At 38.3% G+C, this 252,851-nt stretch overlaps 1 protein-coding gene and 1 pseudogene across 1 annotated transcript; one reads left to right on the top strand and one right to left on the bottom strand.

Moving 5' to 3' along the window:
- Positions 1-23,425: 23,425 nt before the first annotated feature.
- On the top strand, positions 23,426-236,989 carry DDX10 (DEAD-box helicase 10). Its single transcript, XM_031675526.2, has 18 exons — positions 23,426-23,715; positions 31,275-31,335; positions 32,095-32,225; positions 33,275-33,433; positions 34,502-34,622; positions 35,238-35,427; positions 38,128-38,254; positions 41,370-41,532; positions 45,604-45,688; positions 58,006-58,107; positions 59,260-59,347; positions 62,187-62,275; positions 64,357-64,834; positions 147,197-147,316; positions 150,151-150,312; positions 161,086-161,142; positions 221,974-222,113; positions 236,313-236,989. The coding sequence occupies exons 1-18, from the start codon at positions 23,530-23,532 to the stop codon at positions 236,488-236,490; spliced, it is 2,637 nt and encodes an 878-aa protein (XP_031531386.1). The 5' UTR covers positions 23,426-23,529; the 3' UTR covers positions 236,491-236,989.
- LOC102527976 (small ribosomal subunit protein uS5 pseudogene) lies at positions 113,355-114,298 on the bottom strand (annotated as a pseudogene).
- Positions 236,990-252,851: the final 15,862 nt, after the last annotated feature.

Here is a 252,851-nt window from a genome sequence, read left to right as displayed (position 1 = left end):
GCTACTGTGGTCAGATTTCATTGCTGCGCTGATGCCCATCAAGACATGCCAGATGAATTACTATAGTCCTGAAGAAGCTAACTTACAGCAGAATACATAAGCCTGATCGTGTCGATGAGTCATAATTTTTAAGTTTCCATTTATGAAGCGTATCAATCAGGAACTCTGTCTTGACTGAATTAAAGCTGGTAAAAAAAAAACATTGCAGCCATTACTAATGGCGGAAGAATGTATGTTTTATGTTCTATTCTTACCCTGCATAGATCATTAACAGAGCCAAATGACCAGAGCACAACGCAATGGTCTAGTCTGGATCATACCCATAGGGGTGCGTTGCTTATTTGGCAACTCTCAAGGTCAACAGTTGGCATGAGGAGAAGCTGCTTCTGACAGAGGTTTTGAGAATGGCATCAAAGTGTTAGAGCAGGCAGATAGCTAGATACGAGCAGAGAAAGAAGGACACAGGCCAAACGGCAAATATTGGGCAAAAAGGTGGGGCATGGCCCAAATGCAGGAAACAATACATCATGTAAGCACCAGGGGTCCCTGGGCAGACAAAGAAAAGCAGGAACCTCTGTGCTAATAGGTGGTCACACATTTTGGGGTGACAAGAGGTCTGGAGGCTGACAAAGAAAGGTAGGAAAAGGCAGGGATGCTCCAGTGTCCAAATGTAGCCTTTTGCTCATTATGCCCTTATTTCAATAAAATTAGCCTTGCAGATTAGAAGTACCCATCATGCACCGACACCATGACACTTCAGATCCAGGCTAAATAAGGACAAAAATCTCTCCTCCCTTTGGGAAGCTGGAGCTGGGGTGAAAATCAGGGAATATGACCCCAAACCCTTCCATCCCCCATGAGTATACTGCTCATTCATTTTTCCACTCTGTGTAACCCACTTGCCAAAGAAACTCAGGGCAGCCGCTCACCTGAGCCTGCCTGCTCTCCCCTTGAGAGTGTGCTGTCCATCCCTTGATAAATCCTCACTTTACTTTCTTAACCTCTGCATCTTGTCTCTGAATTCTTTCTGGGACAGAACAAGAACCTGGACACCGGCCACATCTGCCAGCAACAAAAGCAGTTAAAGAAGTTTGTATGGAGGGCCTACCATAGGCCCAGCATGTCACAATCCAGAAATGCATTAATTCCCTCACTTAGTCACTCATCAAATGTGTTCTGGATACTCATTGTGTGGAAGACACTTTGTGGGAAACCCAAACTCTCAAGGATGTTAGCCGGCAGAGGAAACTTAGTTGTGCCAAGGGCAACATAAACAAAGAGGTTGAAATGCTTAAGAGAGAGAAGTGACCTATTTCTTACCAAAAGCCAGGAGAAAAGCTCCATGTAGCAACCACAGCAGCTTATCAGTGAGGTTCCTCTTTGCTACCAAGAGTCTCTTACTATGGAGCCAATGCTTTATCAGTTGTGTTGCTTAACAGATACAAAAAATTCATGTTATCTCAAGAGAAACTGTTATACCAGTTACATTAGGAGACGCTTTCCTGTGGGGAAAAAACTGTATTCTCCCATCCTTACCTCAAATAGTTATTCACAATAATTTAGGGTGTGTTGTTTGAGTGACTATTGAATTTGTAAATAAATACAACTCCTAGGAATGCATACAACATTTTATGAAATTGAAGAAAATGTATACGATTCATTTCATTTCTTCCGTAGTCATAAAACAAAAATACATTTGTGCATAAAGAGTATTTACATTAAAAAATAAAATAATCTAGGTCTTTTGTGTTCGTCTGTACTTAAGGTATGCTGTCCATCTTTTAACTGATGAACAAAACAACCTGGATATTCAAACTTAAAACATAGCTCATGACTCAGTTGCTTCTTGACTTTAAAGCCTGTTGTCTAATGGTTTTGCCTCATTGGAATTATATGAATCATCCATCATCTTGTCCCTCATTGGGATTATATGAATCACATCTTGTCTTCCGTGTGTTGACTGGTGAGCAGGAGGCCTCCTGGTTTCCCCTGAGAGAGTGTTTCCCTTTTGCTGTGGTCAACGTCACCGTGATGCTTGGAAAGGATGATCACATCCCAGGGACCCGGATGGTGTCCTGAGCCAGGAGGCTGAATTAGGGATAGCACTGTTCTGTCTTATTCCTTAAATATTCCATGAGCCTCTACTTCCTGTCATGCTTAATATTGTAGTCCTTGGCTTTTAAGACTTTACAACCTGGCAGAGGAGTAGAAAAGGTAAGAGTAAAATGAATAAAATGGGCCAGTGTAAGGGGTTTATAATATGCAACCTCAGAACTTCAATGTTAATTAAGGTCCCTCTTAAACTAACACTTGAAGACTGACATAAACCCCAACACTCTCCCATTTTGGAATAGGAAATCCTTAGATTGCTCCCGGGCTTCTGTTTTTCCTTTAATGTTTAATGCTCTAAGAGTATTGTCTGTTAATGGATCGTCATGTTTGGGGACAGAGGGGTATGGAGGGAAGAGGAAAAGAAGGGGGAAGAGAAGGAAGATGACTACGGTCAAGTCCAGGAATGCTTCAGTGATTCAGAAGGAGGTGGAAGCTTGCCCTCTTGACTATGCCCTTGTCAGCCGAGGAGATGCAGATGCTGTCTGTGGGCGTGAGAAGCCGAGTCACCTTGCAAAGGTGCAGATGAGCTAAGGTCTTCCTTCTGTATCCTTTTTGTAATTTCCACTAATACCAAATGCACACCAAAGTAGTTGTAGACAGGTTCAAAGTGTCTTGGGATTGTATTAGATTAGTGGATAATTAGCACATTTATGACAGATTTGGGGGAAAATTAATAAAGAAAGAAAGTTAGTGGAAGCAAAAGCTACCGAAGCCACTTGAACAGAACGCTTAGGACATGACTGTGTGGGTCTAATGTGCCAGAGACTCGTGCAACCTCTACCCCAGCCCATCACTTTCCTCACCTCTTGTAAGCTCCTGTGGCAGAAGGAGATTTAATTTTTACTTCTAGTGTATATATTTGTTGGAGTTAGTAATAAAATAAATTTTAAAAATCAGAAAAGAATAACTTTAAAAAATGCTGATGTGTTTGAATAAACAAATTGAGGAGGCTTTTTTTAGAGATTTAGAAGTGAGGTGGTGTATGAGTGTGCATGAGAGTGTGTGTGTGTGTGCTTACACAATCATTTTTTTGAATTTGTGATCCATTTTTGAGGGGGATGAGTCCTCATAACATTAAGAAATATTTCTGCCAGACACACTTATTTTTCTAGAGTATTCTTAGGCGAATATTCTCAGACAGACGTCTACACCTGTGAATGCTTCCACGTAGCTATGGAAACATACAAATTCTGAATGGAAAAAATTCACATTACATAGCTTCCACCAGAGAAATAATCACATCCAGTTTTCACGGGAGTCTCTGGAAAAGCTAAACATCTCACTCTTACAACTCAAGTTTAACCTAGAATTAAATGGAACAACTTTATAAAAGGACTTGAGTTTTAAAAATTAACTCCACTGCTTACCTTCCGCATCGCCCCATATAAATAAAATTGACAACATCACAAATAGTAGTGGTAAATAGGATTCATGTCCACAGTAGCCCCTTTGAGATCTCCCCATTTCATACCCCCTATTTCTCATGGATGCCTGAGGCTGGTGCTTGAGAAATTATTTTTACCTTCCTTATACTTTGACTTTAGATCTGAACTGGATGTCACCCCGGCCACTAATATAAATGTATACTCATGCTGTTTGACTTTTTTTTTTTTGGAGGTGGGGAGCTAACTAGGTCTTTCTTTCTTTCTTTTTCTTTCTTTCCTTCTTTCAATGGAGGTGCTGAGGATTGAACCCAGGACCTCCTGCGTGCTAGGCACATGCTCTACCACCGAGCTATACCCCCGACCCCTCATGCTATTTGAAAATGACAGGTTAACCTCATTTGGCAATCCTTAATTCTTCATGCTCAGTTAGCACTTACAGCTCCTTCCGTTGTGCGTCTGCAAACATTTTCTCTGTCTCTGTGCCTCCAAGGAAAATGTTATACAATTTTTACATATATGTCTCTGATTTAGGTATTGATCTTGTATATCTACACACATATGTAAATGCATGATTTTTTTTTTACTCCAGATTTTTGCAGTTTGCATCCAATTTTTAGGGCTCTTGTCTGATGACTTTTTGCTATCTGTCCATTTTGATCTTCTATTGAGCATAGACTGTCTTCCTTTTGTCCACCAAATTAAGATCCTACAAATAGATCAGTTGTTTAATAGTCATTATTATTAAAAATTAGTTTGTTCTGGTAGATAGTGACAGTGTAAATGTGGCTTCACTCACTCTGACCCAAAACAGTATACGGAGTTTGACAAAAGTGGGCTGGATCTTTATGGCTGTTCCATGTAGGAACACTTCTTGCTTCTCCCGTACATTGTAAAACTGCTAATATTTTGGCTTTCACTCGAGTGGCATTTATGACGGTGGCAGAAGCTCTTAGTCTCGCATTGGGTTAAGAATAGGGAAGAGCTCTTAAGTGTGGCAAGGCTGTCTCTGAGGTGTGTGGTCGGGTGGGAAGGCGCAGGCGCTTCCACCCTCCTTGGGAGAATTCCACCTTTCAGCCAGTCCTCTTCTCCCCTCTTGCCTGGTGGTTGAGGGCACCAAGGTACCTCACTCGCCCAGAGGATAAGCAATCAGCAATTGTCTGGTTCTAAAAGACCCAGATTCCTTGGAACATATCCCTGAGGGAAAAAAAGTGACAATCTGTTAGAAACTGTAGAAGAAATCCTGTTGCAAAGTATAAATAACCACTTAGTGAGGTAAGTCAGATCTATTTTTTCTCTATTTTGGAGATAAGAAAGGGGATACTCAAAGAGGCTAAACTTCTTACTCAAGGTTAAAAAGCTACCATTTATCATGTATCAGTGCAATTTTTCTGAATACCGAAAAAAAAAAAGGAGAAAGAAAGAAAGAGAGAAAGAAAGAAGAAAGAGAGAAAGAAAGAAAGAAAGAAAGAAAGAAAGAAAGAAAGAAAGAAAGAAAGAAAGAAAGAAAGAAAAAAATTTCACATGGTTCAACCTAACAGTAAACCCAGGCCTGCAGTCTAAAGATCCTGTCTCCCACTCCAGAGTCCTATTTGATACATCACTTTTCTTACTAGGATCTTCAATGATGACTAAATTGTTTTTATTTAAATGTCACTTAAGTATATACGAACATAAGACTAAGCATAAACCTCTGACTCATGAAGCTTTATTAAACTATAGGAGCAGGGAAGAGAGTGTAGCTCAGTGGTAGAGCATGTGCCTAGCATGCATGAGGTCCTGCGTTCAATCCCCAGTACCTCCATTAAAAAAAAAAAACTAAATTAAGAAATAAATAAAGAGAGGGTATAGCTTAGTGGTAGAGCACATGCTTAGCATACACAAGGTCGTGGGTTCAATCCCCAGCACCTCTTCTTAAAAAAATAACTAAATAAACAAGTAAGCCTAATTACCTTCCCCTCAAAAAAAAAATCAATAAATCTAATTATCTCCCCCTCAAAAAAAAAAAAAAACAACTATAGGAGCACCGAATAAAGGAGATATTCAATTTAACAGTGTTTCCCTTTGATACAATAGGACAAAAACTACTGTTTCAAAAAAAATGTTTTACACTACTGCAGAACAGAAAAAGAAGAAAATGTTTTATTGCGTGTTTAGTACTGCACATCATGGTCACGAGCTCTTGCAAGCATCTGTGTTCAGAGATGGAATTTATGTTACACAACTGCCCCTTTACGACAACATGCCCTTTATAGCATTTGCTGTGTGATGACTCAGTTCAGTTCCGCCACCACTTGTCTCTATTTGCACTACTTGTAAAACTTTCCCTCATTTATATATACGTGAAGCCTCCGCTTGGATTGAACTCATCATTCATGTATTACATTGCTTCTTGTGTTTTTTCCCACTCCTTGACTTATAACAATCAAAGTAGCTCATAATCCCGCTGCATCACATCATTTTCACACAAGCAAATGAAAGTCTCAGTGGATTGACTTTTCTGTGAAACCAGTTGTCTTTCTATGAAATGTCCTTTAATTTTGAATTATCACTCCAAAAAGAAAAGAAGTTTGGCTTTGGTAAAAGAATTAAGGATGAGTACTACTTTGAAAACGCAGCTCACCCTGCAGTGGCCCTAATTCTCAGACTTAAAAATTAACTGTAATGTTTAGGGATGTGGATTTTAAACCTATGTATTGACACTGAAAGGGATGCATCTCTGTGAAAGAAGGACTAGAAAAACTCTCCCCACTGTCTCAAGGAGACTCAGAGGGAACTTGTCAATGCCTAGGTCTTTAGATGTGAAAAAAATAAACTCCCACAAGAAACCAAAACCCCAAGTTTACTCCATGTATAGATTTGAAACTTCCAGCATGGTCCAGGAAAGCCTGCCTTTCCCCACTTAATGTAAAAAATTGTCCCCATTGGTGTCCTCTCAGCAGCCTAGAAAAAGCACAAATAAAATAAATAAGCTACTTTGGACGGTACTTACCAATCCAAGGCTTCACAAAAAAATCCCCACTGAAGATAAACCCAAGTTTTTTAAATTACAAAACAAAGGAGGAAACAATTCACAATGTGTGAAAGTTATTAGATTCAATAAAGACCAAATTTATGCATTCTCGAAACTTCTCTCCCCTAAACTTCAACGTATAGCACTATAAACCACAAATGTTTAAAATGATTTAAGAAGCAAGAAAAAATAGCACAGGAAAATGAGATACTATAAAAGGCAGGCTTTAAAAAAAATAGAACTTCTAAAAATAAAAATGGAAAAATACAGCTGTAACTTAAAAACTTAATTCCCTAAGTAGATAATTCATGACCTAAGATATTTATCTAAGGAAACATATGCAAAATGTGAATCTCAAAGAGTTTATGAAATGGAAAATATGAAAGGGAGTTTAAGAGATGTGGAAGACTGATGGGAGATGTGCAGTGTCTCTCTAGTAAGAATTTCCAAGGCAAGAATGGAGCATGAAAGGGAGGCAATATTTCAAAACAGAATGACTGAGAATTTTCTTAAGTTACTGAAAGACATAAATGCTCAAGATAAAGGATGCTGAAACACCTGAAATAAAAAGAAAGTATTAAAACAACCAGAGATTTTCTAAAAATTACACTAAAAACAAACATTAGTTAAAATGACAATAGACTTAAATAGAACGTGTCAAGTTCAGAGTTAATGGCCTAGAAGTTTGAAAACTGTCAACTTAGAACTCTATCCCCAACTAAACGATCATTCAATTGAAAGGGTAGAATAAATATATTTTAAGGCAAAACTGAGAAAATGTACCACTCAGAGATCCCTGCTAACAGAGCTCTTGAATGACTTGCTCCAGGAAGAAGCAGTGTGAACGGAGGTTTGGGAGGTCGGGGAGAAGGTGCACGCTGGTTTCTGAACTCTCGCTTCGTTTCTTCCATATCCTTCCATTCCAGAGGGTGCCTGCTTCCCTTTCTAGTCTTGAAGTAAGTTGCCCTCTATCATACCCTCCTCATTTCATGGAATTTTCTTCTAGTTTGTACCTTCTCCCCTGGGGCACTATTTGCCTTAGCATGGCTGAAGTAGGGGTGCTGGGGAACATGATCAGTTAGGAAAACAAAAAAAACCTGCTTAATATTTTCAAAATATTATCCCTTTAGTGCTTATATTAATTTTATTAGGTTATCTTTCAACTCAAAGTATGAAATTTTAAAGACCTGTGTTCAAAGTCCCCCAGGGTTCAAGGCCACCAGCTTGAAAAATGGGCTTGGTAACATTTGCCCTCTTAACTCATTGGTGATCTAATTTTTTTCTTCGCAGCAGGCTCATTTTTCATTGTGGTTCTAGGCTTGTCCCAAGTGAGCAAGGCGATGTATGTTCATCATCTCATCGAAGAGTTTTTCATTTGAGGTGGGGCTTGTGTATTACATATTCCCATGGTGTAATTAGTATTATTGTGAAAGACGAGCTTCTCCAAGAATCGACACAACTGTGTCTAGCGTGTTTCCGGGTGCGGGGTTTACGCTGGCATGTAAATCCACAGAGAGTCCAGTTTCCATGTCCTTCCTGTTCAGCCACATTATTAACACAAATGTTCAAACAGCAGTAAATTTGTTCTGTCGCTAAATAGCAACTTTCACCCTGTAAGAATTGAGTAGCTCTCATTTGACTGGTTCTTCTGGATTCGTCCGAAATATTTTTAAGAAGAAGGACCTCACCTTTGGAATCTCTGCTTCCATTGAGCAGGAAAGGATATAAACTGAGACTTAAATGACATTTAAGATTCTGTGGTTTCAAAGTCTGTGCTTTGTCCCTTGCCTTCTCCCTTTTAAGTCGCCTTTGTTTTGGCGCAGTGGGTAGGGAACTGGCAATTCAACTGAACCCACAGTGAGTGATGAAATGCTTACGTCAGTATACAGAACTGGAAACACTGTCATCTAGATAAATCTTAAAAGGTAAGCTACCCAACTGACAATACTTTAATGTTTCTATAGAAGCCTTTTTCTGGAAAGGCCACTTTTCACAATGCAGCATAGATTTCTTGGCCTGATTTGATAAAACACATTCAACAAGATCAATGTGGTGGCTCTTATTTTACAAAAAAGAAATCAGTTAGGCACAGAGAAATTAGGAGCAGCAATAGCATTGGTAAAGTGAATCCTCATTTATCTTGTGGGTGACCAGAAAGCTCCGGGCCCAAGATTTCTTCTCCAGTGACCCCGCTGAGGTGGTAGATGAGGTCATGGAGAGAGAGGACCAGTTTTCAAGGGTCTCCCATGACATGCTGAGAAACTTGACCTTAACTCTGAGAGGATTATGGAAAGAGGTCAAGAGCTATTTTTTCTTTTTCCTTTCCAACAAAATAACTTTTTCTTCACAAAACATACTGTCTTCATAAAAATGACACAACTCACTATATTTAAAATGTTCAGCCATATGGTTTTATTAAAGAGTGGATTGGATACATTCCTTTGCCTCTAGTCACTCCTAAAATACTATCAAAATTACAGTAAAAATTTAACATGGCCAAAAGTCCACAAGGACAGAAGAAAGAAAGAAAGAAAGAAAGAAAGAAAGAAAGAAAGAAAGAAAGAAAGAAAGGAAGGAAGGAAGGAAGGAAGGAAGGAAGGAAGGAAAGAAAGATCCAGAAACAAAAACTGGGCCAAAAAATTTGGAGGCTTTAAAGCAAATAAATGTGTTAATTGGCTCAGGAAAACCAAGAAAGGTAAAACCTGAGAGTCCAGGTAGCCACTGAAGCAAGTTGCTTTACACTGCAAAACTGCAGAAAGGCTGGAACTGGAGGTGATGAGTACCCCTAGTTGAAAGCTAATGTAAGGGGGAAAAAAAAACCCAATTATCAACTCCAGGAAAAAGAGCAAGTTATACCAGGAAGGAAATACTCATGGCTTATCTGTGAATTATATTTACATGGCCATCATAATGCAATTTTAGAATACTGACCTAACAAAGATACTCATAGTTAAAAGGGGAGCAGTCTTAAAGATCTTCATCTCTCATGGTAGAAATTTAAGTGATAACATTTAAAACTGAAAGTTGAGCATTAGCTGCATAAGCATGTTTTGGGGGAAAGAAATATATAGGTACCATACTGAAGAAACAGCTCTAGGGGTTTAAAATGGCTGCTCCTGGGGAGTGAAAAAATTAGAAATGTATATGGGAAGAAAAGACTCCTGTTCTCACAGCACACCTTGCAAGAGTCTCACTTTTACTACTATGATATATTTAACTGAGATAGCAAGTAAAATTCTAATGATAAAACATTAAGCACACACTTGTGGTTGCCGGGAGGAGGGGGTGGGAAGGGACAGACTGCGAGTTCGAAATTTGAAGATGCTGGCAGGCATATGTAGAATAGACAAACAAAATTATACTATATAGCACAGGGAAATACATACAAGAACTGGTGGTAGCTCACAGCAAAAAAGAATGTGAAATGAATATATGCACGTTCATGTATAACTGAAAAATTGTGCTCTACACTGGGAATTGACACAACATTGTAAACTGACTATAACTCAATAAAATAAAATTTAAAAAATTAACCACCTTTATCTTGTGGTTTATTGCAAGGATTGAAACTAAGGTATGAAATTTTAATCCCAGAAGTTCTAGCTCTTAATAAGTGTGCCTTACATGCTAGTGTTTCTATTATTGTTGAACAAAAATAATTTTAAATATTAAGCAATAAGGAAAAGAATAAGTAATAAAATACTTACAAAGAAAAAGTAATAAAATCCCACTATCCAATGATAAACAGTGTTATATTGGGAGCAAATCATACGAGGGTGTGAATCATTGGGGTGTGGCCCATTGGGGGTCATCCTAGAATTCTGCTTATCCAGATGCTTGCTTCTAGTCCAGCTTTGAAAATAATGGGTTAAGGGAAACTATATGCTTAAAGAAACTTTTTTTCTTTCTATGTGTTTCTGTTTATCTTGGTAACAAAATCCCATAACCAGTTCATCTGAATGTGAGTCATCCTCATATAAAGATCCAGACTAACACAGTCCTTAATAGAAAAACCAATAAAGAATCTGAATAAACAACTCAAGAAGAGGAAACACAAATTCCAAAAGATATATTGAAAACCAATATTTGGCATAATATAAATTGTAGAAGTTAAAACAGTACTATGTCATTTTTAGTCTATGAATTAATACAGATTTAAAAAAATCAGAATTTGCAATCCTGGGCAAGATACACCATGAGATGAATGTAGAGATGTTTGTAAACACATACACCCTCTCTGTTTCTCCCTCTGCACCCCCTCTGCAATTGTCTGGTTTTATTATCACGGTTATTCTAGCCTAGTAAGAGTGGAGGGGAATATTCCCTTTTGTCTATTCTCTAGCAGAGTTTAATTCTTTGATTGTTAGAACTATACTGTAAAACTGTCGGGGCTTAGTGTTTTCTTTGTAAGAAGATTTTGCACTGTTTACTCAATTACTGACATATTTATAGGACTAAATCAGTCATTACGTTTTTATCCTTCTGCCTCATATGCTCAGCTTTATGACGTTGGGGCTGAGATGCCACAAATGGCCCACTGAGTACCCTTGATTCAACGTGATCAAGACTGGACTTAACATCGTCATCCACAAACCTTTTCCTTCAGGAGAAAGGAAATTTTGCTTCAGGAGCATGCTACCAACAGAGGGCACTAGAGGAAGACTAGAAGACTGGAGGAAGATGGAGAGACCTGACCCCTATTTACATCCTTTGGGCTTCCAGTTGGCTCTCAATCCCATTAGAAGCATTCTAGCCTCCCTTCTTCACCTCAGCACTGGCATTTCATTCTATTAACAGTAGTAGAATTCAGTTTGTAGTTTTTTTCTTCCGTGTTTGCAGAATCAGCCTCATTCAATCCCCTCAAAGATACCCTTATCAACCAAGAAATGGCCCTTACTCAGAGGTCTGAGTTCTATGCATCTAGTTGACTATAACACTGGGAACTGAAGTCCACTTGCTTTTTAAGCCTTTCCCCTCTTGTTTCCTGTGTTCTATTTGATCAATTTGATCGACTTGTGTAGGGAGTTTGGGTCTTATTGAAGCCTTGTGTCAAAGGTATCTGGCTCTTCTGGGGATGGCTACAGTGTATTATCTGGCATTGAGTCTTTGTATCATGAGTGTCAAAGTGCCAGGCATTGGTGGCAGTGATTTTCCACTAGAATAGTTCTGTGGCATGGCTGGCCAGTCTTCTTGGTTCTTAGTGATGTAGCATTGAAACGTAGTTTACTGGCCCTCTCAGAGATCCTGAGAATTATCATAAGACAGCAAGAGCTCTAGTCAGCTTTTCAGCTGTCTTGGATTTAGCTTCTTGGTCTATTGAAACGTATTCACTGATACCTTTAAGAGAAACTCCAGCTGAATGTCAGGATCACTTTTGTTTACTTCCCTTCCCTCTTCTTACACAGATTTTGGTGACTTTTAAGTCCTGACTGGCAAACTTGAACCCCAGTTTTTATCTCCCTAGCTCCATGAAATTGCTGGAAACCACATTCACTTCTCTGTCTCTTAGTCGCAACCCTCTGCCCTGCTTCTCAGCCTTTCTCTTGAAAAGCTTAAAAATCAGCAAATGCCCCAAGAGGAAAAGTAGCACACAGAATAATGGGCTCACTTCAATAAGCTTTTCTTCTCTTTCATATCTGATTCCTTTAAATAGATCTTACTGTGTTGGGAGCTGTCCAGTATCATATATCCCCTCATCTAGTTGTCTTCAGTGGAAGTGGCTGATTTGTTACCTGCTTCATTATAACAATAACAGAATCATAGCAGCACTATTTACAATAGCCAAGACATCGAAGCAGCCTAAATGTCCATCAACAGATGACTGGATAAAGAAGCTGTGGTATTATTTATACAATGGAATACTATTGAGCCATAAAAACTGACAACATAATGCCATTTGCAGCAACATGGATGTCCCTGGAGAATGTCATTCTAAGTGAAGGAAGCCAGAAAGAGAAAGAAAAATACCATATGAGATCGCTCATATGTGGAATCTAAAAAACAAACAAACAAACAAACCAGAAACAGACTCAGACATAGAATACAAACTTGTGGTTGCCAAGGGGGTGGGGGGTGGGAAGGGACAGACTGGGATTTCAAATGTAGAATAGATAAACAAGATTATACTGTATAGCACAGGGAAATATATACAAGATCTTGTGGTAGCTCACAGCAAAAAAAAGAAGTGACAATGAATATATGTGTGTTCATGTATAACTGAAAAATTGTGCTCTACATTAGAATGTGACACAACATTGTAAAATGACTATAACTCAGTAAAAAAATGTTAAAACAAACAAACTAAGGAAAAGAAAAGAAAAAGAAACAGAATCTCATCCCCTTCATTCTTACTACTATGGCTTTGACCATGCAATTTCCTTAGTCTTTCCTCTTTTCTCGATACTTGTTCTTTTAGAGGCTAACCTCTACCTTAAGATTCTGTTCCATCATTATCTACTCTCAGGATGATTCCCTAAGTCTAGCTTAGATTATGTTCCCATGGCACCTTGTACATATTCTTTAATACATAGTTAAACAATTTTTTAAAAAACATAGTTTTCAATCTGGTAAACTTGAATTCCTGTGGGCAAAAATTTTGCCTTTAATTTTATATCACTGGTGCCTAAGACAAATTTAACATGGAGTAGTTGCTTAATAAGTGCTTTCTTAAATTGGAATTCAAAATGCAGAAATTTTATTATATGACTATGGATTTTGGAAGGATTTTATGAAAATGAAAAATCAGGAAATACGCTTTATTTCTTCCACAGCTAAGATTAGCAGACATGTGTGCATGATAAAGAAGGCACATCTTTTTTTTTATTTTATGGGAGGGGTATGTGGCACTTTCCACTGAAAACTAGGAAAATCAACCCACTCAGGGCCACATCTTCCAGACCAGGAGCCACCTGGTCTTTGGATAAACTGTTGTCTTTGAATTAATGGTTATTTCTTCTCCTGCTGTGGTTTTCTGACAACAGAATTCAGTCCCCAGAAAAGCCACACAACGATTTCCTGGAGTTAGTGAGGCCATATCGCCATTCCACATCTTAGGGATCTTGACTTAAATTCACATAATTTATCACTAATTTGTTAATTATTTATTGTATCATTGATACTACAACATTCTCCATTTCACAATACAGCCCCCTCCCTCCAAATTCACTCCTCACATCCCAGCCAATCAACATGCTGAAAATATCCTACCGATATCTTATTGGTGAGTTGACTAGGGTTTTATTTAGCTTTTCTCTTATATTACTTATGGTTCTGTTTTCCCTTCATCCATTAGACCTGCTTTAGAGTCTCCTGTTTATTTATTGTTTTGTCCAAGAAGCCTGTTCCATCTGTAATGGCACCAAGCTTCCCTTTCCCTAGCCTTACCCATAACATAACAGTTTTACAGTTACCAGAATTAAGGTTAGATGATTCAGATCCAGTAATAAACCTCAAACAATTGTTATCAGGTCCAAACTCGTTCTGCTTGCTGCACGACAGGCCAATAAATTGGGAGAGGAGGTGTTGGGGCAAGGAATAGCGACTTTATTTGGAAAGCCCGCAGACCGAGAAGATGGCAGACTAATGTCTTGGAGAACCATCTTCCCCAAGTCAGAATTCAGGCTCCTTTTATACTAAAAAGGTGTGGTTGATTGTTGCAAACTTCTTGCTGTAGGAGTTCTTTGATCTTATAGCTGTCCAAGTGGGTCAAGTCATGGTGTCCCTGTAAACCTCTGACCAACAAATGTTATTTTCTATTCTGCAACTTGTTATCTTTATATAAGTGCAAAAGTGTTAATATCCTTAAAGGTCAGAGCCTTGAAAATAGGCTTTCCTGGATATTTCAGGCTAAAGGCAACACTGTTTCACAAAAGGTGCAGAGCTAGCAAGACTAAGCCTAGGAAACAGGGCACAGGGTTAAAGCCAAAGGAACAGATCTAATGTGGAGACAGATTTCTTCTTTCCTATCACAGGAACAAGGCTCTGGTAAAGTTGTTTCCCCTGGAGTGTAGGCCTTTGGGAATATTTCATAATAATTACTCTTCTCCTCACCCTGGCCAGAGCCACAGGGCATTTTCCTCAGATCTTTACCCTGAGAACCCAGTGGGACTGGGCCACCTCCCCTGTCCCCTGACCTGAGACTGTGGCTCCACTCATGCTAATCTTCACTCAGACTCCAGAAATTCACCAAAATTGTGATCTAAGTATTCCTACCAGTTTATGGCTCCAGCAGCTTCTGTTTGGGTAAGCCGATCTTGGCTGTGCGTGCGTCTTTTGGATTTGCCTGTTTTCCCAGATTGCAGAGTGGCAGTATACCCTGCAAACTCAGTTTTCTGATGGGTCCAAAAAATGTAATTGATTTTCACTTTGTCTAGTTTTTTGTTGTTGTTGTAAGGATGGGAGTGACCCTGCCCAAGCGCTTTACAGATCAGAACTGAACTGCTAATCTCCTAATAAAGATTCTTATTTAATCTATGCAAGACATAGAGATACATGAAAATAGTACATAAGTAGTGGACAATTAGATTTAAAATAATGTCAAATAACCAAACTCAGTTTCATGTTAGAAATAATGTTAGAAATAACTACTATTTGTAAAGATCTCAATTCTTCTTGGAACAAGATAGATGAAAGGTGTTCAGTGATGGAAATTATAAATTGTTTTCAGTGACACAGACTGGAGTATAATCCCAGTGCTGTCATTTACTAGGTCAGTGACCCAGGGCATATCATTTAGTCTTTCTTAGCTTCATTTATCTCATCTAGAAAAATGGGGTGCATAAGGCTTAGAGATAATGTATGTTATGAATCTAGCAATGCTTACCCAATGGCCAATCAGTGTTGGCAGTTACTTTTCATTGAAAAAAAAAAAAACACGATGGGAGAAAAAATTTAAAAATACACCAGAGAATTTGAGGAATAGCAATTGTAGACCATGTTACAAGGTAGTTAAACTGACCAGAAAACCAACTACTCGTGTAACAGGAAAGAACAAATCTGACTCTGCATTAGATCTGTTCCTTTGGCTCTAACTCTGTGCTCTGTTTCCTGTGCCTAGTCTTGCTGGTTCTGTCTGTATCTTCTGTAAAAGAATGTTGCCTAGAGCCTGAAATGTACAACAAAGCCTAGTCTCAAGGCTCTGACCTTTAAGGGTATAACTCTTTCCCATTCATATAAAGATAAAGAGTTGCAGAATAGAAAATAACATTTGTTTTGTTGGAGGTGTACAGGGACACCATGATCTGACCTATGTGGACAGCTGCAAGAACAGAGGATTCCGACACCAAGAGGCTTGCAACAAAACCACATACACACTTTTTTAGTATAAAAGGAGCCTAAGTTTTGACTCGGGGTTCTCCAGGACATTAGTCCCCCATCTCCTCCATCTGCTGGCTTTCCTAATAACGTCTCTATTCCTTGCCCCGTCTTCTGTCGTGTGTGAGTAGAATGAATTTGAACTTGGTAACACTTGGTGGCCATAAAAACAGATTGAATTCTGCCTAACCCTAAGGGGAAGATAGCACCTGATCCTAGACTGCCACCTGCTGGCCGTTACCAACTAAAAAGAACTAACTGCAAGTCCTTAATTCCCCCTAAGTGAAAAATGAGATACGTGTTTAGTTTTTCTTAGACGAATGCTTAGGGCAGGAGTTTCCAAGTATTTTTACTAGTAGACCTCTTTATCAGAATCCTTCTGTTTGACAGCCACAGTAATTTTTAGTGATAAGGTTCATGAGTGGAGATGGTTTTGTTAGACTAATTAGTATTATCTATGGTTCGATGTGAATCAAGGGCATATGGAGACTATTCATTACTATTTTCTTTTCATATGTGAATCTTTCATAGTTTTATTATGGTGTAATTTCAGTGGCATTAAACTGGAACTGATGCAAATTATATAATTCATTATAATCAGCTTTAATTATTATGATTAATTATAATCTATTAGACCAGAGGTTCCCAAAAGGCAGTGTGCAAACTGGTTGGTTTGGCTGATCACATCAGATTGCCTAGTTTCTGTTTCATACTTGAATCATCAGAATATTTCTGGGTAAAGCTGAGGACATACTACTAAAAAAAACCTCCCTGTGTGATTCTCAGGAAGCTGACTTTGGAGACTATCATACCAAGTTATAAACTCCTTGAGGCCAGGGGAATTTCTTGTTCATTTTTGTAATCTTGAGGCTTAACAATGTCTAGTACACTATGGGAACCCACAAAAAGTTAGATAAATGAATAAACAAATGCATGCATAGACAAACTGATTGATTCATGATTCCTGGCAGTAGTTAGCAACACAACAGCTGGGGCGGGCTAGAACCTCTGGGCCTTCTAGTTTATGTGTACTAGCCAATTAGGCAAATGGATTTTTGTTGTTGAAAATTTCAGAGAGCTTACCTGCACTCTGGAATTAAGGTGGCTGCATGTTGGCCCTGCCAAGTTTTAGAGGATGTGAGTTTAAAAAGATGGAACCAAACGAAGCTGCAACCTCTGAAATTCCACAGAGGTATTATATCCTAAGAATGACTTCAAGCTGATAATATTGATAAGGCATAAAGAAACAAAGAGAATTTATTTATTTGAATAAACATATGCTTTGTTGTAGTGTTATTAATTTCCTTTCCAATAAAAAAATTGATACACAGTGGAATTGATTTACCAGAAATTATTTGCCATTTTTATGTGACACAAGAACTTGGGTAGCTCATCTGTTAGCTTCTTTAGGCCAAGTTATTCAGATCTTGTTGAACTCTCTTGAAATTTAATAGTATTAAATTTCAGTAGCAATGTAAAGAGGCAGTTACAGTGTAGAGAACAGGAAAACTTAAAGAATCATCATTGAAGAGGTCTGTTGTGTGCCTGGAAAAAAATTAACCAGTAGCAGTTAACTCTAAAACATGTCTTAGTAAAAATATCAGAGTCTTTTTTTTGAAGGATAGTTGATGTACAGTATTATATAAACTATAGGTGTATAATATAGTGATTCATAATTTTTAAAGGTTATACTCCATTTACAGTTATTATAAAATATTGGCTATATTTCCAGTGTTGTACAAAATATCCTTTTAGCTTATTGTATACCTAATAGTTTGTATCTTTTAATCCTCTAACCCTGTTTTACCCCCTCTTCTCTCTCCCCACTGGTAACCACAAGTTTCTTCTCTGCATGTGTGAGTTTGTTTCTTTTTTGTTATAGTCACTAGTTTGTTGTTTTTTTTTAGATTCCACATATAAGTGACATCATACAACATTTGTCTTTCTCTTATTGCACTTAGCATAATGTCCTCTGTATTCATCCATGTTGCTGCAAATGGCAAAATTGCATTCTTTTTTATGGCTGAATAGTATTCCACTGTATATGCATACCACATCTTCTTTATCCAGTCATCTGTTGATGGATACTTAGATTGCTTCCATACCTTGGCAATTCTGCTGTGAACATTGGGGTGCATGTATCTTTTCAAATTAGTGGGGTTTTTTTTAGACAAATACCCAGGAGTGAAATTGCTGGGTCATATGTTAGTTCTATTTTTAGTTTCCTGAGAAACCTCCATACTGTTTCCCAGAGTGGCTGCACCAATTTACATTCCCACCAACAGTGTAAGAGGATTCCCTTTTCTCCACATCCTTGCCAACATTTGCGTTTTGTTAAAACTATCAGATTTGTTTTAAAAAAGGGGGGGAGGGGAATATTCTCTGATTCTACAGTAAAAATAAATAAGATTCCTAAATTACATTTTATATCACAATAAAAAAGGCATTCCTAGGTAATTATTGGGTGATTATAAAAGAGCATGTTTCCTCATTCTTATAAAATGTCTTTAGGCAAAAATAATCAATGTTAAAATTTACCAGCTTTTTTTGGTATATATTATTTCAAATTTTCACAAATTTTGAGATAAAACACAAGCCTCTTACGTAATTTCTTACTAGCCATCAGAAACATCATTTAAAAAATTAACCAAACCAGAAAACTTAAAAAGAGGAAATTATTATGGAGGAAAGTGAAACAATATTATTTGATTAATTGAATACATATTTTTGGAGATAATATAGGGAATGCTGGAAAAAAAAAGTAAACTCATCAGACTGTGAAACAGATAACAGGGTGGTAATTTACTTAAACTCCATGTAAACCGAGACAGATGAATTTAAGTAAAAACTGAAAGAGAAAATAAATCAAATGTACATTTGTATCACATGTGTTTTCTCCCAATTCAGGTACATGGCCATGTAACTTGAATATTAAAGAATAGGTCATTCTTATTGGAAATTATCTACCAAAAACAAGAAATCTAGAATTAAAAAAATAAAAAACAGTACAGAAGCTTTGAAAACTTAAAAAAAATACAAACTCAAAACAGTGAAAACTTTCTAGATTCTGTTTATTGTACCCTGAAGAATTCTGTTTCTATTAAAAACTATCAATGCATGAAAAAAATCAAGTTCAGAATGCAAAGGGGTACAGAGACTGACATTTATCACATGTCCTTGGAAATGATAAAGCGAATGAAAAAGCACATCAGCAAAGGGTTACCTTTCCAAAATTGGAATTGGACTTGAAAAGTATGTATGTAACTATTGGTGCTGTGGAAGAGAGACTCAATTTATAGGGCAAAACATAAAACCTGGTAATCAACACAATAGCAGACACATTAAATGAAGTAATTTGAATGAAGCAAGATATGCTAAACATTGTTCAATTACTTTTGGTTATAACCTGCATAGGACACATGTAGAACAGACAACAATTATCCTTAGATTTTTGGGTTTCTAAAATCCACTCTTTCTATACATGAACATAGATTTTGGTCAGCAAATGACAACTGGAGAATGATCAGATCCTCATATTTAGTGGACTTCTAAACACAGGACAGAATCCAAAATCTTATGAGAAGAAAAAAAATCTTTGTGATCGAGGATGATGCTCTCCATTATGAGAGCATGTTGGCCAAAGCAAAAGCAATAAAAGCTTCCCTGAGACTGAATTCAAAGTAGATGCCAGAAAAGCCTCTGACAGCAGTGTACAAATTGTGACAGTGAAAACAAAAATAATGCTACCTGACTAAAGTTAGAATTGCTATAGTTTTGAGGTGAAGATGATTAAAAAACACATTGAAAATGATCTCTCCTCAAGAAAAAAATACCTGATGGTTCATAGATTGATATCTGGAAAACTTAAATCTGGTTCAAACAGTAATAATTTTAGTAGTAATCTATTATTATTATATTATATGGTTATTAGTAATAATAGATTACTACTACTATTGGTATTAATAGTTTGAAAGTCAGAGATAATGATAGTGCCACAATTTTGCACATGAAAAACCAAATGGATTTTGACAGGGAGATTCTCAAAAAGAAATTCTAGACCATTTCATATTCCTGTTGTACCTTCTTTAAATACAATGATGAAAAACATAGCTAAAATCTTCCTTTTTGGATATCTCTCTCCATACGTAACTATATGCATATATGACTATTGAAGTTTTTATTGTTGTTGTTGCTCTTTCTAGGGGGTATGAGAGTTATTTATTTTTGATGGAGGTACTGGGGATTGAACCCAGGACCTCCTGCACGCTAAGCACACGCTTTACCACAGAAGCTATACGCTCCCCCTCTATTGAAGTTTTTATATCATCCAAGGACTGTATATCTACCTTTTAGTCCATCAAAACATGGAAGGGTATTAAAATATTAATTTTCAAGTCATTATAAAATATATATTATGAAAGCCCAGTTGAGGCCACCCTGTTACTAAAACTCAATTAGAGGCAATAAGCAGTGGTCTTTTTATAAATTATTGATATTTTAAAAGATCAATTATCTAGGTAAAGTTAAGCATGCTAGCCAAAGGTATACTTTTGAAAACACTTATGTTTAAATGTATTTTTTTCGGCACTATTTTGGCACGACTCTTTTGGTGTGGACATTTTATATTTTAAATCATTTTTATTGAAAATAGAACATACCTACAGAAAACAACACAAGTACAGAGCTTGGGAAGTATTATGGGGCAGATATTCTTGTGACTAGCACCCAGGTCAATAACTAGACCTATGCCCTCCATTCACATCGTTCTGTGAGCTCTTTTTAAAAATTTTCTGGCACCCCAAGACATTCCAGGCTCATTCCGTACTTCCTCTGCCCTAGCCCTGGAATTAGGTATTTCTCCAGAACTCTGGTCCCTTTGATTGGAAGAAATGGTGTTTACAGACCAAGATCTGGGTGACAGTTGTGCTCATTACTACTGGGGTATCATTGCTTCTACACCTTCTCAAATGAGATACTCTTTAAAAAGCAGTTTTAAAGTACAGAAAGCATATAATGGTCTTTTCAGTATTTTAGAGACATACATAATTTGAAGAGTTTTGATGATAAACAACCACAACTATGTAAAAGTTACAATAGAAACTAATGATGAATCATATTCAGTGGGAGATCAATGTATGAGGAACTAATCCATCCTCCACCCTCTAACTTTAAGTCAAGCCCCTGCCCGCACTGAAGTTGTGCCTGCATTTGTAGCAACAGTTACCAGGAACATTTGCAAATCCTTTTCAGCCCTTTCAGAGCCTTCTGATTATTGGTTGGTAGTGGAGAATGTGGCATCTCAAAATTAAAAGGTATTAACAAAAATTTAATGTCCTCAATGTCACAACTGAAAGCCTATCTGGTGTCATTTCTACAGAAAACAGGTTTTGGAGCAAATAAGCTTTGAAACCATTATAAAAATGCCATTTTATGCAATCAGGATGTGAACTATTTTTATTACAAATCATTAAACACTAATGACTTCGGAATGTGGTATTGAGTTCTTTATTGTGATGGAGCCTTGAATTTTCTTATTTTATATTGAAACTTGATTTATATAATGAACAAAATTATTTCAGTTAAGGGGTCTACTTCATACTCTGAATAGTTTCTGTTCGTATTCATGGATACTGTGTCTTACCTTTCTAAAAATATTAACAATGATTTTTTGAAGATTTGCTCTCTGAAAATCTCTGGTTTATTAGTTTTAGCTTCCAACTTTTTAGTTAAAGGATTTCCTCAAATGTTTGCTTATTCTTTCTTATTTGAGTAAGGCTTCATATTAAAAACAAGTGTTTGGAAGGGCTTATTAATTGGTAGGTTTTACTGAAGAGCTGGGGGAGGTTCATGACCTGCCATTTCTTTGGCTTCTGTCTTAATATCATCATACCCAGGTCTTTCTCTTGTGCCGCTCAGCCTTCTGAGAGGTGAATGGTCCAGGTTTTTGCCTGAGGCACGTAAATGCTTAGCTCCCTCAGCTTCAGGAGAAAAGTGAGACAGAGCTGAGGGCCTCATCCTTCTGTATATATATTTAAAACAATTAAAAATTGTAAAATATACATAAAATTTGCCATTTAAACCATTTTCAAGTGCACAGTTCAGTGGCATTAAGTACATTCACATTGTTGTGCAACCAACCTCCAGAACTCCTTCCATCTTACAAAACTGAAACTCTATACCCACTAAACAACAATTCCCCATTTCCCTGCTCCCCAGCCCCTGGCAACCACCATTCTACTGTCCATCTCTACAGATCTGACTACTCTAGTGACCTCGTGTAAGTAACATCATATGGTATTTGTCTTTTTGTGACTGGCTTATTTCACTTAGCATGAAGTCTTCAAGGATCATCCATGTTGTAGCATTGTCAGGATTGCCTTCCTTCTTAAGTCTGAATAATATTCCATCATATGCATATGCAACATTTTGTTTATCCACCATTTGTGGATGGACACTTGGGTTGCTCTCCCCTTATGGCTACTGTGACTAATGCTGCTATGAACATGGGAGTGCGGGGCTTTTCCAGACCCTGCTTTCAATTCTTTTGTGTGTATATCCAGACGTAGAGTTGCTGGATCTCGTGGTAGTTCTATTTTTAACTTTCAGTGGATGTATATGTACTTTTTTATATCCCTCATTTCCCTTACTGAGCTTTACTACCTACCACATCTAGTGACTCTTGAGTGTGGAGATTCTCCAGTTCACCTCCTGCCACCTACGCTCACCATCTTCTGTTTAGGGAATGAGCATGTGGTTGGGGGAGTGATCTGGCTACGAGGAGTTGGAAAGGGAATTTGAGGGCCCAAACACTCCGCAGGTGACCTTTGAACTTAATCTCCCTGTTTCCCTTGGCACAGCTCTGCCCCTACCCGCCTAGAGTGTATCAGTGCTCTAGGTAAACGTACCAGAAAAACCATTTCAGTGAAAGCCAATTCACTTAAATGGCCATCTTGCAGGTAACTTTTAATTCCTATTTTTACTGATCATTTTGTCTTTATGATAGCATTTTTAAGGCAAATTTAATTTGACTCTGCTCCAGTTTCCTGCTGCAGCAGCTAGTCTGAGGGGCTAGAAAAAAGGGAAAACCCAGAAGAACATTCGAAGAATACATAACGTGCAGTAGATGGAAATCAGAAGTTATTAACTATCTGTTTGATTTTTAGGCAAATCATTCGGCTCCCTGGATAAAATATGCAAAATGAGGATCACAACTATAATTCAGTGTGTGTGTGTGTGTGTGTGTGTGTGTGTGTGTGTGTGTGTGTTGTCTGTGGTGTTAGCGCGCGGTTTGCCAAGGAAAACCCAGGGCAAACTAACAGCCACTAAGTGTGAAGCTGTATGATGTCACCGTACTAACAGCAAGCAGTGCGCATGCGCCCATTTAAAGCGCCGGCGCGCCCGGGGAGCCGCTCAAGGCCCGCCCTCTGCCTCAGATTGCGCCGCCTCAGATTGCGCCGCCTCCGTTTCCCCGCGACTGCTCCGCTTCGCCATGTGGCTTCCGGGTAGCCAATCACCGCCCAGTTTTTCCTGCCGTCAACCGCGCGTGCCCCGGTTTCAAAAGCCCGGGGGCGGGCCCCTGGTTTGCGCACGCGCCGTCGGCCTCTCTCCCCACGCTGGTTCCGCGTCCTCTCAGAGCCGTACCTCAGCCTGGGCTGAGCGTCTCGTGTCTGGGCTGTCGCCGCCGCCGCCGCCTCCGCCGCCTCCGCCGCGATGGGCAAAACTACAGACAGTCGGGATCCGGGAGCCCGGCCCGACCCAGTGCGGAGCTTCAATCGTTGGAAGAAGAAACACAGACATAAGCAGAGCCAAAAGAAACAGTTGAGGAAGCAGCTGAAGAAGCCCGAGTGGCAGGTCGAGCGCGAGGTGATCGGCCGCCTCATGCAGAACTACGAGAAGGTGAGGCCGGCGCCGGGGAGGGGGCGCGGGCCGGGCCGGCCGCGGGGCAGCGCGGGGAAGGCGGCCGACCTGTCCCTGGGACCCTGCCTGGGGAGCCCGCCGTTAGTCCCGGAGGAGGGGGCGGGGTGAGAGGTGCCTCCGGGAGCCGGGGGAGGCCACAGGTGGTCTGCTGGGTGCCGCAGCCCCGGGCCGCCCGACCTCCGGGCCGCTGTTGTGCTCACCACACTGCTCCTGATAAAATGATGAAAACGCGGTGGTGCTTAAGCATAGGGAGATTAATTGCTCTACGTACAGTGATATTTACAAAAATAATACTAACGACAGTAGTGGTAAATAATGACACCTACATTTTAAGTAACTTGTCCCGTGCTTTACGTTAATTATTTGACTTGATCTGAGGTATGGGGTCTCATTCCCATTTTACAGATGGAGAACATTGAGGCCCCCAGAGGATAAGAAACTTGTCCTTAGCGCTTACATCTAGTAGGTGGCGTGGAATTGGAACCTAGACTCATGTCTTTCTGATTCCAAAGCCTGTGTTTTTAACCGTTGTGCCAGACTTGCATCCCTCAACATCGTGAATCCTTCCTGCGCTCATTTCATTTTCTCTGTTTCATGTCCCCATCCAAGAACTGCCATAGAAAAGCAGGACTCCTGGTCTATTTCTAGTACCTATCATCCCACAGTGTAGCTGATGCTCCCAGATGAGTGTCCCTGTAGTTTTCATTATGACTTCTTGATCTCTTTCTTGCTCAGGCTCCTTGGGGCTTCCACTACCCCTTCTCTTCCTTCCCTCTAAATTCCACGTCTGTTGGCCTTCACCCACCTCACGCAGCCTCTCACTGATTGCCCCCTTCCAGTGCAGTGTAATCAGGGACTTAACGTGTGGGGCATATCTGAAATTAAAGTCATCATGTGTCATTCTGGTATAGCTTTCCTTTAAACAACGCTTAGATCAAAAGTAACGTTATGTAGAGCTTAGAGTTTGTTTTGGGCTTGTAAATTAAGGTGATGATTTGATCCTGGCTTTTGCTCGCCAGATGAGTGGCTTTGGGCAAGTTACTTTGCTTCCCTTTTCTTGTCTTTAAAAGGCATAATAATATGTACCTTATAAGTTATGGGCAGTTAATAAGAATCCATGTAAAGTATTCTGTACAGTGCCTGACACATAAATATTCTGAATCTTACCTGTTATATTATTACTCTGACTGCTGTGTACACAGCACCGCAAGAAGCCTTTGTGAGGTAAATTGCTGTTAGATCGCATTTTGGACTCCTCTTTATCACTGCTTCTCACTCTGCTCTCTTCTCTTGTGTAATCCCAAGGTTTATTCCTGTGACTCCTCCTTGTAGTCTACGCAGAGCTCTTCTGAGTTCATATTCCCCCCCCCCCCCCCGCCTTTTTAAATTAACTGTGCTGGATGTCTTTCTCCAACTGTGTCAGAATACCTTTAATGCCATAAATCCAAAACTGAGTTTGTTATCTTTTAATCCTGAATTCGCAGTCTTGTATGTTATTTCCGTGTTGCCATCACGGCAAATTACCACAAAGTTGGTGTCTTAAAAGCAAGAGAAATTTATTCTCTCACAGTTCTGGAAGGCAGAAGTCTAAAATCAGTTTCACTGGGCTGAAATCAAGGTGTCAGTAGGGCCACACACCGTTTGGAGGCTCTAGGGGAAATTCTGTTTCCTGCGTCTTCTAGCTTCTGGTGGCTGTTTGTGTTCCTTGGCTTGTGGCTGCACCACTCCAGTCCCAGCCTCCATGGACACATTGCCTTCTCCTGTTCTGTGTCACATCTACCACTGCCCTTTTTTTTTTCTGCAAGGATGCGTTTGATCACATTTAGGGCCTATCCAGATGATTGAGGATAACCTCCCCATCTCAAGATCTTTAACCACTGTGCAAAGTCACTTCTGTCACATAAGGTAACATCCACAGTTCTGGAAGTTAGGATACGGGCATACTTGGGGACCACTGTTTGGCCTACCACATTCTAGACCCCCATCTAACAGACTGCTGAGCTGGAAACCTAGGAGAAAACCCCAGAGACTTCCCTCTTATCACTCCTCATCGGGTTAGTCGTGCTGGTGATCTGCTTTGCTTCTTAAATTTCTCGAATGTTTCTCCATCCCCAGTGCCTGCCTTAGTTCAGGCCCCATCATCTCTTGCCTGGGTTACTTATCACATGGGTCAGCAGACTTTTTCTGTAGAGGACAGGTTAGTGAATGGTTTTAGCTTTGCATGTTGTGAGGGTGGAACCACTCAACACAAAAGCTGCTGTGGAGATGCGTAAGTGGGCGTAGTTGTGTTCTAGCAAGACTTCAGTTACTAAAACAGGTGGCTGATGAGATTTGGCCCTTAGGCCTTACTGCCTTCTAATCTGTCTTCCATGTTGCTGCTGGAACGATTCTTTCCAGGGTGAAATCCTATCACTTTACGCCTGATCAAAACCTTTTCTTAGTAGTTCCCAGTTACTTTCAGGACAGTGGTCAGGCACTTCAGTGTGTCAGCATATTCTAGTCCAATGAGAGAGTTATTTGTGGTCAGACAAACCTGGTTTAACTCACTCAGCTCAGGTGCTGACTAGCCAAGTTTCTGAATGTCCCTGTGTCTCCGTTTTTTCATTCAACAGAGATTATTAACCACCCAGAGTGTTGTAAGGCTGAAATAAGGTATTGTATGTAATAAACCAGGCGGTACGTGGTAGGCACACGTGAAAGAACAACTTGCAGCTGTGTGAACTGGCTGTGCTCCTTGATGTTTCTCATCCTGATGCTTGATGTTTCCACTGCCTGCAGTGAACACTCACTCCCCAACCCTACTCGTCCGCCAAGATTCACCTCCAGCTTCTCTCTGTGACCTCCCCAGTGGGGATAGGACTGTGTGTCTGTGGCATCTTGTATATGCCGTTATTAGAGCGTCCATCAGCAGGCTGTGATGAGTGGCTTTGTTTAACTTCTTTGTCAGTCCTCCTCCTAGACCATTGACACACTTGCTTTGTGTGCCACAGTGCCTGTCCTTGAGAAGGCACCCCTCTGGTGTGTAGATGTTTGGTGCATGGTGACCTTTTCCAGGTGGCTTTATTCTGCTTGGTAACATGGGTCCATTCTTTTTGGTCTTTTGTTTTAATAATAATTACTACATTTATCAGGCTTTTATACATGTTGATTTGCCATACTCTGAGAAGAAACAACTCTGTGAGTTTGTTTCCATTATATAAGTGAGGAAACTTTAAGACACAGCAAGGCTGAATAATCTGCACAAGTTAAACAGCTAGTAAGTGAACAAGTTCTACTCCAGGAAGTTTAGGCCTGATGCCAGAGTCCAGACCCCCCTGCTTTACCGCACTGCACAAATGTTTAAATCTCAGTCTTTTCACTAAGTTGAAGGGGCAGTTTTTCCCCCGCTAAGTATTGTTCTGCTTTATTTATTTTTTTAATCTTAGAAATATTTTCTTAAGATTTTGTCAGGAAATAAATAAACACTGTGAAATCAATTGCCAGGGCTAGCAATACTAGAATACAGTCAAAGCAGATTTGTTATTCTGTAGGTAACAAAGGGACAGACCCTCACCATATGGCTTCTCAGATGGTGGAATTTGTGCATTAAAGTTTTATTACAGTGGACAGTACACAGATGGTGCTCAGCAGCCTCACTGCTGAAATACTGAACAGTTTGATTTGGAGATATTTTGAAACAATTTGACAGGTACTTGTTGAGGCCAAGGTAAAAATAGGTGGAAAAAATACATGTCTGTTTCCCTAGGGAGTTGGGGTGGGGTTGATGTATTTTGACAAATGTTGTAATAGTAAATACGTACAGTGCTGTGGAGTTAGAGGATGGTGTAATTAGGGGGAAAAGGTTAAGTTATTCTGTACAGAGCCCTTTCTGGCCAGATGACTTAGAGAAACATGTTTCTTCTGGGCATGCTACCCTTCCTCCTGGCAGTTACAGCCTCAGGCCTGCTTTGGAGCTAAATGTGGGCTGGATTTCAGCCCCCATGCCTCAGCTTTACCAGACGCCTTTGTGTAGGGCATAAACTGTCCAGCAGTTTGTGGTAGCCATGAGCAGAGCTAGTTCCTGAATGCTGTGTTCTCCAGGTAGACAGGATTGGCAAGGACATTGTAGGTGGAGGGAACAACGTGAGGAAATAAAAAAAGATGTGAAAATACATGGTGTTCTTTGAGGGGGCACATGCTCCTTGGAGTGTGATAGGTGCTCCTGAATTGGCTTCATGTGAGGTTGAAGAAGAGGCTTGAAAGTGGACTGTGAATGGCTTTGGAGTCTGTAGTAGGTAGAATAATGGCCTCCTAAAGATGTCAGCATCCTAATGCCCAGACCTGTGAATAAATTACATGGCTGGGGGTAATTAAGGTTGCTAATCAGATGACCTTAAAATATGGTGATCGATCTGGATTATCCAAGTGGACCTGGTGTAATCATCCAAGGGTCCTTAAACATGGAGGAGGGAGGCAGAAGGATCAGTGCCAGAGCTCTATGAAGGGAGAGACTTGACCATCCAGGCTGGCTGGCTGGCTTTGAAGATGGAAGGGGGCCATCAGCTGAGGAATGTGGCGCCTCTAGAAGCTGGAAAAGGCAAGGAAATGGATTCTCTCCTAAAGTTACCACAAAGAATGCAGCCCTACCAACACTTTGATTTTTGCTGAGTGAGGCCAAAACGGACTTCTGACTTCCAGACTTTTAAGTTGATAAATTTATGTTGGCTTAAGCCACTGATCCTAGTTATTTGTTATAGCAGCAGCAGGAAACGTACACAGAGGCTATGTTTAAAACCTTTATCTGGAAGCAGGGGTGAGCCCCTGGGGGCAATTGGAGAGTGTATCTGAACTGTAAAGGGTCTGGAGGCTAGTCTGTTGGTATAGCCTAGATCTTGGGTCCTCTGAGAGGCAGATCCAAGATGGGGCTAAGGGAAATGGAATTTATTAGGGACAAGTGTCTGTGAAGGTAAAGGGAGGGAAAGGAGAGAGGGCAGCGGGAGGGGTGGTGGTGGTAGGGGAGGCAGAGCTCAGGCTGCAGCACTGTGCTCCGAAAGCTGCTGACAGGGTGTCCTCCAACCTCAGTTGCCCATTAGAGGACTCCCCTGTCCTGCAGGAGAGGGTACTGCCGCTGTGCTCGGTCACTGACTGGATGCAGGCTGGGCAGGCAGGTGTGGCTTTTTCAGTGGTGGCCTTAGAGGGGTGACAGCTGGCATTTGTCAGTCAGCTGTGCTCCCTGCAGTGGGAGATCTGGGTGGCTAAGGCCACCACGTAGGGTGTATATTGTCGAGGGGTTGATGGGAGCTGGGGATTGAAGCCTACTGAGAAGTGGTGAAGTTTTTTTTTTTTTTTTTTTTTTCAGTTCAGCAACTGTTTTGACTTGTTGAATGTCTCCAGCTCTCTGCACCTGGGATTCATTTAGATTTTCATTGTAATCAGCTATGTTCTATGGGAACTCTGCCCTCTAATCTGGTTTTTTCTTTTTTTTCCCTTAATCAGATTTTGGTCTGGTGTAATTTGCGGTAGATTGCTTTTCTTCTCTTGATTGCAATGGGTGGAGCATTCTAGGAAGCTTTTAATACTGCCCCCCTCCCCACCTTCCTCCATGCTTTGCGGTGTAAAAGCATCATTCATTTTTGTGAGAAATAAGAGAGTTGGAAAAAGTATAGGAGAGTGGCTGTTCTGTCTCCCCTCTGCCTCCTCTAACTTTTCCACTATTGCTGGGAAGTCTTTCATAAGTAGCGTCTCTGAAACATCTGTTCTTTGATTTCAGAAGAATGACGATACAGATTTTAGAAGGTATATAATTTTTCTGAGTGATTTTTTTTTCCTAAGAAGAGGATGAAAGGAAGGGGAAAGAGTTTTAATTTGTTTTCAGGAACCGTAGCCATCTTCTGCTGTGGCTTCTAAGTGTTCCTTGGACAGTAATTGAACGTCTTCTAGACAAGGGCTGGCAGACCTCTTCTGTAGCGGGCCAGGTAGTAAATATTAGGTTTTGTGGGCCACATGGTCTCTGTCACAACTACTTAGACAATGCGTAAATGAACGCTTGTAGCTGTGCTCCAGTAAAACTGTATTTACAAAAACAGGCAGCAAATTAGATTGGGCCTGTGGGCCACAGTTTACTGACCCTTGTTCTAGAGCATCGGTGGAATAAAATGTCCTTTTGTTTTCTTTGGGGACATCTTTCTAAGCATATGGTGTATAACTGCGTGGCAGTGGCTGGGTAGGGTCCCGAAGCAGTTCCATTTTCCAGACTCTCCCTCTAGGAGGTTAATAGAGGTCCACTTTGCCTGTGGCTGTGTCTTTGATGATTAGAGAGTGTGTTGCCCGTCTAGCTCCTTCTGTAAGCATTCCATTCACAGTGAAAACAGATTTTTAGCTGATAATACCACAGGTGCAGGGCAGACCACATCTAATGTTAATGGCCGGTTTGGGAGATTACTTCCCTCCAAATTTATGTTCCTTGACAGGACAGGATATTATTTGAATAAACTTCTCTCCTAATGCTAGTACACTGATTCTGCCTCCTCTTCAATGTTATCTGGGGTGATTTGTAGGGATTATGGCGATGTTTTAATATTTGTGTTTTTGGGCATTTGAGGCCAGAGGACAGCCCTGCCTGGACTGCATTAAGAATCTTGGGAAAGACAGTGTGTAGACTGTAAAATGAAATACAGGCTGTCATCCCTTTACTGCCTGGAGTGTAATATAAATAAATGAACCTTACAAACGCAACTTTCCCCTTTTGTGGATCATGAATAATTTGGCAGCATATTCCCAGATCTGAGCAGCAGTTCCTGCTTTCAGCATCCATAGTAAAATAATTCTCATGAGCATCCAAAGTTAAATTGAGAAAATTGGGTTTATGCTAATGAAGAATACCAGTAATGAACATTTAGATAATGTAAAGTTAAAGGGCAAAATGTTACTAATTGTTGCTTCAGATCGCAACAGGGACACTTTCTGTTATTGGTAAATAATACCCCTCCTCCAGTGTACCCCCAAATGAGTAGTTGTCAGGTTGGATTTCGTAGGCCACTGATCCATGGTTAAAACTTTGAAAGATTTGTGCTAACAAGGTATGTTTCTGCAGCTAACTTCAGTTTATTCTCCAAAGTGTGTAAAGGAACTACTCTCATCGTGGTCTGTGGTTTATAGCCATTTTGCCCCTTCTTAAAGTGATATTCCTTGAAGGATGGGCTGAAAGTAAATTTTCTTCCTAATATTGATGTGATGATGATTTATTTTGTTGTTAATATTTTAGAGGTGTTTAGGATGTAGGTTGTAGTAGTTTGTGTGTATGGGTTGAGTGAATGAGGGTTTTTTTTTTTACCAGTTGAAATGGTTACAGACATATTTTTGATAACAGCTTCCTCAAGGCATATTTCTTTTCAGAAGGAATGATAGTTTTTAATTAGAAATGATAATTGAATTCAGTCCTGCAGTATCGAGGATGAGCTTGGCAGCACAATGTAGACAAAATAATTTTGTTATAAAACAAATGAATTATGTGGTATACTGTTTTGTCTTATCTGACGTAGTCCCCTTTTACTTTTCAGATAAATGTAAATGAAATTACAAGATTTTCAGATTTCCCCTTATCCAAAAAAACCCTAAAAGGTAGGTACATGGTGATTTTGGGACATGTTGTTGGATTTCTTGATTTTTTTTTTTAATGGAAAAAAATTCAGAGGAAGTTTAACCTTAAGAATCTTTTTTTGGCAAATAATTTTGATATCATGAAAACTTATAACAAGAAACAATATTAATGCTTTGAAGTTTTACCAGTTTGTCATTCTCACTCTTTCTGGGCTGATTAAAGAACAGTAGTTAAAAAACAGGATGCCAAGGCCTCTGAATAATTAAAATATTAGTTAAAATAAACAAGAGAACAAACAAAAATGTGACACCTTTTGTATTGATTTACTAGTACCACCGGAGCAAAATACAAGACTAGGTGGCTTAAACAACAGAAATTTATTTTCTCATAGTTCTAGAGGCTGGAAGTCCAAGATCAAGGTCCTGGCAGGAGTGGTTTCCTCTGAGGGCCATAATGGGAAGTATCTGTCCCAGGCCTCTCTCCTTGGCTTACAGATGGTCGCTCTCTTGCTGCCTCTTAAAGTGATTATCCTTCTGGGTACTCACACCCTAGTGTCTCTTTTTAGGTCCAAATTTTCCCTTATAGGAACATCAGTCAGTTTGGATTAGGACCCACCCTAATGGACTCATTTTAATTTAATCACATCTTTAATCACCTGGCTCAGAATACATTCTAAGGTACTGGGGTTAGGGGCTCAACATCTGAATTCCCAAGTCAGCCCACAGTACTACTCTACAGGGATGCTCTAAGTGTCATTCTCTTCCTTTCCCTGCTGACAGGTTTGCAAGAAGCCCAGTACCGTTTGGTAACTGAGATACAGAAGCAGACCATTGGGTTGGCGTTGCAAGGTAAAGATGTCCTCGGAGCTGCCAAAACTGGATCTGGCAAGACTTTGGCTTTCCTTGTTCCAGTAAGTAGCTTTTTTGTTTTGGGTCAGATCCTCTGTTAACATGATTTTGAAACATTGTGTGCCTAGGTAGAAATAAATAATTATGTAAAGAGTAATTGGATGTTGGGTTTCCCTGGCTAGAATGCAAGCTTTGTCAGACAGGTGCCACGTCTGTCTCGTTCTCCACTGCATTCCCCAGGTCCTAGCACAGCACCTTGCACATGGTGGGCACTCGGTAACTTACTGAATGAATGAATTATTGTGCCTTGACAGGCCATGCATTCCTGAAGGATGTGGAGTGTTCCAGGGTGGCAGGTCAGAATGGTTCTGCTCTGCAGTAAGCCCAGTGGGGTGGCCTGGAAGGCTGTTTCTGCACTCACCCTTGCAAACATACCACTTGCATTATACTTGCCACTTGTTTAGGATAAAGCTGAAGTATGCTCACTTTAAGGACATTAGATCATTTATTGAGAATTTTCCAGATCATTGATACCTTTTATGGCAGTAAAACAGGAGAGCCTCTTAGGAATTCACTTGTGTCTGTTATACAGTTGGTCTCATAATTTTTAATTCCTACTGATCACTTTTGATTTTTTATTCCAAGTGTTAACCATTTTTCTCTTAAATACTAATTTTTTGTAACAAAGTTTCTCCATAAGTAGAAAATTCAGTCATGGTATAACTAAAGCAGCTGCACAGAGGAGAGTTTGTTTTAATGTGGTTTCTGTTCAGAAAATGGAGACAAATAATTTTCTGAAATCTGTTTTAATGGCCTGTAGGCTGGACAGACCTGTCACTGATGACCAGCCTCCTCAGGGCATGACCCTGGCAACAGCTGAGCTGCCATGGGGCGTCTTTTCCTCTGTGGCTTGGGGGAGGATGCTTCTGGTGGATAGAAGAAAAAGCAAAGCAAAGCAAACAGCTTCTTCTTTGTGATTGGATGAGACTCATAACTGGTGTGCTATCTGCTTGGAAGGTGCCTTTGATTTGGAGGGGCAAGGTTGACTCAGGAATCAAAAAGCTGCCTCTCTAAAGAACTTACTGAACTTCAGTTTGTTATCTTTTTTGAGGTGCTGGAAGCCTTGTATCGTCTGCAATGGACCTCAATGGATGGGCTGGGTGTCCTGATTATATCACCTACAAGAGAACTGGCCTATCAGACCTTTGAGGTTCTCCGGAAAGTAGGGAAGAATCACGACTTCTCGGCTGGCCTCATCATTGGTGGAAAGGTTTGATTTTTTGTCCTTGTCCTCCTTTCTTTCTTTCTATAGCTTATGTTGGAGCAGTGATACAGTTGACTGGGAAAAGGTGGAGATTTCATCTATAAACAGTCAGACTGGCCCCCTAGAAGGGGGTGGGAGCATCCTGATGTGGTGACTGCCATCTAGAGGCTGGTGGTTGATTTTGCAGGTCCAGAGAGTGTTTTGTCAGGGTATCTGAACTGGTCAGATTCCCTGAGACTAATGAACTCTTAACTAATACGTAAATGTATTTGTTACTAGGCATCGGGAAAGGTACCATTTCAGTGTGTGGACTCGTTCCTTTCAGTAAAGTATCTGTAAGAGGCTGAATGATTCAGAACATTGCTGGGTCAGCAGCAGAAGAGAGGAAGGTAGAAGAGAGTTTTGAGGAGTGTTTATTTTAGGTCCTGGGAAAGCCTAGTGTTCCACTCCCCTTTCTTCTAGTTTACCTGGATTATTTGTCTCTGCTAGAGTCTCTCCTGGATTGTGAGGATAAATACTTGAATTCTCGAATCTACATGCAAATGTGCACAAAAAGAACAGTGTCACACACCCTCACAGACCTGTGAACCTGCCACCCAACTTTAGTAGCTAACGTCTGTGGCTCTTGGTTTGAGGAGAGATCTTCTAGAAGGTAGAGAATTCAGCTCTTTTTTTCCAGTCCATGAAGTGCAGTGAGTGGTGTCAGAGAGCCCGATCAATGCCGCTGGGGTCTGACTTAAAGAAAGAGGATAATTCTAGTTTTTAAGTCGGTTCTGGTAGATACAGGAGGAAAGAAAGACTTGGAGCATTCATATATTTCTCTTGGCCTCAAAAATCCTGGATATGATTAAGAATCCAGAGGAACTCTGAGCTCTTTGGGTCTTTACTAAGGACTTTTACTTGGCCTGGAAATTTGGCTGTGCTGTGGAAATAGGAGGGAGACATTACATGTATCTCTAGAGTCCCTCCATTGCTGTGATGACCTGCCACATACAGATGGCTTGCATAGTTCTGGTCCACAGGCTGCTCAGTGATGTGTCTGTGTATGTAATCAGAAGAAACAACTGTTTTCAGGATCTGAAACATGAAGCTGAGAGGATCAATAACATAAATATACTTGTCTGCACACCGGGTCGGCTTCTTCAACACATGGATGAAACAATATGTTTCCATGCTACCAATCTCCAAATGTTAGGTGAGTTTCTAATGAATTTCTAATGAAAAGAATCTGGACTTAGGAGGGAGCCCTCATAAATTTTAATGATAGGAGTGTTTTATTGAAAAAATATTGTGATTAAAGATCTGAGAAATAACTTGTAATAATTTTTTGGCATATGGTTCTAAATCCAGAGAGTACTATTAAGACCTTTTTTTAATCAAAATAGTTAGAAAGATATAAGCACTCTTTTCTGTATGAAATTAGACACTTCAATATTTGACATTGCTAAGAGGTTTTATCTTTTAAGGTACATCTTATGATGCGACCTAATGTGTATTTTTTTAAAATCAACTTTTTATTTTGCAATAATTCTAGATTTATAGGAGGCTTGCAGTGATAGTACAGAGTTCCTCTATGCCCTTCCTTCCCCCAGTTTCCCCTAGTGTAACAACTTACATAACTTTGGTACCTTTGCCAAAACTAAGTGATTAACATTGGCACATTATATAAGTTCCAGGCTTTATTTGGATAGGACCACTTTTTCCACTAATGCCCTTTTTCTGTTCTAGGATCCAGTCCCGAATACCACATTGCATTTCTCCTAATGTATGTCTGAAATATTGTAGTTCAACTTGCATTTTCCCTTTTTAGTTCTTGATGAAGCAGATAGAATCCTGGATATGGGCTTTGCTGATACCATGAATGCTATTATTGAAAACCTTCCCAAGAAACGTCAGACTTTACTTTTCTCAGCTACGCAAACCAAATCTGTAAAGGACCTTGCACGCTTGAGTTTAAAAAACCCTGAGTACGTCTGGGTTCATGAAAAAGCAAAATATAGGTATGTGCTCTTTGAAACCAGATTTGATTCAGTCAAAATCAGTCTTCACTCTTTTTCTAAGATGAAGAGTTTAACATTTCAAATTAATACAACTTTTGTAGGAAATAAAACATCATTTTATGTATTATTCCTTAACTGTGCAAATATATTGGTAGATATATTGGTAAAATATTGGTAAAAATTATTTAAATTCTCAATGCACTTTTAAATGTGAGACTAATTCAGTATTTCCCCAGATGTGGTCTGGGGAACAAATATTTTTCCATAAAATGTTAATAGATATTTATTCACCAACTGTCCCCTACAAAATAGGGGTAGGGTAGGGAGATGCATTCCTAGATAGATAAATAGTAAATGTTGAGTTGAGGCAAAGCAGTGTTCTTCAAGACTTCTCAGAGCCTTTAACGTTTTCATGGACGTTGTGATTCTCCAAAGCAGTGGGAGATGAATAAAGCTTCCTGCATTCACAGAGATTATTTTGTTACAGAATCATTCTTCTTAGCTGTATTTTGCAGGACTAATTGGCTATGGAACATATTTTATCAAATGCATTAATATTTAGCAAAATACCTTTCTGTTTGAAACATTCCAGAAACTATAGTTTTGTCTTGGTCTCACTGAAACTGGAGAGTAAAGTACCTGTGTTTATGCGAAGTCTTTAAATATAGGGAATACGAGCCTACCTTGACCTTGTTCAACCAATAGATGTCTTGGATTTAAAAAAGCCTGAGCGGGAAAAAAAATGAACAGCCTGAGCAGAGGTTAGATTCTGTTCTTCCAGGTGACCCTAACGGGTAAACTTTGGAGAATCCGAGTGCAGGTAACTTTGGTTATCAGCAACTCAGGAATGGAATGGCAGGAGGTGTTTGATGTATCGTTTCCTCCTTGGCTTTCCATTAAGTAGATACTGACTTTTGTTTGTGAAATTGTATTGAGATAGTTATTGAAATTTTTGGTACAGTTAATTTGATAATCTAGACTCTCTAGGTCTTTTGATAGTCTTTGTTCTTTTTGCTGTTTCCTTTCTGCCTATTTTCAAAACTCAGTAGTGTTTTTACCAGACACTAATTTTTCAATCATTAGGTAGTCTCTAAAACACTTTATAATTTATGTAAATTAATTGTATATGTTATCCTTGCTCCCAGTTTCTGTGGATAAGCTAGTCATTATCTGTAGATCATAGAGGTAGTTAGAAAAAACTGAATGCAAAAACTTTATTTTATAAATGGTTCTTGAAATGCAGTTCCATCAGTTGTAAAAATGTGACTTTCAGAAAACATTTTAGAAGGCAGGTATTTAGCAACATAATTTACAGAACTGGAGGTTATGTGAGAGTGACTGTGGGACTCTGTAATTTTGACTTCACCAGAAATACTGTTATAAGCAGATGCTGTTGTGAATTTTGTGTAATATCATTATTGAATTTTCCCCTTTATCAACTTAAGAATTTGGTTAGTATACCCTGAGAAATTATGGTTAAGAATATTTTAAGGCATAAAAGAATATTTACTCTCACATTGTAAAGGACCAGAATAGTCAAAATTGAATCTTTCTGAATTTGTTTATCATAGTATACTTAGAAAAAATACATCAGTGTGTTTCCTTTATATTGCTGTATGTTGCCCTTTTTCCCCCCTTTATATAAACTGACACACCCACAGGGATGCCTGTGTGTGTGTGAATATACACACACACCTATATATGTACCCCACCCTGATAATGGTACCAAATGTTATGTACTATTTTGCTGTGCTTTTTCACTTAACAATAGGACCCAGAGATCACTCCATTGCACTACATAGATTACTTATTTCTCTTTTACAGTTGCGTGATGCTTTACTGTGTGGATGTACAATAATTCATTCCACAAGTTTTCTGCTGATGGGCTGATTTCCATCTTTTTTTTTCTTTATGAATAATACTATATCTTTTTGTGTTTTTAACCAGAGTATTTTTTGGAACACAATCCTAAAAGTAGGTTTATTAGTTCAAAGAGTAAATGCATATATATTTCTCCTCAGCATTTTTATTATGAGAAATTTCAAACATGCAGCACAGTTGAAAGAATTTTATGGTGAAAACCGTGTACCCACCTAGATGCCACTTAATGGTAGCATCCATTTACTGTCCGTTTACCCATCACTCTATATATCAATTCATCTTATTTCTGATGCATTTCAGAGTAATTTGCAGACACCTGTGCACCTCCCCTAAGTATTTCAGTATGCATATCTGTATACCACTATCTAGAGTTCAGTATTTGTATCGAGATTCTCTTTCTTGATGTAAGATTTGCATACAGTGCAATGAACAAATTAAGAGTTCGTTTACTGAGTTTTGGTAAATATGTATGTCTGTATAACCCATGGCCCTACTAAGAGGTGGAACATTACCATCAGCCTAGAGAGTTCCTCATGCCCCTTCAGTTGATCCTTGACCCTACCCTTGCAGAGGTGACCCCTGTTTGCTTGTATATTTTTGATACATACTCTGTAAGGGATCTTGAATGTATTTGAATCATGTGCTAAATTCATTTCTTAAGGGACAACAGAGAAGTTCTTTTTGAGGTATGTATATATGTGTATGTGAAAAATTTGTTTGAGAGGCATGCCACTGTTAACGTTCCTTTGTTTTCCGGTCTGGATTTCAAAGTTACCAATGTGGCATATTTTTAACATTTTTCCTTCTTATTTCCATGAGCACCCCTGCCACTTTGGAACAGAACTACATAGTTTGTGAGCTGCAGCAGAAAATAAGTGTGCTGTATTCCTTTTTGAGAAGCCACCTGAAGAAGAAAAGTATTGTATTTTTTTCCAGTTGTAAAGAGGTACCTATTGTTTATTTTTCTTAAGTTATTTGTGTTAAATCATCCTTTTTAAAATATCAAATTTCCATTGAAAATGCTGTTTGTCTATTTTAATAGTTGCAGTGCTAGGTGTGGAAGAATTTGTAGATAATGAGAATCCTGTGTCTTCATTTTAAAGGAATCCATGGATGAGACTTGAAGCTCAAAAAAGAAGGGCAGAAACTGTTTTTACTTCAGTATTGTTAGTACCTAGCACAATACTTAGAACATAGTAGCCCTCAATAAATATTGGTAGAACCAACAATAGAATGATAGAATGGCTAGACTAGAGGTCTGTACGATCTGACACCCACCTTGCCCGCCACGAACACCGAGCAGAAGATGCCTTTTATTTCCGTGCCTCCAGACCTTTGTTCGTGCTCATCTCCCTGCATCCCTTCACCCTAATTCTGGAGGAATATTTAACATCCTTTAAGGCTAAGCTCCAGTGTTACACCGAAAGTCCTTTTCTGACACTCCCCAATCCCCGTGTTCCAATGCACTGTACTCTCTCCTATCCTTCTGTAGTGTTTTGTTAATATCTTTATTTAGGTAATCAGCATTTCTTGAACACTTGTCTTGTAACACTAGTCTTATGTGCTTGTAAGTAAGGGATTCAGTGATACATAAGAAAACTTGATCTTTTCCCTTAAAGGAAAGCAACTGTGGTTGCTTTTTGTGAGACACTTTTCCTCTACTTTATTTCCGATTTCCTGATGTCATATAGTTGTTGACTTATAGGTTGATTCTTGATTTACAGCTTTTGTAGTAGCTGAGCGTGGTACATATGCAGTGAGTTTTCCTCCAGCTTATGGGGAAGATAAGTAGTGGTCCGTCTGTTGTAGGGGGAAAGCACAAAACCTTACTATTTTTCCATGTAAAGGATGACTTCAGATTTTTTAAGGACTTATTTTAGATTTTTAAAACTTTGCATCTTCTAAAGATGGGATGTTTTTGGTATCTACATACGAGGAAGTACTTTTAAGAGTTGATGTTTAAATTTTAACCTGTAGTGCTCTGCTTTTCCTCTTCTCAGTGGACAAAGTATATTCTGCCCTTTTTCTATCTATATTCTTTCTATACCTTTTTAGTTCCGTGGCTTTAAATGCCCTCTGTTTTCTAACAGCTTCCTAATCCACGTCCTCGTTCCTGAGCCCCAGGTTGTGTATCCACTTGAATGTTAGGTATTTCCAATTGAGTGTCTAGAGGGTATCTTAAATTTAACCTAGAAAAAGCAATTTAAGATTTCCTATCCCTATGATCTGCCTCCTCCACCTCTTTCCCATCTCATTAAAGGAACGAATCCTTAATTCTTGCATGTCTCCAACTCATATTCAATCTATTGGCAATACTCACTGGTTTTGCCAGTTCTCACCACCCCTCATGCTACAGTGCAGTCCGAACCATGCTTAACTTTCTCTTAGCCTCCTGTTTGGGCTTCCATCCCCTTCCTTTCTTTTCTGCAGCACTTCTGCATTATAGCAGGAGTGATCTTTAGAAAGTAGAAAGGAATGTATTACTGCTTTGCTTAAAACACTCCAGAGACCTTTCTGTAAATTAAACTCCTTACTTAGGACCTGCGTGGCTTTATTTTGTATCTTCCACATCAGCTAGTTTTTTTCAAGCGTGAGAGAATAAAGGGCATCTCTTGACTCGAGATGCCGACGGCAGGAAGTTTTCAAGGGCTCACTTTACACTTCTTCAGTTCCCGTATGTGCTTTTCTGAGGTTGGCTTTCCTGAGAGTGTGTCTGTCATCTGTCTGCAGGTTCTCCTTTTCCATCTCTCCTTTCATGGTAGTCCTTTTAAAACTTTGTAAAAGAAAGGCAGGGGTCCCGCTATTCCTAATCTTCCGGGTGCATCGTCTCAGGATCAGAGAATTTTCCTAGCACCAGGGTATTGTTGAGAAAGTGAATGACTTTAATGCTGGGTAACCAGTCATTTTGCAGTTCAGATGGTTTCCCAGTCTTTACTTTCAACAGAGTTGGAAAGAAGACTTAATGGAATTTTTAGCTGATGGCTAAAATTATCTGTAATCTGTCGTCATATTTTTGACATATCTTACAAGAGCTCGGAAAGTTAAGGTTCCTTCCAGTCCATTTTCTATGTTTTCATGAAGAGATTTTTCTGAACACCTGTGTTAAGAAATAGGAATAAAATCTTACTGTACTCTGCCTCATCTAGCTATCAGTAGTAGTCATTTATGAATACATAAACTAAAGAGAAATGAAACTAAAGTAACAATCAGCTCCACCTAGTCTCATATATTAAAAAATATATTTATAATAGAATTTTATTTTTTATGTCTTTTTTTTTTAAATCAAATTCTAAGATTTCTTGTTTTGGCCAGTTCTATACTAGTAGTTGTAATAATAGTTCAGTCTTAGAACTTTTAATGCAGCTTTATGGCTACAGGAAATTAAAATTAAAACTCATGTATGCATAAGTTGTAGAAAATCATGTGATAAAGTGATCAATAAGAGACTTTCAAGCATAAAACAGTTAAGATAAAATTCTGTGAATTCAGGAAATAGAAGTACGAATTCAGGAGGTAAAGAAATGATGTAAAGTCTTTCTGTTAGAGAAGAGTTTCCTCACATTTTGTTAGTAATCTTTCTTTTTAAAGACTTTATTTGTTTTAGGGTAGTTTCAGGTTCGCAGTAAAATTTGAGGGGGCCCTGCCGGACACATACATAATTTCCCCCATTATTTTTATACATTTTTAAGTAACTGGTGTTGGATATCAAATTGCTATGCCATTTAGAATCAAGTGGATAGATTTATAAGAGTTAAGGATGTATTTCAAAATATATTTGCAATGTACCAGAAATTCCACTCTTTAAAACCGCTTAAATTTGGGAAAATGTCAGATACTAACTTAAAAATGTTAAGGAAAGCATATTTTTTTCAAAATTCATTTGGGGAACAATGTGAGCAAAAATGCTTGAAGCCTACAACTCTACATTTCCCTTTCTCTGCTCTGTATTTTTTTAATTGGAGCTTGTGCTCTGTAATACATTTTTTTTTTCTATTCAACACAGAAGCTTACTTCCTCTTGCTATCCAGAAGTTCCAAAATCATTTTCCTGTTAACGCCTAGGTTCAGTACCTGTACCGGGTGTTCTGCCGGCTGCGTCCTGGTATCTCCATCCTCGCCCTGCACGGCCGGCAGCAGCAAATGAGAAGAATGGAAGTCTACAACGAGTTTGTCCGCAAGAGAGCTGCGGTGCTCTTTGCCACTGATATAGCAGCCAGGGGCCTGGGTAAGAAAACCTCTTACGAGGAAATATTCTGTGATCATGGGAAATACAGTTTGCTTTATAAATGGCTGTATTCTGGGAATACAAATAGTTTGACTCACATACTTGGGGCTTTCTTATTTTATAAAAGAAAAATAAGTAAATGGATAACTGAGATGACTGAACACTAAGGATACATCAGTGAAAATTTTTGTAATATTTTCATCTTTTATGCTTGCATTGTTTCATGATAATAATGACATCTGAGAATCCTGAGGCGCCTACAGTATCAAAGTTGGGTGAAAAATTTAAAGATAAGAAAAAAGTCCTGTTTCTGTGAAAACTGGAAACTTGACAAATGCTGTAACTGACTTAGCAAGGAAAACCAGTGAAGTCCATCTTGTCTCCAAACATTCTAATTTTTATTTAACTATCATTACATTTAGTGTGTTTAAACTTTGAAAAAGCCACTATGATAATATTCTACGACTGGTGGCTTTTGGGACTGGAGTAGGGTATGGAACTAATTACAGAGGAAAACTAGTTTAGAGGTGAGAACAAAGGATAAGAATAAATAGGTGGTTGGAGTTCTTCAGTCACTTAATTTTATTGTGTTAATTATTAGGGCAAATTTTAAGGACTTACATAGAGATTGAGTCCAAGGTACTGTCATATACATATTAGTCAGTTTTGGCAATTATCTTTTTCATGATCCCCCTTTCCTCCTGTCTCCTGTCCTTCCGGGAGTATTTTAAAGCATATCTCAGTCATTGTATCAGTTCATTCCTGTGTGACTGGAGGCAGTAGCCAAGTCTGCATATTTTTAAAGCTCTCCAAGCTGTTTTCTCAGCTGCCCAATAACATATCCCACCTCCCCTCCTCACACTCTCCTACTCCTCATCACTGTTTTGAATATATAGTTTTGAAACATTTTAGTTGTGTTTGTATCTATGTATATTATGCTCTGACTCCACCCTGCCCCTCCCGGTTTTTGAACCTAAAATAGTTAAGGTCAGCATATGCCATTAATTATATTGCATATGTAATATGTGTTCTATATACATCACAATGAACAGATATTACTATATTGTCATAGTTTCCTTGGAGTTTGTTAAAGAAACCAAATGTTTAGTAGATGTAATTGAAATATTTTTGTACCCTTTCCTGTCTCATTTTTTCCTTCTCCTCCTTTCCCTACACAGTTACTCTCATATAGTTGGTAGGTAACCTTTTAATTGAAGACTCCTCAATTCTAGTCCAGTTGGTGATAGAATTCAGGAGGGTCTGTGAACTGATGGGGAAAAAATTATATATATTCACTAACCTTTAACTGAGATTTAGCATTTTTTTCAATTATGAATGTAAGCAGCGAATTGTCGTGGTTTTAGTAGTACCTGTAAGAGTGTCATCAATTGAAATTATAGACATTTTCATTTTACATTACAGTTTCTGTAGATACCTTGGAATATTGTTTCCACTTGTACTATTTTGATTTTATGGTGGTTATTAGACATCTGACTAGGCTGTGTTATTTAGTGTGTTATTAAACAAGCATATACATTGCAAAATATATATTACAATTCAATACAAATGTTGCATTATATTTGTTTTCTCTTATAATTCTATAGATTTTACTTTATGCATTTAAAAAATATTCTGAGAAGGGGTTCATAGATTTTAACTATGGCACAAAGAATGTCAAGAATCTCCTAGTTTATTTTAAAAAGCTTACATGAATGTATTCATAAGCAGTATATAATATTATCTTAGGTGTTTATGAAGTTTCTGTGTAAGCAATATTACACATGCTAGTCTGTGACTTGCTTTTCAAGCCCTTCCATGTTGATTTATAAAGTTCTAATGTATTTACATGGTGTATCTCATAGTATGAATTAATCTATTCCTAGAGTAATCCCCATTCAGGTTTTAGTAGCGCAGATTTGGGTTTTAGTCTTTTTATTACAAAAATGTGCAGTGACTATCCTGAAGCTCTATTATATGAATGTCCAGGAATTTTCTATGATCATTGAAATGTTCTGTGTCTGCACTAATACCACAGATACCAGCTACACGTGACAGTCAACCACTTGAAATGTGGCCAGTGCCATGAGGAAAGAATGAGTTTTTAATTTTATTAAATTTTAATTTAAACTTGAATGGCTACGATATTGAGCAGCAAAGAATAGAGACTCACATCTTTTAGTTGCAGGAAATTTACCTCTGAATTACTTCTTCGGTGGTTTGGTTAAAGAGTCAGTGTTTATTTTGATATGTGATTGTAGTTTGCTAGTGGGAAATTTGTATACTTAGATTGTTTCCTTTTTCCTACCTTATTTATAACGTTTTCCCCTTCCCCTCCTTATTTCCTCTTTCTGGAAGAATATCTGATCTCTTTGATCAGTTCTCTGCTTTTCCTGTTTCTTCTCTTGCCCATCTCATTGTCTTTTTCTGGTTATTTCTGGGGGATTTCTTGACTTTATATTTCAACTTTTCTAATTAAAATTTTAATTAAGTGCCAGGATTTCCTTTTTTTACAGCCTCTTATTCTTATTTGATGCATGCAGTGTTTTATCTCTCTGAAGATACTAAAGTCCTCTTCTCATTGTTTCTGTTTCTGCTGAGTTTCATTTTTACTTGTCTGTGTCTCCACTTTTGAGGCTTTCCCCGACTGACTGCAATTGGGTGTCTTATTGAATTTAACAGCGAGGCATCAGAAAGCTTTTTTTGAAGTGTTTTGTACTTGGATGAGGCTTGCTGACAAATGGCCTTCATTATGAGGGGATTTGGACAGGGTTGGCCATGTTGTAGAGGACCCAAGGTGTCAAAGTCTGTTCTTTCTGAATATTCAGTCTCTCCAGAGGGGACTGCTTCAGCCCCCTGAGCGGAGGGGTTAAGCTTGCACCTGGCTCTCTCTAGAAGCCTAGCAAGGAAGGAGACGCAGAGGCTCCCAGGTGGCATGCAGACTCACTCAGAACCCCTGTTTCACTCTGGCTCTGGTGCCTCTGCCTTCCACTCTCTCTGGTGTCTTGGTTTGAAGACTTTCTCCGGAGAAAGACTCCAGCTCTTTCTCAGGAGACCCAATGTGTATTAGGCCAAGGGAGGGGCCCCAAGGGTCTGAGTGCTGCCTTTGACCCGCTTTCCTGTCTACAGCCCTGACACGTGCCCTGGCCTTCTGAGGTGCCTGGCTCTTTCAGGTCCCAAGAGACAGAATTCTCTAAATATCTTTGTTTTGTTTTTCTTGATTTGTGCCCATTTCAGTAGATTCAACCCTTCTGAATAGCTTATATAGCTTAGTGATAGGTTTTATCTTTATAGGTAGGTATCCATAGGTATTGTCTCCCAAAATCTTTTTCTTTTTCTTAGTCTTTTTCTTTTTCTCCTCCCTTCCTCCCTCCTTCCTTCCTTCCTTCTTCCTTCCTTCATTCTCCCCTCCCTCCCTCCTTCTCCCCTCTCCATTTCCTTCTCTCCTGCCCCCCTCCCTCTCTCCTTCTCTCCCTCCCTCAGCTTTTCTCTCTGTGATAGAAGTCGATCTGAAATCCTTATGGCAAAGTCCATAAATGACTAGAGGTAGTTCTCTTAAGTCGTTGAGACCAGAATCTCTGGAAATGAATGGAAATTTTTGCAGCCAGAAATATATATGGAGTAATTATTGCTAGGAAATGAGGAGAGGGATTTAAAAAGACATTATTAATTTGAATGGAGATGGAAATAGCAGGAAAAGTAAATTTTCATTGAAATTTATAAACCAGATTCATAGTTCACTGGGAACCCATGAGAAGTGGTTCTTTTAGGTTATTAACTCTCAGGATGTTTCATTATTTGTCTGACACAAAGCAGTCTGTCTCTTCTGTGTCAGATACAAAATAATCTTCACATTCAAACACCGTCATTAATTTTATTTCAGTTTGTCAAAGAAAAGAAGTGTTTATTATCTTTTGGTTCATGCAGTCAATTTTATTTTTAATAGAATTCACAGATGATATCTGTCAGTTTGATGTGATGGAAAGCCCTGGCAAGCAACATTATAAAATAAAAATAGTGCAGCAGGGGCATATCTTAGACCTGGTTTTTCAACTTGATATTCTTTCTGTACAGATTTCCCAGCTGTGAATTGGGTTCTTCAGTTTGATTGTCCAGAGGATCCTAACACGTACATTCACAGAGCTGGCAGAACCGCCAGGTAGGCTTGTGTCTTTGCTCTTGGTTCTATGTAAGTGAAAAAGCATGCTTCCTGAACTGTGTACAGACCAAGAATGGAGGAGTTCAGGTGAGTGAGTGCTGGTTTGGCATTTTTGTGATGTAGGTTGATAGCAGGTGGACAGCTCTTCTAAGTCATTGTGGCTGAGACTGGAGGATGAGTGCTGAGAAAAATGCATGAAAATCTTATTTTAGTGTTTTTGTTCTAACTTTCTTCCCTTACTAAGCTTTTCGTTAGAACTGCTTACTGAACATCATGTCTTTGAATCCTGTCAGTGAAGTATAAGACTGTTTATTCAGTCTCTGTTTTCAGATGACAAAATTCGAGTCTTTTGAGCAGTTAAACAGTTTGTTTGAAGATCCATAGAGCGAGGATTTGAACCCAGGCTGTCTGACTCCTGTAAGCTAGCTCTGTGCTCTTACCTTCTCTGGATAGGTGCTTATAAGAGGTAGGGTGGTTCTGAGTCATAGGTTTCCCTTTTCCTTTTTTCTAGTGGGGGAATTAGAGGGAGCTCCAGAGGAAATACAGGAGGAAGACTTCACAGAGTAGACAGTTGGGTTCAGTCTTGATTGGCAGATACAAGTTCTTGATACAAGATATTTTCTTCCTCTGTTAACTACATGATTTATAATGTATCTGTCTGTATTTTAACTCAGACTCAAATCCCATCTGCTCTTGATAGTTTTTGTGAGGGAGAGGGTACTGGAAAATACAGGAATTCTACATGTCCGCATCCTAAAATGTGATCCTTTCCTTAAACAACTCCAAACGCTGACCCCCTTGTCAGTGGTTGAACATCCTTCCCTGAAGTTAAGGAGTGGTCTCTGTGCCACGCAGTATTGTAACCGCTGCAACTTGTGGCTATTTAAATTTAAATTGAGTACAGCTAAATTTAAATTAAAATAAAAATTCAGTTTCTTAGTTACACTGCTCACATTTAAGCTGCTGTTAATCCCATGTAGTTAGTACCATATTAAACAGAGCAGCTATAGAACATTCATATCATTGTGAAAAGTTCTATTGAGCAGTACTGGTATATGTTTAAGATATGTTTTGCTTAAAATTGTTGAACCAAAGAACAACAGATTCATATAATAAAACCATAAAATGGAAAACTATAAAGACAGCTGAAAGTAATCTAGATTTACTCACTCATTTGTTCTGTATGGATTTAACAAATATGTGTTAAGTGCGAAGCATTGTACGTGGTGGGACATATAATGAGGAAAACAGGCATAACACCTGAGCTTGTTCGTCTTGAAACCGAGAAGGAATACAGACAATAAAATACGTAATTTCAACAAAATGTGATAATTTACTCCCATCTCTAATTTTGTTGCAGTTACAGGAACAAATGACAACTCTCTTAGGTTTACACATGCAAAGAGAAGCAGACATCTTTGTCTCCTGAGAGGTTATAATCTTTTTGAGTCACATAAACCTCCCTATTACCTGAAAGTTTTCTTTCAGATTTCTGTAGGTTTTTGAGATGTGAGTTTATTAACAGGCATTTTTTTTTCATTTTTTCAAAATTGAAGTATAGTTGATTTACAATGTTGTGTTAATTTCTGGTGTACAGAGTGATTCAGTTTTATACATATATATACACAGACCCATATATGTATTCTTTTTCATATCCTTTTCCATTATGATTTATTATAGGATATTGAATATAGTTCCCTGTGCTATATAATACGAACTTGTTGTTTATCTATTTTATATATATTAGTTAGTGTCTGTAAATCTCAAACTCTCGATTTATCCCTTCCTACTCCCTTACTCCACTGATAACCACAAATCTGTTTTCTATGTCTGTAAGCCTGTTTCTGTTTTGTAAATAAGTTTGTCTTTTTTTTAGATTCCACATATAAGTGATATCATGTAGTATTTTTCTTTCTCTTTCTGGCTTCATTTAGGATGACAATCTCCAGATCCATCCATGTTGCTGCAAATGGCATTATTTTATCATTTTTTTATGGCTGAGTAGTATTCCATTGTATAAGTATACCACAACTTCTTTATCCAGTCATCTGTCGATGGACATTTAGGTTGTTTCCATGTCTTGGCTATTGTAAATAGTGCTGCTATGAACATTGGGGTGCAGGTCAGATAAGCTTTTTAGATGTGCCAGTGCATGTGGGCAGGGACAGGACAAGCTGATTCCTTTGCAGAATACATTTAGCAGTATTTTAAAATTATTCATCCTATGTGAAGATTATTGGACATCTCAGTATATCAGAAAAAGGTTCAAGAAGGGAAAATATTTCCGGATTCTTGGTTCTGGAGAAGTTGTTAAAAGTCTAATGTTGTTGAACATGCCATGGTGAGCATTAAATAGGTTTTAATGACTGTGGAGACGAGGAGGGGGTACAACAGCACAATGATTGTGTCTGAAGGGAGAATACCAATTTGAAAAACTATTGTAATGTAGTTTCTAATGTGCTTATTATTTTTCAAAGTACAAACCTGTTTGACCCTTTGTAACCAATTAAAAATATTTTGAATTGACTGTTTTAGATTTATAGTCAGTGGAAAGGTTTCGGGTATGTAATGCTTGTTTTCTTTGACAATCTAATAAAAAAGAAAAACCAAACTGCAGTTTAAAAGTTGCCATTAATGGGCTTAGAGATAATTAGAAAGTTTTGTGGGCCATCAGACTGGATAATTGAATTGAATAAAGACTAAATTAAAATTTGAAACTAATTAAAATCCTGTGTATATGCTGTAATTAAACCTAGGTTGCTGGATAATGTTTGCTTTTGGAAGTGAACTGTAATGTATGGATGTAGAGAGATGAATTCACTGTTTTGTGGCAAAATAGCTAAGGTTTGGGGAAAGTGTTTTTTTCCTTTCTGTGTTTTAGGTAAAAATAAAGGGTGATTTTGGTACTTGTTGCATTAAGTGCTTATTCTGTTTTAGTTTCTTCACCTGTTTAAAATTCTTTTGATCGTTAGCAGTTGAGAGAAATTTCTATTTTTTTTAACCATCCACACCCCTTTTAACAAAGTGATCTCCTTAAATAGGAATATAGTTTCATAAAGCTATATCCCGTGATACATTCTATCAGTTAAAAGCAAATATCTTTAGGGCTTGCAGTTTTGGGTACTCATAAAACCAAGCTCTTCTATTTCTTATAAAAATGCCCAGTTGAAAATAAAAAAGATTTGGGAATGGAAAGTCAGTACACATGAGATACTCCTAATTTTTAAAATGGTTTTGTTTGGGCAATGGGGCCTGTGGGTAGAAGATGGGAGTTTATATTATAACTGTGAATATATATAAACGGTTGGCCATTTATAGGTAAAAGGTGAGACTTTACATATGTAACTGTTTTGTTTCCCAGAGTAGTGGTAAAATTCCAGCAGTATTTCCACTAAGCCTTATTTGCCTGGCTGCATTTTGTGGGTCTCAGATTTTTAGGGAGATTTCCGTAGCAAAATATGGTTCCAGTAGGGGGCAGCAGAGGCCAGTTCTTTGCCTTGCACGCCTGCCAGCATAAGCTTAGAACAACAGCAAATATGAAGATGGAAGCTAGTTAAAATTTCTAATGTGGTAACTTGTGAAGAGTTCATGGTTTGTGAAAAATATTGGTATTTTATAGAATAGATAATGAGAATTTTTTTGAATAGTATCTTTAATTGGTTTGTAAATTGAAATAATAAAAGTAGAAAGACAGTTTCCATGATAATAATTTACTGAAGCATATTGTGTATGTCTTTGGTACAAGATAGGAACAGTCTTTGCTGGTGGAAATTCTTACTACTTTGATTCCTTCATTGAGATCCTGTCTTTCGTCAGCTCCTTCTAGACAGAGGCTGTGCTTCCTTGCGCGGCCTTCTGCCTTTGTTTGTTGGTGTCTAGGATTTAAAGCTTAAAAAAAAAAAGGACAAAACCAACCCTTTGTTTTCCGTCAAGGAACACTGAGCTGGGGTAGGGTATGATCACTCTATAGAGGCAGATAAGGGGGATTTCTTAGGAATCCCTGTTCCCTCGCACTCCCCCCCGCCCTCCTGCTGGCTGTCCTCAGCATGGCAGACAGAGTGGTCCTTTTAAAACGCGAGTCAGATCATGTCACTCCTCTGATGGCATTTCACTCAGAATAAAAGCCAGTGACCTCCTGGCCCTGTACTGTTCAACCCCCTCCAATCTTATTTTCCATCATTCTCTGCGTGTTCCCTTGCTCCACACTGGTCTTGCCATCTCTTCTGCATGCCAGGCATGTTTCTGCCTCCGGGCCTTTATTTTATCCGTTTTTTCTACTGGAATGCTTTTTCCACAAGTATCCACATGGCTGTCTTTCTTACACTGCCCCAACCACTCCTTTCCTTGTTCTGTATTTTCTTCTTTCCGTAGCACTTAACACCTTCAAATATACTAGAGCATTTATTCACTGTATTTATTGTTTTTGTTTTTTTCCTTTCTTCGCTAGATAGTAAGCTCCATAAAGGCAAAGGAGTTTGTCTACTTAATCAATGTTCTCAGAGCACTTGGAGCAGGGCCTGGCATGGCGTAGACACTTGAGATAACACAATTAGTTTCTCAAGTCAGACTTATGAATCAGAGATAACATATTAATTATCTACTGTGGTGTAATTAATTTACTCTACGTTTTTTGTGGCTTAAAGCAAGAACCATATATTATCTCATGGTTTCTGTGGGTCAGGAATCCAGGTGTGGCACATCTGGGTCCTCTGGCTCTTGGTCTGTTACAAGGCTGCAGTCCAGGTGTCACAGGTACTGTGATAGGCTCAACGAAGGGTGGATCCCTTTCCAAGCTCAATCATGTCTTTATTGGCAGGATTATTTTTCTTGCTGGCTGTTGATTAGAGGTGTCTCCCAGTTCCTTTCCATGTGGGCCTCCTCTTAAGAGGGCTTGTCACAACATGGCAGGTGGCCTCATCAGAGAGCAAATGAGAGGGTAAGAAGGAATAAAGTGGAAGCTGCAATGACTTTTGTGACCTAGACTCAGAAGTCACACTCCATCTATTTTTTGTTAATAATTTGACATACAGCATTTTATTAGTTCCAGGCGTACAACATAATGATTTGGTATTTGTGTATTTTACAAAATGATCATCAAAGTAAGTCTAACATCTGTTACCATACATAGTTACAGAATTTTTTTTTCTTGTGATGTCTGTGACTTATTTCACTATTTTTTTGAATCTATTTTTGCCCCACCTACTCCTGACTTATTTCCCTTAGCTTAATGCCTTAGAGGTCGATTAATGTTGCAAATGGCAAAATTTCATTCTTTTTTTGTGGCTGAGTAATATTCCATTGTATACATATACCACATCTTCTTTATCCACTTATCCTCTGATGGACACTTAGGTTATTTCCATATCTTGGTTATTGTAAGCAATGCATTGAACATGGGAGTGCATATATCTTTTTGAGTTAGTGTTTTTGTTTTCTTTGGATGAAAACCCAGAGGTGGAATTGATGGATCATATGCTAGTTTTATTTTCGATTTTTTGAGGGACCTCCATACTGTTTTCCATAGGGCCTGCACCAATTTACATTCCCACTAACAGTGCACAAGGGTTCCCTTTCTCCGCATCCTTGCTATCAACACTTGTAATTTCCAATCTTTTTGATAATAGTCCTTCTGACAGGTGTGAGATGATACTGTGGTTTTGATTTGCATTTCTCTAATGATTAGTGATGTTGAGAGCTTTTTCATGTACCTGTTGGCCACTTGTATGTTTTCTTTGAAAAAAATGTCTGCTCAAGTCCTCTGCCCATTTTTTTGAATCAGATTCTTTGGTTTTTGCTATTTTGTGAGTACCTTGAATATTTTGGGTGTCATAACCCTTTATCAGATACATGATTTGCAAATATTTTCTGTGCAGGAGCCTTTTAGTTTGATATAGTCCCACTGTTTATATTTGCTTTTGTTGCCTTTGCTCTTGGTGTTAAACCCAAGAAAACATAGCTAAGACCAAGGTCAACGCTTAATCTTGTCCAGGAGGCCCGGGTTATTGGAAGTTAGTAATTTGGAAGCTGCCTACCATACCTAATATCAAGCTGTTGGAATATGTAATTTCAAGTATAGAGTTGTAATTGTGAGGTATAAGTGAAGCAGGGAGAGGTCTGGGACCTCCCTCACAGCTCCACAGGATCATTCTTGCCACATCAGGGTGTGCTCTGGTCCAGATTAACCTGAAAGTCCCTAAGTGATATACAAGGTTTATCACTTACACAGGTGGGTCATTGGTATAGTTACAAGGCTGACCCTGAAACCTACCCCTTAAATCCATAGACTGTAAGCAACGCTGGTACACTGTATTAGCATCTTATCAATGAGGACTCTCACGCTAGCTGATGTATCATGTTTGTTTACCAGGAAACTGGTCATTAGCATGTTTATGAAGAGATTTGACTGTATTGCTTTTTAAAAATTTTTGGCCAGGGCAGCTTCATCCCTACCCCTTTCCCCTGCACCCCCACAGTGAGTGATGGATTGTGGCTTAGCCATTCACTTTCTAACACTCAATAAGTATCTGGATGAATATGAATGAATTTGTTTAGCCTTTATAATAGCCTTATGAGAGAGTCTTCTTATTAGGAAACTGTCAGATCGTCAGGTAGAATGTGTCTAAGATCATTCAGAGGTCCCATGGCTGGGATTTATGTTTGGGTCTTTCTGACTCTATAACTCATGTTCTTGCCAGTGTACCCCGAACTAGCCATTTTCATTTAAGGGAGTCTAGTGGCCGCTGCTCCCATGCAGGGCTTCTAGAATGCATGAAATCAGGTACTTCGAGAAAGAAGGTAGATATTTCTGTTTAAATTGGCTGCCATTTGTGGTCATGAGGATAAACTAAAAATATGTACATTTTCCTTCTTTGTTTGGACTATGAGATAAATATCCCTCAGTTGATCCAACATTGTCCTTAAAAGTCAAGAAGTTTAGGTTTGGATATGGCTCTGTCATCTGATGGCTGTGTACCCTCAGATTGTGTTCTTAACCTCTTTAAAGCTCAGTTTCTTCTCTTGTAAAATGAGATTAATCATATCTCTCCGGTTCCTGAAAGTATAATTTAGGTGGTATCAGTGTCACTTCTGTATGGGTTTTCTTTTTGTTCTCGATCTATTAAAGCTTTAGTTTTTTTGAAAAAAAAAATTGTTTCCTGGGGACAGAGTTGACAAAGTTCAATGATTTCTACCCTTTCCCTGTGCAGTTCATAAACCCTTGTTCTTAATCAGTTTGCTAGAAGCTTCCCTTGCATTACAAGTTAGCCAGCTTGGTTTCTTTCCATTATTTTATGGTGAACCTCATTTGTCAAACCGCTGAGCCTATCAAGGCATACCTCTTTTTGTTTCCAAGATCTTAGGCTGCCGATGGCTTTATTTTTCCCAGAATGCTTCCCAGTCTGTCTTTTTCTCTTTTAAATCTCGTGTAGTATCTTTAGATATTCTGTGAGTCAGAGATACCCTTTTCCCTGGAATAAGCTCTCCTTTGTACCACATTGTGCAGGAGGAACAGAACAATTGGACTCTGATTCCTATGGCTGTCCTTCTGCATCCACATGGCTGACTGCACTGGCCTCCCATAGTGACAGGAGCTCTGGGGGCTGGTTGCCGCAGGTAAGGCTAAGGTGTAGGGAGAACAGAAGCAGACACAGGGAGGGGACAGAAGAGAGAGAAGGGAAGTGGAATAACAGCGTGTGACCAACAGTGCTCTCCATTTCTCTACTTCTCCATCATACTTGTGTTGTGAACAGTGACTAGTATATTAAGAGTCACCGGTGTGGAATTTAGTCCTGAAGGGACCTGGGCCATCTCATTCAAGTTGTATAATTTATAAGAAAATGCAATATGTAGTGAAAAAAAAACTCAATATCCAAGGTTATAAAGCTAATGAATAATATCACTGAGGCTTGAAATCAGTTCTCCTATCTCCAAATCCAATATTTCATCTGTGAGGGCAGTTTCTAGTGGTTTGTTTGCATTTATTCACTCACCAGATATTTAAATGACTAGTTTTTAGATACAAATGATGTCTATTGGGTGTGAAAGGCAAATTCATATGTCTCCTCAGTTTAATGATCAAGATAAGAGAATAACTAACATTGGTAGTACTCAGATGTGTATTAAATGAGGAAAGAATGATATGAAAGATGTAGATTTTAAAAGCATATAAAGTTTTTTACTTTTTTTTTATTAACTTGTGTTTTCTACAAAAGTAATGTTTATTTATTACTCAAATTCCTGGCAATGGCAAAACAATTAAACCACCTAAATTCTAGAAAAATTTCTTTTTTATGTATATCTGTATGTATATATATTTTTTTAAATTTCAAAAGTGGAACCATTCTAAATGCTCTTTGATAACCTGATTGGTAACCTGGAGAACCAGGCTGGGAGCACTCAGTGGCTAGGCAGTTATGAACACTGCCAGATCACGCTACAGCAATAGTTGAAGGTAGAAGTGAACAAGGTTTAAGGGCCACTAAAAGACTCACCAGAATGGAGTTTTTGTTGGGGAATCTGAATTGGAGGATGAATGGTTCTTGGGTAGAAGGCAGACTACTGACAGAATGCCAAGACTTTTTTCCCTTCCTCTGGCCATATTGTTTCAAGGTTATTTCAAGGAAATAATTACCATTGTGATCCAAGAGCCAGTGCTCTGGTTCTCCTATTTTAGCTACAAGTACAATTGAGCTGTAGGGTAGTAAGTTTACTGATATCAGACAATTATGATCAGATAGAGGATCCTCCTTTCTGGAGGGAATCCTGGTAGAGCTGAAAAGAAGTATTTAAAGTTTAAAGTCCATGTAGTGATCAGCTGATTATTTATTTAGGCCAACTTCTTGACCTTTCAGGAACTTTATTTTTTATTTGCTTCCTCTGTTGGTTGCTTGTTTGTTTGTTTGTTTTTTGTAATTGAATAGAGTTTATTGTAAATACACTGCTAAGCATCTTGGTTGCTTGCTTTTAAGACAAGCAAATTAATGTAAAATAAAGCTCATCATAAATTCTAAGGAGTTACATAAATGTAGCGTAGTATTAACACTGATGGTGGAAATGAGATTTTTGTTACTTTTCAGATGCAGGGCTTTTTATTTGGTGCCTACAATGTCTCTTAAGATAATCTGTCTAAATATATAGAGTTTTAAAATGTAGGTCTTATGAAGAACATTTATTTTTCTTTATACATATATTTAGCCTCAGGCTTTGGATATTGCTTTTGAAATCTAAAAGCTAACTCATGGGTAAACAGATTATTCTTATAAGAATTTTTTAAAAAAGGAAATGTGCTTATGCCTTTTAAAAAGTGCTTTTAGTTTTGAAATAAAAGCTTACTGAAAAATTTTGGGTGTTGGCATGTGGGATATAATTTGTGCTTTTACATTGTTTCTGGGAAAGGATGTGTGTGATGTAAAGACAGGTAAAATAAACAGTGATGATCTTTATTAAAAGATACTTGCTTTGTGGGATTTGACCTTGGTACATGTTTTTCCATTTTCCTTTAAGAATCTTTTTCTTCTAAATTTCATGTTGCAGTCTGTCTTAACCATAGCCTTTTACGTGTATGTTCTGTTAGCTGTAATGTTAAAAGTTTGGATATGGCCCTTTTGTGACTCTACTCATAACTCATCCTCTGAGATTATCCCTGGATGCATGAGTGGGTAGATAAGATTGATGTAGGTGATTAGACTTACTCTTGTTTATGAGTCAGTCTGAAGGTCCAGATGTTCATTGGATGCCTTTTTGATGACCTAGCGATTTCTCTGTACCCCTCTGCTGCAGTTCTGGCCTAAGCTGAATTGGGAGCCTTGGTACTTTCTCTCTCCATCTCTGAATTTGGATATAGAATGTTAAAAGGTTTTGTTATGCTTCAACCCAGTGTTCTCTCTTCTTCCCAAATATTTCTCTTTGTGCCACATGAAATAAGCCTTTTTGCTTGTAAAGGTAACTGGCTTCACCCCAAGAGTCTGGCTGCTTGGAGGGTATTTGGTGAGTGCATACGTAGTGGTCAGTGTTAACTGATCTCTGTCCCCTTTGACTTTCGCCCTGTCCTTGGTGAATTCCTGGGACTTCAGAAGTTGTAATGTCTCTCAGATACCTTGTTTGTCTGGTTACCTCACTATTTCATAGACTAATAATTTCTACCTGCACAGATAGTTTAGTGCTTAGGGGAAATGCTTTAAATTCATATTTCTTCATAGTAAATTAAGACGAAAGATTTGAGTCATACTGGTCTGTATTAAAATACAATGAAGAGGTTTTTCAGTTATGAAACATATTTAGTAAAAGAAGTAAATGTGTGTTTGCTTTCTTATCCATGTCTAATACACAAGCATTTAGAAAGTCTAGAAAAAAGCAAGCAGACATGAAGTAGCCAAAACTAACCAGTGGATTCTCTCAAATGCTGTTTTCTCCCTGGAAAAGTTGACTTCCTAACGGTTGACTAATTCTGGATTATTCTTTTAAGTCTCAGCTTTTTATATGTCATTTCCCATTTCCTCAAGCAGTTTTTTTTGTTTTTGTTTTTGTTTTTGTTTTTTTTGCTCTTACAGCACGTTCAAGTAGAGCTCTGTGTTACGTGTTCTTACAGCTTCTTGTATGTCTGCTGGAACATTTATACCACTTTGTTGTTATTATAGGTTTTATGTCTGCCCCTAATGGTCTGTAAGCTCTGCAACAGCCAGAACTATGTCTGTTTTATCACTCTGTTTTAGTGCCTGGCGTATAGTAGCCCTTTAATTTTTTTAGATTTATGTATTAACTTAAAACCTTTAACACCTCTGATGTTTTATTCCATACTTGTTCACCTGTCATTGTACACATAAAGATATATAAATGCACCCATACACACACATCTATACACATACGTATACTTCCGTAAAGGTATTACACTGGAATTTTTTTACCCTCGTGGGTAAGAATAGAATTTTGAAATCAACACGTGAGATGAAAATTGCCCTTCAGTCTTTGGATTGACCATAAGTTAACAAAGCCAGTTTCCCTCCAGTGTTAGTGGTAAAGTTCTGTTTATATACAGTGGTAGTTAATCTCTCTCTACAGACACATCCAGGGTCCTCCAAAACCAGGCTTGCGTGTGCTCTCCAGCAAGCTTCTCTGCTGTCCACTTACACACACCAGCTTCGGCTGAATTTCTCCTCTCTTTAGTTCACTCTGCATTTGTCTTATATTTTCTGGTTTCCGCTTCTTTGTTCATGCCATTCTCCCTCTTTGGAATACCTTAGCTCTTCCCTTTCTGTCCATTTTTAAGGCTCACCTCGGATTTCATCTGCTGTAACATGTTTCTCTTTTTCTCTGTCTCACCCTGAGCGGCCTTCCTTCACTTCTGAGTTCATGACGTTTATTGCCAGTGGTTCTACTTTCTTACTTAACTGATTTACCATTTTGGGGCTATTTTTTTGAATCTCTTGCTGCTGTTGTGTGTGTGTCTTTTCTAGACAGTTAGGTTTTAGATCACTGAAGGCAGGGATATTCATCTTCTGTTTATTTTTGTTCTTCACAACTTATACCTGGCACAAAGTTTCTCAGTTAATAGTTTATTTGGTTAACTATAAAAAGTCATCTGCCCTTACATTTTATAGCGTGAACCCTGAAGAAAGTGCTTTGATATTACTTTTTGTTTTGTGTCTTTAAGAAATTTCTACAAATACCTGATTCCATTCTGTCTTAACTGCTTGCATGTAGTATCTGAGGTAGTAAAGAAGTCTGTATGTACGTAGCAAAAGGAGCTCCAAGTAGCTATGGGTGCCTTGTGGCCTGCTTATGTAGAAACTTCTGGTAGTGCCTCTGTACTAGGTGAGGGAAGGGAGGTCATGGATTAGAGGCAAGCTTTTTGCCTGAGCAGAGATCCATTTCTCATAACTGATGTCTCAGAACTCTGAACTGTGTTATTCTAAATAAGAAAAATCCCCAGGAAGATACTTTGATTTCCTTAACGTATTGGATGCCATGTTTATTAAATGATTAGTTTTATTACAACACTAGTGGCTTGAGTGAGAAATGGTCTCCTTGCTATAGGTAGAGAGCTGTTTAAGAAATTCTTCTTAATGGATTTGTTTCTTCTTCTGTGGTATAGCCTAAAACGCACTAGGAATTATAACTAGTGGTGAAAACTTGAAAAAGGTGTTCAGAGCCCTAGTTTTCTGTTGTTATCTGTTGTCACAGATTAAAAAAAAATGATAATCCTAATATTTACTAATTTGGTGCCCTTCCTTTCTTGTTACCTATTCATCAAACTGTTAAAATGTAAAACACAGATTGCATTAATGTGGAAGGGGTTTCTTTTTCTTTTTTTTTTTGTTTAGATACAAAGAGGATGGTGAAGCTTTGTTAATTCTGCTTCCCTCAGAAGAAAAAGGGATGGTGCAGCAGCTCCTTCAGAAGAAAGTGCCTGTGAAGGAAATCAAGTAAGAGCTATTTGCTGTCTTGATGTTATTGTTAGGAAAATGAAGGCATGAAATTATTATGCCTAATTACATACACCTAATTCCCTCCTCCCTCTGATCTTTTCTGCTGTCTCTGGTTTTTGACTTTTTGTTTGCTTTGTTTTTAACGACTTTTTTCAGAAGAATGTCAGTGGAGAAAATAAGATGAAAAAGAGAACTTCTTAGCATCGGGAGGCATTGATGGTTGAAAGGATTAAACCTCTTGGATGAAATTAGGGTTGTCTGTTCATTTCAGAGGCTAGGGCTCTCCTGTCATTGAAGAAGTTAGAACTGATTCTAGTATCACTTGTGTCAGGACCCTTGAAACATCTTGGCTTTATTTGGAGGAAAATAATTTGGAGAGTGGTTAGCTGGGGTGGAGGAGTGGGTAAGGGTTTAGATGAAACAAGATTGGATGTGGGTTATAATTGTTGAGGCTCAGTGAAAGTTTTCTACCTTTGTATATTTTGATATTTTGTGTAATTAAAAAAAATACAAAAACACCTCATCTCCCACTACCTATCACCACCATTTTGCAGGAACAAAATGGTTCAGTCTAAACTGAGGGAAGCAAGTGGGGTTTCCTTTGTAAAACCTTGAATACACCCTTGTAAGGATTTCATTCTTCCCTGTAGCTTCCTGGGCAGATTTAAGTAATGGTTCTGTTTTATTATGCTTAATTTCTAGATAAGGAAAACAATATTTATATCCTTGGCTACTTGTTTATTATTTAAATTTCGTTTTATGATATTTGACTGAAAACAAACTTACAAAAAATGATGTTTGCTTTCACTTATTCCATTTCATTAGTGATCCACCTCTCATGAGAGCTATTTCTATTTTTAAAGACTTCAGAACTAAGCGTTCCTAATTGTGACGTTAGCCTAGCCTTTCATTCACTTGGCATGGGCTGTTTAGAGAAAATGTCTGATTTTTTAAATGTCTTTTTCCTGCATTATTCAAAATATGCAGACAGTCAAATTTATGTCTAGTGTAATTTCAGTCTAATCTAGTGTATAGGTGAGAAATCATGTAGATTTAAAAATCCTGAGGAGAATGGGAAAATGCTGTGTACTATTTTCAGTTTTCAAAATTGAGATGTCTTAGTTTAACCTTTATCTTTTTTTCCAAAAGAATCAATCCAGAAAAACTTATAGACGTTCAGAAAAAATTGGAATCATTTTTGGCTCAAGACCGAGATTTAAAAGAAAGAGCTCAAAGAGTAAGTCATTTTTGAATTGGATACCTCCATTGCAATAGGGCATATATTAAAGTTAAACTTTATCATTTTCTACTGCTTCTAGATTACAAGGTTATGCTTCACATATTTAGGTAGTATAACTTTCAGATAAGTGTAGCTTGTTCTTTAACTTTGATAAAATTATGTATTTCTTAGAGAAACCTGGGGAGGTATGTATTACTTGTCCGTAATCTTGTCAGACATATAGAAAATTCTCTTAATGATGATTTTTAATGCACAGTGGCTGAATTTCTAATATACGTGACAAAGTTATCATCTTTTGATTTCTTCAGTAAAGCTGATATTAACTCCTGACTGCACTTTCTTGACTGTAAGATTAATATATTCCTATATCAGGTTAAATTTCTAGAAAGCATAGCCCTCTTGCTAAATTGTCTTTAGGAATGAGATTTTAATCTATAGATATGGGTTAATGTTCCCAAATGCTTTTTTGGACTTAGAAATCCTCTTGGTTGGCAAATGCACAAAGAATTGTCACTTTTAGTTAAACTTATTTTTTAGTTCTCAGAGTACCCAGCAGTAGATCCTTTAGAAAAGGAAGACGTGAAATTATTTTGCATTGTGCTTACAGTTGTCCAGTCTTTGAATCAACAGATATTTGGGTCTTCCTTTATGAAGTTCTTCATTTTCAACACTTATATTTCAGTTACGAAATCTACGTAGGATATCTACACCTGCATCTTCCATAACACATCAGCAGTGAGTTAGAGAGCAGGGGCTCGGAGGCTGGGAGGAAGGAGATAGAAAAGAGGTCTGGGAAGGGCATCCTAAGTGGATAGAGGAGCCTGAGCGGGGAAAGGCAGTGGTCAGGCTTTAGTGTTACGGTTTGTTAAACTGCGTATTCTGAGCAAAGACGTTTTATTTAAAGAGCAGATCTTACATTTGAAAAATTAACCTAGGTTATATTTTATTGAATTATTATTGCTCTGCTTGATATAACAACGTTAATGATAAAAGCTAAAATTCAAATGCTTAGTATGTGCTAGGCACTAAGCCATGGCATGACCCTATTACAGGACAGTTTCATATGCATCATGTTATCTGATCTTCCCAACATCCTATGCAGTGGGTGATATTGATTTGCTTTTACAGATGGTAAAGTAGGAGTGTGAGAAAATTAAAAATTGTCTAGGGTCATGTAGCTATTAAGTGGCAGACCTGAGATTTAAATCCAGGTCTGACTTTCTAAAGAACTTCCCTGATACATCAGGAGAAATTAATTCCAAAATATAAGAGGACCAAATAGTGAACTATGGCATAGTTGGACTTCTGTAAGCTCACTTCATCTAAAATCTAATGAAAAAGGTCTTTAAACAATTGTTTTTTCTTAAAATTTTTGGGCATATATTTGGGCATGAAAACATTTGTGTGCATGTGTTCCTGTTTTGTCCAGTAGACATACTTCAAGCTAGGAGTTGAATCTTTTAGAAGCTTTGGAAATAATAATACACATTTGAAAATAATATACATGAATTCTGATATATTGTGACTTAACCACATTCAAGTCATTCAATTATGAATTGGGAAATATGAAACACTGGAAGGGTGTTGTTTCACTGGTTTCTGCATACAAGTGAGTCTTCCACAACAAAGATTATAGAGAAGCACATTGAAATAAATGATGTGATTTATTGGGTGTCACGCATGGTTTAGCAGAATGGCTAACGTGTTGCCAGTAGCAGCAAGCTATCTAGTTTCATAGAAGTGATTTTCTAGCTTTTGATTATCATCTGGATAGAACAGAAATGATAAGCAACTGATTCCTTGTGGACAATTGTAGGGGAGAAAAATTATCCTTGAATTGTTCATTTTAATGCCTATAGAGACAGGGAAAATGGTTTGAAGATTAATGTAAATGGTTTGAAGAAAAGATAAGTGTAAAGTTAGAGACAATGTGAAGTTTAGGAAATACTGAAATGGGAATTAAATGTACTTTACAAAAACTAATTTTAAAACCAAAAAATAAAACTGCTTACTTAGATATGTTTCATCATCTGCTGCCTGTTTATATTACAGACTGACACAGGATCCAGGATCATGTTTACTTTTTAGTTTGTAATAGCTCTTGACATAAAGATAGTTTTCTTTCTTTTTTTTTTAAACACGAACAGAAGAAAGATTACAAATTAATGACACACTACTTGAAATTATGATGAATTATTTGAAATTATAATAAAAAAGGAAAAGCTTTAGGAATAAACTTTTTCCTTACGATTTTATTAAGCTTAATTTAATGAAGTGCAGTAAAGTTTTATTTTGTTGTAGTAGTAGTCAAAGGATGTTTCCAGTAAGAATAAATGGTATTATTTTGTACTTAATGTATTGCAGAAAATATGCCCAGGTTTTCTGCATGCATTTTTTCTCATTTAATTCTCATAACACTCTAAGTAGAAGGTGCTATTATATTATATTTGATAGATGAAGACACTGACAGAGAAATGAGAACTTGCTCAGCTAGTAAAATGTGGAGCTCAGATTATCAGCTGTGTTATTCCAAAGCCCATGTTTCTTCCCGTTAATGGACCTGAATGACATTAACTTCTAGAAAGCTTTTTGAGAAGGTTGTATTTTGTATTGAGTAGGCTTGATGAAACCAAATTTAAAGTCTTTTCTAATACTACATTTCTAAAAAGGTAGGTTTTTTTTGTTTTTGTGGAGTTGAGATATACTCAACTGTTTTTTAGGTTTTTTCACTGTCTTTGAATTTGTCTCTTTGGTTAATTTTCTTTCATCTTGGTTAAAATTCATTTTCCATTTCTAACTGTTACACATCATACATTTCAACCTTTTGTGTTTACAGTGTTTTGTCTCCTATATACGTTCAGTCTATCTGATGAAGGATAAAGAAATATTTGATGTGAGCAAGCTACCTATACCTGAATATGCCCTGTGAGTATTCATATTACAGTTCTGATTGTGAGTCCTCAAAGTCAGAGGGAATTTGTTTGAAACCTGGTTCTGAGAGTCTTAGTTTAAGCCACTCTGCCTTACCTTAAAAGAATCTGTTAAATATTTGCAGAGAAAAAGAGTGTTCAAACTGTAGAAAGCTCGTTGGGTGTTCAGTTCAGTCAGGAAGAAGTTTCTTACTTGTAAGTATAAATTCCTGAGAGTTGCACTGGCTGTTTCCTATAATTTGGTCTTAAAGTAGATGGAGAGCAATTGATAAGCATTCTTTGAAATCTTTAACTGTCTGTAGTCCTCTTGTTTTCTAAGATGCGGGCCTGGTTCAGCACAGACAGTTCTTTCTATGCTTTGGATGCAAGTCGCCTATTTTAGATTGGTTTTCCATGCTGCTTATTGCCTGAATATTCTTTGTGTCTTGGTGTTTCTTGCAGGTGCTCACAGTTCCCATGGCAAAAACGTCCCTGTTTGGCAATTGAGCTTACTGTTACATGAGAACGGAACTCTTGGTCTTGTTTTGGCTTAGTATTTGAAGGATTTTTTAATCCTAACCTTTTCAGCTTTAAGGAGGAGCATCCATTTCTCAATGGAGTCCTACCTGTGGGAAAGGCATTGATGAAATCCTATAGAAGCACTCTTGAGGTTAATCATACTTTGAATGTCAGCATGAAATCTCCTAGTCTCTGATGAAATATATACTTTCAAGGCAGGGTCTGTATATTTGGCCTGCTCTCCAGGAATTTGAGTGCCTTTACCTTTAAATTGAGTCTAATAAAAATCTGTATCTGGGTGAGCTGCTGTTTTCTTCATGTTAGATTGCAAGTTCAGTATACCAGGTAATTTGTCAAAAGTAACATTTTAAAACCATTTAATTTGCTAGATAACAGAGTAAGATCACTGAGTTTTTGTTTAGGTAATGGATGGAGAATCATATGCTGTGGACACATTTTTGTTCACTTATCTGTTGACCACTTTATAATTTCTGAGTACGACTCATGGTTTAGATTATTAGCTGATTTTTCTGCTGCATGAAATTCTTACCCTATTTTGTCATTGATGTAGCTGTGATACTAGCAAAGAGGAGAGGCACAGATCTTAATGCTGCAGGGCCATATTTAGGGGACATTTTGTATAGAGAGATTTTTTTTTTAATTGAAGTACCATCAGTTACACTGTGCCAATTTCTGGTGTACAGCACAATGTCACAGTCATGCATATACATACATATTTAATAATGCACCTTGATCACACAGCTAGTAGTGACAGAGCCAGGTTGTGAACCTCAACAGTTCTGTTTCTGAATCCACATTTTACAACGATACCTCTCAGTTTTTGTGAGTCATGTCTATAGGAAAAAGGCAGTGGATCCATGTGGCAACGTTAGCTTTTTATTATATCAGGCCTTGCTTTCCAGTCCATCTGTGGGAAGGTAGAAGCCGGGAAAGACCTGATCAGAGAGTAAATCTTGATTTTATAAAGAGAACATAAGATTTTTTTTCTTTTTTTGGTCTCTGGTTTAAAAATCCTTTTTTATAGAAGTGATTGTGTTACATTATGTCTTAGAAGGAAGGATGATAATGCTTGAGTTCATGCAGTGCAGGGAGTTGTGTTTTGTTTTTTCATGGCCATGCCTTTTCCTGCTAGTATTTGTGTTAGTATTTATATTCTACAAAGTGTTTTCATATGGTTAGTATATCAGATATTTACAACAACAGTGATAGGCCTGGTAGGTATTGTTACTCATATTTGAGGAAGCTGAGCCTGAGAGAGTTGTATTGGAAATAGGCAGACCTAGAGCTTGAACCATTCCTTGTTTCTGGTCTCATCTCTTTATTTTGTACCATGTTAACCTCTTAATGGAAAATGAGATGTCTTCAATATTTTCTGACAGTTATTCAGTATCTTTTGGGTCATCTAAGCTGCCAAGATTGACTTGTATCTCAGAGGAACATTTTCCCTAAGAAGAAAACTAAAAATCTCAACTCCTGAGAAATCATTTCATAATAAACTCACAAACACACATCGATACAGTGTATTGAGATAGCTGTTTTCGTATGCTCATATTTAAGGTCTCTCGGGCTTGCTGTGGCACCACGGGTCAGATTTCTTCAGAGAATGCAAAAATTACAACCCACCACAGAACAGGTGGTGAGCCAAGATGATAAAGTCATTGAGCCAAGGGCTCCCTCCCTCACCAGTGATGAAGTGGAAGAATTTAGAGCCTACTTCAATGAGAAGATGTCGATTCTTCAGAAAGGTGGAAAAAGACCAGAAGAGACAGAGTATAGACTGGATGATGGTATTAGTGATGAAGACAAAGAAGAGAAGGAAGATGAAGAAGGAATGGAAGAGAAGCTGACAAAAGCAAAAGGGTCCCAACCTCAATGTGTCCCTAGCGATGAAGAGTCACAGAAGACCAAGGAAGTTTCTGTGCAGTTCTTGGACAGAGATGAGGAGGAGGAGGAAGATGGCCTTGATGCTGACTTCTTTAAGGTGAAGCGGCACAATGTGTTTGGGTTGAATCTTAAAGAGAATAAAACATTACAGGTAAGTTTACTCCCAGTGGAGTGTCCTCTTTTATTTCCCCCAACATCTTACCATGTTCTGCTTGTTGCCTTTGGGGAACTGTAGGAAAGTAAGTAGGAGAAATCTGTAGAATGGTTTTCTTTGCTGTGGACTCTCCCTCCATCTTTATACCTAAAGATGGAATAGGTGCCAGAGGATTTTCAGTTTTTATAACTTTGGAAACTCTAAGAGGTTGACAGCTTTAATCTTCTCATTTATTGGTTTTGCAGTGCGTGTTTTAAAAGTAGCCAGAGTCATGATTATAACGTTAAGGAAGGTGATGGTGTCCCATGGTTTATGGTGTGAGGATCCTTCATTGTGATTCTTAACATACTACTTTCTGATTTAAATAATTACAAATGTTCCTTATAGCAATTTAATCTCTCTAAACATGAATTTTACTTTTAATGAGACATTTGGTTTTGGGCACCAATCCAGAATCTTAAATAGAAAGCCAGCACTTCTATTTAAAAGCCACTTATGAAGGTTTATTGAAAGTTTCTTGTAGGTCCTTTATTTCTTACTAGACACCTGCTAGGAGGAACAGAAGAGATAATCCAGATAATACACCTTTTTCTGGGGTACTTGGATGTGCAAAGTAAATATGTTTCTCCTCCCTTTCCTTATTTTCCTTTTTACTTTGTATGCCTTATTCTTGATCATTTTTTTTAAAAAGAGAATTGAATGAAAAATGAACCTGAATTCTTATTCTTGATGCAATTCTAAGACTCACAGGAGGAAATATTAAATTTTGAACTCTGAAACTTGGATAGGTGTTTCTTTAAATAAAAACCTTAAAAGTGGCAAACATACTAATTGAGTACTTAATATGAATTAGACATTTTCTAGACATTATCTCATTCAGTCCTTGAATAACCCTATGAGGCATTATACAAGTAAGAGCTGAAAAACGGAGATACAGAGTAATCAAATGGTAAGGCACACAGTTAGTTATTGACAGAGTTGAAGTTTGAACCTGGTATTCATGTTCTTGACCAATAATCTGGTTTTTGAAATCTGATTTAGATTTTCTCCTATGTTTTCTTCTGGGGATTTTATAGTTTTAGTACTTGAATTTAAGGTTAGTATTCATTTCAGCTTAATTTTTATGTATGGTGTGAGGTAAAGGTCAAGGTTCCAACTATCTCTGTTCCCTCCCATATGAATGTCCAGTTGTACCACTACTGTTTTCTGAAAATATTGTGCTTTTTCCATTCTAGTTACCTTGACTCTTTGTTCAAAGTTAGTTGACTGTGTATGTATAGGTCTCTAGGTTGACTCACTTCTGTTCTGTACAGCTGTCCTTTCATCATGAATACCAGTATTGGTTAGTATAGCTTTATAGTAAATCTCAAAACAGAAAGTGTTAGTGTTCCAACTTGATATTTTAAAAAATTATTTTGGCTATTTTTGGACCTTAGCATTTCATGTAAGTTTTTGAACCAGCTAGTTAATTTTTATAAAAAGTCTGCTTGTATCTTCATTGAGATTGCAGTGAATCTAGAAATCTATTTGGGGAGAATTGATATCTTAACAATTTTGACTCTTCTGGTTCATGAATATGACATATTTTTCCATTTATTTAGGCCTTCTTTAATGTCGTAGCATTTTAAAATAATTTTAAGCATGCATATCTTACGCATACTTTGTTAGATTCATCTTTTACTATTTTATAGTTTTCAGTGATATTATAAAAATTTGTTTCTCATTTTTTATTGCTGGAATATAGAAATACACTTTTTGTGTACCAGTTATTCTAAACTGTCCTATTTAGTTTTAGTGGCTTGTTTTGGAGATTCTTTGGATTTTTTCTGTAGGCAGTCATGGTATTTGTGAATGAAGATGGTTTCATTTCTTCCTTTTCAGTCTATTTGTCTTCTATTTCATTTTCTTACTTGATTACACTGTTTGTTGAATAGCAGTAGTGAGAATGGACACCATTGTTTTGTTCCTGATCTTAGGGAGGGGAAACATTCAGTCTGATGTTTGCATCTGATATTAGCCATAGGTTTTTTTGTAAATGCTTTTAACAGATTGAGAAGGTTCATTCTATTTCTACTGATTTAGTGTTTTTATCAGAAATGGATTATGAGTTTTTGTCAAATGCTTTTTCTGCAACTCTTAGGGTGAACATACAGTTCTTATTTAGTCTGTTGGCACATTGATTTTTCTAATGTTGAACCAACCTTAAATTCCCATGATAGACCTCACTCGCTCATGATGTGTTTGCCTTTATCTATTTTAGGATCTGTTTGCTAATATTTTGTTAAGGGTCTTTGCTTCTGCGTTCATAAGGGATATTGGCTTGTAGTTTTCCTGTGATGACTTTGGGAATGTGACACACTTTAAAAGCTTTTAATACATTTTGCCATGCTATCCCACAGAGAGGTTGTATTGATCACTGTTCCACTGGCTGTGTCAGTGCCCATTTACTCACACCAACACCGAATATTCACGTTTTTACTGTTTTGAAAAAAGTTAGTGGAAATGTTGACTAATTGTTTGAATTTATTTTTCCTTGATTATATTATTGACCATTATTCATTTATTTACCCATTGTGTGATTTCTGTGTGTGTATTGCTTGTTTTCCCTTTTTTTTTTTTCCTGTTATGATATTGGTCTCTCTCCTGTTGATTTGCAAGAGTCCTTAAACTTTAATTACTATTCCTAGCTTTTAATTTTTTTTTTATAACCTCTGTCACACAAAACAAAGCTGTTTATTTGCCTGCCTTCCTTACTGGATTTTGAATTTTCTAAAATTATTGTCTTACTAACCAGTGTGTGTTCACAGCCTGAAACCGTGTCTGTCACCTAGTGAGATTTCACAAATGTTTCATGAATGAATAAGTGAATTATTGAATTTCTTATCTCTTCTTTCACTTTGATAGTTTTGTTTGCTGTGAATTATATCTGTAGAGTTTATTCTTTGAAATCTGTATTTTGAAACTAAGTATGATTTGCCTGATTGACTTATAATGATTTGAAAGATATTGTTGAATTCACTTTCTATAAACATGAGCATAAATGACCTATTTATTTGTCTTAAATGATATACCTGAGCTGGCCAAGCTTTGTAATTTGGATAGTAAATTTAAGTATCTGATAGTAATGATGTAAAATTTTGTTAACTAAGAATACGTTGCATGTTATACTATAGAAAGTTCTATCTTTAAAATAACTTTTTTTTTAACCATAATAAACTGGAAGTATTATGGTGTATGTATCAAATGTGAGGGAACTTTTGGGGCAGTTACAGGATTTTGAGATGCTGATAAAGGGATGCTTTTCTGTTTCTTTCTGCACATTCCCTAGTATTGAACACAAAAAGAGTTAAAATGATTGGTTCTTTAGCTGAAATAGAAATAAAAAGGTTGTCAACTTTACCTGTTATCTGCCTTTGAATTTTCCAAATCAATACTTATTTGCAGTCAAATTGCCATATTTTTTATTCTTTATCAAGGCGTTTGGTTTCCAGTGTGATTTTTGTATCCACAGTCTCATTTGGCTTTCTTGTTTAGCCTTGGTTCTTGCATTTTACATTTTCATACTGCGTTGCAGCCATCACTCACTGGAGGCTGCTTTTTTCCTTTATTATCTATTTTTAAGGATAGACCTGATAAAGGTAAAGAAAACCTTACCATACACAAAATGGGAAATAATACTATCATTTACACAGACAAATGAATATATTCCTCTTGGGAGACTAAGTATTTTTTTCAGATACTGCTGCCTTTTTGTTCACATATTTTTGCTCCTGTTTTAGATGTGTCTTTAGAGACAGCATGCCAGGCACACAAGAGAACTGGTTTCGTTACTTGTATCACAGGTTGTTCCCTTTGTCTTGATTATTTTTTTCTTCTTTTTTTGCTCCTTAGGAGCAGTTGTAGAACTCAGTAGAGCCTCGGAGTCAGTGGGAACACATTGGATTATAGTTTACATGGAATTTGTTTATCATATCATTATTTATAAAATAATAGATTTTTTGGTATTTTACCATATACCAAATACTTTCCTGCAAATACGAATTTTATCCTCATGACAGGAAAGGCAGATGATACTATTTAAAATTTCAAAGACTTTTTTTTAAGTGACATTTCCAAGGTCACAGTGGTGGAGTTAGGACTCAAATCTGTTTCTGATGTCAAATCACATTCTCTTTCCCCTGTTGTCTGCCATCATTTGTGTGTAGTTTACTTTCTGTAAGTGGGTAATGCCAGTGTAACTGACAGCACTGTAAATAATTTTGGGCTTCCCATTGTGTGCAGTCACTTGGAATTCAGAATTGATATATTTACCTCTTTAGACTTGGGCATGAAAGGAGACGAGAGGTATTGCTGAGTGCCAGGTGCAGGTGGTGTCTTCTGGAACACTGCCTTGTCACAGTTCTTTTCTGTTTGACAGGATCAAGGCATTGACAGAGAAACACATCCCCTTAGCACTGGAGAGGTCGTCACGAGTGATGGAGCAATGAAAGAAATGGGCAGGAAAGAGCACACTTGTGCTGATCAGGCGCTAAGGCAGTAGGAGAAGGTGGCTTGACTGCCCACCATAGAAAGGGACTCAGTTTGTCTTGCTTTATTGGCTCTTGGGTGTCTTGAAAGTTAACCTACAGTGTTAGAGAAAAGCATGAATAAATATATAGTTAAAATGATTAAATTGAAAATGACTTTAAAGCATGTTCCTAAATATGAGAATGAAATCTCTAAACATATCCTTTTCTCTCTCATATTTTGTAATGGTTTAGAAATGGGACTGACAGGTGGATTCCATCTTATCTTAGCAAGTGTCCTTTTAAAGCTTTCTCAGCAGTAAACAGATCAGTTTTAATTACGGTTTGAATGATACTCAAAGATTACTTGTTCTTAGAGTTGAATCTATATTCTGTTTACATTTACTCTTACATTTTGGCACAAAATTCTTAGTATTTCAAGAACTCGCTGTTGGTGGTAAAGCATAGATAAGCTAACTTTATTGTTAGATTGTTGTTTATAAGTGTTCTCTTATAAAAATATTCAAAGTTCTGAATCAAGATTCCACTATATGGGAGCTGGGAGTTTTTCTGCCTTTTGTCTTGTCTCCTTTCCCCTTTCTCTTCCTTCTCACTTTCTCTTTTCTCTTCCTAGCAGTAATTACTGAGTGCCTACTAGGTGTGTGAGGTTCTTAATGAGTTTCAGAAGCTTACACTTTAGTTAACATAGCAGATTATTATTATTATTATTGTTTTTTTAAATTAAAGTGTAGTCAGTTACAATGTGTCAATTTCTGGTGTACAGCATAATGTCCCAGTTATGTCTATGTACATATATTCATTGTCATACTCTTTTTCATTATTAATTTCATTAAAGATTATTACAAGATATTAAATAAAGAATAATTTTATTTTTTATCTATTTTTTTATAGTCGTTAACCGTTGCAAATCTCAAACTCCCAAATTTATCCCTTCCCACCCCCTCAGAGCAGATTATTAAATCAAAATTTCAGTACAGAAATTCAGTACTGAATCTTGGATTTCTGTCCATTTATTGATTCTTGAAACCAGATGTTTTAAAGCGTTCATATTGGCACCACAGTTCAGAAGACATCCTGAGGGAAGTTGTGCCTTAAGTAATGGGTATAAGTTCATTGAAAGGGGAAAAAGAATTCTAAGCAAAGAGTACAGAATGAGCCTAACCATGGCCACAATAAAGTGTGTGCTATTTCTGGCATGCTGTTCAGTTTCAGTTTCTGAGCCTTAGTGTCCACCTCTGTAAAATAAATACTTGGCAGAGTCATTGTGATGCTTAGACAACAGCCAGCACAGTCGGTGTCCGTAGAAGGAGCACAGTGAAAGTCAGCTACTCTTCCCATTTGATAAAGTACAATAGGAACCCGTAGGTAAAGGGGTGATGCGCTTTGCCAGTGCCGTGGCTAGGCAGTGTCTGGGGTAGCATGGGAAAATAAGGCCTTTTTCTGAAGTGGGACACATTGTAGGAAGAAAAAGCAATGCATTTCACTTATTCCAGGTGTAGTGTCAGGAAACAAGACTGCTTTTGTGATGACAGCATAGTTAATATCAGTGCCCTGCCCAGATCTGGAGAGCGCTAAGCCCTACGCTGATATCACACGTCCATTTGACATCACAGCCAGGTATTTAAGGACAGTTCATAACTGGATATAATCAGACTGTAACGAGGCAAGCACAGTGCCCTGTAGAAATGAGTCACTTGGTTATAAATTACTGGGTGGATATTTCATGTGGAGTCATTAAATGAGATTTATTATTATACGAGTATTTTTCCAGGTTGAGTTCTCTGTCCAGTTAACTGGCAGTATTCTTGTGGATATTAATACTGTGCAGTATACTTCTAGAAGGTGTTATAAAGAAGATTTTAGGCTATGGTTGGATATTGTTTATACTTTTAAGGCTGTTAATTTAAAAATGGACATTCTAGAGGAAGGGATGCCCGTGTTTGGGGAGTGATTGGGCATGCTGATGGACTACTTCAGGGGAGTGCTGATTTAGCTGTTTTCAAACCCCCGTAATTATTTGATTTAAAAATGGGAATGAACCATGTTAACTCATTTCCAGAAACTTCCTGCAGACAGCTTTGTTTTTGTAGAAGAAGATCGGGAAACGATGAACATCTGTTGGTTTTCTATAATCTGCCCTGCCTTTGAATATTGTGTCTCATTGCTTGAACTCTTATTACAGCCTTGTGCAATATTATCCCCATTTTGTGGGTTAAGAAATAGAGGCTTTGAAAAGTTCGGTTGCTTGCCTAATGGTCCAAATTGGGGAAGTGGCAGGACTGAAATTGGTCATGCCTAGGCCCAGCTGACTTTTTTGATTGTGCTTTTTTGATGCCTGTTATTTCTATATTTTAGTGTATCTTTTTTAGTGTTCTTTTTCTCTTCTTTTACTTTGCACTAGCACCGCCACTATTCTGCCGCAGATCATTTTCACCCCAGACGTGGCTTGTGGGAGAAGCCTCATAATTGGTCCCAAATGTTGTTGTTCTGAAGCATCTTCCTGCAAACCTCTGTCAAGTCAATATATATATATTTTTCATGTGACTGACCTTCCATGCTTCCCTTTAGTTCATCCTTTTTAATTGGGTTTTGTAAGCTAGCCCCTCGCCTGTTACATGCCCAGCCTCCCCAGTGTGTTTCACTTACCCTGAGGGCATGCCATCCTAGGGCATTCTCAGCACCCCCGCCTTTCACAGCTCATCTTTCAAGATTCAGTGCTGATCTTGCTTCTTCCTTAAAGCCTTTCTTTACTTATTTATCCCACTGGCCTCCGGATTCCAGCTGTCTGTTTTGCTAGTACTTTTCTTTTTGGTACTTCATAATATGCCTACATGAAGGTCTTAATTTCCATTTCCCCTCTACTTGGTGATTACTGAGATTGTCATAACCTTTGTGTGCAAGGGTCTTATGTAATGCTGTTGAATCAAACAGAGTGGAAAGCCCTTTAAAATAAAACCTACGAGTCAAGATGCTTTATTCTTAATTTTTCGTTCCATGAAGTGGAACACAGTCTTAATCGTTGAGTGGCTCAGATAGAGCTGCTCTCTTGTCTTCTTTCCTTTTTTTTTTTTTGGTATCTTGTTCTTAATTCTTAAAAGTTTCATTCCAGTTCAAAAAGAATAGTTTACTGTGTGACTTGAAACGTAGATGTGGATACTTGCTATATATATATTTTTTCTTCCCTATTTGAGTTTTGTATGCAAATGATTTCCTGAGGACGTAAATTCACAATGGAAAGCTGAAAGTTTTCGGCTTGATGTTTATTTTTTCACATGCTGGGTCATTCTCATATCAAAAATATTTTGACCTGTTTCCTTTCATTTCCTAGTTCTATACATAGTCAATGTTTAAAGCAACTGCTGACTACTGAATTTTATCATGACCTACTTTTTATAGCCTAAATTCCAGGAGCTACATTTATCAGCTTATCTTCGTTTTAAGGTAGAGTTAATGAAAAAAATATTTGAAATAGGACAGGTTGTCTTTGAGCGTCATATAAGTTGCCCTTGACCTTGACTGTTAGGATAATCAGAAATAAAGAGCTTTTCAAAGTCATCAACAAGTGTACACACACACACACACATACACATATACACACATACATACATATACATATGTATATATATATAACAGCTATAACTGTAGAGAATTCAGGTTCTCTGCTTATGAACAGACTAGTTCAAGTGTCCTCTTAATGAGATCCTTTGTTCTTGAGTCTAAGCCATCATTATATGTATATTTACCTAAAACTTTTTAATGCAAGGACTGTCTTTTTGGTGGCACTGAATTTCACTCTTCAATTTGTCCAAATGTATTTCCCTTTCGACTTTGTTCTTTTCAGTATGTGTTTTTGAAACACAGCTTTAAAAATCCATGCTGTATCGAAGTCCAAGGCAGCAGCTGAAGCTAGTGCCATCTAGTGGTAACAGGCAGAATTAGATCATGTTTGCTTTGATGTGAAGCTTTTGTTCCTATTTTAAGTGAAATGAAAGCTTATTAAGTGAAGTCTTGATGATTTTAGAAAAATTCACTCCTTTAGCACGTATTTACCACACACCTGCTATGTGCCAGGCATTAGAACATCACCATTCCCTCTCATGGAGCTTATGTTCTAGCAAGGGGGAGATGGACAAAATATATATACACGTGTTGTGGGAAAATGAAGCAAGGCAAGGGGGAGGCAGAGTTCAGAAGGTGACGTGTTGCATTTCAAAGAATGGGATGGTCAGAGGCGTCTCCCTGGGAGTGTGTAAAGCACCCTTCTCCCATTTTTAGGTTAAGTATTTAGATGTTTTAAGCACTGAAGATTACGGTGCTCCCACTGCCCGTATGTAATTTGAAATAAAAGGAATTCTACATTTTAAAACAGTTAGAGTCGTCAAGTTATTATTTTTACATGATGACCACTTCCTTGCTTTTGTTGAAATATGCTATTTCAGAAACGTTTTTTCTTAAAATACCCCAGCTTTGCTAGTGCCCTGAGCATGCGTGTGATTTGCCAATTGGTTAATTGCACCTGAAAGCTCAGCCTGGTAGCGGGAATGGATAGAGAATTCAGATCCTCTTGGGAGCAGATACCAGCAAGTAAATCGGTCAGAGCAATGGCACTTTATTTAGTAAAGTTCTGTGGGAAGAGGGATGCTAGTATATTAAGAACTAAGTATAAACTATATACTTATAAAATAAGTATAAGCTTAGCATAGTGATTTCATGACTGTTTAAATTTTTAAAGTCTTCAGGGCAGTGCTTCTTAAGCTATGTTTGCTGAAGGGCTAATATTTTAATTTCCAATCCATCGCAGACCAATAATGTTATGCAATCTGTTAACGAAAAATTACCAAAAAAGTGAAATGGATCTCTCTTTGTTTTCCTGGTTCTTTTCTTTCTCTGCCTTCTCTTTCTTTCTCTGGGTTAGATGATTGTTTTTCTCTTTTTACCATTTGATCATATCGCCTCCTTTTGTATTCTACCCTGCGCCCCTGTCCCACCTCTTCTGTTTGTGTGACCAGAAGAGAATACAGTGTGGTGTGATGTTTGAGTGTGTGTAAGGAATGATGTTTAATGAATGGAGCATACTGTTTGTCCTGTAGAAATTTGTGCAAATTTCTCTTGAACTCTTTCATATTTTTGATGGATGAGATTTGCCTCTGTAACGGACAACACCACAATTGGGATATGAGGATTTGCTGGCCCTTTTTAGTATTGGTTTTTTGTTTAAATAGTGCACTTTAAACAAGGAAGGAAGGAAAGATTAAGAGGAAGAATTGATTGGTAAATGGGCTTTTGGTTGACATATTGACTAGACAAAGAGATGTGTAGTAAGATGCATCTCCTTGGGAGCAGGTAGCAGCAGTTGCTTGTAGCTGCATTCTCTGCAGATCTCCCACATGGTAGACACTGAATGCTTGTTTCTAGTGTGGGTCATTTTCTTTCAATGAGCCTCTCCTGTGGCATTCATTGACCGCACTTTCATTCCCTAGGATCAAAATAAAAGAAATCAATAATGTGCTCTCCCTAAAGAAATCATAATTAGAAACATCTCCAATGAAGTTTCAATAAAGTGAATTTAAAATTTTTTATTTACTTTTCAAGCCCGGAGTCTTTTGCCATAGGACAAAAAGCTTATCTCTATTAGACAAGAGGCAGACCATCAATCTCTGGACATTTTTTCCACCAAGAACACTGTTGCTGTTTTTGGTTTGTTTTCCTTTCTTTTCTTCTTTTAGCTTGCCTGCTGGCTGTTAGATTAGAGGTGACAGACGGTCCTGATATACTGTTGGGCAGAGAATCTGCTGGTTTTTATTTGGCATAATAAATGACTGAAAACAGAGTGATATTTTATTACAGTTCTTATAAAGCCAATATAGTGGTGACTCTTACTGTGCATTAATTTTAAGCTCCAGGCACAAGTGCCTTAGAATACTGGGCACTATTAATGTCCCTGGAATAGCTGACGAAAATCCTAAGCATTCAGCAAGCCTGATAAAAATCACATATTGCAACTTTTCTGAGAGCAAATAAAGGATGAAGCTCATATTTTCAGGGATAAACTCTCTTGATGCAATTTTCTTCCTGTTGCTCTGTTCCCTCCCCACCCCTTACATTGATAGAATAAGCAAATCAATTAATTTCTGGGTGGCAATCAATATAAAACCTGCCTCCAAATAACAATTCCTACCTGAGTTTGTTTTCTAAATGGCATATTTCCAATTACACCTTCTGAGTGATCACATTAGCATGAGACTTCCCCTGTCCGCATTTCCACATCTACTGGTTTTTGTCATGGGAAGCCAGAGTGCAGCGGAACACTTTCTTCCTTGCTGTGATACCTAATTTTGGAAAGTACACTGATTTCAGAATGTTTGATGTAGGAAATGGTTGCGTATTCCAAAAAACACTTAGCAAGAACTTGCTGAGTAATGTTCTCCCCTCTGGCTTGATTCAGCATTGTTTTCTTTTCTCTGTATCTTCTGATCTGTCTGGATTGTTTTTCCCATCTGCTAACATGCTGTAAAGTAGAACTTTACAAATCAAAGAGCAGGTAGATTTCTTTTAGGTTCTGTGTCTACTCCCCAGCCAAATCTTCTGAGACTGAACTCTTTTTTTTTTTTTTAAGGAATCTGAAAATCTAGCTTTTAGTGAATCTTACTTTCTTCTTCTTATTTTCCATTTAGAGTTTTTAGGTTGACTCAATTTCAAGCATACTTAGTAATAGGTGTCTTAATGTCTATTAAACCATTTTATTTAATAACTTGAACAAAGTATTGGTTTTTTAATGGGTGTTTTTAGACATAATACTCTGTTTCTCCCCCTTCCACAAAAAGGAGGGAGCAAGATTTTTATTCCCCCATAAGGGGTTATCAGTGTCCTGGAGCCTACCTGCGTATCTAGTTTCCAGCCGGTCTACTACCAGCAGCTTCTTTAACTAGATTTATTATGGATTGATACTTACAGAATTAAAGGTGGTATACTGGGCCACCTCTCTTACACCTCCCATTAACCAGCCCTGTTCTGTGGTAGAAATTGCAGATTAATTTGGCTTTTCTTTTCATTACTGAAAAGAGAAAAACAGATTATTTCTAGGTTTTGAGAACCATGAAGAGTCTGAGATTCTACCCTACTTGCCACAAGTTAGCCTGCCACATTTTGATAGATGTTTGCTGGACAGCTCATGGCACAGCAGGCTGCATGAGCTTCAAGTTTGCATTGGTTTCTCTGCCTCTAAAACTCCACAGGGGCCACAAAGAGGTGACCTCAGGTTGGAGCTGTCCACGGATTGGTTGTGTCAGAGCTAGGAAGCCCCCAGCCTTAGAAGAGGACTGCTAGGCAACCTGCCCATCCTTCATCCAGAGGGAGACAGTATCCTTATTAACCTGGTCAGGAGCAGATCTGTTCACGGCTCCCAAGGGAGATACGATCCCTACCTTCTAAGGCTGTATGCTATATTGACATCCTTGAAAAGGTAATCTGGAAGAATAACTGATTTAAGACGTGCAGACGCAGAGAGACCCACGGGCGACTGTCCTTCAATGCTAGGTAGCAGCCAAAAGTCAGAGCTGTTTCCTTCTGTCTTTCTGTTTTGGTCTACTTCTCCCAAATCAGAATGGAGGAAAACTACTTTAGTTTAAATGATCAACATGAATTCCAGAGACAGATGCCACCATGTGAGAACTGTTGCTTTTGTTTGATAAGACCTAAAATAGTGGCTAGTTAACGTTTGCTGGGACCGAGTCAGGTGCTCCAAAGCGTGCATCCCACACAGCCTGACCTTACACTCTCATAGCACTGAGCACGGTCACATTGTTTGTTTTCCCCACTACACTGTGTACCTTTGGAGTACCGGGAATATATATTATTTATTTTTGTGTCTTTATTATCTGTCAGGGTTGCCTGTCATCATAGTAGGTTCTTAGTAACTGTTTGCTGAATGAAATGAATGAATGGATAAGCGAAGGAGTAGAACTTCTTTAAATTCACATCTGGTTGATCTTTTGTCTGTTTAATCAGATTCCTTAGCCCAATTTGAGTCTGTACCATTTGATAGAAAAATGTACCAGGAACCTAAGGGATCAGAAAATATTTGTTGACTGAATGGGTTACTCCGAGATAGGACCCATGTATTAGATTTGAAAAGCTGGGTTAGGTATGTAGTAAATACCTTGTGTGAAATCTTCCCTAAGCCTGACTGAGTTCATTCATCATCCTTTTCTCCGCAGATTGATTATTTTGATCTCTAGGACCTGTTTGCTTGATGTGGCCATCTGTGTTCTCAAGAAAAATAAAAAATTTAAGTGAAATTTTGGCTTCTCACCTTTTTCTAAAGATAGTTGAGAAAATTCTTTAGAAAAACTAACTTCTTAGGTTGAACCACCAGTAATTTTATTTTAGAGTGAGTTTGCTTGAAGAGATCAGTTTGATCCTAATATGGTCCATCTGTGGCTTATTTTAGGTCTAAATGTGTATATAGTTATGAGTAAAGACAGAGGGTATGTGTGTAAATCACTATTGCCAGAAGCCTTTGCAAGACTCTTTCCCACAGTTGGGTACTTCTTCAGCCGATACCTTAACTTTGGCAAAGACAAAGGCAGAGGCCGATGGAGGCAGACCTGCTTCTCGGTGCTAGCCCAAGTACGCCTCCACGGGCAGCACCTCTAGAGTCCTGTTGTCCCCGTGTTTGAGAAGTTTGGAGAAGCAGTCTAAGAACTGCTAGGCAGTACTTGTGCTGTCTCTTTTGAGACATCAGTAAGTGTGATAATCAAAACTGTCTAGTTATTTTAAACCAGCAATGAAAGTAGAGTTGTTTTGGCAAGTCTGTGTGTTCACATCTGTGTTGGGTTTATATGTTCTTGCCAAACGTGTGTTTAGTAGGATAAAGGCAAATAATGATTCATAAGGTTTTTCAAATTCAGATCTACAGTTCATTTATACTTAATTATATCCTCATTAATATCATTTTGAATGGCTTTATGAAGTTTTCTAGGAATTCCTCAAATAGACGTTGAAAGAAAGAGCAGTTGGAGAGCACATTTACAATACTGTTCATGTACTGATTTGCACACATTGTGTGAAATGTAAAGCCTTAGCAGGTGCCAAGAAGCCATCATTTCATGAGGCTATTTGTCTCTGGTTTTGTCAGGTTGAAAGACCCTGCTGGACGACCTAGAATACCAGCTTCTTTCTTATTCTGTTGAGATCTCTGTAAAAACACCCACAGCACTGCAGGGATTTATATAATTTAAATAATTTATAGTTCCCAGACCCAAAAGTCTGCTAAGGAAAAAATACAAGTGCTGAACCTTTAGGCAGAGTGGGTTAGCCTGAGCATTTAGGATTGTTTTTGCCAGTTGACCTTAAATATCTTCTGCCACAATCCACCCTCCTCCCTACCTGCTGTAGTTAATTAGTTGTTTGTTTGACTCACTTAATGTGGACATGTGACTGTACCAAATATGAAACAATTAGACTTGTTAGCTCCCAGGAAATTTACAAAGTTGAGGAGAATAGGATATTTATGTGGAAACTGTCAGTGAAATAACAGCTGTGTGAAAAAGGTAATGTGAAATATTTACCTGTAGTAATAAAATGTTTTGAATTTGGGCTAGAGTCCTGGAGATCTTTCTGGATTAGATGGGGCTTGATTAGTATTGAAGGCTGCATTGGATCTGATAGGTTGAGAAAGAGGGAAAGGGTGTGAGCAGAGCCAGGGGCAGTAGTTTGATTTGAAAGAGCAGATCTTTGCAGGAAGTGGTGAGGAGCCATGAAGCAAGTGAAGGGTGATATCTACGTATATGTTTTTGTGTTATCCAAGGTCACTACCATGACCACCACTGCAGTTTAAATACAAATCTGATCATAGTATCAAGTAAAGGAAACTTGGTGCAGATCCGTCTTAAAACATGGCTTCTAAAAGTGAGTCCTTCTTACAATTCTCTGAATAGTCTTAATTATTAAGTATTCTAATTAGCATTTATAATTGTGACCTTTATCAGCAAGAAGGTAAATAATTCAGATACTGAACTCTTCTGGACCTTGAAGACCAGAAGAGTTATATGGTTAGATATGTTGGAAATTAGTGCATTGTGTTATTCCCTTCTCAGTGGAAGATTTAGCATGTCTTGATAACACATTTATTGAGATATAATTCACATATCATACGATTAACCCATTTAAAGTGTGCAACTCAGTAGCTTTTAGTATATTTGCAGAGTTGTCCAACTATCACCACAGTTATGGAACGTTTTGTCTCCTCCAAAAGGAAATCCCACAGCCTTTAGCTATTAATGCTTAATCTCCCATTTTTCCTCAATGATAAGCAACCACCAATATATTTTGTAACTCCACAGGTTTGCTTATTTTGAATATTCCATGTAAACGGAATCATATATGTAGTCTTTTGTGACTGGCTTCTTTTGCTTAACATAATGTTTTTAAGCTTCATTTATATTGTTGCATGTATCAGCACTTCATTCTTTTTTATGGCAGAGTAATATTCCACTGTATAGATGTACCACATTTTGTTTATCCATTCATCAGTGTCTAATTTTTGGCAATTATGAATGATGCTGCTATGAACATTTGTTCACAGCTTTTTGTGTGAATGTAAATAATACTTTTCTGTTGGGTATATGCCCAAGAGTGTCATATGGTAACCATGTTTAACTTCTTGAGGCAGTACAGGTCTGTTTTCCAGAGTGATTCTGCATTTCCACTAATAGTATATGAGAGCTCCAATCCTTCCGTATCTTCACTAGCACTTGTTACCATCTGTCTTTTTGTTATAGTCATCCTACTGAGTGTGAAGTGGTATCTCATTGTGGATTTGACTTGCATTTCCCTGATGACAATGGGTTGCTTATACTCATGTTGTTTGTCGCTTGGTTGAGTATAGGAGAGCATAAGCATTAAAAGATGACTAACAATACTTATTAGCTCAGATATGTTACAGAAATATTTTGGAGGGAGATGGCACAAGGACCTGTGAAGGTAGGACTTGAATTGAGCCTTGAAGGAAGGAATTTAGCTAGGAATTGTGATTGTCAGGGCTTTTAAGCAAGGCAACAGCATAAGCAAAGATTTGCAGAAGGAAATGAACCTGTCATGTTGTGAAAGGGGACTGGGTGGAGTTGTGAAGGTATATGGAAGGGACTCTTAGCTGAATTTAGGGTGGGTAGGTTGTGCTGGATTAAGAAGCTCAGTATATGAACTTGAGCTTGGTAATGTACATAGGGATCAATTAAAATATTTTTGTTTAGGGGATTATATGTAAATCATTTTCAGTATATCAGTCTGAATAAAATATAAATCTAGGAGAGCAGATAGGTTTCCTGTTATGTGCTAACCGATCAGTTGGTGGTGGCAGCCTGGGTCTCTGTACTGAAAAGACTGATAGATTCAATTGGATCAATGGGCAGAGTGTGGTGATTGAATAGTGAGGCCCACTTTTAAAATGGTATGGAAGAGTTTTGATATGATTAATACTTATTTCCGTTTCTAGGGAGACTGAGGTGATAGCAGTGAATATAAGAAACATGCAAAGAAGAGTTAATGGTGTAACGTTGTGGGGGCAAAATGTTTGTAACTTCTCCCCTGGCCTGCCTTTCGATTTCTGGGGAACTTACTTACCTACCTGTGTACTTCTAATTTCTTTGGCTCGGTCCCCATCCTCCTCATGTGTGCTACTATCCTCTCTGTTCTTTTCTTGCGCTGTTAAGTTAGTCCTCTGACTGATCTCCTTTCTCAAATCTGCCCTCTAAACATAGCCGTCAGAATTGTCTCAATTAAATGCACTTTAATCAGTGCTACTAAGAAGCTTCCTCTTGCTGTTTGTGCTATGACCCCAAAGTTACTGAGTTGTGGAATTCATTCCATCAGACTCTTCTTGGATTCTGGCCTTCTTGAGACCTTTGAGTGTACTGGGTTTATTATTAGGTTTCAGACAGAAACACACGCATACACTACGTAACATTGAAGACAAATTTAAGTCTGCATAGGGGCTTCTATGGTGTAGATATAGTAAGTTCATAATAAATGAACTCTCTTTCAGTTAAGAATTGTAAGTTTTGGACAAAACAAAAACTTGAGGAAGAGCAAAAGTAAGCAGATTTTAGAGGGGGAGTGAAAACTTGCAAGAAAGGACTGGCTTTGGCACAGGGTGGATTATCTGTGCTGGCTCCTCTGCCCTGAGGATGGGCCACAGTTACAGAGCGGGGAAACCTCTCATAGGAGGTGTGCAGTCTTTCTGGTTTGAGGAGACGAGTTGGGGCTGGGGCAGTTGCACCCTCTGAAGGTGAGGAGACCCCTGGAAGAGAGAGCCAGAGAAGGAGAGCTCCAGATTATTTCAGGGCCGATTAGCTCTCCTTTGTCAGCAAATGATACAGCAAGTAGGTCTAAAAATAATCAATAGCCACATGAGGACATTGAGAATCCATCTGGACAACACTCTCAACCACCTGAGCCTAACTGATATTTTAGAACGGGGTATCCAACAACTGCAGACTGTTCATTCTTGTCTTGTTCACATAATACATAATGTCATAAAATAAGCTTCAGTATATTTCAAAGTGTTGAATTCCCACAGAGAATGTACTTTGATTACAACTGAATTAAAATAGAACTCAACAAAACATCTAGAAAGACCACAAATACTGGGAAACCAAATCTGGTCAAAGCCTGAAGATAGTGAGTATCCTTGCTAATTATTTGGTTTTAGTTTCTCATTGCAAATATGGACCTGAATTTGCATTTTAAATAGTGGGTTAGAAATACAGAGAAACACAGAATGGGTTACATACGAATACTGAAACCTGTGTCTGAAATTTTTCCTTCGCTTTATTGAAATATAACCATTTGGATATTTCTTATAAAGGCCAGAGTGGTGAAGGAAATAGAATTCCATTATTATGCACAGTGTATAAAGCAGGATTGTTACAGGGTACTGTAATTCTCCCCAATTGGTGTTTATACTGTTACTGATTGGAATCTTTATTCCAGGAATGAGGGATTACATATTTATTTCACTCTTCAAGTTTCTGAGCTTACTGACAGGTTGCATGTTTTATCCAGTCAAATTTAAAAGTTCTCTTGATGCTTAAAGGTCAAAGAACTAATCCTCTTTTATTATCCTTGAAAGGGAAAAACCATTAATTTTCCTGTTAAATGCTTCCTTTAAATGCTTGGCCTTCTTCGTCATGCTTCATGGAGTTGTCACTGCTATAATTTTTTTTTCTCTAAATGTCAGTATACATAGAGTGTGTAAGACATAATGAACTGTGGCTGAATCACATTTAATGTGTAAAATTTTGTTGATAAAATTGAGTTACTGTGGAAGAGAAATCACATTGAAACTAAGTGTTTAATGATCATTTAGAGAGTCTAGAATTTCACCCAGGTGTTTATCTTGATTTAAGTAGAATTACTCCTACTTGCAAATTGTCATTTATACCTTATTATTACAAAGGGTTTTGCTTTGTTAAGAACATTAGGTAAAACAAATATTTAAGAACTGTATTTTACTGAAATTCTGCATTGAATTTATTGGTTAGTAATTATAGGTAATCCTATAAGTGCTCTGTAAAAATGATTTTTATCCTGAGCTTGTAATTTCCCTTTTTAAAGAAGAAAAATCATGATCAGTTTGGTCAAAGCTAAAATAAAACTGCAGAATCTGAAGTACAGCTGTTGCTCTGAATGTTGCAGTTGATGGAAATGAGAAGCCATGTTAAGATTCTGCTGTGAAAGATTCCACTGAAGAACTTGGCTGTTGGGGAGTATCATTGTTTTCTTCTTTGGGAAACAATCAGAAAAGCTGACTTCATAGAAATCTTTTATTTTAGCGTATGTAGCAGGGAATGATGTTATAATACCTCTACCAGCTTGATTTGTGCTTCATTTGGTACTTAAACAGGTGTGACTCAGACCGAACGTCAGTTACATAGTTTACTTAAACTTTCTTAAGGTTCGCTTGCCAAATGTGATGATGTAAAATGGGAGACCTGAACCTTAAGTTTTCTGCTAACAAGTTACAGGATACTGAACTGCTCACACAACTGTGCTGCAAATTAGTTTCTCTGTTGTGCAGGGGCTCCTAACACTGCCTCTTAGTCTCACCTTCTTCTTCTGCAGTGGGCTCTTTTAGGAGTCTGATAATGTCTATAAGCTCCTTTTCAGAGTAATGTTCCAAATGCATGAAATAAAATATGTAAGATTATTTGGTACCAAGTGACCCCTGCTCCTTCTTCCCAACTTTTATCACATATTAACTATAGACTAAGAGGGTTTGTTATAGAAGGAATTAAATTAGAAGGACTCCTCTACTTATTAAAATTTTTTATTCAAGACTTGTAATAAGTCTTCTTTGATGATGAAATATCTGAAACTAATGTAAAATGCCTTATGTTGTAATTTTCTTAAACTCTTTAGATATCCTGTTTCTACCCTACCTGAAACCTTTTAATTTTGTATGTTAAGATACATGGCTTCTAATAGGTTTACTTATCTATTTATTTACAAGATTTGTAACAGCCAGTGAATATATTAAACTCTTTTGAGCATCCATTTGAGCAAAGTATGCTGATAGGAATATAAAACAAAAGGTCCTTTCCTTCATAGGGCTTTAAAATGTAGTCAGGGAGACCTCTGTATCTTAAATAACAACATAAGGCTTAAAGAGATTAAGAAACCTGTGAGAATGCACGTTTTTAAGCCAGGAAGTACATTAGATTTTACTGGGAAGCTAAACAGAGTTCTTTTCACCATAGCATGAAGCCTTAATGAATGGTAAAGTTCCCAGTGAGTGTTACAGATTTCAAGTTTTAGAGCTTAAACATTTTGGAGCTCTTGCGTCATGGAGTGGATGGAGAGGGCAGACTTCCCAAAGATCGAATGACGTAGATTCCCAAGAATGGGGCAGATGGTCAGAACAAGGGGCTGACATCATGACTTTATGTTCTGAGGGTGATCATGTAGTTCAACTGCAGGGACTGGTGCTTCTCCCCCCAAGTTTTGTTGGGGAGTAATTGACAAATAGAATTATAAGATATTTAAGGTCTATAGTGTCATTGGGAGTAATAAACAGTCTATAATAGGAATAGAAAAGGGTTTTATGTGAGTCAAACTGAGAACTATAATTTGGGAGACACCCTTTCAGATAACTTTGAGAAACTGCCATGGAGAAGCATGGTTTTCAGCACGGTTTTAAATCTTGTCAGAACAAAGAACATTACACAAGCCAGGGATACATTCCTTCAAGGTTTTAAAAAAAAAAAAACAAACCCAAAAACAGATTAGCATGTACACAATGAGTCAGTGCGGCCTTGATACCTGGGAAGGAAGTCTTAACATCAGAGAAATACTGGCATTGGCTTCCCAAGAAGGGAAGTGTTTAATCTTTATTTTTAACATGGACATTCTTTACTTCTGGTGAGTGCACCCTTTTTAAAAAAAGTAATTAAAGCAGATGTGCAGTGTATGTTAGGCTAAAGACAGGTTATTTAAGTTAGCCCAAAATTCAAGTTAAATCATGTGTAAGCCAGAATGACTTCCCCATGCTTCACTGTGTGGAAATTTATTTCAATGATGTGATGATATTGTATATGTATATATTGTGAAAGAATTCCTCCCATCAAGTTAATTAACGTGTGTATCACCTCACCTTTGTGTGTGTGCATCTGTGTGTGTGAGCATTTAAGTTCTGCTCTCTTTGGAAATTTCAGTTATACAATACATTGTTATCAACCATAGTCACCATGTTATACATGAGCCATAGACCTCATTCATCTTATAACTGAAAGTTTGTACCCTTTCAGTAACCTTTCCCTCACCTCCCAACTCCTGGCAACAAGTGTTCTAGTCTCTTGCAGTGACTAGTTTTTATGTGGGAGTGTTAGAAATACATTCATGCAGGGTCTTCAGACTTAATCCGAGGTTAAACCTGCTGACTTGCTTCTTGCTTTTGCTATGTACCCAACACAAGACAGAGAAACCAAGCAGAGGCGTCCTAATACTGCCTCCAGCATGTCAGTGTTTTGGGTTTCTGCCACCTCTTTCTGCTGCTCTCTTAACTCTTCTCTTTTGTGGTATGAATTGGGTACCACAGTGGTGGTGAGGTTGTTCGCCAAGTAATTTAGGTCCAGCTTTGATTAAATTCACAGCTGTCACCACCTGGTAGCATGAACACCCAGCAGTGTTTTACCTGATAACCAGCAATAATGCATGTTTTGCATCACTAGTGTGGGTCCATCGTGGTGTGCTTACGAATGAGTCAGTAGGTAGCTGGTGAAGATCACGAGTCAGTGGGAACATTTTTTTTCTTGTTCTGGTCTAACAGCCAGATTGAATTATCACATGCTATGTGATAGTCATTCATGGTGAAGTGATCAGAGTGGAGAAAACCTGTGACGTCTTGTTGAAATAGTTTTCTATTTTGTCATATTCATATTATATACACTTCTAAAGTAGAATTGGTAGAACATTACAAAACAGTGTTTTCCTAGCACCAGACTGTAAACCTAGCCTAACGTTTTTCCGTTTGGAGCCTTAGCATCTTAATTTTTATATTCCCCAGGCAATTCAGTGTTGTTTTTTGATGCCAGATTTTGAGTCGCTACTGGCAGGGAGTGTCCCAAAAGTTCCATTCATGTCCCCTGGGGCCTGGCACATAGTAGGTACTAAATACATATTTGCTGAATAGAATTTTAGTAGCCAAACTATAATGTTAGAAAGCGTATAGCTCTCTGTCATAAACTAGAAATGTGTTTCATATCGATTGCCAGTGACTACTAGCAGTCTTCATTTCAGAAGGAAGGCTTTGTAATGCATAATAATTTCTACAAACTAAATATGTTTAATTGTTTTTTTACAGTTTGACTAACAGCGTGACTGGAGTGCTCATTAAAAATTTATGTATTAATCGTAAGGCACAAACTACGTAATTAGTTAAATGCTTATCCTTGGCTGGATAAAGACTATCTAAATAGAGCCACTGTTTTAAAATTTGCTCTATGCTTATTTTTAGATTAGAAGAAACAACAGAGTCATCTTAAAATATAGGTTTTTCACAAACATGCAAACAAACCTACAAAATGGAGTCATCCACTCCAACGCGGATAAACATTGCAGAAGGAAGGAGCAGTGCTGTATTATGGACTTATTGCCCTAGTGTTAAAGCTGTTCCCAAGTGGCCAGCCACTCCCCATGTGTCACATTTTCAGTGGTTACACTTTCTATATATCATGAGTTTGTAAAGGATTCTCTGTGCCCTGATTCCTGTAAATAACTGGTTCAGAACAAAATTGGAAGCTGGAGTAAACATTTAAGATGTATAGTTCCTAGGGTGTGTTCTCATTTGGAAAGTGAAAAGTCTCATGAAAAATTGGAAGTATTGAGCATAAAGGCAAGTAAGCAACAGTATTCTCCTGGAATCGATTTGGAAATACTTAGTAAAGTTTTATATTAATGAGTTATCAAAGAGTGAGCTTAATTTTTAATCTAGTTTTATTCTGAGCCACATAGCACTTGCTTTTATAGGAGTATTAAGAGGTTTAGCGAATTAAAATTTCTTAGACTTTTCTTGAGATGCCTTATAAATGTAAAATGCTGAATGCAGAGTGGTGTGTGTATATAAAATAACATATCTGTATATTACATATGTTATTGGCTGCCTTTTCCCTAAAAGTCAATATAAGCCATCAGTCTCCCAATTTATCTTTTTCATTTAGTGTTGACAGTTATTCTCATTCATTAAATAATTTGTTTCTGACAGTTTCGATGCTGAATTTATGTTGCAGTGAAGTAACTGACTGTCTGCAGTGGCTTCTTGTTGTTGTTCACTTTTGATGTTGCTGTTTTTGCTGGAATGTATTGTATCATTGAACTAGGTACTGTCCCCAGTACATAGATAGTATGACTTTAAAAGCCCAGCCTTAGTATGGCCTTCACTGTACACGTTCCCTGGTGGGTTGTCTAGGCTGAATGACCCATACCTTCATTGCTGTTCTTAGTGTTTTATACATTAATATGTTTGAGTATAGCATTCATTTTTCAAGGATTATTCTGGTAGTGCTAAGTTTGGAACCTGTGGCCATAATCTAGTTTCCATGCAGAGTGTGCTTGGTGAAGCATTAAGATATAGGAAGAAACTGGTGAGAACCTGCATGTGCTTATCTAATGCTTTGTATTTTTCTTGTACAATTTGATTTGATTTATACCCTCCTATATTCATACGCAAATTTGATAAGTTAAAATGTGTTCTGGGTACATATTTAAAATGTTTTTCCTAAAAGGTGTAAGTGATTAAAAACATTTGGAAGCCAAATAGATAGTAGGTGGGTGAAAGTGAAATTAGAGTGGTAGCATTAGGAATCTGAGAGGCAGGGGAGTAATCTGAGATATATTGCACGTTTAGCTATAGGTGAGAGATAGGATAAGAATAGAAGGATCAGAGAAGATTGCATATTCTTGTTCATAACTTCAGTTAGCCTGGGGCATCTGTGAGCACAGAGGGCAAACCTTGTTCCCTGTTCTATCTGCTGTCCCTAGCTGGGTGAGTAGTCAGGAGGATAGTGGTTGAAAACTAGAAAGTCAGCATCAGAGAAGGTTGACTTTTTAGGGTGCTGCATTCACATCTGTTTGATGTGCAGAGTCTGGGTGAGATGCAGTCTCATTCTTCCTGCCTCCATGGTCCTAGGGAACCTGATCTTGTTGGCTGAATGCCATGACCCCCACCCCAGCAGGACACATGCTGTTTGTGGGGGAGTAACTGTGGGCCGGGAACAAATGTAGGCCGTTCAGCAGCCCTGGTGCCAATGGCTGTGGCTTTAAAAAACCTGTTCTTGGCAGGAGGTGCTGCATCCCCTGGGGATTTAGAAAAACCTAGAGGTGTGTCTGTGAGAGGCTGCTTTCAACACTAAAACAATGCATTTTAATAATTAAAAATAAGAATTTTTCTGCAAATAAAACCACTTGCTCTTGAAAAGATCCTTTGTGTTACTTCTTACAGCTTCTGTGCATATTTTTTTTCTGTAATTGATTTTTATAGGAGTCATAAGTTTTATAGAAAACTGAAACTTTTAAGCTCTCCTGCTTCTGAGCTAGCCTGGGTGGGGAAACTGTGGTCCCTGAGACAGATCTATCCTGTTACCTTATTACCTGTGTCTGTAAATAAAGTTTAACTTTTTAAATCAAGTTTTATTGGAGCTCATTAGTTTATGGTTACTTCCTGGCTACAATGGCAGGGTTGAGTAGTTGCGACAGGACATGTGGGCCATAAAATCTGAAATATTTATTACCTGGCCCTTTACAGAGAAAGTTCGCCTACTCCTGAGTGAGTTGACCTTGCAAGTATTTTATACTTTATGAATATTGTTTCTCTTTCCTCAGTTAGATTTTTTTTTTTTATGTTTAATTTACATGGAGAACCTTTTGTGAGACAGTATAGTAGAATGCTTAACAGCACTGGCTCTGGAGAAAAATTTCATGAGCTCACATCCTGCCTCAGCCACTTGCTAATTTTGTGACTTGGAATATACTTCCCTTTCCTTTAGTTTTTTTTTTTCTGGAAAGTAGGGCTAATAATAGTAGTTGCTCAAAGGCTTGTTTTGAGTAAGTATAGTGTTAAGTGTATGTAAGGTGCTCAGTAAATAAATATTAGCTGTTTTTACTGCAGATTTTTTTTTTTGAAATCTGAAATAAAACGGTAAAAGGAACAATTCCAAGATCATACATCATGTCAGAAGTTTGTACCCTTCCTTGTACTTAGCCTCTGGCTGCACTGATTTCATTAATGCTGCCACAGTTTTCTTTAAAGATGTTTGTCCAAACCACACAGGAAGGTTAGTTTGCGGTGAATTTTATTGAACGTGATTTCTGTTGGTTAATCCGTGTTTATTCATCATACACTGTCTTAATGAAATTCAACTCAAGGTGGTTCATTGGACTGAGTGATTCATACATGGAGAATTTATCAGTGCTGTGAGACCTCATGCATCTGGATGTCAAACTCACTGAGATCAGATTGCATTCTTCACCTGCTTTAATCAGATTGCAAGCATAATGAAGTTCAAATTTATAGTTGTCTTGAGAATAGGACACTGAATAGATGAGAGATAAATTGAAATTGACCCTGTATTTTCACTCAAGTTAATTTACTGACTTCACTGAGCTATTTATTTGCTTTGAGGTTGCTGCATGTAGTCGGATTTGTCTGTTGATTTAGGATATTGCAGACTTACCTGATCTTTGGTTTATATAGCACTGAACTAGTCACTTTGTTCCTGTAGTGTCGTCTTAGTTCTGCGCTTAGAGCTGCAGATGTGTTAGAGCTGTGATGATTTTCTCCAGGCTTCAGTCTGGCTACTTTTGGAAGTCCCTTTCAGTGCAGCCTGTCTAAAACCAGTAAAGTAGTATTCTCATAATGTTTTCATAGTTTCTGTTTGTGCTTTCCTGATGCCCATTAGGCTTTTTCGGCTATTCCTACAATGAGAAAAATGCAGTTGTTATGTTTTAGTAAATTATTGTCAGCATCCATCTAGTCATATCTTGCTTTCAGATTCTTTTGGTCTTAACTGAAGGAACATAAGTTGTAAAGTCATTTATTAAGTAGAATTATCTGTCTTCTAATTTCTCAAGCATCCCAACACACGTTAATTTGAACTCACATTACCTAGGAATGATCTGAAAAATACAGCAAAATGTAGAGCGTTTGATTTTAGTTTGGGTCTGTATTGATGGAGGAAGTTGCTGTTTTGGAAGCTAGATGACTTTTTGGAGCCTGCGGTCTTATGGCTTCAGCGGTGTAATTTCACCAGCCCAATCACAGAACTCTCCCATCTCTGCGGACAAAGAATTCCTCAAACCAAAACACCAGCCTGTCTGCGTTCACCTTTACCTCCACCTCTTCCTCTTGTCCTGTCTTTGTAGAATTGTTTGTTCTCCTTTCCATGATTCATGTTGCACATCGAAGTCACTGAATTTCTAAAAACTCTATTGATACCTTTTGTGTTCCTGTCTGTGTAGCATAAGCTACACCTGTTAATTGTAACTTTTCATAATTATCCAGATAAAAATATTTACTGGTAACTGTATTTTTATAATTTTGAATACTGTTTTTGGGAGCTGATGTGTGCACATGACACTCTTTATTTATTGTGATAATTTCTACAAGCTCATCGAGGCGCCTGGGTCCTAAGAGCCAAGAATTCTGTGGGTGAGAATGCCACCCAGCGGGTTTCCCAAAAAAGCACACTTACCTTCCTTGGTGTTAGCTTTGATGACCAAACTTCTCTTTATAGTCTTGTGATTTTATTATGCCTAGATTTGTACTAAACTCTCTGACTCTTTAGTTCCTTCTGAAACTGTCTGTCCATTGCCTTTTTGGAAACTATCATCATCATCCCTAACCCTAATTTCTTAACCTTCTGGCCTTTATAATTTCTTCTTCTTTTTTCCTGGCTTTTCTCTGATCTCCAGCCCCCCAGTCAGTTCATTTTCTTACTATCTATCAGCCTCAGCTCCCTTTTTCCCTTCCTGTCTGCTTCCTATTTTGTGATCCATTCCTTCAGTCTCTTTCTTTTTCATTTTGTTTTTGTCAGTGCCTTTCATGCCATTGCATTCTTGTCTTTCCACCTCATCTGCCCAGCAGACTTCACACCAGAATTCAGCTGACTGTCCAGCTTCCCCATGCCTCGGTGCGGGTTGCCACAGCGGCCTCAGCTCGGCCCAGCTCCTTCCGCCTCCTCTTGCTCATGGTGACAACATCAAATTTCCACTGTTCCTAAGCCTCCTATCCAGTCACCCCCCTTCTCAGTTTTATCAAATGGCTCTGAAGAGAAAATAGTTAACCATCTGGCAAAAAACCTAGTTCATGTAAGTAAGTGAGGGGTGAATCTATAATACTCTTTTTATATCCTTAGCACCTACTGCAGGTTCATGTGCTGTGGGTATTCTGGACGTTTGACAATGTTGTGTCATTTATTTAAAAAATTTATACCATCTCAGTCTATGAAGGCTTTGAAATAGTTCACAGGAAATACATACTAAATAGTGGAATAAACTTAAAAATGAAATTTTTGGATTTTGTAAAATGTCAGGACAGCAGATCTATGTAGCATGGGAAAATGGAATAGTAAGGGATTACACTAGTTTTTTGTGGCAGCTTTGACAAATTACTACAAGTTTAGCAGCTGAAAGCAACGCAGATTTGTTTTCTTGCAGTTCTGTAGTTCAGAAGTCTTACATAGGCCTCATTGGGCTAAAGACAAGGTGTCAGCAGGGCTGTGTTCCTTTCTGGAGGTTCCAGGAGTGAGTTTGTTTCCTTGCCCTTTTGATTATGGAGAAGCTGCCCACATTCCTTGGCTCCCTGCCTTCTTTCTCTTCAAAGCCAGCAACAGCGGGTTGAGTTTTCATCACATCACATCACATCACATCAAATCATATCACATCACATCACTCTGACCTCTTCTGTCTGCTTCTTCCTCTTTTAAGGAACCTTGTGATGACATCATACCCACCTGGATAATCCAGGCTACTCTTCCCCACTTTAAAGTCAGTTGATTAGCAACCTTAATTCCAGTTGTAACCTTAATTTCCCTTTGCCATGTGACATAATAGATTCATAGCACAGAGAGATTAGCATATTTTTGGAGGGGGGTGTTTTTCTACCTACCACCAGGACTGACCATAAAATCTCACTCAGTTGTTCTAGTTAAATCATAATTGTGTCTCTAAGATGCCTATATGGTAGCCAAAAGGAAATAGGAAATATTGCTTGCTTTATATGTATGGTATATGTATATGTATATGTATATGTATATGTATATGTATATGTATATGTATATGTATATATATATGTATATACTTTTTCTGCCTTTACTAACAAACACACCAGTTCTAGTAATGCTGTTACAGTTTAATCCACATGATCTTTTTAGTTCTTCCCTCAACCATATTAACTTGCGTTTTTGGAGGTTGATATTAGATGGTTAATAAGAGTAATTAAAAATGAATAATGCAGTAATAGTTAACTCTATCTTTTTAGATGCTATAAAATTATTTCCTTAAATTATTTGATTATAATATAACTTAAAATAACTCTAAGTTCCTTTTACTTGGAGCTCTCATACACCTGTAAAACCAAAACGAAATAGAAAACAAAGCTAAAAAACCAAAGAACTTCAAATAAACAGCATTCATTTGATGAGATGAATGCTACTGTTCTGCGTTAGTCGTGCTGGTCCTGTGGGGCTGGTGTGATGAGTCAGCGCTCCCTCCCGCTCTGCTCGACCGCTCCACCTTGGCTGGTGCAGTCCCGGCATTTCTGCTTGGTGCTGGTACGGCTGTCAATACTCCACTGAACTCAGATGTTAGATTTGGTTGCTAGATCATCATCCAGATGATCCAGAATTTAAGCTAAGAGTTTTAGATTGTCATTGAACTGAAAACACAACATTGTAAATTCTTACAGCAACTTATGGTTCATTGAGACCTCTTTTTACTACATCAGTTCCAGGGCTGCTTTGATGACTCCAAAACTAGAGTAGGCAGAACTTGGTGTATTCTCATAATCCTACGTCTTTCTTCTTCATCGGTTGTAAGAGCTCACAGTAGCTCCTGACTTTGGTTTTCCAATAGCTCAGATTAGGATGTGGCAGTAAGACTTTTGTTTTAAGATGCTGCTTACTCCAGATGTCATATTTTATCAGGAATTTGTGTTATTGCAGAATTACAAGGTAATGAGGGAATTTTCTAGGCATTCTTGCTGTGCCAAAAAAGGAGATAATTTTGTGTGGAGGATGTTTTGCTTAGCCTCCTTCCATTTCACTGTGTAGCTGAATTTGTCTGTGAAAGAAATAGTTTTGATATACTTAGAGAAATTGCCTGCCCTGATTCACTGCAAAAAAAAAAAAAAGATTATCCAACTGTGGGAGTTAGAGATAACTTGGATGTATGAGTGGCAGGTACATCGTCTTACATTTTTTACATTTCTTACTGGTTGCTCTTTCCTTTGCTTGAATCTGGAACTTTCACTTTTACCTTTTCCTTTTTGTTAGTGTTTTCTGGGTGGTATGAGTGTAGGTTGGTTTTTCTTATCATTAACCAAAGTTTTGCTTAAGCTTTAAGAATTATTTTGTATATTGGACTGAGTTTTAATTGGGATATGTTCTGTGTCTTCATGAAATATAAGTCTACAGGAAATTGGCATGGCTCATTAGATTACTTGGTGCGTTTGAAGTATGAACTGGTGGAGGTGGTTGTGGGTGGACATGTGAAAACTAAGGGAGAGACAGGGAAGGATAGAGAGGCTTTAAAATGTTCCTACTTTTTATTTTTATTTTTAAATAAATTTTAAAATGATTATTACATTTGATGTATTAAAAAAAAACCCAAACTTGTTAAAGTTCCTGTAAGCTTACATATTAATTCATATGAGAATGCTTTTAAATTGACCTTTTAGGATTACAGGTATTAAATTTATTTGTACAACTATGAGTTCATATTCAGATTTGATTTAGGATATTTTTATTAAAGTACAACATAGCATAGCATTGTTTGTTCTAAAAAAAAAAAAGTTCAGGGCCTGTAATAGAAAAAGGTGGTTATTCTATCCTGACTGTATCCTATTAACTTACAGATGAATGATTTATTGAAGCAGAAGTCCAGAATTTAGGAATGGGAAAAAAAATCTCCTTTTACGCTGTTCTCAAAAAAGAGTTTTAAGTTTGATTTTACCTTTTCCGTGTAATTCGTTCTTATGGGTTGTTTTGATGGTTATTTTCTATGATTGGCAATGCTGTTCACCTAAATCTTCTTTGAAATGATGTGAAAAATCTTGGGGAGAGAAGATTGAAAAAATAAAGTAATTCAGTCGCCTCACCACATGCTGTTGGCATTCTCACTGTGTGACAAAACCTCCCTCATGCATAGTGCTTTTTTAGTGCCTGGAGAAAAACAGAAACAAATGCAAGGTGTAGAAAACAATTTTCAAACTCTCATCACTTGACATGGCTTTTATTTTGGAGTGTGATAAGACCTCCATGGATCTCGTTGTGGCTTTCTGCTTCCTCTTTCCCTGTTGTGGCAACAGTATGAACATCCTTTAAGAAGTGAGCCAGTGAACCCCTTCTCAATTCTGTTGAACACTCAAAGCAGAGATATTGTATAGCCTGACTTCACTTTGATTCTGTTATGAAAATTGTTACATTATGTACTTGTGTTTTTCTCCTTCTCTCCTTTTGGTGAACAGTAGTTCAGAGGCAGCTTCTCCCCATTTCTTTGTGGTCTGTGAGGCAGTTCCTTTTGCATGGCAGTAACTGCACTGGGATTAAGGTCATCCTTATGGTCCTCTTTGATTCCAGACTTTTCTTTCTAAAGGCTCTTTATTTTAACTTTTAAAGAGTTTTTGGACTTCCGATCTCCTCTAGTATAACATTTCTTTGATTTAGATGCTGTTACTTCTGGCTGGTGACACTGCTATTTCCCTGTTACCCTGCCGTCCTCAGTGATCAGATTACCATGTATTGCTTCTGAGTTCATTGGGAAACTCCGAAAACATGTATGGACCACTGTGTCATGAAGATTCGTGTTTTAGAGAAAGAGTCAAATATAAATCCAGATCTGTTATTCTCGTAAGACATTTCAGCAGCCGTACTGGTGGTGTTTTACCTTCAACTTGTATATCTTGTGGCCTCTTCCATTTGGTGCAGAAACAGAAAGCACCATAGAGAGTGGAGGTATCTTGATAAGAAGTGAAACTTACTGGTGGTGTGGAGAGTTGTGTATTGTGGGAAATTTGAATATACATTTTGTAGAAGCACAGTATGTTACTACTATGGCAGATTTACTGAGAATGGAAAAGAAGATACAATTTGTAGTAAATCATTAAATAAATATATGCAGTGTGTTCTGTAGTAATAAAACTATGAAAAAATCGAGGTTTGACTTATTGCTCTCATTAAGAGTGTGTATGATTGATGTTTATTATTCACTGGGGTTTCTCCAATTCAATTCTGGCAGTTAGACTAGAACAATAATCCTTCTTTTGGATTAAGCCTGCTGTTCCTAATTTTCTTAAATTATTAGAAGAAGGCCTGCATATATTTAAATGAATTATGGGCAAGTCACGGCCAGTTATTCACTTAGTAAATCTGATTGATTTATCAAATCTCTGTATTGAGAACATGAATGTTACAGCGTACCAGGTGTGAATCAGAGGTAGTTTTCCTAACTCCCGGTCCCAAATCCCTCCGAATTGCCATGATTACTTTAAAGAGGGCATAATAAAGCTTCTGTTGGAGAGCAAAGAATTTGACCTTATTTAAGAATTCAGCGTATTCGTCCAAAGTTGCAGAAAGGGACATTTTGTGCATTTAAAAACATTTCCCTGTTGACTTCTATTGTAACTTAAGTGTTATGATAATAACAAAAAGTTTGTATCCAGTACATAATAAAAATCAGTGTTATTAACTTAAATGTTCAGTTCAAGGGACATTTTGCCTTTTACTGTATAAAGTCTTTAGGCATTTAATTCTTCGGTAACAGTTGCAAGAAGATATTCAAATGGACAAGCTCAAATACATCAAAACGACAGTTAGTTCCTATTAGTCCTTAGTGACATCTATACTTGTTCTCCTATACAAGTGAATTCTCTACTTGTAGCCAGCTGTTGCTTTGTGAGTTGCAGTCAGCTATGTCTGAAAACAAGAAACTCTTAGTTGTTAGACCACTATAAATTAGATGATAAATTGCTGTATTGTAACAGAAATGAACAAGAATTTATAGGTGTTTAATTCATAATTTTTTCCTCCTTAATTCATAATTTTTTTCTCCATATTATCCTTGTGAATGACGACATAATTTAAAGATATACATTTTAAAGAAAAGTTATAAACCATTAGGGCCTACAGCAAGGCATCCTGGTGAACCTGGATCAATTTTAAGGCATGCTGTTGTGTAAATACAAACTAAGTTTTAAAATGAAAAGTTAGTACTTTGGATAAATTTGCCAATGAAAACTTGACAGTCAAAGAGATGTGAAAAAAATTTAAATCATGTTAAAAATAATTTGGACAATTCTGGAAGTTAGTTTTAATACATTGTTTTATTTATTGTGGTGAGAAATTTTATTTTAAAAGTTCAGTCTGGTGAGTCTAAAGCTAAACTGGTCTAAAAATGCCTGCTTCTCTTCTAGGTTTATGACCCTTATTTCTTTCCATTGACTACATATTTCCATCTCAACTGATTTCAGCTGAACTAAACTTAACTATTTAAGCATTTGGATTAATGCGTTATTCCAGGAACTTGCCATTTTCTAGATATGGGCCATACATGGATTTCTATTCACACCCCCATTATCCTCCCCAGTACCATTCCCCTCTCCCTGCATGCCTCCACCTAAAACAATGAAGAGTTAATTTTGGCATCACCAAATTATATGCTTGACTTTCAAAGAGAGCTGTTGATATATTCATAGAGTCACTGAATAATACTTGAAGATCTGTTTTTTAAAAAGTGCTGGAAGTTGGAAGAATAGCATAGAGTGAATAATTTTTTAAAAAAAAAATTGAGGTAGATTCTGACAGTGAAAACTGGCAAGCTTGCCTTGATCTTTGGTGAAGATTCTAGATCTTATTACATAGATGTGAGCAACATAGGGAAGAAAAAGGAGTGAATGCTAGAAGCCAGGGTGGATTACTCACTTTAAATCTAGTTCTTTTCATTTTCTGAATAGAATTGCTACATAGACAAATACAGGGACTTCTTCAAATGTGTAGTGTGTTTACAGAACAACTTTGCTAGCAGGGTAAGAAACTAGGAATTCCTGAAGTAGTGTCTTTTGTTCTAAAGCAACACTACTCAAAGTATGATTTACATACCACTTTCAGTCTAGTTTGTTGTTGACCTTGATCAAATTGGTATTTAAGATTTTAAATTTGACTTTTAATTTCTGTCTTCTCTCCTAGCAGAGCGGAGATGGTTAGACTAGACGATCTGTTAGCTCTCTTCCTTACTCTGAATTGCTGATGCTCGGGGGTATTCTTATTCCTAATGGTTCTGTTTAGTTAACTTGTTATGGAGTGAAATGCTCAAATGTATAAGACAGATGAGTACCAGTGAGATGGGAATATGTCAGCAGTCCCTATTTAGGTAACAAAACTCAACAGAATGGGTAGTGGTTCCTCATTGAGTTACTTTCCCCTTTAGCAGGGTTGTGATGCCAAGTGAGCAGTGTGCTTCATCTAGACTGTGCTTGTGAAAACAAACAGGCAAGCACACAAACAAACCAGGGATTACAGGATAACAAACACATCCTTTTCCACTGCTGGTGTCACAGTTATATGGGCATTGGGTTTTATCAGTCTTGATCAGGAACCCAGGCTTAATAACTGGGGAGCAAAGATTGAAAACCAACCTAGGTAGGAGTTTGTAAAAGCAGGACAAACCTAGAGGTTTTCCCCTAGACTAAGGGAATTTGACTAATGAATTAAAGGCCCTCCGAGACAGAGATTCTCAAAATACCTTTACCCTGGTCTCATGTGTGGGTAAGGCAGATCTTGTTGGAGGTAAGTAAATGATCCCGATTAAAGTTAGAGAAGAGCAAAGTTATGTCTGGATCAGCAGTCTCAGTATTTTGGGGGCACATATACAAAAATTATGTGCATTTCTGTCCTCATTTCATGCATTTTATTCCACATCCCCATGAAGAACACCGTCTATTTGTCTGACAGTGAATGTTCCTTTCCTTTTGCCCCCTTTTAGAGCACTGTGATAATTTGGTGTGATTCCTTCAAATGTTGAAAATGGATGCTGCTGGCTTTCTTTCCTTGCATATAGAATAATTTGATTCCCATTAGAATATCTTTGAGTTTCAGGATCATGCCTCGAAGAAGTAAATTATATCCACAAAGCAGCTGTGGTACATATGGATTCTGTTCTCTCTTATCTTGTTGCTGCCTCTGTGTTCTTGAACATATTAATTCCTGGACAGACTTTTACCATAGTGCATGCCTCACTGCAGAGCAGGAGCTGGGAGTCCTTGACAAAAATCGCCATGACTGTCAGAGTAGGTGCTCTTTTAACAGGTTCAGGGAAGGGTCTGGTGCTTTTCTTCCTCTGGTTCCAGTTCCATTGCTGCCAGACTGGACTGCACTGTAGCAGTAATACTGTGAAGAAGTTGATAGTCCTCTGATGGGAGGTGTGTGGGGGTGGCACTGATGTCTGATGTCATAGGCCTTTACTAAGGTCATCCTCGCTTGGGCTTGTTTTTAACCTAGTCTCTCTCCACTTGGTTTTGGAAGAATCCATAGTTAACATAAACACTTTTTAAAAAGTATCCTTGAGGCATTGTGTTACCAGAAACAATGTGTTAATAAACAAATAAGACTAAATAGAGATGTGGGGGCTGCTGAACACTTGACAGTGCACATGTATATGAAGGATTTACCGTGTTGGTGAGCACCATGCTTTTTCCAGTGTTGAATTTATTTGGTTTCCTTTTTAAATGGACTCAAAAGCTTTGTATTTTTGAAATGTTTTATAGTTGTGGTTTGATATAACCAAGTCATTTGGTGTTAGACTAGTGGACTTTTAAAATTGAATTTTTAAATTGAGTTGTGAGTCATTGGATAGTGGGTTCTATTTTAATGGAGGATATAAGGGAATAAATGAGAGGGAAAATATTTGATTCTGCTCAAAGTGTATGTATAGTAAAAACAAACACTTTCTCTTCTCAGCATTTACCTAGTAGTACTACAAAATGAAGTTTGCCTGTTTCAATTTTATGGAATAGTCAAATACAACATCAAAGGAATGTCATCCCTTCCAGGGAATTTTTTGTTTAGCCAAGTAGAACACAAGATGAAGAGCGAGAGAGATGTTTATGGGGGTTGTTAATTCATTTTGGTGAGGGAGGGAAGAGAGAAAATAGTGTCTTGAGGTTAGTTTTTTAAAAAATTTCACAGTAACACAGATCAGTTTCACTATGTTTGCAAGCATACATTGTAAATTAGGACATTCTAAGGGCAAAACAGCAAAAACAAAACAAAGCTTAGGAAAAGAATGAAAGAAGTACTACCTTGATATTATGAATATAATAAACAAGAAGTTTAATTTGAGATACAATGAGATGGGGCAGGAAATGCATTTTTTAGCATTGTTTTCCTTGACTTTGTCTCTTAAAAGTCTATAAGGATTTGGAAACTGATCATAAACAATGAATAAGTACTTAGATAAAATGACTTTTGAATAAAATGACTTTTGAACTGTCATATTTACAGTGATTCTAGTATAAATTAAAACAAAATGATAATTTATATTCATTCTATTAGCTTTGGAATAAAAATTTGCATGTTCTTTAGAAGTACATTCTATCAGACACAGGATATGCAAATAAAAACAATATACTTGGATTGCAATTTAAGTTGTTATTTTCATTTCTTTGACTAACTTTCATGCAAGATTTTAATTGGCCTTCAAATTAATATAAAATATTCTGAAAAAAGCCAAATTTTTAGATAGACCTGAAAGCAAGATGGAGAAATCTATGCTTATAATTCTTTGCCAGTTTGCCAGTTCCTCAAAGTGGGTTTTACCTTGACTCTGAGACTCTGAGGCAATGAATATAACAATGGACGTATCAAAACAGCTGTAGTGCTGCTGAATTTAGAAAGTAGACTGCTTCAGGAGATTTCTGCTACATTGTCATATTGTCCCTTCATTGAATTCTTAACCTATATACAGTTAATTACAGTATTTGAATATGGGTAAGAAAAATACTAGCATTTAAGTTCTGTATACTGTAGTTTTAGAAAATTACTTACAGCTCTTTCAGAAATGTTACTTAGGACTAGATGACAAGGTGCTATTAGTTTTTTAGTAAATTAGATGCTCTGTCTTTAAATTAGGCCTGAAAAATATTTGTAGCCGTAGTTTCACTTCAGCTGTCTAAAGGAAATAAAATATTTTGACTGCAGTTTGAGCAATTTGACAACCTCATATTAAATCCAGGAGTCATTCTGTATTTAATAGATGTTAGTTTACTTTTGCATTGCAAAATATATTACTAACCGTGATGTTTGACACTTCCTCACGTACTTTGTTTTTCATATGTGCACCACGAAATAATTATTGATCTGTGTCTAAATAGATGAGTTTTTCTATAAAGTCAACCCTGCATTTCAGCAACCATTTAATTTTGTATTTTGCCTTAACATTTCAGTGAGAGGGTTTTGAACGAAGTAGAAGATTGGATTTGGAGGTGCTGTGAAGAACCTTAAATGGCGGATGAATCTGACCATGTTTTAAGGAAATTTAAGTATTAAGGAAATTTAATGTGTTGAAATACTGAATCATAGGTGCCTACAAAATTTAATGACCAGTGTGAGCCACAGTTGTATTCTTAACTTCAGCAAAGCCTTACTGAAATTTAATTGAGGTTACTTACTTAAAGCCTTATTTAAAAGATGATTTTGAAGTGGATATTTTCCTCTGTAATAATCCATGGGCCTCTGCCCTTACAGCAGTTCTTTTTGTATTTTCCTTTGTTTATGTTATTTTTGTACCCTTTTTCTCTTCCACTAGATTATATGCTTATAAAGGCAGAGACCTATGTCTTGCTTGCCTTTGTATCCCTCAAAGAACCCAGCATAGCCTTTGTCAAAGAGAAGTAAATTAATATATTTTGTACCATATATCTAATATCACATATTCCTGATTCTTCACAATGTCTGATATATAATTTCTTTTCACAATGACAGTTAAAATGGAAACAAAGATAGTGTAGGATCTTTAAAAATGTCTAACTTCATTCAAGTCCATAATCAATCTAGATAACAGTAGCTCTTTACACACACATGACTTGCACATTCTTGCTTGAAAACCATTGCAAGCTACTTACTGTAATATTTTAGATCTTTATGATCATAATTGATATTAACAGACATATTTTGAGCACCTACTGTGTAAGCTGTGTGTGTTTTCTCATCCCAGTTGTTTAGATTTGGCACAAACTTACATTATAGTAACTTGGGTGTGACTCTTACTTGTATTCACTCAGAATTACACCAATGCCTGGTATGTAGTTAACAGTCATTGAGTAATGGAATGACTAACTGACTGAATGAATACATGAATAAACAACTGAATACAGTTGAAGAAGCTTGGTAGAGAATAATTAATTGGCTAGGCTGGTGTGCAACCTTCAGGATTTGAGTTGTTTGTTGATTAAAACCTTCAATTTGACTTCAGAGGTATGGAAAACTTAATTACTTTGAGAACTCTTTGTTAAATAATGGGTGCTAATGGCCTGATTTCTGTTAAGTGGTTGTTGGGGTAAGAGAATCTTACTTCTACTTTTGGGGTGCCAGCTGTCTTAGCTTTCATTTTGGAGAGTGGAAGAGAAAGTGTTACTCGGCACTAAGTGATACAGACCTCACCTTCTACATCACGAGTAGTCTGTATATGCCTTCGGCAGCCTGTGGGATTGTCTGACTGCTTATTGGAAGTCAGTATTATGATTACTTGCTTTATACTGATACATTCTGAGAAAAGGCAGTGTAAAAGTGCATCAGTGCAATGGAAATTCATTTTGTGCAATAAAGTGGAACTTAGATTTCATGTTCCTTTGGGGCCAAACAACAAAAGCCTGTCTACTTTCCAATTTAGGCATCTAAGATCTGATAACATATGGTGAATTTAGGACACTGATTACTGTGAGGAGAGTAAGGTGGAGAAGATTAGACTGGGATCAATTGGCAGCTTTATCTCCTACAGCAGAGATAAGGATGTCTCTTGTTGGTGTTTAGGAGTGAATGCTGGGGAGATGAGCTTTGTGCCCTAGCAGTTCAGAACCGCAAATTTCAAACTATTTTTAGGTTTCCTACACAAACCATGCTGTTTTATCCCTTTGGCTTTTACTCATGCTCTTGCGTCTCTTTGGAACACACTTCATTTAGCCCCTTCTTTGCCTAACTAACTCATGGTTTATTATGTTAAGGAGTATTTTATTTGGGGAAGCTGTTCCTGCTATAGAATCCTGGGCAAAAATCTCTTCCTTGGCAAAGTAAAGAGCAGGATGATTCATTGGGGATGCAAGAAGAAAATATTAGATTTTTTTTTAAATAGAGATACTGGGGATTGAACCCAGGACCTTGTGCATGCTAAGTATGAGCTCTACCACTGAGCTGTTACCTCTCCACCAAAAAACATTAGATTTTTTTATTTACATATTTATCTTGAGAGAAAAAATAAGCTTTCTAATACTATATGGATTGACATTGGCATTCTCATTATCTCATATGTCAAGTGGACACTTGTTATGTACAATATAAGAAATACTCTGAGGAAGAGTGGGAGTCTGTGGAACCACAGACGGGTTTAGTTTATATCAGTATCCACACTTACTTAGTTGACTTTGAGCACACTGTCATTATATTTCAGTTTGTTACATATACCTAGTTATCTTAAACATTGAAACTTTTGGTTTCCCTTGATAAACACATACTTAATTTGACCAAGTCTAAAGATAACTGTTTTCCCTGCCCTCCTTTTTACAGTATGAGACCCTTGGAACACTTTTAACTCTCTTCACTTTTCCAGCCCAAGTGTTACAATGTTCAGTATTTTAGTCTCTTATATTTTTAAGCCTCCAACATCAGTTGTTACTCTGCCTCTTGGGTTAGCAATGCTTATTATTTGAAAATATACCTGCACATACATTTACTTGCTGAAGTCTTTCTTGTGCCCCATTTTCTCCTGTTTGGTTTAGTTTCCTCCCCAAATACCACTTTCAGTAGTTGTTTCAGTGAGGACATGATGGTAGTAAATATTTTATTTTTGCCTGAAAATATTTGACTTAAGTGTTAGTTTGGTTGGATATGATGGTTGTCCTTGTTGGCCTGAGGATATTATCCCATGGCCTTTCAGCTTGTGCTGCTGCCAGTGTTTGTCTAATTGTCATCCTTCTGTAGTAGTTTGACTCTTCAGATTTTCTCTGTAGGTTCACTGATTGGGATTCATACCTCCTATATCTGAGGGATTTGTCAATACTGGAAAATTTTCAACATTATTTTCTTGTTCAAAACTCCAGTTTAACATGTTGTCTTTTTATTTTGTTCTCCATGTCTTGTAATCTCCTTTTTGTACTTTCCATCCCTTTATCTCTTTGATGCCTTCTGTTTAATTCATCAGATTTATCTTCTAAGCCATCAATACTACCTTCATCTGTATCTAATTTACTGTTTAGCCCAACCACTGAGGTTTAAATTTCAGTGCCCATTTTTATTCCAATAAGTTATATTTGATTCTTTCCTAAATCTGGCCTTAAAAATATACTTCTCTCATGTTTTTAGTTTCTTCTCATATGTTTAATAAATTTTAAACTTATTTATTTGAGCCTCTATCACATGATTCTATTATCCAAATTTCTTGGAAATATAAACTGCTGTATTTTATGTGTGGATTTCCTTTTTTATGTTGATTAGTTGTTTCCGTATATGTTTTATATTTTGTGTTCTGAAGTGATCTTCAGATTACCTTCCCCTGTGGAAATTCTGTGTGTTCTAGATTGCAGATATGTTCCTCCAGATCTGTTTTGTTTTTGTTTTGGCATTTGAGGTATCCTAGACTTGTCTTAGGTTAATTTCTTGGTTTGGAGTTCTCAGACCAACCATGTCAATAAACTTTGATATGTTATTCATTTACTTTGTTCTGAATTGGGATGTTTGTACACCCTTAGTGTCATATTATTGAGATCTGGAAACTTTTATTTTAACATTGGGAATTAAATTGTAATTTACTTGTGTTATACCATCTTATTGTGTGACGTAAGATTTGAACAATCTGAATATAGTTTCTTTGTCATAGAAAATTACTGAAACTGGTGGATAGAAAAAAAATGAGGTTGTTTTGAAAAGTAGGAATGGTTTAGGCTAGCGATGCTCAAACTTTGTGGTTGCAGGAACTTTTGACAGTCGTAGGCGTTATTGAGGGCCCCAAAGAGCTTTTGTTTCTGAGGCTTATTGATATTTACTGTATTAGAAACTAACAGAAAAAAAAGATAAGGGGAAAAAGAAAACAGAAATTTTTATAATAATTTAAAACAGCACACTCTTTATATGTTAACATAAGTGCTTTTTATGTAAAATAAACTGTTTTCAAAAAAAGTAGAATGTGGCACTATTATATTTTTGCAATTTTCTTTAACGTCTGGCTAAATAAAACAAAGTTGTTGGCTAACAGTTTGTTTGCAACATATTTCATTGAAGCGTATGAAGAAAATCTAGCCTCCCACATATTTGTACTTGGAAGAGGAAGAGTGTTGGAATAGCTCTACCAAATAATTTCATGCTACGTTAGAACTCAACCACTGATAGTTTCTCGAAGATTAGTTGCAATGTAGAATATAAAACCGTATCAGTGAACTTTTTGTTCTTTGTTACAATAGAATCTGTTGATCTATCTTGCACCCTGAAAAGACCTTTTATTTATTTATTATTTTCTAACCTCATACTTAGTTTATTTGAAAAATACTTGCTTTCTTAGTTATGCAGATCTTCCAAGTAGTGACCCATTTCATTTTATAGTATTGTCCTTGCCCCCCAGTTTGTTCATATCACCACCATTCTCATTAAGAGAAATATTTAAGTATTGGGAAGCTATCCAGTGCACAGTGGATACAAGTTTTCTAAAACTCTGTTTTTCTCTTGAAGGTTTGATTTTTATCAGTGGCAATAAATAGTTGGTTTCCTTGAAATAATTTGTGTTCATTTTTGATGAAATGTTGCAAATGCTCAAGATTCAAAAATCATTTTCAATGCCCTCTAGCCAGACATTACCAGAAACCTTTACAGGTTCACCTGTAGTTGAACAAGTTGGGCTTATTACTTGTGGCAGCGAGGGAGAATGCTTCCTGGAGAACCATGGAGTGTCTCAGTAAGAATTTGTCGGAAAGGATTTATTACAGACTTGTGTTAGATGATTCAAGAGAGGGTTGAAAGAAGGGGACTTTGCTCTGGATTAGATGCTATGGGGATGTAGAGGTGATTCTATACTTGGATATCTGAAGCCTAATATTTAAGAGACAGGAATAAATTCAAGTTAAAGGTTTAATTGGTAAAGAAGGAGCAATCTAAATAGCCAGGAATAGGGGGCGTTTAGTCATTTTGTGGTTTTTGGTTCACCTGGCTCATAAGAATGATTTTGTTTTTTGATCCATCTTGGTCCCAGTGGCCTTATCTGATGCTGATGTTCAGTTTAACAGGAAAACATCAAGACTTAGCTGTGAGGGTTGCATCTTAGTCACATCAAGTCTCCATTGATAGTAACAGACACATTTCTATCTGTAAGGCTGATTTTGTAGTTTGTCAGTTGTTCTTTCAAGGAATAATGATGTGTATACAAACAGTGTCTAGCTGGGTTTGCAGCTCAGTCTCACAAGTGCTTTTCCTCAAGATAACCGTCATATTTCACTATGCAGTAGAGGTGCTTAATGCTCACTTCCCATCTGGTCATGCAGAATATTAAAAAGATTTGTTGTAGGTGCTGAATGAAGTCCCCTCAAAAGATATGTCCACATTCTAATTCCCAGAATCTGTGAACGTTACTTGAGTCGTAAAAAGGGTCTTTGCAAATGTAATTAAGTTAAAGATCTTGAGATCACTCGGAATTTTCCAAATGGGGCCTAAATCCAATGATAAGTGTCTGTATGGAAGAGAGACACAGACATAAGAGAAAGCAAAACATTTGGAGAAGAGGAGGAGGCAGTGTGTGATCTTACAGGCAAGAGATTAGAGTGATGTGGCTACAAGCCAAGGAACACCTGGAGCCAGAAGAAACTGGGAGAGGCAAGGAATGAATTCTTCCCTAGAATCTCCGGAAAGAGTGTGGCTTTGCTGAGATTTTGGACTTCTGACTTCCGGAACTCTGGGAGAATAAATGTCTATTTTAAGCTGCCAAATAACCATTTGTGGCAACCTCAGGAAACAAATGCACTTGTACTTAAGGGTTGAGATTTAATAAAATCAGTAATTTTTACTGGTTTATAAATGGCATTTGTAAGTGGAACTTACGTCTTCTGTTACAGAGAGTTGTGTGGAGCTGGAGAATACAATGATGCTAGTATGGTTTGTTGCCAAAGCCTTGGTTGGTGCTAATGCACTGGCATTTTTAGCCACTCTTGCTCTTGTGTGGCAGTTGAAAATGTCAATACGGTGGAACACAGTATGATGAAAATACATTTTCATACTTCCTGAAAGAGTATTGGTGGGGGTGTGTGTCTGTGGACCACACTTTGGGAACCATAGGCTAAGGATACCTGACCTAATTGCAGAATCCAGAGAGAAAATGAACTTTCTTCTTTGAGTCTCTTAGGGCACAGGATGTTGCAGCCATGAAATTCTTTTTCACTGCTGACTCTAATGCAAACTGTGGCATATTGCCTTGGCACATAATAATTCTGTTGAATCATAACATTTTTACTGTGATGAACCTCATTGTACTAATGTCAATGAGCAGGGAAGAATGATTTATCTCCTCTCCCCAGAAGGTGGATCTTTTACTTGTGACAGGAACCAGCTTAACCCCAGCTTTCTCTTCTGCCCCCTTAATGGCTGTTCCTTTCAGAGATATAACCTGTCAAATCAGCAACACTTTGTTGGGGGTCTTGTCTTTTGACGAAGTCTGTTTGTCCACCTGCATTCTTTACATAATGGTTCTTTTGGAACCATTAAGTTTTTAAAACATTTTATGTTTTATTATTCTTCTACCAAATTATCTCTCGGAGATCTGTGAGCCTTTTCTCTCTCCTCCGTGCTTCCTAACCTTTGTGCACAGGTGTGCTACACACACTCAAATGCATCTTTCACTTTGTTATCTAGCTGTTTGTCTCTCAGTCTTTTCCTGGACTCTGGTTCCATCCCCACAGAATTACAAATACTGATTTCCTTAGATATTAAAGGTTTGGCATTAATTTATTTACAGCCAAACTGAGGACAGAATACAGTAAGAGTAATTCATTTATATTTTAGAGTTGCCTATAAAAAGGAATTTTAAACTTACTAATATTTAAAAACTGATCATATATTTTTATTTAATTGTTTTGGAATGGCCCATAGCACTGAGAAGGGAGACCCAGCCCTGAAACTGTTAGTTGGGAGTGTGAGTATTGGGCCTGGAGAAACATGAAAGAAGATATTTTGCTTAAATTAGACGAGGGAGAAAGTACTTGCTCCCAGATGCAGAGAGAATGCTGGGTTGGGGAAGGTACCAAAGCTACAGAGCAACACAAGGGCAGTTGCTTAGTGGGTGAATGGAGTAAAGGTATTCTCATGGAGAAGTACCACAGCCAAAGCAAACTACTCCCGTGTAAGCAATTAAGGAGAGTCTGTATAAGTACCTAGTAATACTAGTCTTTTTCATTGGCTTGGGACTTGCTGACAACCCGAGACAATCCAGAGTGTTGTCATATTTGTATCTAGTAGGTGTGGTATCTGGTAGGAATTGATGCTCTAATTCAGTAGATGGGAGTGGATTTGCCTTAGTTTACCACACGTGGTAGGGTGAGAGTCACTTGTCTGTTGGCAGCGTGACTGGTCTGGCGTATTGTTGGCACTGTCCTGTGCCGGCACTTGGTTTGCATTTTTCTTCACACTGCTGAGTTATTTACCGTCATTCATCCACTTAACGTAATATACAATTTTGTTAATATCTGCTGTCTCCTGTTGTCTTCTGTCTCTCTTGGTCTGTGGAGGTTTATACTTATATTTTGTATGTCTTTTAATTAATTCATTTCTGGAGGGAACAGAAGGGGTACGCTCATTCCGATGCCTGTAACTGGAAATCTCAGCCTTGATTGACCACCAAGACTCGCATTATACCTGGGGCATGAACTTTTCCTTCAATTCTTGGAACCCGTGCCTGGTTACACTAGAAACTGTTATTTCACATTCTTCCCCACTACCCCCAAGCCCACGCCCCCAAGAGTCTTTCTTACATTGTGTTTGTTCCCTCAGCCAAGAAAATTTGTGAGCTTTCCTATTTATAGTTTGTATTACAGAAAAATACAGACACGTGAAATGTGTTGTTCAGTACTGGTCCTGGTATGTTTTGAGGGAGGATTTGTGTTTGGATTGTCTCCTCTTCAGTGAGAATCACACATTGCACACTGTTAGAGGTCACTGCCTTCTCTGATCAGCATCGCACTTGCCAGAGTAGAAGACACCTGCACTTCTATGACTGCATGTCTGGCACCTGCTGACCCGCGGTCATTTCTTACAGCTGTTCTCACATGTTTGCTTTCAGTCAAAGAGCTCAGTACCATGTGGCTTGATAAGTGACATAGAGCACAGTGAAATGTTTTCAAAACCTTATTCAGAATTAGACATTGGCTCATTTATATGGTTGGTATTGCCAAATGCATCCGATTCTGAAAGAACTGAAATAAATGTGAAAGCTGTCTTTAGCTCATTAGTGAAATGAAGGAAACATTGTGAATATGAGGGTGAGTTGTCATGGGAAATTAAATGGGAATGAAAAATGTTAATAATCTTAAATTGGTTTTGCCAGGCATACCAGTTTTTAAATGTGTCAGGTTACACTGGCAGATGGATGCTATGAAGGCTTTGACCTTCACAGGGAAACACACAGCTCATTTGACAATTGAGTGAATGTATGAACAAAAAAATGAGTGAGATACTGTCTTTTTAATTCAGGGATTGATGACCAGCTAACTGAAAAGAATAAAGGGGAGAAATGAATGCTAAGCCTTGGAACCTGAGCCAAATTGTGGAAACACTTGCGTTTTCCAGTTTAGCTCAGCATCTCAAAACAATGCCTAGTGATCTTGGTTTGCTCATGAAGCAGGTGTCCCAAGGAATGGATTGCCTTTTATTACTTCCCTGCCCAAATACTGTTTAAAATATATATAACTGTGACATCAAAAAAACTGACATGATTTTAAAAGTACTCACATGCTCTGTTTCAGTTTTTGTCATTTTGTCAACATAAATAATCCTGCATACTTACAGTTTTAGTACAGTATTGTAAAATTTTTTTATTTTACGTTTTTACAGGTATAGTTTATATGCAATACAGGCACAGATTTTAGCAGATTCCCTTGTGATCTTTCCTGCCCCCTGTCCTCTTCCAACACAACTACTGCTATTCATTCAACTAACTTACTAGCTTTGTCCATTTTAGGACTTCAAATGAACATAATCATATAGTATATACTCTATTATGCCTGGTTTCTTTTGTTCAGCATAATGTTTAAAAAATTTGTGTTGTTGGATGTGTGTGTAGCTGTTTCATTTTCAGTGCTGAGTTACATTTCATTGTGTGACTATAGTACAATTTGTTTATCTGTTCACTTGTTGATGGACATTTGGGTTATTTCCGCTTTTTGGCTAGTGTGAATAAAATTGTTGTGAGCAGTCATGTACAAATATTTAAAGGACATTTGTGTTCATATCCGTTGGGTAAATGCCTAGGAATGGAATTGCTGGGTAGATGTATGTTTAATAAAGCAGTGATTCTTGACTGTTTTCTTTTTCCTTAAAAATTATATATATGATATTCATATTAGTTGTACAGTGTTTCATTCCTTTGGAGCACTATTCTAATGTTGGCTATTTGGCTGTTTCTGATTTTTGCTGTGAAAAGCTGCAGAGATATCTTTATAAGTCTATATTTTGGTTTTGTTGATTTATTTACTCAGGATAAATTTGGAGTAGAATTCCTAGGTTAAAGAGATTAGAGGAAATAAAGTCTTTGGAGGGAGATGTGACGTGAGTTCACGTTGTGTTACACTACTTATTAGCTGTGAGGCTGTGGCAAGTTAACCTGTTTGAGCCTTATTTTCATCTTATGTGACAAAGTAAGAAAATCTGTCCCTCATGGTTGCTTGAGCATTAAATTATATGGCTTAGAGGAAGCACTGGGAAAGGAGAGGTTACTCAGTGGTAGATGAGTAGATGAAGATTTTGATGATAGCTAGTGATGTGTTTTGCAATCCTGCTTTCCAAAAGTAAAACGTCAGTTTACACTTGGATTGCTTTCTTTTAATAGATCTTCTGTGTACCTAATGACACAAGGGGGGTCAAGTACAAATAGCAGATCACAGGACAGGGTAGCTGAAGTTAAAGGTGGAAGAATAGACTGTAATACTACCATGTTCATATTTGATGCTGAATCACTCTCCCAAAGATATAGCTGTCTTGTTCTCCTGATTTTGTGCCTCAAAAGGAAGTCCGTTTGAGATGACTTACAGGAGTGGTTTCTGGACACTTTTTTTCTCCCCTTCCGTGCTTTGGTTTAGGTCTAGTGTGTTTGTTTAGGCCAGCAAACTGTATTATCTAGTTTGTTTCTAGTATAGCTGTCCTTTGAATAATCTAAGAAGCTCTGTATTGGAGGTCTTTATCAAGTGCTAATTGGATTTGTAATTTTCCCAGTTTACCACATCTTCCATAAATATACTTGTCTTATCTCTGCGTCCCAAGGTATGCTGTTTTATTACAATGCATTGAAGTAACATATTCTTAGTATTCTGTTCAAGTATTTTATTAACGTAGATGCCTGGGGTATATTGTTGCAAAATGTTTCTGTTATTGACAACTTACTCTCTTTTTAAATTTGGATAGGGCAGTAACTAAAGGTACTTAATTTACATAAGCCTATTAAATGAAATTCTCAAGAGGAAGGAAAATAATTTAAAATGCAGTTTACAACGTTGGTGACAGCTGATTCACTTTCAGACAAGCTCATTTATTGGAATTGGATTGAATGAAAAAAACATTCCAGTTTCATAACATTATTGTTTGTGATATATACCAAATGGCCTTCATGGTATTGAGCTGCTTGGGGAGATTAGCTCCATTCCTATTGATCCTTTTCTCTTCTCTCTTGCCCTCAGAGGGTAAAAAAAGAAAGAGGGTTTCCATTTTGTTTTCCAGAATGTTCTATCAATTTATAGTTGAAATGGCTTTCCTTTAAAAGGGGAGCAGAGAGTCTGAGCTGCAGTTATCAGAGGTTCTGATAGTGTAGTTCAAGTTGCAGACCAAAGAATCATCTCTCCCGATTGTTGCCTTTCTTGGATGAATAATTCGTAGACTTTTTTTTTTCCCCTCCTGATAGAAATAAAATTAACGAGAGAGTATGAATAGGACAACTGCATTGCTCTATTTTTAGTATCTCTGCAAAAGTTTTAAAAAGTTGTTTCTGTAACTTCATAATGATTTTGCTTCCATTGGCCATTGGGCATTAAGAACACAGCCATCAGAAGAGATTATTCTCACATATCCCTCTTTGACCTTCTCAAAGGTGCATTTTCTCCTTGAGAAAGCCACTGGCAAATTCAGCTAATGCAGAACATGGAGTTCATTTGTTTAAAGGGGTGCAGCCTCAGGGCACAAATATAACACACCAGCTCTTCCAATTAATTTCTGACAAGCTCAGGTGATGACTTTTGATATGCTGGATTGTATATGGTATGGATATGAGCGTTGGTTACCTTAGAAACCATCTTTTTTCTTAGATTTCTGTTTAGGAATTGTGATTCTTGCAGGCAATTCTGCAGATTTGAATTTGGAGGTAGAGGACTCAGCCACATTCTTCAGAGAAAGCACAAGCCTAGAATTCTTCTCCCATTAAATTCATCTGCAGTCATTTTTGAAAAACTTCCTGGATATGGTTAAAATTTGTATGGTCAGTTTTTTCCTCATCTGCAATTAAATACTAGTTAGACTATTTCTAAATCACAAATTCTGTAATTTGATTTTCCCAGGATGACTTTCGCTTCTGTTCAGTTCATTGCGTTAATCTGGTGTAGTGTACCTGAGCCACTCATACACCATGTGATCTGCGTAACTGTTATTTTTCACATGTTATTTTGTACATTACTTTTATGAAAGCAGTTAATTTGGCTAATGCTGTGGAAAGATCTGAATATTCTTTTGCTTTATCAGTATGTCATTATAGTTACAGATGAAAACTTTACAGTGACCCAGTTTGCAGTGTCTACCAACCAGCTGAAGGCTGGGGTCAAATCTTCCTGAGAGCATTTAGAACATGAGGAGGATAGAGACAAACTTTTGGGAATGGAAAAGGAATCCAACAAAAGAGCAAGATGGAAGGAAAACCAGAGAGAGAGTATCAGGAAAGGAAGAATTCTGCCTGACAGGTTAATTTCTCCTAGATCCATCCCTTCCTTCCTGCTCACTGCTGTGGCCTGAGTTTAGGTCATTTCTCTATTTTTCACACACATATACTGTGTCTGAAATACCTTTTTTCAATGTCTACAACATTATGAATTCTTGTTGAACCTGTGAAACAGTGATTATTCATTGCTTCTTTGAAACCACTTCCTAGCTCCAGTTCCATATGATTTCCCTCTATCATGTGTAGGCTTCTGTCATTCAACTTATTTACCAGGTATTGAAATTGTCTCTGTGACTGTTTGTCCCATTAGACCCTGAACTTTTTAAGATACGGACAGTTTTAATCAATCTTGGACATCTATTCCCTAACATAGAGTTTGGCTTTAATGGCAACTTAAAACTAATCACGAAAGAACTACAAAGACTCAAAAGGGGTCATTAATTTTAGCAGAAAGGCAGTAATTGGTGACCTTTCCCAGAGCAATTTAATGAAGTAGTGGAGGTGGAAACCATATTGAAGTGGGTTGATAAATGAAGAGATGAATGGCCTCAATTCAAGACAGTTGCCTGTGAAAGACAGGGGTAGGAGTGGAGGCTGTTGCTGGCAGGGAAAGGAATATATGGTGCAGAGTTTTACGCTGGATGGAAGAACTGGGAGTTGGGAATATGATTCAAGGCTTAAGACCAAGAACCCTGAACCTTTCTGAAGACAGTGGGGTCAGTGAAGAGCAGTAGTTTCTGGGTGGGTAGGAGGGACCCAGCCCGGGGTGTGGAGGAGAGGTGAGCTTTGGGAGTAATAAGCTGTCCTCATTCTCGTGAGAACAAGATGAGAAAAGGTTTCAATAATTGACTCAGAAGTAAATTTTGGGATAGCATCCTTTATTTTTTTAAAAACAGACTGAATTCACTTTACTTTTCTGATATAAAAGCTATGTGGTGACCACAGCTGGATCCTGGGTCCTCTGCCGGGAGACGCTGGTGTGGATCTTTAGGAGATGGTCAGTGAATGCCTGAAGGGGGAACTTGGTGAAAGTGGTCTCTGCAGAGGCTTAGGGGTGCAGCTGTAGGTTTGGAGATGCCATCAAATGTGGCTTTGGTGAAGTTGCCCGGGGAACATTGTAGCCATCCTCAATACCAGCCATCAACATGAGCTTCTTGTGCATGGGGGCTGGATGATGCCAGTGCCCCCGGGGGTGAGGATGAGGAACACTAGCATAGAGCCACAGCCGCCAGTCACCTTGCAAGGAACAGTTAGGGTTTGCTATCTTGTTCCCCCGTAGCCTCACCACATAGGGGTGATGGAGAGTGCCAGGACCATAGCCCCATGGATGGCAGTGAGTACCTTCCTGGACCATCATCTCTGTAGAAAAACTCAATGGCGACAAATGCCTTAAATCTGGCCCACTGGCCAGCACACGTCTGCTTTTGTATGGGCGTAACTTCAAAATCTCAGGGACACCCCTGAGAAGATCAGGGATCTCAGATTCTGTGAAGGGTAGGGAGAAAAGAGAGGTCTCCTCCAGGGACTTGATCTTCACGTCCTTGACCTGGCAGCTCAGCTTGGTGATGGGGACCCACTTCTTGTCCTCGGCTCTGCCTCTGTGGAACCCTTTCTGTAGCACCTTCCCATCATCCACCCTCATGTGTTCTCTCAGAGAAGCAATGCAGAATCCTTCAAATGAGGGGCTTTCTCCTCTTGTGCCTTAAATCAAAGCCAAGGTTGAGGAGAATATGCCAGCAGCATAGGCTTGGTGGCCGTTGCTTTTAGTGTGTTTAGGTAATTTGAATTGATGAGCAGAACAAAGCAGGAAATGTCATCCATAAATTGTTTCATTCTGGGTTTTGAAAATGTCCTTGTTTATATCTAGGTATATCTGGGGGATGGCTCTTCAAACGCTTGGGGAAGATTTATGTGCAGGAATGTGTTGTGTCGTATGCTACTGCATCATTCAGTTTCAAAGAACTCTAGTCATTTGAAAATGCAATTGAGTGCACACAATCTGTTCAAATATTCAAATAAGTTTCAGAAAGAATCTTTTCATTTACAGTAAAATGACATCATTCTTTGCTGGCTCCTGTGAAATTGGCTTATCCTTTGTCAGCAGAAGACTGAAGTTCTGCTTCCTGTTTATAAAGCCAAACTTCTATCCTGAATTTTGTATTGCCTGTGGGATGTTTTTCATTGCAAGTAACAGAAAACACAACCAAAAGTGGCTTAAAGAATGAGAAAAATTGTTAATTACGTAATGAGAAACCTGGATGAAAGATCATTCTGCTGTCAGTTAATTCAACGGTGTTTCTAAGATCAAGGTTCCATTCATCTGTCTGCTCTGGCAACCTTAGTTACTATTGAGCTGACTTTTGTCCTCAGACTTGTCCCCTAATGATGAAAAGACACTATTTCTCTAGACCATTAAATGAGAATCACTGCAAGGGAGCAGGGGAGTCCAGGCATTGGTCTGTTTATAAGTTTCCAGATGATTCTGTCCTGCAGTTTGCTAGGACTGGGACCAGAGTTGTACCAAGATTCACCATGGGCATTATAGAGCCAGCTCCCCTGAAGCATATGGCCATTTGATAGCTGAAGAAAGCAGGGATTCTTTTAGCAAGGAATGGTGGGGAGGAATTCGGCCAACACTGCCTGCCATGCTGCAGATCTCAAGTGGAACAAACAAACAAGCAATGTTTTGAATTCATGTGTGATCATTATTATCACTAAAAAAGCTATATAAATTGTTTCTACCTTGAATTAGAGACAAATCTTCAGACAGGCAGTTTTATTAACCCAGTGAGCTAGTACAAGGAGAAGGCTTTGGCTAGGGAGGAAGCAGGAGTAATAAAGCATACTTTCAGGCATTTGCTATGTAGATAAGTATCAGTCTTTTAAGAAATATACAGCAGTGATCTTTATTGCCTTGTCTAAGAATTTTAACCAGCCCTTGATCAATCAGAATTGAGTCCCTTCTTCATGGGTTATTACATATTTGCTCTTTGTTGTGGTTCTCTTCCTTGTTTTTTTTTTTTAATTTTCAAATGCATTCTGCCTTCACCAGCATGTGCCAAAACAGAATTTTTTATTGTCCCTCCTAAACTTGTTGTTGCTTAATGGCATTGCCACTTTCCAGCCAAGACACTTTACTTGTATTTGTACAGCATCTCTGACAAGTGTGTTTCCTCTTGCTCACAGATATTGTGCCACTTTAACGGTCTCTTTTGCTTTTGACTCTTGAAATACCACCTTAAAAGGCAGCCCCCCGCCCCCCCAACACACATCTTTTTCAGTCTCTGCTTTAGTTTATTCCTAATAGTGTTTCTGGAGTTACTGTCCTAAAATTTAGTTGAAGTCGTGTTGTTTTGGCTTTGCCCTGTCTCCCACTTACCTACAGAATGAAAGTCCAATGTGGTAGAGACTGTCTTCCTCAAGATAGTTATAAATATATCTCCCATCTTACACACTCTGCTTTATAATATGTCATTGGTACTCCTCCCGTCACGAGGTGGGGTCTATGTTTCTTCACTAGATTGTGGGCAGGTTTGTGACTATGATGCAAGAGACACTAATGTGACCTCTTGGACCAGGTCATAAAGAGTGATAAGGACTTCTGCTTGTACCTCTTGGGACACTCACTATTGGAACTGAAGTCACCATGCTGTGAGAGAGAGCCCACCAAAACCTTCCCTGAGGCCCTTGCTAAGCTCCCAGCCCCTAGCCCACTCCAGCTTGCTGCCCTGTGACTGATCTTAGAAGTGAATCCTCCAGCCCCGAGTCAAGCTACCCTTCGCTGATCTTTGTGGAGCAGAGGTGACCCATCCCTGCTAAGTCCTGCCTAAATTGGAAAATCATGATGGGGAAAAAAAAAATGATTACTTGTATTTAAAGTGACTAGATTTTTCTTTTTAAAGTCAGCTTTGATGAAGTATAAGGTACATAAATTTTCAGTAATGTTCAGTATACAATTCAATGAATTTTGACAAATATTTGCAGTCTTTTCACAGTAACACCATCATAATAGAACAGTTACATCATTTTATAAAGTTCACTTGTATACCTTTGCATTCAGTCCCCTGTCTCTATCCTCAGTTCGTTAGTAACCACTGATGTTTCTATTTCTAGAGTTTTGCCTTTTCCAAAATGGAAAATTTGTTTTTGTACTAGTTTTTGGCTATTATAAATGTATCTGTTATAAATATTCAAGTGTTAAGTCTTTTTGTAGACATCATTTTTCATTTCTCTTAAGTACTGAAGAATTTAATAATGAAGTGTGAGATTGCTGGATTATGTGGTAGTATATGCTTAAGGTTTTAAATTGCCTGTTTTCCGAAGTAGTTTTCCCAGCAGTGTGTGAGAGTTTCAGTCGCCCTGTGTTTTTGCTAGTTCTTGTTATTACTGTCTTTTTCCCCCAAGTCCAGCCATTCTCATGGATGTAAAGGTGTCTCACTGCTGTTTTAATTTGCACAGCCCTAATGACTAGGGGTGTGGACATCCTTCATGTGTTTGCCATTTGTATATTTTCTTTGGTAAAGCATCTAGTCAAATCTTCTGTCAAGTAAAAAAAAAAGTGGGTTGTCTCTTTAACGCTTAGTTTTAATTTTCCTTATATATTTAGGATGTTTTTCCTATTAGATATGCAGTTTGGGAATATTTCCTCCCGTTTCATGGGCTGTCTTTTCACTTTCTTGATGGTGTCCTTTGAATCTCAAAAGTTCATAATTTTGGTCAAAGTCCAGTTTATCAACTTTTTATTTTGTGGTTTATTTCTTTTGTGTTATATAAGAAACCAAAAACCAAAAAGCATTGGCCTAAACAAGGTCACAAGAATTTCTTCTGTGTTTTCTTCCAGAAGCTTTGTATTTTTAGTTCTTGAATTTAGGGGTATAACGCATTTTGAGTTATTTTTGTATACGGTGTGGGGGAAGTTTCAAAGTTCCTTTATTTGCATATGGGTATCAAGTTACTTCAGCAGCACTTGTTAAAAAGACCATATTCTCATTGAATTATCTTGGCACCTTTCTTGAAAATCAGTTGACTGTATTCATATGGGTATATTTCTGGAGTATGTGTTCTGTTCCCTTGATTATTTGTCTGTCCTTGTGCCAGCATTCTACTGTCTCTCTCTCTCTTTTTTTTTTTAACTCTTTTTTTTATTGATTTATACTCATTTTACAATGTTGTATCAAATTCCAGTGTAGAGCACAATTTTTCAGTTATACATGAACATATATATATTCATTGTCACTTTTTTTCCCTGTGACCTACCACAAGATCTTGTATATATTTCCCTGTGCTATACAGTATAATCTTGTTTATCTATTTTACAATTTTGAAATCCCAGTCTATCCCTTACTCTCTTGATTATTGTAGCTTTATAGTCAATCTTGAAGTCAACTGGTGTAAGTCCTCCAACACTGGTTCTTTTTTTTCAAAGAAAAAGAACTATTCCAGGTTCTTTGCACTTCTGTGTACACTTTATAGTAAGCTTTTACTTAGTATGAAAAGGATTGTTAGGATGAGGATTGTATTTAATATACTGATCAATTTGCTGGCAATAACAGCTTTAAAATTGTATTTATGAGATCCATTGGTCTTTTTTTTTTTTTTTTTTGTAATGCCTTTGCCTAGTTTGGGTATCAGGGTAATGCTTGATTCACAGAATGATTTGGAGAGTGTTCCTCCTTCAGTATTTTGCACGACTTTGTGTAGCATTGTTATCTATTTCTTAAATGTTTGGATAACTCACCAGTGAAGCCATGTGGGCCTGGGAATTTTCTTGTGGATAAGTTTTTAAAGTACAAATTCTTTTTCTCTAATATATAGGGCTTTTCAGGTTATCTGTTTTTTCTTGGATGACCTTCAGTAGTTTGTACCTATCAAGAAATTTGTCCATAAAGTTACTGCTTTTGTTGAAATAGAATTCTTAGTAATAATCTTTTAATTAGCCTTTAAATGTCTGTGTGAATCTGTAGTGATGTTTTATTCTTTCATTATTGATGCTGTGAATAATGTTTACCCGCTTTTTTTCCTCATCAATTTTACTGACCTTTCAAAGAGCAGGTTTTGGGTTTATTTATTTTCAATGAAGACATTGTTTTTATGTTTTTTGTTTTGTGACACTAGAACTATCCTTGTTCCTTGTAACCTTTATAGTACAGATCCTTTTTTTAAGAAATTGAATTACAGACAGCTACAATGTGTTAGTTTCTGGTGTACAGCACAGTGTCCCAGTCATGCACATATATACACGTTTGCTTTCACATTCTTTTTCATTAAAGTTTGTTACAGGATATTCAGTATAGTTCCCTGTGCTCTACAGAAGAAACTTTTTTAAAAAAGTCTATTTTTATATATAATCGCTAACATTTGTAAATCTCAAACTCTCAAGTATATCTCTTCCCACCCCCTTCCCCCGGTAACCATAAGATTGTTTACTATGTCTGCAAGTCTTTTTCTGTTTGTAGATGAGTTCATAGTGTCCTTTTTTTCTTTTTCTTTTTAGATTCCACATGAGTGATATCAGATGGTATTTTTCTTTCTCTTTCTGGCTTACTTTACTTAGAATGATGATCTCTATGTCCATCCATGTTGCTGCAAATGGCATTATTTTATTCTTTTTATGGCTGAGTAGTATTCCATTATATAAATATACCACAGCTTCTTTATCCAGTCATCTGACGATGGACATTTAGGTTGCCTCTGTATCTTGGCTGTTGTAATTAGTGCTGCTGTGAACATCGGGTGCATGTTCAGATCCCTTCTGTTCTAATTGAGTGTATACTTGGCGTTTTACCCCTTCACTTCCCAGGTGAATATGCTTTTTGGGACAACTGTTGTTATTTATCTTTGTCATTTCTGCAGAATCTTGATTTAAGTTAAACTTAGTAATAGTGAATAAAGATCTTGAGAGTTGGCATAACTGATTTAGCCTTCTGGTTACTGTCTCATATAGAATTCAACAGTAAGTTAAAACAAAAAGGCATAGGGAAAATTCTCATCTGGATGGCAACTTTAGCCTTTTTTAAGTAAAATATTATTTCTATAATGTGGTTTAAATATGCATTTTATTATGATTCACATGCTTGTTAATATGCTTTAGATAATTCTGGTTTCATTTTCTCTTGGTATATTAAAGAAGGAGGGCTCTTTTAGTGCATTCATCTGACTTAGAGCTTTCTTTTAACTTCACTTCAAGCCTTTTTCCCCAGCTGCAGTGGAAATGAATACAAAGAACTCCACACTCCATTATAACAAACTAGATAAATGATTTCTATTACAAAAAGAACACTCTATGAAATAGAGCTCTGTTTAGTAAAGATGGGCTTACTACTTGAATTACCACAATTTTATTTATAAAATCAGAATTTTATCTATTATGTGATTTGTAAAGGGTTGTGTCATTATCGCAACAGCTCGAATTCTGTGAGATGTAAATACTTCCATTGTGCTTGGCCAACGGAGAGTAACAGAGCGGTGGTTACTTGCTGACCTTTTCAGATCTCTTTAGATGGGGAAAGGTATAAATAAGTAAAACAATTCTTTGATTCCTGATAAAATGGCCTGGAGGCTAAAGAGCAATAGAAAGGGACTCATTGTGTCTCATGCCGTTTACTTACTGTCCCTTTATCTGCTTGCTCAGCTGCTCCTTAATAATGATCCCAAGGGAGCAGACTCAGGCTACATCCTTCCTCCACCCACGCTAGAAATCTTAACAAGTTCATCTTTGAACTGATCCCTAGAATGGTTATTTTGTTCAGTTCTAAGCTGTTTTTCTCGACTGTGTACTTCCAGTTCTCATTTCCATCTAATATATTTTAATATATTGATGTCACATTAATCTTGCTAAAAAAATTTGCAATTACATCACTGTTTTGCCCCCAAACTTTTACAGAATAAAATGCTCTATAAACTGTTAGTCTCCAATAAATGTTCTTTGGATTTTACCTTCTTGGAGCATGGACTCTCATCCTCAGTTGTTCATCATTTAAGTCTCAATGAGTTTATTAGATCTCTCTTAAAATTATTTTTAGTAGTATTTTAAAACTCACATGAAATTTTCCATCTTAACTATTTTTAAGTATACAGTTCAGTATGATTAAGTATATTCACATTGTTGTAAAGCCAATCATAGAACTTTTTCACCTTGCAAAACTGAAACTATTCATTAAACAGCAACACTCCATTTTCTCATCCCTCTAGCCTTTAGCAACCATCATTCTACTTTGTTACTATGAATTGGACTAATCTAGTTACCTTATATAAGTAGAATTATACAGTATTTGTCTTTTTGAGACTGACTTATTTCACTTAGCATAGCGTCTTCAAGATTCATCCGTGCTGAAGCATGTGTCAGAGTTTCCATCCTTTTTAAGGCTGATTATCAGATCTCTTTTAAAGAACAGGTTTTTTATGGGAAGAGAATCGAAGATGTTAGAATATTAAATATGTGAGAAGAGTTACTGTAGTTCGAAGGTAGGGTAGGGGGAAAAGAGACTCCGGGGCTTCTGAAAGTTTCAACTTCGCTTCCCCTGCTTGTGTAGGTTAGCAGAAAATGCCCCCCCAAAGTATGCCACTTGGGCATAAGGATTATTTTGAGTCAGAGGCACGTAAACAGCAGATGCAAGAAGGCCATTCTGACCTTTCTTTTTCTTCCTCAAAGCAAGAGGTAAAACTCTCCTGTGAAAGGTGCCTTCCTGATGCCAGGAAAAGGAAGACATTCTTACTGCTAGAGATGGAGATCAGAGGCTGAGAAAAGTCCGGACAGATGAACCTTGTTAATCCTTATCTTTCTGGTCACTTTTCCACAGTTCACTGCCCTGGCCCAAACCCTTTGTCTTGTCACCGTTTACTACTCCTTGCCCAGTCAAATATATAAGCTTTCAGCCCTAACTGCTTCTTTGGGTCTTCCTTTTCCTTGTGAAGGCTTTCAGGTACACAAAAAATTACCACATAAAATTTGTGTGGTTTTCTCCTGTTAATGTGTTTTGTGTCAGTCTGAGTCTTAGGCCCAACTGGAAGAGGGTAGAGGAGAAATTTTACCCCCCATTCTTGTTTCGCATTTACTGAGTTTCCTTTAAGTATTAATAGTGCCTGGGTTTTCATAAACTTTTTTGTTTAAGTAAATTCTCATCTCCGAACCAGTTTATTTATTATTAATAGGCATACTGATTCAATAAGGTATCTGCTTTTTCAGGTATTGCCGTTTCTTTGCTGTCTTCGTTTTGTGTGTGTGTGTGTGTGTGTGTATGTATGTATGTATGTATTTATTTATTTATTAAAAACTGCAGAGCTGTTAAAACTAACATAAATGACTTTTTGGACTCATGATAACCCAGATGACCTGAAAAATAAGTTATTTCTTTGGAGTTCTCTTAGTCATTTATAGGTATGTGGATGATGAGGTTTACTTTCCTTGTTATGTAATAAAACATTTTTTCAGTGTAAGAAGGTTCAGGGTACAGTTGGACACAACTTTTTGTTTTCCTACTTACTGTGTAGTAAATATGATAATCTCCTGAAAAGGTTGGTTCTTGGCCTCTGTGAACCAGAACCATCCTTAGAAGTTCTTTGGGACAAATCAGAGTGTGCCCCTGTCCTTTTCTGTATGTGGGTTCTAAAGTCCTTAGCTACTTGGTGCTTTGCAGTCTGATGCAAAACTTCACCTATGTCCTGTTTCTTGCCAGACTCCAGTTCTCTCCCTGTTCACTTTCATTCTTGCCGTCATCTCCATGAAACAACTTAGACTTCCCCAAATGTGGCGGTGTGGCACATCCTTTCCTTGGCCTAGCCAATAAGAGTCTCCCTGCCTGGGATACCCTGTTCTTGCTTCTCTGTGTGGTGAAATCTCACTATTTGATTGAAGCCTTTGTCTGCTAGGGTTTCATATTTGAATCTCAGAACTCAACTTTTCTTAAGATGCTGTATGAATATTATTGTTCTAGATGTATAAGAACAAGTTAATTTATTACCTTCTATGGATGCTTTAGGGTGTTAGAAATTAATTTTCTTTTGAAATCCCCCACTGAAAAAGGTCCCGTCTGAGTTTGTTTCCTTCTGTTGCCCTTGCACAGATTTCACACTCATTTGGATCATTTGTCGCAGTGTAATTATTTGTCTGTGTACTGTGTATTACTTCTTGTCAGCTTGTCCATTTGGGCAGGGCATCTAGAGAACCGAGTCTGCTTGTTTATCCTCACATCCCAGTGTTTGGCACCGTGCCTGATACACAGAGCTGACGTTTAGTAAATGTTGATGAGTGTGGGTAGACACTGATGCTGAGAATTACAGTGCCTTCCTTAAGGTAGCTCAGCTTCATTTTTTTTTCAGCATGACATTGTTCCTTCTTTTTTCTAACTTATTTTTGTATTTACTTTCTGTCTTAAATGAGTACCTTAATATTTACTGTGCTGTTTTCCAGTTGTCTGTATGTCATACTTCAGCAGCTTCCTTGTTCCTTGTGGTTCTTTGTCTGCCTAAATAGAGCTAAATGCTCCTAGGTAAGAATCCATTGGTGTGGATTTTTAGAAATTAACTTCTTATTGATAGTTACATGGAAAATTGCATGAGATGATTCTTTTCCCTCATTTTATTAGGCAAAAGTATGGTTAAACCAGTTATTTGAATAGTCATGTTGCTTTTATAGTACTTACAATTTGTGTATTATCTGTTCTCACTTTCTCAGTTGATGACAGTTTTTGCTATACGTTATTATACTTACTTACCCTTTGAGAGTTTGCTCTGTGAATTGATTTCTCACCCAGGTGGTTAAGTAATTTGCCTCCCTTCTTATTGCATCCCTGTCTGCCCAGTGTGTAGAGATGGAAATAGATGTTGGTTGTCACTTGGTGTCATTTTTTTGTCAAGTATATGTATGCCGTGTTCATCAAGAACAGAAGAGTTAATCCTTTGAACTGGCAGAAACACAGCTCTCGCTGGCCCATCAGTTCTCTCTCAAACTCTGGAGGGTGATGACAGTGCGGCTTCTCTGCATGGGAAGGACCCTGTAGTTAGATGATGTACTTTGGAATGTCAGGATGGGTTCTTTGAATGCCAGAGTGTGATTGTTTCAATTTTTGTCAAGCAAATATTTAACGAGAACATAGTTTCCTCACAGTATTAGAATAAGGCAAAAATTTTATCCTCACCTCTCCTTACCAGCCTAACCTGTGAAGACTGAAAGGACACATTCCCTATTTTGTAAACTGCCGTAGACTCAGCAGCAGCTTTCTGTTCTGCTGGCTTGTCTTTCTGCTCTCCGTAAAGCCTGAGATAGGTGTGCTTTTTGAGGTTGATTAGAAACATGTTTTTCAAAATGTCCAAACTGCTGAGATGTTAAACTACTCCAGGGTCGGAAGTGGCTTGGTGTGTGTAGAGAAGAGCATGTTTGCTGTGGACAGAGGGCTCAGAAGACCTGTGGCTCCTGAGTATACTATGTTCTGTTTTCTGAACTTGTTCTTAACTTCTTACAGCCTCCGTTTTCTCTTATACTCTGTCGTGAAAATCAGATAAAAGCATAAATGGTAATATTTATACAGGCTGTGTGGTACAGAGGTTGAGCCACATCAGTTTCTGTGTTTTATGGAGTGCTGTTAAGTCAGCCCCCATTTTCACCTGCCCAAACGCCTGCCCCCTGCTCTTCTTACCCCTTTGTAATACAGCTGACCCTGAAAACCCTCTTCCTCATGGAGAATTTGCATATTTTTTTTAATGTGCTAGACACTGCTTAATAAAAACACAACTAGTAAATAGCGAAGTTAGAATTCAGATCCTGGTCCTTTTTACTCTTGGCTGAGCTGATGCCATTAACCAATATATGTTACCAACTATCAGCATTCTTTTATCATCATTAATAGTAGGTAGGATGGTGATCTTGATAACCTCATTATCAGAGATAACAATTAAAGGGAACTATAGGAAGCTTGAAAAAGAAAATTATAGAAATTCTCAATATGTTTTAGTAGGTGTGTTTGTAGTCAAAACAACAACAAAAAAATAGGATCAGTGTGTGAAGATGGTGTGGCCTGTTGTGGCTGATCAAGTGGAACCCATCACTGGTCTGTTCAGAAAACTCAGAAATGTGTAAGGGTTAAGTCTGGAACAGTCGAATAACTGCGCGTTTATGTGATTTAAAATGCACTAAATCTAATAGTACTGTTGCTTAAAAGATGCCAGATACGACTTTTTTCTTCTTTAAAGCAATCCTTTAAATTTTTATTGGTCCACTTTTGTTTGTATATCAGAAGAAACATGTGGTTTCTGGTACAAAATTTATGTTTACAAGACAGCAGCATATTATTTCTCTTCAGAGATACGTTATTTTCTCAAGTCTGGTTCTGTCATGCTTAGAATAAGCTGTTTTTCTTTTGTAATATTCTGAAACTTTATGGGATGTTTAAAAAGATAAAAGATTCCTTAAGTTCGTGATTTACATTGCATGAAAAGAGACGTGTATGTGCTTTTATTTTCATGTGTGCACTTTTCGTGAAAATTACCCCTTCCCCCTTATTAACAAAGTGAGTTTTGAATGAGAAAGCACCAACACAGGATCCTTGTCTCAAGAATTTAGATTTCTAGACTTGAAATTTAATTACATCTCTCTCTCAGACATGGATGTAGGTACAGCTCCAAAGTGCTATCAGTAGGCAACCAATGAAATTAATGTCTGTATCATTTTTATAAATCCAGTGTAAGAAAAAAGCAAAAAACATAGTTCTGAGAAAAGCCGGTCAGATTTAAATTTATTCTTTAGACCTGATACTCTATTACAGACACATCCTGTCTCCAGCAATTTTTTCTTTTTTTTTTTTCTTTTGGCTGCTTATTTCAGTTTCCTCTGCTTTTTCTTTCTTGCTTTTCAGACAAATAATTCTTTGCCAGCAGCATTCTTTCAATCTGTCCAGCTTGGTTCAATATTGTGATTTTTTTTTTTCTACTACCTTTGCTGCTCAGGGTCATTTCCACCCAGATGAATATTTCTCAGAAGCAGTGTTTTAGGACCTTTGAGGATCTTTGTTTTTCTTTATCATCACTGTTCTCATTATCTCCAAGGCATATATTATGTAAATAACTTATATTTTGGAGTCATGTAAAATATACTTACTATGTATTTTTATATTCTCATTTTTTTAGATAATTCAATTTCAGATATTAATATCAGCAAAAAGTTTTTGATTTTTAATGATCTTTTGCTTATAAAGCAATCTCTAGGTTGCAGAAACTGAGAAATAAATGCTCATGTGTTGGAAGTAAGTGTTTTTGGTTGTTGCCTCTGGACCATATTTTCCTTTTGCTAACCTGTGAGGATCACATGAAGTAATTACATTTCTTTGATATTTTCTCATTTTTGGTTCTGTAGTTTCTCATGTCTTTTTAGCATAAGGCATTGCTAATGGGTCTCTTTCCAAGGCAATTTCTAGCTTCTCTCATTTTATTTTCTTCTTGTTTTATCATAGAATTGAAATATAAGTTGGCCAAAAAGATCATACTTTCACAGTTGTGTTAATTTAGGAGGCATTTATTGAGGGCATTGTATACTGTGTAAGTCCCAAGTGCATCAAAGAAATACAAATAAAATCAAATTAGAGAGCAGTTCTAAGGCAGTGTATTAATTTTCTATTGCTGTGTAACAAATTTCTACAAACTTAGCAGCTTAAAACAACACACATTTATTACCTCTCTCATTCTTTTTTTTTTGTGGCTCTGGAGTCTGGACACAGCTTAGCTGGGTCCTGTGCTCAGGGTCTCACAAGGCTGCAATCAAGATTTTCCAGTCTACACTCTCATTTAGGGACTTGAATGGGGAAGAGCCCCCTTCCGAGAGTGTTCAAATTGTTGGCAGAATTTCCTTGGCAGCGTCTGTATGACATAGGCCCCAGATGTTGGCTGGCTGTCGGTTGGGTGATGACCACCCTTGGTTCTTAGAGACTGCCCATAGTTCCTGGCCATATATGCTTCTCCAGCACGGCTGCTTCCCTTGTTGAGCCTGGGAAGGGAGTCTGTAGCTCCAGTCTGCTGGGAAGCTGGAGTCTTACATGATGTAGCGCAGTCGTGGGAGTAATATCCCGTTACCTTCCCCATAGTCACGGTCCTGCTTACCCTGAAGGGGAGGGGATGAATGCCAGAGGGGTGAACAAAGGCATGAACACCGGAGGTAGGGTCTTGGAGAGTCTCTTCGGATCTTTCTTCCACAGACAAGATGTAAATCTCAGGGTGATAAGTAAACCTTGAGTGATTAAAAATGGTACATTTAATGGTACATTAATGCTTATATATCATGTTCATGCTGGGGTTAGATTAGAGGGTTGAAGCTGGGCCATAACTGTGATTGGCACTTTGCTGAAGCATGGTCTGTATGTTGACAAGACTGCAAGCTAAGGACAAGGTCTGTCTCATGAAGCCCTGCAAACTCTGTGCCCTAGCATTTCAGAGATGGATCCATGTATGTCTGAGCCTCCAGAGTAGAGACCAGAATTTTTTTTACTCCGCATTATATTCATTAAGATTTCAGAATTATCATCAAACTATTAATATAATTAGTTGCTTTTGTTTAAGGTAGCAAACAATACAGACATCAAAGATAAGTTTCTCATTAGGTTGAATAAAAATCTCATTAAAAGCATAATTTAGACATGTATAGAGGATAATCTTTTTTTAAGATTTACATGTTCTCAGAAAGCAGCAATATAAAAATAGATTTCACAGTAACATTAAGATTTCTTTCTTTCTTTCTTTTTTTTTGGCTTCAACTTATTCAGTTATTTAAACAGGTAATGAGATTAGTTCCATTGGGTTTTTCATCTTATTTTTCTTCCTACTTAATAATAGGCCTTGTTTTACATTGCTGAGTTGATACCATGAATTTAATGACTTAGTACAATGACCTTTAGTTTTGGTAAATTTCTGGATTAAATTCACATTTTAAATATAGTTTTATTCTTGGGAAATATGCCAATTTAATAGTGAAAGAAGAAAAACTTGATACATGTAGATTTTTTTGAACATTAAATTTATAAAATAAATCATAGTCTTTTAAAAAGAATTCTATTTATACATTTAAAATTTTTTTATTATAGTTGATAAGAATTCTTTGTTTTTACATTAAAAAATCTTTGCTATTAAGAAGAACTGCAATAACAACAAAAAATTGGGTGGAAGGAACTTAAATAGATTTATCTTTTCCCCTGGAAGTATTCTTTTGATCTTGTTTTATAACGTGAGTCATGGGAACAGTGATGACAGTCTGTGTGGAGAAGAGTAGGAGGTACGGTACCCAATTGCATTAACAGATGATTTATAAGTTTGGTTTGGCGGGCTGGTGTATGTTAAGGTGGGGGTGAGGAGGGGGTGGTGAGGGAGGAGAGGCTGATTGAGAAGCAGAGAAGGTTCTCAGAGTGGTGCTAATAACTTTTGTTGTGTAGAATTGACTGACGTGGACCACAGCTCTAAAGTGGGGACACTGGACCAAATCCAAGCTCCAATTAAAATATAAACTTCTTAATTATAAACATTTATTTTTCCTTGGAATCTGTACTTTGTTTTTTTTTTTTTAAATTCTTCCCAGACCTGAGAGGTAATGTGCACCTTTGTGCATACACACACACAGAGACGCATGGCTTGACACCCTGAGAATTTTAACAACCACTGACCCCTGATCCCCACCTCCGTCAAACACGTGTACCACACACTTGCCCTGCCTCCTTTACCCTGTTGTGTATTTTTGCCCAGAGTACTTACACCTTCCAGTCATTATTTTTTGTCCATCTCCAGTGGACTATAAACTCTCCTAGGGAGATAATTTTTGTCCGTTTTGTTCACTTTCTACAAAAAGGTGAACAAAATATATTCTACAGTGTATTTTTGTCTGTTATCCTCTTAAAAGAGATCATTAAATTTTGTTGGCTAAATCAACTGTTGGTCACTTGATACACTCTGTAAGTTATGTTGCCATCTTTCTTGTCCTCAGCAGCGGGCTCAGTGTAGTATATGTCTGTGTTGGGATGGTAGTGGTGGCTGTGGCTGCGGCTACATATACGCTTTCAACCTGTCACATCTCACACGATTATATTGTGGAGGTAGATAGTGTGTGTAAAAATTAGCAAAGGATACAAGACCTTATAAAGTTAAGTGCTACATTATATAGTGGTAGGAATTGGTCAAAGATCAGCCTGCTGGATTGGGTAAGAGACAGCTTCATGGCATAGGTGGAAGTTGAACTGGACTTTTAAAATTACAGGCAAGGGTTAGGAAGGTTAGTTTAGGCAGGGAGCCCTTAAGCTACCTCCTTTCTGAACCTTCTCTGATTTTACTCCCATCCCTCAGGATTATTTTTAAAAGGAAACAAACTAAAAAGTTATTCACCATCTTCTACCATGATCTGGCATATAACACATAATTACATTTAAATATTATTTTATTTTATAACTAAATATAATATAAATTATAACTATTTGTGTACCATCTTTTACTCAAAACAAAAAAGACATATTATTGATATTACTTGTTAAAAAGCAAGCAGATAGAATGTGTTTTCTCTCACAGTGAGGGAGGAAGAATCCTCAGAAGACAGGATGGTTCCATTTAGCACCCAGTTACATTTTCTCTTTAACTGCCCACCAGTTTCCCATTGCCTGTATGACTCAGAAATGACAAGTGGTCCTATTGAATTTTAGTTTGTTCAGACACATTGAGCAAAGGACAACTCTGGAGAGGAAATTAACTATAATAGTGACAAAGAGAGCCAATAATTAATAAGAGTGACAATTTTTGATATACATTTACTGTAATCTTCTTGTATATACCCTAATTGTATAAATGTAGAAGAGTTTAATTTATTTTGTTGTTCACTTATCCTAAAATTTTTATACTAGTTCTAGTTAAATGTACACATGTTACTATGTTCCTGTTTTTCTTCTAGTAAAATTATTAATCATTTTGCAGTAATGGCTGCAACCAACCTGCTCATTAATTTCCTTATTGCAAGAAGCTTTGCCTAACACACTAGATACAAATTGAGGAATGGACAACAAACTCAGTAAATAAGATATTTTTTAAAAATCCAGTTATCTTTCAGAGTTTGTTAAACGGATCATTAATACACAGCTATAATGCCTTTGAAATGAGCTTACTTTTTTTGCCAGGTAGCATCATCAAATTGTGCTGTGTTTGATATCCTGTGTAGCCAATTAATTAGTCACTTTTATTTTCAATTGATTTTTGTCTTTCAAAAGTAAACTCTCTGAATATTCCTTTTTGTAGTATTATATCTCAAAAAGATGTATGTGAAGAATTTTAGTACTTTATAGATTTTTATGAGACATGTAAGTCATTACTTACATTGATTTATAAGTATGTCAACTCTGAGTTACATTTTTGTAGTTCTTAGGTATTACCACCATTTTATCTACTTATATATGTTCTTCAGTAACTGTTGACTAAATGGGTTGTGTATAGCAAATGTGAAAAGTTGTAAAATGAATATTTCTAAATTGTGCGAATAAAAAGTCATAAAAATGCCATGAACAAACATTTACTCTGTTTATGAACAGATGATTTCCCAAGTTGTTCTTAAATTGTTATAAAATTCATAATACATGTTTTAGAAAACAGGCAACCTGCCAGAACCATAAGTATTTTCTTCCTTACTGATAATTGAAAATATTTGAGTGTGTATTTCTCTTCATTTAAAAATAAAGAATAAATTCCTAGAAGTGAAATTATTAAATCAATGGTCTGTAAATGTAAAAATTTGATAGATATTATAAATTGGGTTTTATCACATTTCTGTTCATAATACATGATACCACTTTTTCCAAAAACAGCATCTTTTCAAATATTTGATCTTTCCCAATTACGTAGGAGGGGAATGGTATCGCTGTGAGATTTTCATTTATATTTTTCACATTGTGAATGAGCCATTTGTATTGCGTTTTCTGGGAACTCTCCATATCTTTTGCTCTATTGGGCTGTTGATCTTTTTTCTTACTCTTTGTATTAGCTCTTTTTTAAAAATAATTTTATTGAGTTATAGTCAGTTTACAACGTTGTGTCAATTTCCAGTGTAGAGCACAATTTTTCAGTTATACATGAACATACATGTATTCATTGTTGCATTCTTTTTCACCGTGAGCTACACAAGATCTTGTATACATTTCCCTGTGCTATACAGTATAATCTTGTTAATCTATTCTGTATATGCCTGTCAGTGTCTACAAACTTCGAACTCCGTCTGTCCCTTCCCACCCCTCTTCCCCCGGCAACCACAGATTTGTATTCTATGTCTATGAGTCTGTTTCTGTTTTGTATTTATGTTCATTTGTCTTTTTCTCTTTTGTATTAGCTCTTTATTTTGGGGAAAGTTGACCTTTGCTTGGATCTAATGAATTGCAGGCAGTTTGCCTTTTTTGTTCTCGGATTGTTTTTGTTTTCCGGGTTGGGTTGTCTTTTGTCTTACTGACTTTGGATCATGTTTTAAAATTTTTTGTGTAGTTGACTTTGCCAATTTGATTTTTTGTGGCTTCTGAGTTTCTTGTCAAAGTTGAAAGAACCTTCAGTACTTTAAGATTACAAAAGACTTCTCCCGGGGTTTAATCTAGTACTTTTATGGTTTAATCTTGTGTATATAAGCTTTTGATCCACTTGTAATTTATTCTTTGTCAGGTGTGAAGTGTGGAAAAAATAAACTTTTATCTTTTCTAGATAGTTATTCAGTTGTTCCAGCATCATTGAAGCCCGTCTTTTGCACTGATCTAATGTGCCACCTTTATTCTATATGAAAACCTATATATAAAGGTTTGTTTGTTTATTTATAAAATATATATATAATTTGAGTCTATGTTTGGACTTTCTGTTCCACTCCATTGATACATATATTTTCATTTATCCTGTGTTTAAATATTTCATAGAGCTACTCATCACTCTTTTCCAGAATTTCCCCAAATTCTGAACCTGAACAGAAACTATTTTTCGTTTATTTCTTAACCTGGGGATTTCTGTTGCTGTAAATTTGTGCAGTCCACCTTGGATTTTTTTCTAGGAGTTTTTACTTATCTCCCTCTTCTTACCGTCTTTCTTGTACCCAGACCTTAGAACCTGAATTGAACTAGCCTGTTTTCTTGTCTTTGGGGCCCCCAGCCATATTCTTTTCAGTCCTTCTTTCACAGATTGTACAGCTATTTAAGAGTTTCATAGGGGATTAATTATTCTGATTTCCCATGTCGCTGTGCCCAAGTTTGAGTGTAATTCTCCATCCTATCATATTTATGGTATGCTTTGAGTTGATAGTATACCTCAGGACTACCTAATTTTCTTTCCCTTTTTTGACTCGGGAGATTTTTTTTTTCTTGCTAGGTTAGCAATGTATTTAAATACTGAAAAGCTTTTTGGTTATATTTTATCAGTGTTTCTAGATATTTGTGGTATAAGAGCATCTACTATGTTGCCAGAACAGAAGTCTCTAAATATTACACATTTAAAACCACCTTTCTTAATTTGGCAGTAGATGAATTGTGATTTGTAATTTTCTCTTATCCCTAGATGGATAATTAGGATAGAAAGGTTGAACTTTAGCTGGTTTTCTGTATTTGTATTCATCTTTGGCTACGTGTACTAGATAAACCAGGGTTTATAAAAACCAAAAATTACGTATTTGTCAATGTTTCTACGTTAACATTAGACAGAAATTATTCTCTTCATTTTCTTGAATACTGCTCCTGAGTGTTAGTAGAGGTTTGTTTTCCAAGCTTGTGACTGGTTTATTTTTGGCTGAATTTGTGATAGGTGACTTTCTGCTCAAGGGAACTAAAGTTGAAAACAGGGGTCAGGTTTCTGCGTAGTGGATGCCAGAGAGTTTAAGGTGGCAGGACCTCACAGTGAAGTTGTAAAGAGTAACAGCTCAGTGGTTGGATAGTTATCGCTAGATGTCACTCTTAACAGGATGGTGAGTGGGAGCAGAAAGACCAGAGTAGGAGGACACACCTGGGATGAGAGCTGGTTGATGAATTTTGAGGTCAGTCAACTAGGTGAGTGAAGAGAAACTTCAGGGGCCCACCCCTTTTCTCTGTTGGTCTCAACTGCTCTTAAATCTCTGGCACATTCTGCTTTGTTCACTGCCTTGGTGGTGGTGAGTGCAGCAACAATATAGGAATGATTTATTGTGGCAGACCATTTACTAAGCACTTATATTTCCTAATTAATCCTTAAGATAGCGCTATTGAGAATATATTCTCTTTCCTATTTTACAGATGAGGAAATTGAAGATTGGGAGGTTCAAAACTCTTGAGCTACTAAATCGTAGAGCTAGGATTTGGACTTAGTAATAAGTAGTCCTAAAATTTGTGTGCTTAATCTCCTGTATACTGACTTAGTAATGAAGCAGGGTTTTTGAGTCAATTTTCACCTTTTTGTTTATTTGTTAGACAACTAACAAATTTGCACACCTCTAACACACTCATGTAAATACTGGCTGGCTGGGCTTAGGCTGGGTCACGTATATAAGTTTATATAATTCTTTTTGTAGCTCTTTTAAAGTCACCCTCTTACCCCATGCATATTTGTTAACAATAGGAAATTAAACTGTCCCTGAGTAAGATACCTTCTTTTTAGCCCAGTGTTTTCTTCATTATATCTGGAGACTACATTTTTGTTGGTGGTGGTGTTTTTAAAATACACTACTATTATTAAAATAAAACAAACTAGCCATTAACTTCACGAATAGCAGAACATTTACTCTGTTACCTTTCTGTGCTCTGCCCACCCTACTAGACTTGAGAGGCAAAATCTTCTAACTTGACATTAGGAAGTTCTATAATTAATCATTAGATATATTTATATGCGTTTCCATTAGCATGGTTCTGGGAGGTGGTTTAAAATAGTTGAGTACACCAGAAATTGACAAAACATTGTAAACTGACTATACTTCAATTAAGAAAAAAAGTTGACAAAGTAAGCAGGATGGAGGCTTACCGTTATTTTCAGATGAACCAGAAAAACAACAAAAAAATGAGTGCTATTAATGATCCAAAAGCTCCCTGGGAAATGGACATTGAATGTTGTTTCAAATGTTCAGGGGACTGGATATCCTTCTGTCAAACGGGCTTAACTGCTTTCATGCTTGTAAAATTGGGATCCTGTGACTCTTTAGATAATGAGGTTTCTTTGGGCTCAGTTCACTTTATTTCTTTTCCTTATTAATTTGAATCTGAAGGGTCATGAACTGATTTGTCATTCCCTGCATCACACAGCACGAAGATGAGGTCGAAAGGAGTAGCTTGTTACGCTTCACTTAAATTACAAAATTTAATTGTATTTATTTGCTTCGTCTATTTGGTTTTCTTTGCTGATTCTGCCTTCTTTCCCCATGTTTAAATGAGGGAGTGCCCTGAGGCTTTTCCTTAAACTAGTCTCCATCTACATAGGTTTCCTAGGCAAACGTAGACGTTGGATTTGTCGATAAATCCAAATACATGTCCTGAAGCTCTTCTGCTTCCCTTAAACTCCTTTTAACTATCTGTTTAATACCTTTTGGATATTTAACACCAGCCACTCAGTCACTCAGTCCAAGAACCTAGGAGTCATCCCTGAATCCTCTTTTACCACTCTTCTGGCAAGTCTTGTTAGTCTTCCTTCAAAATATATCCACACTCTACCATGTTCTTCACTTGCTGCCCTGACTCAAACCGTCTATGACCAAAGGGTTAATTTTCTAATTGGTTTACTTGGTTTTTACCCCTTGCTCCTTTCGAGTCTAATATCTTCACATCGTGGGCTGGCAGGAATAAAAAAAAAAGAGTAAATTACATCATGTTCTCTTTCTTGCTCAAAACCTGCATTCATTCTGCCATGTTGAGGGGGAAATGAGACTTTATTGTGTCCTGCAAGGCCGGGCCTTGCATAATTGAAATCTGCCTGTTTCTCTGACTTCCTCTCCTGTCACCTTCCACCTTGCTCGTTTTTGTCTGGTCACTTGGAATTTTTTGTTTCTTGAAAATAACAGGCTCCTTTCTACTTGTGGGCCTTTGGCACTTACTGTTTCCTTCACCTGGAACTCTTACCTGGATTATTGACGACTTCCTCTTTCACATACATCATTTAGATCTTTGCTCAGGCCTCCCCTCTTCAGAGAGGCCTTCTCTGACTGTCTAAAACTTCTCCATTCTACCCGGTCTCCATTCTATCCCTTACTCTGCCTTTTATTTGTTTCTAGCTCGTAAAGCTCCTTGGAATATTCTGTCTGTGTGTGTGTGTGTGTCTTCTGACTAGAATGCAAGCTTCAATACATCCTAAGTGCCTAGGATAGGACTTGGAATTTAATAGACATCCAGTCAGTGTTTGTTGAATAAATGACTGAGCTTCCTTTATTCTTTTTAATTATATTTTATCCCTCTTAATCCCATAAGGAATTTGAAGTAGCTTACAAAATACTTCTTAATGCAATAAAATAGATAACATCAGGCATGCAAAACACAAAGTAGAAATGACTTCTGGGAAACTTAATATACAGGCCATGCAAGGGTTTACATGGTTCTTAATATGGATCAGGAATTGGGCTCTGAGGTCTTAACTGCCAAAATGAAAAGAACATTTTTTCCATAAGGAGAAAACATTTTTCTACTCCAGAGAAGCACAGCGTTTCCTTGCAGTTCAATGACTGTCCTGTAGTACATAAAATAATAAATTGTGTATGTCAGTGCTCAGTATATCCTGAAGTAAACTGGAGAGACAATGCCAGGGACGAGATTCAAGGAAAGCAACTCTCTGGACACTCTCTGATAAGATGTTCATACACATGCATATTTGTTCCCTCTCTCTGTGCTGCTTCCCCCTGCCCCGCCAAAAACGCATGCACGCTTCTCTGAGTAAGGTGGAGCTTATTTTAAAACAATAGTCAAGATATAGCAGCTATTTCTGGCAGAGCAGTGAAATACGGGTTTACTCACTGTTCTTAAAGTAGTTCATTTCAAAGCACGTTGAAAATTATCCAGACGCTATGCCTTTAGTTGGACAAGGCTTACTGTAGGTGTTCAAATAATTAGCTGATAATAGTACTATTTTGATCAAGTTACTGTATGATAGTTTGTGGTCTTTATTAGGAAGTTTTGATATCCAGCATCTTAGATTCAGAATTAATGAGGCAAATTATTAGTGAGTTTTATAATATGCTAACTTCATAAATCTTAATATGTGAGTGGAGAATTAATTGCATTTTAATAAAATTTTCATCAGTTCAGCCTGTTTACTTGATTAGATTGAAACTGAATGTATTTGAAATTAGTTTGAAGTAAATCTTTTATTAGGATCATCATTAAGTTATTAATGTCTTAACCAAATCCTTCAAATCATTGTGTGGTTTAAATAATTCAGAGTTTTGGAGAAGAAGCAGTCTAGGATATATTATAAATTGTATTGGTCAGTGATAGCAAACTAACTTAGAAACAACCACACTGAGTCCCAGAGACTTATTTCATGTTCCAGTATACTCTTTTCTTTTGGACTTAACCACTTCTATACTTATATCCCAGGCATTCTTTGGGGCTAAGAGAGAGAATATTTGGGAAATGGAAGACAGTTACTGTGCATCCTGGCAGTAGCTGGTTAAGAAATTCTGAAAGTTTCCTGTTGCTCCTTTAATCATTTTGTTTTCTCTGTTTAGAGTTAGGAGTTTGATTGGGTGTCTATTAGGGGAAAAGAGTGATTTGGCTGCATGATGCAGTGTTTCTGCAACATACCACTAATCGTGGGAGGAGTGTGTTTTTGTACAGCTTTTACTTTCTCTTGTTTCTTCCTTTCTCGTGATTTTGTTTTCAGATTGTCTCTCTTTATTTCTGTAACTGTCACTGTCTTAACTCTACACGGCTGTCCTTTCCCCTGTCTATTTTGTTCCATATGTGCTGTCTCTTTTGTCCTGCAAGTCTTCCTTGAGTCTCGACACAGCACTCTTATTACCTTTCTAGCCGTCCCCTCACTGTATTTCACCTCTGTCTGTAATTACTATTTTCTTTTCCTAGAGTGACATGAGAACATTCAATTTGTCTTTGTTTTCAGTACCAGTAGAGAGCTTTCAGGGATAACACTGGAACTTGGAAAAAAAAACCATTTAGCTTGGGATTTTGACCAATATTAATAATGTATGTGGTTTGGAATCTACATTAATTTTTTAGTGAAAATAGCAATTTTTCTCATTGTTTTCTCTTGTTGTAATTTATTCTTTTAAAAATACACAGGAGAAATAGCAATAGGTGTCCCAGTACAACATATGTTTTCTTTATTTAGTGAATTCTGTATTGAAGAATTTGCTCAAGTAGAAACTGTATTTCAATCTCTGAGACAGGTTATGAGCTCCAGCATTTGGAAAGTAGGTTAAACTTTCAGAGAACAGTGTTTCCAGAGTTCATTTTAATCAGTGACATTGTGGAGTCCTGAGAAGAGCACGAGCTTCAGTGTTTGAAAAAGCACAAAATTTGAGTGTGATGAGTCTGTGTTTTTAGAGCCCGCCTCTGTCTCTTTCAGCAGGGTAATTGTTTAACTTATTTTGTTGTCAGTTTCATCACTTGTGAGATGCAGGCAGTACCTCAAAAGGGAAGTTGTGAGGAGTAAATGAAACATAAAACATCTAACATGGTGTCTGGCAGATGGTATCTCTAACTAGCTAATGTTCTATAAACTTCTCAGAGAGAAGTGTAGCGACCTTCTGATCTGCCAGGTAAGTCCATCTGGATTGGTACTTGTCGTATGTCAGAGCTTAGAACAAATTTCACAGTATCACAACGTGGAGTAAGGAATAGGCTTTATTGGGAAAAGGGGACATTTTGTGAAAGCCAGGGTCAGCAAGAAGTACGACATGAGTTTCCCATCCCCTTATTCCAAACAGAGGGGTGTCAGAGTTTTGCCAGTGTGCTCCATATAAGCATAGGTTTTTACTCTAGTGAAGGCATCCTGTCCTATATTATTGTCTCTTATCATAGAAGCGGTAAATCAATCCTATCAGTGAGTAGGCACGTAAACTACCTGGGAATCAGACAGTGGAGTGTGGATGCCTGCAGTCATCTGAGAAATTCATCTGCCCAGCAGGTGGAGACTTGGGGCGCTTGGGAGGTTGGGTCTGCCCTGCTAAGGGAAGAAGCTATGGTTCTGTCTGAAGCTGAGTGAGGTTGCAGCCTCTTCTGCTGGGAGGAGGGGATAAAGGAGCTATTGCAGCTCACTGACTAGGCACCCAGAGTGGCTCCTGACGGCATTTTCAGGGTGTTCTTTTTCTTGCATATACTTTATTGCCCAGAGTCAGTGAATCCACTCCCTCAACAAATTAAGTGTCAAATGTGAAATGTTACGCGTTTGTTTATTTCTGTGCTACTTAAGTAAATTGATGTTAGAATAGGTAACAGAGGAATGCATTTCAGTCTTTGATTGAATGTTGCTCCTAACAAAAACTCATCTTGATTTGACTAGGCTCAGCTCAGCTTCACAAATAATTATTGATTTGTTTAGGCACAGTGTAGGTACTTACTCAAGGAATTAAACAGCGAGTAAGACAAAGTCTGTATCCTCAGGGAGTTTGGTGTGGTGTCTAAGAGAGGTAAAGTAGAAGTGGAAGAATTTCTTAAAAACAGAAGTAGAGGGGGTGGTGGGAAGAGATAAATTGGGAGTTCGAGATTTGCATATACTAACTACTATATATAAAATAGATAAACAAGTTCATACTGTATAGCACAGGGAAATATATTCAATATCTTGTAGTAGCTTATGGTGAAAAAGAATATGAAAATGAATATGTGTATATTCATGTATGACTGAAGCATTGTGCTCTACACCAGAAATTGACACAACATTGTAAACTGACTGTACCTCAATTTAAAAAAAAATAGAAGTAGAGTATAATAAATACCACGAGAGATAATCACCAGAAGGCTGAGGGAAGAAAGTGAAAAAAGGTCTCGAAAGATAGCCAATGTTGAATCTTAAATGTAATTTGCCTTTTGGGGGAGAATTTCAGACATATTGCTAGCTCCTGCATTTTCTAGTCTGGATGGACTAGAAAGAGTGATTTTAAAAAAATGTCACTTGGCTGTGTAACATAAGGAGTTTGGAGCTTAGCAGAAATTTCATTTTAATTCTTTGGGAATTGTGGCTTGTAGTAGTTTTTGGGAAGTTGCAGTTCTGAATATTGCATTTTAGTGTTACACATTTACTAATGAAATAGCAGGGTCTCATTCTAAGGTAGGAGAAAAATAAACAAATGAGCAAGAATCTGTCAGCAGCTTCCATTGGCTGTCAGACTTAAAAATGTTTAAGTGCTAAATAGGGCAGATGAAAATTATATTAACCACTGCATGCTCAACATGTAATTTGCTGGGGGAAAATGACAAAGTAGTAGAGTGTTAAGGGGCAGAATACGCTTTTCTAGATATTATGCTTTTGAGAGATTTGAAAAAAATAATTAGAGGTCAGATTTAATCATGTATATGGTTCTGCTGTAAAAAAAGAAAAAAAGAAAAACATTTTAAAAATGCATTCACTGAGAAATTCTTTTCATTTTAAATAAAACCATTTGCTGTCGACCAGGTCTTGATTTTCATTTTATGGGATCTCTGAGTATTGTTTAGGAAAATTATGGGAAACTGTAGTCTCAGAGATATTTCTAAGAAATTTTGTTACATGTGGTATTAAGGTAAGCCCACAAAGTAGGTTTGGTTTTTTTTGTTTTTGGAGTTTTTTTTAGTGATCAATATAGGCTTATTCTTGTTATTTTTAAAATATAATTGATGTATAATCTTATATTAGTTTCAAGTGTACGACAGTGATTCAGTATTTTTATACACTATGAAATGATCACAATAAACCTGGTTATCATCTGTCAAAAGTTATAACATTATTGACAATATTATTATATTTCCTAGGTGCTACATTGTATCCCTGTGACTTACTTATTTTATAACTGAAAGTTTGTACCTCTTAACCCCCTTTCTCTGTTTTGCGCATCTCCCTACTCCAGGATTTAGAGTTCTAGCCCTAACTTTGCTGGTGCTGGCCCTGTGATCTTGAAATTTGCTTCACTTCTACATTTCTGTGTGGATGCAGTGTTATTTCTCTAGGTGATTTTGGCCTTTTCACCCTCCAGGTTCTGTTCTTAATAATGCCAGTACTTTAAAAATCACCATTGTATGGCTTTGCATACCACTATTTTATAAATGGTGTAGTTTTAAGAATATCCAGTGGTAAAGGATTAGACGTCGTCGAAGCACACTGTTGAAATGGAGCACATGTACACTGGCCTTTGACCTTTCCTTTCGTACTTTGGCTTAGCTAATAACTTTTGTATGAAATAGAAAGCAGAGCTTGGAAACTTGACTGTACAAGTAGTTGTGAACATGGCTTGGACTAAACATGGCAGTGATGTCATTATTTCTCTCAGTTAAGATACAACCCACGCATGTCTTGTGATTTACTAATGTCAGCCAGCTTAGAAAAATGGCAGACATTGGAACCGTGGGTAACTAGGAACAGTGATTAATTACCTTGTCTTAGGGGTTTGGGAGATGGCATCAGCATCTCTTAAATATCTTAAAATAGCATGTCAAAAAAATGTCTTAACTAGGCAGGTACCAAGCCCAGTTTGAGTTTAGTATATATCTTAGTTCTATTACAGCAGCTCTTTGTAAAGGCTTGAAATCATATAGAAACTCTCTTTCTGTAATTTAGAGTATAGAAGCATGTGCATGTGTGTGTGGATAATTTTTAAAATTACGGCTCACTGAAAAGCTACTATTATGTGGCATTTTTATGTTAGACTTTTATGATGAATGAATTTTCAGAAACTCTGCTTTAGATCACACTAATCAGACTGCCAAGTCATTTGTTATTCTTGTAGGTGCTGGAGCCAGCTATGAAATTCTCAGTGAAACCTATAATTAAATCTTGTTGAATGTTATTTTGATGCTGTCTCATTTTGATTAAGCAGATTTTGATTAAATTAGCAGCTGGTATATTATTGCTAGGTCTTTGGTATCACTTGGAAGGAAGGTGGTAGGGGTGTTGCTAGCTTAGTGCTCCTCCTAGAGAGTGTACCTCAGTGTCATATTGTTTATAGTAGTTTCATAAAAATGCTGCCCCAAGTCTTGTAACGTAGTTTATTACCACCATTATTGCCTCCTTTATGTAGTCAGTCTCCCTTAATTTTGTTAACTAAATGACTGTGTGAAAGAAGTTAGCTTTCCTTTTTATACTGCTGAGTTTTTGTATATCGCTTATAATATTTGTAAGTTCTAGCAGAATTTCAAAAGTTGTAGGACACAACAGTTGATGTAGCCAATTTGGACGCAAGTTAGAAATGAAATCCATACTGTCACTTTTTTAAGTCTAAAAAGAGAGGCAAAAAGTATGTATCAAGCTATGTTTCTCTAAATTGCTTCCAGCTCCCTACTTCCTAATATAGAAATATTTATTAAAAATGGCAGGTTAAAAATTGGATTCTTAAGGGCAAAATATGACTGGTTTTATAATGTTGTTAAGAAATAGGAAATATCCCAGATTTCGTCTCTGTAGAGTGGCTTTTTTGGGAGGGGCATGGTGTGTAGCAAATAATGCGTATTTCCTGGCTAACAAAAAAGCAAAAACAAAAACAAAATCAGTAAACAGCCTAAACAATTTCAGTGAATTAAAGACAAATTTCCTAGGATAGTGAGTTAGAAATAGGAATTATTTTCAAAATTTATCCATTGCAACAGTATAAAAACTGCTGAAAAGGTAGAATGATCTGTTTGAGATAATATATAGGACAAAGACAGTGATGGATTTGCCTGGTCATGAAGCTCAACTGGGGATGAGGCTTAAAATAAGGAAATAAGCAAAGTAAAATATGGCTTGGATGGAGGAAAGGAATTTAGGTCTTACCTGGACTAATTGGAGGCAATGGAAGATTTAAAGAACTATTGACTGAAATGCTAGAAAGAGGCTTTTTAAAATCAAGGAAAGATTTTTGTTTATTCTTACAAGGAATTGATGAGGAAAAGAAGACAGATGTCGAGGGAAGAAACGGTGTTTGAATGAGGGTTTGGTGGGGGGACTTACTTATGAAAAATAAGAGAGAATATATAGAGGGAGATGGCAACTGTATTGGAGATAGATTTGAGAGTTATTTTTCTGAAAGCACTGAGTCATTAAGGTAGCAGACACATACTCTCAGGAAGAATTTATTAGGTTAAAAAGCAGCTTCTGAAAAGTGTTCCAAGTTAAGCCAGTGGCTTCAGGGAGTAGGAATCTTAAAGGAAGACTCTAACAATCAGAAAACACTGCAGTGAGTGTTTGTGCCTTATGATTCTCCATAACCAGAAGGAAGTCTAAGCAAAACTGAGATCAAAGATATTACATAGTTTTTGATCTGAGGTGGGGGAGAAAACAATACTAAATCATCTGTTTTCCCATTTATGTTGACTGGTTAAAATGATTTTTTCCAAAAGAATCACGAATGTTTCATAATAAATACTTTGTCATTGCTACTTTATATATTGTAGTACTCATTAACCATTGTCATTACTTTATACATTGAAATTGCAATTCACAGATTGCAAAGAGATTAGTGGTGCACGGCCTTATTGACCATACGAAATAGAGAACGAGAAAGATTAGCATTTACTTATGGTTTGCTTCTTCATATAATTTACCAGGACTGATCTAGCCTTAAAAAATGGGGAACTTTGATGGGATATGTAGGCTCTCATCTGTATGATTCTGTGTTTGGAGTAAACACACATTATTTATAAAATGTTAAAAAAATTTGGAAGGATTTATAGAATGGTTCTTTCAGGCAGTCTTCTAGATATGATTTATGAAGTGTCAGTATCAAGTAATGAGACAAGTATCTCATACAGATAAATTCTATAACAGCTATGATTCTCATCAGAAGGAAGTAGAATTGAGGCCTTGTAATTTAAATAGCATATTCTTGGCAAAGATCTTTTGGATAAAGTGCCAAAAGCACAGGCAACAAAAGCTGAAATAAGGGTACCACATCAAACTAAAAAGCTCTAACATGGCAAAGGAAACAGTTAAAAAGGCAACCTACAGAATGGGAGAAAATATTTGCAAACTATGTATCTGATAAGGGGTTAATATCTGAGATATATAAGGAACTCACACAACTCAGAAACAAAAACCCAAATAATCATATTTTCAAATGGGTAAAGGACCTGAATAGACTTTTCTGAAGAAGACATACAGATGGTCAATAGTACATGGAAAGGTACTCAACATCCCTAATCATCAGGGAAGTTTAGATGACTTTTAACTAGAATGTCAGCTAGTGCATCCTTACTTCATGCTGTAAAATTAGAATATGTGAGTTACTGTAGTTCAGTAAATGTAGGATGCTGAAGGCATTATGTTTATATAGCAGGCAGTTCTGTTTTTTTAAAAAATCTTAAATATGTTCCAGTAGGGTTTGGTGATTTAGGCAATAGAAGTATCTCAAGGTCAGTAGGTTCAGGTTTTGGAGTGGCAGTGTTTATAAACGCTGCAAAGTGCCCTTGCCTTTAGCATGAGGGCTTAGGCTTTAATAGGTGTCCTTCAAGGTCCCCACCAGGGTTGATAGCTCTTTATTTTGTTGGTTTTCTTCACCTTTAGATACAATTCTGTTATAAACTATTAATTATTTGGTGATGCAAATGGAGCTCCTTTAAGGCAAGATAAAAATCTGACTTCTTTGCAGTATCTTTCCCTTTAATTCTAACTTTCACCTCCTTGTGGTTTTGTTTGTTATTGTTTTGCAGTAATACTTTTATTTTACCCTCTAGGATATCCAGTAATGCTTATATGAAAGTAGGTTTTTTTCATGGATTATAATTTGAATCTTCTTGTAGCCAATATTAACTAACATGGCCCTTCTGATAGGAACCCTTTTTGTGTTTGTAACTGTTCTTACCTTTTATTTTCCAAGTTGTTCATGGCAACCTGCTACAGCCATCACTGTCAAGAATGACTGGATGCTCTATCAGCTTTGTATTTTGAGATTTTCCCTTTGGCATTCTATTTGAAAGTCTAACATACATGTTGTGGAAGAAGTGCAAATAGAAATAAAAATTGCATTTTGATGTTTTATATCTTGTCAGGAAATTTTTCATTATATTTTCTGGCTGCTGCAAATTTCATTCTTACACCATTAATATAAAGGCTCATAGTCAAAAAATAACTCTTGCCTAGCAACAGGTATACTTTACAGTTTCTGCGACAGTGTATAGAAGTTTAAAGTATTAATGAGCACTTTCCCTCTGGTCCAAGAGCCAATGTTGAAACTTTTGAGAAAAGTAAAATCTACATTTTAAGGAATTAAATTCATTAAAAAAAAAAAGTCTGTTAGTTAGAAAAGCACTAAGTATGGCACAAACCTAGAAAACCCAGAAAATTTTATTATTTAAAAATGTAATTTCATAAAAATTAAAAAAAAATCTGCTCAGTAAAAGCCAAAACAAAGCAAAACAATAGACTCTTACCCTATATGGCAAAAGTATAACCATAGAGGATGAAGTGGGAGAAGAGACTGAATCATCTTTAACAAATGAAGAAACTTCACAGGTTAATGAATAAAATACCAGGGAGTCATTAAAAGTATTGACAAAGAATCTGTACTGTGGACTGAAAAATAATACACGCCTTTGCAAAGATGTTCTGCTATGTTCAAAATAATACAAGCGGAAATTAAAACTTCCTGGAGATTATTATTTTTTCACCTAGTTGACCAGCAAATATAAAGCCTAATATTATACTTTGTTTGACTAGATATGGAGAATCAGTTGCTTTCAAATTTTTGATGGGGGTATAAATTTGTATAATTTGCCTAGAAATATCTTTCAAAATTTAAATGCGCATACTCTTTGACCAATGGCTTTAACTTAAAGGAATGTACCCTAGGTAGATAAATGCTCACGAAGATGTAAATATTGTGGTAACTTGGTGTTCTTCATATGTACTTGAATGTGACTGGAATGTCTTTGGAAAGATACAGAAAGAGCTAGTAGCTGTGTTTGCTTCTTGGAAGGTAAACTGAGGTAGATGAAGAGGACATAAATGTGACTTTTTAACTGAATATTCTTTAAGGAATAAATAAGCATGTATTAACTGCTACATCAATATTCAAAAGAATGACATTGAACTATGACTCTCTTGTAAGCCATATATGAAATCCACCATCCATTGACTCACAGAAGGCATTTTTTTCAGCGCCCATGTGCCAGTCATACAGCAGTGTTTGGGTGTTTGCTACTCGGTTCAAACATCTGTTCCTTAAAAGGAAGTTTTCTTTGACTTTCTCACCCTAGACTAGCTAGGGCAGGCACCCTATTAAAGATTTATTCATCCTGTATATTTTGTCCAAGCACTTACATCTGTGATTAAATAGTCAATGTTTAATTTTTTTCCCCCGTTGATAGAGTGAGGTTCAGTGGGGGTTGGGAGTCCAGCTGTCACTTTCACTGCTGGCGCAGTGTGTACTCTGATGTCTTGTGTGTTGATGACACTCTGCAGATTTGAATGAGTGAAGATTAATCCTAAAGTATCAGAGCAAAGCCACAGCCTATTAGGAAAATACAGTAAACCTGTATTCTCACCCATGTTGGCATTTCTGTTCCATCTTTCAGTGGCTTCCCTAAAACAAACAAAGAAACAATTTAACCTTTTTTTTGTGGGGAGGAGGGGGAGGTCACAAACCTCTTTTAGAAACTATGATAAACCATAAAAATGCAAAGATGCAAATGCCCCCTGACTTCTGTTACATAATTTCAGTGATAACATGGATTTCCCTAAAGCTCTTGATGTAGACCCACTTCACTCCAGGGTTTCACTCTGCAGGGTTGTTTTTCTGACTGTTGTTTATTTTATTCTGATAGTTTTTGGTATCTTTCCTTTGTGACTATTTCTCTTGTTTTTCTGGGTATTTTTTCTTATTTTTCTGAGTGTATTCTCTCATGTTTTCTTTCGTGTTTTATTACATAAAATTTCAAACATACAGAAAAGTTGAAAAAAGTACACTTTGGATACCAAAATATCCATCACTCATATTCTGTAATTAACTTTTAACCATATTTCCTTTTTCATGTAATTTTCCGTCTATCCATTCATCATCCTTTTTTATTTAATGCATTTCAAAGTAAGTTGCCAGCATCATTACACTCTTCCATGTTCTTCAGCTTGCTTGGCATAAACTAAAATTTCAGTATTTATTTACAGGATACCTTTTTGAGGTAGAAGTTTACATACAATGAAATGCACCAATTTTAAGTGTAACATTTGATGAGTTTTGACAAATGTATACACCTGTGTAACTCAAACACCTGTCAAGATTAGGAGCATTATCATTGCCCTCAGAAAGTTTGTTCCTGTGGCTCCCCAGGATATTTTGTGCTTTTATTTGGTTATAACTCACTCCTCTGTGTTATTTTTATATCATAATGATTTTCTCAGTTTGCACTGTTTGGCATTCTCTCTGTCACTAGCCCAGGGCTGATGACAGTATTGGCCAACCTAAGATCCTTAAGAACTGACTTTGGCATAAAACCAAGAAGATCCAGTAGGAGTCAGTAACACAGTCTCCAGCCCTGGTGGTGTTGTTGCTGGTGTTCTTTGATAAGTGTTTACAGGAGAAAAGGAGGTGTAGGAGTGATGGCTGAGTGGAAGAAAGTCTTACTAGTGAGAGTGCCCTGTGTTCACAAGGTATGCAGTTTATTTTGGTTGACAAGCTTCCTGTTCAAGAACTCTTACACTGTCTCACTTTTGGACACAGCTTAGTTATCATAAGATGTTTCCCAGTATTCATATAGTGAGTTACTGTAATGAGAGGGAGATTTTTGAGTCACAAACAATGTATTGGAGTCATTTTGCTTTTCAGGGAAACACTTTCCTAGTCTAAAAATTCAAAGTTGTACTTGGAAGTTAGAACTATTTTAAAAATGTGCCCCGTTTTTAGCTGGAAGATAGCTTTATTTATCTTATCTGTCCATTTATCACATTATCATGTAGTTTCTTTTTTTTAAAATGTATTTTTATTGAAATATAGTCAGTTTACAATGTTGTGTTGATTTCTGGCATACAGCACAATACTTCAGTCATATAGGAACATACATATATTTGTTTTCGTATTCTTTTTCACCATAAGTTACTACAAGATATTGAATATGGTTCCCTGTGCTATACAGTATAAACTTGTTTTTTAATCTATTTTATATATATTAGTTAGTATCTGCAAATCTAGAACTCACAGTTTATCCTTTCCCACCCTCTTCGCCCCCTGGTAACCATAAGTTTGTTTTCTATGTCTGTGAGTCTGTTTCTGTTTTGTAAATAAGTTCCTTTTTTGTTTGTTTTGATTCCACATATAAGTGCTATATGGTATTTTTCTTTCTCTTTGTGGCTTACTTCACTTAGAATGACATTGTCCATCATGTAATTTCTGATGCTTCTACATTATCAAGGTAGCATAGTTTTAGTAATAAAAATTTTTAAGGTTATTTATGTCTCATGTTCCTATCGAAACCTAAACCCCTTTAGGATTGGAGGTGGGGGCGTTAGTTAATAAGTCTAATAGTTTTACTTCTAGACAGTAATTTTAGTGCTTCTCATTATCCAGTGAGCAACACACACACTCAGTTCTGGGAAGTGTGTTGCTAGTGTTAAGTTATTATTATGAACCAGCTATTTACCTAATCATCTCTGTTTTTTGTATATTCTCACACAGAAGAAAGAACCTTCTAAATCCAGGCTGAAGAAAAAAGTGACCAAGGTCGCAGAGGCAAAAAAAGTAATGAAGAGAAATTTTAAAGTAAACAAGAAAATAACGTTTACTGACGAAGGGGAGGTAAGATTCTGCACATGCTTCGTTTCTGAGGTACATTCCAAGTACTAGAAAGAGTCTGAGTCTCCTGCTGACTTAAGCATTCTTTAGTAGGAAAAATAACGTTTGTGTAAAGCACTCAGGCCATTCCTTTCGCTGCTCCTGTAGGGTTTTGGTCAACTGTACATCTGTTGGCACGAATGCCTCACTGACAGTAAACTGCGGTATTTCTTGATGATAACAACAGTGTTGGTTTTGAACTTTCCAAATCCTGTTTTTATAGATAAGATTTGCTAGTCATGGGGACCCATCTGTCAACACGCTCTATGGGAACACGCTCACGGCTAGTAACACAGCTACTCACCACAGCATCTTTTGCTTAACTTTAAAAAGGCTCTGCTCTTCAGTTCCTCAGTTTCACGTGCTGTATTGGCATGCTTTTCCTTACTGGCTACTGTGGGAAGGAATTCTTTGCTTTAAAATAACCTCGGGCACATAGCTGCCTGGTTTTCATCTCACTGTGTACCTGGTCTTAGCGTAAATGCATCCCTGTAGAGTGGGGAAGGGGTTACCTCTCACAGATTGCTTGAAGAAGGTCACTCTATTACATAAGAATATTATCTTCATTTTTAAAAGTCATATCTAGAATGTCAAGTGACTCACTAAAGGAGTGGTGTCTGGTCAGTGGTCATAGCAGATCTTCTAACTGTCATCTCCCAGTTTCACTCTCACCGACCTGTAGTCTTCCCTGTTCATCTGGATAGAGCACACCGCACCCCTCGCCCACCGCGATCTCATTTCCCTTGCCCTGTTTTTATTTTTTCCTTCATTGCACTTACTATGTGACTTTACATTCTGTATTATTTGCTGATTGTCCATTCCTTCCACTCCAGTGGCCCGAGGGGAGGTATTTCTAGTCCACTGGGATGGGAGAAGCAGCGTGAGGGAAGGTGTCTGCCCACTGCTGTGTCCTCAGCCCTTAGAAGAGAGCTTAGCAAATAGGAAGCCCTCGAAACAAACACCTGCTGAGTGAATGAACTATTGTCTGGTGTCCCAGTGAAATAACAGAGCTTTTTATACTGAGAGTAATGTATCACATCAGTTATTTCATCATTACTAATATAAATGCTGTCTACACAGTCTGTATTCAATGGAGTATGTTTCCTTTTAATTCTGAAGTTAATGAAGATTTGGATGTTACTTTGGGGAAGAGGGCTTTGCTTTAGAAGCCCAGATCTGCAGTAATATATAGAGTAAAATGATGTGCAAATTAGATGAAAACTAACAAGTAGAATGCAGTTCAGACTGTTGCTGGAAGTTGCAAAGGAACCCTATATAATTGATAAACATGAATCTTCATGAAATTACTAAAAAGAGGCCAGCACCTGAGAAGCAGGCTAAACCAAAATACAGTTGTATTACATCAGATGCTGACTGTGAAAGGTTAGTGCTGTTGGCATAATGAGGTTCCTTGCTCCGCTACTGAGTGTAACTGCACAAATCATATCCATTAGCTTCCAGATGAGTGTAAATCCTTAGCTGTAAAATGTTTCAGTGTAAGCTGATTGCTGAGAGGAGCTCTGTGTGGCGTGAGCTATGCTGAAACTTCTGATCTAAAAGTCTCAAAGAAAAGCCACCATTTGTTCAACGCACAAAGCGAACTTTTTTCACTCTGGTTGGAAAAGGGGTGAGGAGTCAGAGCAATGGGTGGCATTCTTACTGTCACAGCTGCTCCCTCCCGCTGCTTTCTTGGTGTCAGTGACGGCTGGCCTGGCTTCTTGTGCAGTTGTGTTTGTGACCCTGGTTCGTTGCCTAAAGTTGTGGCTCTGTAGAAATATCATCTTGAAGAATGACTAGTGGTGACAGGAGTGAGAGGAGGCATTAACACCTGCGATGTGTGTGCCTACAACTTGCATTTGCCTGCTGGTTAATCAGTGGTCTTTCAGAAAGAGTGGCAGCTAATTAAATCCTCCCAGCAACCAGTTATTAGGTAAAATTAGAGAATCCTTTGTGTCTAAATTGTCTAGTGTTTTAGTATTGTTGGTCCTGGAAAATGATGAAGTCAAACAAACCTTATTTTTCAGGCAGGGACACAGATGTCCAGAGATTAAGTAATCCATTCAGGATTATGCATCAAGCTAGTGAAAAAGTCAGGACAATTAAGCCAGGGCTCCCGACTCCCAGATCAGGGCCCTGACTTCTTCATCACTTTGTTCCTAACCATAAACTGTATGTGTCATCGTCTGAGCAGGCTTCTGAAACCCACTCTCCTTTACACTTAGCTCAGTTATTTCAGTTTTTATGTGTAGTACCAGCTGATCTGTGACACATCAGCCACTTTTGAGCACCTAGTGCATGCCAGATAATGTGTTGGGTTCTGAGGATACATGAATAAGACATACGACTGCCCTCAAAGGATTAATGCTGGTAAAGAAAAACAGGAGAGTAAAACAAGCCAGTGTGGTGAGAGCGTGACTGAGGTACACCAGGGTGCCGTGCTGTGCTGGGGCTGCCCCCTGCCACCCCGTGCGGATCTCTGGGAGCCAAGCTGGCGGCGTATAGCCTGCCCAGAGCACTGAGATGATGTTGGGGCAACTTCCTTCTCCAGATTATCTTATGAAATTTTCCTTCAGTCCTGCTCTTACTGAGTTGTGGCAGGATTCCTTTATCCTCCTTGGGATGGTCTTTTCTGTGACTTGCTCACTTTTATTATATAGTTTGTTAGAAAGTTTAAGAAATACAGGTTGTAAGGCAGAAAGTGTGTATGTGCACCATTTCAAAGTCACTCCATAAAGGGAAGTGATGCTCTGTTAAAGCTCCCTGCCTCCTGCCCCATGCTTAACCTTTTCTGTCTGTAGTTGGTTCAGCAGTGGCCACAAGTGCAGAAATCTGTCTCAAAGGAGGCCGAGGAAGAGGACGATGCCGGTGGTATCAACTTAGACAAAGCAAAGGAAAGGCTTCAAGAAGAGGACAAATTTGACAAAGAAGAATATAGGAAGAAAATTAAGGCAAAGCATCGGGTAAGCTTTCTGCCTTGAATCAATGCTGAATGAAATTTCATACAGTCTAAACATACGTAAATAATCATTAGATACTCATTAATAACCAAATTACTTCATTGTCTCTAACAGTGCTTTTTCGGTGGCTATTTTGTTATTTTATCTAGTCCTTCTTTTTCCTTCTGCTGATGGAGTCTTTGTTTGCTAACTGGTTTCTGAGAATGTCACCTAAATCTACTTTTGGTTGAGGTGACCCACATTATAGTGATTTTTTTTTTTTTTCAGTTTAAGTTTTAATTGGGAGAAAATGGTAGCTTCACATGTAGTTATTAGAAGTAGGTACAGAGAGATCCTAGGTGCTCCATTTCTATAATTTGTCATTTCAGGAACGTTACATAAATGAAGCTATGAAGTATGTAGCCTTTTAGGACTGGGTTTTTTGACTCAGCACGAATCTGTTGAGTTACAAGTTGTTCTGTATGTAATGCTCCACTCCCTCTGTTGTAAGTAGTGTTCCACGGTCTGGATAAACAGTTTGTCTCAAGGTTCACTCATTTGAGCAACATTAGTGTTGTTTCCAGCTTCAACTTAACAGTTAAATTTCCTCCATAAGCAATCACTTGGTAATGGATATAAGATTAAACTCACTGTATTAAGGAAAAAAAGAAAAAGGAAACCTTGTAAGAGGGCGAGTGCCCTGTTGACCTCAAACGTGGCAGTTTCCTGTTATCCTTGAAACAGAGGATTATTCCATTCTGGTCACTCGTGATGTTGCTGTCCTTCCACACTACTTACAAGTGGACATTTCCCTAGATCAAGGAGTCAAGTAGTGAAATAAAACAGATTTACGTTTTTAAAGAAGTTTCTGCAGCATGCCCTTGGGACGGCTCCTGACCTCCGGGTAACACAGCATCATGCGGAAGGATCCGTGCTGTAACATTAGGTTCTGTGTTAAGAAACCTTGAAGCCTTTGGATGTGGACATCATTAACCATATCCCTAGAAGGAGTCTTGTAGTTTTTGACTCCTGTTTGACCTTGTAACTATTTAATAGCCCAGTAAAATTTTTTTCAATAGAGGAGCAGTTCTCATTTCTTTAAGATTTGTTGCAGCTTCACAGTAGTGTATAAGAAAAAGCAGATACTGAAGATACAGCTTCACGGATGGAGCTGAATGGTGAGAAAAACATTCCAGAAGTATGGAGACCCAGTGAGCCTGAAATACACTGGTTGCAGTCACTGGGCATTTATATTATTGAGAGAACAAAACATTTCCTGCCTTGCTGCTTTCTTTGAGTACAGTGCTTTGAATGGGAGCTTGGTGCTGATAATTTGTCATTAAACTTTTTAATAACATTAGGAGTGTCAGCAGCTGTCATGTTTCAGCTTACATTCTACTTAGAATATTTATCTAGCATAAGAACAACTGTCCTTTATTTTATTTATTTATTTATTTATTTATTTTCATATATGTATTTTTTATTGAAGTACAGTCAGTTTACAGTGGTGTGTCACCTTTTGGTGTACAGTACAATTGTTGTCATGTATACATGAACATCCTTATATTCATTTTCATATTCTTTTTCACCGTAAGTTACTGTAAGATATCGAATATAGTTACATGTGCTATATACAGCATGAACTTGTTTATCTGTTCTATATATATCAGTTAGTATCTGCAAATCTCTAACTATCCGTGACTATCCTTTAGTTTAAAATTGTAGCCATCAGTAAAAGAAATGTGGAGAATTCACATATAATGGAGGCTCCCCCTTCCCCTACCCCTACCTGCCTCCCCTTTCTTATCTTCCCTTTCACCCTTCCCCCCATGTGTGGAAGTTGCTTCTGTATCCAGGTTGTGGAATACTGATTCTGAGACATGTAGGAACTTAATTTCAAATTGACGATTGTGTAGTTATTGTACAATGTGTGCGTGTGCTAAGCTCTACCCTAGGCTGTGAAGATGGGATATGTAAAATACTTGGGTTCCTCCGTCCTGAGGAAGATTATAATGCAATCACAGTTAACTCTGGAGGGTCTGTCACTGCAGAGAAGCTTTGTGCACCCCAGTTCTTTTACATTAAAATTTTTGAAATAAATAGTATCTTCGCATTTTTTCCAAGATCAAAGTGATGAAAAAGTTAGCATTGAGAAGTCTTTCTTCTGCCCCGCCCTGTCAGTCTTATTCATACCTCTCCCCCGTACATAATTATTTTTATTAATGACTGATGTATCCTAGTAGTCTCCTTGCGCAAAGGCTGGTAAACAGAAGTACGTATTCTTATTTTCTCCCTTTGTTGCATGAAAGGTAGAATACTGTATGTACTGTTCTACACTTGTTCATTTTCACTTATCTTTGAGCTTTTATGTAATTCATTTTCCTGTCTTTGCACCATTGTTAAAACATAGAATATGATTTTTAAACCATCACTGGGATTGTCTCACAGCAGCGTCAGACAGAACAGTTTGGGGCTGACATAATTGTGAGAGAAGTCACAAGAACTTTACATGTTACTGGTTTTGAAGTCAGTCCTCTGTAACTAAAATAGACATAAGGCCTTTTTAAAAACAAGTCAAAGTTTGTTGTTTTATATAAAATAAGTATATTCAGCACAAGGTGGCCCATAGCATATTTTCTATATTGGTGATTGAAGATACTATGTAGCTTAAAGAAAGCACAAGGAAGTAACTAGAACAGTCTTCTCTCTGTTCAACTTTAGTGCACATGCTACCTTACACAAATATGGTTCGTTTCTTGGTATTTTCATCAGTAAAATGATTATCTAAATACATACAGGTATTTGTGTATTAACTTAGAGTAAATTTCAATTTTGTGAGCGCTTTAGTAGGTTTATGACAGTTGCATACATAAGACACAATACAGGTGCTCAAATCAGTTGTGCACGAAGCTGCCATGGACCAAATTTCTGCCTGCAAGGCGTATGGAGTATTTTTTTAAATGGCAGGTTTTACCCTTTGGCATAATGTTTGGTGGAAAGAATGCTGTGCTGCAAGGTGGCACACTTGCATTTGAGTCTTGAGTCTAGCATTATGTGGTCCACCTGGGGGATCACCAGTCGTCAGCTTAGACTGCACGTTCCTGTTCTGAAAAATGAGGAAATGAAAAGGTGGGTTAATACCAGGTGATCAGAGACATCATGGGAATAAAATTATCCTTTTCTGTTTGAAAAAATGGAATTTTAATTTGTCATTTTCCCCTGCTGACCTGGTAGGTTCCTTGCTTGATGATAAGGCTACCTTGTTCACTTATTTTCCAATGGTCACTAGCATTTTACCTTAAAAACTAAATATATTATTAATCTTGCACAGTTTATCTTAATTGTATTACCTGAACATAATATTGGTTTTGAAATCATATTTTTTCCCCTAATTAAGTGTATTAAGTTACTATAATGACAATTCTTAGTTCTTCTAGCATGAGGTTTTACCTTGGGCAAATGTGATTATGTTTGCCTTGAAGGCTGTTACTCATAAGTTTATTATTTCTATGAAAATATTCTGAGAAGAATTGTATATCCCTAAAGACTACTTGAAATACTAACTTTTGGGTCTAGGAATAAGCATTACTTCATGAAGATAGAAAAAGGTGAAGAAACTTTTGATACAAAATTATGAATGAGGAATGTGCCTGAAAGCATTTTACATGTGAAAAGGAAATTTCATATAGTCTATAACATAGTTCTGTATTTGACACATTTAAAAAATACGTGTCAACTTTAGAAGTTTTTATGGGCTTAGAAATGTTCTTTCAGCATGTTAAAAATTTTTCATGATTATATTTTTAGTTTAAAAGGATAAGATAGTTAATATGTATGTGAATTTTGTCTTAATAATTCTGTTTGAGAGTAGTCGTTTGTTCTTGCTGTTTAAAACTGACAGCCTCACACCATGGCTTTGAATATGCACTCAGGTTTTGTAATGCAGGTCTCAGCTATTCATTTATTCCCTCCTGTTCGTCCTCCATGCTGTTACACCTGTCCTTGCCTCATAGTTTCATCTGCCAGATTCTGAAAGCTATGTAAGTTTTACTGTGACTCAAGGGAGTATCTTGGTCACAAAGATTTAGAAACTGAGCTATAGAATTTTAACTCGTTTATAGCAAGAAGAAAAGAAAGACAAGAAAAGGAAAGAAAAAGAAGAGAAAAGAAAATAAAGAAAAAAAAAAACGCTGTACAGTTTATGGCTTTGCTGGAAAGTGGAAATGAGCCGCCCGCTTGCTGAAACTTGGCCACTCACTCTGGGGACTTCAGGAGCCCTGTGTAACTGCTTTAGGTCACCCAGTTAGTAGCTTTATTTTTTTCAGGAGTCTTCGTTATAGCCATTAAGCATCATTTTCTTCTGAGGCCATTCCGATTGTCCGCTTTACCTGGCAATTTACACGTAGCTATATTTAATTATGCCTTTTCTTTGCTAAACCTCTTGAAACTGTTTGTGAGACTTAAAACTGTAGCAAAAGCCATATTTTTGCAGGTAAAACCATTAGTATGTTAGTAAGTCGCAAAGGCAAAAGCACTGCTTTTGCATGGAAACAGTGTGTTTTCTGATAATTCAGTGAGAGCTGTGAAAGATGGGCCATGGGTCGTATCATTGAAAGGTTTTTACTTTAATGGAATGAAAACCTGCGCGGTGGTGTTATGTCATTATTCTTAGCTCTGAAAGATTGCTTGTATTTAGTGCAGTAATATCTGCTGTAACAGCTGAGAGTGAAGAGAAGCAATTCATTATGACGTTCTCTTTCATTTCTTTGAAATGTACTTGGAGTGTTTTATCCATTTTGGATTGCTTGTTTAGATGGCATAGCCAAGTCAAAATGTGGCTCTGGACTGTGGGCAAAGATCCTGTGAGTTCTACTTAGTACTAGCATGAATATTAGAAAGTTAAGACAGGATTAAAGGGACTTCTTCGAAAAATCTGTTTTGTTGGTGACAAGGATTGATTTGACGTGGAGTCCAAGTATCTTAAACATACATTTATATGATCGTGAAGGAGGAAGGCAGCAGTAATCAGGCCTCTTAGGAATAGTAAGAACGAGAACAGTAACAAGTAGCACCTAGTGAACTGGGTCCTGCAATAAGCAGTTTTTATTTTGGTGGGGGTGGGGGGAGGTAATCAGGCTTTTTGTTTGTTTTGTTTTGCTTTTTTAAGAGGAGGAACTGGGGATTGAACCCAGGAGCTCGTGCCTCCTAAGCATGCACTCTGCCACTTGAGCTATGCCCTCCCCACCAACAAGCATTTCTTCTGTATTAACTTCTGATACAAGTGAGCTAGCCTCATTTTTACAAATGATAAAGCTAATAAGACTTACAAGGGCCAAGTAATTTGTCCAAGCCGCACAGCTCATCAGTAGCAGCCCTGGGGCTCTTACCACGGTCTTTGTTACTGTCCACGCTGTTTCTTGCCCACGCAGCTGCTGCCTTGTACCGTCAGGCGTCTCCTACAACAGGGTAACTCTGAGGCAATGAAGCAAAAGGTAGAGGACGACAACAGGGACGGAGGATCTTGAAGAAGGAATGGCAAGAAATAGAAATTGTTCATGTTTCCAGAGCAAGGTCATAAAATAAGCACTGTGCTTAGGAGCCTAGTCTAGGACCCCATACCAACATCACCTTTCCCTGAGTGTTCACTGCAAGGCTGTGTAGTTACTGGGACCATGATCCATTTTTGAGTAGCTGTGGTCATTTTAACATCGAAGGCAGATGTCAGAGACTGATCTGGTGCATATGGTCTTATGAAATTTTACTAATGTCAGAAATGTTATCATGAAGGCAAGGGACAAAGTATCTGGTGCTTAATTCTAGAATGGACTTCATGAATAAAGCTTATTTATAGGGGAGGAAAAGAGATCCTCATCCTGTGCAACCTTCCTGCCATCATCACAGCCAGGCTTATTGTGCAGGAGGGTCCAGCGAATTGCTGTGCAACCTTTGCCTGTAATTTCGTGATGTCTGCCTGGGAGGTTTTGTTCTTACTCTCATGAGCTTATAGCAGCTTGTGATACTCAGCCCAGCATCTGGTTACTCGGGCTCTTTTTCACATCCAGCATCCAAAATGAAATAAATACTCAAGATTATATAGATCTTATCAACTGTGTGGCAAGTCTTTGACCTGATTGTTATCTTTCTTTTTACTGTTAAGATCTTTGTTTTGGGGATTTCTTTGTGTGTGTGTGTGTGTGTGTGTGTGTGTGTGTGTGTGTGTGTGTGTGTGTGTGTTTGAGAGGTGGGGTGGCTGTTAGATTGATGGTCTGGAGCTGGAGAGGCGTTGAGGCACAGGGGCAGAGTTTGGTGCTGGGCCAGGTGGCTGGGGGGCTGCAGAGATGAGGGGAAGCAGGGCTGTGTCTGTTTTGCCCATCTGTCTACCCAGAGCCCACCACAGGGCCTGGTGCATAGTAGCTCAGCAGATACTTGAAGGAATTGATTAGTGAATCTGTGTTTCTATGGAAATTTGTGTTTCTCTTTGTCTTCATATACTTAATGAAGTTGTTATAGATTTATACATGGAAGACCAATTTTTTTATATTGTTCAAATAAACTCTATAGAATAGATAACACATCATAGACCCTTGTGTCCTTAGTTCCCAGGAGGGGTTTAGGCTCCCTGGGATTTTGTTCTTAGAGGGCAGGGGTTATCTTCAGGGCAAAAAACAAAACAAAACAAAACAAAAAAAAACTATAAACATTCTTTTACTCACTTTTGTTGAGCCAGTTTTCTTCTGTGAAAAAGGGGTTCCTGTAATATTCAAATGAAGATCGATGTCCCCTCTTTTTCTGTGGACAGCTGGGAACTCCGTTCCTTACCAAATTGACAACAGTTGCCTGAGACTCATTCAAATAGGCTTCCACCACCCCCTGAAAAATATAAATTTCCAAATCTGCGAATTTTCAAGATCTCCATGAAATGAAAATGGTTTAAATAACATAGTCTTGACTGCTGATGAAATTCATATTTCTTGGTACTTTCTTTTCTGGTAACTGAGGACTTGTAGTGTGTGAGAAGCCAAAAGACATATAAGAATGTCTAGGGGAGAATTTTGTACCTTGAAATGTAATTTTTCTGTTGTCCTGTCTCTCGTGAATTTGACTTTTATTGTTGAATTCCATGCTCTTCTTATACTTAATCATTGGTAGCATGGCAGAACTAAAGATAAAATTTTGCCTTCTTTTTGTTGGCATAAAGTACCTTTTGGTACCAATCTATCCTCAAAAATGAAATAGGGAAAGAAAGGAAAAAGCATTTAAACCACATAAATTAATTGGGGAGTGGGGAACCTCAGCTACAGAATCTAATAAAATTCAATTATAATTTTCCACTAGTTATTGTAATCCAACCTTTCTATCTTTATGTTTCATTGTTTATAGCATTTATGATTCATATACTGTTCTTTTAAAAAAAAATTCTGTCATGCCTTATCAAAAAAAAATGTACTTTCTTCCCTATATCCATTTCCTAAATTTTGGGTTACCATAATTCTACTTCCTCTTCTTCTCCTTTGTTTAAAGACTAATGTTTACTTGCTTTTTTCAGATAAAGTGCTAATACAGCTTTTTAAGATAAGAAAGAAAATTTTTCTAATTTTCTTTTTGTCTCACCCAATGTTGAAAGTTTGTACTTTTTTATTATACATCCGTTTCATATCCTGGTCATATTCACTTCATATTTGAAAGGCTTTGAGTATTCCTCATTCACCTGAGACTTGTGGCCGAAATCTTAAAAGGAAAAATTATTCCACTTGCATGCACGTGTGAATTCTGATAGCCAATTTAAATTTGAAATATAAATTGTTCTTCGTGGACTATAATGAATTAGTACTGGAGTTCAATAGTAGTGGAAAATTATCAATATGTTTTTTCCTGCTATGATTAAAATGGCTAGCTGAAAAGCTCCAAAAGGAAGATAGCGTTTACTTATTTAGAGAGAGTTTTTCTGATGTGGACATATCAAGGTTATTCTTTGGAACTTTGAAGTGCCATTTTCAGATACTCTAGTGTGTTGGGAGAAGGCCAGTTACTGAATAATTACAGCAACAATTTGTGAGACTGTTACGTGTGGTTAATTATCTAGTTTTATTTTTTTTTCACAGGGTATAGGCAAAAATTAATTAAAATAGTATACATAAAATTCTATCAGAAAAAAATGCTGTCAGGATGAAAGACCCATATGGTAACAGACCATTATTAACAACAAAAGGAAATGCAACATTTGGCTAAAATGTACTGATAAGATAAAAACACTATTCATCTACAAAGCTAAGCAAAACTTTCTGATGGAGGAGAGAAGGGGTAGAGACGTGTGCTGGAATTCAGGGAGTGGAGATGCTGGCTGCGCAGACTCAGTTTTAGTCTCAGGTCTGTCACTGGCTGCGTGACATCAGGCAAGTTACTTCACCACTTTGATCTTCATATTTTTCATCTATTAAATAGGAATGATAATACGTCAAAAGTTTGGTAGCACATATTTGAAAATAAATGTAAAATGCTTAGCATACTGCTGATAATTAATTCAGTGCTACTACTGTTAGTAAGAAAATAACAGCAGTAATAATGTGCTGATGGACAGATATATTTATAAAAGTATAGTTTTTTTCCTCTCTAGTTATTTGATGTTTTATATAGCTGTAGTTTTAAAGTTAGTTTAAGCAGTGCAACACTTGAAAGTTGCTGTGATCCTTATAAAATAACATAAAATACTGTCTAGCTTAATTTTACTATCAAAACATGAAAACTTTTTGTGGAAGATGGAACTGAAATGTGTGTGTGTGAAAGAGAAGAGAGAGAAAATTACAAATATGTGCATCCACAAACTAAAGCCAGCTCTCATACTAAGCATAATTATGATCAGTTTTATGCTACTTTGATTTATTTTGTAGTCTGCTAATACTCATAGAGAATCAGTAATTAGTGCCAACTTTTATGAAGAATTTGGGTGCAGATGTTTACAAACTGCCATCCATTAACTCCCCCCCCCTCAATTGAGGACACATTGAGATTATTTTACTTTGGTGGCAGAACAACTCTCATAAGCCCATTAGAGAACTATCTCGAGTATGGGGTATCTGATAACTATTGTATTTGTTGACTGCTTGTTAAAATAATACTAAGTATTATTTTTTCTGTTATTAAAGCCACGTCTGTTAAAGTCCCCAATCCTGACTTTTAATTGTTTTTAGAAGATACAGGGAAAAAGCACTAGACTTGGCACACGAAGACCCATGATTGAGCTCTTTGACGGTGAACAAATCACCTTCTTAGTTTTGGTTTCTTTATCTTCCTTTTTCCTCTGACCTTGATCCTGGAACTTCCAAGTAATCTTTAGAATGTTTCTCTGTGTAATTGCGTATTGTTTAAGTTTTATCTACCCTTTTAGTTGTGTGTTTTATTTGGAAGTGAAAGTAGCACTCATTTTCTCCAAACTGGGATAGAGAGAGAATAATAATCACAGAAAAGAATAGTTTAACATTATGCATTATTTAAGAGTATGACACATTCACAGTTGCCATTTGAATTTGGATTTTTGTTAGTTTCACTTAGAATTTATCTTTCTTGCTATGCAATCTGAAGCTATAAAAACTGAATCTGTAAGCTCTGTGGACTCCACTCCTCTTGACATTACTTAGTAATTAACCCCTTTTTAAACTTATAATATTTATGTTCTCACTTTGTCGAAAAGGAGTCTGTAACCTTAGATAAAGTAGATAGTGTGGAATGTAGCACTTACCTGCTCTTCTCAATGCTGGGAGCAATGGAGCACCCTCAGGTGTCTTCAGAGTATGTATTAGAATTGGTTCTTGAATCTGGAGAAAGCCATGTATGAAGTATATAAAGCCATGTATAAAGCATAAAGCCATGTCTGGTAATGACAGAGTGCCCGGACTGAGAAAACATGTTAATTCTCATGTTAGTGGATATTTCACGTACTGTGAATCATGGTTACAGTTTCACATTCATGAAAAAATTATTTGTTGTTTATTCACTTTTTACATAGATGTAGTAGTTCATTAAATTAAAAAATCTATATAGTTACGAATTTTGGATTAAGAATAGCCTTTTTCTTATTGCTTTAAGGCTTTATTTTTGAAGGAGAAAAGTGTTTTATTTAAAACAAAATTTTATTGTTTTGAATTTTAATATTGTACACATTTATTTTCTTATTTTGAAAAACATTTGTGTTGCATTTTCTGCCTGTTTTATGATCATTGGAAAATGAATGGGGAAATTATAAAGCAATTCAATAAAATAATGAGCTTATAAGAATTATCTGCCATTGTTTTTCTTTTGCAAAAAATATTGCCTCTTTTCTTAGAACCCCAAGGCTGTGGATTTCATACCCTGTATAAATTCTGCTTTTAGACAGAGGAAAAGGGAAATAGTCATTATTGCATTTCTTCCTTCTTTATTCTGATAGCCAACACTGTGTACCAGTCATATGTCAGACATTGTGCTAAGCATATATGTTATTTTATATAATTCTTATATCAACTTTATGAAATGTGTGCCCCTGTTATCCCCATATTTAGATGGAGAAAAATGAGAGGTAGTCAATAAGTTGCCTAAAATTGCACGGCTAATAAATGGCAGAACTGTGATTTGATTCCAGATGTTTGACACATACTTAATCATTCTGAAAACTTGTGCTAATCCCATAGTAGGTACTTAATAAATGTTTGAAAATGAATATCCCTTATTAGTTGGCTTAAGAAAAACCTGTTACGAGTATGTAGTCTGATTTACACTGCTAGACAAGTTTATACATTGCTAATTTTCTTCCTTTTCCTGTAGGAGAAGAGACTGAAAGAAAGAGAAGCCAGAAGAGAAGCCAATAAGAGGCAAGCAAAGGTAGGAGTTTATATTTTAATGAGAAAAATGTTTGTAACATTGAATGGAATTTAAATACCCTTCTCTTCCATATGCATTTTATATTTATTTATGTATCATGACATTTGAATTGGATTTAAGCCCGTTTTTATGTATTATTAGCTTTCTGATATTCATTTGTTTCCTCTGTGATGTAGGAGGAAAAATACATGAGATGACTTGTTTCTTGGACTTTGCTCTACTGCCTTCACCATCTTTTTCTGCTATGTTTTGTGCCTGTTAAGTACAGGAGATGGTTGACTCTGTGGGCCGGGCCTGATAGGATTTTGTACTGTGTCATCTGCAGACTAGGGAGACAGCCTGTGTAAACTCAGCTTGGTAATAGATGAAAGCGTTGGTTGTTTTAACTCCTAGAATCCAGGGGAAAGGCCTCTCTCTCCCACCTTCACTATATTCTGTCAACAAAAATTTTCAGCTTGTGTAGATGTTTCTTTCAAATATATGTACAGCTATGAACACCATCATCCACGTGCAGCTACAATTTTTATCCAGTGTGTTTAACACTGAGAAGGGTTCAGCTTCTGCATTCTGAGGACATTTTGTAGAAACGACTTCCTAGAACCAGGACCCAGTAATGTATGTCGTTTCTCACGCCGTATCTCACTGTGCTGTGCCTAACTAGCCATGATTTCTCCGTAGCAGTTAGCAAAGATCCGACTCCCTTGAGTAAACCCATAATGTTCTTCCTCATTCTTTTCCATGCTGACCGTAGCACTTAGAGAGCAAGTCAGGGCTGATAACTCATGCTGCAGTTCTCGAGTGGGAAGCCATTACTCCACAGTGTAAGTCGAAAGGGCTGCTTGTGTTCAGTACTAAATGTCACTCTGTCTTCAAAGGTGCCCCAAAACAAGGGCTGTGGGGTGTGCAGCCTGACTGCTAAATCAGATGGCGGATTCTGCATTTGCTTTTAAAATGCAGATGTGAACTGCCATGGCATAGAAATGAGATCTCAGGGACTGTAGTGGGAAAAATTTAAATTTAGGAAGAAAATCTTAAGTCTAATGAAAGCACTTGATATTTATGAATATTGCATGTGCAGCATAAAAATAAACCTGTTTTATTTTACTGGGGAGCTCTGGTTTCTGCATATGAAATTATAAAATGAAAGATACAATCTGGAGCCAAAAGAAAGCCGTGTTACTACATTTCCTTTGTGTGCGCGTGCACATTTGTGTCTATTGCTAAGGCTGGTTTGTTTTTTATACTTGTTGATACTGTGTTTTCAGAGTGGTTTAAGCTATGAGAAGTGGCTCTCACCCTTAAGCCTGCCTCCTGTGCCTCTTCTTTTATTTCCCTATAAGTTGGTGTCTGTGTTTGGTTTTGATTCTGTGCCAGCTGGGAAATCAAGAGCTGTAAAGCCGTCAAAGTTAGGTTTTGCCACTGGGCAGTGAATTCTAAAGTGAACTCCTCAAGCCAGGCCCATCCTCCACTCCGTGCCCCTTCCCATGTTTGTTGTGTGTGTTTGTCTTTTGATGTCCAAGAAAAGAGGAGGGCTTCCTAGAAGAACAGCGGCCGCGGCTCTGCTGTGCAGCCAGCTCTCAGTAGACCGGGCTTTGTTGCAGTGTTGCTCTGAGTAGTCGAGCTGCCTTCATTTTCCAGCCTCGTCCGAGTGCCCAGAGACGGCAGCCCTCTTGTAAGAATGATGTTAGCAGAGGAATGAGAGGACGGGTTGTAGCCAGGACTCAGATATTCCCCAGGACACCAAGCGCTGGCAGCAGTGACAGATTCAGGCTGACTCATGGAGCCCGAGGCATGAGCTCGGACTCCCCTTTCTGTGCCCATCTTCTTTTCAAATGAAAGTGACAGGGGATGAAGGCTCTGACGGCTTTCCTGGCGCCCCTTTAGAAACAGACTCAGAAGATGTTATTTGGGGGAACTCTTGAAAAGGTGATGGCCCAAAGTTCTGTGATACCTCAGAAGAAATGTAGGGTACGAATTATCAGGTTTTCCTGTTGTCTGCATGCACATGCACGTGCGCTTTAAATGAGGATTATGACGTAGTTTTAGAGTAAGCTTTGTCTTCTCTTTAACATGTTTAAACATAATCGTATGATTTGAGGCTGTTGCTTTCTGGGGCCCCTTGGTCAGCTTCAATCCAGAGCATCCTTCAGTCACTGAACCTACAAGATATCTGAAAGACACCTTAGTGGTGAAAGAAAGTGGTGTTTGCTGACTTACTGTACCAGACAGCATTGTCTTACCCATCTATAGCTATTGCAACAGATCAATGCGTAGAAACTGAAAGGGTGAGAAAGGGAGACTGACAGAGCTGTCCTGTTTTGTGCTTCATTCAGCATAGAGGGCACAGAGTATTGCTTTAAAAACTGGGAAAAAGCATTGGAATAAAAATTGATGAAATTATCCATAATTGCCAGAAAAGAGAGGCTTAATATTATGAGTCTTCAATTTTACACATGATGCTTGGTGGTTGTCTCTTCCCTGACATAGTAAGTATTCCTAAGAAAAACGCTTTAAAGTCAAAGTGTGGTAAAATAAAGTTGGAATGGACCTCTCAGAAGTCTGATACAACTTTTTGTCAAAAGATAGATTTGAGATCTGCCCAGAATATGTTATGTGCAGTGTCAGGAATTGGAGAGAAATATGAAGTTGAAACTTTAAAGACGACTTTCAGGGTACTCAATATCTAGTGGTTTGAAAGATAGAGGTCTTTGGGTATCAAAACTTTCTTTAGCAGAGAAACATTTGAACTGCTGAAGAGTATTTGACTTTTATTTTAGCTAACAGGATGCTGTATGTTCTTATAAGTTAGAAATTGTATGCTGAGATCTGAGAAACTAGTTGTAGCAATGCTCAATAGATCATGTCACTTTTTGGATTCAGGGAGGTTACATAATCCTGGAAATAAAGCTTTATTTATCTCATTATCCAACTGGATTTCCTCCTGTTTCTTTGATGGTCACAAGCGCTTGTACCAACCTCTGGTGGCTGGAAGGATTTTGCAGAAATGTAAAGGGAAAGAACAACGGTGGTGAAGCTTGAGGAAATAGACCCCAGAAATATCTCAGTGCTGTGCTGCTTTTGAAAAACAAGTAGAGTGTATTAAACAAAGTACGTGGTTGATAAAACTGAACGTTGACTGTGAAGGACCAAAGAGTAGGAAATGGCTTCGAGGCATTTCAACACCTGGAAGTTAAGCATTGCTTGGAATTTATTACTGATGTTGCTTATAATTCTTATTTTTTAAGCATGGGGAAAATTATTTGAAAATAATTAAAATGATAAACGTTTTGAGGTTGATGTTATATAGCCAATTTTAACTTGATTTCTTCTTTCTGATTTTATTGCTTTTTTTATTTTAGTGACCCTGGGGCACTTTATTAATGTGCTTAACAAACAGTAATCTTAGGGAATAGTTTCTTGGATACCTAAAATGACCTTAGTTCTTTCAGGATAGCAGTAGAAGTTGTATAATTTTCAAACCTGAATAGACCTGAGAGATGGCCTGGACAGGTTTCCTAATCTACTGATTTATAATACCTTTTTCTCTGGCCACCAATAGTTTCATAAAGCAAAGCTTAACTTACTCATTTTGATAATATGTTCTTCCTGGATTTTTGCTGCTGGAATGTCCTTTCACTTATGAAATAATAATGATGACTTTGCAAATCATTATTACTTAACAAAGTAAAAACCGTCTGTCAGCCCTTTAAAATCTTTTTTGAACTTTTCCTAGTACATGGAATTGAATAGTGTGAAACATCCGCGGACCTCTCCCAGCAGTTTTAAGCAGTAGGTTGTGTAGCTAAGGGGTCCTGCGGGGGTACGTCCTTCCGTCCCCTCAGCACACAGGACGGTTATTTGGATAGGACTCTAGGCTTCCGTTTTGTCTTCAAACAGAACAGTCCCATTTTTTTACCCCTCTAGGTATACTGAAGCTTCCAGGGAAACTTGTGTTTGAAATACTGATTCTACTTAAATCCGTCCATCCATACATACTTGTTACTCTGAAAGCACCCAAATAAATTAAAGCTAAAAGCAAGTAAATGACTTACCGCCATCACTGCCTTTGATGGTGGAACTGTTACGTGCTCAGGCTCTCTGAATCCTCATTCCCTCTTACTCTTACTGCCCCATGCTCTTTCTGTATGCTATTTTTTACCTCTTTTATTTGTTTTTTCTTTAAAAAACAAACCTGATCTTTGGTACATGGGCTAACAACTATTCATAGAAAATAACTAATAGCAAATAACTTGAGTGAGGAGAGAACTCCAGACTAAGGCTGGAAAGCAGTCTGTGTCTCATTGCTGGGTGACCCTTTGATCTGAGCCGAGATGTGTAACAAAAACTATGAATTATGCTCAACGCAATTGCTAGTATAGGGCCTCAGTCTTTCCAACATTTGTGGATAACTACTTTTTTTTCTCTCACATCTTGCTGTAGGGTTAACTGCTAAAAGATTATCTCTCTTTGTAGAGTTGCAAATAGACATTGATAAACGTGGAAAATGGTCATTTGCAGCTTTTCTAGGTCTTAAGTCTTTGCATTTACTCCTTTTTGACAGTGCTTTATTGACTAACACCGAATTAATATTTTTTATTCTGGGGAGAAATGCTTTCTCATTCCATATGTTACATATAACCCTTCCACCTCCCCCTCCTTTTTCCCCCTCCTTTGGCATTTTGTAATTATTGAAATTTAACTGGTCTCTTTCTTTGTTTTTAATATGGTTAGGATTTCAAGGGCTCTAGAGGATTGGTTTATTTTAAACCAAACAGCTTTTGATAAAATTTAAAACAAGATAATGGAAATGCAAGTTTGTTTATAGTCCCAATTCCCAGAGAAAGCAAAGGTGTTCCCTGAAAGTAAATTGCTCTGTTTGAAGGGTCTGAACTCTTCCAGGGCACCATTTGCTGCACTGACACAATCACTTATTTAATGGTGCCCTAAATGAGTTATTTGGTTTCTCTAAGCAAAGTACTCAAATAATACCTTATTTTAGCGCTGTAATAAGACCCATTATGGTTTCCTTCTAGTTTTTAAATAAACAACATTGAGTCCTTTAGAAGATGTGCTTTTCCCCCTTTAATAACTATCTGAATTAGAAATGAAAACTCAATTACATTTAGCTTTTATTGTGATTGTAGTGTTGGTTTGCTTTGTTTTGAGATTAATGTAATGGTTAAAAAAATTTCTTTTCCCTCTCTTTCTTTGGTGATAATGAAGAAGGGGATTACTAAGTTTGAACTTTTAACCGTCTCGAATTATTTTAGAGGTGCTTGCAGGGTTCCCTGTCCTTTTCTGGTCATGAAGATTTAGAGTTCACTATGGGAGAAGGAACAGCTCTCTGATCATGCATTTCACCCACGTGGTGAATACATGCTGATCTGTTAAGACTCAGCTTATAGGTTCTCCCTTTATGAAACTGACCCTCTCGGATATAATGGACTCCTGCTTCTGCAGTCCTACTCCGGCCTTCTTTGTGAAGCATCTGATAGTTTATTGCACTTATTTGTAAACATGTCAGATTTTCTCACTCATCTCTAAGTCCTGTTCTTTGTACCACCTATCACATTGCCTGGTTCGTACATAGTAAGCACTTAATATTTAAATGAATGACTGAGTGGTGATAGAGTGGCTTAAAGGGATACAGAGCACAGACTTTAAATTCTTTTAAAATACGTTTATTGTGGTAAAATATATCCTAAAATTTACTATTTTAACCATCTTTACATGTCCCATTTGGCGGCATTAATTACAGTCACCTTGCTGTGCAGTGACCACCACTGTCCACTTCTGGAACACTCTCTTCGTGCTGGACTGAAACTCTGTGCCCACTGAGCGGCAACTCTCCATTCCTACCTCCCCCCAGAGTGTAAACTTTTAAAGAGAAAACTCATATTCCAAATAATTTTTTTAGCAGAGGAGGAAGTGGAGGCCCTTGATGGATAGGTGATTCTTCCAGGGTCTTATAGTTAAAACAACAGCAAAACAGGAAATACCAGAGAGCACTGACCATAGTTTAGAGTTTTATTAAGTTTATTGTATTTAAGATGTCACATTAAAAATGTAATAAAATGATATCATTAATACTACTCTCAGTCACAGTCTTAACACTTAAGACTGTAACCCAAGTAATGTTGACAGTTTTAATAACATTGATGTTAAATTTACCAAAAGATTTCAAACAGTATCCGTTTTTTTCCCTCTAGAATAAATAGGGATTGTAATAATGACATTAGTTTGGGATATACCTTTCTTGGCCGATGTAAAACGTAGTATTAATTGGTAGCTGCTACCATTCATTGACTGCCTGCTCTGTAACAAATACTGCGATTAAAGGCTTTACGTGCATTATGGCTTTAATCCCCACAAACAGAGCTGTGAGGTAAGTGGTATTATCTCCATTTAGAAAATGAGGAGATGGAGGCTTAGGAAGATTACATGACTTTCCCCAAGTCACATAGCTGGGACATGGCAGAGCCCAGACTCGGTCTCCTTTACCGACTCTTTTAGAGTCCTGACACTTAATAAGCATTAGGCTATACTGGCACCTCATTTCCATGACAGTTAAGAGTATGCACATTTGGCAGCCTGAAAATCTGAAATAGAAGTTGCAAGCAAATACTTTCTTCTCCTGAAATCGCTCTTCTTAACCACTGTTAGTTCCCTTTTATAGTGGTTGCATTAAGAAACAGAATGGTTAGTTGTATAACCATTGGCAGCTACAGAGTATTGCTAATTTTCTATTAGTTTCTATCAAACCTCACTATAATCCCAGTAGTCAAGTTTTTCTTATGAATGAAATATTATGAAACAATTGACCATTATTTCCAACGCATGGAGATCAGTTAAAATTGCCACGTTCTCCTGTGTTGTTTACTTTTACACAGACTTTCCCTCTGCCCTATGATGTCCTCTCCTTCACCCCTCTTCCTCCTAACACCATTTCCTTTTTGAAGCCTTTCCTGCCTCCTTCAAGCAGATTTAGGCATTTCTTCCTTTTTGCTCCACAATACTTTTCATACATTATTCTGTCATGATACTTAGTGATTGTGTCTCTTATGAATAAACTGTAAACTCCTTGAGAACAGCAACTGATTTTTCATAGCTGGCACATTAGTTAATTCTTGTAAATATTAGTTGAATACATCAATGAAGTCCAGGTATGTTCATTCTCAAGGTCAACATTTACATGTTAATCCTGTGTCAGTTACAGGCTCCTTGAAACCTAGCAGCTGGGCTCATAGAATGCAGTGGAGTTGCACCATGTAAATTTCCGCCAGACTGTGCACGTGTCCAGCACCCCCAACGTTCTCCAAGTTGATGCTCCTCTCCTGCCCCATCTTGCTTATTCACCACAATTTCAAGCAAATCCGTTAACTTATATTAAGGTTATAGGTGCTTAATACTAAAACAGAATGTAGTACACTCTTAGGTAATCAGGATCCCTTTAGAATACTTGACCCATTCCCTAAGTGCTAAGAATATAGTAAATTAAAAGTTGAGCTGTCCTAATATGTCCTCATATATTGATTTTCCTTTTCTTGTGCCCTTTTATCATGCTTAGAGGTCCTCAAGCTTTAGTGTAGCTGAATATACAAACTATGTGCATTGTATTTTATGGGTGATAGAAGGGACATTTTAGGATAGTTTGAGCATGATGATTGTCACCTTGCCTGCTAATTTTGGAACATAACCTCTGTCAGAGATGTGAGACCTCATTCATCCAGTACCTTGCTCACATATTTGTTGACTGACCAAATCAGCAGATCCTGCTAAAACTGCTTTGTTGTCAGTCACGTTGAGTATTCTCTTTGATACCAATGAATACAGGTTGCCTGAGTAACTGTAGCTGTGGTTAGAACATGAAAGAGCTAGTACAAGAGTCCAGGCCTGTGTTCACTCCCTGACCCATGACCACTGAGGGCCCCGCAGTGGCTGTGAAGATAAAGGGTGATCCTAAACCTGTGCTGTGTGAGCCATTAACCCTGAGAACAAGAAGACATTTTCCCCCAAAAAAGTCATGTTTGTTTCTAAACTTGCAACGCAATACCAGATTAATTTGAGACAGAATCTTTGAGACGTAATTTTTTTTGTAGTTCATTTTATTTAATTTATTTTTTAAATAGTCTTTATTCTTTTAGAGCAGTTTCAGGTTCATAGCAGAATTGAGCAGAAAATAGAGTTCACAGAGTTCACACACAGCCCTCCCCACCCACGCATATATACTCCCTCTGCCCTCAACATCCCTCATTAGTGCGGCATATTTGGTACAACTGATGAACCAACATGGGCACATTATTATCAACCAAAGTTCATAGTTTACATTAAGGTTCACTCTTGATATTGTATATTCTATGGGTTTTGACAAATGCATAATGACATGTAGCCACCGCTATATTATCGTACAGAATAATTTCATTGCCCTAAAAATCCCTTGTGCTCCATGTATTCATTTCTCCCTCCCTCCCTCTCTCCAAACCCCTGGAAACCACGATCTTTTTGTTTCTGTAGCTGTGCCTTTTCCAGAATGTCATTTGGTTGAAATTGTACAGTTTGTAGCCTTTTCAGACCGCCTTCTTTCATTTAGTAATATGAGACAGTATTTTAATAGCTATTTCAAAACGTGTTCTAATACTTCTTAAAGAATTCTGTTTCTTTTATAAAACTTGCAAAATAAAAAAATGTTCTAACCACATAAAATTGGAGGGGAAATAGAACTCAGAATAAGTTGTCAGAAAAGCGCTAACGTGCTTACACGCTCTTTCTCTCACTATTTTATTTGTGTGTGTGTGTATGTCTCCTCTTACACATGTTATGGATGAACACTGCATTATTAAATGGTCTGTTGGGCTCTGCTCGGTTGGATGGTCATTTAGGTCCATTCCAGAACATCAGGACTCTCACTAAACAGACTCACTTAATCCTGGTGACGCCCTTTATGCTCAGTCATGGTTTATTCTGCTTAAGTTAGAGATAATTTGATGATTTATATTTTTTTCTTTTTAAAAATTTAATTGAAGTATAGTTCACATACAGTGTTATATTAGTTTCAGGTGTACAACGTGGTGATTCGACCTTTGTATACATTATGAATTGATTACCATGATGACCTGGTAACCATCTGTCACCATACAAGTTAATGCAATATTAGTGACTATGTTCCCGATACTGTATATTACATCCCCATGACTATTTATTTTATAACTCTTACGTTTGTAATTTTTAATCTCCTTCACCTCTTTTACCTTACTCCCCTCATCTGTGGCGACTACGAGCTTGTTCTGTGTATCTTTGCATCTGTATCTGTTTTCTTTTGTTTCTTTGCTTTGTTTTTAGATTAAGTGAATTCATATGGTATTTGTTTTTCTCCGTCTGACTTATTTCAATTAGCCTAATACTCTCCGGGTTCATCCATGTTGTCACAATGGCAACGTGTTATTCTTTTTATGGCTAAGTAATATTCCATAGTATATTTATACTACATCTTTTTTTATCTGTTCACCTCTTGATGGACACTTCAATTGCTTCCATACCTTGGCTACTGTAAATAATGCTGCAATGAAAATAGGGGTGTGTATATGAATTTTCTAATTAGTGTTTTCATTTTCTTCACATAAATACTTAGAGATGGAATTTTGGATCATATAGTAATTCTATTTTTAATTTTTTGAGTAACTTCCATGCTGTTTCCCATAGTAGTGGCACCAGTTTATATTCTCACCAACAGTGCATGAGGATTTCCTTTTCTCTACACCCTCACCAATACTTGTTTTTTTGTTGTCTTTTTGATAATAGCCATTCTCACGGGTATGAGGAAATATCTCATTATGGTTTTGATTGGCATTTTGTATTTATTGGTTTTGGTATCATGGAGATGCTGACCTCTTAGAATGAATCTGAAAGCATTCCTTCCTCTTAAGTTTTTTGGAATAGTTTGAAGATAGTCGTTAACTCTTTAAATATTTGGTAGAATTCACCTGTTGAGCCGTCTTGTCCTGGGACTTTGGTTTGCTGGAAATTTTTTTGATTACTGACTCAATTTCATTGCTAGTGATCAGTCTGTTCAGATTTTCTATTTATTCTTGATTCAGTCTTGGGAGACCATATGTTTCTAGGAACTTGGCCATTTTTTCTAGATTGTCCAATTTGTTGGCATATAATTAATTGTTCATAGTAATCTCATGATACTTTGTATTTCTGTGGTGTCAGTTGTAACTTCTGTTTCATTTCTGATTTTGTTTACTTAGGCCGTTCTTTTTCTTATGAGTCTGGCTAAAGGTTTATCAGTTTTGTTTATCTTTTCAAAGAACCAGCTTAATTTCATTGAGCTCTTCTATTGTAAGCCTCTATTTCACTTATTTCTGCTCTGATTTTTCTTATTTTTCTTCCTTCTACTAATTGTAGGCTTTGTTTGTTCTTTTTTTTAAATTGAAGTACAGTTGATCTACAATGTTGTATCAATTTCTGACACACAGCATAATATATATACATTATATATTTATACATTCATATATATTTATATTTATTTATATATTTATATATGTATATACATACGTATATATGTATATATATTTATATTCCTTTTAATATTCTTTTTCATTATAGGCTATTACAAAGTATTGAATACAGTTCTCTGTGCTGTACAGTAGGACCTTGCTTTGTATCTATTTTATATATAGTAGTTAGTATCTGCAACTCCCAAACTCCCAGTTTATCCCTCCACCACCCTCCCCACCCCAACCCAGTAGCCATGAGTTTGTTTTCTATGCCTCTGAATCTGTTTCTGTTTTGTAAATAAATTCATTTGTACCTTTTTTTTTTGGATTCCACATGTAAGTGATATCATATGGTATTTTTCTTTCTCGTTCTGGCCTAGTTCACTTAGAATAACAGTCTCTAGATCCATCCATGTTGCTGCAAATGGTGTTATTTTATTATTTTTCATGGCCGAGTAATATTCCATTGTATAAATATACCACACCTTCTTTATCCAGTCATCTGTTAATGGACATTTAGGTTGCTTCCGTATCTTGGCTATTGTAAATAGTGCTTTTCAAGCTGCTGTCTCTGCTGGGATTTGAGGTGAATGAGTTTGTGCACAAGCCCTTCAAGAGCAGACTCTTGGTTCCCTTCAGTCCTCTGTCTCTCCTGGACATAAGCGCCACTGGTTTTCAAAGCCAGACATTGTGGGAGCTCATCCTTCTGGTGCCAGTTCCCCAGGCTAGGGAGCCTAGTGGGTAGCTTGGATCCCTTGCTTCTCTAGTGGGAGCCTCTGTTCTTGTGATATCCCTCCCACGTGTGCATCACTGCACTGTGAGTGTGGGTTCTGACTAGGCTATTTCTCTGCCAGTCTCACTTTTCGTTATATCCTTTTGTTGTGAAAAAACTGTTCTGCTGGTCTTCAGTTTGTTCTCAGAGATAGCTTTTCTCTGCATAGCTGTAGTTTTGGTGTGTCTGTGGGAGAAGGTGAACTCAGGATCTTTGTACTTTGCAATCCTGATGTGGACTCCTTGAGTGCAGTCAATGGATATAAGGTTTGTATTGATCCTAAAGGCCATTCCTCATCTCAGAGATGGGTGATAGGATCCACTACTCCAGTGTGAAATACTTCTTAGTGAATAAGGAAACCTCTTTTGTAGGGGTAAACTTTTACCCTCTACTGTGTTGTTTGTGGAGTAATGAGTGGCCAAGCTTTATTGACCTTTCTTTAAGCCATAATGACTTCTATTGGAGAGCACTGTAAGCCAGCATTCTAAGGGGAAGAGTTACTGGCCAGAAGAATTTATTCTTGGAGGTAAACAAATATACTGGAAATACCGAGAAGAACTTGTTTTTCTCACTGACATTTTTTTTAATCCTCTAAAGAATTATATATAAAATATGTGATAACTGTAAAACTCTATTTAGCTAATTTTATTTCTTATGATTACAGTTATTATCAGCAACATTAAATGATTTCCTGTTTGCTGTATTTTCTTGCTTTGGGTAAAGGTGTAGCCAGATGTCTGCAATATTTTATGCGATAACATATTTTCCTTTGCCTGTTAAGTCTTTATTATTGATATATATTGTATCATTCAAAGGTTCTTTACTTGATGAGAACTCCAGAATTTGTTGTTTACGGACTGGGTGTAAATGTTCTGCAACATCACATGGTGTTTTGTCCTTTTCAGAGCACTTTCATCAGGATTATCATGCTTAATTAATTAGTGTGTGTAATAAGTAGGAGCTTTATAGTTATCTGACCACTGAAAAGCTTTACTATGGAGAAGCTAGGTAAGTGACTTGGCCAAGGTCATGTACCTAATTAGTAGGTTAAGAAAACCCTCAGGTTTCTGTATCAGGACCCAGTATGCAGAGGTCTTTTGGCATTACTTAGGGGTTGAATAAATCTCCTCATCCTGATTGCCTTGAACATTATGTGCAATGTTCAGAAGGGAGTAGTTTTAAATTATGAGACCTTGAATATCTCTGTTTCTTTTCTTAAATCACTATATATTTAGGTGATATAATTATAGTGATTTACAAATCACTATAATTCTTGAAGCTTTGCTTTTCCTTTTTAATGGTCCAACTACTTGGGAAGAATATTGGGCAGTGTAGCTAGGTTGAACATACGCCGGCTCTGCGCCCCACACTTCCTTTCCTAGGTCTACGTGCTGGACAAATGCGTACGTGTTTACCAAAAGAGGTTCATAAAGCAGCCCTGTTTATAGTCATCACATTCTGGAAATAACACATACTGTAGAATAGATAAATTGTGTGGATTGATGCAGTGAAATATTATAGCTGGCTCTTCAACAGCATAGGAGTTAGGGGGGCCGATCCACATGCAGTGGAAGATCCAGATATAATTTCATGGTCGCCCCTCCAGATTCACAGGTCCTCATCTGCGGATTCAACCAACCACAGTCACATAGTACCGTAGTATGTATTTACTGAAAAAAATTCACGTATCAGTGGCCCCACACAGTTCAAACCTGTATTAAGGGTCAAATGTATATAGTTTTGGAAGAATTATTGTTATATACAGTAACAAGGACAGATTTCACAAATACTGAGCAAAAGAAGCCATACACAAAAGAATGAATGCTACAGATTCCATCTATGTAATTTTTTTGAAAGCAAAACTAACTTTTGGGATTCGAGTCAGTGTGGTGGGATTACCTTTGGGGGGAAAACAAGGTTGTTACTGGAAATGAGCATGAGGGGGGCTTTTAGAGAACTTGTGAGTGTTCTGACTTCTTACTTTGGGTGGTAGACACGTGGGGGTGTTCTCTTTGTGGGATTTCATCGTGCCATATGCTTATGGTTTGTGTCCTTTCCTCAGTATATATCATACTTCAATTTTAAAAAAGGTTATTTTAAAAAATGGAGTGGTATACTGGGTCTCTATACATGCTTTTAACCTAGATATTTTAATTTGCAAATTTAGAAATATACAGGGTATTATGAATAACTTGTGTAACTCCTAGAAGTATTAAGAGCTTCCCTAGAGTCATCCATGTTTTATGAAAGCTATGAAAGAAAATTAATAATTTATATTCCTCAAATGCACATTTCTTTTTAAATACCCTTTTCTAAGAAGTATGATATTTTACCCCCTAAAACTTACAAAGCACTTTTCCCCAAATGAGAAAGTAAACGCTCTTTTGATTCCCATGCAAATCAAAAAATAAAAATGTATATTTTCTAAAAGAAGCACAGTACTCACTGCGGTGTTCAGAGATTTTAAACCTTCTTTCCACTCCAGTGAATTTTCTGGTTTCTACACTAAATTTATGAGGTGGTTTGGTGGCCTTGGACTATTGTGTAGGTTCCTACTGTTCTTGCCGTCTCAGAGGACCCTGAGAGCTACTGAATTGGACTTCATGCAGAAAAGGGGACACAAGGGTGATGAAATGGACATTAGTATGAATGATCCCTCGGTATAATTATTGTAACTTCATGATTTGAAATACATGCATAATAATTGACCACAGAAATTGGGAAATATACAGAGCTTGAGGGATCATCTAATCAAAGAAATGATTATTTTTCCATGAGTAGGCTTTTTTCGTTTGGTTTACCTCGTTCTTGCCATAGACTCCGGTTAATAAAATATTTTCCATGTGCATCCTTTGAGATTTAAGTTTTTACTCCCTTACTTTCACCATTTACAGATAAACATCGATTTGACAGATACTTACTGAGCATCTGTCATGCACCTGGTCCAGTGGTAAGAGTTTACAGTGTCAATGAGGAGGAGGTGGGCTCTATTTGTTAATATAACCTCATTTTACCTTTACTTGAGGAAGTAAGTTTCTTGCAATTCCAGATCAGATGTTAAGCTTGGAAAACACTGCAGACATAGTGTATACATGATCCAAAAGTTTCTTTATCAGGAAACATTGCTTGTCTGGGAGATGATCACTGCTAGAATTAAGATCAGTTGTTTCATCTTACTTATCTTGATCTTCAGCTGTGTACATCAGTTTCACCCTTTGCTACAGACGTGTTTGGTTTTGATTTTTTGAAGTCATCTCATTTCCTTCAGTTGGAAATGATATACACTCTCAAGCTAATCCATTTATTTATATTAGTGCAGCTTGCTTTGCAAAGTAGAAGGTTTATTATCATAGGGCTTCAGCCTCATTGAATTGCTTCTAACATGAGTCTCATCTAAATTCTAAATACGAGTGCTATTGATCGCCGCCTGCTGGCATCCATCCAGCCCTGGGATTTTTGCCCTTCTCAGTACAGCTGGTACATGGTATTTCTGTGGTGTTCCTTTGAGGATAACAGAAAGTGAAAGAAAGAAGAAAAATATTAAGTCATCTCCAAATAAAAGAAAAGATTAAGATCGACAGATACTGTAGTTTGCACTGAGTTCATCAGTAATGTTAGATCACAGATTTTGGGTTTAAGGTCAGCTTTTATCATTAACTGCCAGGTTGTTAGAGCTCTCCCAAAAGAGCATGAGACTTGGAAATAAAAGAGCCAGGTTCAATTCTTGCTAATAAGCTTCGGAATCCATGGCAGTCGTCTTTCCCCTGAGCCTCAGTTTCCTTTTCTGTAGAATAACAGTGATACTGCCTCCATTGTCAGCCTTCCAGATCTCCTGTGAAAATAATAAATGTTTAAGGGCTTGGCGAGCTGTGAATCACTCTAATATTATTACGTGTTGCCTTTTTAGGCATGCTTCTGCCTAAATTCTGAATTACCCACCATTATCCAGTGGTTCAGTCAGGACTGGGGTGTGTTGAATCCAAATCACTTGAGGTCTCAAAATGCACATATCTAGCTTCCTCCCTCCTCACCCTCCTCCCATCAGAACCTCTGGAGAGGAGGCTTATTTGCATGCATTCATTGTAGCATATATATGTGTAATTAAATGCTACCACTACCCTATTAAGAGCCAGTTGTCTATGTCCAGATATGCAGCTTCATACTTGCTTACAAGCCTGAGGTGCTCATTAACTGCTTACATTTTTGGTTTGGCTTACGCCGCTGCGGCAGAAAGGCATTTTCCTAGAAATACATGGATAAATGCAAGCTGAGCTTCTTGAATCAGTTTATAACCTGGCACGCAGCACTGGCTCTCCCTCGTGTGTTTACTTGTATGCAGGTTGGCATCAGAGTAAGATTTCCTCTTCCTCTTGCCTCGGAACCAGTGCTGAGTATGAGAGGAATGTTGCCTAGAACTTTATAAGAGAAAAGACCACTGCATTTGGCCCCTTCATGGCAGGCACACTTGAAAATCCTGCAGTTTTCAGCTCAGCTCTGGGGGAAGGGGAACGTCCTTGGAGTGGCCATGCTGGGAGAAAGTAGCCCTGGTTTGTTCGGTAGAACTAGTGCTGACCTAGAGGATCTGACGGCCTGGGAGCCTGATTTCTGTGCTGCCAATGGATCACTGAGTGGCCTTGAGCAAATTTCTCAACTGGCTAGAAGTATTTTGGACCCGATGTCCGGTTTAGCCCCTTTCAGCTCAACTTCTGATTTCCTTTTTTCATTCAGGAGCTGATAAAATATTTTAAAATCATTTTTAGATCCTTTCTAACCTTCCCAAATAATACTTGCAGGTGTGTTGTCTATTCTCTGTAGCATCATCACCAGTGATAGAAATAGAACAAGAGACCGTCACCATTCCGGGCTGAAGGGTTTGGCTGGCAGCTGTGGGGCATTTGGGAAGCGTCTGATTTGGGAGTGTCTATCAGTTTTTCTGGCATGTAAGAGGGATCCCAGGAGCTAGAGCTGGAGAAAGTTGATGGATTATAGAGGATCTCAAATACCTAGTTAAAGATTTGGGCTGACTCAGGAGTATGGGGGATGCAGTGAAGATTTTGAGGACGGATTTGGTGTAAGTAGCAGGATGGTCCTAGAAAGATTCATGCATTCACTCCACACATATTTCTTGAGAACCTACTATGTGTTAGCCCTCCTAACTCCAAGATAGAATCAACCTGCTCTTGAGGAACTATCAGTCTAATGGGAGATGTCTGCGGATAGTGCAATACAGTGAGTGCTACGATGGAGAAGTTTTATGAGTCTGCATCTATAATGTTTGAAGCCAAAGGGGGAAACATGAAACATTTATATGGCGTTTTCAGTGTGTCAGATAGTATTGTAAGTACTTTCCGCGGGTTTTTTAAAAAATGTATTTTAGTGTATACATTTCAGTCCTTGAAGTTACAGGTAATAATATCATCATGTCCATTTAACAGATGAGGAAATTTTAGCACAGAGGGTTGTTCACCTCTTTGTCTATGGTGATCAGGATTCCAAGCTAGCTAGTCTGACTCCAGAGAGTGGATGAGACAGAGAGAGAACCAGGTCACAAATCCTGGGGAACAGCAACATTTAGGGGCAGGTGGATGAAAAGCAGTTAGGACAATTGAGAAGATGTTTCCAGAAAGCGAGGAGAGAAGAAAATCGGTATATTACTTTAGGAAGCGTGGAGAGAGAATTTAAAGTAGGACCCGGTCAGGAGTGCTACGGCAGAAAGAGAAAATGGAATGAGAACTGAAGACAGGCATGGTTTGGCAATTAGAACATCCTTATGCTGTTATCACGATTAGTTTTGTTTGCATTGTGTGGTTGGGTCAGAGGGTTAGGAAGGCTGGTGGGAAAAGGACATTTTATTCAAGGTATTCAAGAAATATAACTATTAAAGATTGGCGGCTTAATTGGGCCTGGGGAGACTGGGAGAGATGAGTCAAAGATTGTCCTAAGATCTCCTAAACTTGGCACCTGTCAGGTACATTGCTTTAGGGAGTGCACAGATCTGTAACAGAGAGCCATTAATAGTTCCCAACATCAAGCTATTATGCATTGTACACTGTGCTAAGGCATTTTACTTAGTACTCACGTGTAGGTATTCTGAACACAATTTGATAGATGAGGGACCTGGAACTTAAAAGAAATTGAATAAATTTGCCCAAAGTCTCACATTTAGTAAGTGATTGAGTCCAAAATCTTGCATTTAACTGCATTTAACTTGTGTTCTAGGAGGCAGATCTAGTAAAAGAGATAAAATAATGGATATAATTATATTAGCAGCACCTCCCATGAGTAATACAAGGTGCTAACAGTTTGGAAGTTGGAGGGGTTGTTTTTTTACTTGTAGAATTCAAAATAGCATCTCAGGAAAGGGGGCCATTTGATTCAGGCTTGAAACATAAATCAAGAGAAGTGTTCCTGAAAGTTCTTTAATTGTAATGGACCGTAGAAATGTTATATTGACAGTAAGTGAGGCTGAATGTACCAAGCTGGCATCAAAAAAGCAATTGAGCATTAAGTTACAAGTTGTCCGCTGCAGAATTTTTCCTGAGGGGTAGAGGTTCTCAAAGTGGAACAGTACAAGTTGGGGCTGAAAACAGAGGGCTTTGAATGTTATAGTAAGTAGAATGCACTTTATTATTGGATGGTACAGAGCCAGTGAAGAATTGTGAGCAGATGTAAGGATATGTGTTTTATGTATCAGCTCATGATTCAGTATGATATATATATATATAGAAAGAGAGGGGGTGAGGAGTAGTCTGAGTAGAAATTTAGAACTTTGAAGAATAAGCCAAAACTTGATTTGATTCTTCTTAGGAGTATGTAACCTCTGATATAATACCTCACTGACATGAAAATTGACAACCACAGTCAAGAACCAGGAAATGGGCAAAAACCTCTGACCAGTCTCCATGAAAGTCACAATACTTGGGCACTGAGCACAGGCATTCTACCTCCAGGGAGGGTCTGCACCCATTACACACTGATTTGCACTTGACTCCCCATCCTAACACATGTGATTCGGTGGGTTATGAGGCCACAGAGGGTAAACAACAGGTTAGAATAAGTGGTTTGTTAAAGGCTAGTCCCCCATCATCAGTGAAATGAGGTAATAAGGAAAATGTAGAGCAACCTGTGAATAAAACAGACCTCATGATTGAAAAGCATGGCAGCGATAGGGCCAGAGAGCCCTCAGGAATCTCAGTAGACACAGAGGGCACCACTGTCTCAGGACTGATGGCTGTAATTTGTGCCCTCAGACATCGAGGGGATATTAAGCTTTATTTGGTCTTCAGGCAGTCCTACACGTATGGTTTGACTTAAAGACCTCTTGCGTGTGAATAACAGCTTGGGAGCCAAGATAATAGAAAAACTCCTAATTTCACAGATACTATGACTTGGTATCCACTGGGCTCTGATTTCTCTTTTGCCTACAGTGTTTGCTGACATTTCTTTACCTTGTCGTATGGATTTGCAGTCAGGAAAGAAGAAAGAGCAGAGAAAATCTCTTGATGCCTCATCACATTCAGTATCTTTTAACAAAGGACTTTGACCTGTTGTTCATAGCAGCACTGTGAGATGGCTATTTGTGTTACCTGTATTTTTCAGATAAGTAAGGAGTCTCAGAAGGGTTAGGTAGAAGGGAAGTCTGGGTGCAAGGAATGTGATTAGTATGGTGAGATGATTGAGATCACGAAGGTGTGCTTGTGGAAGGGTGAGTAAGTAGTTCACTTTAGGGTTTTCTATACTTTTTTGTTTGAACCTGAGAATAAGAAACACATTTTACTCTTCCTAGTAACAGGGACACACAACATTGAAAGATAAATTTCACAAAACAATACTTACCCTTACTATATGTCATATATTCAGAATTTTCTATTCTATCTTCTTTTTAAAAAAGGATGGTCTTAATCCACTCGGTGACATCCTGGTTCACTAGTGAGTTAAGATACGCAGTCTGATAAACACCAGACTATTGTGACTTGAAGGTCGGTTATTTTGTGAAGAGGTAAAGCCAAAGGGATAGACTGTGGTTAGATTGCAGGTGCTCAGCAAGGAATTTACCTCTAATGGGCAACAAAAAGTCCTTGAAGAATCTGTGTCAGTGATAACGTGATTGCATCTTTGCACCAGGAATGTGAAGACCATACCCCAACAGAGCTTCTTACAGTTCATAAGTAACTTCCACATCCAGTATTTACCCTGTTCCCATTAATAACCTTGAGAAGTAGATAAGAGGAAGTATTTGTTGCCTTTATGCAGATAAAGAAACTGAGGTTTAAAGAGGTAAATCTCTTGTCTCAAGTTTAAAGCCTCAGTTAGGACTTAAGTTTAATTTTTCTGACTGCTAGGTCAGTGAGTAGGAGAAAGAGCTTAGCTAACAGTCTTTAAAAGTCTGTGCAAGAGGAAGTGATAGTGATGGAAATGGAAGGGAGGGATCAGATGTAGAATTAAAGGAAAACCCAAATAATTGCTTGAAGAATTTACTTTTATGTTGAAAGTCATATGCGTACATCCCTAAACTCTCATTCTTTCTTTGGTAAGATAGTTTTCTGGTTATGTTGTAAAATTCCAGCCCGTTTACCCAGCAAGGGCAAGGTATAAAATTGCCATTACGCTCTGTCATGGCCTATGATAGTTTTCATCACTCATTTTCTCTTTGGAAGGAACTGAATTGAGAAAGCGTTTTTCATTGTTTAATGTTCCACTCTGGGAATACTGATATTTAAACTTTAGAAACATCATTTGGAGTAAGACATGTTAGCAGGTCTTTTCCCAAGTGTGAATTGTTACAGATATGCCTCAATTCTTCCTTTTTATTAGAGATTATTCTGTATTTTCATTGATAAGCTTTCATAAAATCTTAGTCTTTTTCAAAAATATCTTATTTTTTTATTTCTTACCCCTCTGAAAGTCATTAAAAGCATAATAAGTCTTGCTCCAAATTTCACTCTGAACAGACTGCTGATTATCAATGTTAATCTGAAACGCAAAGAATGAAAAAATGAATGCTTCAATGTATTTGTATACAAGTAAACTTAAGAATCTCAATTTTGTACTTTTCTGATCTCTGATAATTTGGTAAAAGAAAAATTGTCTCTTACCAAGAAAAGTTGGATATATATTCTATTTTTAAAAAATAATGCTTTCTGTAAAATGTGTAAATTTTTTTAAAGGTTATTACTGAAATTTCGAAAGTTGAGATTTTTAGCTTCATTATAGAGAATTATGGTAAAATGGAGATAGTAATTAAGAGAAGGCTAAAATTTAGAAACTTCTCTGTCATCATTTTCCTGTTTTTTATTGCCTAGAAACCTGGGAGTCATTTTTAGCTTCTTTTACTCATCATATGCAATTAAGCATCAAGTTCTTGTGATTCTATTTTTAAAATCTCTCTCAAACTAGTATGTTACTCTTCCTTGAAACCTATGTTCATATAATCAACTGTGTATTGGAAATCTCCACTTGAATTTTTAGTAAGAATCTCAAACTTAACGTAGCCAAATTCAAACTTCAATTTTTGTCTCCCAGGTTCTCTCCATGATCCTCCTTACCTAGGAAGTGACAGTTCCGTCCTTCCAGTTGCTCAGGTGAAACCTTGGAGATGCCTTGACTTCTCATTCTTATAGTCCCATCGCAATTTATCAGTAAATCCTTCTGACTTAACTACATTCCTATCAACGTTTGTTTTTAAGTCTGGTGCAGCCATTATGGAAAACAGAATGGCGATTCCTCGTGGTTGATTTCCATTATTACTTAGAGTGACCATATAAAATATCATACAAACAGGACACCTTAGAGGGTGTAGATGGGTGAAATGGATAATTACACTCAGACAGCTGGTCCTGGGCAAACCTAAGACTGTCTTTGGCAGACCCAGGCTACACGGTCTTCCTGGTTATAACTCAAAAGATGCCTTTGCCCTAACCTATGGGAAGGGAGTCTTAACACTACTGGAGGTTTGGGGACTCTGGAGACGTAAGCTCCTGCTGGTGGAAAATATGAGTTGTAATGTAATGCCACATTTTGTTTCATCTGTCCCTTCCTTTCCTTTCCAGCATACTCTGCTTGTCACCATAGCGGTGAGGAGGGGAAATCTTTTCCCTCCACTATTGTAGAATTTAGAATAAATTTCAGCTTTCCTTCCCATATCCATCCACTTGCCTATATCCCAGCGCCATCTTCTTCCTTACCAGTTCCAACAATTAAAAAAAAAAACTGAGCTTTGATGATAGATTAACGTCTCCTCCTCGCTTATGTATAATGGAGTTTGCGTGAAGTACTAAGAAATTTTATAAGTTAACAAATGATTGCAGTAATAACAGTGATTTACTAAAAGACCATCCATTGCAGCATTCTAATCCTACGAATTAACTATTTTGCAGCTATCTTGATTCTTACTTTTTGCACAGTGTGTTCCTGAAAGCTGATCTTGTCAAATGTTGCTGTGACTACCAAACACTGGTATAATGTTATATCAAGATAAATCACAAATATATAAAAGAGATTGATGACTAATTGCAATCAAAGTCATAACTGATTTTCCATTAAGTGGTTATTTGCACTGAACATTCTTTAAGATCATTGTGTTCTATTTGAGTGGCTATAAAACAAGCAGTTTCTTCACTATGTTCAGCTCTTTCAGAGAAAAGCAAATTGGAATAAGCATAAGACACTTAGAAAACGTTCCTCATCTCCTTAAAATGAGCGCTTATATAAGTTAGCGTAGGGGGTAGAGAGATGGAGGTATAGCCTATAAAAAGTAAATTTGAATTGCACAAAACCAGGGATACTTTGAGATCATATTTTCCCTAGGTTTGGACAGCTTTGGTTTATAAAACAGCCTTATTTTGACAGCAAAAATATAAGTCCATTTTGGTTCAGTTGTGCCAGCTTCCCAACTGACTTCTATTATTTTTGGCACTATTACTGTTCTGTTTCTTTTAGAAGAACTTCTAAGTTAATTGTGGTACTCACTGGTATCTAGTGGGGTGTGTGTGTGTGTGTGTTTCAATTTGTGGAAATACTTAACAGTATTTCCCTGCAGCAGTGTTTTCTGGTGCAAATACAAGTGTGGTGTTTATCAAAATTTGCAGATGCTAATTTATTTTATCAGCTCTACCACTCACTCATTTCTCTTTCTTTCTCATCCTCCTTCCCATACAGTCTCTCACTGTCTGTCCCTTCCGTCCCCGTACTATAAAGGCTTCTGAAAACTAGGAATTGGCCTCTTAAGTATGAGCTGTATTGTGATTTGAGACCAGGAGCCAATGCTCAGAAGGAGATCTGGAATGAGTTCTGTGAGTAAACGTTTTGTAGAGCAAACAGCATGAGCATAATTCCTAGTTAAATCATCCTCAGTATTTATGCACTTCTTTAGCTGTTTCATGTGTCGGTGGAGGGTTACCATGAGATTTTTGCCCTGTCATCTTGTGTTAGCATAATTATTTTGGTGTTGAAGTTTGGACTAAGTGGCCGTTTTTGTTGTTGTTGTTAGATAATTGAGTCATGGTATATTGTTCTTCTAAGTAGGTAGACAAGGGTGTCTTAACTGTCAGAAGGTCAAATTTGAGGAAAACTTGATATTCTGTCCCTGAGTAGCACGGTGTTTATCGGGGATGAGTGTGTTGTTTCAATCCCCATGAGAAGAGACTTGCAGTTCCTTTTCCGTTCTTCCTTTTCACTCTTAGCTTTAGATCTCCAGACTTGGACTGCCTGGTATTTCAGAGAGACATATTTCTTAACCTTCCTGACTGACTGACTATCCTCTTTATTTAGAGTGAACCAACATAGGACTTTTTTTTCCCTCCTAATCTATGATTTCCTTTGTCTTATAACAATGTCCTGGGTGTTTCAGCCAAGGAAACTATAATTTACCTGAGAACACCTCCTTTTCAGGGCAAATTCTTTAATGGTCTGGATCTGCTTCTCTTTTTCCCTTATAAAGAATCTTGAATTCCTTTCATAAAACCTCTTTCCAAAGAGGTTAAATAATTGGCCAAGAAGGAGAACTCACACTTAATACCCTATGACATCTATCCAGTCTGTGTATTTTGTTTGACCGAGAACATCACTTAATTATTTTGTCCATGTTACAAAGCTGCCCATAAAAAAGTTTAAATGTTGGTATAGTTTTACCAAAACAGATTATACACCAGTCCCAAGTAACTTACTTTATTAATTTTTTATTCCTCTGGATCTTGAACTAAATTGGGTCAAACACTACCTGAGCTGTGTTTCATTCAGATAGCTCCAAAGGGTCTATTTCTGTTAGGTGTTTGGCTGCCCACGATAGGAGTAGGTGTGCTTGCCTGACCTCCTAAAGAAGGGCATGTTCTGTTTAACCTGCAAGATTGTAAAGAGTCAGGAGGGGTATTGATTTAGGTGAGAGTACTGTGTTTTCGCAGCAGTAGAAAAAAATTCTGATGTTTTACAGCCACAGGAAGTGCAGCAAATTGGTGATTAATCCAAGATTCCTGTCTTTTGACAAAGACAGTTAAAAAGATATTATATGCAAAGAGGAATTACTGTGTCCTTCACTTTCAGACACCATTCTCATTGACGCTAGGAACTCCTGCCCATCATGGGAGTTTGAATGAGACAACTTCTGAGACTCATCAAGACGCTCAAAAGCTCATAATTGGGTTGATTCTACTTGGAGAGGAATCAGAGGAGGCAGACAACATGTTCTTTAGCAGAGAGCTGTCTGTAAGAGTGATGGTGGATTTAAGAATAGGTACTCCAAGATTTTTGGAGGTGCTTGAAGATGGATTCTTTTGTTTAGTAGTTCAAGCATTTTTAACACCCTCACTTGGTATAGCTTGGCAGTTAATTTCAGCTGGATTTTTTTTTTTTTAATCACCAGTGTAGAAGTGATGGGGCCTAAATTAATAAAGTATTACACAGTCTTTAAGCTCAGTTCCTTTATTGAAGGCAGTAGGACAGAGCAGTAAAGAGGGCTGGCCCTGGGATCAGAATGTCTGGGTTTGAATTCTTTGGCAACTTACAGAAATCCTTAGAGCAGTTTCCCCATTTCTGAAATGAAGTTAATAATAGCATCTATTTTGTAGCACTATTGGGGGGATAAGTGAGGTAATGCTGCAAAGTTACCATAGTAAAGGGGTGTGTGTGTGTCTGTGTGTGTGTCTGTATCTGTGTGTCTGTGTTGTGTTTGTTTGTTTGTTTCAAACCAAAAAGAGATTTGGGGCAAACAGTTTTGCCTATTTCAAGGAATAACTCGAAATGAAGAAAGGACATAAAGTTTCTCAAAGGACCTCATTACTATGTACAACATTTTAATTTTGATTAAAAGGAAGAGAGACTGTTGGATCTTGGTCAATGTATACTCGTCTGTTGCCACACAGATATTTTAAAGTTTTAGTGCATTTTTGTTGTTGTTGTTGGGAGGGGACAGGTAATTAGGTTTTATTTTTAGAGGCGGCACTGGGGATTGAACCCAGGACCTCATGCATGGTAGGATGTGCTCGACCACTTGAGCTATACCCTCCTCCCCTTAGCGCATGCATTTTTAAAATTAGACTTCTCATATCTTAGGCCTTTGTCTCCCCTGAGAACTTAATCAGTCACGGTTTGAAAGTGCAGATCCTGGTGGAAACCAGAGGACCTGATGGGTCAGAAGCTTTTAAAAAAAATTGCAGATACTTCTAATCCCAAATTGGGAACTCCCTATGACCCTTTTCCCTGTCATTATAAAACCATTTCAGGGTTGTAAACTCAGAAGGGTCTCTCAGCAAGAGATTTGTTGTTCCAGTTTTTAAGCTCATGTCAGAATGCCTTTTGAAGCTGCTGGTGTGTGAAGTGCACAGATGTGCCTGTAACACGGTAGCCTTCACCCAGGGTAAATGACCATGTGACCAGAAGAGCAGTTAGAAAAAAAAGTCTTTATCTCCACAGGGAATGTCCAGAGCTAGCATCCTGTCAGTTGTTACCATAACAACAATGGCTGAAGTCTTCACTGGCTTTCTGGTTCTTGGAACGCTGTCACATGGCATAGAAGCTTCTCACTACTAGCCTTCCCAATAAGGTGGTGGATGGGGATTTACTGTGTATAAGTAGGAACCGGAGGACAGTGAGGTTGGAGAGGACAAATGATTGATTTCCTGGAGGCATCTATGAGTTTTCCTGTTTATTTTCACATAGGTAACCCATAGCTTATTAGATTCAGGGAGCTGGACCCCATGCCTCAAGTCATTATATGCACTAGATCATATAGTGCTCCCAGTAAACTCGGGGTGTAAGTAACACTGTTCTCTTGGTGTTGCACCTGAGGAAAATTGAGCCCTGGCGAGGTTAAATATCAAGTTGAATCTTTAAAAATTACTGATACCCGATCATTTTTCATTGACAAAAACAGCAATTTCACATGGTTCAACCTAGTAATTTACTCAATGATACTGAATAGTCATGTTTGTAAATCTCTGTTCTGATTTATTTTATGTTGATTTTTGTCCTTTGACTCTTACAAGACTCTCTTGTTTTTATTCAATTTTAGGTTCTTTGAGAGTACCTTCCTGTTTCCATCATGTCTTACCTGGTAGTTTTTTTTTTTTTTTTCTTTCATCAGACGAGGAGCCTGAGGGTCAGAGGGGTTAAGTGATTTGTCTAAGGTACACAGGTTATGTGGCAGGTAAATCTCCCTACTCCCAACCTCTGCTCCCTCCATGCCACAGCAGTTGATAGAAGGGAGAGGGGACTTTGGAGCCATGAGAGATGAAAGATGGGTGCAGAGGAACTGTGTTGTAGATTTTTAACTTGGCTGAGAAAGTACTTAGGAAGGGAAGATAACACTGACTTTTGAGTCATTCAGACCTGGATTAAAGTCCATCTCATTATTTACTACCTTTGTGATCTCAAATAAGTTTCTTAAACTTGCCAAGTTTTTTTTCATTTGTCAAATGGGGCTGTTGATACATAAATCCTATAATTATTGAGAGAAGTAAGATGACATTTATGAACTGTTAATGTTTGACACCTTAGAGTTTCTCCACAAATTAATTCCCTTTCATGCCACACTTTTCAGAAGAGAGAAAATGCATCCTTTTAATTTAATTATTTTTATTATCATGAAAAGTTACATCCGCCATTGTATGGATGTTAAAAATATGGCAGGTTTCATCACAATATTTTTAGAGAGATTTTGGTTTAAGTTACACTACCGCCACCACTAGTTGTGTCCAAATAAAAGTCCCCTTTGTTACAAAGCAGATTCTTGGTTCAATAATGGCTAGTCTTACTGACTTCCAGAAACTTCTCTAGTTCTTAGGTTCTTTAGAGAGAGAGCCATAAGCCTAAAGAACAAAAGGCCAACCCTTGTCCTGTTGTCATCATAAATATAAGAATATCCTGGAACATTAAAATTTTTGATATATTTCTAAGATTGCGTTTTCCCTGTAAAACTCAAGAATATCTAGCCCCCATTGTGAAAAGCGTAAGTGAATGATGTCTTGGTCCCTGTGACTTTCTATGTACTGCTGTATTTAACTTTTCAAAAGAGTGTTCTAGGTTAAAGCATGCAAACTTGAACATAAATAATCTGTATGGTTGTTTTATTTTCATGGTTCTTTGAAAGTCATCAACACCATTTGTCTTTTGTTTTTATGATCTAGACGTTCTAGGAAAAGTCTAGTAAGTTGTGTGTATCGATAGTTCTTTAAATTTATGTAATGCTTTTGGGTATAGACAGTGCAGGTGGAATTTCATTTCAGTGACCTGATGAGATTTCAGAAGTGTTATATCTAAATCTCCGTGACAGTCTAAAGCCTGTTGTTACAGCATGGTTGCTATAAAGAACTTCATTGAGTTTCTCAAATCTCTGTATAAAGCAAATTTGTGTCCGATATTTACTGTGTTACTAACTAAGGAGGTTGGCTATGCATGGTGGGTTTGGAGGAGGGGTGCAAGGTACCTTCTGAAGGCAAATTTACAGTTGATATGTAAAAGGCATACAGTTGATGATCTGGACTCAGGGGCTTGGGTAAACATAAACATTACTTAGAGGAATCCTATGGAAGATAATGTACAGCTCCCTGCCTTGGAGAGTTTTATGCTGATAATTGCATGATAGAAAAGTGCAGTTCCCGTCTGATTTGCTGTTTGGTGTAGCTTTCCCAACTTGGCAGAGTTCATCTGATCATCTGAAGTGAAACACTCTAGCCCAAGGGAAATAAATCTCACATCCAGGAAGTTTATTAAGGATGATGCTAGCCAATGTTTCTTTTCCTTATCTTGCTTCTATTTGTGTCTTGGGGATTTCTTCTTCCCTTTTTCCATCCCTCTGCTTCTCCTCCCTTCCTATCCTCTCATCCTTCCTTTCTTTCTGAAAAAGGAAGCTGTTTAATGAAAGGCTTGTTTTTCTCTACTTATTATTTGAAAATAATTTCTAAGATAAAATAATAGTTTTGAGTGTTTTTGAACTTCCACATTATTCAGAATTAAGCACATTGAATTCGTATACAGGACAAGAAAAAACATTTTTTTTGTTAGAGACAGTGTAATAACTTTTCCATTTCCAAGTATGGAAAAATTAAAAAAAAAGAGATGGATTGGGCAGAAATTCTTGTTTGTTTGTTTCTCTCTGGAAGACAGATTCACAGAAACATCCTCTTATAAGGAATGAGTTATCTCAGTGAACTTTAGATTGCATGTCAAAGGTTTTGTATAAATTACCTTGTGAGTATAGATGTATATCACACTATTGCTACAGAAAGTTTTTTTTTTTTTTTACTACTTTCTCTTGGCCAGATACTATTTTACTGAAGAATGGTCTCTACATTTGTTCTCTCTTCTTGCCTTCTTCCCCTAGTGTGATATTTCAGTTTTTCTTTTGGAATAAAATTATGATTACTTGAAAATCATTCTCCCTTTTTTCCACAATAGCCCATCAAGTCTTATAACAAAACTTCCTCTAATATCTCACTTTGTTTTAGTTTTTTCTGATGAAGGTTTTTATTTGACACAGTATTACAAAGGGATTCTCTATCTTGAGGACTGGATAAATACTTGCCTTTCTTTGCCAGTTGGTTGCCAAAGCCATGTTTCAATGCAAAGCACTTAGGGGTTGCTGACAAACACACTTGTTCATCCCAGTTCAAAACTTTACTAGGTCTGTGAACTTGGGCAAATTATTTAACTTATTTAAACCTCAGTTTACTGACTTACAAAGTGCAGAGAACCTCTAAACGGAACTGAAATACTTTTGCTTTTGTTACAGCTTCTACAGAGTTTCCATGTTCAGTACTAGCTGGAATTAGGGGTAGACCAGTTATTTCCCATTAGAATTTTCTAAGTCTGCTAAACATCGAGTTTAATTAATTAGATGCATTCTTCCCATGATAAGCGAATAGCTTCCTATTTATATGAACAACATTTAGCTTATACTCTAGCTTAGATTTCTCTTTAAATTCCTGTAAAGGAACCATATTCATGAATAATATAATCTTCCTGAAATAGTGACTTTGCATTGCTTCTGTTGAGGAAAGATCGTAGAATAAGAATTGTAATAAGCCTCAGAAGCACATGGTTATGTGACATTTGGCTTGACTATTTTGATACAGAGACATCCTGAAGTTCAAAAAAAGATAAGAAATCCATTACCTTCATCTGTTTTTATTATCGAGTTATGACAGTGAAATAGGTAACCCTGATCCTAATGTGACCGCTGTTGCCAACTCTGGGTAGGTGACAGGCAGGAGCAGATGAAGAATCATCACTGTCTCTGCACATAATACTTGTTAATAAAATAATTGATTTTGCCTTCTAATGGCGTCATTCTGACATGATTTCATCAAATTAGCCTTGTCAGAATGTCCCTTATTTCAAGGTGACCATATCAAAATAAGTTGTTGTTTTTTACACATACCAACACCAAGGTTTTACAGGTATAATTGCATACTTCTTCAACTTTAAGACATATTGTTCAAAAACTATGTGCTAGTAATTGGAAGGAATTTACTAATTTGTGGATCTTTTAAGACTAGCTTTTTTTATACTATCGTATATATGTATTTACGTGCAATATAATGTGTATGTGTGGTCAAATTCTAATAATTCTACCTAATTATTTAAAAAAAGGAAAAACTAGCTTTTATTTATTTATTTATTTAACTTTTTTTTAATTGAATTACAGTCATTTTAGAATGTTTTGTCAAATTTCACTGTAGAGCACAATTTTTCAGTTGTACATGAACATACATATATTCATTGTCACTTTTTTTCACTGTGAGCTACCACAAGTTCTTGTACACATTTCCCTGTGCTATACAGTATAATCTTGTTTATCTGTTCTACGTATGCCTGTCAGTATCTACAAATTTCGCACTCCCAGTCTGTCCCTCCCCCTCCCCCTTAGCAACCACAAGTTTCTGTTCTATGTCTATGAGTCTGTTTCTGTTTTGTATTTATGTTCTTTTGAAAAAACCTAGCTTTTAAAAACACTCTACTTGACAGAATACTTCCTTGGAATTAGTCAGCTCGGATGCCATAACAAAACACCTCAGACTGGCTGGCTTAAACAACAGAGATGTCTTTTCTCCTGGTGCTGGAAGTTAACAAGTCCAAGATCAAGGTGCTGTCAGGACTGGTTTCCGGTGAGGCCTCTCTTCCAGTCTTGTGGACAGCTACCTCCTCACGTGGCCTTTCCTCTGTGCTTGTGTGTGGGGAGAGAGGCCTCTGGATCATCTTCTTCATGTAAGGACATGAGTCCTGTTAGATTAGAGCCCCACCTTTATGACCTAATTCAACCTTCATCGCCTCATTAAAGGCCCTGTCTCCAAATACAGTCAGTCACATTGGGGGTCAGGGCTTCAGCATATGAATTGATGAGTGGGCACAGTTTAATCCACAAGAGCATTGCAGTGGATGTATGAACAGTAGTTAGGCCTCATCTTAATCTTTAAGGGGTTCACGCTCAGCGTGGAAGCCCAATGTATAAATCAATCATAGGAGTGTTATCTAGTAAGTATGACAGGAGAGAGACACAAAGGACAGTATCATTTTCGCTGAATAATAGTAGTTTTCCCCTCTCCTGCTCGACGGGCTGGCTGTTAGGCTTCATGACTACTTTCTGTAGGAAGATTTTTGTTTGTTTGTTTCATAGATCAGTTTGACATGGAAACCTTAGATGTGAATTAAAGTTGAATGAGCATAGTGTGATTATAATGACAAGCTTGATATTTGAGGTAAAACAGTCTGTGAAAATATACCTTATAAAAGGTCTAAAGATATAAAAACAAGGTTAAAGGAATTAAGAAGGTCTAGCACATAGGAGAAAACTTTGGGAAGATTTTAAAACAGTCAGAAATATATAAAAATGTATTTTTCAAATGATTATGATAGACTCCGTTTTCTTTTAGTACAGGAAGGAAGTATGTGGACCTAAACTCTTGTCAGAAGGAATTAGGTGAGACATCTTGAAATGACTTACCCATAAGAACTGTGGAGTCTCCAGAAATGTCAAGGGAAGGGGGTCAGACACTGTCTTTCCTGGGAAAGGACTGAATTTAATGCCTTCTTAAGAGCACTTTAAATTCTATGCATGTGTGGTATTTTAATTTATTACACTGTGGGTATTACAGAATCAGAATTGATATTCTGAATAAATACTTCTGCGCTTAATAGAGAGGAGGAAAGGTTGTTTTTGCTGGTTAGAGAGCAGAACTATAAATAATCAACTCTTCTCTGCAACTTTTTGTTTCTGCTTGTTAGGTAGGATAGGTCTTCAATAGTTTAAATATTGTCTCTCTCTTACCGTGAATTACAAACAGGTTAGAATCACCAACAAACAAGGTTTTAAAACACCTGCTTGTTAGAGACAATGCTGTGAGCTACTTGCAGGTGTGGAGAACATGCATTAATTTTACTCACACGGGATTAATCAGAACCATCCAGGAAGTGCTTCCTTCCTTAAGTATATTGGATGTTTCCTCTCTCATCTTCTTTCCCATTGCCATCCACTCCAGTTTGAGATTTCTGTTGCATCAAATTATATTCCTGCAGAAACTTTCTAAATGGCTCCAGATTCTTAGGATTATTTTCTGGAGGGTGTCGTACTCGTACAACATGATGCTGATGATGCCTTTTGGAATTGTGCAGCTCACAGTAGCCTGTGGTACCCGCTTCACCAGCCTCGCGTATTTCTGTGAAGTTCATTCTACCAAAATGCTGCTCGCACTGTATCAGTCTGTTGTTTAAAGAATCTTCATTTTTTTTCTCTTTTGCTCATTAGCTAAAGCTAAAGTTCCTGCTTAGAAATATGGCTACATCCCTCATGAATTATTTTCATTTCATTTGGTGGCCGCTTCCTAATCTGAGGGCTACTTGTTTTTCTCAGCATTTCAGACCGTGAACTTCACTTCCAAAGACTTAAGCTGGTCTGTAAAGAACTTGCTTTATAAAATATCCTTGCTTGTTTTAAATATGGTGAGAAAGGGGGAAAGAAAGAAAGCTAAAATTTGTGTGCTGTATGGGCCAGGGGCTCCCTTTACACCATCTCATTTATTCCTTTCTCCAAATGTATGACGTCCTAGGTACTATTCTGATTTGACAGAAGATGAAATAGCTTCAGAGAGATTAAATCATTTAATTGAAGTTCTATAACCCAGAGAATTGGCATTTGAACTTGGATTTGCCTAAATTCAGAACTCTTTCTCTCTTTGATTATCATTTCGCCCTTACTGTATTAGTTTATATTTAGCAATATATCAGGTTATATTTTCTCTAGTTTTATTTAGGTTATAACAAACTGTCATCTAGGGCAACCCCCCAAAAGGCTTCCTGCTTTCTCATAAAGCTGTGGAACATTTCTCTCCTCTCTCTGTCTTTGTCTGTCTCACAACAGACTTACCGTTTGAACAGAATTCACTTTTTCAAATCAGTAATATAAAGTAATTCTTTTGTAATAATTAGGGACATATCTCAGGTAAATAAAGTCTATATAGAGTTTTCACGTCTTATTTTATCCTGTGGTTGAAAGAATATCCTTCCAGAGCAAACCATTAGGCAGTTCGCTAACAAGTGGTCAAATTTGTCAGGTCTAAAACTCATTTATTTTTATTAACTCTGTTTCCTTCCTGGTAGGGGATTGAGCACTATGAAGATTGCTTAACCATGAAGTAATCATGAATTATAGGGGAGAAAAGAAAAGTAAGAGCATCCTTTTTCTCTAAACTAGATTAAATACTCAATCTAAATTACTTAAGGATTCTCTGAGGTCATTTTCTTGCTTTTCTGTATTATCCTCCATGAAATAGTGTTTACTCAAAGTCTGTTTCATCCCATTTTTAAAAATCTGGGAGCAGGCAGAAGTGGTCCCAATTTTTGTGCTTATTTTAAAGATTCTTCTCAACCATTATGATCTCAGGATTTCACCTGGAACCGGGGATGATGGTTAGAAAAGAGCAAGTCCCTGGTCCCTGAGAATCAGGCTGAACCAAGATGCTCAGCAGTCTGCTTGACCGAAGACTTGTGTTTGATACTACGTTATGAAGAAACACATTTTAAACCCTCATTATAACTCCACGGTGACATCCATTATATAAGCAGTTAATCCTCAGTTGTGTAGAAGATGAGGTAATTTGAAACATGCTCTTAAGCCATTATGTAGTTAGAGTGTAAAGTCCATTGCTTTTCATTGATGGATGGGAGGTCAGATTTTGAAGTTTCTTGTGTCTGTGTTAACTTTGATGTCTATTCCTCTTAGTACTTTAGGAGATGACAGAAAATGTGTTTTAGCTAATATTGTACAAAAATATTCTAATAAAAATGGGTTCAGAACAGTAGACTGGAAGTAGGACATGATGCTGCTTGCCTGTTGTGGGCCTGTGACATGACCTGGAACAACTTAAAATCTCTGGGTCTTTAACATTTCCTCATTTATTTTTTAAAATGTTGCTTTCACATCTAAGATTCTGTAATTCAGGATGGTAGTGGCTTTCTTTGCCTTCATTCCTCTTTGTTGCTCCTACCATTTAAAATAATGATTATCATTAAAATCCATAAATACTGGCTTTTAAAAATCAGGAGTAGATATGCTGTGGGCTTTTTCTCTTTGTTTTCTGACATGCTTTCTGTGTAAGGACACTTTGACACTTTGCAGTAGTTTCCATTAAAACTTGAGCTGTAGCCCAGCAGGTTGCTAATTATGTTTGGTTGGAATGCCAAAGTAAATTGGAGATACCTTTTTACCTGCATGACTCATAAGAGCAGTGATCGTACCTCAAGTCTTTATTTTCTCTGTTACATTAGTAATTATGAGATTCACAAGAAAATTACTAGTCTCTTGTCTTCAATCTATAATGGAATGAAATTCTGGATGTGATATAGGCTGTTTCCTTCTTTGCTTTCAGGAAATATGTAGACTTGAAAGGTAACATGATACAAAGCATTTTGCAGGTTTTTATGTTATTGAGGTTTGCTTTATTGTAAGTGGTGTTGTCTAGAAGAATGAACACTGAAGAAGTAAATGTTATGGTAGAGATTAAGGTCTGGTAGAGATTAGGCCTTATAGTAGTGGTAATGCTGATATTCGACCAATCCCCACCCACATACCACCTGCTTCTAAAATTCATGATTTGACCACTTTAGCACACTGCCTTCTGACTTAAACAGTCCATGTTTCTGGGAATTTCTGATACAGAAGTATCTATCTTAAACATTCAGAATCTCAAGATACTGCCCATATCAGTTGCTAGGTATTCCTATGTAAATTGTCTACAGCCCATGCCATATAACTATGTACATTTGTGGCACTTCCTCCTATTCCTAAATAACTTTACAGTGGTTTGTACTCACATTCACAGCACTCCATAAGGTAAGTGGGCAACTGAGGTATTATAATACAGGTGAGAAAGGACATTTGGCTGGTGGTGTTTAGGTGGTGAACTGGTAGAACCAGATTAGGACCCACTTCTTGGCCACCCTTCTTTTCAGTAGACCATATACTTATGATGATTACTTTTAAAGATTTTCAAGTCTAAGATTGTCTCAGATTACTACTGAGAAAATAGTCATAATCCAAGGGGTTATTGTATATTATGTGATACTCCTTCGTGCATCTGTGACTTTCCGTCTGTTACCATGAATAAATTGTCTCAGCTGTGATCCCAAGAGCCAGCCTCTGCTGGGGCATTGGGTCTCCTCCCATCTCTTCTACTCAAGAACTTTGCTGTTGAATTTTCCCATGTCTCTTCTGTAATGTTGATTTCTTCCTCTTTACCAGATCATTCTTATCAGCATGCAGACATGTTATATCTGTCATCATCAGGGGAAAAAAGTCCTTTTCTAGATTTTACATTCTCCTTTTGCCACATTTTGACACACTTATCGTTGGGGCACATTTTTGTCGATTTCCCTTGATAGTGAAACTCCACAGAATTTTTTACACTTCTGTTACCATTTCCTCATCCCTCATCTCTTCGGGCTACTTGCTCAGGGTGTAATACTTCCAGTTCACCAGAATGTTTCTTTTCGTAATCGTCGTCAGCTTCCACCTTACCAAATCAAGTGGTCGGTTCCCAGTCTTCATTTTACTGGACCTCCCAACACTTGACCTAGTGGTTCGTTTTCTCCTTCTTAAAGCTTTTCTTTACTAGGGTCTAAGACAAGTTCTGAAAATCTCCCTGGGAACCCCTCTTATACTAACTTTTTTCTGCTAGTGGCTTTCTCGTTGTTGGAATGCTTCTGGCTCAGTCCTTGGACCTCTTTTCTTCTCTAGTCTTCACTCATCCTCAGATGTTTTCATTCATTCTCAGCACTTTAAATATCATTCCAATGTGATGAATCCTAAATGTATATCTTTAACCTTCACCTCTCTCCCAAGGTCCTGATTTATATATTTAACTGCATCCTTAATATTTTCACTGGAGTGGCTGTTAGGCATTTCAAATTTATGATGGTTAAGCATACTGTTTTATTTTATTTTAATGCTCAACAAGGAAACTGATAAGCTTTTAAGGTCAACAAACTAAAGGGAATGAAGACAATTTAAATGGTCTCCATTCTTAGGCAAGCACAAGAGAATGTTATTTGATGGGTAAAATGTCAGTTCATCTCTATTTATGGTCAATTCCAAAGGTATTGTGTTCTCTCGCCCATGAAAGTAAAAGAGAAAGAGAGTGGTAGGTCAGTCATTTTTGAAACAGACCCAACAACAGAGAGAGTTTTGAAACCAACTGTACCTTGCTGTAATTTAACCCATGCCACCCAACACAGTTAGATGAAAGACTGGAAAGGCAAGACATTTGGAGTGGAAAACGTGAGCTCAACAAACTGTCCCTCTTTGTGCGGAATTTGCTTGCACCTCTCAGCTCTTCCCCATCATAGTTTATGACATCGTCGTTTACTGAGTCGATTCGGCCAAAACCATAGGAGTTCTGTGAACTCTCCAAGCTCATCGCTACTTCGGGGCCTTTATGCTTCTGGTCTCTCTTCTGATTTTTTTTTTTCCTTTAAAAAAACTGTGGTACAGCAAATTTGTAGGCTCTGAGCAGATCACCTGTGAATTCTCTCAATGCAGAGAATAAAATCACATCTGAAACAACCTGAAAATCACCCTGGTTAGAAATATATTAATGTCCCTTCACTTCACCTTTCTAGCCACTAAATTACTCTTGGTTTTTATAACTTTTTCAATCAGAGGAAATGGATATTGCTTTGTTTGAGATATTGTTTTTAATGCTTATAATAAGCCTTATTTTTAAGATTAGATGACTCATGGATTTTAATAGCCCTGTCAGTCACTTCATAAACAAATCTTCTCAGCAGGATGATGATTAGAATGAAAATAGAGATACCAAGCCCTTTATATTATAGGCCCTAGACTGTAAAAATCATGTTTGTATGGAATGTCTAATTAAATTCAAATAAGGGGTAACAATAATACTATCAAATTCTGATAACACATTGACAGACACCGTGCATGGTTTCAATTATCTTAAAATACTTACACATATTTAATGTATATGCCTCCATCCTCTAAGCCTTGTAGTTCTGTTGAACAAAAAAATCACTGAACTCCTTTCTTTACAAAAACCCAAGTGATGGTGTAAGTAAGATATACTGCCTTCTGGTTGCAAAGTTTACGTGCCATTTCACCTCCTATAAGCAAATATCATTGTCCATATGACCATGCCTGGACTATTTCTGTGTATACTACAGATTCCTGAAAGACTATGCAGCTGTACCTTTGTTCTAGATTTAGGTTTATGCTGCAAAAATCCCTGTTTACTTCCTTAATTTTGTAAAGTTCACTTAAACCAAGGCATTTTACCAGGGAAGTTGGACTTGCTACACTGTTAATAGACTAGAAATGGGATATAGATGATAATATATCTGACAAAATTTAACAACCCCCACTCCCCACCAAAAAAAAATGTTTTTGAAGCCTAACTAGTCGATTTTCTTGGTGTTCATCTCTGCGGTTGAAGTCTACTTTTCTGTACCACGAGATATTATTAGTTAATGCTCAGGACATAGAATTTGCAATTAGACTCAATTCCAATCCAGACCCTGCTGTTTATCAGCATTATGACCTCAGGCCAAGGTATTTGAGATCTCTAAGTCTTACTTGGCTTGTCTGTCAAATAAAAATAAAGCCCATCAAACAGAGTTGTTTGAGAATTGAGTCAACATAGTAAACATGTTTTGTAAACTGTATATTGATTATACAGATGTCCGCATTCTTACAGATACTACCTTTCCTTAATAATTCAGTATTTTACAATGTTTCTAGGTTAACTTCTTCAGCTCTTAGGATGATTACATAATCTGTGTCAAAATGACAGGAAATGGAGCTGAATCTGTAGTGACCCATAACACATACTGCTTCTTCTTCCTAAAAGTTCATTGTCCCCAATTTTTACTAAATTGAAGATTCTAGTCAGTTGAATAATGGAGGTTTTAATTTTTTCTGACCTCAAAGTACTTTCAGCCAATAAAATTTGAGCCAGAGAACAGCTGACCATAGAAAAGATGCTAAATTCTGAGGCCCGTATTAGAATAACTTGAATTGTGGCAATATATAAGAACCCTTGAAAAGGCTACTTAGTTAGAACAATAGTGATTTACTGTATGCCGTATGGTTGCTATGAGACAAGTAAACCAGAATTGAACAGCAAACTCACAATTTCAGCACAGCCAAAAATGAAAAAGAGAAGCATGAGAAAGAAGAGATTTTGTTTCTTAGGAGTCTAATTTGTATAGCCACATCGTAAATATACGTGATTCTTTTGTGACATTTTGAGGTGTTATAAAGAAAATTCAATGTATCACATACCAAGTCTTAAATAAACAGATGTTTTCAGTAATTAAATAGGTTAAAGAATAGCAATATTATTTCTTTTGTAGCAGAGATTTTCAAAAAGGTATATTGAATCTTCTTAAAAAGATAAAAATATATGACACTTGACTTAGGACCAGACATTACAGAATAGACCAATAGAGCTTAGGTATTTGTTAGAGGGTAGATGCATGGCTGCCTTGGAGAAAGTCCTTCCTTGAGAATTTCACTATTCTGAGTATTTGGTAAATTTACTATGTCCTCTACAAGGGTAAATATAATTTGATAGAAATAGGCCGTCAGTTCAGGAACTATCAATCCGTATCACTGTGATAAACCACAGCTGAGAGAGACGCTGTTCATTCCACCTGCCAGTAGCTTGTTGCAGATGACGAGAGCAGCCTGTGTGGGATCTGAGGACAGTATGTTGCAGGTGCCCTTGGCTCTTCCACAGCTGCTGCTTTGATCTCAGTGTCTTCTGGTTGTCACCTGGTACCTGTAGTGCTACAACACTCTTGCCAACTCCTGCCTTTTTTTTTTTTAATTAAAATTTTGTTTAATTGCTTCAGTATGATGTTTGTGGCTAGAATGAGTTTTTCAAATACCACCTTTTTTTTAAGTGACACTTCTCTGCTTAAGAACCCATGTAGACCATCTCATTCATTAAACTATTCTTTTTTTTTACATTTTTTTATTGATTTATAATCATTTTACAATGTGTCAAATTTCAGTGTGCAGTACAATTTTTCAGTTATACATGAACATATATATAATTCATTGTCACATTTTTTTCTCTGTGAGCTACCATAAGATCTTCTATATATTTCTCTGTGCTACACAGTATAATCTTGTTTATCTATTCTACATTTTGAAATCCCAGTCTATCCCTTCCCACCCCACCACCCTCTTGGCAACCACAAGTTTGTATTCTATGTCTATGAGTCTGCATTAGACTACTCTTTGAACATTCCAGGTTCTCTGTAGTCTGATCTCACCCTACAGTTCAACACAAATTTGTTTATTATACCAGGTTCTGTTTCACAGAGGATTGGGGGAGCCCAAGAGAATACTTATAATAAAGTAATGGATACATGTATTATAAGTGAGGGAGGAACCTTAGAAATACAGAAATAAAGAGCCCAGAAGGTGACATTAGGGAAGAAAATTCAGGTTTTACCTGCTGTAACTGAAGTTAAGGTTTAGCTCTGAACTGCTGGGTATCACCTGATCTGCTGTCCCCTCCAACATGCTTCTTCCTAGTGCAACCTTCTCCCCGCTGTGCCCATGTTCAATGGCATTTCTCTTTGTGTGTGTGTGTTATCTTTCCCATATCCCCCCATTATTCATCTCAAATCCATTTCCCCATCTTCCATGAAGCCTTCCCTGTGTGTTCCAGCCCTCTTGGAATGCCTTCTTTGACTCCCAGAGCCATTTTACTCACCACGTGATAATGCCAGCTCTTAATCATTCATCTTCTTTGGTGGTCAGGGATTATATTTCTGGCCAGCTTCCTTTGAATAGATTTTTAGTATTCTGAGAAGCTTTTATGTTTCAAAACTTACCTGTTGACGGCTCCCTTCATTCACGTCGTCATCCTGTACTGGTACCTTTGCCACCAGCATTCTTCCAGGCCCTTGCGAGACTGTGTTTTGCTCTCCTTCTGGACCCTTCTTCACAGGAGCCTGCACAAGGGTGAGGTTACAATGTAGCCAGTGACATCAGGGTTGACTGGGAGGTGAGCAAGTGAGTCTGTCTGTCCAGTCAGTGCTTGTATGTGCAAAAAGCATGACTTTATATTTGGAGCCTTCCAATGTGGACCTTTTCAGATAATATGGCTGTGTGGGTAGTTTAACCACTCCCCCTAGAAAAAGTAGACTTTGACGTGAAGAAAAGTGTTACAGTTCTTCACTTTCTTACCCGATGGTACAGTTATGCATCAGTCCCCTTCATAATGGAATTACTCTTGACCTTATATTTCATACTGTGGCTCTGAAATGAAACTAAGGTAGGTCCAAAACCTGTCCACTGAAGCATTCTGCAGATGTACAGTTTATACCCAGCATTATGCTACTAATTACTTGAATTTGGTGAACAGCAAGCATGGAGTCAGAAATCTCCAGAATATTTTTGGGGGTTGGGTATGGAGCAAAGAGGTAAAGAGTTATCAGGACGACGTAAAACCCCCTGGAAAATTAGCAAAGATGAGTTTCTCATACCTGGCAGTACCTGCAAGGTGTTCAAGTGTTACTGTATGTTTCCTGCATGTCTCCAGACAGACCTTTGGAGGCCTGGGAAGCCTGCGTCTGCATCTGGGAGTGTGCTGCCCTGTCTGGTGCTTTGTGTAGTAGTCAGAACAGATGTGGTTCCATATCCTTTGCCATGAAAGAAATTTTATGTTTTTAACCACGTCTGTTGGTGCCTTCCTTCATTTGTATCATCCTGTAGTAATGCCTGTGAAGCCAACATTTTTTTAAAAACATAGCTCAGTGAAAAAGCCTGAACTGAATAATTCTCACACTTACATAGTACTAACTTGAACATGCATATAGTTACTATTAGCATTAGTAAAAGTATACATTTTTAAGAAGGGTCTAAATTCATAGTAATTTTGGTCATTGCATATGTTCTCAAGGATGACAACGGTACAGCTACCATCATTATGGGGGGAGATGAAGACAGAGGAATCTACACAATTTTTTTCTATGGTTAAAAAAAAAGTCCTGTTTTAAAAGGTTAGTAGGCTTGGGACCATAGAGTTAAGTCCAGATTTCCTTAGCACACTTTCAGGGCCCTTCCCAAGCTGACCTGTCTACTTTCCCAGCCTTGGCTCCCACTGCTGTCCCATCCTTTACAGTCCTGAAGTCCCCCTGTTCTTTCCCACCCTCTCTTTCCCTTTGCCTGTAAATTCTAACTCACTCAAGACTATCGTGACTCTCTTCTGTGAAGTCTTCTCTGTCCTCTTGGATTCCTTTTGTGTATGTGTGTGTGTACACACTTAATAAAGCAAGTCTATTAACAGGTGCTTTCCTATTTAGAGGTCTTACATCCACTAACCTGGCGTTTGGTAAATAATCGACAAATACTTGCTGGAGAAAGGAAGGAAAAGGCAGAGTGCCCGTGAGAGTTCATAAATTTGTACAGTAGCTTCTTGTGTCATGAGTGTTTAGGATTTGTGTGGATTTGAAGATTATTATTAACATCATTGAATTAGTAGTTCAGATTGTGGATGAAGGTGAGAGGTATTTGTTTAAATTACTTCTTTTGGAAAGAATTTTAGGTTAATTCTGTATTAATAACCCACAGATTTGTGATCTAGCTCTGCCACTGACTGTATTTAAATTTTCTAATCCTATTTCCTTATCTGTAAAATGCAAAATTTTAATATTTTTATTCATTTTTTTCATTTATTAAACACTTGTGTTCTAGACATTATTTTTAATCTTGAAATTTTAACCTTTAGATAATAATTTTTCTACTTGTATTGCGTAAACCTTTAGAAAATGCACCAAAATGTTTGCTTCTTTTGTTAGCTTTTTTGTCTACCACCTTCTTTTGGAAAACTGCACAAAATAAATTGTCTTTCAGGTATACGGGCACCAGAGATTGTGGTTTCAATTCTATCTCTAAATAATTATATATATGGATAGGTGATGTAATCTTAGCCCAGCATCTGAATGATATATAGAAATTACTTTTTGTCATTTCCTTACCAGGGAAGCATTGGTTGCTAAATAGCATATTAAAGAGATTGATATGCAAGATTAGCTGTTTTTTCCCCAACCAGAGAAAGTAATAGAAGGTAAGAAATTTCATGCAAATTTATGCAGTGGATGAGTTACCTATGATTTCTAGCATTCATCTCCTCAAAATATGTTTCTCCTGTATAAACAAAACATTTTCTTTTCTTTTATCTTGTTGAATGGAAAACTGATTATCTTAATTGTGCCTCTGTTCAAACCCACTTACAAATGACTGTGTGGCAAACTATAAAGAAATAGAATAGAGAATTTCAACATTTGAAGGTTTTCACTGCACAAGTGAACTTGAATTTTGGATATTAAGTTTTAATTTGGATATTAAAATCATGAGCTAGTTGATTGATTTCTTGGTTAAAGAAAGCTTGTAAGTGAGAGCATGTGAATAATACACTTTGTATATGTCATGTTTTAGCAGAGAAGGTGCTAGGTTGGTGCTGAGAAGTTTTATAGACGGGAAGAGTGAAAACTAGGAAATAATGAATTTGAAATTTTACAATGTTTTCTTATTGTCTTTAAGGTAAAGGTGGTAAAGATGTAGGAAATTGATGGTAACTGATATTTTCATTCTTTCTATAATATAATGCACTGAAGATGTTCTCATGTAGAATTTTAAGATGTATTTAAAGAATTTTAAATGAGAGGTAATCTTTTTTCATGATTGTAAGCCATTGCCTATTATGTGCTGCACATTGTGATTTTTTCTTCCTAATTTTAATGTGCAGTTCATTTCAACTAAATTTGAAAATAGAAGCCTAAAATGGAATAGACTTAAGACTACGGAGTGGTACATTTAAGAAAATATTAGCATGGCTTATCTTAGAGCTGGTTTATTAATTTTTATAAATACAACCTTAATTCTTTGTTGCCAAAGTATCATGGGGGAACTAGCAAAGTTAATGGGATTTAAAATGCAGAACATCTTAGAAAATGACATTTTGCTCATTTAGGCATACTCTTTTATAAAGTACTCTATCATTAAAAAAAAAAAGTAGAACTTCCAGTAAAGGATGACTATGTAACTTTTCAATTAAATAGTAATTGTGGAATTTTAAGGGAACTTGGGGGCAATTCATAATTCATTTCCATTTTTAAAGAAGAAAAGACTTTCATTTACTACTTAAGGAATATTGAGTGATTGCTTTCTTCCTTTTTTTTTTTAAAGTAGAAAATTCTTATCCTATATAGAAACTTTTAAGAATATTGGATTTATAGTTGGTTGGCACTTATGCTCTGGCCAACAATTCAGGTCATGACTATTTTGGTCAATTTCAAAATAAAAGATGGAATTTGGGGTAATTGCAATTTATGTTTAGGGAGGTTTAAAATATCTACTCTGATTAATAGAGGCAAGCTTTGACCTGGGTAATTAAAAAGAGTGCATACTGCAAGCAATTTTACTGATGCTTGAACAGTAAAATGGGCTCTGATTTAAGAGGTGTGAGTTCTCATAAGCCAGTGTAATAACTCCTCAGAAAACATTCCAGAGTATTAGATGCCATCATTGAGTGGATTATTTATTTTGCGTGATGCGCAAGGCATGACCTGCTTTTCTGTGAGTTGTTTTATTCGTCCTGTCGTGTTACCCTTAAGTCTTGGGTGTTCTCCTTGAAATGTAAACTCAATGAGGTCAGAAAACTTAACATTGTCAGTCTCTTATTAAGGCTCTTTTCCCAAAGTCTGAATTACTATTCCTTAGGAGAAGTGTTAAAGGTTCGCTTTTTCTTTTTGTTACATGTTTTGTTATATAACAGCTGGAACTAGGTGAGAACTTAAAAATGCATTTGTTTTATAACTTTAAGTAGGTATGATCTCTTTAACCATCTTAGGTACAGATATCCTACATTCTATTTATTCATTTATCTTTTATAGGACATTTGAGTTGTTTGAATTTTTTGGTTATTATGAATAATACTGCTAGGAACATTCATGTGGAAGTTTTTGTGTGGACATATTTTTCACTTCTCTTGGCTCTGTACCTAGGATTGGAATTGCTGGGTTGTTTGGTAATTCTGTAACTAACGTTTTGAAGAATGATCTGTTTCCCAAAGCAAAATACCCTTTAATTTTAAGTTTCTAGTTTTATCTCTCCTCCTCTCCCACTGAGTCATTGGTGCTATAATGTTGATAGATGGGAGGGGAAGGAAAAGAGAAAGAAAAGAACTTTGTTGCTGTGATTGTTTTTTTCTTAATGGGCAGTTTTTTGGTGTGTTGTTGTTGTTGTTGTTGTTGTTGTTTTAACTAGCCAATTGGAAATGATCCTACTCTAATTAGGAGGTTGGCTATCAGAGCAAGGCAGTCGCAACGCAAGTAACAGAGGCCTCTCTACAAAACACTAAAAGGAAAAATTGGTTTTGGTTGGAAATGTTCATTCAACGACATCTCATTCATTGAAATCAAAATTACACGTATCCTTGGAAGATATGCCATCATGGTTTCTAGTTACACTCTGTAGGAGTGCTTTCCCCACTATTTGCATTTTTGCCTTTTTGTATGCATGTGGTTAATGGATTTTCACATTCTACTGGATTCATTCATATGCACTGATCAAAACCTGAACGCATTCAATTCATTTCTGATTTTAAATTGCTGTTTATGTTTCACCAAACATGAGCCAGCTTTAATCCCTGTGGAGAGTAGTTTTCCAATAGCTTGCTGAGAAGTTCAGGCTGGACTTGGATTTCCACTTGGAGAAGTGATAATGAATTGATGGAACAAACCATGAAGAATGTAGTAAAACCAAACATGCACACAACTGAAAACCCATCCCATGAGTGTTTTCTTGCTCTAAAGCTAGAGCTTAACCAGCTCCATCCTGGTTTTTCTCCTCTCCCTGAACTATGACAGTTTCGGCCAAAGGTGGAAAATATAGACATGTAGCAGGAGGAGTACTTGGTCCCACTCATTCTGTGGCTGTTTTATGAATTATTGTAATACTATGAGTTCCTGCCCTTAAAAATGTCAAGTTTATGACTTTTGCTCTGTGTTTTTCTGCTTCTCTGCAGCCTGAAACAATTCTTAAGAGAGAGACTGGCAGGTGTCACTAAGTAGTTGAAACCTAAATCATGTACAAGGCCTTTGGGGATAAATGACCTCTCAAAGCTCAGAACTGTCCAATTTGAGACCTGTGTTACTATTATCAGTTTAACTCCAAGAAGTACAGTTGTAACAAGCAAGTAGTTCTTGACTTGGCAGTGGTGGTCCATGTTAGGCACTCCTCTTCTCCAAATGCATATGTGCACAGACTAAGAATATTTTCTGTATTGTTTCAGTGGTTTTGTGGCTTCCAGGAACCCCAGATTAAGAACTCCTTTTCTTTTTTCTTTTTTTTTTAATTTTATTTTTTATTGAAGTATAGTTGATTTATAACATTAGTTTCAGGTGTACAACAGAGTGATTCAGTTATATATATGCATAAATATATATTTTTTCTTTTCAGAGTCTTCCATTTTATGTTATTACAAGAAATTGAATATAGTTCCCTGTGCTATACAGTAGGTCTTTGTTGTTTATTTTATATATGGTAATGTGTATCTGTTAATCCCAAACGCCTAATTTATCCCTCCCCTGCCCTTTACCCTTTGGTAACTACAGTTTGTTTTCTGTGTCTGTTGAGTCTGTTTTTGGTTTGTAAATAGGATTTATATAATTTCTTTTAGATTCTACATATAAGTGATATCATAAGATATTCTAGTAATTTAGAACTTCTAGTCTCAAGAACACCCTTAATCTATTATTGTATTAGAGAGTTCATACAAAACTTCTTTTAGAATCTTTTAAAAACAATATTTCATCTCTTTGATTTAAAAATATTATATATTAATTATTTTAAAATACTTTTAGATTGGTAGAAAGAGGAGAAACCCTGTAACCCAGTCCTCCTACTGAAAGCTTCCTCTGTATAAATTTTTTATTAGTATGGTCTTCATACTTTAGTAATTCATTGTGAAAACTCTTTTGAATGTCATTAAAATAATCTTTGGGGGGGTCTGTTATTTCTTAATTTACATACAGTAAAATTCACTGTTTGTGGTGTTCACTTCTGTGGGCTTTGACAAATACATAGTTGTACATCCACCATAACTGAAGATACAGGATAGTTCCATCATCTCAAAAAATTCCTTCTTGCTTCCTTCTCCAGCCTTGGCTCCTGGTAATCACTGATCTGTTTCTGTCCCTATAGGTTTCCCTTTTCCAGGGTTTCATATAAGTTGAATTCTTCAGTATGTAGCCTGTGGAATCTGTCCTTTTTTGCTTAGCAAGGTGCATTTGAGACTTACTCAAGTTGTTGCCTATATCAGTCCTTGTTGAGTAATATTCCATTCCCCAAATGATTTACTACTTAGTTTACAATGTAGTACTTTTATTTAAACTTGAACTCCCATCCTTAGATACTGTGGTTCCTTCTAACATTGATATTTTCACTCTTTATAACCTTGTCACTTTTATAGTTTCAGTTTTATTCCCTTTTGTGTATAGTCTTTTATATTTTCCTAATGAATACACTACTTACTAAGGCGATTTAAATCTATTTCACATTTCTGCCCATGCTAGCCTCAGGTTTGGGGAAAGCGGAGGAGTACTTAAGGAAGGTTAAGACCACCAGACTGTTGAAATATCTTTTCCCAGTTTGCACAGTTTCTTAATAATGATCATAAACATTTTTGTAGACATCTTCACATACTTTCTCGTTTAATGCTCACAACAACCTTGAATGCTAGATGCCAGTGCTCAGATTATACAGATAAGGAACCGGAAGCTCCCTGAGTTAGTTGATTGTTTAAGGACACACAGCTAGCCACTGGGGGAGCAATCAAATCAGGGTCTTGTGACTCGTCTTATATTAAATTGTGCATTATTGTGAGAACAGCAAGCTGGACTTTTAAATTGTGTTTTAATTAATGTCTTCTTTAGTGTAACTTTCCTTTGGAAAGAAGAGAACAAGAAACAAAGTTGATGCGATGCACTATTACTTAAGAGGGTGTTATGAAATTGAAGCATTGTTAGTATCCTGTAGAGCTTTGTGAGAGAAGCAAGTGAGTAAGCAGTTTAGGAAGAATAATGAATTTTGCACAAGGCAGATTTGAAAGAAATTTCATTTTACAAAAAGTCTTACTAAGGTTAAAATGCTGAATCATAGTCTCTCTTGCCATGCTGTGTTTCAGATTACATTCTTCTTTTATAGTAATGTTCAGCACACAGTAAGTGTGCAGTAAACAGTTATTGATTGACTATTTCAAATTCTGAAGATCCTTCCAAATTTGGGATTTGATCTTTGAGGCTTTTAATATTCATGTGCAAGACCCCTTTGCCTGCCATTCTTGACTGTGTTCACTTCATGTGCTATTTATATCTCCTCTTCATAGTCCTTTAATCAGATATTCCCATTGTTTTGGAATGCTTGAAAAAAGTACTTTTGTAGAATAAATAAACAAGATTACACTGTATAGCACAGGGAAATATACACAAAATGTTATGATAACTCACAGAGAAAAAAAAATGTGACAATGAGTGTGTATATGTCCATGAATGACTGAAAAATTGTGCTGAACACTGGAATTTGACACAACATTGTAAAATGATTATAAATCAATAAAAAAAGTTAAGAAAAAAGAAAAAAGAAAAAAGTAAAGAAGGTACTGAGAGGAATTTGGGTAAGCTGTACTCGATCTAAGAGAGAAATTCTGTCAAACAGGTGGCCTTTGTCTGAATCTCCTACATTTTCCCCCTGGGCATTGTTTTTATCATTCCCTACCATCCTGTGTTCCCTCTTCTCAGGTGCCTATGTGATCATCTGGCCAGAGCTGATATGTGTTGGCTTCCTCTCATTAGCTGTGTCTATTATATAAATGCTGGATGTTAGAAAAGACAGATGTTTTTGAGCAGGATCCTCATAACTGTATAGTCCAGAACCCTTGACTGAAGTTGGGGTTTTCAAGTGTAGTTCAGCCAGTACATATAAAAGTGCCAACAGTACACACCTTAGCCAGATACCAACGAGCCAAATGTATAAAACGGTATTAGGCTAAAGCCCAACATCACCATTATGCAATACATTTCTAGGAGGCAGAAATAAGCTGAAAGCATTCAAAAAATTTTAGTTAGTATTATAACGTTATTATTAAAATTAGAGGGGAAGCTTGGGCTCAAGATGGCAGAACAGAAGAATGTGGAGGTCACCTCCTCCCACAAACACATAAAAATTACATCTAAGAATACTTACTGAACTCTGGGAGAAGATCTCATATAATCAAGCCTGCAAAAAAGCTCACCACATAACCAGATAAAGGAAAAAAAAAGCGGGGGGAATGTGGACAGGACCTGCACCCCTGGGAGGGAGCTGTGAAAGAACGGTTCCCTCACCCTGGGAAGCCCCTTCACCAGCAGGCAGATCAGCCAAGACAGAAAGGGAGCTTCAGAGGCTGGGAGGAGAAGTGCAGCAGCTGATCTGCCCCAGGCAGAGCAGAGAGAGACCAGCACAGAGGATCCGTGCCACCTCGCCGCACTCCCCAGCCCAAGAAGCAGGCCTGCTGACGTGAGTGGGGCCTGGGCGCTGAAACTCAGGCTTCAGAGGACAGATGCATGGAGAGGACTGGGGCTGGCCATGCAGACAGTCTGAAGGGGCCGGGGTGTGATACGAACCACAGCTGGAATGTGTGCAGTGGAGCCCAGGTCTGCCATAAAAAGTCTCAGGTTAACACACATGCGCAAAGGGAAGGGAGGGGCAGAACCCCACCATTGCAGCCTCTTTCTTGATGTGCTCACGGCCTGCAGTGCTCTGCCTCTAAGACCTCTGGGAGTGCTCAAGTGCTGGTGGGTTGCACCCACGGGGACGCAGGGTGTAAATCCGAGCCCACTTCCAGGGGTCAAACAGTCAGAAGTGGTGCTGAAATCTAAGCCATGTCCCAGGTGGCTTTGGCAGATTTACACCACAGTGCCTTTGAGAGGTCAGCACCTGTGGGACGTCTGAGTAGATTACTGGTGCCCTGCTGGGGCAAGTCAAACACTAGCAACAGGCGTGTGACGTGGAAGCAGTGCTGGGGTCTGGACTGAATCCACAGCTCCACACGGATCCAGGTGTTCAGTACACTCCACCTAGAAGAAATGGACACGTTTCTAGAAACATACAGTCCACTGAAGCTGAATCAAGAAAAAATAGATAATGTGAACAGACTGATCACTGGAAGTGAAATAGAATCTGTAATTAAAAAATACAAAAAACAAAGCTCCCTGCAAACAAAAGTCCAGGACCAGATGGTTTCACTGGAGAGTTCTACCAAGCATACAAAGAAGAACTTATACCAGTCCTTCACAAACTCTTCCAAAAGACTGAAGAGGAGGGAACTCATTCTATGAAGCCACCATCACCTTGGTACCAAAACCAGACAAAGGCACTACCAACAAAGAAAGTTACAGGCCAATATCTTCAATGGTTACAGATGCAAAAATTTTCAGCAAAATATTAGCAAACCAAATCCAGCAACACACTCCCCCAAAATTCATACACCACATTCAAGTTGGATTCATTTTAGGGTCACAGGAATAGTTCAGCATTTACAAATCAATCCATGTGATACACCACATCCACAAAAGATGGTCACATGATCATCTCAATAGATGCAGAAAAAGCATTTGATGAAATTCAGTAGCAATTCATGATAAAAACTCTTACCAAAATGGGATTAGAGGGAACATATCTCAACATAACGAAAGCTATTTATGACAAACCCACAGCCAACATAGTACTCGACAGTGAAAAGCTGACAGCCTTCCCTCCATAATCTGGAACTAGGCAAGGATGCCCACTGTCACCACTTCTATTCAGCATAGTATTGGAAGTCCTAGCCAGAGCAACAGACAAGAATGAATGAATGAATGAGTAAGTAAGTAAGTAAGTAAGTAAGTAAGTAAGTAAGTAAGTAAGTAAGTAAATAGGATCCAAATTGGATCCCTGCATTGTTACTCTATGCGGATGACATGATACATGGAAAACCCTAAAGAACCACAGGAGAATTACTAGAGCTAATAAACCAATTCAGCAAGGTAGCAGGGTACAAGATTAGCATACAGAAATCTGTTGCATTTCTTTACACTAACAAATATCAGAAAAGTTAAAAAAAAATTCCCTTTTAAAATCACAGTCAAAAAAAATACTTAGGAATAACCCTGACCAAGGAGGTGAAAGACTTATACCTTGAGAACTATAAAAAAAAATTAATAAAGGGAATTAAAGATTATTTGAAGAAATAGAAAGATATCCCATGCTCTTGGACTGGAAGAATAAATACTGTTTAAGTGGCCATACTACCCAAAGCAATCTCAGATTTAATGCGATCACTATCAAAGTCCCCAGGGCATTTTTCACAGAACTAGAATAAATAATCCTAAAATTTATATGGAATTACAAAAGTCCCAGAATTGCAAAAGCAACACTGAAGAGAAAGAATGAAGCATGTATTTTTTTGATTTAGAGTTTTCTCTGGGTATGTGCTCAGGAGTGGGATTGCTGGATCATATGGTAAGTCTATTTTTAGTCTTTTGAGGAATCTCCGTACTGTTTTGCATAGGTCAGGCTACCAAGCAATAGAAATAAAAGCAAAAATAAACAAATGTCACCTAATTAAAATTATAAGCTTTTCCACAGCAAAGAAAACTATAAACAAAACTAAAAGACAACCTGTGGACTGCAAGAAAATATTTGCAAATGATGCAACTGATAAGGGTTTAATTTCCAGGATATAAAAACAACTCATAACAAAAAAAAACCCAATCAAAAAAATGGGTGGAAGACCTAAATAGACATTTTCCCAAAGAAGACATACAGATGGCCAGTAGGCACATGAAAAGATGCTCAAAATTGCTATATCAGAGAAATGCAAATCAAAACTACAATGAGATACCACCTCACACCAGTCAGAATGGCCATCATTAAAAATTCCACAAACTACAAATGCTGAAGAGGGTGTGGGGAAAAGGGAACCCTCCTACACTGTTCGTAGGAATGCAGTTTGGTGCAGCCACTGTGGAAGATAGTATGGAGATTCCTTTAAAAACTAAAAATAGACTTACCATATGATCCAGCAATCCCACTCCTGAGCATATATCCAGAGAAAACTCGTAATTCAGAAAAATACATGCACCCCAATGTTCATAGCAGCACTGTTTACAGCAAACAAGACATGGAAGCAACCTAAATGTCTATGGACAGATGAATGGATGAAGAAGCTATGGTGTGTGTACACACACACACACACACACACACACACACACACACACACACACATATATATACAATGGAATACAACTTGGCCGTAAAAAGAATGAAATATTGCCATTTGCAGCACATGGATGGACCTAGAGATTATCATAGTAAGTGAAGTCAGAAAGACAAATATCATATGATACCACTTTTATGTGGAATCTAAAACAGTGATACAAGTGAACTTATTTACAAAACAGAAGCAGATGCACAGACATAGAAAACAAACAATGGTTATCAAAGGGGCAAGGGGTGGGGAGGGATAAATTAAGAGTTTAGGATTAGCAGGTACAAACTATTGTATATGAAAATGGATAAATGGGAAGGTCCTGCTGCACAGGGAACTACATTACATATATTGTCATAACCTATAATGAAAAATAATATGTATGTGTATGACTGAATCACTATTCTGTACATGAGAAACAACATTGCAAATCAACTATACTTCAATCAAAAAAAAAAAAGCGGAGAGACGTTGGGCCATTACAGTTTGGCATTATGATGCAGCACTGGCACTTGCTCTTCTGTTTACTGTTCTGGACATTTGCCTTACTAGATAAACGCTTATTTTCAATAGGCACATTTAATAATAGCATTAATCTTTCTGTGCTCATAATTCAGAAAAAAGTTTTTAATAATTTCTTCTCTAACTTTATACCCGGGATTTATAGCCTGTGTAAATCTCAGAAATCAGTCTATCTCTTAACTATTGAAGAGGGTTGGCAGTACACAGCAATCAGAACTTTTATCTTAAATGTCAAACCTATGAAGTATTATCTTCCCAATGCTTTCTTAGAAAGTCGTTTTGAAGTTTTATTAGTGAAAATAAAATGTATTTTGAATACCTCCCTTTTTCTCTAAAATTTTCTTTGCAATCTATGTTCTTTGTCAGGATCAGAAATAGTTTACCATGAATTTTGGAATCTTCTCACCATATTCTGAGGTGTCAAAGTTGATATTTTGTTTGTAATTCATACAATATAGGAAGGCTCCTTTTAAAAAATCCTAAGTGGATTTAATATTTAAATATAATTCTTATAGCTTATTTTCTTTATTTTTATGAATGCTTTATAGTATACTGGAAGGCAAAAAAGATCATTCTCTATGTTAAGACTCTTAATTGATTTTCTCATTACCAATCACTGCCTGACCAGCAAGAATGCACACTCACTCCTTAACCCATTGTGTGCAGTGTGGCTTCAACCTCTACCGCTTAGTAAAGTGGTTGAAATCAAGTCTCATTCCCTCTTATTTTATGAACAGTTAAGGTCTTTGGTGTAACAAAATTTACTATGGTGCTAAGTGATGATCTCCTAATTTCTGTGTAGTACAAGGAAATAATCTATTCTCTTTCACCCTCCGTCAGCCCTCCTCTCCATTACTCAGAGATGTCTTGAGTTAGATAACTTTTTTCTTTTAATAAAGTGTCAAGAGTGTTACATTTCTTACTGGCGTATTTTGTACTCTCTCAGTTTTAGCATTAGGGTTTCATTTTTGTTTTTGCTTTCGGTGTGGTTGTGGATATGCTCAGAAAGAAAAAGAAATAAAGGAAATACAGGATGTATGGAAGCATATTTAAGCATGGGTTATGCCTCTGTATTGCCTGTCTGCCGGAGGAATTTTATACAATATTCCATTCTAAAGCTTTTGAACGTCTCAAAAATACAGCCCTAACTCATTCATTTTTGCACATTCATCATAGGCTAAATATACTAAGCACTCAAAAAGTAATTTTTAATTCAAGTTGAATGTATTTTTTGAATGAATGTAAGGGTCAAGAACCTGACCATACATAAATCCATGTGTGTAGAAATAACTAGATTCTTTGTGTATAAGCCCTTAGTGTGTGTATAGATTCTTACATGAGTTTTTCTTGCATGATCCTATAGAGGGAATTTTAAAAGTAACTTGTTATTTTTATAAGCATTGTCACATATTTCATTTTTCCTTACCAGTGACTCATTTTTCCCCCATTAAGATGCTGATTGCTTATTTTCCAAGCACCTGCAACTAATTAAAATCTTTACAAGCTTCCTTAAACCTCTACTAAGTAAATTTTATACTTGAGAAATCCGAGATGGAGATTATGTGGTTGACAATTATCAATAAAAATTATTCAGTCAGATCTAAATTGCTGAGATTCCTAGTGTTAAAGCCCTATCAGTAATAAGTACTTACATATTCCATGTTTAATAATAATACATAGTATGGATCCCACTTTAATGTTTTCATATTAAATTATCTTTATTTTATGAAATATTTGGGAACCTGCCCTGTGCTTTTTGACTATATCAGTGAAATGTTTAAAAATGTTTAAAGAAGACAGTTTACAAATGCTGGAAAGGCTGTGGAGAAAAGGGAACCCTCCTACACTGCTGGTGGGAATGCAGTTTGGGGCAGCCACTGTGGAAAACAATATGGAGATTCCTCAAAACACTAGGAATAGACTTACCATATGACCCAGGAATCCCACTCCTGGGCATATATCCAGAAGGAACCCTACTTCAGTATGACACCTGCACCCCAATGTTCCTAGCAGCACTATTTACAATAGCCAAGACATGGAAACAGCCTAAATGTCCATCAACAGATGACTGGATAAAGAAGAGGTGGTATATTTATACAATGGAATACTATTCAGCCATAAAAATGACAACATAATGCCATTTGCAGCAACATGGATGCTCCTGGAGAATGTCATTCTAAGTGAAGTAAGCCAGAAAGAGAAAGAAAAATACCATATGAGATTGCTCATATATGGAATCTAAAAAAAACAAAACAAACAAAAAAAGCATAAATATAAAACAGAAATAGATTCATAGACATAGAATACAAACTTGTGGTTGCCAAGGGGGCGGGGGGTGGGAAGGGATAGACTGGGATTTCAAAATTGTAGAATAGATAAACAGGATTATACTGTGTAGCACAGGGAAATATATACAAGATCTTATGGTAGCTAACAGAGAAAAAAAATGTGACAATGCATATATGTATGTTCATGTATAACTGAAAAATTGTGCTCTACACTGGAATTTGACACAACATTGTAAAATGATTATAAATCAATAAAAATATTAAAAAAAAGAATAGAAAACAAACTTATGGTCACCAGGGGGTAAAGGGGTGAAGGGATAAATCGGGGGTGAAGGGATAAATTGGGAGTTCGAGATTTCCAGATACTAAGTACTATATAGAAAATAAATAAATAACAAGTTTATACTGTGTAGCACAGGGAATTATATTCAATATCTTATAGTAATTTATGGTGAAAAAGAATATGAAAATGAATACATACATGTATGTGTGTGAATGAAGTATGATGCTGTACATCAGAAATTGACACATTGTAACTGACTATGCTTCAACTAAAAAATAAATAGATGCATAAAAATTAAAAGAGAGAAAAAAAAGAAGACAGTGTAGGTCGTACAAACTTATCTAACACTTTTTGAGGTGGACAGTCTCCTTTTGGAGAATTGCAAAATTGGGCGGAAGGCAGCATGCTTTTACAGGATAAAGCATAAAGAACAAGGAAAAAAAAGAAGATATCTGATTAGTTGGGGCCACATAACCAACCTTGTTTGGAGTGAGAGGACCCAGAGTTGACTTGGTGTTTGGGGATTCACTGACTGGACATACCACCTTTCTTTTGGTCAAGTGGAGCATGTACAGAGACAAGAAAATCTGAGTTTCGATTTGCCGATGAGGCACCCCAGACAGGAGTGGCTCTATCATAAGCCTAGAAATTTATTTCGATGACAGGGATGTGGGCTCTACTCCCATGGAATTTACTTCCTGGGAAGGGGTGCAGACATCTAGGTATAGCACTGAAGAGAAATCTACAGAGAGTTTTACTAAGGAAGTGATGTTCAGAAATGTTAAATCTGAGACCTGATTACCTGAAGTTAACCAGGTTTGCTATAAAAGAACTATGCACTTGGACTTTATCCTTGGTTCCTAACAATGAAGACCTAAAACCTTTGGAAGTTCCTGAGTGATGTATTGCATGTCTTTCTTTATTCATAATGAGCCCTGGTCCAACACACTTGAGTTTATGCTAATGAGGTGACAGGGTGGGATCTTTAGATAGCTTCAGAGTGGGTGACTGGTCACCAGGAAGACCAGACACATGCTTTTTAGCCCCACCACCCTTCCGGGGAGGAAGTTGGGTCTGGAAATTGAGTTACAAGACCTCTTGAACAACAAGATTCTGAGAACTTCCAGGTTGATGAATGTGTTGGTGTGCTGGGAAGGTGGTCCACTTAGAGAAGACATGAAGCTCTGTGCCCTATCCCCACCACATACCTTGTCCTATGTGTATCTTCCATTTGGCTATTCCTGAGTTGTATCCTTTATAATAAACTTGTAACCAGAAGTAAAGCACTATTCTGAGTTCTGTGAGTCATTCTAGGAATTAAACCTGAAGAGGAGGTTGTGAGAATCTCTGATTTGTTGTCAGCCAAATAAAAGTGCAGGTTGCTTAGCAGCTACATTTTGAAGCTGGTGTCTAAAGGTGGGAAGGGGCTTGACTTGTTCTAGGACCTCAAAGAAAGTGTGGCTTCAAGGGTTGTAAGCAGGTGATAGACATGATCAGATTTGAAACTTATTTAAAAGAAAACATTCTTGATGACACAGAGAATTGGAACGATCAGAAGAATGGTTACAGGGAGACTCATTAGGAAGCTGGTGCAGTGTTTCACGTAGCAGAGAAGAGAGACTTTGGAGACAAGGGTAGTGAAAGTGCAGATGGACGCATACGATGTGACCTAGAAAGTACCCTCACATGTTTAAAGAAGCTTTGTAAAATACGCTTGATTCGGAAGACGTAATTGTACAGGCAGCAAATTCAAAGCTTTAATGGTGAAAACTGAGATTCAGGGTGATGTGGGAGAAGACCTAGTGTATGTCCAGGTTTGTGTGACCTTCGTTAAGTTATTTAATCATGTGAATCACAGCTACTTGATTTTGAAAATGGGAACAATAATCCTTTATCTTCCTACATCACAAAGTTTGAAGATGAAGGAAAGTAGTGTATGTCAGAGCACTTCATAGATTTGTTGTAGAAGAATGCCACTTCTCATCTGCATTTCTTCTCATCATCAAAACTGAAAGCAAAATAAAAGCTAGTTGGGGGACATTTTTTATTGGATATTTTCATCTGCCCTACTTATAGTTGAGACTTCCAAATAAGTATTTTAGGAAAAGTCATTCCTATTTTAGGTGAAATATTTTTTCTCAGTGGCTCTGAAACTGTATTTCAGGAGCAGCCAGTTCATAGAGGTGCCCCTGATCTCTTTGTGTGTATGAACTACTTTTTGTTTATTTCTCAGGGCCGTGGGAGAGGAGTGTGGGTGTGATGGTTGGTCATCTTGTTTTGTTTTTTGAGCCGGGAGGGTGGAGAGAGATGGGAAAGTAATTAGTCAGCAAGGGAGGAGTGGTTGCAGCTTCCATCCTGGAAATACCTGAAGAGAAAGAGGCATGTTGACAGCCAGGATCTGTAAGGTGAAGCCTGCGTTCTACCAGATGTTAAGTATTTCGCAGGGCTTGTGGAGTCAATTCACTCTTGATTGGCTGCCCCCCAGAAATAGAAGAACATGCTTTTTGTTTTAGTGCTTATGTGAGTAACTGTCCTAGAACAGTTTATTTTATCATCAGGGCAGGGGCTTTGTCTTATTCACTGCTACACCTGCAGATCCTAGTTGTGTGTCTGTCACGTATCTTCTTAATAAAAACTTGTTGAGTGAAGGCATTTTTGTAAGGCATCTTCATAATATTTACTAAACTTTCTTAGACCATGCTTAACATGTACAACTATGCTTATGAGCATGATTGTCTGAAATGTAATATGTACCCATGTGGTCTGCAGTGTCTGGTTGGTTCTCCCTCCTTAGCATCTCTCATACCTGTTCCCCACCTCCCTCCCCACTGCCACTTCCTTCATTGAATCCCTTGTCTTACTTGGATTATTACTGTAGTTTTTAAACTGGTATTCTACCTTCAGATCTTAAACCTTCCAACCACCCTTCCCATTGCCGCTAAGGTAGAGCGTCTGTAAGATATAAACTTAGTCTCCTGCTGAAATACTTCAGTGGTGCCCCTTTATTTACCACAGTGAGTTTCCAGCCATCGATATGTATGTTCTAGATACATCATGGAATGTTACAGTCAGTTGGGAGGTGATAGTTATAGCATAGTATTTGTGCTGTCTCTCATGAAAATGAGTCCAGAGGGAGACAAAAGTGAGGATTGTGCCATAGTTATAAATTCGCTTTTAAATGGTTCATGAAATCTCAAGGATAGAAACAGCGCAGCTAGAATGTCCATTTTCTTTGCCACCGTTTAGAACTAGAAAGAGCATACTGCTAAACTAGACCTTGCCAGGAAGATAAAGCACTGCTTTCCTCCATAATATTTTCATTATGTCAATACCCTGTTTACATTATGACTTTTATTAATGCTTGGTGCTTGTTGTAGATGATAGTAGTTTAATTTATTTTTTAATGAAGTTATTAATATAGGCACATTATGCTTTTTAATACAGATGTCATACATTTTTATAGTTATATACTTCTAACCATTCAAAGGATGAAACAAACAAACAAAAAGATCAGTATGAAATTGTGTCTCTGAAAGGAGTGATTGCCAACTCATATTTGTCTGGCATTGTCGTGAACTGAGGAGTGTAATTCAGCATAGACAATGCGGCATGGCAGCAACAGTGCAGTCATCTTATTGGTCAGGAAATAGCAAGACCTGAATGTTGTCAGTTACAAGAGTCATGGTAACACACATCCAAACAATACTTTATCCATTTAAAAGTAAATTTTAATTATTTTGAATTAGTATTTTCCTTCAAATAGATAAACATGTACAGTGGAATACTGAGTTATTTATACCAACTATCACTTTCTAGTTTATTTCTTACTATACTGTAGATATTTTGTGAAGTCCACTTGTTTTGTAGTAAATGTTAAAGGAGCATATTAAATGGTTTTAGGTGTTAAAATACAATTAATTGAAGCATTCTGCTTGATGTGTCAGACCACAGATCTCAGAGTCAACAGAGCAACTAGAAATTAGGGGAAACCTCCAAGAAGCAAGGAAATTAGAGTTGGTGAGCCCAACTCTTCCTAAATCTTTTGAGTGTCACATTTCACAGGCTGAGGTAAGACCCATAGGAAACCAGACTAACAAACAGCATTTGGAAGCCATAAGAACAAAACAGAAATGACATATAAGTAGCTGAGTACCATGAGAGAGAGTTTACAGTTTGAATCTAGGCAAGGTAACTGCCTGTTAGAACAGAAATCCAGTAATCCTCAGAAAAACCTGACAGAATTCATTGTTTCTGTAATATATTATCTAGTGTCTAGTTTTCTATAAAAATATTAAACATGCAGTTAAGCAGGAAAATATGATCCATGACCAAGAAAAAGGCAGTCAGTAGAAACTCTTAGTTAGCCTAGACTTGAATTTAGCAAAGATTTTAAAGCAGCTATTTTAAATATTTTTAAAGAATTAAAGGAAAGTATGTTTGAAGAATTAAAGGAAAGTATAGGTATGACTAAACAGATAGGTAGTCTTCACAAAGCAATGGAAACTGTATTTAGACCAAAAAAAAAAAAAAATCCCAAACAAACCTGGTCTTAGAGCTTGAAGTTTGCTAGGTGGGCTAAAAAACTGTTTGGAAATGTCAGAAGAGAGGAACAGCATCCCTGAGGACCCAGTAGAAATGACCCTGTGCAAGGAACAGAAAGAAAAAGATTGAAGACAAATGAACAAAACCTCTGAGAACTGTGAAGTAGTCCAGTGCACATGCTGTAATCATGGAAGGAGCAGTGAGAAAGAGGCATAAAAATATTTGAAGAAACAATGGTCCTATCTCCCCAAATTTACTGAAAAACATTGACAGATCCAAGAAGCCTGCAGAGTCCCTATATGATAAAAGAGAAAATTCTGAAAACAGCCAGAGGAAAATCACACGTGTTGCTTACACTTCAAGGAAAAGACTGAAATTATTTGTTGCTGATGATACAATTCAGGCTTTTAAGAAATAAATTAGAATTTTGCAAAACTTGTATTCATCGATACTTTCCAATAATCGACTTTGGAAAATTTGTATCCACCAATAGCTTCCCAATTACTTTGAAAGTTTTTTTTTTATAATATTGATAGTGATATTAAGAAATACGATTTTTAAAAAATATTGTTCAATGAAGTGTGTCAACATTTGAAAGTCCACATAAGGAAGATGTGCATAATTTAGTGAACCAGTATTTTCCAGATGACCAATGTACTATGTTACCAAGTCATTCACTGGTAAAGGGGCCTTTCAAAGTGCCACATAGACCAATGAATTCTAATGTAGCAGAGTACAGAAAGTGTATTCATGTGGCTTCAGATTATATATTGCAACTACTTTTAAACAAACTGCCACACATCAAGGTTTATTGTCATATCAAAGAAGAGGAACTGCTATTACCTAAAAAGGCTGTTAAATTACTTCTCCCTTCCCCAGTTACCTACCTCTGAGAGACTAAATTTTTTTCATGTATTTCAACTAAAACAACATACTGAATGCAACATTCTTACATGTAAGAATCCAGATGTCTTCTTCTAAGCCAGACATGAAGGAGATTTGCAAAATGTAAAACTAAGTTCTTTTGTTTTGGAAGTTATAGCTGTTTTCATAAAAAATACTATTTATATTAGTATATATTAATATGTAATAATATAGAGTTTATTATTACCTTTAAGCTTACGAGGTTTTTTAATTCTTAGTTTTAACTTTTAATACAGTAAATGTCAATAGATAGAATCCACGTCAACAGAAGCTCTTCGAAGTCTTTCATACTTTTTAAATGCGAAGACGCCCTGAGACTGAAAAAGCTTGAGAATTATTTTGAGTCGGCTCTGTCTCCTCCACCTTTAGGTAGCAGATTCCTTTGAGAGCATCAGACTGGAAAATTGGAACTATCTTGTAGCCCAGGAGATTAGTGTTCTTGAGTATATGATGACATTCAATTTTTGTTGATATCCTTGGTTATTTTCAAGTGGACCACACAGTAGGCTGTTGAGAGTGCCTCTTACTGTCTCTGATGGCAGCCTTTTCTTTTTCTCTTCTGATATTTGTTTCCAGACCTTTTCTTTTTAACAGGGAACTTTATCACGAAAGCAGCAGAGGGCCTTTGCTGTGGTGACTAATCCTTATTTTCTTTACTTCTTCCTCCTTTTGTTATGTTTAGAGGTTATCAAGGGAGAGCTTTTAAAAAGTCTTAGGGGTCTTCACAGAGGCCTGCACAGTCAATTCCTATGCTGTTCTGGGTTGTTATTTAGTTTCTGGGAAAGAGCATTAACCATTTGAAATCAAAGAATCATTGAAGTTTGTCTCACATGGTGTGAAGAAGAATTATAAAAATGATAACTAAGAGAAATTCATCCAGAATTTTTGTTTGTTTGTTTTTAGTCCTGCTTATAATTTGTTGAATGCACGTAACAATGGCTGTTTATATATCTTACCTACTAGGTGACAAGACCAATCTGCCAGAGATAAATTTATTATAAGGGATGTTCGTTGTATAAATGTGTAGTAAATTTATTTTAACATTGCATTATTTTATTCTTTGACAAAAATAAACCATCACAAAACAAAAGCAAGAGAGCCCACCTGCCTACCTACCTACTTGCATGAAACTGGATGATTCCCAACTTCCTCAGTGTGTCACTGCTTTTTCGACATCTTGGTGTTCGTCCTATTTTCTGGACTTGTGCTTAATTTGAATTTAGGATGCCTCTCACTATTAATGAGCTTGTACAGATTTTAAGACTTACTGTGGCCTAGAAATGTTCAGACAAATGTTTCTGTACTCTTTTCTGGTCTTTTATTTTTTTACCTAGTATTTTTGGTACTCTTGAAACTTGCATAGTGGATAAGAGCATTGTAGCAACTTTATTTTATACTTTATTTCTTTGATAGTTGAGTTACATGGAAGTAATAAAACTGAGAGTTTTTTCCCATATTATCTTTAAGGAACTCAATAGTAACTTACTGTCTAAACTATATTTTCTTCAATTTTTGAAATGACATGGGTTTTCTTTCTCAGTGCAAATAATTACAGTTCTAAAAGTTAATAGAGGCTTTCACCAAAATAGAAGACTTCTAATTTGAGGATCTCAATTAGGGGTATTTATTGGGGTCTGAATAAGACCTGATTATTCATCAGCTGTTTTCTTAAACCATAATTTTCCTTGTGTTTTCTTAGGTCAAAGATGAAGAGGAAGCCTTTCTGGATTGGAGTGATGATGATGACGATAATGGATTTGATCCCAGCACACTGCCAGATCCAGATAAGTACAGGAGCTCTGACGAGTCAGACAGTGAAGATATGGAAAATAAAACTAGGTATGTTTCACCATTGGTAGCATTAAGTAAATGGGTCTTCTCCTTTTAATAAATTCAAAAGATGCGTGGAGACAAACATCTTATGCTCTTGTTTTAAGGTTCTGTAATTCCTGTTAACAGATATAATGGTGATATGAGGGGTGTTTTCTTGCTCTGTTCTTTTTTCTTGTCTTTCTTTCTGAGTACTGTAAGTATTAAATATTAAGTATTTGATGCACTAGGGTATATTTTAGTACAAAAAGAGATAAGATTTTATTTTGCTACACTGTCAAAGACCACTATTGATACAGTATTGTTAAAAATTATCTCTGAAATTTTTAGAAAGGCAGTTACACTTTCACATTCTTTGATATAAAATTAAGTAACAAACACATAAAATAATGGAAAACTCATACACAAATAGCCCTTGACAAATTCTCTCAAATTGGAATCTGTTTGTGATGTGGACTTCTTTGCTGGCATGTCAAAAACAAATGAAAGCGATGAACTGAATAATAGTAAGACTTGCTCAGCATGTGTTTTCAGATTACTGTGTGTTAGATTATATTGAGATTCTATTGATTTAAAAGTTGAGGATATTGAACTGCATGGACATTCTAAATCAATGAACCCATTTAGAAGGGAGGAGGGAGGTCCTAATGACAGATGAAGTTAATATGGTTGAAGGGAAGAGGAGGCCTGTTGGAACCTCCAAAATACTAGTCCAGAGTGTGGAGTTGAAAAAATAGGCCCCAGAGAGCTATAATCTGGTTTTAACTAAGAACGTTATGAAAAGTTCTCAAAAAGGTTATCCCCTTTGGAGAAAATGCTGTAGGGAGACCATTTGAGTTATTCTTCATTTTAATCATTTAAACAGAGAATTATTTTATAATAGTGAAAATGATTTCTCCAAAATGTAGTTTTCCCACATGTTGCCAGAAACTTGAGACATTTGCTATTGGACAGCTAGGCAATGGACATGGTAGCTTTCTAGTTTAGCAGACTAGATACTGAACATATTAACTTTACTACCACAAGAAGCACCACAGGTGAAAAGAACTTATTAGGATTTAGAAAAATATCTAAATGTATGCCAGGAGGGTTAAATAATTTAGGTCCAGGACATATTCCTAATACAAGAGTAAATGCGCAGACTCTGCTTCAGAAAGTTTCTTGGTGCACACGTCCAGACCTTGACGGACCATCAGTGTGGCTAGGTTTGCTCCCCTTTTTATTCTTATGTAAGTGTTGCTCTTTCAGAATAGTTTGTGGGATTGCTGTTTCAATGGATGTGATCGAACTTAACACATATGACTTTATATCATTAACTTCCAAGTATTTCTTTCTGTGTAATTTTATTCTCTGGAGGGAGTTCTAATTGGTTCTTACAGTTTGTTATTTGACCATATTTTTCACATCTGACTAACATACCTTTAAAACATAGAGCCAGCCTTTGAAGTCACTGGCAAGATGTCAACAATCCTTCTGTATCTGATTCGTAAGGATTTTTTCCCTAACATTTTTTATGATAGTTTCTGGGTCATCCTTAATCTGTGTTCAGCAGACATTTCGTTTCATTCTTCTGGCATTTCTTACCCTCACAGTGACATTTCCCTGCTACTGCCTAGCTAATAGGACTTGTTCTCTAATAGCTTCACATGTTTCATCCTCTTAATTAGCCTGTAAATGCTTTGTAGCTAGATCATCTGTACCAACACTTTCAGCTCTACCCTCTACTCATCTCCCCAACATTAATGTCATAGGCACAGAGAAAGGCACTGAAATACCTGGATTGATTAATGGGTGGATGAAGGAGATTTACAGAGTAAAGGAGAGAATCCTAATGATAAGCAGCTATGTAATTGGTCCTAATAGCTTAAATGACACAAGAGGTGACAGCATAGATGGTAGGAGTACTGGAAGAAACCCAGCTCAGACAGTGTAATGATGATGGACAAGAAGGTGGGAGTACCTTGAGAGATGCCGAAGCACCTTAACTCAAAGACAAGGGTTCAGAGGGAAAATATTTAAGCATGACATGAAAATTAAAATAGTTTTAATTTTGGGCACAACTAATAACTCCACATTAGCAGAGATTGAAAAGAATTGACAGACTTGTCCTAATTTGTCTGTGATCACAGTATAAGCTAGGGTCAGATCAGTGTGATCTACCTGAATCAAATTGATCCCTTGGTTCTAATAGTCCAATCAAGTTATACAGAATGACTCTGACATTGGGAGAGGTGACTCAGGAAAACTACCTCAAAACAAATTTAATGTCATTTAGCTGAAGACCTGATCCATGGACTCTCCATAGGATGGACTTGACTGGACTATGGTTTCCCAGCCTCAGCGTTATTGACATTCTGGCCCAGGTGGTTCTTTGTTTTGGTGGTGGGGGGGTGCTGTTGGGGTGGATGTAGACTGCTTAGCATCATCTTCTACCACCAGCACCTCCCCAGCTGGGATAACCAGAAGTATATTCAGACATTGCCAGATATCCCTCGGGGAGCAACACGTCTCACGGTTGAGAACTGCTGGACTCGACCCAGGGTGGCGGTGTGTGTTACTAGTGTGTGATCTCCCCACGCCTCATCCAGCGTGGGCTTGTTTGCATTCCTTTCCGTTTTAGCCCTGGCAGTCCTTCTCAGACAGGCTCCATCAATCCCTTGGGATTGGTACACAAGATAAAAAGCTAGTTCTTGGTATCGTCCATTTTTGGACCAGAAGACAGGGTTTAGGGTAAGTTACACGTGAGATTTCTGTGTATGCTCTAATTTTTCCTTCTCTCTTGAAATTACCTCAATGGCAGTGAATAAAGATATATATAAACTAAAACCACATTGCTTTGGATGAGAAAAGGTATTCACAAGTAAATTCGTATTTACGGTATTCACAAGTAAATCCGTATTTACGGTATTCACAGGTAAATACTGCTACTGCTGTTTATCCTGTATTGTTCCTGCTTTGCTACATCTTTTTTTCTTTGCGTCTCATGAACATGAGTAAATGCTAAGATTTTGTGATGGCAGCTTTAGAGGATCCTCCTGGCATGTTCACAGGTTTTATTTGCTGCCCTGTTTGTAGCTTCTGCTCAACAATTACAGGAACAGATAGTGTTCCAGCCTTTGGTCATCCTCTCTCTCTCTCTGTAGGTTATTCCCTGGGTATTTACATAGCGTTTTCAGATATGAGTTTATATGAGGCTGGATATACCAAATAGAAAGTGGCTACTCGTCCCAAAATAACTAGTATGAGCTAGTTTCTTTGAAGTTTCCTTTGGGTGTTTCTTTTCCTTTGGTGACATCCATAGACATTCACCATGAGTAACGCTTTTGTCTTTCTATGTAGAAAGACACTTAGTAGGAAATAGGCAAAGGAGAGCCAGATTTAGTGGAGAATGACTGGATTTGGGGCCAGTAATTCCTCCTCAGGGAGATAGGATAGGGTTTTAAGGAGTGTGTCCCTCTGCCCTCCTCCTCCTCAACTCGCGCATAGCCGCAGTGGCGTTCAAGTCATCCCCTGCCCTCCATAGAGTGATCAGAATTGGCATCTCGAACACTGAGTTTCCAAAGAGATTCTGACATGCAGCTTCAGCTCCTGTAAGCCAGCATGGCGGAAAGAGAGTTCTTGCTTATACTGTGGCGCCAGGGACAATGAAAATTAGACGACCTTGAGTTCTATTGAGAAGCTTTAAGAATGCTGCCGTTAACAGCTCTGTTTATCCTCAGAAACAGAGCTGAGAAGTAGGGGGAACGAGTCACCTGCACATCGTGCGGCAGGATGCGAGCTGGCCGGTCGGCAGCGGACGCGCAGACCCTGCCGGGGGCTCTGGGCTTCTGTGCGCTGGTTTTGAGAGCAGGTGTGGAAGGGAGGGCTTGCTTTGATGCTCTCCGCTTTCTTTTCTCATCTTCATCCACCTTACAGATTGGTCCAGGCTGTGTTTCACTTTGTGGCTTTCATTTCTGACTCCTCCTTTGGAACTGAGGGCTTAGCTTAGGTAGAATTAATATAAGATGTTAGGATTAGCTGTTGTTGTTGCTATTAAAATAGAGACAGGACAGTTTGGCAGGAAATCTAGCTCTTTGTTGCGGTGGACTTTGTGACATCATAGAATTCGTTGGTCTGCTGGGAACTACACACAATCCTGTGTTCTTGTCTCTCATGAGTTTTGATACAGACTTTTATACCTTCTGAGGACAGAAGGCCTCAAATATTGCATGTAATTATCTTTTGTGCTCATAAGTGATTTTTCATTTCTTTATCTCCCAAATAGTCCCTATAATGTAGTTGTACTGCTTTCATGATAAAAATATTTTGACAAGCTTCTGTGTGTGGTGCCAAGAACTGGAGAAAGAGCTCTGCATTACTTAAACCACATTCTACCTATTTAACAGTTTAAAATATCCACTTGATCTGTAGTCTCTGGCTTCTTGTCATCCATTCTTCCAACTAAGAATTTTTTTAGGCCCTATCTTGTGTTAGGCATAATTAGTGCAGGTGCAGAGGATAAAACAGTAAGCAAAAAGAAAAACAAAAAGCCTTTCCTGCTTTCACAGAGCTTTTAGTTCTCTGGAGGTTACCGACGGCTAAGCAAGCAGTGACAAAACAATGTGATGGTTAAGTACCATGATCTGTGCACTGGGGAAGCCGTAGGGACGGGGTAGCTGAGCACAGAAGGGACGGGCCTGGCTTGGGCTTGACAAACCAGAAAGAGCTTCCTCGAGGGAGGGATGTCTAAGCTGAACCTGAAGTAAGTGTAAGTCTTAAGTGCGCAGGGAGCAGGGCAGTTGCCCTTCTAAAGAGTGTGGCCTTTGAAGTGAGACAAGTTAAACTGTTCTTTCAATAACAGCGTTCCACAGCCTCACAAGCTGAGAGGGATCGGGCTCCGAACGTGTACTGTAAGATTAATTTTTGTATATCTAGTAACATTCATCATGTTTGGTTTATGGCCATCTTCATGTGAATTGCTAATGATGTGAAAATTTGCAAAGTATTGAAAACGATGAATAAGAAGCAGCTGGATGTTCCAGATATTCATTATCCAGTCAGATTAAGTTTTTAATATTTATAATCTTAACCTTTTTCAAATAAAAAAGGGAAAGAGAAAAAGGCTATGGTTAGACTGTTACTGCCTTATATCAATCTCTTCTCCACAGACCACAGTCTCTGGCTAAGGCCAGAGACTTTATAAAGAATTCTTTATAAAGAATTGATTTATGGTGGTCTGTTTGGTAGATTACTCTAGGTGACATAAGACCAGTTACATCTATAATTTGCACCAAAACTGTTGGCATAATTTAGACGCAATAGTGTTTCTTGTACCGAGTAAACCGTTTCACATCTAAGCTGTTGTTTTGCACAGTCTGCCACGGCTCTGAATCAAAAGGCTGATCAAGGATTTTTGTCTGTTTCTCCATTTCCTTGGGGGTTTTGTTTTGTTTCCTTTTAAAAATCTTCTTTATATGAGTTTTCTGTTTTTGAGTGAACTTGCCTGTCTCTGAAAGTTCTCTCTTACCTGAAGGACATGAGCCACTTCAGTCTCTGTGGTTTCTCCTAGTGTTGGTCCATGACATCTCTTCAGTAAACTTTGTTCATCAGCCACTCTTCTTCCGAGATGTTACAGTCAGCTCTGTAATATGTGGAAGACTTTTCACTTGGTAAAGAAATGTGTATGAAATCAAAGGTGAATTTGGGGTGGGGGGGAGGAAAATTCCCAGAAAGCATTTTCCTTTCTTAACTGGTTTTGGTTGTGGCTGGGTGTGGCGTATTATGTATTTTATATAAATTGGTGGAATTATTGGTACTTAATAGAGGGGATGATTTTTTAAAAGAGATTTTTTCTTACTCAGAGTCCAGGTGATTGATAAAAGAAAAATAGTGTTGGCTACAGCTTTTACTTGCTTGACCCACTGTGCACTGGTGGATCTAGCTGTAGGTGGGAGGTGTGGAAGGAAGTTGGCTCAGCTTAATGATACACTGACTTTATTGTGTGCCTGCCATCTTTCCTTGTACTCTCTTTAACTTCAAGAGATTTATCCCTGATTTCAACATGCCTAGCAGCTCAAGAGAAACTCTTGATCATCTCTTCTTATTTGTGGAGGAAGAAAGAGAGGGAGGAATAAAGGGAGGGACAGAGGGAGGGAGGGAGGGAGGATGGAGATCCTGTGTGATACTTAGCATGAATGGAGAAACTTCCAAGGCAGCGGGTTGGGGAAAGGCAGTATTACTTGTCTTGGGACTCTGATGGGAAAGGTTGCCACCCATTGAGGAAGAAAGGCATTATTTTCTGGGGTGAGAGTTTAGAATGGGGAAGACGTATTTTGAGAAATTTGGGGTTTAGGAAGCTCCCAGCTTGACCTTGCAGGTTTCTGCTCGTCTGTCATTTAGCCACGCATTGAATACCTGTCACTCGATGACAGCGGTGAATTTGTCATGTTTGAGATGTGCTAGGATCTCTAAGATTGGTGAATGGCTTGGGAGGCCATGAGGCCAAGATGAACCATTCATCAAGGGTAATGAACCACTTAGTAGGGTTCTCTTGGCTGCTGCCCTGGTTGTGGCTCTTTGTTTTGACTGAAAAGATTGTTGAGAGGGGAGAGGGTATAGCTCAGTGGTAGAGTGTGTGCTTAGCATGCACGAGGTCCTGGGTTCAATCCCCTGTACCTCCATTAAATAAATTAAATAAATAAATAAATAGCGTTAATTACCTTACCCTTTCCCCAAAATTAAAAAAAAATTAAAAAAGACTGTTGAATAAGACTTTTTTTTTTCATTGAAGTATAGTCAGTTTTCAATGTTGTGTTAATTTCTGGTGTACAGCATTGTGATTCAGATATATATAATATGTATATATATATATATATATTCCTTTTCACATACTTTTTCATTGTAGGCTGTTACAAGATACTGAATATAGTTCCCTGTGCTGTACAGTAGGACCTTGTTGTTTATCTATTTTATATATAGTAATTAGTATCTATAAATCCCAAACCCCCAATTTATCTCTGTACCCTTTCCATTTCCCTTGGTAACTATAAGCTTGTTTTCTACGTCTGTGAGTCTGTTTCTGTTTTGTAGATAAGTTCATTTGTGTCTTTTTTTTTTTTATTCCATGTATAAGTGATATCATATGGCATTTTTCTTTCTCTGTTTGAGTTACTTCACTTTGCCAATCTCCAGGTCCATCCATGTTGCTGCAAATGATACTATTCTATTCTTTTTTATGGCCAAGTTGTATTCCATCCTATATATATACCACAACTTCTTTATCCAGTCATCTCATTTAGGTTGCTTCCATGTCTTGGCTATTGTATATAGGGCTGCTTTGAACTTTGGGTGCATGTGTCTCTTTTAGTTTTCCTCCAGAATTATGCCCAGGAGTGGGATTGCTAGATTATATGGTAAGTCTATTTTTAGTTTTTTAAGGAATCTCCATACTGTTTTCCACAGTGGCTGCAACAAACTACATTCCCACTAGCGGTTTGAGGGGTCCCCTTTTCTCCACACCCTCTCCAGCATTTATTGTTTTTAGGCTTTTTGATGATGGCCATTCTGACTGGTGTGAGGTGATATCTCATTGTAGTTTGATTTGCATTTCTCTGACAATGAGCAATTTTGAGCATTTTTTTTATATGCCTATTGGCCATTTGTATGTCTTTCATTGAAGAAATGTTTGTTTAGGTCTTCTGCCCATTTTTGATTGGGTTGATTTTTTTTTTACTATTGAGTTATATGAGCTGTTTGTATATTCTGGAAGTTAATCCCTTGTCAGTCACATCATTTGTAAATATTTTCTCCCATTCTGTAGGTTGTCTTTTTGTTTAGTTTATAGTTTTCTTTGCTGTGCACAAACTTATACGTTTAATTAAGTTTCTTTTTTTTTTTTTTTTGCCTGTATTTCTATTGCCTTGGTGGACTGCCCTCGGAGAACATTGCTCAGATTTATGTCAGATAATGTTTTCCCTGTGTTTTCTTCTAAGAGGTTTATAGTGTCTTGTCTTATAAATCTTTAAGCCATTTTGAGTTTATTTTTGTGTGTGGTGTGAGAGAGTGTTCTAATTTCATTGATTTACATTGGCTGTCCAGTTTTCCCAACACCACTTGCCAAAGAGATTGTCTTTTCTCTGTTGTATATTCTTGCCTGCTTTGTCAAAGATTAACTGGCTGTAGTTGTGTGGGTTTATTTCTGGACACTCTGTTCTGTTCCAATGATCCATTTGTCTGTTTTTGTGCCAGTACCATGCTGTTTTGATTACTGTAGCTCTGTAGTATTGTCTGAAGGAGAATGACACTTTCTTAGGACCATCCTTGAGAATGACACCATCCTTTTTTTTCATTTCACGTTGCTTCACGTAGAATACATTACCATACCCCTTTTAGAATATTAGGTTGTACCCATGCTTAGGTTTTTGGTTCTTATAGTTTGGTGTTTGTTTCCTTCTGTTTTTGCTATTACAAGTAATAACAGATGACTTTGTTGAAGATTGGATTTTCTCTCTTTTGAAATCATTTGAAGGACTAGTGAAGAGTAAGACTAAAGTGTACAACTTAATTTTGCCAGATAGCTAGAATATTGAGGACATTGTTGCTAGGTGATGTTCTTGAATCTTAAAAACTAACCAGTAAAAGTACTTTGAGAAAAGTTGATGTGCTTTGGAGAGCTCAAAATGTTTTATATACAGATTAGCATTGAGAAAAATACACAATATAAACCCAATGTGTATGGGTGCTTAAATATTTCTTTGTAATCTGGGAGAAGAGAAATCATTGTGTTTGTCTTCTAACTTGCTTCAGAGCAGAGGTTCTTAACCTGGATTCTATACATGGACTTCAGAGGAATCTCAAACATTTTGAACTTGTATGCAAAATCATGGTTCGAGTATGCTTGCCATCCAGACACTCCCATGTGTTTATCTGGGAAAAGGGTCATAAATTTTCATCAGATTCTCAAGTGGGTTTTTATGAGACTGACGTGCTGCCTACTGCACTAAGGAAGCAGGTTCAAGTGGGTTTTTAAACCAAAAAAAAAATAGAGGTTGGGGGAACCCAAATGTTTTGCTCATCTCAAATGATGTGTGTGTGTGTGTGTGTGTGTTTAGAAGGAAACGTACGCATGAATCAGCAGTGTGACTGCAATCCTCTGCCTTTTGTTGCCTTCTCATGACCCCCAGCCTTTTCTGATTATTAGAATTCCACTCTCGCAGTTATGTTTGTAATGAACTCTGAGCCAATCAATCTTTTCTTTGAGTAAATTGGATTTTTTTCAGGGGGAGGAGGAGGTAATTAGGTTTGCTTGCTTGCCTATTTATTTATTTATTTATTTAGAGGAGGTACTGGGGATTGAACCCAGGACCTCGTGCGTGCTAAGCATGAGCCCTACCACTTGAGTTCTACCCTCCCCCTTGACTAAATTGTTTTTACAAGTCTGTTTTCTAGTACTGAGCAGTGAGAAAGGAGACGTTAAGGATATGATACATTTTTAGTTCCATTTCTATATGCCGTAGCCCTCACATCAGAAGGAAGCCGGGCAGACTTTATGGAATGTACTGCAGTAATTAATCTTCATTAGGGCTGTGGCCGTGGCCTTGTAAATGAAAATGTATGCTAAGGGGAAAAGTCTCTGGCACAACATATTTGAATACCAGAGCGCAAATACTTAAGGAATATAGGTATAAAGATTTCTGAGAATTTGTATCGTTTATGTAATTTTGAAAAACATACGCAAAGCCAAAATTGAGAACACTGGGAACTTTTTGCTAATAAAAACAGGACTGGACAGCAGACAGGAGCCTGTGCACCCACAGCCCGGACCCAGTGCTGTCAGGGTGCTCCCATACATGAAGCTGTCCTCTGTGACTCTGTCGGAGCTTGAGTTAGAAGCAAAGTGTTGAAACATGCCTTCTTTATTGCAGTAGTGATGCTTCTCAGGACTTGGAGGAACCTCAGTGAGGTCATGATTTCTGCCATTCAGATGAGTGGATGTTTGTTGAATGACTCCTTTATTCAGGTTGTCTTCAGAGATAAAGAAGGCAACAAACAGCCCCAGACTTCAAAAACCTAACACTTTAGTAGACACAGTAAGAGATCTGTACAAAACTACTGTAATATCATTCAGAATGAGTACAGTGAGAAAGGCATAAAGTGGAATCGTGTAAGGTGGAATCTGAGGAGGAGGGGACATTTAAACTGGGTTTTGAAGGCTAGGGAGGGTTTAGATAGTTGTAAGACGGAAAAGGGAATTCCCAATGGAGACAAAAGAAGTTGAGGACTTAGAGCATGTTCAGGGAATAAAATGTAGTCCAGAGGAACAGGGAGTACATTAAAGAGGGAGTAATGCCAAATAGGGTGCAGATGCAGGCCTACGCCCAATCATGAGAGTCCACAAAGATTATACTGAGTGATAAGAGAAGGCAGTCGCTTGCAGGGTTGATGAAGGATTATCAGAGTCAAAGTGTGCTTTACAAAGAGTCCACCTTTAAGCATGTTAGGGTTGGTGAGAATGGGGGGCTCTCACATGGGAGACGTTAAGGTTTAAAAGATGATATTTCAACAAGAACCTAGATTTAAGAAAACTGGTTTTTAACTTCTTTTTTTCGTGCTGGATAGCGGGCATGGAAACCATTATTGAACGGCTTCCTTAGAAGCCCAGTTTGTAAAGCTGAAAAGTAAAACTATTGGGAACGCCCACAAATTTCTCTGTGTTGTCGGTGGACCCAGTTCTCAAGTCTAGAACCACGACTTCCAACATTTCCATCATCACAGAGAACTTTTGCTTTCAACTCCAGTGGTCCCTATGTTTTGAAGGATTTTTGTTTTATAAAAAAGTTAATGTCTCACATGTATTATTAACAAAAGCATAATTTCCAATTCACCCAAGCTTCTGAAGTGTCAAATATTTACAAAGTTCAGTTAATATAATTCCAGCCAAAAGCAGAGAAATACTAGAACTTAGTCTGGGGCACACAGTTGGCAGGTGTTTTGAAATGCTGAAAATAATCGATGACCCGTCTATTGTGACAAAAAAAAAAACTTACTTTTTCCCATTTTTCCATATATTCAGGACCCAGATTGAACCTTATTTTAGCACACCTAGTCTCTGTGCTTTGAGCTATGTGAAATTATAAAGAATAAATGTAATTTTTCTTTGCCCAGACTACTTTTCCCTTCAAATTTGTTGATTTTTTTATTGCAAAGAGTAATACAAGCTTGTTACAGAAAAACCAGAAGATATACATACCAGCAAAAAGAACATTTAAAAAAATCTTCCAGATCGTATTCTGTGCAAACATACATGCAGCCTTTTTAAACAAAGTGTTTTCTTGATGGAGTTCATGATGTAGTCAGCAGGATTCCTGTCCTTTTAATTCCTTTTGAGAGCCCTATCTCCCTCGCGCCCAGCCTCTTCCTACCCACCACCGCCATCATGGAGCTCATGATTTAGTACTCTGGATAGGGTGAGAGAGAAATGGCCTCTTTGGGAACGTTTCATACAGTTGGGGAAGCCAGGCATCACAGGCTAAGAAGCTCTTTCTTGGCCCTGAGCTGTGCCACATTGGAGGAGGGGTGATGTGAATAAAAGCAACCTGTTCCATATACCCTCTCCAGATGTGTCCAAACCCATGTTTTTTCTCCCTCTGTTGGTGTGCTGGAACTTCTCCCCTGGAGGCCTGGACATCCATGAAGGCTCGCTGGTCTGTGGGTGGTTGTCTAAGACAGTGCTGTTCCACGGCCAAGATGGACTGGGGGTGGTTTGTGGGTCAGTGCAGGGTCCACAGCCAGGACTGAGGTCTGTATGCCTCTTACGGGACACATGGTTTCGGGGGTGGGGTGCTTGTCTAGGGTCTCCTGGTGTGCAGAGCTGGGTCTCACAGCTCCCACAGCGGCACTCTTGCCCATGGGCAGATGCCACGCTGCTGCTGTTGGGAGGGACATCACGAGGCTGCCTCGTTCAGCCGCGTTGCTGACATCAGTGCTGCACCACTTAGAAAAGGCCTTTTCTGAAGATACCATAGTGTGACCATATTTTGACTAAGTGTTTTCCAGATTCATTACATTATTCCCTTTTGAGGAAACAGCGTGTTTGCTAGATTCATAACATTATCCCCCCTTTTGGGTAAATCACCTGGAGAATATCTAAATTATTGTTTAGTAATTAATTAATTATACCAATCACCACTTATTCGCCATGGAAGGTAGTGTAAAATACCTTTCTGAAATCTGAACTAGTCCGCAAGCTGCTAATTGTGAGAGTATTTTCCGTCTACATACATTTCTTGTCTTTCCTCTGTTCCCCGAGCCGGCCGTTTCCCGCAGGGAACATAGCGCACAGCTGCACGTTAACAAAGGGCGCGTTAGTAAAGCCTGCCAATGAGGCCGCATCTCTGAGATGCACTTGAAGTATAAGCAGGGCAGAAGTCAGTAGTAATTTGTTCCCGATAAATCGTGGCACTCTAAGCCAGTGGAATTGGCACCAGACTGGCCATCTCAAGCAGATTAGGACTCAATGCTTTTTTTTTTTTTAAGGTCCCTTTCCAGTAAGAATAACTTTCTCTGCTGACTGCATTTCCATCATAGGAACCTCTTCCCAGTTTGTCTCTGTAGGCACCCTTTTAAATTGCAGTCATCTGTGGCTTAAAATAACCTCCTGGCGCTGTCTAGTTTGCCTGTCCTCCAGAGCTGAGAGAGAGTGGCTGCTGAGTCAGGGCACTGGGCGTTTCTGGGAGGGGAGTGGGGAAATTATTTACAGGTTCGCTTCAAGCTGGTCGTAACTGGATCTGCCGATTAGGCACATTCACTTGGATGTCCAGGCTGTCTTCTCAAGGAATAGTAAAGTCCATTGGAACTTGAGCATTTATTCTCATTTGGAATAATTTCTATGTGTGGAACATATTATAATATTCCTGTGATGATTTTTTTTTGCTCTTTATTATATAACCTCAGTATATGAATTTACTCAAAAGGGAGTAGTGTACAGGCAGAAAGGAAACTACTGTGTGTTATGTTCCTGCACTTACATAATTTCATTTAATTCTTACAGCAGTTCTGCCGAGTAAATTATGTGATCCACATCTTTACAGATAAAGAGACTGAGGCTTAGACATGTTAGTTCATTGGCCAAGGTCTGACCCGTGCTCTTTCCACAGCCAATTCTTTCCATGACTGCCATCTAAATGTTGATATAGGGAGGTCAACTCAAAGCTTTCAATAGCCTGGCTTTGGGGCTGAATTTAGAGTCAGATAGATCTGGGTATGCAATCTGGGCCCAGTCATTTAACTTTTCTCAACTTCATCGTAGAATGAGGCCAGTGATCCCCACACCGGGGGTTCTCATGAAGATAAAGGGAGTCTGTGTAAAGCATGTGGCACATTCCAGCCCCTTAGTAAGCCCTTGATAAATGGTTGCCACTGTCATTGCTACTAGATGGATTTTTTTATTTTGTTGTCAACTGTTATCCAATAATAGGGCCTTCTTTGAACATGATGGTCGTATCTCAGACTGTGCTGAAGATGTTTTACTTTGTCTCCCAGTTTTAATGTATCGAGTTGATTTTTCTCTTCCTTCAGAAATTAGCTTTATTTTTATGGTCTGTGCCTCAAGTGTGTGCAGAGAACTGCAGTAATATTTATGTTTTCTTAAGACCATGTGTGAGTCTTAGGTAGAGACTTAAATGGGCCACATTTACTTGATGTCTTAAGTAATTTGTAATTTAACATTTCAGGTTCTGTTTTACTCGCAATCTGTGTATCACAACTTAATGCGACAGATGTGAGAATCAGTGCGTGCTATCCTCATAAACAGGCAGCTCCCTAAAGGCTAACCTGACTTTAAGCAGAGATGGTTTGATGTGGCCCAGGGAGGAGCCAGTCTGGAGCCAGACTGTGAGCCAGCTGGTGTCCTCAAATTGTGGACACCATACTAGAGCTTCCTAGAATTACTGTGAAGATTGGATGAGACAGACGGGGCGTACAGGTACCCTGCACGCAAAGTACAAGTACCCTGCTGGTGTGTGACAGGCCCGCTCCTCCCATCTGTTGGGGGAAGGTGGTTGCTTGCAGGACACTGATTTCCTGATGTTGTTACAGTCTCTTTCCCCCTCGGATATCACATCACTTTGTCAACTGTCTCTTAGTGGACATTTTGCCCTGTTTTAAGTGTTTGATTTCGTAATAATGGATTTAATTATTTACAAAGTAAATCATTGGATTTGTTCCCACCAGTGATACCAAGAAGAAGCAGGGGATGAGGAAAAGGAACAACTGTGAAGTGGAAGACGTGGGACCCACGGGTCCGAACAGAAAGAAGAGCAAGTGGGAGACCTTAGAGCCTTTGGACACGGGCCTGTCGTTGGCCGAGGATGAAGAGCTGGTGTTACATCTGCTCAGAAGTCAAAGCTAAACACTTCCTGCTGATCTTCGCCTGGAGACCTCTGGTCATGGTTATGTGGACAAAAAGTTGAACAAAACAGCTGGCTTTGAGCACTTAGGTAACATGAGTCCCATGCCCAGAGGTCCCCGGCTCCAGACGGGAGCAGTCATACCTCTGAGCCCCTTTCACAGGCCATCCCAGCGCAGACTCACAGCGAGGGTGGATTATGCAGTTTGCTGATCGCGTGTGCCAGCATGTGCTCTGCTAGATTTGATCTATGGGTTCCTACATCTTATCCCTGGAAATGCTCCCTTTGTTGTGCTGGCAAGTGCTGAAGACCTCGTTTCTTTTTAGAAATTCCTGTCTTGCTTACCATACAGAAGTTTCTCTGTAATGTTAAACCAATTGCTCACGATTTTGATGTATTTAATATCTCTAAAGAGAAAGAGTATGATGGACCAACCCTGAGGAAAAAAATGAGTATTTTTGGATTTCCATGATCAATAATAAACATATTTCCTATAAAATACTGATGTTTTCATTGTGTCCAGTAATATGAGAGCATGCTCAAGGGAAGGGTCTTGAGCTTGCAATGCTTGGCCAGTTCCTGAAACAGATCTTTAAATTAGCCTTCCTAAAGATACCACTTAGCCGACACTTGCAGATATGGTAGCCGTTTATAAATTCTGTAGCAGTCCTGAACCTGCAGGCTGTGATCTAAAAGCCAGGTCTCTGAGCGAGCATCCCATAGCCTGTGGGTCTTCTTCATCAGGCACCCAGAGCCAGCTCCCAAGAACAAGTAAAGGGCAGAACAAGACAGAGCCCTTTTGGTGACAAATGACTGTCAGATTCTTCATGGGGAGAGAAATCTGGGCCTTGGCATGAAACAGTGATTTGACCATAGATCTGTCACCTCCATATTCTCTCCTTTTCCTACTTTCCACTCCAGGCACAAACAAAAATCATTTTTGGGTAACTGGTGCCAATGACTCACGAATCCAAGGAAGGGATGTGCACAGCTACTTCCATCTCAGCCTAAGTCCATATTTGTCTCTGAAAAGTTTCTCCTACTTTCGAGTTTGGTGTCCTCACGACCAACACAGGCATCACCCAGTCATCAGAGCGAGAAACTTGGTTCTCCCTTTCCCCACCCTTCTCTGTCTTCACAGCTCTGCCTTCAGAGCTCAGATTGCTACAGTGAGCTTCCGGCTGGGCTCCGCGCTCCAGCCTCACGTTTCCCTAGCCCGGCCTTCCACGTTGTCGGAACTGCCTTCATAGCGCAGATCTGAGCATGCGTCTAGCTTCCGTTCCAGTGCTTAGTATAAAGCACTGCAGAGATTTGGTTATACGCCTCTGCCCTTGTTATCTGATGGATTTCTTGAGAGCGAAAGGACAGTTTTATCCATCCCGTGCATCCCCAGGGCCAGGTGCAGCGCCTGCCCTGTGACGGGTTTGGTAAAGGCTTGTTGACTTAGTGAATGGACAGCGACAAACCAAGACAGTTTTAAAGGCGTGTTGCAGCGCATTGCTCTGGTGGGAGGGACATGGAGTGATGGAGATGAGAACTGGATGAGATGGCTGTAATGGGGAAGAATGGCTGTAATGGGGAAGACAGACGGGCAAGAAATTTGGGGTATAACAACCTGGGAAGATTCTGAAATTCATGCTTCTGGTACAGGATCTCTCAAATACATTCAAAGGACAAGAAGATGAAGAGTATACAAACTGAGGGTTTATCGTTGAATTCACTCAATGCAGTTTTAGATTTTGGGGTGTTTTTGGGGTTTTTTCTTTTGAGCCCAAATAAGAAATTAAGGTGATTTCATTACCTATATATGTAAACATTGAATAAATACACTGCAAAGCCTTTGGTTCATAAACTAATTGGAGTTGTATCCTGTCCTTGGGCCTGAACGGATCCTGACTAATACATACATCGTAGGGGCTTTCTGCTTGCTGATTTTTGAGAACTGGTTAAAACATGAGGATAGTGCTGATTGAACACTCAGGCAAGAAATACGTATTTCAGTGGACAGAATTGGTTACCGTTGTGGCTGTGCTGGACAGAGGTGTGGTGCATGACCTAAATCTGAGCAGCCGAAGCAGCCCATTTCCTAGGCACAGAGACTGACCCGGAGGTGGGTGTGATCCTCGGGCGGGGACCAAAAGACTCCTTCCTTGAGAGTGAAATGAGGGATTGGAATTAAAAGTCCTCCCCACAGGGAATTCCAAAAAAAGGAAGGATGTGGACCTGGGGCCTTCGGCGGCCATTTTTCCTGGCCCAGTGGAGGTGGCCCCTGAGGCTGGGGAGCGTAAGACCAGCCCCGCGGGGAGCAGGGTGGACGGAGGGAGGGGGAGCCTGGATGGTGCTGTTTGAGCTCCGTGGCTTCAACTGAACCCACGCCTTGTCCTACCCAGTTCTGGGTCAGTAAGTTTCCTTCTGGCATAAACTACTTTAAATTGTATTTTATCCCTGGAACTGAATGGATCCTGACTCTTTATGTATACTGTAGGGGATGTAGTTGCTGACTTGGCAAACGAATTACCAGAATAGAGCCGTGCTGACTGAAAGCCCGGGTAACAGGCGTGGTGGGCTGTGTTGTTGTTCAGCAAATAGTCACTCCAGCCCCTCCCTCCCTCCCTCTGAGATGCATGATTTTTCCCCCAACTCCTTTCACACTGGGCTTGGCCGTGTGACTGACACCAGCTGCAGAGTGTGGGGACTGTGGCCGTGCCCTTTTTAAGCAGAGGCTTTGAGAGGCGTCCATCAGCCCTCTTGCAGTCTTACCTTCTACCTGGAGAGCAGCGTGGACCAGAGAGGATGCTGCTTTAAGTCTGGTGAGAAGATGTGAGACAGGCCTCCAGCCACCACAGCCGCCTCCAAGTCCCATGGATCAAGAAACCCACTGAGACGTGGGGTCTTCACAAGGAAAGGGGGAGAGACGCATAACCAAGGAGCAAGAGCATCATTCATTCACTGAGTAAATGTTAACTCAGCAACTACAGGATGTCCGGCCCTGTACTTGAGAGAAATACGAACAGTCCCCTCCTCCTGCTGGAGAAGAAAATACGTAATTTTAGTGCATTATGAAAAGAGCAGGTGGGGAAAGGAAGATTGTAGCTTGAGTGAGAAAGCTGTAGCCGGAATGCAGGAAGGAGGGAGGATGTAGACCGTTTCTTGGCCCGGGTCCCAGAGAGCAATCCTGGCTTTTGATCCTTAACTGAGGCCAAGAGGCCATTCACCAGACCCACTCGTGTAAAGTGATCGCACCCCTAAAAGACGTTACTGCGAGCAGGTACAGCCGGCAGCCGGGTTCTTTGGAGGACTGCCATCTCATAAGCTTAACACAGCATTCCAGATTTGTTTGGGGCTATAAAAAATGGATAAGTTTAATTAAATGTAATTAATTTTGTTGTACAACTTTTGAAATACGCTGAACATGAAAAGTCATCTCCATGGCTGCCTGAGTCTGCCAGAGGGTGCAGGTGTTCAGGCGAAGTGTGGAGAGGAAGGCAGGGAGTGGGGGGGTGGGGGACGGGAAAGGGCCTGCAACCAGGCTTTGAAAACCCGGTTTCAGATCTTTCAAGACCACTTTAACTAGACGTGGAATCATAGTGTGATTTTCTTCCACGGCCCCTGCTGATCCTGTAGCCCTGGACAGACCAGTTTTATACCATATTACCCAGCGCCTGCTGAAGCAGGAATTGGCAGCTAAGCCGGAAGCTAGCCATGAGCCTGTGAGAGAGGCCCTGCGAAAAAGCTCCATCCAAACAGGGACAAACTGGGCAAATCAGGTTCCAGTTCCCAGAAACCGAGATATAACTAGTCAGCAAAATCAAGGTGTGAGGCAGACCAGGGGCCCAGCATGGGCCTAAGTGAGCTCAGATTAGGATTAGGCAAAGCTGTGAGTGAACAAGAACTCTGGCCAAAAGATGCACGAGTGAATGGTGAGGAAGCCGCCCGGTCATGGGACGTGAAGCAGGCACATGGTGGGTACCGCCTGTGGGCTGGAGGAGCCAGCGCCTGCCTGCAGGCTCTCTGTCGAGTCTCAGAGGTCCTCACTGACCCTGCGGCTCGTGTCTCCATGCGGCGGCTGCTTCTCCTGGGTCCTGCTCCAGCTGGTCTCCTTCACTGCCTGGGGTGTAAGACTTCACTGCCTGAGCTAGTCTGAGCAAGTCTTTGGATTTTCTTTATACCCCAAAGAGCTTCGGTAAAACTCAGAATACCCCAATGCCTGCTGCATAGACTTTTAACGTGCTTGAGAATCACCAGGGAATCTTTTAAAAGTGCTAATCCTGGGGGAGGGTAGAGCTCAGTGGTACAGTGCATGCTTAGCATGCACAAGGTCCTGGGTCCAATCCCCAGTACCTCCGTTATAAAAAAATAAACAACCATAATTACTCTTCACCCCCAAAAGGGGGGAGGGTATAGCTCAATCCTGAGTTCAATCCCCAGTACCTCCACTATCAATCACTCATCAATCAACCTAATTACCTCCCCCACCCCCCAAACAGGTGTCAGCTCTGAGTCTGTGACCAGTGAATATACACTTCAGAAATGGTAGCAAATAAAGGCATTTTCACATAGAAAAAAAAAAAGAAAAGGAAAGAAATAAAAGTGCTAATCCTGCACCGGCCTGAGAGTCTGCATTCCTCACAAGCTCCCAGGGGACGGTGTGCAGCCGGCCCCCCGCCGCATTTGAGCAGCAAGGCACTAATGGAATTCAGAGAGTTATTAAAATCATTATTTACAGAGAGGGATCCTGTCAGAGTCCCAGCAGGAAACAGATGACACACACAAATTAGGTTCATCCTAGGGGGATTTAATAAAAGGATTATTTACATAGGACAGAGCAGAGTGTAAGGAAACCACAAAAGGATGGTCTACCGGAGGCTAGTGAGGGAAGTGTTAGCACTCCCCTCCCTGGAGGCGTGAGGGAAGGGAGGGGAAGGAGTGACAGTTGATTTTTGATCTTCAGTTGATATATGCAGCCAGCTGAGGTGACCACAGGGAACTGGCTGGGAGAATACACTCCTGACCTCACCTGCCTCACTCGACTCCTGCCAGCGTTCCCCACGGGTCCCAACCAAAGCCAGAAAGCAAGCTGCTCATAGATGGAATCTGCACGGTCTCCTGGGACACAGAGCAAGGAGGAGAAGTGTGAAGGGGCCATCAGAAGAAACTGGTACAGAGATGTAGGGTGTAAACAGCTGGATCTTTTTGTGGGAAAAGAGGAGAGGCCCTCAGACTTTGTCCCTGTGACACCTCCTGCGCACCAGGCACTGCTCTGAGTGGAGACACATAGCGAGGATGGACAAGAAGCAACCCCGCTGATAAAACACCATCAGGCGGGGATGCGTGGTGTGAAGAAAAACAGCAGGGGGAGGAGACAGCAACTGGGCAGCAGAGCAGGGACTTGGCGAAGGAAGGCCAGCAAAATCTCTGATGGGTATGACGTGTGAAGGACCAGGGCCTTCCCAGGTGTATCAGAGGCACCTTAGAGCAGCACATGAACCACATGGCCTGGTCTCACTGGAGAATCCGTGCAGGCCCCCAGCGCCGCTCTCCTAGCTTTGTCCTCTCCTGCGCTCCAGGACAACTGTTCCACACATTTCCATCTCATCTTAAATCTCCAAGACCGCCTGCCCTTCTTCACTCTTGGCTGATGACCTTACTTTTAATTTTACTGAGAAAATAGAAACAGTCAAAAGAGACCCTCTCCCTCCCCAACCCCCCGCACCACATCCGCGCGCCTCCCTGCACCTGTGAGTGTCCACGCCCCCCCCCCCCCCCCGCCTTCCCTGCTGCCTCTGGCTGAACTCCCGGCCTGTGCCGATCCCCCGTCCTCTGGCCCAAGGATATCACTTCCGAGCTGTCCCCTCTCTCTGCAGTACCACCAATATGCCCTCCCTACTGGGTTGTTCACATCAGTGAGCGGACATGCTGTGACCTCTCCCGTCTTACAACAAAACCTTGACACCCCTGTCTCTTTCCAGGCACAACTCGCTCTCTCCCTTTCCCTTTATGGTACAACTGCTCCGAAGGGCTGTCTCTGTCACCTGTCTTTCCTTTCTCCCGTCCCAGTCTGAAATGCTTTATTGAGGTACAACTGACACCAATAAAATGCCCGTGTTTAAAGTGTACAATTTTTAACTCCTTTTCTTGTTGATCACTTTTCTTCCATTTTCCTTTTCTGGGTGTTTCTCGTGGTCTTTACTTTTAAACATTAGAGACTCTCTGACCTCAACCCTTGGACTTTTCTATCTACATTCACTCCCTGAGTGATCTCATTCAGTCTCCTGATATAACATAACATCTCTAGACTGATAACTCTGAAATTTATCTCTAGCCCAACTTCTCTGCACTCCAGACTCATATCCATCTGTATTCAACATCCTTCCTGGAGGTCCAGTAAGCATCTCAAACTTTAAATGGAGTATAATCTTAAAAAAATGCTGAATCACTTTGTTGTACACCTAAAACTATTATAAATTCATTACACTTCAACAAAATTCCAATGGCAGCAACAAGGACCTACTGGACAGCCCAGGGACCTATATTCAACATCTTGTAATAACCTACGATGGAGGAGACTCTGAAAAAGAATACTTATCCATATACATATAACTGAATTACTTTGCTGTATGTACACCTGAAACATTGTGAATCAACTATACTTCAATATAAAATAAAATTTTTAAAGACATTTAATCAGAAAAGAATTCCCAGCGGTTTCCTCTCTCATTTCAAATAAAATCCAGTGTCTTCTCCATTAGGCCCACAGGGCTCTATGTTTTGTTCTGTCTCTGACTACATGCATAACGTTCCTTCAATTCACTTCGTTTGACTGGACGTCTGCTTGGAGCTCTCAGTTCTCAGGTCCTTGTGCAGCTCAAGTATCACCTTATGAGAAGCCTCTCTGGCCACCCAGTGGCAAGTGGCACCACCTTCCAGTCATTCTCTGCTTTTAGTTCCTTTCGTTGCTTTTATACCGTGTGGTACTGAGTTTTGTCTGTCTCCATGCTCCCTTCCTCCCCAACCTCTGCAAACAAATTAAGGTCTTTGAGGCCAGAGGGTGTTTTCTTTATTCGTTGCTGAATCCACGCTCTGAGGCCAGTAAATGGCACAGAGTGAACAGTCCACGAACGCTGGGTGAGTGAGTGCATCCACGTCCTACCAAATGAGCACCCCTTTGGGTTAATGAGATTTTCTTTTAAAAGGCTCATAGCTCTGGCAGGATTGAGGCTTTTATTCATCTGCACTCAAATTAACCCATAACAGCCTGCTTGCTGCCTTATACCCAGCTGGGCTGGGAGTTGACTTCGGGGTTGGGAGCGGGAGTTGAGTTTGGAAGACAGAGCCCTTGGCTATGTGTGGCGTGGCGAGAGGCCCCCCCCCACTCCAGATGGGCTTTGCACAACCACAGAGCAGCAAGGAAATAATCCTCGGGGAATGTTGTGTTGCGTTCTGGGCATAGAGATTCCAAAGGCACATTTGCCTGCTTGTTTTGAGATTCGTTCTGATGTCCTGGAAAAAAGTGGTACCCGAAGCCGCTGGGCAGCCGTCTAGAGGCAGTACTGTTAGACCCTTTGGAGTGAAACGGATCTTGACTGGGGCTCCAGCTCTGTCTCTCAATACTTGTTAAGTAGTCTCTGCCACTACTTTGCTGGTGAACTTGGACATGACATTTGTCCTTTCTGAGCCTCACACCAGTCTGCTGTAAACACTAACACTAATGCCCACCTCCAACAACTCTTTTGAAGATTAAATGAGACAATATATGTGGGGGACATAGTAAGTGCTCAAGAAAAAGTTATCACTAATAAAACCAAAGGCTGCTCTTGTGATCCAACTATACTCTTGGATTAGGAGAGATGACATGGAGAGAGAGGCTCAGACAGCTCCCAGTTGGGGTACAAGACATGTGACTGGAGCCGTTTCCGATGTCCCAGGTCTGGCCGAGCTCCCAGCTGAATGTAGCCGTTATGAGTAAGCAGGCTAACACCACATGGAACTGACAGCTGCCCAGCTGAACCCCGCAAACCCTTGGGATTGTGAGAAGTAAGTTATTTTGTAAGCCTCTAAGTTTTGCTGTAGTTTATCAGGTAGCGATGGAAAGTTGATAAAGTGTGATTAGACCACAATTGGTTTATCCATATTCCTGCTGATGGATCTTTGAGTTGTTTCCAGGTTGGGGCTATTATGAGCAAACATACATATTGAACCAACTCCTACATAAACTCTTACAAGAGAATTTACTCTATAAAGTACCTTTAAGTAAATCACTGGCAAGAGGGCTTGCTTTCTGTCTAATGTAGGGATGTGTTAGTCTGTTCGTTGTAACTCATCTAATAGGAACAATTGGAATATGCAGTATGGCTTTTAACTGTACAGTTAAAGAAATGGTTCCATCATTCTTTGCACTAAGAAGAATTCTATGGGTGTGGATCCCAGAGAGAAATCTTCAGAGACTTTCTATCTCAGGTCTACAGAAAACTGAATCATCTCCAGCTATCCCCAAAAACAGTGTGGCCTCCACGGGTCAGGCTACCTACGTCCTTGCTATTTATAACTTTTCTCTGCAGGTGAGAGGTTCGTTGCCCTCGACTTCCGTAGGAGGCAAAGGAGCATGACTTGCAGGGTCGAGGGAAAGACCCTGCACTGCCCGGTGCCCCAGCCAGTGCTAGATTACTTCATGTTTGCATTCCTCTACAGTGTCATTTTTATGGCCAAATAATATTCCATATTCCATACTACATTTTGTTTATCTGTTCATGCGCTGCTGGGCATCTGGGTTATTTCCACCTTTTGGCTATTGTGAGTAAGGCCGCCATGAGCATTCCTGTAGAATATGTGTTTTCACAAGCCCTTCAGGTGATTCCAGTGCCTGCTAGCCCATGAGAACCACTCTTGTAGTTGAGGGGACAAGTGCTGATAGTGTGTGGTTCTTTTTAGTAACTACAGAGCACCTTTTATCCTTCAGGCCCTAAGTCAGGGTAGGCAGGGAAGGACCTCGGCGGTGGCGGGGGTGGTGCTGTGTGGCCCACGCACTGACGTTGAGACGCAGGGAAAGATTGGGCTGAGACGGCTGAAGGAAAGGAAGCCTTGGTTAATACATAATAATAAATAATAAAACTGCCCACATTTTGTCTTACTAGGCCTCCCCTCATGGATTGACCAGAGTGTCATTGTGTTCTGAAGGTCGCCTGGGCTCTTGAGTGTTGACGTTTCTTTTCAGAAAGAATGATTCACTGGCACCTTGAGTTTCCATAGTTCTTGAAATTTTATAAAGCTTTTCTCTCTATATTTTCTTTACCTGCACACTGTCAATATCCTCAGGTACAACCAGGTGACTCCATTTTACAGATGAGGGCACTGAGATCGTGTGGGCAAACGACCTGCCTCAAGTCGTAGAGCAGGATGTGATAAACCCGGGATCAGCCTCCGCTCACCTACCCCTCTGAGCACTTGAATGGGGATTCTCAGTCCTAGTTACGTGGTAAAAGCCCAGGAGGGGCTTTTTCAAAAAATACTGACACTCAGGCTCCATACTCAAGAGATTTAATTTGATGGGTCTGAGGTGGGACTTTTAGAGGCTTCCTGGAAGGTTATTTTTTTCCGATTACCTTCTTTTTATTGTTATTTTTTCACTTTTCCTTATGAAATAATATTAGACTTAAAAAAAGATGCAAAATAGTAGAAAGAGGCCCTATGTATCCTTCCCCCAGCTTTTCCAAATGTTAACGTCTTATGTAACCACCAGGTAATTATCAAAGGCAGACATTCACACGGACACAGTGCTAGTCACTAACACAGACCTTAATCAAATTTCATCCATTGCCATTTTGGATCATTTCAGTTGCTCCGTCTCCTTGGGGTCCTTTCATCTTTTCCAGGTGATTTTAACGTGCATCCAGAGTGAGACCTGCTGGGGTGGACAGCGGGCCCCCCACAGTCAGGACTCTGCATGTGGGCTTCATCATCTGGGTGCACCTGCCCACCCCCCCTTCTCTGACATGTAAGAGCCAAGTCAGAAAATCCAATGTGTTTCTAAGCTATTGTTGTGCTGCTGATGGGATGAATCATTTGAAGGTTTCTGACTATTTTTTTACAAAGCATCAGTTGTTACATCTGCCGGGAGGAGAGATGAGGCTAGTTATAGTCATAGCAAGGTTACTGGCACCCAGGTGAAAACGGAAAATGGTGCATCGGAGAAGGAACAGTGAAAGAGCTTTTCAACATCAACTTATAAGCAGGTGATCTAGGTCTGGCTGACCAGAATGGGATTCTTTGGATGTAAATGTCTTGAATGCAATTTAGATTTTAATTAGCGATGTGCTGGACCTTAAGGTCAAAGCATTTATATAGGAAGGCCAAAGGCGCTAAACTGAAAACCTTGCATTTCTTACAGATGGTTTGTTAAATTAAAAAGTGGCTCTCAGCCTCTAGGCTTGACCCTGTTGTTGCAAAGATGAGTCATTGAAACATCAGCCTGTCAGTCAGACTGAGTGATCGGCTGGGTTCTCCAGCTGGACACGTTGCCTGACGACCTGTTAGGCTGGCTAATTTATAAGGCTTTTAATTTTTATTTTCTCCTAAGGTAGTTGAACCACCTTTATCCAATTAGAATTTTCATCCTCATCTATTTATTACCTCCTGCACTGATTAAAGACAAACCCACATGTCTCTGCTGTATGCAAATTAGCCTGGCTCCCAAGGCCCCGGGGCTTAACAGAAACCCATCCATGAGTAAGTAAAAATGTTACTAAATTTGAAACCATATTCCCATCACCAGCACTGGATTCCCCTGGGCCACAGAGGTTCACTGTCAGCAAATACTTGCTCTGTGAGCCACCAGCTTGGAAGCATTCGAACCTAATAGTATTACATGTGTGTTTAGATCAGAAATCATATACACAGCTACACTGATGGAGCTCAGCTTCATGGAGGAGTCATCAGGCTGCAGTGGTGTTAGACCCATGCTGAGCTCGTGGCCTGGGAGGTCCCTGCCCAGGAGGGCCTCTCACAGAGAGAATACACTGGGCTTTTGGATACACTGCTTCCTCTGCCAAGAATGCCCTCTTCCCTGCCTAGTCCTCACCCCTTCTTTTCCTGGTTCACTCATGCCACCTCCTCTCAGAAGCCTTCCTTGATTTCCTCCCCTAACCTGAGACGGAAGTCTTTTCCACATATTTGCACAATGGCCAGTGCTTATACTGTGCAATAATTTTAAGTAATTGCTCGCTTGTCTGGTTTCTCCATCTTCTCACACCTAGCCCAGTGCCTGCTGCAAAGTAAATGCCAAGGCAGATTTGTGTGTCTGAGTGGGTGAGTGACAAACCAGAGCTGCTGCTTCAGCCTAACGCCTGCCAAGCACTATGGGAGCCACTTGCTTCCATGATCTCCTTCAATCCAGGCAACAGTTCTGGAAGAGCTGTCAGTGGCAACTAGGCTCTTTTCCTGTCACAGAAAGAATTCGGAGAGATGGAAGCTAAGAAGCAAAATGAGGATTTATTAAGGGATGGATAGTACACTGTCAAGGGGAAGGTGGGCAGGCTCCGGTGAGCGGCTGCCCTGAGTTTTTTCGGCAAGTTGGTTACACAGGAAGTAAAAATGAATGGGTGGAATATTTACTGGGGAGGGAAGGGTTTGGGGTCGTATTCCTTGATTTTCATTCCAGCTCCCCCTTCTCAAAGGGAGGAGGGATTTTTGTCCTTACTTAGTCTGGGTTGGAAGTGTCATGGCATCAGTGCATGATGGGTAATTCTGATCTGCAAGGCTAATTTTATTGAAATGAGGGCATAATAAGCAAAAGATTACATTTGGACACTGGAGCTTCCTGCCTTTTCCCACCTTTCTTTGTCAGCCTCCAGGCCACTGGTCACCCCAAAATGTGTGACCGTTTATCAGCCCAGAAGTTCCTGCTTTTGTTTGTCTGCCCAGGGACCCCTGGTGCACACATGATGTATGGTTTCTGCATTTGGCCCGTGCCCCTCATTTGCACCCAATTCCTGCCATGGGGCCTGTGCTCCGCCTTTCCCTGCTCATATCTAGCTATCTGCCTGCTCTAACAGAAGGTGGGGATTCTTTTTTTTCCCATTCTACAGATCAGGAAGCTGGCTGAGAGGTTAAGTGACTTGCTTCCATGTCACACAGAGCCAGGGTGTGAGGCTGGCCTACCTGGTTCCCTGTCTGGGCCTCCTCTGCCCTGCCCTGCGCTGCCTCAGCGAACAGCAGCATGGCTGCCTGAGCAGCCAGCGTGGTGCCCGCCTGGGAAGCGGAAGGTCTCCCCACGGGCACTGAGCTGTGGGACCCTGAGGGCTGTGTCTGGTGCTTGGTTCACTTCTAGGGCATCAGTGGGGGCGAGGCAACGCCCTGGCCCCGGACCTCCCCTTGCTGGTGACCTGATTTGCACTCCTTGGTGGGAAGATGGCCCAGAGGTGTCCTCAAGTGCCAGAGAGCCGCCTGGCCCTGGGCCTTGACCCTCGGGCCTGCCTGCAGCTCAGCCTCACTCACCGGGTCCTGAGGCACGAGGCTGGCAGTCCGGCTACTCAGGAAGGACTTGGAGCCACACTTTCTGTCTGACTCCTGCAGCTTGTCAGCCAGAAGTCCTGATAAGCTCAGGGCACGGCAGCTCAGCCCCACCTTCTGAAGGGAGGGGAAGCGCCTCTCTAGAAGGACGGCACCAAGCGGACGAGGGAGAGAAGGACTGGTTTGCAGTCTGCCTCCCCAAGAGCAAGCCCCCCCGTGGGGGCAGCTCGTGGGGACGGATTCCTGGGTCAGCCCCCTGCCCTCCAGCCTTGCCAGCCGGCTCTGCAGGTGAGTCACTCGCAGACCCGCCCGCCTCCCAGGTGCACGCCTCCTGATGTTTCTGGAAGACACGGGTGAGAGGAGGGGTCCTGAGGCTGGACGTTCCCACTGCGGGGCCTCTTCCCTCTTCCTGGCTTTTCAGATGAACAGGGAACTCGGTGTGGAATTGGTTCAGATGCTTTTAAGGTTTCAGAGACTCAAGATGGGAATCTCTTAGCGAGGAAGGCTTCTGTTTCCTTAAAACCCTTCTCCTCCACCTCCTCTTTCTGCACCTCCTACAGCTGCCAACCAGAACCTGCGTGGGGCGGCTCAGGCTCCAGCACCGGCTGTCTGGGTTGCTCCAGTTTCCTTCCCTCCCCTCCCTGTTAGAGTCTTAACCCATATGTGAAGGTCCTTCTGCTACCAGCAGCATCACTCTCACAGAACCTTCTAAGGAAAGAGACCTGCCCACCTCCCACCATGGGGAAAGCTTGGCCTTGCGGGGCCCTCTGCTCCCTCACACTTCCAGGACCCCGCTGACCAGACCAGGGGCGAGGCCCAGCCCGAGGCCAGCAGAGTCTGACCTGGCTGAGACACAGAAATAGATGAGCTGATCAGCAGGAGTCTCTTGCAGGGAGTTTAAAGCAGGGGGCAGAGAACTGCACAGTGGAACTGGGTAGAGTGTGTCCTGAGACAGCGGAGCGGCCGCAGCGGCAGGTCCTGAGGGGACCGTGTGGGGCCCCGGCCACACAGCTCCAGGCAGAGAGGGAAGGAACGACTGTGTGCTTGTCCTTCCCACAGCATCGTGTCCCGTCTAAAGCTCCACATTGTAAAGAATCCAATTTTTCCTTTCACTTTTCCCTTCTAGTCTAAAAATATTCAAATCACTGCCCCGGGTGTCTCAACTGTGTTCTTCTGAGGCTCGTGAGAACCTGCCGGTCTTATCTTGACACCATCCCTTCAATAGACAGTGTCTTCACAATCTATAAAGGAGACGCTTTTCCGCATTACTGAGGCAACCCTGACGATGTGCCGCGAACGACCCTCTCCGTGGAGGTTCACCGCATGCTTGTACTTCTGGTGCCCCGTGGGCACACAGGTCAGATCTACAAGAGGGCTGCCGGAGCACCTGGCCCTTCTTCTGAGCACCTTCCAAATAACAGCCACCATGGCCTGAAGGATGGCTTCTGGGCAGGCAAAGGGAGCTTGGGGGAAGTATTAGGAATCCACGGGTCCAGCACTGAAAGAGCATTAGGAAAAGACGGATGAGAAGATTTCAGGAGTGAGCTTAGTACTGAAAACTGTGGTCTCAGAATGATTGCAGCTTAGGCTGTTTACAGAATGAATACAAACAGAAAATCTTCACTATCGCGTCTTATGCGAGAGGCCCATCAGCATTATGGGGCACCGGCTAGAGTTGTTTTTATCCAACTTTGTGACAATGTGAACAACTTCAGGAAGAAGAACAGACACCTTAAGCAAGAAGAGTGCGCGTTAATTCCGACGGACACAGTCGTTTCTCTGCGTCCTGGGAGGCAAGTGTGCGGCTTTGCGGGGTGGCTATGCTGTTGAAGTAGTTTAAGACCTCGCTTCTGCTCTGCTATTAAATCTTGGCAGAGATCTGAGAGGAAGCCCCTAAGGCGTTTGTATTTTGGTTTGATTTTTTTCTCTATGTGGGAGAGGGTTACTGAGCTCTCAGAAAATGGAAATGAGCCCTGTTCGAAGAGTCTCAAGAAGCTACCTTTCAAAATAACAGAAATTATGGGTTTTTCGTGCCTTACTAATCTTTATTCTAGACGAGGGACTGCGCATTAGTGGGGATGCTGCCTGGGCACCTGGAGGGAGGCTCAGCACCTGTGCGAAACGGTGATGTGGCTTCACGTGCAGTGAGGGGCAGTGGAGGTGAGTGTTTTTCCACATAAACTACACACTGTAGTAAAGCAATAATTAGAAGACAAATTTGCTTTAATTATTTTTACTGCCTCTCAAAGACAAGTTGGCAATACAAGATCAAAAGCTGTGAGTTATGTATTTCTTTTGCCCAGGAATTTCACTTAAGCAATTTATGCCAAAGAAACAAAGGGTATGGAAGGGTCTTCATTTCAGCCTTGTTTATAATAAAAAAAAAAAATCCCTGAAAACAACATAAATTTCTAACCATTGGAGAGTAGATGAGTAAATTATGGCAGATTCAACAGAATAATATGCATCCATTAAAAAATTCTGTTGTAAAGTTCTGTTTCTTGATATGAAAATAGATTCGTGATATTGTTTCATCACAAAAGGACACAGATATAATAATACAGAAGGAACCGTTAAATAATTGCATGTTTGGGTGAGATTATGGATCATTTTTCTTTCCTTCTTCTCGCCTATCTGCATTTTATGATTTCCACCTGCATTTATAATGTTTTTCTTTATAAATATAAAAGGAGAGAAAAGAGAACCAAACTGCTGATTGACTATTTGTGAAAAAACAGGAAATTTTGTGACATACCTTGGTGTACGTGTGGAAGGGTGATTGCATGGACGGTAGGAGGCAGCAGTGGGGGTTCTGGGTTAGAAGGGAGGGGTAGAAGGGAGGATGGAGATCAGTGTGTGAGTAGGAGCTAAGCCGCTATCACGGAAAGACCCCGAATTCAGTGATGCAAAGAACAAAGGTGCTTATTCACCTTTCTTGTCCAGGGGAAGCTTTCCTGGACATGCGCAGTGCTACCCACTTCCCACAGGACCACGTTGCTTCCCTCTGGAAGTGCTTCTCCAGCACTTTGCACTGTGTGCGTGGTGGAGGCTGAGTTGTGGCCACATCTGGCAGGAGAGCACGGAGACCGACAGACACCATTAGAACCTCACGCCCGAAGCAGCCCACATCACCACATGTCCCACTGGGTAGAGCTCCATCCACGACCTGACCTAACTGCAGATGGGATGGTGGTGGCCCAGCCACGTGCCTGGCTTCCATTCTGTCCCTGTGGGAGAAGGGCAGAGTGGGTTTTGGTGGGCCACCAGCAGTCTCCACCGTGGGGGGCCGAGAAGCTGAGCGTAATCACAGGTGCAGTGAGGCAAGGGAGGAGAGTGGAGAGGGGATCCAAACCACGTAACGTTTCCCATTTAAATCAGGTTAAGTACATTGTCCTATGACAGTAACTGCAGTTACGTTGCTGTGGAAATTGCCTCAGCACCCACCTCCAGGACTCTCCTAATCTCCCCAAGCGGAGCTGCACCCGTTAAGCACCAGCTCTCCTCCTCTCCCGGCAGGAGCCTCCTGCTCTCTGTCATTGAACCTGACTTACCTGGATGCCGTGCACTGGTGGGATCGTGGATTGTCTGTCATTTTCTGGTCTGGTTTGTTTTGCTTAGCGTAATGACATTGAGGTTCACCTACACTGTAGCCTGTGTCAGAATCACCTTTGTTTGAAAGGTTGTATCATGTTTGTTGGGCTCATGGGAAGCATGTAACTATTGCTGACAACTTTCAGCCAGTGTGTCCTGTTGACACATTCAGTGGTGATTCTCAGCAGCACATGGATGGTGTGCAAGTGCGCTAAGCACTTTTTTTCATAATTTCTGATATGCCAGGATCACTCCTTTCTCTCCTGCT

Source organism: Vicugna pacos, chromosome 33, assembly GCF_048564905.1.
Source record: "Vicugna pacos chromosome 33, VicPac4, whole genome shotgun sequence".
NCBI lineage: Eukaryota > Metazoa > Chordata > Mammalia > Artiodactyla > Camelidae > Vicugna > Vicugna pacos.
The sequence above is the reverse complement of the archived record's forward strand: the minus strand, read 5'-3'. Positions and strand labels throughout refer to the sequence as shown.

Bases quoted from the DNA above. Each gene is read 5' to 3' on its own strand.
- DDX10 (XM_031675526.2), top strand. From the start codon at position 23,530: ATGGGCAAAACTACAGACAGTCGGGATCCGGGAGCCCGGCCCGACCCA. The intron at 45,689-58,005 runs GTAGGCTTGTGT...TTTTTTGTTTAG, and splicing joins AGAGCTGGCAGAACCGCCAG to ATACAAAGAGGATGGTGAAG. The intron at 62,276-64,356 runs GTGAGTATTCAT...CTCATATTTAAG, and splicing joins CCTATACCTGAATATGCCCT to GTCTCTCGGGCTTGCTGTGG.